Genomic DNA, 203,593 nt, shown 5'->3' with positions numbered 1-203,593 from the left:
CCGCATTACTAACAATCCCATCCTTCCCGCCACGTAGGGTTTTTTTAATGGATGATAATGGAATGGTAACTCCGCCTGCGTGGCACTAGTGAAGGATGATAAGTGAGATTGAAAAGGCAGGTCAGTTAGCCCATTGTGATGAATACACCTGAAATTAAGCACGATGTTTTTCAGGGAGGACCACGTAGAGGTAGACCTGATTTAGTTGGAATTATCACAGAAATTCTAAATGAAATTTACTTATAACAAATCGAAACATTCAATTAATTAATCAATTTGTACTACTATTGGACGTCAGGAGAATATCATTTTCATTAAATTCTATTGAAACAGATTATATTAAGCATGAGTAATATGGATACGCATCCTATATCTATATATTGGTTACCTCTGGATATTAATAGCGGAAAAAATGTCATCACCCATTTTGATATCGCCCATATCGGTCGAATATCTATTTTCGAATATATTAAAAGTCTGTTAACTAATATTATTTTTTAAATAACAGACTTTTGACATATTCATAATATAGAGATATTGCTATATATTATCCATATTTAGAGAAATTTCAAATTTGTCAATAACTTTGACTGCTTTATATTTTTATTTTCCCATAATGTAAGTATATTATGACTTTGCTAGCATATTAAATCGTGATTTATCTTAAGTTCATGCTTAAAACATCAAAGTGTCAGTATTGGACATTTCGATCAAAGCGGTTATTTTTAGTGTCGCCATCTGTTAGTGGATAGACGTAAATAACCTCGCTATCGTTGTCTATTCCATAAATATTCATTATTTCTGATTTTCAATCGATTTAAAAAAGAGGTTTTCAATTAGATTGTTTTTTTTTTAATGTTTATTAGCTTATAACTCCGTCAGTTCTAAACCTATCTATCCTATTTAAGAGCTGCGCTCTTGTCGGTGGAGATTTTGTCACTCACTATGATTTTCAGCGAGTCTCTTTACCTCTTAATACGACACGACACCAACTCCTTCCTTGATCTGCATGATGTAACTATGTGCTCAACTGATTTGAAAAATTATTTTTTCCTGAAAGGATATATTTACAGGTTAGTTTTTTTTTTATAAATATTAAAATTAGTTCAGTAGTTTAGTTATTAGATTAAAACAACATCACAAAGAATTCTCATGATTGAAGTTCTTTTTTTTACGGAACACAATGTTTTATTTTATTAAGGCAATATATAGTTATATATTAATTAACATAAAGCAGTATTTCATTAAAGTGTAATTAATATATTTGAAATGTTTATTATTATATTAAACATATCCGTTGTTATTGTTTCATTAATAAAATTCATCGAAATACATTTATTAACTCAGAAGTATTCCTACGTATTTCTGTAGCAATGCCAGATAAAATTAGTACGAGTATAATGAATATTAAAATTTAAATATTACTAGAGGGAGGCTATATACAAAAGTCGTTTGCTAAACACCAGTAGAAACACTAATGGGACAGAGGTACCCAATCTCTGTCCCTCAAACTCACTTTCACATTTATAATATGTATTAATAAGGATATTATATATTATTATTAAATTAAAATATTTATTTACATATAAAAAACAACTACCTATTAAACAAAAGACAAGCAAATTATAAGAGAAATTCAAATAGTAATCCAGTGAGATTAAGTAAAACGATCCCAACTCTAATTTCCCCTAATCATACCATTAGCCTGATAGAAGATACGGCTGGCTAATAAAGAGAAAAGAAACAATTCAATCAAGATGGTCGGCAGTCTGGAACGACTTATTTACTGTTTTAGGTAGATAGATAGATAATTTATTTGCATTACTTACTTACAGCACACAAATTACAACATACATATACAAAAAAGAAAAGCGAGATAACATAAATGATAAAAAAAAAAAATACATAAAGCTAAATACAATTTTCGTTTGTGTGTGTGCCATAGCAATACAAAATGGCCACAACTCAGTTTATTGCTTCGCCCTCAAAAGAGCAAAGCACTGATATTCTGTTGCGGCCAAAGGGAATAGGGTAACAATAAAATAATACTACCAGATTATCCATACAGTAAATAGATAGATATATAGTAAATAGATATGTCAGTTTATCTAGCAGACAAATGGAATATTGAAGTAACTTGCTGGAATGTCTAACTTTTGCCTCTCAGTTAAGGTTTTTTTGTAAATTAATTTTGAAACTTGACTTATTAGCGATCAGTCTTATGGGAGGTGGTATATTGGTCCAACATTTTGTGGCTTGATATCCGAAGCTACCGTTAAAAGCTGCTGTTTTATGGGGATTACAAGCTAGAAGGTACTGTTTGTATTCCGCGGCTTCACTCGATTGAATCAGTATTTAAAGTAGATATATGTTCAGTTTGCAGTTGCTAATCCGCTTGCCAAGTGTGATAACTAGTGGTGAAATCCCACAATAGCAGATTGACGATGGATTGTTAGTAATGTGGACTACCAGCCCTATTGATAAAAATATATCCTATTAGGTTCACCTCCACGTCCTGTGTATATATATATATTTCTTTATAATAGTAATAGAATATATTTTAAATATACAACGCAAGACTAGTCCGGTCCTGACCACAGCGTGGTGCAATCCACGTCGAAACGTAGGCAATAAAGAAGCAGGTATGTAGGTACTATTTACGTGTAAAAGCTTTTACATCGCGTTAAGTCACGATTGTGTATTTAAAATATGTGTAAACAACCCGAAAGTTTAAAATTAACTAGTAGTAGAATATTTCAACAATAGATTAATACTTTCCTTTCGGGGGGAAAGGGATTGTTAGTAATAGAGACTGAGAATCCCATTGCTAGCAATATACCCAACCAGGTCGACCTCCTCGCGGTTCTCCCTGGAAACTATCATGGTTAATTGCTGATGAATTCATCATGATGGGCTAACTGACCTGTTTTCATTCTCATCTATCACCCTTCACTGGTGCTCCGCCAGCATATCCCGTTAGCGCAGGCGGGGTTACCATACCATTTTCACCCATCAAAAAAAAATACTTTCCTTCCTTCCTACTGAAGACATCTGGATAAAGGCGAAAAATTTTTTAAAAACGGCAACAACTTTGAAGTCATTAATTTCCCGATACGTATGTATATAGACATCGGATAACAAATGGACATAAATTTTAAAAGCAATTTTGATTCATTATTTATTATATTTATTTATTATAAATTAAATTATTCTGAATAGAGTTATGTATTAACAAATTATTTATACTTGTTTATAATAAGTTGATGTTAAAAGTAAAAAAAGAATTAAATATACAAATGACTATAATCCCTATTGGGGTAAACAGAAGTATTTGCCGTCTGTTACCGTTGTGGTGAATGCACACGCGACATGTTCGCGTTTCACCGAGTATATTAAAATCCATTGTGACAGGGGTGATTCCAGCGTCGGCACTCGGTTTAATTTGTTTTTTATTTGTATTTTCCATATATTTTTTTATTTGATAACAATAGTTATATTTTTTCAATTTGTAACGAGTCATTTTGTTTAATCAAGCCCCCGATATTGTATTTCGTTTTTAAAATTACAAATGGCAAAATTTGTAAAAATGACACATTTTTACCAGAGGGAGACTTTGTACAAAAGTCGTTTGCTTGGGCACCTCTGTTATATTCATGTTTCTACTGAGAAGCAGTTGTGTTTGCATGGCTGTTTCGGTTTGAAGGGTAGGATATGGCAGTGAATTTACAGGGTACAGAGGAATAACACCTAAATCATGGGTGAAACAGTATACTCTGTTATGTCCATGGTATATGGTTATGTCCATACTGCTCATGTCTATAGGTGATAATTACTACTTTCCATCAGGTGGGCCGTCAGCTTATTTGCCATTCTAAGTTATATAAAAAAATTGTAAAAATGATTATTTTATTATTATACCAGCCATTAACTGTTTACCGCTGAACATAGGAAACCATCATGATTAATCTCTGGTGAATTCGTCACTATACCTTGCTAGCGTATACCCATGGTGCAGACAAGATTTATCATCGTCATCATATTAGCTGTTAACTGACCACTGCTGAACATAGGCCTCACCCATAATGGAGGTTATGCCAGCAGTTGCCACGCTTGGCAGGCAGGTTGACAACAACAATTACGCTTTGATGATGTTTTAAGAGAGACACTGCTGCACATTCCTCGACTAATTGGTACCTTTAGCTGTTCCTTATGACACCTATGGGAAAGAAAAGGGTAGCCTATTCTATGTCAGGAGCACACGGCACATGTTTATTTTTATGTTTAAATATGTTTGTATGTTTGTTACTCAATAGCGCTTAAACTGCTGAGCGAATGTACAATGTTACATACATAATGTTAAGAAAATTATGTATGAAAAATTTATTATTTTTAATACATACATTTCTTAATATACTCTTCACAACATAAATGGACTCTGTTTATTTAGTATCAAGTGGTAAACAATGTATATACCTTCAGATATTAAAAAATATTTTCTAAATTTTTACTAATATGTTATTATAAAGTGAGTTTATTTGTTGCCTTATAGCGCCTAAGTAATTTAACCAATCATTATGGAATATATTGGTATACACATTTACTGTATGATATAGAGAAAGCTTTAGGCTATATTTTAACCCGGTCAATAAACATATCCCGGTTAGGGGGGAAGGGATTGTTAGTAATGGGGATTAGCAACCCCATTGCTAGCAATAAACCCTATCAGGTCGACCTCCTCGCGGTTCCCCCTGGAAACCATCGTGATTGGTTTATTGTTGAATGGGCTAACTGAAGTGCTTCACCCTCATCTATAATCCCTCACTGGTGTAACCAGCGTATACCAATAGCGCAGACAGGGCTACCATTTCATTATCATCCATTAAAAAAAAAAAATTCCGGTAACGCGGACAATATTGCAAGTAAATGCTAGTCGGTTTGTAACTGTTGTAGTTACGAAGTAACAAAAATACAACGGAATTGAAAACTTCCTCCTTTTTTGAAGTTGGTTGTTAATAGACAGTGAAACATCGAATGAACTGGATTCAGAAAGACATGTTCACATCTACCACACAAATATTAATATTTAGAGAGTCCATCCTCCGTTTTCCGTCTGCCCTCATATCATAGAGCATCCGTCTTGTTGAATTTTTGATGACGTAGCTCTGCGAATACAGGATCTCCCAAAAATATAAATTAAAGAATAGTCCAATTTTATATACACTTCAATACGTCATAAAGTTTTTTTTTTATACCTCTATGATGAGAACGTTTATAACAATCCCAAAGATATCTTTTTACGTCATACATTTGGGTTACAATTAAGATTGTGTTCCAAAAAAAATAGTTTTTTTTTTTGTGAAATTGTTACAGTAGTAGTTAGTTTAATTTTTAAATCTAAAATAATTTCGTCACTATTGAGGTATTATAAAAAATGTATGTATGGATTTGTATAGATAGTAATTTAAGATTTTGTTCTGTTTACTACGAGTATTATTATAAATGTTAAAGTGAGTCTATTTGTCATCTCATAGCCTAACCTTTCACTATAAAATAATCCACTAATTTAATATATAATAATTACCGGTTTAGGTCGAGAAATAAAAATAAATGTGTATTTATAAAAAAAATAACAATAAAATAAATAATTAATTGTAATAGTTAATTTTAATCTTTCGCATTGTTTACACATACTTTATGTCTTATCTTGGACCAAGACGTGGTGCAATCCACGTCGAAACGTCGGCAATAAAGAAGCTGGTATGTAGGTACTATTTACCTATAAAAACTTTTATATCGTGTTGAGTTCCGACTGTGTATTTAGAATTTATTATAATTTCTTAGTAATAGATGAAACCACAGTGTTTTTTTTTCTGTTTATAGCGGGAACACTGCCCGCTGGTAATTAATGCTCCTTTCCACTCAAGAGTTTGCTAGAAGAGAACTCTTACAGAGTTAAGCTCGTCTGTTGTACATATTTGATCAAAAATAATACATAAAATTATAATATTTGGTATATATGTACATATATTACAATATATAGGGAAGGACATGGACTATTTATTTATTTATTTTTATCCCGGTGTGTTTACGAGTGGAAGCTGATACGAAATAAATCTTATTACACCCTGAGCTTTATTTAGAAGGGAATTCCTCTGGAAACGAGGGATACTCATAGCGTAGGTGGATGTGGGCGTCATGTCAAACAATTCCTCAGAACTCGTTCCGTTATACAAGCTACAGAACACGTATTAGGGGCAGTCATTCCCCAGATTAAGGTCTTGATACCACTGTAAGTTTAGGATTGTCGAGTATCCGTTGATTTCGAATAAAGACCCAAAATAGGTACAGAATATTATTCAAAAGAAATGTCATCGGAATATAAAATTTTATTTCTATTTATTTATTTTATTCTTTATTGCACAATAAAACTTTGTACAAATGGCGAGCTTAATGCCATATGGCATTCTCTACCAGCTAACCATTGGGTAAAAACAGAAAGCGTATGAAGGGCAGATGTGGTGAAAAATATGTGACAATTATAGTAACACATTAAGGCAATACACAATATAAACATAATACACACAATAGAAATGCACATATAATATATTTATAGGTTTTTTAAATATAATTAATTTAATATACAATGTATTAAAGTTAACTCGGTCAAAATTAAAAAAATAAATTTCTTAAAACTAGTATTAGTTGTTCAATACGAACAAAAACATTGATATAAAATCATTATTGTAAAATACTTTTTTTTTGTTTTTCTTTTGTTTTGTCAGTAATGTTTTGTTTTGTCATTACTTAATCACAATACATGCACGTCAATACATAGCATTTTACTTTTATTTCAATTTAATTCTTATTGATCAATGTTCTTACAAATATATCAATAAAAGAAAAACAACCGTCCAGACAGGAGCTGAACATTAGCAATGATTTCGCAAATAATATGTTTTCATAGAAAACATTTTTATATTACCAAACACTGTAAAAATATTTAAAATTAAAAGGTTTACTACTGTAATCTTTTGGAGGAAACAATAAGGAGTATCTATCTATCTAAAATTCACGAAAAAAAGGACAACCTGTATCTATACCAAGGTCATTACATATATACCTGTTATTATATACTGATCGACGTGACCAAAGCTGCGAGATACAGGTAATATTAATATAATAAATGAGAAAGTTTGCAAAGAGGGATGGGTAAATGGATGTTTGTTATATTCCCTTTATCAGAGGGAGACTTTGGACAAAAGTCGATTGCTTGGGTACCTCTGTCCCATTCGTGTTTCAACCGTGAAGCAGTTGTGTTTGCATGGCTGTGTTTCGGTTTGATGGGTGGGATATAACAGTGAATATACAGGGTACAAAGGAATAACACCGGAATCCTCAGGAATGGCTACGCATGGGGGTATCATGGGCGAAACAGTATACTCTGTTATGTCCATGGTACTGCTTATGTCTAAAGTCGACAGTTACCACTTTTCATCAGGTAGGCCGTCAGCTTGTTTTCCATTCTAAGTTGCATAAAAAAACATCTAGGACTTATATAAAAGTCGACCATCCAGTATTATTTATTTATTTAACTCTTTATTGCATCAGAAACATAAAAATATACAATGACAATTGAATAATTCAAGTGAAATACAGTGACATTAATACAGATTGTAATATACGCATAAAGGTTCAAAAAACAGTTTTAGTTTAGCATCTAAATTTATTTATGTAATATTCCAATTATTCATGTAATATCGCACGTTAGAGATTGTAAAAAACTTTCAATATGAGGTACAAAGGAGAGATATCTAAAATTGGTATCTCCTATACGACCTTCTTGCATTGTTCGCATCCTCTCCAATTATTCTCAACTGGGAATATTGACCACTCGAGAAAAACGACAAATCGGGATCACAAGCCCCTAGATACATACACGAGGGATTAAATAAAAATCCTCTGAGAAGGTTAAGACGCCGACCGAGGCTCGATTCAATTTAATTGGGTCCGTTATATACCCAGTGATCTTTTAGATACAAAGCCAAAGGAATTCCGGGTATATGTACTCGGGTATTTCGGGACTTGTAGTTTTTGTGGCTTTTATTTATTATTATCAGAGCTGAACTGGAAATGGGGACAACTAATTTATATTTGAAGAAACACTCGTGTAACGTACATAGACCGGAATAAAGGGGAGAAAAATGGCATTTATTTGTTAAAATGGTATACCATTAAAAATTAAAATGATTATTTTATATCAAGAACGTGGCAAACAAGTATACAGGGTGGAGAGAGATTGTTAGTAATGGAGACGTTAATGCCCATTGCTAGAAATATATCCTGTCATGCCATGGCGGCTCCCCCTGGAAACCATCAATCAATGAATCAATAACCAGCGTGATTAATTCTTATTGAATCCGTTACAACGGGTTAACTGACCTGGTTTCATCCTCACCTCATCATCCTTCACTGGTGCCCGATCAGTGTATACTGTTAGCGCAGGCTGGATTCATCGCCTACATTATTTATAATCGTAACTCATCATATTCACAATTTGTCACAACCATTTCTTTTGTAGTACTTTTTTGTAGAAACTTTTTCCAAAAGTCGTCTGCTTGGGTACTTATGTCCCATTCGTGTTTCTGTCGTGAAGCAGTTGTGTTTGGCTCACTGGTGCCCCATCAGCGTATATTGATATCGCAGACGGGGTTACCAGACCATTATCATTCACTAATAACAAGTATACATTCCGTCTGATGGCAAATATTGTTCTATATTGTACATAAAAATGATTAAAACATAAATAAAAATGATAAAACACAAATGTACGAGTGTATCTACTCATATTGTGGTTTTGCTATATATTATCTGGATATAAAGCAATACTGTAGACACACAAAATGATCGCTTTACAAATTGCAACGTCCGAGGTCCTACCCACATCACTGTCTGAAACACATACCAATAGTTTGAGTAAGGTCAGGTGAGTTATTTAATTCACTATGTGTATGTTTTTAGACGATTAAAAAATAAAAAAAAAAATTTTGGAAAAATGTTAAATAAATAATTAAAATTAAGTATACATTATTTCCCGTGGGTGTTGTAAGAGGCGACTAAGGGAGGGCGAGGGATGGACAGCAATGTCCGGCTTAAAACATCTCCAAAGGCCAACTGCAGTTGCCGATCCGCTTGCCAAGCGTGGCAACTATTGACAAAACTCCCTAAGGGGAGAATTTATGTTCATCAGTGAACAGTTAAAGTCTGATATGATGATGATGATTATTATTTTGTACTAGATAACTAACTAAATATACATATACATATGTATAACCAGTTATTAATGTAGGCAAATGTAATAATATCTAGTTTATATTTATATAATAAATCGGCAAATTCCCATGTCTGTATTGACGTGGTGAATCAAATTTACCTCGTAATTACAAGATAGTAATGATCTCGTGTCTAAATGAGACGCGGTGCTTCCAAGAATCTCCACTGAAATTATATCTACACAGTAGATAAAATGGAATCAGACTACATTTAATATTAATACTTGCTATAACACAAGACTATATGTGTAAATGAATACAAAAATAGTATAAACTTAGTAAAATAACACATTTATTTATTTATTTATTCATTAGTACAAATATGTACATGGCGGACTTAATGCTAAAAGCATTCTCTCCCAGTCAACCATAGAGAAGTGTCAGAATACTCGAATGCGGTACTGACTACTGCGGTAATTATTGATATACATACATACTAAAATTACATATATAAACGAATAAATATATAATAAACACATAATTCAGTAGAATATAAAAGTATACTATTGCCTATGTCAAGAAAGTTTATGATTCCACTTGTATATATTGTATACAAATTCCATTTAAATTCGTTAAGGTTCAGCAATTTAACAATGATTGAGTACCTAATAAAAATATAAATAAATATCTTTACATTTTTTTGTAATACAGTACAGTACAGTACATCTGTCACGCCTGTCTCCCATTAGGGTAGGCAGAAACAATGGAACGCCAAATGCTTCGATTCAAACAAACCTCTTTCGCTTCTTCCACATTCATCAATCTTGTCATACACGCTCGTCGGTTACGGGTACTTTTAATTTGGCCCTTCTTCAGCACGTCGCCTATTTGGTCGACATACGTCCGTCTAGGGCGGCCCCTACCGACATCTCCATTCATTCTTGCTCGATAAATCTCTTTCGTAATTCTTCTTTCATCCATCCTCTCCAAATGACCAAACCAACGCAACATTCCTTTTTCGATTTTTGTCACTACATCGTCTTTCAGTCCACACTTCTCTCTAATCACACTGTTTCTTACTCTATCTTTTAAAGTAATACCACACATACTTCTCAAAGCTCTCATATATACAGCATATATCTTACTTTATGCTAAATCTGCCATACCCACGATATATATATATATATATATATATATATATATATATATATATATATATATATATATATATATATATATATATAACACTGTTTCCCGCTTTTACTCTCCTCTCAATATCTCTGTCACACTTCCTATCCCTCGTAAACAAAGAACCTAAATATAGAAACTCACTCACTTGCTCCACTTTTTCATCTCCTATCATAATCTGGCATGCCGTTAAACTTTCATTCCTCTCAAAAACCATTACCTTCGTCTTCTTCGCATTTATTTTCATACCTTTTCTTGCATACGCTTCATTCATTATAGTCACCATTTGTTGTAATTCATACTCCGACGATGCAAAAAGTACTTGGTCGTCGGCGTATAAAAGAGTCTTAAACAGAGACTCATTCATCCTGAATCCACAATTAGATCCTTTCAAATCGGTCAAGCAACTGTCCATAAATAGGTTGAACAGCCAAGGAGACGCTACACAGCCCTGTCTAACACCGCGTTCAATGCCAAACTAGTCTGTATAGACTCCATTTATTCTGACACAGGCATTTGAATCCTTATATAAAGATTTGAATGCCCGTATCAAATGGCTGCTCACCCCATACATTGCCAGTGTTGACCATAGTTCATTCCTCTCCACTCTATCATAAGCCTTTTCAAGGTCAACGAAGGCGCAGATAACCTTCTGATGTTGAGCTAAGGTTTTCTCTGTTATGCACCTTAAAGAAAAGACTTGATCCGTACATCCCATACCCTTTCGAAACCCTGCCTGCACATCCCAAATTTTACTTTCCGTTTCATTCATCACTCTTTTAATCAAAATCCTAGCATACAATTTGCCTACAACACTAAGAAGGCTTATTCTGCGGAAATTTTTGCACTCCTGCTGTGACCCGCTGCCTTTATATAGTGGCACAATAACAGCTTTGCCCCAGTCACCTGGAACACAACCGGACCGCCAACATTTATTGAACAGCAGACACAGCAGGTTTACAATGATTTCTCCACCTTCTTTAAGCATTTCGGCAGATATTCTATCGAATCCCGCTGCTTTACCAAATTTCATAATCTTCATTGCATTCATTACCTCATCCATACTTATATCACTTTCACTGTCAACTTCTTCGTCCATTATTTCATTTTCAACATTCTTTCTTTCACTTCCACGTTCAAATAAACTTTCAAAATATCTCTTCCAATAATCTAAGACTTCCTTTTGTTCCATGATAACATTACCATCCATATCCCTTATCACGCCCATTTTCGGATCTCTCTTTTTACCTCTAGCTGTTCGAACTAAATGCCAGAAAAGCTTTTGATTAGCTCGAAAATTTCTAGAGAATTTCCTTTCATACTCATCCTTACATTCCTCTTTCTTTTTCCTTGCTAATTCTTTAACTTTCTTTTTCATTACATCATACTTCTCTTTTGCAATTTTTTCAATGTCACTTACATTACCTTGCATTCTCTTATTAGCTCTGGTAGCTAACAAATCCATCCATGCCTTTTTCTTTAGAGCCACCATTTCTTTCACTTCGCCATCCCACCATACATTCATTCTCATCTTAACATCCTTCCTCTTACTTACACCACAAACTTGAGTAGCTATATCAAAGATTCCGCATTTAAATTCCTTCCAAAATTCTTCTATCTCATAGTTATCTTTCTTCAGTAGCTCTCTAAATCTTTCATTCAATCTTTCTTGATACTGATTTCGAACCTGTTCTTCTGTCAGTCTCTCTACTCTTACTCTTTCTATTTCTGACATACGAACACGTGGACGATGTCGCCATTTATTGAATAAGCCACCTATTCTCGATATCACCAAAAAGTGATCGGTTCCGACATTCGTACCACGATAGACTCTTGTATCCTTCACTTTCGCTCTCAATCGTTCATCCACAATTACAAAATCAATCATACTTCTCTCAGTTTGCCTTTGCCATGTATACATATGAATCAGTTTGTGACTAAACAAAGTATTAGTCACCACCAGATTTCTCTCCAGGCATACTTCTAATAAACTTTCACCATTTTCATTCACTCTTTTATCTCCAAACATTCCTAAATTCCTTTCATATCCATCGCGATATTTCCACCCAGCCATTAAAATCACCTATCAAAATAATTCTTTCATTCTCCTTACATTTAGTCATAATCTCCCTTACACTATCCCAGAAATCCTCTCTGACCTTTGGTGGCTTGGACATATCCGGGGCATAAGCGCAAAGGAGAAAAATACGGGTCAAACTAACTTTCAATCGTATCCAGAGGAGTCTAGGACTTACAAATTCAAATTCTTTAACAGATGCATTCATTCTCTCTGACAAAATAACTCCCACTCCTTGGCTGCTTCTTTCAGAGTCATTAACTCCGGACCAGTACCCAGTATATCGGTCATAAGTAGTAATAGAGCAGCCTTTCTTTTTTGTTTCACTTACTCCTAATACATCAATTCTTCTTTCACTCATCATCTCACATACTTCGTCTATTTTACTATCCATACCTCCACAAACATGCATCGTTTTTTGTAATCTAGATTTAATTTTTTGTTCGTAATTGATAAACTCAAAAAATAGTTAACCGATGTATAAATTCTTTCACCTATTTTACTTTCAGAAGAACCGCGAGTATCCAATGCAGGTCGTTTATTTAAAATAACATCCCACCGTTGGGCACGAGTTTCTATATCACATATACATAACTATACATATATAATAAAGAATCATCATCTTTATATCAGCTTTTAACTGACCACTGCTGAACATAAGCCTCCCTTTAGGAGGGGGTTTTGACAGTAGTTGCCTCTCTCTCCCTTAGTCGCCTCTTACGACACCACCAACGGGAAAAAAAGAGGTGGCCTAATCTATGCCGGGACCACACGGGACGATAAAGAATATGTACAAATATATCAAACCCATTTCGCTAATTTGAAATAATTCAAAGCCAAATGCTTCAATTCAAATGAAGTATTGAATTTGAAATTATGAATCCCACATTTATTTTTACGTAATCCATGCCAATGTAGATAAACTTGCAAAATCCTTTTCAGAAGGCATGTATATTTCTTCAAAGTCTGCGAAAACTAACTGGCTAAGTACGTTCTTACTGCTATAATAGATTCATTAACTTGCTACGGAACTACACGAAGACTGTTTTACATGAAATGAAGTAAATTCGTGGTAGAATATTCAAGCTTAATAGGTCGAGGACAACCTTGACTTTAAAATATACTTTTTTTAAGGTAGTAAGTAAAAGAAATGATTCATTAAAAATAATCAAGGAACAACAACTGTGTGTTTTCGTAGCAATATTTTTTTTAATGGATAATAATGGAATGATAACCCAGTCTGCACTAACGGTAGGGGAGAGTGGGGGAATTGAGAACGGCGGGTAATTGGGAACAGCTAGGTAAATAATACTTCCCCCCACATTACACCGTCCCGCGCTTATTCAACGGACGCATCCAGTGCCCCTTAGTGTACACCAAATAGTAAGAGTGAAAGGCCACATGTACCCTGTCACGGTAAGTCGAACAATGTTTTTTGCATTTCTTTTATAATTTTTGTCGTGTCTTATAATAGGTGTAACTATCATATTTTTGAATTCAAAGGCACCATATTTTGTTATTATTATGCATGTACTATCTGCTTCCAAACCCTACGTGATTGAAGGTTATCAAAAATACTATTGAGGATGGCGGCTATTTTGATATATATTGACTACTTTGGGCAATTGGGAATGGCGTCAGGCGGGTAATTGGGAACGTTTTCAATTACCCCTCGCGTTCTTAGTTTACTCCTAGTGCTGCTGGTTAATTATGTAAAAATGTTTTAACTTTAAAAATTGTTTTAGATGCCTCGAAACTATATACGAAAGACTGAATCGAAATACAAAATTGAAGATCTTCGCCATGCAGTTGAAGATGTTAGAAGTAAGAAGCTCACATTAGGCCAAGCTGCTACCAAATATTCAATACCAAAATCAACATTATTCAAACAATTAAAACAAAATAAAGTCAAGACACTAAAAAAAGGTCGATCTGCTGTATTTAATAGAGAACAAGAAGACCAGCTAGAAAAATATATACTTGATTGCTGCAAGACTTTTTATAGAATAACACCAAGTTCATTACGTAAAATTGCTTTTCGATTTGCTGAAGCTAATAAGCTGAAACACAATTTTAACAAAGAAACCCAGCTAGCAGGCAAAGACTGGTACTATGGCTTCATGTCTCGACATCCTTCCATCAGTTTACGGATACCAGGAGCTATTTCACTTAATAGAATAACAGCTTTTAACGTCACCGAAGTGAATCTGTTTTTTGATCAACTAAAAATGATCCAAACAAAACACAATATACCTGGTCATCGTATTTTTAATATTGATGAAACTGGCATTAACACAGTTAAAAAAATTACACAATTTTAGCTCTAAAGGGTTTAAAACAGATAGCCAAAGCGACAAGTGGAGAACGTGGTGTCACAACAACAGTAGTTTGTGCTGTCAGTGCTAGTGGTGTATATGTACCTCCCATGCTTATCTTCAAAAGAAAAAGAATGAATGGACTGTTAATTTAAGGCTGTAATAGCGACATGATTGCCACGGTTTCTGATTCCGGTTGGATAAATGAGTCCATTTTTCTTGATTACTTGCGACACTTTATTTCTTTCGTAAAACCTACCAAAGAAGAACCAGTATTATTAATACTTGATAATCACGAAAGTCATATCAGCCTGGGAGCATACAAGCTTTTTCGAGAACATTACTTGCAAGTTCTTTCTTTGCCTCCCCATGTATCTCACAAAATGCAGCCACTAGATCTCACAATCTTTAGTTCACTGAAGATAGCATACAATAAGGAATGTGAGTTGTACATGGTTAAAATCCTGGGAAACGAATATACCCAATACGAGATATGGAGAACTTTTTACAAAGGCGTAAATAAAACAGCTAAAATAAGCAAGGCTGTCAGTGGATTTAGAGCCGCTGGAATTTATCCTATTAATCCTGACAAATTTAAAGACATCTTTGAGAATATGACATCTAATCAATCCTACATCAGTCAGATTCAAGAATGCGATGCTCATAAAACTACAGCTGAGCAAAGTTTAAATTTATCCGATAACACTGTCAGCCAAAGTAAAATGTAAACTGTGCCTCTTGCCGAAATCATTAATGTGCCTATCATTCCTAAAACAAGAACCACTTCTGTGCGACAGAATAAGAGACATTCTCAAATTTTATCCAGCTCACCGATAAAAATTGAACTTGAGGGAAAGCAGAAAAAACAAAATGAGAGAAAAGCTAAAAAAGTTCCGAATAAAACACTAAAAAAAGAACATTAAAACCATAAAAAAAAATCCAAGAGTCAAGGGTAAAGGAGTGAAAAATTTAAAAAAGGAAAATAAGTTTGAAGAAGAGTTTTATTGTATAATGTATAACGAAAAATATGAATCTCCGCCGACAGAGGATTGGATTATGTGCGTCATCTGTAAACTCTGGGCACATGAAAAATGTACTGCTGGTGAGACTAGTCTAGGGTACGTGTGTGATATGTGCCAACCAAAAAAACTATAGTTTATTATAAAGATTTAATTGTGTCGTTTCTAATTACCCCATACCGTTCCCATTTACCCCTCGGGATGATCTCAATTACCCCATAGGGTATCGGGTAAAAAGAAACGACAACGTTTTTTGTTTTCGTTAAAATTTCTAATGAAACGTTGATTCTTGAGAGTTTTTCTGTAACTGATAAGTAGATAGATAAGTAAAGTTTATATTGTAATAAAAGTTGCTATATCTAAGACTTTTTTCTATTATTTTTGGACGTTGGAAGTTAAGTGTTCCCAATTCCCCCACTTTCCCCTATATACTGAAGGGAGAAGGATTGTTAGTAATGGGGACGTTAATCCCCCATTGCTAGCAATATACCCTATCAGGTTGACCTCCACGCGGTTCCCCCTGGAAACCATTGTGATTAATTTTGTCAAACTCATCGCGATGGACTAACTAACCTGACTTCATTCTCACTTATCAGCCTTCACTGATGCCCCGCCAGTGTATACCGTTAGCGCAGGCGGGGTTACCATTCCATTATCATCCATTTGAATAACAGTATACACTAGCAGGGCACGCATTGAGGATGAAAAGGAAATTAATCACGATGGTTTCCAGGGGAACCTCGTGGAGGTCGACCTGATAGGGTATACTGATAGCAAAGGGGACTAACCTATTACTAACAATCCTTTCTCACCTATGACAACAAATTGTTGATTTGGTAGTGATAAACTGTTTAAATCTCCTCACTAAATGCGTACCTAATGCGTACATAACTATTTGTCTGTGGCATTGAATATATAATCCTTGTAGATCTACTGGATAGGTATTTTACAATGTAAATTTTGCGACTTTTTTAACACTACTTGTAATCTTCACAAATGTCTATATAGATATTTTTATAATTTAAAATTGTTTTCCGTCAAAAATATTTTGAATTAAAAACTAAACAACTGAATCGATTTTAATTATATTTTTATAGGACTAATCTGTAAATATATAGGTGATATAATGAGGATATTTTAGCCCCTTATCTATAATTTTACTTCATATTATATATTTCAAAGATGGGTTACAGCAGTGAAATTGTTCAGATGCAACCGTTCCACAGCTGCTTGGCGGCAGAACTACGTGTTGCTATGGATATTTGGCTTAATAATGTATGTAGGTGACGCTTCTGGGAGTTGAGAACTATTTTTGTTTGTAAAATAGTAGCTAGGTTAGTTGTAAACTCGTGAAATGTATATAAAGCCTAAACCAATGAGTAGTAGGTATGAAAATGAGGTATGTGCTCCAACTCGTTGTTCGCTCACCTGATGGTAAGTGACCACCGCCCATGAACACCTACAACACCAGAGCCATGGCAGGTGTGCTGTCGGCCTTTTATAAAGTAATATGCTCTGTTCTTGAAGGTTATGATGTCGTATTGGTTCAGAAATACTGCTGTTGGAAGTTGATTTCAAAGAGTGGTTGTGCGTGGAAGATAGTGCTTTGTGTGGGAATTTCAAATAATATTTAGAAATTTCAAATTGGTTCATTGGGAAAGTTCGAAATTTGAAAATATTATTTTGTTATATAATTGTTGAGTTTTATAAAAACTATCAGTGGGTTTCGGCCCTTACCTATATTTGTATAAGAGCTTAAACCTAATTTTTTAAAGAATAAGTTTATACTTATTATATTTAGCCTTTGCGATTAATCATGCACGATAACTATTTATTTAAAGAACCATCCTTTAGATTGATTAACAGTATCAAGATTTACTTCTTATTGTAACCGACATTAGTTTTTGTGAACCTTCTACTTATTGACCGTATACAAAAAAATATACGATAATATTCAATATGAAGCTATTAGGCTCTTAAGAGGGAGGATTCCACGAAATTTTTCAATAACTCTCTCCCACCAAGAACGTGATATAACCAGGCGAAAATTAATATTAAATCCACCACGAACTTATTGCAGAGTCATTTCAACTTCTGAAACAAGTAGGTTAATCCTCGAATAGAACCACAAAGAGTTTTCCGTTAACCGACCATACAGAGAACGAGTTGCACCACCGTCGCTTGTTGGAGGAGTCGCGCCTTTTCAACTTTCCCGGTTTATACCTCCCAGATCAGCCCCGCCCTCCGTCAGCTACCCCTGATTTTCATTCATTCCATTCGTGGCAGCACACCCGTACCGGGTGGACGTGTTTCTTTGTATACACGCGCGTTGTAACGTCGGTAAATATAAACATTTGACTGTAACTGTTAAAAAAAAGCGTGTTCCGTGACAGGAGATCTCATTGACGACTTGAAAGGTGAGTTATTAATTATTATAAATTTAATTTGAAAAAAGAAAATTCCGACCACGTGTTTAAGGGACGTTGCTTATTGTTTTAATGTCAATATAGGTAAGTGAGAAGTATTTGATATCTTTTGTCTTATTCTGCGATCTGGGCGTCTTTTGTATGTGTTCATTATATTTTATATCACCTGAAAATATTTTATTACGCCAGCTTTCTGGTTGTTTAATAATATTAACACTATTCTCGTTATTACATGTTTTTTTTTTAATAAAATACCATATATTTTACTTGCTGATAACGAAGCTTTCTATAGTAGAAAGTATTTTTAAAATTAGATAAGTATTTTTTAAATTTATCTATTAGAAGTAATGATATCTTTCTTTTCTAAAAAATTGGTTTAGATAAAAATAAGATATATACGTATTTGATTAATATAGCTATTTTTTTTTTAAATGGCATAGACTTAGAACTGAAAATTATTCTTTTATAATAATGTTACCTAAACAAATGTCTCTGGAGAATAGATGAAAGGTTTTAATTAAAAATTAAAAAAAAAACCCAATACAATGTGGTCAAGACAATCTCATTTAATAAATTGACATTGCCACACGGTGTGAATAGCCACTTTATCACGGAGACAAGTAGTTTTTTTTTTTTAATAGGAATTTTAAGTTTTTCTTTTATCTACTGAATTGAGTTTTGTTTTTCCATGATACACACCTGTCTATAAGATTATTCTAAATGTAATAACTAAATAAACTCTCATTCTACTAATATTATAAATTTAAATATTTATAAAGATTTATAATTATTTATCTGTGATGGTGATTTGTTCTGTATTGTGATATGTCTTTAACTCCTTCTCCATTAAAGTTTTACGATTCTAGAATGCACTGCCTGAAGGTATTCGAGAGCTATGTTCAAATATATAATAAATGCTATGTTCAAAGTCCATTCACACCTTGCACCCATTCATCCATGGTCCATGAACCCATTACAACTACAGTAGTAGCTAGTTATCATCTTTTATATTTTATTTACTTATTTATTTATATTTTGTATATTTATCTACTTGTATATAAATGTATATATTATTTGTTATGTAAAGGTATATGTTATTAATTGTACCGACTGAAATTTCTTTACTTGCCCCTGTAATGAAGTATCGCGTTCGTAATTCACTGTTCATCCTAAAGGTTGACTGGTACAGAATGCTAGTAGCATTAAGTCCGCCTTTTGCATCATATTTCTTTTTGATCAATAATTTTATTTAAAAAAATAAATCACAATGATACTATTTATGTCAATAGATTACCACTTTCCTTCTAGAGTGGGCCGTCGTCGTTCGATAATTTTTTTTTTTCAGTATATTTATTGATATTTGGTAAATCTGATAAATCATAATCCTAAACGCATATTGAATTTGATATTTTATTCGAATTTAAGATATTAAAGTCACGTGATATTCAAATTTTAAATGTAGAGATAAGAAACATTCTAATTTATAAGGTTGACAATGACATAGAAATTTTTAACCGCAACTGAGCTTTATTTGTCAACCAGAAGATAATAGTACGGGAAGTTTTTCTCTTATTTTGGGAAGAAAAGAGACCAGAGGGAGACTTTGTACAAAAGTCGATTGCTTGGTTACCTCTGTCCCATTCGTGTATCAACCGTAAAGCAGTTGTGTTTGCATGGCTGTGTTTCGGTTTGAAGGGTGGGATATGGCGTGAATTTACTGGGTACAGAGGAATAACACCTGAGTCCTCAGGAATGGCAACGCATGGGGGGTATCATGGGCGAACAGTATACTCTGTTATGTCCATGGTACTGCTCATGTCTATAGGCGACGGTTACTTTCCATCAGGGGGCCCGTCAGCTTGTTTGCCATTTTAAGTAGTATAAAAAAAAGAAAACTGGGAAATTGGGCTATGGATATATAAAACTTAAAAGCAGAAATCCAATATTATTTTACATTGGCTTTTACTAATTTGATACTAAGAATCCAATGTATGTCTGCAGCCTCGAATTTAAAACTCGAATAGAAGTAAGGTGATGATGTACGTAAGTAAAAGTGAAATATATTCAGTCATTTAATATCAGTCTTTAGTCAAATGAGAGACTAATTATTTCATATATTAATTTGAATAATATCAACAGGAAAAGATACCTTTCTAATAAAATGTTTATACTTATATCACGTAACGAACTTATACTAAAAGAAAATTAAACCCAAAAAATAAATATTTAAGTAAACTTAGATTTAAGCATTTTTGAATAGTAAATTTTTTTATTACTGCCCATTTAGAACGCAATTTCAGCCAAAAAGAAAACATGCCAGTTGTTTTTTTTTATGTTAATTATTTAAAATATTAACTTGTGTGAATTAATAATTTATATACCACTAAACAGTATTAAATCATAAAATTTAAAATATATAGTATATAATTAAGTGTTCTATCATATAATATCTCTTCTATTGCAGTTGTTTTCTTTAATTGTTTTATGTAGTAATATTTTATGTATATATTTATTGTATGTATGTTTATATTATATAAATATTGGTTTATTTTTTTTTCTCTATTCAGATATGCAGTTGTTTTCTTTAATTGTTTTATGTAGTAATATTTTATGTATATATTTATTGTATGTATGTTTATATTATATAAATATTGGTTTATTTTTTTTTCTCTATTCAGATATGCACTACGTATTTCTCGGTTTGCCCAATAGTTGACTGGTAGAGAACACCGTCCGGTGTTAAGTCTGCCAAGGGTACATAGAATTTTACTGTGCATTAAAGTTTAAATAAATAAATAATATATATTCGTTTATTACCTTACAGCATTTTAACGGCTTAACCAATATGAAATTTGATATACCTACACGTATTTTATAGGACGGAGAAGGATATAAGCTACTTTTATCCCGGTCACACAGACGAAGCCGCGGGTAAAAAATAGTATACATATATCGCGTATTTTTCGATGATAGAAGATAGGACAGATTGATATCAATGTTGTCAAAATTTTGACACGTTCGGGATTTGGGAAGACAAAGGATTGATAAGGATGACACGGGTCTCACATTTGGCACACGAGTTCCAGTTACATTCCTATTTACTTAGTTACCTACTCACTCATTTATTGAAGGAAATATAGTTAACTAATTTGCTAATTTGCATGATTTGTTTATTCGTTTTTCTAAATATGGATGTATGTATTTAATTATATTTTTTTTTTAAAGAAACAGAAAACGTTTTTTTTAAAGAAGAAGAAACAGCTGAATTTCTTGTCCGTTTTTCTTGACTGAAATTTCGTACTGAATGGGCGGTAATCTATAATATAAAAATAAGTCGCTGAATGTGTTGCTAAGCACAAAACTCGACAACAGCTGAACCGATTTCGCTAATTCTTTTTTTCGAATATTCCTTGAAGTACGAGGATGGTTTTTACAGAGAGAAAAACTTAAAAAAATTGCCTGAATGAATCTAGAAACAACACTTTTCTATACTCCCGTACAAATAATTTGTAATAATACTTAAAAGTCAATTTGAACTTTAATACCATGTCATAAAGTTCAAGTGTTAGTGGAGGGGTTCCAGGAAGGCAAAAGAATTGAGTGACGTGGCACGACGTGTTTTATAATTTTTATTTTTTAACATAATGTAATTGTTGACTTATTAAATTTCTTTTTTCTTTTTTTATCTATTAAATTAATCTTTATTCTTTTTTTATGTATTAAAAAAAAACTAAAAAAAAATAAAGAATCGACTGTCAAGCTGTACGAAGTTCACGGGGTCAGCTAGTGAAAAAAAAAATACTTTTTAAAAATACTTAAAACTAAGTTTACTTGAATAAAAATATTTCCTCCTTTGTTTTCTTTCTTTCTGTATGAGACGGTGTATGAATGTATAAATTCTGTTTACATTATAAAAGTATTAATTACTAATGTTTCGTCGTTACTTTGTATGGTTTTTTATATATAAAATACGGCCTTTAATTACAATATATTGTACAGGTAAAAAAAATCGATTAAGTATTAATACAAACTATGTTTAGTTTGGGACTAGATGGCGTTGCGTGATAAGTCTAATAGTATTTATTTATATATATTTTTTATTGTTATTTTGAATGTGAAGAAAGCGATAGTGTAATTCAATTTGAGAATATCATATACTATTTGTACTGTCTACCCCACTGGGATATAAAAATTGTAATGTAAAATGAGGAGATACATGTGTATGAGTAAAAGCTTGTTTGCCACATGTCATCGTCATTATTTTCTTGCCTTTATCCAAGTGATTTGAGATCTGTGTAACATGTTTTCACATGTTGGGTATAAAAAAATATAATATTTAATGATTGAATTTGAAAAACAACGGAATCAAATTGTAAATACAATTTACCATATAATTTGCAAACGTTTGTTTTGTGGCAGTTTAATATGAGTTTAACCTATATCTGCGGCCAACTTCTCTCAAATTTCAGTTCCGACATATCTGTTATATAAAGCGTGGTTTAATTGGCATCGTTTGTGATTTAGGGTATTGTACAGTTATGACTATAAAAAATAACAGTACGAAACCTTCAAACTTAGATCTCTAAATTTATTTATTTATTTATTACTTTTAAGGGTAGTTTACAGGTATAGTAACTTAATAATAAAATATATATGACAACAATAAGTTAATTAAAAGCTACATACGTACATGTAGTTAACGAAAATTGAATTAGTTACAATAATTAATAAGTTAGATAATTAATAAATGTGCGAACACAAGCTAAACGTAGTTAAAATCACAGAATGAATAATTTACGTTGAGTTTTCTTATACAACTGCTGTTACTATTGAATATATTCATTTAATTATCTATACTTTATAAATCATTCAACAATGGAAGCTCGTATTATGAAGCAATTTCTTCTGTACTGACTCGCAGTGGAATACAAAAAAGTCTAAAGTGAGTAAAATTTATTAGATATCTAGACTACCTTTTACATGCGACTTCGTCCGCGTGGCCGGAGTATGTTGATCGACCAAGACAAATAATAACCTATGTCTTTCTTCACTAACAATTGTACTTTTGAATGTATATTAAATTTCATGAGGATTGCTTCAAACGTTAAAAATTAGCAGTTAGGAATAGTTTGTGTAGGAAAAAATTGGATTTTGTTATTTTTCCGACTCATTTTTCCAATTTTTAATCATTTATCATCATTTCATAAGAATCTTCGATTGAGTTTTTTGTTTGTTATACTTAGAATGGCAATCAAGTTACCCGGCCCAAATAATGGAAAATGGGGGAAAGGGATTGTTAGTAATGAAGACTGAGAATCCCATTGCTAGCAATATACCCAACCAGGTCGACCTCCTCGCGGTTCTCCCTGGAAACTATCATGGTTAATTCCTGATAAATTCATCATGATGGGCTAACTGACCTGTTTTCATTCTCATCTATCACCCTTCACTAGTGTTCCGCCAGCGTCCCGTTAGCGCAGGCGGGATTACCATACCATTTTCACCTATCAAAAAAAAATGGAAAATGGTAACCGTAACTTATGCACGTGAATAGCACCATGAAAATCACATAGTCCACTGTCATATCCATGGTAACTCTCATGTGTTGTAATTCGTGAGGACTATGGTGTTGTCTCCATACCCTTTAAATTCACTGCCATGTCCCTTCAAACTAAAACACTGCCATGCAAGTCTAACTGATACGCGGTAGAGATACGAAGGGCATAGGTACACAAATTGTATACAGTCTCCCTTTGCTGACTTCAACAAATATTTAAAAGAAAAATCAGTCGAATTGGCGAGTTTTAACAAAGACATTTAGTAATTAATTTTTATGTACATAGATGGAACGTCGTGTTTGAAAAAACATCTAAAAAACGGACGTTAATTTATCAATTAAATGTTCAATTCAAATGATCGATCTGTTGGTAAATTGTATAAAAGTCTCAAATTCTATATTGATAAATGAAAGGTATGTGAGATATGGTAAGTCTGCATTTTTATAGTGAATGAAAATATAAAGGTGCAATTTAACGAATTCAATTATTATTTATTTTATTTATTTATTTATTTATAGGAACACCAACTAACCTTACCAGAGGAAGACTTTGTACAAAAGTCGATTGCTTGCCTACCTCTGTCCCATTCGTGTTTCTACCGTGAAGCAGTTGTGTTTGCATGGCTGTGTTTCGGTTTGAAGGGTGGGATATGGCGTGAATTTGCAGGGTACAGAGGAATAACACCTGAGCCCTCAGGAATGACAACACATGGGAGGTATCATGAGCGAAACAGTATACTCGGTTATGTCTATGGTACTGCTCATGTCTATAGGCGACGGTTACCACTTTCCATCAGGTGGGCCGTACAGCTTGTTTGCCATTCTAAGTTGCATAAAAAAACCAATAACATATTGTATTATAAGATATATAACAAGCATTAAATACAATACAATATTAATATACATACCTTTTAAAGGTATGTACAGTAATTACTTTAACATAATTATATAATATGAAATGATATAAATTATATTACTAATACTTTATCTCCTACGAATACTCAGGCTGTGGAATGAACTCGAAGAGCTTGAGGTATTCTCTAGAGGGCGAATTAAGGTTTCCTCCAGGGTCGGTAACGTGCTTGTAACACCCCTAGTGTTGCAGGCGTCCATAAGCTACACTGACTGTTTACTATCAGACGGGTTGTATTGTTTGCCATCTTCGTAATATAAAAAAAAATCCAGAGGAATCCATGACGATGGGCCAACTGACCTGACTTTATAAATAATAAGTATTTCAACCTCTACTGGTGGGGGAAAGGGATTGTTAATAATGGAGACTGAGAATCCCATTGCTAACAATATATCCAACGAGGTCGACCTCTTCGCGGTTCTCCCTGGAAACTATCATGGTTAACTCCTGATGAATTCATCATGATGGACTAACTGGCACGTTTTCATTCTCATCTATCACCCTTCACTGGTGCTCCGCCAGCGTATTCCGTTAGCTCAGGCGGAGTTATCATACCATTTTCACCCATCAAAAAAAAAACCTCTACTGGTACTAGTGTATACCAATAGCGCAGGTCGGGTTACCATACCATTATCACTCTTTAAACAATATAGGTTGACATTTGACTGTACAGGAAAAGACAAAAATACAATTTCAAAAGTCCGCCATTACTAAACAAAGGTTAGACTGTTTTTGTTAAAGCCTTTTGTTAATAAGGTTCAAACTTAAGCTGACCCTTTTAGAACGTAGGCAAAAGATAACAACAAAATGGCGTCATTTATTTTTTCTACTTTTTACCTTGCAATTTCGCTTGCACAATTATTTTTAATTCTGCCCCAAGGAATGAAATATTTCTGGTATAAAAAGTAGCTGTCACTCTCCGGAACTCCATTTTATCGCTGTACAAAAAACCACATAAATTTGCTGCCCCGTTTCTCTCTAAAAGAAGGACAAATATATACATAAAAACCACATTGATGTACGTAAATACATAATTTATTTGAAACCAGGAAAGTACTGGGTTGAACAAGTAAAATTTGTTACTGTCTGGTATTTATTTCTTTATGAAATTCTTTACGCAATTTATGCTCAGAATAAAATTTATGGTTTTTTTTTTCATAGTCAGCTTTACATAGTAATTCAGTTGTACATAGATTTTTTTATCAACGGACTTCACTCGTAGTCTTACAAGCTTTTCTCGAAATAAATGTGAGTAAGATGAATGAAAATCTGAATTCCATAAAAATAAATGGACACCAAGACAGTGATGTGGGGCGAAGGTCCGGCAAAAATGGCGACTGAAAATGGTCACATTACGAAAGTATATTCTAAGATTTATAACTTAGGAAATAAAATGTTATTTCTTTGCGTGAGCCTAAAGTCTCTAATATTACGTGACTGAAAAAAGATATTTTTTTTTTTTTTATAGAACTTAGAATGGCAAACAAGCTGACGGCCCACCTGATGGAAAGTGGTAACCGTCGCCTATAGACTTGAGCAGTACCATGGACATAACAGAGTATACTGTTTCGCCCATGATACCCCCCATGCGTTGCCATTCCTGAGGACTCAGGTGTTATTCCTCTGTACCCAGTAAATTCACGCCATATCCCACCCTTCAAACCTAAACACAGCCATGCAAACACAACTGCTTTACGGTTGAAACACGAATGGGACAGAGGTGCCCAAGCAGTCGACTTTTGTACAAAGTCTCCCTCTGGAGATATAATAAATATTGTCAATATTGTTGTTATTGTATTTTAAGATTGCCATATTTATTTTATAAATACTATGGTCGTATAGCAAAACAAACATTTATACACAATAGGAGCCACAGACAGCCCTCTATGTCGAGGCTGTTTCGACGCCGAAGAAACGGCTGCTCATGTAATCCTGGAATGTGAGGCTGTGGCCCATCAACGTTTAGAAATCCTCGGAACGATGGGGTCGCTCCGTGAGGCCTGTGAAGAACCCAGGAAGCTTCTGCGCTTCTGGGCGGAGCTAGGTTGGCTGTACTAGCCACGACTCATACGCACAACGGCCCAAATGAGAGGCTAAGCGCGGAAAACAGAGTCTTTCTCACATTCACATTCACATTAGTCTGTAGCAATAATTGTAGTATTATTACACACATATGTATCTATATCATTTTTTAAACTTATGTTATACTAGCGGCCCGTCCTGGCGTCGCACGGGAGGTCATTTTTAACATTTCCCTTCACTGCTCTGTTCCTATTGATCGTAGCGTGATGAAAAGTATACTATAACCTGCCCAGGACTATGAAGAATAATTGTACCAAGTTTCATTAAAATCCGTCTAGTTGTTTTTGTTTCTATAACGAACATACAGACAGACTGACGGATAAAAATTGTACTGATTGCATTTTTGGCGTCAGTATCGATCACTAATCATCTCCTGATAGTTATTTTGGAAATATATTTCATGTACAGAATTGACCTCTCTACAGATTTATAATAAGTATAGATAAGTTATTAAGGAGGGAGACTGTAAAAAAGTCGATTGCTCTGTCCCATTCGTGTTTTAACCGTAAAGCAGTTGTGTTTGCATGGCTGTGTTTCGGTTTGAAGGGTGGGATATGGCGTGAATTTACTGGGTACAGAGGAATAACACCTGAGTCCTCAGGAATGGCAACGCATGGGGGTATTATGGGTGAAACAGTATACTCTGTTGTGTCCATGGTACTGCTCATGTCTATAGGCGACGGTTACCACATTCCATCAGGTGGGCCGTCAGCTTGTTTGTCATTCTAAGTTGTATAAAAAAAAATTAACATAAGTTTTTTAATATATACCAATATTACAAATGTGCAAACTAGTTTGTTTGTTTGTTACCAGTTAGTGCCTTCGCGGTTTAACCAATTACTATGAAATATAGTATACATATACTAATTATCTATATGGAGATGGGCATATGTTAATAATTATCCCGGTCAGTGAACATACCCCGGTCACGCAGACCAAGTCGCGTGTAAAAGCTAGTTTATTAAATCCACCAAGCCATTCAAACAATATGTTGCGCTCAATGATCTGGCCATAAAAGGTGAAATGGAAATAATTAGCTTCGTAAAAGATTAGTAGTGAAATTGTACCTTTCCCCAAACTTACACTAAATTGGAATCGGTTTACGCAGTTGTGCTCCTGAAGGCCTAACTTCAAATCTGGTGTATATTTTATCTTGATACGCACTCTAAAATTGGTTTTCCTATTACTAAAATCCACGCGTACGAAATTGTAAGAAAAAAATAGTACGCTACTACTATGGTATGATAACGATTTCAAAATTACCCTGCACCCTTGTGTGTGTGTGTTAGTTTTTGAACACACACGTATATACACACACACACACACGCACACGCACACGACCACGCCCACGAACACGTACACGCACACACAGAGACAAACACACACAAATAAAACTTTTTGCATAAATCTACTACATACATTCTAAATTTGAAATGCATTAATTTGTAAGCGTTATTTAATTAAGTATATGCTAGTAACTATTGGTGTCATAAATTTGGTTTCACAAAACAAGAGAGCACTGATACAACATAGAACAGGTAAAACCTAGTTTAAGTATACAGGTTCCTCACTTTTGGTTACCCTTTCGTCTTATCAATAAGACAAATTTACAGGGTACAGAGGAATAACACCTGAGTCCTCAGGAATGGCAACGCATGGGGGGTATCATGGGCGAAACAGTATACTCTGTTATGTCCATGGTACTGCTCATGTCTATAGGCGACGGTTACCACTTTCCATCAGGTGGGCCGTCAGCTTGTTTGCCATTCTAAGTTTTATAAAAAAAAAAAAAACATTTTATTTATTATACTCTTTAGCATATTGTATTTATATATTGGTTACGAGTAACATTATTATTATTACATCTTCTTCCCATAGAGTATAAAAAAGTAAAATAAAAACCCTTTTAAAATAAGTAACCACACAAGTCTCTTCAACGAAGTCGCGAGAATAGACCGGTAGGTACTTTAATACCACACAATACTCCTAAATGTTCCCAACAACGTAGCATGTCGCTAAAGTTTATAGCCGCATCTACGTATAGGAATATGTCGCAGCAAAGTTAGGATACGAGAGATTTAATGAAGTATCCGGGAAACCATCCATAAAATAAATAAATATCACTGCCCTTATTGCACAGCGCCACCTAGGTCCAAACTGAACAGAGCTTGTACTATAAATATTAGATAACTAATAAACATTCTTAAATATTGTTCGAACTGTAAGGAAGCACAGAAGATGGCGGATAAACCAATATATAATATTAAATTTTCTGTTTTGAAAAATCTAGTGAAATGATCATTAGATTATAATTAGATCATCATTTTACTGAACTAAGTCTAGTAAAATTGGAAAAGAAAAACTTAAATGAATTCTTATTGGTAACAAATGAAAATTTCAATAAACGTAGACTATCATTAGAAGAACATATATATATATACGTATAAAAATATTTGTCACCTACAACATTAATTAATTAATTAATTATCAGATAACAGAATTTATTAAATTATTTAAAGACGTTTTAATAGGACAATTGATTTTTTATTTTATATTATTTTATTTAACAAAAAACACAAAGTTACAAAAACAAGATACAATGGGCCCCACACTAGGTGAACCTGTATCGTGGGCACCCGACAAAGTTTAACAAATCACAAATGTGTTGTAATAAAAAGTACATAGTGGGCGGGTATTAATATAAAAAGGAATATAAAATTGAAACAATGAAAAAAGTAATAAAATCAACAATATTGAATGAACTTATAGAATGAACTTAAAGATTTATAATGAAAGAACATATATGTTTAACTTACCTTAGCTTACTGAATCTACCTTCTTTATTTTTGCTAGATAAATTTTAGTCAAACGACGTACCCATCACTTAACATATAATGCACCTAGTATTTTGTAATTTTTTTATTATTAAAACAATAAATTAGGATATTGGAAATCTTTCGTGAATTCATGAGTACACTAGGTGTTTGATGAAATCCCCAACATTCTCATTTTCCCGCGACGTACACATACGAGTAGGTATACTTGTATGTTACCTTTATTCCAAGTCTGTTCTACACCGCCGCCCTTTAGGGAGGGCCCTGTACAAATAAGTACAATGCAATAAATAACAATAGTATCCTCATAGAAAGAAAGGTTTTAAGTTTTGAACAGTTTACCAGTTTCTCGAAGTTTCACTTGAGGCAATTTATAAGAGAGTTCTAAGGAAAGATACTACCATGGGGCAGTGGTGAGGATGCTGCTTTACGTAATGAAGTTTCAGGTTCAATTCCCGGTCGGGTTCATTTAGAAAACTAACTTCACTGAATTAGTTCCGATCTGAGTGTATCCCCAAATGTTTATCGCCTAGGTTCTGATAACAGGGTAGACTGAGGACTAGTATTGTGTAAAAATAAGAGATTGTTATTTTCTGTATACTTTTTTTTGTATATATTACGCGATTACCCTTACATCACAATTCTGAGTTAATTTTGACTTTTATTTTACAATCAATAGAGTTTACTTTCGCGTTGATCCATTTTTTTATTTTTATACAACTGATTATAAAATGTTTTATACTTTTGTTTTGTATTTTGCATTTATTCTATTACAATGTTAATATAAATGTAATTTACGTAAATGTAAAGTATAATTTCATGAAAGTTTAATTAAAATAAATAATCCTATAGTTAAAACAGTATATATATATACTGCATACCTGACGACTTGGGAATTTTTAATAAAATAAAATGGTTTTATTGCTTGGTTTTTTATTAATTAATGTTTGTATAATGTAATGTATTCTAAAAATTTAATTTAATTAAATTATTATCATAATGAAGGTAAACTATGGATTTATACCTGAAGTAAAAAGATTGGTTGACTGGTAGAAAACACTATCCGGTTTTTTTTAATGGGTAATAATGGCATGGCAACCCCGTCTGCGCTATCGGTATACGCGGGTGAGGCACCAGTGAGGGATGATAAATATGAGAATGTAAGCAGGTCAGTTACCCCATCGAGACGTATTCGATAAGAATCAACCATGATGGTTTCCAGGGGGAACCGCGTGGAGGTCGACCCGATGGGGTATATTGCTAGCAATAGAACTGTTATATCCCCATTACTTACAATCCCTTCCCCCCACTATCCGGTGTTAAGTCCGCCAAATAAATGTACATAGAATTTTACTGTGCATTAAAGTTTAAATAAACAAATAAATTAATTAATTATTATATAGCAGTTAAATAAATAGAAAATATAATAATACAAACAAATATATTTGCCGCATAAATGTGATAAGAGTAGCACGGTTACTAAATTATTTAACGGATAAATCCGGCCGGAGCGGTTAAAAGGTTAACGCGACGTTGTAATTTTCAAAGATATGTTTTTTTATTTCTAAAATCTCACAGTGTTTTTATTTTAACATACTATTTTTTTCGAAAATGCGACACGTCTAGTTGTGAATCTATGAGATTCTAAGTTTATTTGCAACCGTCGTCGCTCAAGTTTGCTATGCTAATGAGATCTTTTGTTGGAAGTTTATACATGAACGGACGTTGAGTCGTCGACTGGCGCCCTTCTGAGGGCGTCACCGCTGCGCATTGTTAAAACTTCTCTTTTATCAATCACGGTTGAAATTTTAAATTGCTTTATGACAAATATTTGTTTTTCATAGATTCATCATCATCATCTTCATCATGATTTCAGCAGTTACTTGTTCATTGCTGAACATAAATCTCCCTCATAGACTGCCATAGGGAACGGTCCTGAGCCACCTCCATCGATTGACTCCTTGCAATGCATTTGATATCTGCGCTCCGTCTAGTTGGAGGTCGTCCTACGCTGAGTTTGTCTGTTCTCAGGCTTCAGATATTATTCTGCAAAAAAACATGTATTTTGATTATAATAAAAACCACGAACTTAACTGTCGAGGGATGGGCAGCAGCATCCCTCTTTAAACATCATCAAAAACTAACAGCTGTTGTTTTTTTTTAATGAATGATAACAGAATGGTAACTCCGCCTGCGCTAACGGTATACGCTAAGGGGGCACCAATGAGGGATAATAGGTGAGAATGAAAAACAGGTCAGTTACCGTGATGAGTATATCTAGGATTCGGCACGTTGGTTTTCAGGGGGGACCACGTGGAGGCCGACCTGATGGCTTATATTGCTAGCAATGAGACTAGTAGTCAACATTACTAACAATCCCCCCCCCCCCCCCCAACTAACTGCGAATGTGAACCCGTCAGCCAAGCATGGCAACTACTGGCAAAACCCTTCAATAGGGGGAGGCCTATATTCAGCAGTGAAGTAAAGGCTGATTTATTATATATTTAATGAATTATGACCAACCAAAAAAATGTAATGACGTCATCATGGAAACCAGTGAAGCCAGTTGGGCCTTAGTGAAAGGGAAATAAGTGGCCACTATTTACATAGCCAAGTCCACAACGTTTAAGGAACTGTAATTATAATTTTCACACGCCACACTTCGCGTGTTAAATACAAACCTTGACCGAAGCGACGCATTAATAATTTCTTTAAATGATAACCACGGTGCTATGAAGTGAAGTAGATCATACGCATTTAGATGGAGCGGCAAGCGTCGAAAAATGCCATAAAATAATTTTCATTTATTTATATTTTATTGTACAGAGTAATAGTACATAAAAAATATGACAAGTCCGCCATTGTATTAATTCTTTTCTTAAGAACTCTGTATCCTATAAATTAAGATTTTACTGTACAATAAAGTGTTACAAACAATTAAACAAACAGTGGTAAACAAATGTACAAAGGCGAGCCTAACTCTAAAAGTTCTCATCCAGCAAACCTAAATTGGTAAGGAACATCAATGTCAGCGGATAGAGTACAATATTGTCAAACAAAATACAATTTTCAAACAAAAAGAACTAGACAAATTTAAGCTTATATGTAAGTAATTTTTTTTTTATACAACTTAGAATGGCAAACAAGCTGACGGCCCACCTGATGGAAAGTGGTAACCGTCGCCTATAGACATGAACAGGATCATGGACATAACAGAGTTTACTGTTTCGCCTATGATACCCCCATGCGTTGCCATTCCTGAGGACTCAGATGTTATTCCTCTGTACCGTGTAAATTCACGCCATATCCCACCCTTCAAACCGAAACACAGCCATGCAAATACAACTGCTTCACGGTAGAAACACGAATGGGACAGAGGAACCCAAGCAATCGACTTTTATACAAAGTCTCCCTCTGGTTATATCATTGAAGGTATGCTTATGGCGTAGGTATAGAGCTAAATAATTCAAATTTTGTATTTTAGATACAATAGTTTGATATTATTTTTTTTAGTTTTTTGTCGTAATCAAAATTATTAAGTGTTTTTTCTTTAAGATAATCTTCTAACAAAATTAATTTACGTCTATTTTATAATTACAAAGAAAAATATAAAACCGCCATGATACTGAAACTACAAAAACTGTTTTTTTATTTAATATTCCATTTAAGTCGATGATACAATATTGTATATTTATTAATAAAAAGTATATTCTATACATTGTAAAAGTCACTATTTATAAAATTTCCATAATTTTAAAAGCGTATCGTTTAAAAAAAAACTAGGCAGTTTTTGTTGAAAAAATTGTCTATCTAGATATTACGTTGCGTGGGCAAGTACTGATAAACGGCTAACATGCAATCGATATTCAATACATTATTTGTTGGACAGCAACTTGTACATCTACAGCGTATAACGGAACGGCAATATGACAATTTGACAAGCTAAAAACAGTGTAAGAGTTACCGGTCCCACTAACTAGCAATGTACCCTATTAAATTTTTTTTTATTCTGTGATAATGGAATGGTAACCCCACCTGCGCTATCGGTATACGCTGGAGGGACACCAGTGAAGGATGATAGGTACCCTCTCGGGCTAACTTACTTAATTAACCTATTTAAGATTCTCCCTGGAAATCATCGTGGTTAATTCTTGGTGAAATTGTCACGATGAGGCAACTGATCTACTTTTATTCTTATCTATCACCCCTCATTAGTGCCTCGCAAAGCGTACAGCGATAGTGCAGACGTGGTTACAGTGCCATTATTATCCATTCCTTTCATCCAAAACAATGTTTGGTATCCGTAAAAGTCAACAATTTTAACTAAAATATATATAAGTAATGACAAAAAGTTTTTTTTAAATTATGTTTTTTATTATAGTAATTTCGAGGAAAATTTAAAAAAATGGTGTTCAAAACATTGACAGAGTCGAAAAAAGTTTGATCAAAGTACATAATAGCTAAGAAATAAGAAAAAAAATTGGTGTAAAATAATTTTAAAAAAGATGCGAGATTGTTTCGAGATTTATGAAAAAAAAAACATTTGGTGTATTTTTTTTTTATTTATTTGTAACGACATAAATGTAATTTGGTATATGGGTATATTTCTAGCAATGGAACTGGTAGTTTCCATTACGAACAATCTTTCATCCCCTGCCGAGTATATTAGAATCCAGAATGAGCAGGTAGCAAGTTGTCAGCTGTCATTTGGATCAAAATAATTAGTTGTCGGTGTTCTCTATCACCAGGGTGACAGTCGGAGTTTTTAAATCTTGTACAATTTTTCATTGTATCAGCTAGCTTCGGACTCACCATTGGCATGATAGTAACATATAATTAGGAGTTATTTTTACTAGACAGAGATACGTCGACCGAATAGGCGACGTGCTGAAGAAGGGCCAAATTAAAAGTACCCGTAACCGGTGAGCGTGTATGAAAAGATTGAGGAATGTGGAGGAAACGAAAGAGGTTTGTTTGAATCGAAGTATTTAGAGTTCTATTTATTTATTTGTTACAATTTACACTAACAGTTTGCAAACAGGAATGGGCACTCCGTTAAAAAGAAGACAATACAAAAAAATATCAATACGCAGTTTGGCAACCTTACATTGTAAACATCATTTAGCAGTAAGTTAGAAGTAAATGTTATAATGCTTTTATAGATTACATTACTGATTACAGTTATGATCCAAACTTAATAAAACTTTGATAAAGATAAATAGTCATCATTAGTAAAAAATAATGTCTCATATTAATTTATTTTGTTTCACTATATAATTTTAAATGTTATGTTTTATATACTGTTAAATAATGCATGTACTTTATTTATAATTGTTCCATATATTGTATGCTTATATAGCAGGACATGGAGATACTTTGACCTATGATCATATGTATGTATTTGTAAAACTTATTTCATTTCAAAATTATATAATAACTTCTTAAAACTAATGGTGCTCTGATGAAAGATATCGAATTTTTCCCCTAATTTTGTTGAACCATTGACACATCCGATGAATAGAATTATTTTGTGACTTCATTATTGTTATTTCTTCTTATCCTAATAGGAGATAGGCGTGATCAATATATACATTTGAGTTACTTTTTTTTTCGTTAATCGATACATACCGGTCTTGCGGACGCAGTCACAGACAAAGTTTAGTGAACAATAAATGAAATGAAATGAAATGAAATGAAATGAAATGAAATGAAATGAAATGAAATGAAATGAAATGAAATGAAATGAAATGAAATTTATTGCGATGAATGTGGTAAGTTTAGATAACATTATACATTTTGTGTAACCATGACATTCAGCCAGCTTGGCATGCAACATTTTATATGTATTATTAATAATCAACTATTAATTAGAAGTCATATTACTAAAGCCACATTGAAGTTCAAATTATTATTGTAAAATTATACATGCATGTCATTATTTTTCAGTAGGTTACGTCCGTCATACATTTACAAATATGTGTTGCATACAATATTCTACATTCTAGATTCAATTATATAATGTCGTCCATTTTACTTGCAAAATAATCTTTCAGTGTATAAAAACATTTTGTTATTAACCATTTACATAAAATGACTTTAAACCTTTTTAAACACAGATCAGTAAGTGAATTTGGTAATTTATTGTAAATTCTTATACACGATGAGTAACTGTTACTATGATATAGACGTGTTTTTATGTTTGGTAGCTTAAGCCTTCCAGGATGTCTAATAGTAAATTTATAGTAGTCATCTTTTTTTACAAATAAATAAGAATGTTTTTTCACAAAGAGGCAACACTCCAATATGTATATTGATGGAACCGTGAGTACTTTCAGCTGCTTAAATAGTGGCGTACAAGGTGTCATAGGTCGCTTATTACAGATGGCACGGATACATTGTTTCTGAGTTATAAACGCTCTGTTAATATTTACCGAATTTCCCCATAATAGTATACCATATTTAAGGTTTGATGCCACATGTCCATGATATGCCATGACTGCTGCTTTTTGATCTACTAATTTGGTTAATTTCCAGAGAGCATAGACAAATCTGTTTAATTTATTACATATTTTTATTACGTGGTTTTTCCACGAGCATTGGTTATCAATAGTAATACCAAGAAATGAAATTTCTTTTATTTCATTTATTAATTTTTCACGAATTGTAATTATTAATTGATCACTTTTTGGTCTTTTATTATAAAATCTCATATATTTCGTTTTTTCAATATTAATTTCTAAGCAATTTGAGTCGAGCCATTCCACAACATTAGCAATAGTATCACAGATATCAGTATTGAAATCTGTTTGTGGAGTTTGTGATATTACTACTGAAAAATCGTCCGCAAATAAGGTGCATTGGTGTTTAGTTACATTTGGTAGGTCATTTATATATATTATAAATAACAGGGGTCCTAAAATTGTTCCTTGGGGAACTCCCACATCATTAACAGAGGTTTTGGATTTATAATGTATTTCTTCAGCATGATCATTAATTCCACTAATTTCGACATATTGACGGCGATTTTCTAGGTAACTAGTTAGCCATTGTAATACAAGTCCTCGTAGACCATATTTTTCACATTTTTTGAGAAGAATGTCATGGGATACACAATCAAATGCTTTGCTCATATCAAAGAAAACTGCAACTGTGTCAATGTTCTTGTCAATATTTTCAGTTATTGTCTTTATAAGCTTAAATGCAGCTAAAGAAGTAGATTTTCCTTTACGAAAACCATGTTGGTCATCTTTTAAAATTTTGAATTTGTCTAGAAAAGCAACGATTCTTGTATATATTGCCTTTTCAAACACCTTTGCTATTATTGGTATCAAGGAAATAGGTCTGTAATTATCTACTAACTGTTTGTCATATTTCTTATAAATTGGTTTTATTACTGAAATTTTAAGTAAATCTGGAAATGTCCCTTCTATGAAAGATAAGTTTATTAAATAACTTAAAATTGGAGATATTATATGTGCACAGGTTTTTAATAACTTTGTTGGAAACTCATCATATCCAACGGATTCTGTATTATTTAAAGATATGATGATTTTATATACTCGTATTTCATCGCATGTTGTTGGTGATAGAAACATACTGTTTTTCTGATAATTTATTTGAGTAAGTTTAGTCGGTTTTATTTTGTCATTATGAATTTTTTTTACTATATTTATATAAAAGTCATTAAAAATGTTACATATGTCATTACAATTGGTTATAATCTTATTGTCATGATATAGTCGATGTATATATTTATCTCGCCTATAAAGTTGATCTTGTTTGTTTATAAGGTTCCAAGTGGCCTTATTTATATTCTTTGCTTTAGTTAGATATTTTTTATTATTTAGTTTTTGTGCTACATATATACATTGCTTTAAAGATTCAGCATATTTACGATACTGGGTCCTACTTTCTTGATTTTTCTTCTTGTAATATTTGAACCGCAATTTTCTTTTTGTGACACATGATTTTCTTAATCCCTTCGTAATCCATTCAGAATTCTTAGATTTGCTTGTTATTTTTATTTTACACATAGGAAAGCATAATTTATAAAAAAGAATAAGATTTTCGTAAAAAAAATTAAATGCGTCATTTAATTTAGTTGCTTCAAAAACCTCCATCCAAGAGAAACCACTCAAACATTGCACAAATTTATTCATATTGTCTTCGTTATGGTCACGCTTAAATTTAAACCACATCTTCTTCGGCTTTTGTTCTTTTAGAATTGGAACATGGATCGTTTGGCATGTCTCATGATCTGATAATCCTACCTTGTGTGTATGTCCTATAACATTGAAAACATTACTAATGATTTGATCGAGACAAGCATGTTGTCTTGTTGGTTCATTGATATGTATTGTAAATCCATAATTTTGGATTATTCTTATATAATCAGTCTAAAGCAAGCCTATTTATATATTAATCCAGTTTGCCACCTATTATCGTGTCGAAAAGTACTTAACATAAAATTTTATAAACTCGCGTTAAAACTGAAATAAATGTTACAGTCAAGGTCGAAAATTAATATTCAGTTACAGTACAAACTTCATGCTCTGTATACGAATGTGGTAATTTTTTTTATTGTATTTAAACTGTTTAATGTTATTGTCGCTTCTTTGACCTATATTTTTATGTGCCATATTCAAGGTTCTCTAGTTTTTTTTTGTATTTTTTTTTTTCTCAATTGTTAAAGATGGAATAATTTCGTCAACAGATGGTGTGAACTGGTAAGGTATTATTGGAATATTAATAAAACGATGAATTATTTTTTTGAAAATTTACAATAATTAAAGAAAAATAAAAAATCAATAGATAAATAACGGTGAATTAACTACGACGATTTCCAATGGGGCCCACATTTAAATCAACCCATAAGTGTAGGTATATTAATATCACTGGTTTTTATAAGCAGTTAAATAAATTATTTTTGTCTACTTAGCTAAGTTTTTTTATGCAATATTTAGAATGGCAAATAAGCTGATGGCCCACCTGACGGAAAGTGGTAACCATCGCCTATAGACATGAGCAGTACCATGGACATAACAGAGTATACTGTTTCGCCCATGATACCCCCCATGCGTTGCCATTCCTGAGGACTCAGGTGTTATTACTCTTTACCCTGTAAATTCACTGCCATACCCCACCCTTTAAACCGAAACACAACTGTTTCACGGTAGAAACACGAATGGGACAGACATTGATTTTTATTTATATATATATATATATAGAGCTCCACCGACAAGAGCGCAGCTCTTATATAGATATATATATATATATATATATATATATATATATATATATATATATATATATATATATATATATATATATATATATATATACTGCTGTGTAGTCCCGGCATAAAATGAACCAACCCTTCCTTTCCCGTGGGTGTCGGAGAAGGCGACTGAAGAAACTTATTAGTAAAGGGATGAACAGCGTCTGTCTTAAAATATCACCAAGGCCTAACTACGGTTGCCAATCTGCCTGCCAAGCCTGGTAACTATTGGCAAACTCCCACTTTATGTGAGGAGTCTATGTTCAACAGTGGACAGTTAACGAATGAATGATCGTACATGGAAGTGGAAACTGCTAAGAAGCGATTTCGGAAAATTCCGACGATAAAGTACATGCGCACACCAAAACCACAGGCTATATCCATCCAATATCTGTAGGAATTGCTAAAACTGCTCTAAACTTTCTCACCGCAGAAGCTTCCGGTACGTGGATATCGAGCTGTATTTAGGCGAACAATCGTCGAGTTTTACGATTTATGGCCAGCGATTTATTCAGTTTAATTAGATTTTAAAATACGCTTTCAATGTGTTATTCAAACGTGGAGAATATTAATGGTTGTTGGTTTTCTTTTACGAACTGGAAAATGTAAATTTTATAATAAAAAAGGCATTTTATTTGTAAACACACACACACGCACACGCGCACACGTGCACACACGCACACATCAACCATATCATATATATAATAAACGAACGATGAAATGTGTCGTAAACATTTATTACATTGAAAGCATTTGAATTTCGAATGCGATATTGCGCGTGTGTAGACATTAATTCGCAACAAGCAGTTTTTTTGCTCCGCAAACAAAAACGGCAGCTTCAATCATCACAAAATTAATAGACGAAAAAATGTAAACTCTATCGATTGATAAAAAAAAATATAAAATCGGTTGGCATTAAATTGGCATCGTAATCGTGTAATATAGGAAATTTGTTTCATTTGAAAATAGTAAATGTTTATATATGGTAGACTCCTAAGATTGACTTTTGCTGCAGTAGGTAAATAATTTTAATACTCCCTATTTTTGGGAAAGAAGGTCGTGAGCAGGTACTTATTTTATACTATGTATCTTTCTTATTTTAATAAAAAACTAAAATAATTACCTATGTACCATTCTTTGGAATCAACTTCCAGCAGCAGTATTTCCGAACCGATACAACAACATAACCTTCAAGAAAAGAGTATATTCCTTTTTAAAAGGCCGGCAGCACACTTGCAATGCCGCTGGTGTTGTGGGTGATCATGGGCGGCCGTAGTCACTTACCATCAGGTGATGCTCATGCTCGTTTGCCCTCTGTGTTGTAAAAAATATGTAAATCTTGTAATTAATTGTATAAATTACTTATTTTAACAGATAATACGTTACAAAATAATGAAAATAATGGTCACATAGCCCGCAGAATCAACAAGAAAGAAATATCCTTGAGTGGCGCGGGCGAACGCAGTGTAGAACAATCCTCCACAAGATGGAGTGACGACGTCAAATACATTGCAAGGAATTAGTGTATGCAGGTGGTTCAGGACCATTCCTTATGGCAGTCCATGGGGGAGGCCTAAATTCAACAGTGGACAGATAACGGCTAATATGATGATAATGCTGACGTCACATGGCGGATGATGATGGCGGAAAATTTTTGATCGACCACATACCCTATACTTGGTTTACATAAAATTTATTTCAGACGCGAAATGAAAGCTGAAATTAGAATACCATTAGCCAACTCTCAGTTGGTAGGGGATTGTAAATAATTTAGATTTATGTGCATTAATCTCCATTACATTTGTCGATAAAAGTTTTCGTGGTAACTAGTTGTATTTCGCTGAATCGGTCTTAATTAAACATCACTTTCGGACACGTCACTACACAAGTTACGATAATACATTAAAATCATTCATATTTTATATGCGACTTAGAATAGAAAACAAACTGACGATATGATGATGATGATGATAATTATGAGTAAATCAATCAAGAGTTCAAAGAGTTCAAGAGGACTTAGGTGAAAATTAAAACAAACAGAAAATTATAAATGTAAATTGGATTTGAAGTCTCGGTAAACAAATTTAATTAAAATAAATTGTCTAAATATAAAAATAGAAGACAAATATTTTTAAATGTTACCCTGTTATACTACCAATGTAGACCGATTTTGATATTTCTTTTTGACATCGATAGATTTTACTCCAGTGTCGATTCCATATTAATTTTGCTACGATTGAATTTGCCATTTTTTTTGTTAAGCAATATCTTCTAGAGCCACAGTTCCGTGTGCTAAATTCTAATAATATTTAGTCTAATGTGTCTATGTACGTATATATATGTTAATGTATGTTTAGGAGTCATAAAAGAACTAATGGTCGACTAAGGGAACTAATGTTCGAGGGACGGGCAGCAGCCTTCGTCTTAATCATCACCAAAACTTAACTGAGGTTGCCAACTCGCCTGGCAAGTGTGGCAACAACTGGCAATACCCCCAAAATGGCAAAGACGGTCTAAGGGGGAGGCTTATGTACAGCAGTAGACAGTTAATTGTTTATATGATGATAATAATATGTCTATTTTTATAAATCAAATTGTTTATGAAATGTAGAGAACAAATAGCTAACAATCCATCTAATGGAAAGTAAACGTCGCCTATAGATATGAATGTGTACATGTTTGCAAAGGAAAATCTGAAATTATTCGTCCTTTATTATTCCTTTTGTAATTATTTATTTCGACTTTACTCACGTATTACCTTCAGGGTTGTCCCTCGGGGTTTCACACATGATAGGAGACCTTATTCATGAGCACGGTTGACGAGTTTGCCGCTTTTTTTCTCTTGTCAAGCCTACAATTCCCAGATCGTGGTTGTAACGAAAATTAAAATAAATTGCAGATTATATTTAATTTAATTAATAATAAATAAATAGTGACGTAAATGATATCGATATATTTATAATATTGGTGTAACAAAAATAAATTTTATTATGCTAATGCAGTAAATATTGTGGTAATAAAATTCGAATATTGACATAATAAAAGTATTTTGATTAAGTAAATATTTCTCGTATCATCCGATTGAATTATATCAAAGCGGACGTGTTTGTCTAACAAACATTGAATGTGTAATTTGATTTCTACCTGTGCACATTCAAGGTTTATTTTTCCGTAAAACAGGCATTACGGTAATGAAATTCCATCAGTGGAGTTACTTTCGTAGCGAGGTTTATTCACAGAATACTTGCGATTCACTGCATTTTTATTTTTAAGACTTATCCAAACGAAAGATGTTCTTAATTTGTTTTTTTTTTGCGACTATATTCACCATCATTTCAGCCGTCTATTGTCCACTACTGAACATAAGCCTCCCTCAAAAGTGGCATTTTGTTACTAGTTACCTTGCTTGGAAATCGGCTTTGGTGATGTTTTAAGAGGGACGCTACTGTCCAGTCCTTGCCCTCCCTTAGTCGTCTCTTACAACACGCACAGGAAAGGAAAGGGTGGTCCATTCTATGCCGAGACTACATGACACTTATATTGTACTATTACATTGCCAGAATCGATTTTTACAATTCTTTTTGCAGTTGATACAATTTACTCCCCTGTTGGTCCCTATTAACTTTGTGATCGTTGAAGCTGGCATTTTTCTTTAAGGAAAAAAAATATTGAAAAAAAAAAATCAAATCGATCTAGCCGTTCACAAGTCATTTGCAGATTATAATTACATACAATTTATAGTATGTTATTATATTTATTTATTTGAACTTTCATACACAGTGTGATTATATGTACATTTGGTGGATTTAACACCGGATGGTAACTGGTAACACCAGTCAACTATTACACAAATATTTATAATGTTTATCTACGTATGTAAATAAAACGTATATTTATATATGTTATATATATATATATATATATTGTTTGCCGCATAACTAATAATTACATACATACATACATGGGGGAAGAAGGGTCGTTAGTAATAGGCACGTTATTCCCCATTGTTATTAAAAAAAATAAAAAATATACATTCTATATAATTTCTGCCGTGAAACAGTTGTGTTTATATAGCTGTATGTCGGTTTGAAGGGTGGGTTATGGCAGTGAAATTATAGAGTATAGACACATAACACCTTAGTACTCAGGAATGGCAAAGTATGAAGGATATCATGGGCGATACAGTATATTCTGTTATGTCCATGTTGTTGTACATGTCTATAGGCGACGATTACCATTTGCCATGAGGTGGGCCGTCAGCTTGTTTGTCGTTCTAAGTTGTATAACAAAATAAACCTCAAAAAAATATATAACATCGTAAGTAAAGTAAACTAGAATTATCTTTACTTATCAGTTGCAAATACTTTTTTAAGGACACAGAATAATCCCGCTTAAAGAATTATTTATCCCCGAGGGTTTGAGAGTGTAGTAACATTTTAGGATCCCCGAGGGATCACAAAGGCGTTAGAATGCGAGGATTATGCGACACCTTAACGGAACGTGTCGTTCGTATTTAGAATGTAAGTGGGTGGAAGTACGCCTTAGTGATGTACCGGGTCGGTTTTTTTCAACCGACTTCAAAATTGGAGGTACTAAATTCAGTTGTATTTTTTAAAGTTTATTACCTCATAACTTCGTCATTTATAAACCGATTTGGAAAATTCTCTGTTTATCTGAAAGGATATACTTATAGATTGGTCACGTGGAAATTTTATCAGAATCGGTTCAGTAATTTTAGATCAAAATAACTGATTTTGTCATAATGAAATTCGGCTTTTTTCGTTCACTATCTTTTATTATTGGTATTCAAATACACTGATACTCTTTAAAAAAGCCGTTCTTCATCGGCAAGGAATTTATACTCACACTCTTAAACTAAAATACGAATGAATAGACAGCCACTATTCGGTTATAGAGAAGTTTCCTTCCGTAAACGCTAACGAATGATGGAATGTGAATAGAACGAGTTTCTTGCCGAGATTTTGTCAAATATTATGCCTACAGTACGGGTTTCTTCAAAAAGAGTGTGTAATAAAATTTGTACAAGACTGACAACGCGCGCGTGACATCTTTGATGTTGAAAGCGACTATAGACTACGGTAACCATTTATACACCATTAGGCGGGCTGTATGTTTGTTTGCCACCATAGTTGTATATAAAAAATCAAATCCCGTTTCATGTTGGGGGACTCGGATAAGTACTTGAATAATCATACGAGTATTTGAGTACTTCATTGGAATTAAGTATTTTTCGAGTCATTTCGGAGGTTTTTTTTTTGATGGATGAAAATGGTATGGTAACCCCGCCTGCGCTAACGGGATACGCTGGCGGAGTACCAGTGAAGGATGATAGGTAACAATGAAAGCAGGCCAGTTAGCCCATCATGATGAAATACACTAAATTTAATCACGAGTTTCCAGGGGGAACCGCGTGGAGGTCGATCTGATAGGGTTTATTGTTAGCAATGGGGCTAATGAACTGCATTACTAACAATCCCTTTCCCCCTCATTTCGTAGGTTTAAATTATATTCTGTTATTAATTTTAATGAAGATTACAAACGTTCGGTTATTAAGTACATTACTTTAAGTAATAAAAAAAGTTAAAGAAAAAATAATGAAACTATGAAACTAAAATATAAACTTACGATAAACATACCACTCGTATTCGAGTATCGGAAATACTCGAATCATGTATTCGAGTATCGTATATCTGAATTTCGTATATTGAGTTTACTATTGAAGGGACCCGTTTAATCACGATCTCACCTGATCGAAAGCAATGATTTAGTCTAAGAGTAGAGCTCGCAGGCCCACGAGTAGTCTACTCGATTAGAGTACATGAGTACCTAGTAGGTCAGTACTCGAGTCAGCCTGACTCGACACATCACTAACCGTCGCAGGCTTATCTTAAATTTATATAGATAATTTGCACAATTTATACATTGTCACGGAATTCTGTAGACACAATCTGCCATCGCTTATTGGTAAATAAGCTTAAGATCGAAAAGACGTATTAGTGACTCGTTCCGTCTTCATTCGAGTATAAAATGTATCCTCAATAATTTAAGATTTTGGCAAATATTCGTAGTACAAGATATTTTGTAGATACTTTAGAATGAAAATATTTGAATTTAAAACATAGAATCATGTATCTACAACTTAGAAAAATGGCAGCATCACGAAAAACCAATCAAAATTAATTCATAATTACGTAATTGTGTAAAATGGCTACCAAAAAATACTAACAAAATCAGAATCCAAAAATACTATTAAAAGTTTCGAAATTGCTTAATAATACATATTTCTTATATAGAATCTAATGTTTATAAGTTTAAAAATCCGGTGTCACGATGTTTGTTTACAAAATGGGGGGCGGTGAAGGAAAATTGATTGGGATGTAAAGTTAACTAATTTTCTCATCCCAGCCAATTAATGTCCACGGTTACGTGGTGAAGTTGCGAGTCGAAACTAAGTACTTTATACTAAACTAAGTACTTAATATTTTTGTTTGTAAAGTTGTTTTCTTTTTGTACCCATTAGAGTGTACAACTAATTAACTAATTATCCCTTTTTTATAATAATAATATTTTTATACAATCGTGTTTCGAGAAAAATCTATTTATAGTTAAACTCGCCTTTTGTATATCTCTCTTTATTGTTATTTTTCTAATTACATGAAAGGTTTGTAATCCTTACTAATATAAATGAAAGTGAGGCTTCTTTTTTTATTTATTTTTAACCTCTTAACGCTTAACGACTTAACCAATCACTATGAAATTTAATTGTAGATAATATTTGGAAGGAAGAAGTATATAGACTGGGCAGTAATAAGTATATTAAATATAAATAAATATTAAAATATATCAAATAATTAGAATAGAATGAATACACTTGCGCTAATTGTATATCCTGGCGGGCCATAAATGAGTTGTCAGTTAGCTCATCGTGATGAACACATCTGGAATTCAGCACGATAATTTCCAGGCGGGGGGAGGGGGTGGGGGCCACGGAGAAGTTGTCCTGACACTACATTGCTAGTAATAGGACTGTTAGTCGACATATAATATATGTATATATATTGTGCATATTCAAAACATGATATATGGAAAAATGGAGGAAGCAATCTGTCACGTGATGTGGAATTAAATCCCTCGTTTACGTGACCGCTCCAAAACAAATGAATTCCATTAAAATCTTTTTGATGGCGAGTTTCGTCAAAAATTGTATTTACCTATCTACATACGTGTCTTCGTATTTAGATACACACAAACATAGACTTTTCCGTATAAGATAATGGGTTAAAGGAATACAATTTATCACCCTTTCATCCCAAGGATGTGAACGTTTTACGTCGTTGCAAACTTATACACAACTACAGAGATACATACTGGGAGGAACTAATGATGATATCGCCATGACGCCCATCCATATCTTAGCTATGGCTAATCCTAAATATATGGGGGGAAGGGATTGTCAATAATGGGGGGGTTAGTCCCCGTTGCTATCAATATACCTTATCAGGTCGATCTCTACGCGGTTCCCCTGGAAACTATCGCGACTAATTTATCGTTGAATACATTACGATGAGTTATCTGACCTGCCTTTTGATTCTCATCTATCACCTCTCACTTGTACCCCGCCAGTGTATACCGATAGCGCAGGCAGGGTTACCATGTCACTTTCACCCATTAAAAAACCCTAAATACACTTCAGTGTGGCATACACACGTGTTTCTACCGTGATACAATTGTGTTTGCTAGGCTGTATTTCGGTTTGAAAGGTGGGATATGGCAGTAAATTTACAGGGTACAGAGGAATAACAACTGAGTCTCTCTCAACTCTCAGAAATGGCAACGCATGGAGGGTATCATGGGAGAAATAGACTACTCTGTTATGTCCATAGTATTACTCATGTCTATAGGCGACGATTACCACTTTCCATCAGGTGGGCCGTCAGCTTGTTTGCCATTCTAAGTTGTAGAAAAAATATTTATAATCCTATTACTCGTAATATAATTAATGTGTAAGATTGTAACGATGGATGTTTGTATGTTTGTTACTTTTTAACACAAAAATAACAGATTTGAATGAAATTTAATAGATAAATAAACTATATCTTAATTTAGCACATAGGATACTTTATATGTTATTTATTGATTCACGCGAATGAAGCCACGAAATACAGCTAGTGCTATGTATCTCCAATACATAATTCAACAGGTGTTTGTTGTGTTTGTGTGTATGTGTGTGTTCACATTTGTAATATATATTTACAATTTCTCATTTAAGGACTACGGTCATACATACATATATATGCATATAAATTCTGTTTTGTAAATATAGAATTAGGCACGTATCTATGAAGGATAGGGGATTGTCTGTGTACATAAAGAGTTCCCTATCCCTCACGTTTCGACAAACAAAAGTTCGGCAAAATTACACTTTGCGGCCCTTTGGTAACATCAAAGTGATCACTTGAAGCTTGTAAAACAAGTGGGGTCCGACTCGTTGTTCCCTAATCAAGCAGTTTCTATCCTCATTATTGGGACGAATACGTTATATGACTTCAAAATTGGAAAAAAATATTTAGTTTAGTTACGTACACAAACAATTTTGTTTAATTTTTATTCTTTGCAACAAGTTGAGAGTCTTTTAAAATGTTTCAGAACAAATTGTTCTTTATTGTTTATTGCACAAAAAAATTCTGTCCGTATGGTCTAGGCATAAAATAGGCCACTCCTTCCTTTCCTGTAGGTGTCGTCAGAGGTAACTGAAGGAACTTAAGCAGCAATGTCCCTCTTAAAATATCTCTCTTAAAATATCTGCCAAATGTGGCAACTACGGGCAAAACTTCCCTTGGAGAAGGCTTATGTTCAGCAACGGACAGTTAATGGCTGAAATGACGATGATGAAAATGGTATTTGCATAAATGGCGAGCTTAATACCATAAGTCATTCTGTACCATTTATTCATTTATTCATTTATTTATTGCCATTACATGTTGTAACAAAATTGGTCTTAATTTACTAAAAGTATAGAATCAAACATGAATCCTGAAAGGGCACAGCAACCACATTAATAAATCTTATATAAACTACATAATTAAATTTTTACATTATATATATGTATCGTCGATTAGTATAAAAAATAAAAAAAAAAAAAAAAAAAAAATCATCATTAAATTAAAACAAACAGGCACAAACACAACTAACTTTTTTCCTTGAAAAATTCCTGTAGCGCATAATAACTCTTTGCGATTAAATATTTTTTTAGAGCTATTTTAAACTTTTTAGAATCATCCTCACCTTTTAAGTTAATTGGTATTTTATTGTAAATTTTTATTGACATTGCGTAAGGGCCAGAATGGAATAACTGTAGCTTCGAGAATGGTCTTGCTAATCTACATTGCGGTCGCAATGCCTGAGGGCGGGTATATTGTGGAAATAGGTGCATATTACATTTAACAAAATGACACGCTTCTAATATGTACATTGACGGTAAAGTTAAAATTTTATATTTAATAAAGTATGGTTTGCAAGTTTCCCTGTTATCTATGTTAGCAATTATTCTGAGACATCGTTTTTGCAATTTAAAAAGATCAATCACGTTTGTACTATTACCCCACATCAATATGCCGTACTGGAGCAAAGAGTGGGCATATGCATAATAGGCGCACATGGCTGTCTTGGTATCAGAAGATATCTTTAGTTGGTGTAGTGCATAAGTGAATCTAGACAGCTTGGTAGCCACACTCTGCACATGCGCTTTCCAATTAATATTCGAATCTACATTTACACCTAATAGTGAATATTTCTCTACGCAATCTATTTTAATATTATTGAAAGAGTAGTTAATTTGCAGCGGGTTCTTTTGGAATGGACTGAAAACCATTAATTTAGTTTTATTAAAATTTACTTTTAAATTATGTGAGTGTAACCAGCTCACTATTTTTAACATACTACCATCCAGTGTACTTTGTAGGTTTAGGTTATTTTTACAGGAGACAACAACAGAAACGTCATCTGCAAACAATGTGCAGGGGCTGTCCATCACTTCAGGCAAATCATTTATGAATATTAAAAATAATATACATCCGAGGACGCTTCCTTGAGGTATTGAATTTATTAATTTTGAATGTTGAGATCTTACTGTTTTTATTTTTCCAGTTTGATTATTTACATGGTCTATTTGTACATATTGGGATCGATTTGTGAGATAAGAGGTAAACCATTTATAAGCGGGACCTCTTACTCCTATGTTGTATAATTTTTTCAATAACGTTTTGTATTGGACGCAGTCATAAGCCTTACTCATATCGAGCAAAATGCCTACGGCATATTCTTTGTTGTTTATGATATTAATTATTTCGTTAATATACTTGAAGACTGCTAATGAAGTTGACCGATTTTTCCTAAAACCATACTGATGCTCGCTGAAGATATTGTATTTTTCGCAAAATGAATATAGACGGTCACACATTGCAGTTTCAAATATTTTTGAAAACGTTGGTAACAAAGAAATGGGACGATAATTATTTATATCTAATTTTTCACCTTTTTTATAAATTGGTTTGATTAGGGAGATTTTCAGAGGGTCTGGGACTATACCTTCTGTAAATGACTGGTTAATAAGTAAGGTTAAAATAGGCGTCAATTCTTCAGCACATTTTTTAATTAAGACAGGTGGAAACTCATCGTAGCCATAGCTACGCTTATTTTTTAGTTTTTTTATAATAGTTTGAATTTCTTTTAAGTCCACCGGTTTGAGATACATAGAGTTTTCGATGGTGCTACTCATACATTTATTTAATTGTAATGGCTGACTTTGGTTTACATTATCATTTCCAATAGAAGCAAAAAACTGATTAAATGAGTTTGCTATTTTTGTGGGATTGTCTGTGATATTATTTTCAATTTTTAATTTTATATTTTTTTTAATATTTCGAATACTTTTATTTGTATTTTCCTTAACTATAGACCACATTGTTTTAATTTTATTTTCAGATTTCTTTATTCTTTGAATATTTTGAAACTTTTTTGATAATTTAACTGATTTTTTCAAAATTTTTTCATATTGTTTGTAATTTTGATTTAAAATAGGACTATCAATTTTACAAATAAATTTTTTTAACAAACGTTTATTTTTACATGATGTTTTTATTCCTTTCGTTAACCAAGATTTATTTTTCTTATTTTTAATTGCTATTGTAATTTTAGGTATACATTTATTTAATATTTCCTGTAATGTTTCTATAAATATACTATAATTTTGATGTATATTTTTATTTATATCGATTATTTTGTTCCATTTAACGTTACTTAGTTCAAATTTAAATTTTTGTATATTTTTTTCATTGAATATCCTTTTATCTAAGTACCAACATTTTTTTATTTTATTTTTATCTGTCAGTATAGTCATTAATATACCTTTATGATCTGAGAAACCATATTCATGAATTTTTAACTGGAAATGACTTTTATGGAAATTTGCAAAAATGAGGTCTATACATGTAGAACTTTTGTTCGTCATTCTGGTAGGCTCATTCACATATTGATGGAAGTCCGAACACCTCATAAGATCTAATAGATAATTAGATGAAGATGATTCTAAAATATTTATATTGAAATCTCCTCCTATAACTACATTCCTTTTATTATATTTTATTTGTAACAACTGTAAGAGATCTTCCAGTGATTTATAGAATATCTCTGGCATTCTGTTTTTATTTGGCCAATATAAATTAATTAATATTAAGTTCATTTTAGGTATCTCTATTCCACTTAACTCAATAATTGACTCAATAGACAAATCCACAACATCCTTAAGCTCCTTACACTCTATATCTTCTTTCAGTAAGATACATACTCCTCCTCCTTCTTGGTTACTCCGACAGTATGCTGAAACCAACTTAAAACCATCCATATGTAGTAAGTCCAATTTTCTTTCCGTGATCCAAGTTTCTGATAGGCAGAGAGCTTTTAAATTTCCATCTTCCTCGATTACGGCTTCCAGTAAATGTTTTTTATTTTTTATGCTTCTTATATTTTGGTATAATATATTGAATTTATTTTCGAAATGTTTTTTGCATAGAAGATGTTTCAGGATTACTTGCAGATACGGAGAGTCTGGCGGTTGCTTCATTGTTTAATTTCTGATTATTTTTTTGTTTTAGGTCAATTGAACTAGTATTAAGTGTATTAAGTGTATTATATTCTCTACCATCGATTATTAGCTTATTATTTATAATCTTTGCTCGATGACCATTACGTCGAGCATCAATAAGGATTTCTATATATTTTTTCCTATTTTGTAGCATCTCGTCATCTAAAAATTCAGATATAGACAGACCAGTGTGCTTGAAAAGACGTCTATTTTGAAGTATATGTTTGGTTATATTTTTACTTAACAATTCGATTACTACTGGTCTTGCATGGTTTTTTCTTCCGATTCTCTTTATGTCTTCAATATAGGTAGTTACATTTATATTCAATATTTCGTGAAATATATATACAATTCGGTCAAATAATTCATTATAGTTTTCCCATTCTTGTTCACTAAGACCATAAAGGACTACTTTCTTTTTTATATCGGTTATATTACTTTCAGATTGCGAGAAATTTAAATTACACTTTGCAATTTGTTCCTGTATTTCTTGTAGTTGTTTACAAAGTTTTGTATTTTCTGCTTCCAGTTTAATTATCGTTTTGTTCATTTTATTAATATCTTTTTTGAGGCTATCCTGTTCGCTTGATAAAAGACTTGTAGTTTTTGTTAACTCTAATTTCAATTTTGAGATTTCACAGGTAGTTACTGAGATTATTGTTGACCTTATATCACTCAATAAAGATTGTTTTATTTTTTCTAACTTCGTATCCAGAAGTACACTCAAGTCTGTCGAATTCACTGTAAGATTGGTAGATTCGGCTGGATTTTTCGTATGGTATGATGCTAAGTTACTTTGTTTTTGAATATTTTCAGCTTCCAGTGTATCTCCTAATATACTAAGATCCACATCCGAGCATGATGATACATTTATACGATTACATTTCTTCCTTGTTGTGACGAAATCCTCACCAAACTCAGAGGTTTCCTTCAAGGATACGTTGGAATGCAATGATCGAATAGGAGTATTTGTGTTGTCTGTTTTTGGCTTTTGACAACGGCATATTTGACAACTCCAAGATGCCTTGTGTTCCTTAGTCATTGTATTTAGGAATCTTTGAATAGAAACATTGGAACATTCGAGGTCATAATTCTTTTTGCATAAAATACATGTAAGATATTCTTTGGTTTTGATTTTTTGAAAACATCCTGCACATTGAAGCGCCATCTTATGGTTAATAGTTGGCACCGTTTCGATTATGTAAGTAATTGATTCAACTTACGTAATTTGATTGTTTAATTGCACTATATAATCTAGGTATCGCTGTAAAATAATACGTCTTCTTTTTTTTTTTTTTTTAATGTGGGTAGTTTTAAAAGGTATACCTTTTAAAACTAACTTATCGAATTACTTTTATCATCGAAGAACTTTATCTCGAAAAACACAACACAAATAACTTCACAACTTTTATGCACTGTAACCATCGATGAGTTAGTTCTGGTATTGTTTTGATTTTTCACTAAATATACACTATAAACTTCTGTTTACGTACGCTGTCACTGGCATTTATAAATTTCGTTAATTTTGCAAAATTCTTGTGTTATTAATCGCTGCTAACACTGTCACATGTAGTCTACACTTTTAACTTTTGTTTTTAGTCGTTTTTTTTTTATGGATTAATAGGAGAAAATATTTTTAATATATTTTAACATAGGACAGTATTGTTTACGTGAGAGCAGCGCCCTCTCTGTTTGAAGAGTCATCTAACCATTAGGTAAAAACAGAAAGTGTTTGAGGACAGTGGGAGCGAACATAAAAAGTCACCTATTACTAAAAATAATAAATCTATTTTAGTAAATATATTAGACTATAAACTAATGTTTGTATGGGATATCATGAGAGTAAACACTTTTGTCTTGAAAAGATTTATCAAAATTTGTTCGGAGTGAATAATGCAATATAAACAAATAATATAATCGTATTCAGAACCTCCTCTCTATGGCTCCCAAATGAATAATTAATAATTAATTAAATATGACAAATTTGGAGGATAATTTAATTAGATTGTTTAATACAAAAGATATATGTTTATTAGAAATCAGACCATACATAACTCGAGATTGTAAGTCAGTTACCCTGTGATATTGGTTTGAGCATATTGTCTATTCTAATTTATGCAGGCAAAATCGCGTATATCGCGTACTACTGTAATTATTGAAAATATGTTTTTAAAATTAATTCAGCATCTACCTTATGTTTCGTAAATTTCAACTATACAGACAAAAGCTTCGAACTCATAACATCCCCTTTTTGTGTAGGCAGTTAACAAAGTAATAAACAACTATGCTAACGGGCCGTAAACAAATTAGAAGTTATGTTACATCACACAACTTTCACAAAGGAATTTACATAATTAATTTACTAAAATCACTCCCTAAAGCTCAAATTAGACTAAATGAATCATGTATAATTTCATTATCATAGATTTCAATTATCTCGTCAATACTGAATTAAAGAAAATCAATTATATTTTCAAAATTTTAAATGTAATGTCTAGCTTATCTATCATACTAGTGAATGGATACTAACTAACAGAGACTGGTCTGCTGTAGTAGTTAATTATTGGGATTATAATTTAGCTTACCAAACTATAAGTTGGTATCTCAATCATACTTTAGTATCACGCTTGGTAACTTGCAGTCATATAAAACTCGAAATTCCTAAATTTAACTATTATTTGAAAAGAATAATGGTTATTATTGCCAATGTTTTTGAAATTGCTGTTGTATTGGGTGGTTGGCTAAAAAAAATACATGTCGTAAAAGCTTGTAGTTTGTAGAAAAAAATGATTTTTTAAATTGAATATATGAAAAATTACATAGTAGAAAAATATTGAAAGCCCCGTCCGTAGTTCAATTTCCAGTTACAGTCTGTTGAGGGCAGGCGAGGACAGAAGGAAATTCGGCAATTTCGACAACTTTATGTCCGCCTTGAATCTATTAATTCCTTTTAAAGGATAAGGGTCTCGATTCCAGAGTATTATTTCATGCGTTCTATACGAACGCGATATCTTCTCCAATTTTAAGCCAATTTTCATGTAATCAACACGAAAGTGTAAATTAATTATTACATTAATAATTTTTCGTACGAGAAATCGTACGAAATTTATTACAATTGACTATTTTTAAGTGACTTCCAAAAGGGTACTGACCATTAATTAGGTTGTTACCATTTCCACCAGGTTGGCCGTCAGCTTGTTTGCCATTCTAAGTAGCATAAAAAAGGATGAGATTCTCAATTATAATAAAAGTATAATTCTGTTGGTTTTAAAGCAAAATTTACCTGTTAATTAAAATAAATATTAAATACGGGATACCGGGTTCTGAATTCGAATATTTTTTGTTTAATGTCTTTAATCAGTCTACGGTACATCTTGTCATTTATCAACGTACGTGTTACGACTGAATTTTTTGTGGGGTGAAATGGACAAACGACACAAAGTTTTAAATTATATATATTCAACAGGATACCAATTAGTCTAAATAGGTCCTAAATTCAAAATAGAATACTCAAACATGATGCATAAACTAAAACCTGCAAAGGGAACAATGCTGATCTTTCTTTCGAATATAAGTAAAGAAAACAAATTTTTTAGACAATAACAAAATTTCTGTTGTACTATTTCCTGAACTAGTAAAAGAAAAAAAATTGTCGTTTCATAAGTGTCATCGATATATTTTCGATTGATTGAAAACGAAATTTCTAATTATAGAAAATCACGATACTCTTAGATTATTAAACGGGATATCGCTCCATATGAACGGGTCCTGAATCAAAATAGGATACTCAAACGTAATGGGGCGTAGGTCAAATCCTGCAAAGGGTACGACGCTGATCCTAGTTTATGGGACATATAAGAGGATTAGGCTAAAATTGTTAGTGTTGCCCAAGTATAATTAACTATTTGTTATCCTCAGCGAACTTTATATAAACTTTATGAGAATACGTATTACGGTAACACACACAAAATGTTTCGGTTCTGCCTCAAAGTAAAAGTTACAAAGTTTGTGATAATGAATTTCCACGAATCAGGAAAAAAAATACAGTTTTACTGAGCTTTGCTTATAATGTATCTTTCATTGGTATATTTAACATTATTTTCTAGGGGAACCTGGACTTTTGGAAAAGTCGCATATGTGCTCTTTATTTTTTATTTATTTCAAGTAAATAGTTACATAAACAATACATATTATTAGTACCGCGAAGCGTACATGCTTTGCAGTATGTCTGCAGCTCTGTGCTCTTGTACATACCAATTTATACTAATAGTTATGAATTTATAAGTTAAATCTACATATGTCTTTATATCTACACATGTTTTCGCATAGCTAAAACCTCCTGTCATATCCTAGAGAGAGCATCCAACAAATTTAGCGTGGGCACGACTCACCCGGTCCCGCCTATGACACCTTTCTGTAAATAAAACAATTTTTAAAGTCAGTTAAATATTGTTTCGGTTTGAAGGGTGAGATATGGCGTGAATTTACTGGGTACAGAGGAATAACACCTGAGTTCTCAAGAATGGCTACGCATGGGGGGTATCATGGGCGAAACAGTATACTCTGTTATGTCCATGGTACTGCTCATGTTTATCAATCCTTTTTTTTTACTCTTTATGATATTGTAATTTTTTGAAACTCAATATTTCTATTTTAATTGTGTGCTTTTTTTCTTAATTAGTTTATAATATTAGTTTAGAAATATCGTTCATCATTATTTCAACTAGGTTTTTTTTTTAACAAAGTATTTAGTAAATGAAAATGATTTCAATTTCACCGTGCGTAAAGAACAATTCACAATGCTTTTATTTCCCGTCTAAAGAATTTAGTCCGCCTTGCATTAGTACACGTTTTACCCACTTATCATACCAGCACTCCAACATAAAACAAAAGAATATATCATCCGGCCCGGTCCCGGTTATCCGGTGCCGGGTAACCGGCTGGACGTAACTCGTAAGCGCAGACCCCTATAAATTGAAAGATATATAGCCCGATGAATGTTCCAATCGTATTTTAAGTTTTTCATAGACCCCTAGGACGTTTGGATAGTCCTTAGGGAAATTTCAATGTACCTATTTTATCGTGAATAGATATTGGGACATAATATTGGTAATCTGTACTTATAAAATTGTTTGTCCTAGCTGATTATCATGTATTGATAACTTCTAAGTTTAGAAAACTTGGAAGCATAGTCATATTTTATATATATTAACAGAGATTTAAAAGAGTAATTGTTGAATTTCGTACGGGCTCTTCTCAACAGATGACAACTTTCTGGAATCTCCAGTAGATTTAAAAAAAAACTATTTTCTGACTGAACAAAGTTTTTTAAACAAATGCATTTTAATAAAGATAATTTGAATTTGAAATTTATAATGTAAACATACCTTATGAAAAGTTTTTTGAAAGATTCAACTTTAAAGCTAGATAAAACACAATGCGTGTTAAATCGCAGGCAACACCTAGTTCTACAATAAACTCCGGAAGCTTGATACGTGAATTAAAAGAGTGTCTTATATTAATCTAGGGCACACACTGTGTATCAAATTTCATTCAAATTATTTCAGCAATTTTAACTAGACTGAGTAACAACCTTCTAAACATCTTTACAAATTAACATTACTAGCTGTGTCCTACGTGTTCGCCTGCGTGAATGAGAGTCATAGAACGGCCTATAGTACGTACGCGTTTGTTTGTATTCCTGGTTATAAAATAGCTTTTGTGATCTAAAGTTTGATATTTTGGTTGAAACGTATATCAAAACATTAATTACAACACGTTCTTTAATTATTTTGAACACAAATTATATAATTTCTAATAATTTACAAGATATTAACGTGACAAGTGATTGAGTATCAGTTAAATTTCAAACTACCCATTGTGCAATTAAGTAAACATCAAGCACGACCCGGCGAGTTACGCGTGACTCATCCTTGCGGACAAGTCGCTGGGCTCTGTACAACGAAATCACGTAACAAGCGACAATTATCGACTTTCATCGCTTTCCTGTCGCTACAATCATAGTACAGGTTGCAATATGCCGAGGACCGGAGGCAACGTTACGTGCGCCGCTTGCCCAGAGGTAATTCGAGATGACGATTTCATCATATGCAGAGTGGAGCGCTGTCACAAAAAATTTCATTTACTATGTACTAATGCCACAAATCTGCCGCTGGAATCAGTAAAGTCATGGATCTGCCCTGACTGCAAGGCTATTACAAAAAGAGGCGGAGATAACTCCTCGACCCCGGTACGCTCCACTGCATCTCCAAGTAACGTCACCATCCGCAAGGCAACGCGTAGAAACGGTGACCAATCAAACGACGATGATACATATTCAATAGTTAACGAAATGCGTCTCCTTCGGGAAACGATGACAGAGTTTAAAAATGAATTGTCGGAAGTGGTTGCCGCCGTGGCTCGTTGCCACCTTCGCTTGGATGATATTGTCGACAAGCTTACTAACACAGAAGCCCGTCTACAGTCACTAGAGGATAGTCAAAGGGAATGTGACCAACTAAAACAAACGGTTGAGCAGTTGCAACGGCAATTAGACATTCAAGCGCAATCGTCTCTTGGTAATGAGGTCGAAATTATCGGACTAGAAGAAGTCAACAATGAAAATCCTTATCATCTGACTCTAGTCACTGCCTCAAAAATTGGAATACACATGACAGAGGGTGACATAGATAGCGTTGCTCGAACCGGATTTCGCCGTACTAACGGAGATGGGAAAGAAAATAAAATTCCACGTCCACTTGTAGTCCGTTTTACTCGCAAGGCGATACGAGAGGACTTTCTGAGGGCCGCCAAATCACGTCGTGATTTGAATAGTAAGGACATCGTTTTGAATAGTCCTGAGCGGAAAATATTTATAAATGAGCGCCTTACTAGAGCCAATCGACAGTTATTTCGCGATGCCAGAATACGTGCAAAGGAGGCTGATTTCAAATACTGTTGGACAAGGAATGGTTCAATATATGTTCGCAAACGTACAGGTAAACCTGCTGTCTATATTGCTTCTTACGATGACCTGCTTTGCAAGTGCCCAGTCAACCTGCGGGCAAAAGAAACCGCTATCGCTACTGCCGATGAGTTTACAGCCAAACTCTATTAAGTCTGCTGTGCTTGCGCGGAATGCTTGTCGCGCATATGTATCATTGTGCTTTTGTTCAGTATGCTTTATGTTTTTACGTTGGAAACTATTTAATATTATCAGAGTAATACTATTGCTAGAATTGTGTTGCATGTATTTGCTTTTGCTGATTTTTTATAATATTTGTAACCATAGCTTCATTATTAATTGTCTACTCACCAATATTCGCTATTGTAAATGTAATGTTATAGCTCACACTCAAATACTCATTCAAAAATCTTACACACAACAACAATATACTTACTGTACCGTTACTTCTACTGCACTACCACAGGATATAATTTCTTATATACATAAAAATACAAAAGTATTATATTTCAGTCATAAGTATGGCCTCAGGTTTCCAGCTTCTTTTATTATACTATGTGTCTTATATAGATATGGCATCCTACGACATCATACAAGAAATTGACGAAGCCATAGAAAAAGAAAGCCATACTTTAAAATCCCCGGACGAAAGCAAAACCATACTCGCAAAGTATAATACCAAAATTCTTACATTTAATATAAGGAGTCTACAGCGAAATTTTGACAATTTTTTAATACTCCTTACTCGGCTGGATACTAAATTTGATGCTATAATTCTTACCGAGTGTTGGTTAAATGAAAATTCGATTATCAAGGACATCATTGGATACACAGCCTTCAAAACATCGAAATATATAAACAGAGCAGGTGGCGTAGTTATTTACATTAGCAACATATTTTCCCCAAAAGTAGTCGAAATCGATATTGAAGGAGCAAATTCCCTGTTGGTAGCTATATCCAAACATTTATCAATACTTGGCATCTATCGCTCTCCGTCTGAAAGTTTTAGCAATTCAAATAGATTTCTGAGCTCTTTGGAGTCTAACCTCAAGACTCTCGTTGTGGGTCCTTGTTTAGTTATCACTGGAGACATAAACATTGATATAGCTGATACATCTAAGACTTATGAACTATCTTCAGAGTATTTGTGCTTGATGGCCGAACTGGGACTTTCAAGTGCTGTCAACAAACCTACTCATAACAAAACCTGTCTGGATCATTTTTTCATTCGTAACTATGGTAGCTATGAATCCATCATATGTTCTGCTGATATTACCGACCATAATCCTATCATGTTGGGAATGGATAACTCTTTACAAAAACCATCTTCTAATAAAAGACAAAGAGAAAAAACTAATTATGAAGCTGTAAAGACAGAGTTAGCTTGTGTGGATTGGACGGAGATTCTTAATAGTACTTCTGTAAATGAGGCCACTGAATTGTTCACGGATATATTCATGAAGATTGTAAAAAAACACACTCACACATATAAAGTTAGTCACTCTAAATACACTAAAGAGTCTTGGATGACCCCAGGGTTGCTCAGGTGTGCCAAACGCAGAGACAAACTTCACTCTGATTCACGTAAACATCCTGACAATCCGATAAAGAAGTCTACATATATTAAATATAGAAATTTTTATAATTCCCTACTGCGACGTTTGAAAAGGGAGTACGAAAGTGGATTAATTCAGCAAAATATAAATAAACCTAAACCTCTTTGGAATAGTATTAATAAAATAATTCATAAAAATACTAAAAAAAGTACTGCAAAAAATCTACTTACAATAAAAAGTGATCCAGTAGAATCCCTCAATTATTGTAATTCCTTTTTCGCAACTGTCGGTCAAAACCTTGCTCATACAACTATGTCACTATTAAATGAAACACAAGACTCTCTGGCATCTGGAGTGAAACTTTCATATCCATCTCCTCATTCTTTTTACTTCCAACCAACTGACCCATTCGAAGTTTCTTCTTTCATACAATTACTTAATGAAAAAAGTGCACCTGGTATTGATGGACTTGCAAATACTCTGATAAAAACAGTTCGACAATATATAAACGAGCCTCTTTCTGCGATCTTCAATTTGAGTATTGCTTCCGGTGAATTTCCTGATCAATGGAAAATCGCCACTGTTACTCCTATACACAAGGGCGAAGATAAAAATTCAGTAAATAATTACCGTCCAATATCTCTGTTGGTTACTTTCTCCAAACTTTTAGAAAAAATCGTAAACAAAAGATTAGTCAAATACCTTGAAACAAACAGAGCTTTCTCAGACGCACAGCTTGGCTTTCGCCGTGGTAAATCCACTGAAGATGCTGTGAGCTCTCTCACTAATAATATTTGTTCTCACCTCGATGAAGGTCAGGCGTGTGTCGGAGTGTTCCTTGACTTGACAAAGGCATTTGACACCGTGTCAATTCCTATACTCTTGCGAAAATTGGAAGGTTTGGGAATTAGAGGCAAACCACTTTTGTGGTTTAATTCATACCTAACGAATAGAAAGCAGTGTATTAAAGTACATGATCACACTAGTCATTTTGAGAATATTTGCTTTGGTGTACCACAGGGTAGTATTTTGGGTCCTACGCTCTTTCTTTGTTATATTAATGACTTACTATTAACCCCATTAATCAACGCAAAATTTACTTGTTATGCTGACGACACAGCTATTATATTCCATGGTAATAATTGGAACGAATGTTATTTGAACGTTGAGAGAGGTTTGGTTTTAGTTGCTACATGGTTAAACAAAAATTTACTGACAATAAATACTTTAAAAACGAAATATGTATGCTTTTATAAAACTAAAGCTTCAAGGCCGTTCTCCGTTCCAGATATCAAGATACACATGTGTATGGCTATTACTCCTAGTGTTACAAATCCGATATACCATTCTAACATGTGCTCCTGTGACACTATTAAGAACTCTCCAACTGTAAAGTATCTAGGGATGGTATTAGATGAGAAACTTACTTTCAAGCAACACATTGACTATATGTCTGCCAGAGTAAGAAAACTTATTCCCACCATGAGAATCCTCAGAGACGTGATGGATCCATCCTTACTCCGAAATGTTTATGTCGCGCTGTGTCAGTCAGTACTTACTTATTGCATCCGAGTTTGGGGATCTGCTGCTAAGATCATATTGCTGAAACTAGAAAGGGCTCAGCGTTCTATATTAAAGGTCATGTTCAAAAAGCCTTTTAGATATTCAACAGCTTCTTTATTTAATGACGCAAAGGTCTTAAGCGTTCGTAAACTGTATATTTTCAAAATTATAACTATTGGTCACAGCATAATCCAAAAGTCACTGAATAACCCTAAGGCTTCAAACAAGCGTTTTTACACTCTCCCTACACCTACTACTAAAACTAGTTTTGCCAGACGCTTCTCTTCTTGCATGATCCCATTCATATATAATAAATTTTGCAAAATTTACAATCTAAAGAACTGCACCCTAAAAGAAACAAAATCAAAAGTAAGCGAACATCTGAAATCTATGAATTATGACGATACTGAAAACATGCTCTTGTTAATCATATAAATGAAAATACTGGTCACATACATACAAACACACACACACACACACACACACACACACACACACACACACACACACACACACACACAAACACACACACAGAGAGACACACACCACACACACACGCATGCACACACACTCATTCATAATACTTATTTATACATGTGTATTGGTGGTGCGAGAAAGAGAAAATAAATAAATAAAATAATTGTATTATACAGATTAGTTACACAATTGTGAGTACTGCTAAAAAGCCTATGTTTAATATCTATATGCATGTATATGATAACACGAGTACTGCTTCCTACAGGACAGGCTCAGCCTAGTGTAGGAGGCAATGATAAATTCTGTGCTAATAATAATATATATATATATATATTTTATCTAGTTCTTTTATTTGAAAGTTGGAGTTAAGGTTATCTTTGTATATTTGATTACCTCTGTCATATTTTTCTGTAATTAGTGTATACAATAATTTATATATAAAGTATTACGTTAAATTAGAATAGGTATAACATATGAATTTGAATAAAATTTGGTACTATACTTTCTAATTTTATTCAAATTTATTTAAACGTTTAAATGTGATTGACTAACAAACACAACCATATAAACATTTTTACAAACTATCATACTTATAAATTAGTCAAATATATTTTTTTAATAAATAAAACTCTTTTTTTATCCCATAAAAGAAGATAAAAGGTCCCTTTTTCATTATAATAGTTATTGGCTACGTCCTATGATTATATCTTTTTTAACTTTTGTCCATTTATGTCTATTGTTGTTTGTGTGCTATTAGTAATGCAAATAAATTATCTATCTATCTATCTATCTATATGTAATAATTAAAGATTGTGTCCCACAAAAAAAAACCAACTTCAATTGACAATATGACAAAACCAGTTATTTTTATTTAAAAATTAAAACACTGAACTGATTTATATAAAATTTCAATTGAACTAATCTAATAACTATATTCCTTTCAGATAAAAAAAAGAATTTTTCAAATCTATTTACGACTGGCAAATTGAGAACCTATTTTTGAAGTCGGTTAAAAAGTAAATAATTAATAAGTGATATAAATGCTTAATAAAACACTCATATTAGGAACTACACAAATTTTAAAGTTAAAATAACAGTTACCGTTTCAAGTACTAAAAGTCTAACCGCCAATTTAACGGAAAGCAACCTTACTCAATCAATTGGGAATGGTCGGACGATGAAATGGGCCGGTTACAGTGACAAATGTACGGAATAAAACTCCCTAACAAAAATACCTAGAGTTTCGTGCCGTTAAAACGTTTTTTTTTTTTTTCTATAATGTAAGGTTATATCTTTATCAGTGTTTTTCAATAAATTCTAAATAAATTTTAAGCTTAAGTAGTAGGCATTATTTAATCTAATGTTTATATATACATATATAACGGGAAATAAAAAAAACACAAACACGGTGGGTTCATATATTTCTCTTTATATATGTAAATAAAAATTGAATTAGAAAATTAACATAAGTTTTAAAAAATAATATTTAATCTATTCTAATATTACAAAAAATAAAGATTTAATTGTTTGTTTGTAATAGATAAACTCAAAAACCCATTAACCGATATAAAAATTCTTTTACGTATAGTACATTATCAGCGAGTATATATAGTATATTATAGAGTATATAGGCTGTATATAGTAAAATAATATATTATTTTTTTATATGGATGAAATAATTTAATAAATTTAATATGTTGTTCTACAAAAAAAAACTTTTAATCGTGGAAAAATAATATAGGTCATATCGTCATAGTCGTAGAATACTGACGGATCTATATATGTAGTATTTGTCAGATCCGTCAGTATTCTACGACTATGACGATATAGTGCTCGCCGGTTAATAATAGAAAACCATTCTTCAGGTTAATGACCTGAAAAATGGTAAGTTATGATATGTGTGGTAATATCATTTATTACTTGCAATATCCATTGGTACAGAATTTGTAGTAAAATAATTAAATATTGTATTTAAACCATAGAAACAAACTACATCACCTATTAAACTGTCAGTGACGACATCTAGTATATAAAATATGGATATAGAAATGAGAATGAACGCTATTCAATTACAAAATGAATAATTAAAATAACTGGTTTTACCACGATTGAAGTTTATTTATTTATTCATTAAAAATAACTTTACGACAACTTAGTGTGCAACATAACATACAGAATTATAATAAAGGTATTTAACCCGACTCCAGATGTATCTCAGCCGTTTCTAATTTTTAAAAGTAATTTTTTTTTTTGGTAAAAAATATACGTAATAAGTTGAAAATGATATAGTAATCCCGTTTCCGCCACCGCTAAACGCTGGTAGGGTATTGAGTTTTAGTGAGTGATGATAGGTGAGGTTGAAGTTAGATCAGTTAGCCCATTGTATTGTGACGAATTCACCAACAATTAATCACAACAATTTCCAGGAAGGACCGCGTGGAGGTCGCCCTGACAAAGTATATTGCTAGCCATGAGAAGCTCCCCATAACAAACAATTCCTTTCCCCTGTCAGCGAGACTAGGGCCGTCACGTGCGTGTAGCCGACCCCATAAGAAACTATTAGACCCTTTGTATAGAATCCCATAAATCTTATGAGAGCAGTTCAACAGGAAGTTCATTCCACAACTTGAGTATTCGCGAGAGAGAATTCCACTGAAAACGCACTGTGCGTGAACATTTAAATGATTCCTCATTTATCAAAACCCATAAAGACGTTCAAAGGTTACGAGCGGGAGCAAAATAAAAAATGACGAAAACTGCATAGTAAAATTTCCCAAATCTATAAAACCACAGAATAAACTGATGAACAGTTTAGAATAACATTTGGTACACCAATAGTTTATATCCTATTACTTATAGTGTCTCCTAACTTAACACATAAGATGTTTTATATGCAGACTGGATTTTGGCTTCGTATGCCATGGTTTCAACATTAGGAACACTAATGAAGTAGATGGATTCTAGTTAGTCTATCAAGATAAAACGTATTTCAAGATAATTCTTTTAGAACACATCGTATCCAGTATAAATCATATATACAATACAGATTTTACTATATAACTGTAAAAACAGTGTCCAATTTGGTGTAGTAATTTTTGCGTAATGCCAGAATAAACATACGTACTCGGGTTGCTAATTAGTTTTTCCAACCTAAATGACAAAGCGTCAAGAACCTTAAGAAATACGGGTTTTCTCTTTTTCACCTGGGACAAATAAATTTCATCGCATTCTTTTGTTATAATAAATGTTATCGTTTAAAACTATAATTTATTGCACGTTTTCCTGCATGTAACACTAAATAGTAGATACACAGTTAGCAATTCTACTTTGATTAAATTCGGTGCGCATTTGTTTCAAATATCAGTCAGATCTTTAAGTCGAATCATAAATATTTTACTAAATACGTGATATTGAATTTATGTAAGATATACTTAACGTCCAGTAAAATGCAGGCAAAATTTCCAAAATATTTTATTTTGACATCAATTGTATTGGTCTTATTAAGACCCCGCACATTAGTTTTCCTTAAATATCTTCCATATACATGTGGCGTCTATAAATAAATATTGTACACATTCATCTTATAACCACTTGTCAACATCATTACTTTCTTTTCCATCAAGTAGGTTAATTAAATTGTACATAGATATTTTATCTCTTTCTTTCTTTCGGATTGGTCGTGCAGACATGACAGCGACGTTTACTTCTTACATTCAAATCTGCTGTCATTCTCTCCATCTCGATCGCTTGCCTCTTATACTCCTAACATAAACTTAACCTACTTAACAACTTAACAACCTAACTTAATATATAAAAACGGATTTTTATATATTATTTTCTACATATTCCTTTGTATACAATATTTACCTTCTGTATATAATATATGTAAGTAGACAAAGTTAGTTGTTAAATTTATTTCCTCCGAACAACTACATACAGATGTCTAGTTACAATTTCATTATATTAATATTACTCACATTAGTAGGTAAGGTTTCTTTTTTATACAACTTAGAATGGCAAACAAGCTGACGGCCCACCTGATGGAAAGTGGTAACCGTCGCCTATAGACATGAGTAGTACCATGGACATAACAGAGTATACTGTTTCGCCCATGATACCCCCCATGCGTTGCCATTTCTGAGGACTCAGGTGTTATTCCTCTGTACCCTGTAAATTCACGCCATAAAGTATGGTATGGTAGGTATGAGCTCCATGTCGAGGTTTTTCAAAGAGCATACAGCATTAGGTTCTTTAAAAAGGGGTATAGAGTTTTCTTTAGGGTTTTGTTTTTTTTTTTTGTTTGTTTTTCCTTTTCTTTTTCAGCAACGCGCACACAATGCTTGTATTGCAGGCGTTCACAGGCTACGGTGACCGTTTACCATCAGGTGGGCCATATGCTTGTTTACTACCTTAGTGATATAAAAAAATAATGTTTAATTAAACGTTATAAAAACCATATTGTCAGCTCTTTATACAAACACTTACCTATTGATATATTAATTCCTTGCAACAAACATCGTTAATAACTTTTATCAGGCTATAAATTAATTGGATTCCAAAACTACGGGAATATTACGGAGTTTCCATGAAAATTTGTTCATAAATTACAAACTGGACAGTTAGATTTGCTTTAGAGATTGCGGGTTGCAGATTTATCTTCGCTGTTTACAATAGTTTCAATGCATTTAACATTTAAAAGCAAACCCAAATTTCGTTGTTATGAATAAGTGTAACATATATTTTAACTATATTTTGTTTGAGGATAGAATAAAAATAATTAGAGAATTAAAAAAATATCCTATAAAAAACCGACTTCAATTGTGACAAAACCATTTTGACCTAAAAACTAAACTAGTGAACCGATTTTAATAAAATTTCTATGTAAGTGTATTAATTTAGAAAAATCGGTTTAGAACTGATATTAATTATGAGGTAACAAACATAAAAATAAAATACAATCAAATTGAGAACTACCTTTTTTTAAATCGGTTAATTGATTTTAGTCAGACAGACTTCTTTATAAACTCTTTTAAATTGTAAATTTTTTGAGATTCTTCTACTACGAATGCGATCAGAATATTGTTATCTGCTTAGAATAACCCGCAAACGGCTCGCAAAGTTACGTTTTTAAATTTACGTGTAAGATAATTCTACATTTGTATGTGTGTGCAAATGTCTTATAAAAACATATTTACAAATAGATTTTGTATACCACCGAGGTAGCAAACAAGCATACAGCCCACCTGATGGTAAGCAGTTACCGTAGCTTATGAACGCCTGCAGTACCAGAGGTATTACGCGCGCGTTACCGACCCTGAAGAAACCTCTTTACCCTAATTCTATATAATAGATTTCTATAAAATATATCCAATAGATTCTAATTTTTACTTATTTTATTTAAAGGATGTAATTTTGGTTGAATTCAGATGAGCAAATAAAAATGTTAGTTACTAGCTGTTTCTCGTGACTTTGCCTGTGTTAAGTATTAGTAAATAAGTAAGTTCAAGTGTAGGGATAACCTGTATAACCGACCTGTGTATAAATTTTGGTCGAATCTGTTTAACTGTTTAAGCATGATTGATTAATAAACATTCAAGCGTCTAAAGAAATTTGCACATTTAAAATAAATATCATATCTTAACAATCATATCTCGTATATATTTGCCGTGTGGTCCCGATATAGAATGGTCCAACCCTCTCTGTCCAATTGACACCCTAAGAGGCGACTAAGAGAAAAAAGTCGAGAGACAGGCAGCTGGGACTCTCTTTTAACATCACCAAAGTCTAACAGCTGTTGCCAACCCACCTGCCAAACGTGGAAACTATTAGCAAAGCCCCCCAATAGGGGAAGGCTTATGTTCAACAGTGGACTAACGGCTGATACGATGGTATAATGAATCACATCTTACATCTCCACATTTCACACACTTCCTCGGTATACAAGTACGCTACTTACAGCGTACAAATTTACATAATATACGCTTGAAAACCCGCTCAAACTCGTACAATATGGAGATCCACGTCTCCGTAAACGCCATACATCGCCATATGTTTAAATTGTCGGCTTTGCACCCCCAAAGTAAGCTCCACCCGTCCGTAAACGAGGCTTGTCAGAGATTATATTGGCTATCTTACCCTAGAGAGCGAAACAAGAATGTGCCTCACGGCAGTAATAGGTTAGAATAATAAATTCTTGTATATATATATATATATATATATATATATATATATATATATATATATAATAATAATAATAATAATATCCTTTATGGATACTTGAACAAAGCTATGGTGAATAATCGGGAATGTTATGGTAATAGTACGGAATATTAATAGAGGAAGGAAAGTAATTAATATGTGTGATTTTAGTTCAATTAAACGATTAGTCCGAATAGTATTTTTTTTATTATAGCACGAAATACCAGAGGGAGATTTTGTACAAAAGTCGTTTGCTTGGGCACCTCTGTTCCATTTGTGTTTCTACTGTGAAGCAGTTATGTTTCCATGGCTGCGTTTCGGTTTGAAGGGTGGGATATGACAGTGAAATTGCAGGGTACAGAGGAATAACACCTGATTACTCAGGAATGGCAACGCATGGGGAGTATCATGGGCGAAACAGTAGTAGACATCTGTTATGTCCATGTTACTGGTCATGTCTATAGACGACGGTTACCACTTTCCATCAGGTAAGCCGGCAGTTTGTTTACTATTCTAAGTTGCATAAAAGAAACGTGACATCACCGTCCTGAACTAACACAGAAAGAATATGGTCCATGAATACGTTCAAACAAAAAGATAATTATTTACTCTCAACGGTTGACTGCACTATGCTGGCTCACTAAATGCTTTTTCACGCTACGTTTGAAAGACCTGAGGTTATGGGACGAAGAGAACATATCACGGGACAAATGTCATTCCCCTTTTGTGTCATTTAATCAAATTGTGCGCAAATTAAAAATATAAGTACTCGACAAAAGAATCTATACCAGAGGGAAACATAGTACAGTGAGGGGAAAGGAATTGTTAGCAATGGAGTTTGACACCCCCTTTACTATCAATACCTGGAAACTATCGTAAACAATTTTTGTTGAATTCGTCACAATGGACTAATTTACCTACTTCATCCTCATCTATCATCCTTTACTAGAGCCCCCCCCCCCCCCCCCCCGATAGTGCGGGTGGGTTTGCCATTCCATTGTCACCCATTAAAAAAAAACATAGTACAGTTATCTGTACAGGTACTACCAATGGGTACCTAGGTACCTCTCTCATTAATCCTGTCGCTAAATAACTTGGTTTACCTGGTGTATTTGGGTTGGAAACGAAATAGGTAACATTATGTTACTGAAATTACTAGATACAGAGGTGTAAAGCCTATGATTCTAAGTCTTAACAACGCATTGCCTATTTTAATATTGTTTGCCGTTTGCTTTAATCGGTATTTATTATTACTAGCGATCGTTCAGTGGTCGAAATTCGACCATAACATATATTGTAATAAATGAATTTATTATGGTTATGCTTAACATTCAGTAAGATTATAGACAAATAATATTAAATACAAATAATATTAATCTATTCTCAATTTGACCACAGACTTTAACAATAAACAAAAGAGTATATATGCGTGTGTATGATAAATACATGGTAGTGTGTGTAATGTTTTTTTTTTTTATCGATTTAATGTATTTTTTATGCATAATCTAAAAAGTATTCGCATTCTGCGCTCCTTCTGTATATAAACTATAAGTTTGCTAAATTTCATACTCCTACGTCCGCGCAATTTTCGTAAATAGCGGTCCAAAGTTTTTGCATCACGTATTAATATATAGATGAATAAAATTGTGTTATTCGGACACGGTCTGGTTAAATAACTTGTTTCAAAAGGTAATTAAGTAAGGACTAATGCTGTGTGAATTCTGCTACTGTTATAAATATGAAAGTTGGTTATAATGTTTGTATGTTTCATACTTAATCATGATGTTAAGAGAGGGGCAGGCTGCAAAGGTGCTGTGTAGCTGTACACATTGCATTGGGACACTCACAGCATCAGCTAAGCCAGTTGCTTTTACTTAATATGAAATACTTCTTAAATATTTTTTATTCTATTCTATTCTAATGATTAAACGGTTAAAAAATTTTGAATGAAATTTGGTACTTGGATAGATTATATCCTAGCTTAATACATAGGATACTTTATCTATTGATACACGCGGATAAAGCCGCAGGAAATAGCTAGTTCTAGTATATAACCGTAACCTTCAAGAAAATAACATTTTCCTATTTAATAGGCCGGCAGCACACTTGCAAAGCCTCTGATGTAGCAGGCTCAAGAGCGGCGGTAGTCACTTATTATCAGGCGAACCGCATGCTAATTTGCCTCCTGTGTTATAACTTTTTTTTATAATATCGTCATATATCTACAAGTATATGTATATAAAATATTATCCATATATTAATCGCAGCTTCGCCCGCGCAAATTATTATATAAAAAACCTATGCTTTTAAGTTGGTTTATAACCTAGATATATATATATATATATATATATATATATATATATATATATATATATATATATATATATATATATATCAAATTTAATTCAAATCCGTTCAGTAGTTGTTGCTTAAAAGAGTAACAAACATCCATTTAATCCTACAAATTTTCACATTTATAATAATAGTGGGATCTATAAAAGGGCCTGTAAGATTACACCTCGTTCAGCGACCTATAACCTCCCGTCACACAGCCAAGTTAATTGCGAGCCGGACTGAACAGCAATTTCGCAGCCGTAAAACGTGAATGCTGACTAAATAGCTAATAATTTCCGAAGCAACTGTTGCTTTCACGTCGTAATTACAGTTATTTGTCTGATATCAATAAAATCAGACCATTTACAAGCAAAAGCCGCCGTGAATAGCGTGAATAATCTAGCATAGAAGAGGCCACCCTTTCCTTTCCCGTGGGTGTCGTAAGAGGTGACTAGAGGAGTGGGCGAGGGTTAGGCGGCAGCGTTCCTCTTAAAATATCCTCAAAGGCCTAACTGCAGTTGCCAACCCGTCTGCCAAGCGTGGCAACTACTGGCGAAACTTCTCTTGTGTGGAAGGCTTATTATATCCAGCAGTGGACAGTTAACGGCTGAAATAATAATAATAAATTTACAAACAAAAACAAAACTGTTCCAAGTTTCAAATCAGTAGAATTAGTACTTACTAACATACAGCGCTCTGTAGGACGGATGGACCAACGGACAAACTCGCTTCATATCCTTCTTCCTTCCTTTGTATCTTTTTGGTACGGAACCCTAAAAATTATGATCATATAAGATTTGTGTTACCGTGGTTTTTTTTGGAGAAAAATGGAATGATAACACTTAGTGAGAATTAAATAAGCTAAGTGCATCGTAACGAATTTGTGGGGAATTATCTACGTTAGTTTCCAGGAAGCACTGCGTGAAGTGTGACCTGGTGAGGTGTCGTTTTGTAATGTGGTTACTAGTTCCCCATTTTGTTATTATTTCTTTGAAACATAATTTACATCTCTCCTCTTAAAGAGGAAAGATGGCAAATTACCATTATGGTAATTATTACGGAGCACAGTCGACTGGAGTTCAGAGGCCTAGGGAGAAAAACCGGCGCAGTATGTGGATAGTATCCAAAAGCACCGCTTTCTGCATCTTTCTCGGGAGTGAGTTGCGGAAACTCAACCATCTGAGCTGCCTTTCCAGACTGGTTGCGATAAGACCGTTAATCGACAGAATGATTGAGATGATTTCAATTGGTGTACGACATTTCGGTCGAGAGTGCCCGAGCTATCACCACTATATCAGGTTTATCCGCAGGAACTGTGCTATCTTAAACACGTTAATTTAGGGCCTTCCCCATAAAAAGGGTTGTGCTAGTAGTTGCCACGTTTGACAGGTGATTTAGCAACTGCAGTTAGGCTTTAGTGATATTTTAAAAGGTCACTGCTGTCTATCTCTCTAGCATAAAGTTCCATTAGTCGCCTCTTACAACATCCACTAGAAAAGAAGGGGTGGCCCTTTCTATGCCGGGACCACACGGCAAGTAGTTCCTAATATTATTAATCAATACAACAATAAGATATTTTCAATAATAAAATATAAAGTTAATTTTCAACATTACAAACGTGCACTTCTTTTAATATCCATTTGTGAAGTAATAAATACTTAACAAAGGAAATAACATTGTCTATAGAAAGCACTCTCGACAACTCGATTATGCAAAGTAGAATCGGTTTGTGTATTGCAATTTTCTTTGAATTGATATTCCTTGTAATGTAAACACATTGTTTTCCTATATAAAAATGTTTCAAAAATATTACGTGTGTATGATATTTCTTTGTTTATTAGTGTTTAATCCTGACTTCATCTGCGTGACCATGTGTTGATTGGTCAAGCTAAAAATAATGCATGCCTTCTCCATGTATACGAAAATTCAGGGCTTACTTAATTACTTGAGACATTAAAGCGTTAAGAGGTAACAAACAAACAAACTCAGCTTCATGTTCGTACTATTATACTATTTATTTTACACTTTATTGCACCAAGTAAAAAATAATAAATACAGTAAATATTAATAAGGAGTGATACAAAAGGCGGATTGGATGGATCAAAGAGGCTTGATATTACTAAGCAATCTCTTCCAGACAACCTTTGGGTAGAGGACATTGAGAAAAAGACAAAGGGTAGGTGGCGCACTATTATGTAGATATTATCGTATATGTTATCAAAATCACTTCACAGTAGTTTAGTTTTTAAATTAAAAATTTGATTTTCCCGTTTTCTTTTTTTTTTTTTTGTAGAACACAATCTTAAATTATTTCCTAAAGAAACATGTACAAATGCATTTTAAATAAATAAAGAAATAAACATGGATCGAAAAACTCAAAAAAATCCTGATTCTCCTATACTAATTCAATTTGTCTATCAGTTGAGTATGTCGCTTGTAAATAATAATGTATTTTCAATGATTTTAGTCCTTTATCAACTATTATTTCTTTTCTAGATAAAATCTTTGATATTAATACTCCCTTGTATAGCTTTATATTATTTGTAATTTTATATACTATGTACCATATCAGTCATTTACTGTCCACTGCTGAATTCCATCTGTAAATATATTCATTCAGAAGTAAAAAGAATTTTCCAAATCTGTTTACAATTGACGGAGTTATGAGGTAACAAACATATAAGGTAAATACAACCGAATTGAGAACCTCATTTTTTAAAGTCGGTTTAATATGTTCAACTTTCAAAAACATGTTTTTAAAGGATGCTAACGATTTCGATATCTATATTACTAAATAAGCAAATGATTAAATACTTTAAATGCTTGTACACAAAATTCAATTTCATTCAAATCGACTTTTTCCAAATTTTTATAGCGTAGTGCGTCAACTAGAGCTGTCACTAGAGCTACTTACATGCGGACATCATTCATCAATCACTCCTACATTCATTAACCGATTTCCCCTTCAATGTCTCTCTCTATACAGAAAAAAATATATTTATGTTTTTACATAGTCATAAAATGTGTTTATATGTATTTGATGCTTAATAGGTATAAAAAGAGTTCTTAATACCCTGGCGTTGTTTGTGGCTATGTTACGAAATTACATCTTCACATCTGCACCGTTTTCGATGATGGTTTTTAAAATCAACTGGATTTATTTCCGTACTGGTTCCATAGGTGTAGACTCTCAACATTAATTTGGCACGCCCCTCTGTAGGTGTTTGTAAGTAAATTTCTTCAGTAGCGGTCCGGCCAGAGGAGTATATTTAGTAAATTTGGAGGTAAAGGAGGAGTAAATTTCGTGGTCAAAACCTTGTAAATGTGCTCAGAGGATTTATAATAATATGATTCCACGTCCATTTTCTACCATCGTACAGTTCACCATCGATAGAGAGTTCATTCCCATACAAAGCATATAATAAAAGAATAGATGGTCGCATGCAGCGTGGTTTCAGAGATTTTTCTTCCCACAAACGCTCAAGTTATGGAATGAGCTCTATATCAAAGATTTTCTTTAAGGTTACCCTGTAAATTCACTACCATATCCCACCCTTCAAACCGAAACACAGCCATGCAAACACAACTGCTTCACGGTAGAAACACGAATGGGACAGAGGTGCTCAAGCAAACGACTTTTGTAAAAAGTCTCCCTCTAGTAAATTTTTTGGATTAATTCTTTGGATTTTGACTATCTTTATACATTCTGTTACGATTAGTAATGTAGGTGTCTTAATGTAATTATATATATATTTTGCTCTTCTATTATACGATGACGTTAAAATCGCACAATATTGTGCTCTGTTGCCATAAATAAATAAAAAAAGTGGCAATTCAAGTCTAATATTTTATGGAACAGAATTTTATAGATAGATAGATACTCTTTATTGTCTCCTCCAAAAAATTACAATAGTAAACTTATTATAAATATAAATAATTACAAGAAATAATCACAATAAGAAAACAATGGGCGACCTTATCGCTAAGAGCTATCTCTTCCAGGCAACCTTTGGATGGAGAGGAGTAATTATAAACAATTTTTAATGTATTTAATTTTGTGAATCAATAATAGATATTGGAAGAAAAGCATTTCAATGAACTAATAACATTTAAGTGAATATTAAAAAGACGCAGAAACCTCCATAATTTATTCAGTGAGTCCACAACCAATTGTCAGACGAGAAGGTTATCTAATTAGTCTGGCGGTATTTAGAAAATCAATAAATAGAAAGTGCCAGCAGTATTAACTTTCAGACCTTCGCGTTCAATAATATATCTTCTTAATACTAGTATTTTTTTATACGACTTAGAATGGCAAACAAGCTGACGGCCCACCTGATGGAAAGTGGTTACCGTCGCCTATAGACATGACCAGTACCATGGACATAATAGTAGACACACATACTGTTTCGCCCATGATACCCCCCATGCGTTGCCATTCCTGAGAACTCAGGTGTTATTCCTCTGTATCCTGTAAATTCACGCCATATCCCACCCTTCAAATCGAAACACAGCCATGCAAACACAACTGCTTCACGGTAGAAACACGAATGGAACAGAGGTACCCAAGCAATCGACTTTTGTATAAAGTCTCCAAGTATAGATAAATATAAAGATTCCATGTTCAGTTCTTCCCACGAACACTCAGGTTGTGGAATGGCTCCCTGCTGAAGTGTTCCCAAGACACTACGGCATGGGGTTCTTCAAAAAGGGGGTAAAGAGGATTCTTCAGGGTCAACAACGCGCGCGTATTACCCCTGGTATTGCATTCGTTCATAGATTACGGTAACCGCTTACCATCAGATGGGCCGTATGCTTGTTTGTCACCTCAATGGTATAAAAAAAATAGTTCAGTTCGTGCTCCTTCACGTTAATATCTAAGACTAGGGGGGAGTAGGGATTGTTACTGATGGGGAGTAGTAGTCCCGTTGCAAGCTTTATGTCTTGTCACATGGACTCCATGCGGTTCCCTCTGGAAACCATCGTGCTCAGTTACATGTGAATTTATCACGATGGGCTAATTAGCCCATTGAGTGAATTAGTCAATTGAGCTACCTGTTCATCCTCACCTATCATCCCTCACTAGTGCCTCGCCGGCGTATACCGTCAGCACAAACGTAATGACTATTCCATTATAGTTCATTTAAAAAATCTCTGAGACCAATTATTTGCCCCAACTTGAGACTAGATAGCTTAGATCTAGATAACAAAACATGGATGGACAAAACAATGTTTATTAGTTATGAAAGGCTCAAAATGTTTTATCGTTTAAAACCAAAAATAATTTTTAAGAAAATATTAAATTTCACTGGCGTTATAGTTACTTCTTTAATAAAGAGTTAATTAATGATCGCATAATCACGTTGTTAAAAGAAAAAAACTATACTATCTACTAATGCTGTAAATAGTATATATTACAGGATACATTATGTATCCTGTAATATATATTATTGTAATATATGTATTATATGTAACCAGCTGGTGCCTTATAAATTTACTATAATTTACTAAAACTACATTGGGTTGGCTGGAAGAGATCTCTTTTAGAGATAAGCCCACCCTTGCTAACAAATTGTTAAACTAATCACTGTATCTTTTGTTTAAATGTAATAAAGAATATATATATATATATATATATATATATATATATATATATATATATATATATATATAATTATAGACCCATTTCAGTTTTGTCTGCCCTTTCAAAAATCTTTGAAAAGATACTAAATAAACGTTTGCTTCAATATCTTGATGTTAAAAACATACTTGCTCCTAATCAGTTTGGTTTTAGATCTGGAAGATCAACAGAGGACGCGGTTCTTGAGCTAACTAGTTTAATTGCCGATGATTTTAACAATAAACTTAAGTCTCTTTGTATCTTCCTTGATCTATCTAAAGCATTCGACACTGTCTCAGTCCCTATCCTTCTTTCCAAACTTCAATACTTGGGTGTTCGAGGTATAGCCCTAAAATTGTTTCAAAGTTACCTTAGTGATAGACATCAAAGTGTTATTATTGATAATATCCTGAGTCATGAGGAATCTGTCAGTTACGGCGTACCACAGGGTAGTGTTTTTGGGCCTACCTTGTTTTTGATATATATCAATGATTTATGCAAAATGTCCCTTCCAAATTGTAACATAATAACATATGCCGATGACACAGCTTTGATAATTCATGGGCATGATTGGGCGGAGGCCCGATCTCATGCTGAATCTGCTTTGTTTATTGTTTCAAACTGGTTGGCACAAAACCTTCTAACGCTAAACTTAAATAAAACCAAATTAGTAACATTTTCTCCCAACAAGATCTCCCAACCAGACACATCTTTTAAAATACTAGCACACAAATGTAATACCATAGGTAATTCTGATTGTGATTGCCTCTCTATATCACGAACAGACAATTTCAAATACCTTGGTGTAATTGTAGATAGTATGCTGTCTTGGAATAGACATATTGAATCTGTAATCACACGTGTTAGAAAGCTAATTTACGTTTTTAAAAAATTGAGAAATGGTGCTGATTTCAAAATTTTGAAAACTGCCTATTTTGCACTTGCACAATCCATTATTGGTTATTGTATAACTGCATGGGGAGCTTTTAATAAAACGCAAATGCTAAGATTGGAAAGAGCTCAGCGAGCAGTATTAAAAGTTATGGCTTTTAAACCCATCAGGTATCCAACAAAAGATCTGTTCGCACTATGGAAAGTAAATAGTGTAAGAAAGTTATTTGTACTGATGTCCATACTGCGTAAACATAAGTCCCTTCCATATGATCCCTTATTACTTATAGACAAAAGAATTACTTATAAAGTTTGTAAAATTGATAAATGTCGTTTAGATGTAGTGAACCGTCAATATAAGTACATGAGTAACAAGTTATATAATAAAATAAATATGTTATTAACAATATATCCACTTTCTTTACGTGATTGCAAAATAAAATTGATTAATTGGCTAATGACTCTTGAATATGATGATGTCGAATCATTGATCAAGGTTTAATTATTAAAATTAAACATGCACATACACACACACACACATGCTCGCACACGCACGCACGCACGCACGCGCACAAACACACACACACACACACACACACACACACACACACACACACACACACACACACACACACACACACACACACACTCGTACAAAATCCATTGATTAGTTTTATTTTTAGCAATTTTATTAATTTTCTCCTGTGTTATTGTTATTTAAATTTTGTACCGCATGTTATGGAGCGGGCGTTAATAGCTGCGACACAGTCTCTTTGTGACTAATGCAGTTATTATCGAACCTACAAAAAACTGTAAATTAAGCTAAGGATCCCAAATAAACATTTTTATTTTTTTATTTTCTTATATATAAGTATTAAGTATTCTAGTACTAAATTTAAATATATAACCTACCCGTGTACCAAATTTCATTCAAATCTATTTAGTAGTTTTTGAGTGAAACAGTAATAATCATCCATCCAACTTTTATATTTATAATATTAATAGGATGGTAAAGTGAGTTTGTTTATTTGTTATCTCTTGGCGCTTTATCGGCTTAACAAATTACTGTTAAATTTAATACACAGATACTACATGGGACACAGAAACACACAGATTACTTTTTATTCCGAACACGCGCACAAAGTTGTGGGTAAAAGCTAGTGTTGTTAAGTCAAAGCTATTATCACGCGCCGAGTACATAATTCAACTTCATCTTAAAGTGAATTTTTGGACTTTTCCTACCTGCCAGGTATAAAAACGTAATAAATTAAACTTTGCCATCTACTCGAGAGTTTTAGGGACATAAAATAGAAAGTTTTATTCATATTTTCGACTCGCGATATGATCAAAGTTGTAATTATATATGTCTCGTGTCTTTCTGAAAACAATATTACCTTCAAGTATCAAGTTCATTAAACTTTTCCTTCATTATATGTAATGTGATTAGGTCAAAAGTTGATTAGATATATGTGACTTCACTCGATAAATGCGTTGTTGTAAAAGAGCTGTAGTAGTAAAAACCTCCAGAGTTTTCAAAAGAAATATATACAAATTATACTAACATATACCATTTTTTTTTATGTGTGAATATGGTATGGTAACCCCGCCTGCGCTAACGGTATACGCTGGCGGAGCACCAGTGAAGGGTGATAGATGAGAATGAAAACTGGCCAGTTAGCCCATCATGATTAATTCATCAGAAATTAACCATGATAGTTTCCAGGGGGAATCGCGAGGATGTCAATCTGGTTGGGTATATTGCTAGCAATGGGATTCTCAGTCTCCATTACTAACAATCCCTTCCCCCCATGTAATGTGATTAGGTCAAAAGTTGATTAGATATATGTGGCTTCACTCGATAATGTCAAGATCAAAAGTAAAAGAGGTGCGTTGTTAGCTGTAGTAGTAAAACCCTCCTGAGTTTTCAAAAGAAATATATACAAATTATACTCACAAATACCATATTATATATATAGGGACAAATTATAAAACTAACATATTTTTTTTAATAATATAAGTTAAAACATCGTTTCACCGTGTGGTCCCGGCATAGAATAGGCCACTCGTTCCTTACCCGTGGGTATCGTATGAGACAACTAAAGGAACTTAATGGTCAACAGCATTTTCTCTAACTTTTTTTTTTCTATATAACTTAGAATGGCAAACAGACTGACGGCCCACCTGATGGAAAGTGGTAACCGTCACCTATAGACATGAGCAGTACCATCGGCATAACAGAGTAGACTGTTTCGCCCATGATACCCCCCATGCGTTGCTATTCCTGAGGACTCAGGTGTTATTCCTCTGTACCCTGTAAATTCACGCCAAACTGTAAAACACGTCAACTGCGTTTGCCAACCCGTCTGGCAAGCGTGGCAACTACTGGCAAAACTCCTCTTATGCGAATGGCTCATATTCAGAAATGAACAATTAACGGCTGAAATAATGATGACGATGATGCCACATAGAGACAAATAAATTATAAAACTAACATATGTTAGTTTAAATCATATGTTTTAATTAACATAATATAAATTGTATGGTGTGAGTGTGTGTGTGCTTTAATGTGTCATAATGGTAACAGGAAGTAATGTATTCATGCAAAATCTGTTGTATTTATGTATAAAATAAATATAGCAGTACTGAATATACTGTAACATACATGCATTGGTAAATATTTGTATTTGTGTGTATGCTGATTGAATGTCTGTATTGTACTTTTCCTTTTTTGCGCAAACCAATTTTGTACTTTTATAAAAATAAGAAACCTGTTATTAGCCTTAATATTTTAAATACTAGTCTATAAATATTAACTGTAACGCCGTTGGTTTCTAATAAATAAATAAATAAAATAAATACAAAATCAGCTACAAAACCAGAGTGTGACTTCGTAGATAGGTGTCTGTATGCACTCATGTTTCGTTCATTACGCAGTCATGCTTGCATGATTATTTCAGTTAGAGGCGTGAATTACGGCAGTGATTCGCAGAAATTGGAGATATAACACCATAGTCCTCAGGAAGAAAGGGCTTGTTAGTATTAGAGATCTAACAGTCCCATTGCTAGCAATATCAGGTCGACATCCACGTGGTTCCCCCTGAAAACCATCTTGGTTAATTCTTGGAGAATTCGTGATGATGGACAAATTGAGCTGCTTTCATCCTCACTCGTGTATACCGATAGCAAGCGCATTCATTATCACCTTTTTTTATAAAACTGAGGTGGCAAAAAAGCATACAGCCCACCTGATGGTAAGCGATTAATGTAACCTATAAACTCGTGCAATACCAGAAGCATTACGAGCGCTTTGAAGCCTCTAAAACTTCTTTATCCCTTTTTTTAAAAACTGTAGTCTTTTGGAAATACCTCACCTACTAAAAAAACACCACAGTCCTTAGGAATGACAACACATGAGAAGTACCGTGGGTGTCACAGTGTATTCCGTAATGTTTTTCATATCTATAGCTGATTTTTGAATCTTTTTCCTCTTTATTATAGAAAGAAATAGAAACTTTTTCCTTAATTTCATTGAAATAGGGTTTTGATTTCAAAGGGTGTTTTTTTTATATATAAAATATAACTAACTAAATGATTTAAAAGAGATATTCTAAATGTTAAAATAAACCCACTAGTCCAAATTCGATATCATATGAAAGTGCTTCGAACGCACATTCTAAATCAATTTTTATTTATCATGCTGCATAATTTTCGACTTATAAAAAAAAAATGGGAAGTGTGTGAGTTCAACTTGCACTTGATCGGTTTTAAGGGTTCCTTACTAAAAAGGTATAAAGATCCGTCCGTCCGTCTATTACAGCGTTATATTTTAGCTACTACTAATGTTATCATTTTGAAATTTAGAATACTTTTACATATCATTGGCTCGCAATGGAAAAACATAAAAAAAATATTTTTATTTCTTTGCTAGGGGGTCCAAAACGAATATTTAAAATTGACCTAAGACTCAAACTTTAAACTGTCCAAGTGGGTTATCATACGAAAAGGCTTCATTTGTGTATTGTAAAACTCATTTTTATTTATTTTTGTTATGCATAGTTTTTTATTTATGAACGAAAATGTGAAAACTCCTTCCCCTCTCTATCACTGAAATTTTTGAAGCGAAAAATCTAAAATAAAGTTTATAAAGGTATATGTGAATATTACAGGAAAAATAAAACGTTGATTCTAACTAGCACTCTTCTTGAGAAATAATCAAAACCAATGTTTTATCTAGTAGATAAAAACTTCAGTATATTGTGGCCTTACTTTTTTGCTACGGTACACATATATGCATATGTGTGTGCCAATGTTCCTGTAAAAAAGGCTGAAGTATACAAGTAAATGTTTATTATTAGTAACAAACAAACTCTGACGCCCCGCCCCTTGTATATACTGTAACGTCTCAAAGCTTGAAAATAAATATAACCCAGAACATGTCATGCACATTCGGGCCCGAACCATTTCCCCTGAAATTGCTAACAAAATCGATAAATCACACGAATCCCTCCAAATCTTTTTTACTTCTTTCACGCCCTTAAACATTTTTGTGAGGCGGCAAGAAAGGATTCCTACGCAACTTCCCGTGAAGTTAACGTCACCTGCTTGTAATGCCGGCTGACAAATAAGTTCGCAAATAAAGTATAGGTCGAACGACGAAACAGGCACGAACTCGCTATATTTTTTTATGGAACTTAAAATATCAAACAAGGTAGCAGCCTGATGGAGAGTGGTAATCGTCGCTTATAGACTATTTCGTATAACTCTCATAATCTGAATCTGCCTTCTTATAACTCCCTTTCGCTTCTCACAGAAATCTGGCTCTCCCAAATAAACTCATGTTCAAGAGAGGAGTCCATGTTCACCTTATAAGCTCATTACAACAATAGTAGCTAACCATCAACTTTTATGGTTTATTTATTTCTATATTACTTATATTTTATTTATATTAATATTTATATATATTTTGTTGTTATATATATATTCTTTTATATTTATATATGTATTACTTATTTTGTATAGGTATATAATATTAGTTGTTATTTTCTTTACCTATTCTAATAATTAAGTACCATGTTCATAATTCACTCTTCATTTCAAAGGTTGGCTAGTATAAAATGCTACTAGCATTAAATTCGCCTTTTGTAACTTATTTTATTTTGGCAAATAAAATTATTTGTGTCGCCCATGATAAAATTTTTAATAAACAAATAGGTATAAATTCATAAGAGAATATTGACAGAAAGACAATGGTGAGACGTTCAAAATTGCTACTCAATTATGACAAGCTCTTAAGTTCTAGATATGAATTTTTTTAGCATGTAATTATTATTGGCCCTGTGGTCCCATTATAGAATGGGCCACTCCTTCCTTTCCCGTGGGTGTCGTAAGAGGCAACTAAAAAAACTTAATTGTCGAGGGATAGACAGCAGCGTCCCTCTATAAACATCACCAAAGCCTAACTGCGATTGCCAATCCGCCTATCAACTACTGGCAAAAATTTTACAATAGGGCCTCCCCCGTATGTTCTGCAGTTGACAGTTAACGGCTGATATGATGATGATGATGATGATTATTTGAATCAATTTATTTATGAAGAAAACATTATTAATTTATTTGAAACAGAATATGTAATAATCTCAGTCTATAAGTAAACGGTAAACATGAATTATTCATGTTTAAAAGATATGTACCTAAATAAACCGAATAACAACAACTCTCTGATCAAATATCTTATGAGGGATTTGAAAACAGAATTTGCATAATTTATTTGAATTTAGAAACTTTTTTATAAGGAATATTTTTTTTTTATTTTATCAATAAAAACTAATATAAAATAATAATAAAGTTCCAACCACAATCATAGTATTTTTAAAAAATGGAGTTTGAGAAATAATATTCAAATTTTAAACAATTGCGATATATTTAGAACAAAGGCAAAATGTTCGCGGCATTTATCATTGGGCTTACTATAATACCTTTATAAATGGCGGCAACATAACTTGGGTGGTAAATGGAAAAAAATTACCGACCATTCCTCTAGAGGAATTACGGTGTTCGTATTTACACGTTAATTTTATTAAAGTCGCATGAAATTTCTCAATTTATATATGTACTTATCTTAATATATAAAAATCACGTGTCACTGCGTCCATTCTCACTAATCTCCGAAACCGCTCCACCGATTTAAATGAAATTTTGGAAATTTGCACATGATACATACATACATATATACGTATCTGTCACGCCTGTCTCCCATTAGGGTAGGTAGAAACAATAGAACGCCAAGTCCTTCGATTCAAATAAACCTCCTTCGCTTCTTCCACATTCATCAATCTTTTCATACACGCTCGCTGGTTACGGGTACTTTTAATTTGGCCATAGAAATTTTATCGTAAACGGTTTAGAAGTTTTATTTTTAAACCAAAATAACTAATTTAGTCACAATTGAAAAAACTTTTTTGTGGGACACATTCTTTATTTTGAATTCGGTTGCAAAATTAAAAAACGACAAAAAAATTTAAACCTTTTATACTTACTTGACAGCTAGAGGCGTCGTGTTTACTCGTGTTATTCATTTCTTTTTTTTTGTTATTCATCGATCTAAAGTAATATATAGAAAACATCATGGTTAATTCCTAATTCGTCACCATGGGCCAACTAACCTGGCCTTTTTTTTAACGTCTGGAAAATGCTTTATGCAGACCCATACACCTTGTGGGAAGAGAATGGGAACTGTGGGAATCCCCCGTCAGGCGGGGGTGTGCCCACCAAAAACCAGACGATATACCCTCGAGGTACCAAACGTCGGAGGCATGGGTTCGCTTTCGCACTCACCACATCTCCGGCGGCAGCGACCCGCCTCCTGATGGTAAGGGCAGGTCTCTCAACTAACCTAGCCTGGCCTGACCTGACGGATGATATTTGACGTTAAACCTCATATATCATCTGTCACTGGTACCCCGCCGGCGTAAGCCAATTGAGCCGAGGGATTACCATTCCATTATCATACATTAAAAAAATACTATTATTGTCGACGTATACTTTTTAAACTACCAACAAATTTCGAGGTCAAGACATTTATTTGTTTTCTCAAAGAAAAATAAGACATTTAATATTAATATAAACGAAAATTTACTGTACATAATTAAAATATATCGTTTCATTTTATCATAACATAACATCATTAGCCTTGGAGAAAAATAAATGAAAATGCCTTGGGCTCGGATGTGACACAACTTCATTTTATTGTTAAATATATGTATTTTTATTTGTTACAGATGAGATGAAAAACGAAGGAAGTTAAAAATATTTATATACTCAAACAATATATGTACAAGAATAAAAATATATACGTAATATAAAAAAAATATATTTTTAGATTCTAAATAAATAAACTGACAATAAATAAAGCCAAAATAATTTATTTATTACTATAAATATAAACGAAGCATTAATTTCATATTTATGTCAAAAAAATTTAATATATAGTTTATTTGGTGATATATATACATACAGTGATTTCGAACGCTAGTGATATCAAATTTAAAATTAAAACATAGATAAAAATATTTCTTTTTTTTCAAAATGAGTTTCGATTCGAATTCGTCATCTAAGAAACTAAATTTCGAGAGAGCGTCGAATTTTATGAGGCAGTTCAGAGATCCAGACTCGAGAGAATTGAAGAAACTTTCTGCAAACCAGTTCATGGAAGTTTGGAGCCATTACGATAGAGATGGTGAGTTTATTTTTCATAATTATAGCTAAAATCTTTGCAATTGTTCTTTTATTGCATTAGTACACATACCTGCGTCACTTCGAATAATAAATATTTTTATATTTTCTATGCAACCTGTTCATTAAATTTGAAAATTTTAGACTATTAAATAATTTTAAATCTTTCAAGATATTTTGGACAGAGGCATATTATAAATTAAAACATGAATATTTATACTGTTTATTATTTGATACTTCAAGGGGGTTATAGATTTATTTTCAAGTTTCGTCAATATCGTAGACAGTGCCGACCTACTGTTAATTTATTTTATAATAAAACACTTGGTAACATAGAATAACGTAGTTTATAATCTTGATACTTGATAATTATAATTTATATATTTTGTTATAAAAGTATAATTTATTTTTATACTTTCGATATGTATCACGATTTTTTAACTTGTATAATTTTGAATCAATTTTAATGTTTTTGCAGTTCACATTTACACTGAGTTTACACTGAAAGTGTCATTATCACATTAATAATGAATTAAATTTTAAAATGAAGTCGCTGTTTAAATTGATTCTATTTTGTTAATGCGCCTATTTAGTTTCATATTCAATAGGTAGGTAAGTATTAATTTTACATCACAAATCATGGTAAGCCCACCATAAAATGTTTGTTATCCGAAATTTCGAGGCCGAATGAAACACAGATTTGATATTAAAATTATATAATCTATACCGTTTAAAAATATTAAAAATGTTATAATATTGTTCCGGACTTTCGGAACTTGAATCGGACTTTTATAGTAGAATATGTAACGAATAAAAATTTAAGCTTCATATTTACTGGGTCGATTTCTGTATGAACGAAGACATGAAATTGTGTCCGAATATTCAAACAATATTATGGTAGACCCCTGATTTTATTTTTTTACGTTATTTATAGTAACACGATAAATTATTCTCATTCTCATTAATTTCAGAAAAGCTGTAAATCTGCATTTAATCAAAAGTTGTTAAGGAAAGTTGTAAGTTGGCTGAGTTAGGTGCCTCTGTGGCTGAGATTCTGTTGGAGCTGGTAACTTTCTATTGCGGTATCTAGGTATCCTGTGAAAGTAGATAACTAACTTTTCCTTTAATTAAAAAATAATGCTCAGACTCCTAACACGATAAAAATCTAAGATTAAATTTTGATTTGTCGTTGCCTTTTTAAAGAATAGACTTGGAAACACAAAATATTTTGATAATGACCGAGATGATAATGATGAATAGCATTTATATGAAGATGAGTTAAAATAAATTGTTATTCGTTGTTAAGCGTACCATTTGAAAACTGATACATTTCGACTTTTTATATTATTAAAATATTGTATAGTTATATACTATACAATATTTTAATTCATAACCGTTAAAAAAAAAACAAAAGAAAGAAAATTGTTTTTCCTAATTTGTCGAGCGTGAAATAAAGGAGAGTGCTTTGTTACTGTTGCCTTAAAAGCAATTCAAATGAACTTAAGCAAAATAATGGGCGTTCTCGTTTATTGGGCAGCAAAATGTATTTTATTACAACATTCACTGATAAAAAAAATAGACTAAAAATAAAGATAGATAAACTCTTTATTTGCATCAAGAGATACATAAAAATTGTGACAATACAATAGTAACAGAAAAAATAAACAGTGTTTAACAAAAGAGCGATGTACACAAAAATTTTTTACAAAACATAATATATGAAAATATAATATGTGTACCACAGCGAAGTAGTGTTAAGTATATAGTATCAGGTGTTATTCCTTTATACCCTGTAAATTCACTGACATATCCCACCCTTCAAACCGAAACACAGCCATGCGAACACAACTGCTTCACGGTTGAAACACGAATTGGACAGAAGTGCTCAAGCAAACGACTTTTGTACAAAGTCTGCCTTCTGGTAAATATAGAGCTTAGCTTGTAAATTACACACATAGATATTGCTACTGCTCACTACTTTCTATGCCATTGTGTTAGGTTGATTGGAAGAAATATGTTCTTTTTTGCTTACATTGTTTGTACTGTTATTATTACTGTATGTATTAGTGCAATAAAGAATATATATAGATTGGTAATGCAAAAAAAGCATAAAAACACATATATTAGAGCGAGATAGATAAGTAGGCTATTTGCCTACACAATATAAGCTCGTAGCGGATACAACTGCTTCATGATTGAAACGCGAATGGGACAGAGGTGCCCAAGCGAACGACTTTTGTACAAAGTGTCCCTTTAGTAAAGTTTTAAATCAAAATTACTAGTTTTGTTACGTTTGAAATTGTTTTTTTTTTGTGGGACTTAATCTTTAACAAATATATATATATATATAAAATATTGTTTAGGGGAGAGTTTGCAAATTGTTTCAGATACATAGGCACTTCGATCTAATTGTATTTTTTGTAGGGAACTAGCTGTATTTTATTAATAATCTAGTGATCTGGCCCGGCTTCGCTCAGCTAGATAGGATAGAATTTTCAAAAATAATATAATATATGGCCTACGTAACTCACCGACAATGTAGTTTTCTATACGTAAAAGAATTTTATAATTGGTTAAGTAGTTTCTGAGTTTGTCCGCTTTAAACGAATCTTTCCTCTTCATAGATGAAAATGGAATGGTAACCTCGCTCGTGCTATCAGTATATATTTCGAGTACTAGTGGGATACTATACCTAATGGTAAATATATATATGTATGTATTTCATACGTATTAGTTTATCCATATATATTAAAAGTAATGTTTATGTATTATATGTGCATTTCTTATGTGTATATTATGTTTATATTGTGTATTGCCTTAATGTGTTACTATAATTGTCACATATTTTTCACCACATCTGCCCTTCATACGTTTTCTGTTTTTACCCAATGGTTAGCTGGTAGAGAATGCCATATGGCATTAAGCTCGCCATTTGTACAAAATTTTATTATGCAATAAAGAATAAATAATAATAATAATAAAGTCAATAGTGACTATTTCACCAGGAGTTAACCCTGATGGTTTTGTTGAGAAGCATGTGGAGGTCAACCTGGCAGGATATATTGCCAGCAATGGATCCACTAGTTCCTATAACTAACAAGCCCCAGGGGGAAAGGGGATTGTTAGTAATGGAGACTGGGAATCCCATTGCTAGCAATATACCCAACCAGGTCGACATCTTCGCGATTCTCCATGGAAACTATCATGGTTAATTCCTGATGAATTCATCATGATGGGCTAACTGGCCTGTTTTCATTCTCATCTATCACCTTTCACTGGTGCTCCGCCAGCGTATCCCGTTAGCGCAGACGGGGTTACCATACTATTTTCACCCATAAAAAAAAACTAACAATCCCCAAATACATACAATACTAATTAATAATAAATATAATAAAAAAAAAAACAAAACCAACAAATCAATAAATGGTTGAATATCTAAATTTCAATCAGGTGCTACGTGTCAATATTATATATTGGACAACCGATTTAAACTTTGAATTTAGGACAAATACCAATATAACAAAAGAAAACTTAAAGAATGTATTTCAAGATGATTCCAGCAGGTTGCAATTAGTACAATTCGCTAAAATGATATTTAAAGTTTTATTTTATATATACATATATAATATTAAAAAAAAAAAGAAAAAAAAACACACAGTTACAATTGTACAGATATAAATACAAAAAAATCGGAAAGTTGTCGCCTCAAAGATAGCGATAGAAATCACTTATTATATAAAAAAAAAACCGATATTTATTGTATCCATCACCGGACCAATATATAGATTTGCTATTTATTACTCATCCCTAAATCGTAAATTTTATAATGTCCATAATGCTGCTCCTTTATATATATATATATATATATATATATATATATATATATATATATATATATATATATATATATATATATATATATATTACCTTCCATCAGACAGGTTGTCAGTTATCCATGCCAAGTAGCCTTATATGTATATTAGATAGAGCATCAAACCTCCAAAACGGCTCAACTTTTTGTCAGCTAATTATCAAATTGACTCGTTTTTTTATCATTGTTCTACATACTTACATATATAATGTATATTGATGTATCTATATTTAATTATTTAACAAATATAATGAGTTTTTACGCTTGAAAAAAGATGCAATAATTATAAAACAAAATAAATGTAAAGTATGAAATAACTATTTATCACTCAAAATTATATGGGAAAGTTGACCCGTTTTTCTCGAAGCATTCCTATGAAGACGTGACGTATAAAGTACGTGGAGAGTGGCGTATAAAATGTGCATACTTACGTGAATTTTTTTCGCAATTTATTGCATTTAATGTGAAACCTACAGTGCTAACAAATTTGTATGCGATATGTCTTACTTGCTCTATCTATGCAATAAGCAATATCTTGTATCTCAGATCGGGTGCGTACGATAAATTGCTTAGCGCAAAGCCTGCTTTACTCGTATCTTCGTAGCTATATTGCTTTTTAAGAGATTTCAGAAACGAGGATTCTCGATTCATCTGTTTTTTTTTTCGTACATATTTTACGCAATATTTCCATAAATTCCTAACCATTAAAAATTTTTTGCTCATTTATTGTTGCCATGATTCTATATAACGATATTTAAATTGAATAATTGAATAATTTAAATTGAAATTTTAAAAACAGCGTTTTAGATATCGTTTAAAAATAGTAATAAAAATATATAAATATACACAAGACCTTAGAACCTTAGATTATATAGATAGGGCCTCGAGTCTCAAAAACAGGTCAACTTTTTATTAGCTAATTTTTAAATTAGCTTATTAGTTTTTTTATCAATATTCTATACACATACGGATACAGAGTAATTCTTTATGTATTATTAAATAAATAAAATTAAATAAGCATTAAAAAGGTACAGAAATTATAAGACAAAATAAATATAGAAGTTATGAAAGAATCACTCATAACTATTTAATATACAAAATTGTATGAAAAAGTTGACCTGTTTTTTTTAAACCATTTGTATGGAGATACTCTATCTATGTAATCTAAGGCACAAATCAATAAACTAACCCGACCATAGACAATTTGATGATGTTCAATAGTTATACAAATAAAAAAATCGATAAATCGATTGAATGCTTTCATTTGTTACTAATTTGTTACTTGTTTATTTAGAAAGTGTTTTTGTGATAACATCAACAGAACATAATGAAAATGGACTCGACCGCTGCAATGGTTTCTAAATATAATCAGCTTTAATTTTGTTAAAAACGTTGGCTACAATCAATATCTGTATTTGATAGATCTTTCTTTTTTTTATTTATTTATTTATTCTTTATTGTACACAAAAAAAAATACAAACATATGCTAGATATTAATTTTTTTTTTTTTTTATGCAACTTATTCTTTATTGTACACAAAAAATTACAAACATATAATATATATTAAATAAAGATGTACAAAAGGCGATCTTAACTCTTCCAGCAAACCCTAATCTTTCTTATATTAGGTAATAAAGCGCGATTTGGCTTCACTTAATTTAGTTCTATTAAAACAAACTGTCGTTATCATTATCACGTTTCTGTCAAAAGATCCGCTTGTACTTTGTCTAAAGAAGCAGGAACAAATATACCAAAAATGATCGATAGGTACGCATTGCCAATTTTTTGCGACCCACCTGATGGTAAGCGGTTACCGTAGCCTATGAACACCTGCAATGCCAGGGGTATTACGCGCGCGTTGCCGATCCTGAAGAAACCTCTTTACCCCCTTTTAAAGAACCCCGTGCTGTAGTCTCTTGAGAAAACCTCGATATGGAGCTCATTCTATAACCTGATGTTCATGTTTTTGGCCCGTTTTTGATACTTTCCCTATTGAGGTATAAGATCTAATCAGAAATATAACGTTCTCATATTGATGTCTAAACAGAAATATTTGCTATGAAAATATTATACGTATCGATTACTCTGATTTATATCATCAATTCTCAGTTTGTTTCAATCGTGACACTGTTACATCACTATACTTCGCCGTGAAAAGCCTACGCAGCCTTGAACTCGAAACAAAAATAGCATCGACTTCTCAACAATTATTAATACAGGGTTGCCAGATGCTGTTTTTGATTTTTACCCAAATGTCAAATGCTTTTTTCCCCTAATCGATATGATTTCCTTTACTGTATCCAGTTCAGTAGTGTAACAATAGGGCAGCAGAGCGGACAAATTTCTATCGGCCCCATAGTTCGAGTCGACATAAGTACAATAAAAATCGAACATTGCGTAAAATTGTAAAAAAATATATTTAATTAATTTAAAAATTAGAACATACACGAATAATATAAAATAAAAATCAAGATTTCAAGTAAAGGCACAAGGTATATTCAAGTATAACCAAAAATAGCAACATTATTTGCAATAGTGGTGGTAAATATGCATATCTACTATGTGATATAATATAAAACGCGCTTCAGATGGTATAGTTACTGACCCAATCACAAACTTGTATCGATTTTCCCTTCGTTTTACCATGCAACCGCAAAGTAATGAAGATTTAAATGTGTTTGTAAACAAGTCTATTTGAATAAAAATATATTGAATTTGAATTTAGTGAACAATGAAAACAAAAGCTCCCGGACCCCACGCTCCTCTGTTATGCTAGATATAGTGATATATTTTATTGTATTAATGTACCACTGAAAGATTTATAAAACTTCCAAAAAAAATTACTAAAATTTCTCCAAGCTCATTTAACTTTATCGCTAATATTTAATTTTTCCAAAATTTTGCACACAGAAAAATTTTGCCTAAAATTGGGAAAAATTACCAAAACCTGACAACGTTGATTAACGTCACTCGACATCTAGTTAGGGGCATACGTTGTTTATTTGTGGCCAAGTCAAAACGCTACTAATTTTATAAATGAGAATGTTTATATGCATGAATGGATGTTTTTTACACTTTCACGTTAAAACTACTGAATGAATTAGAATTAAATTTGCTACACAGGTAGTTCATATCCTAGCTTCATCATCATCATAACAGTATTTAACTGTCCACTGTTGAACATAAGCCTCCCCTTAGGGTATGCTAGTAGTTATCACGTTTGGCGGGTTGACAATCGCATTTAGTCTTTAGAGATGTTTTAAGAGGGACGCTACTGCCCATCCTTCGCCCTCCCTTAGCCTCTTACGACACTCACGGGAAAGGAAGAGGTGGCCTATTTTATGCCGGGACCATACGACCAACAGTTATATCCTAACTTAACACATAGAATATTATAATTTATGATCTGGACTTAACTAGTTTTTGGGTGTCGTAAGAGGCGACTAAAGGAATTTAATGATTAAGGAATGGGCAGCAACGATCGCCTTAAAATATCATCAAAGTTTAACTGCGGTTACCACACCACTTGTCAAGCGTGGCAACTACTGGTAAAACCACCATGTAGAGGGAGGTCTATGTTCAGCAACGGACAGTTATGTCTAATATGATATATCCTATGTATACTTTATACATATATTGATACACGTGAGTAAAGCACATGAAATAGATGGTAACCTTGTATTTTTTAAATTGCCTGTATTTTTAAGCTTTTTGTAAATGAAGTGGATTTACAGTTCTGTCTGTCTATATTTTATTATGTTTATTTTATGCAGTTACAACAACAATTAAAAAAAATATTATTAATAATGTTTCAAACATTATTAATAATATTTTTTAAAATCTATAAATTATTATATGCAATATCAATACACGTATTATCTATATATCGGACTGGTATAGGTGATATACGACATGGCTTTTTTGGAGAGATTTGGATTTAGGATACAATTTATTCGTTTTCTTTATACCAAGATTAATTGTTAGAATTATTTGAAGAGCATCATCAATCATATTAAAGAAATAAAAGGTATTTCCAACTTGAATAGTTGGTATGTAGGCGTAAGATTTGGTGGCATTCGGCCAAAACTGTCTGCATAAATTCATGCCAAAAATTTCAGCAGAAAACGAGGCTGTACTGTATATTACTAAATATGATGTTATTAAGGTTATTAATGTTGCCATAAGAAATATTATGACGGGGAGAAAATTCTGAATTATAATTTGAGATTTAAAAAATATAAATCCATAAGTAAGGTTGATATACATAAGTATAATATTAAAAAGATTTAATTATCACAAAATGAGTGTCTAATAAAAGAATCAAAACAAATTTATTGCACGAATATGGATTGAAAATATTCACATTGCATGAAAATATTTTTTAAAAGTCCATTATTTTAAGAATTACCACCCTTCAGAATCACCATTAATAAGTATATAATAATTAAATTCGGTTTTAAATTTATCGAACGTATACGAATTCCTGTATTTTAAAATATTTCACATTTATAATTAACCGACTTTAAAAAGGAGGAGATATTAATTCGATCATATTTTATTTTTGTGTGTTGCCTCATAACTCTGTCATCTATAAATCAATTTGAAAAATCCTTTATCATAATTATATTTATCATGTAAGATCTGTAAGTATATACTGTCAGTAATGTTTTTTTTTTTTATATATAAAATCGGCACAGTAGTTTAGTTTTTCAAAATAACTGGTTTTGCCTCAATTGAAGTACCTTTTTTGTAGTACACAATCTTTAATGATTTTTTTGGTGGGTGAAAATGATATGGTAACCCCGCCTGCGCTAACGGGATACGCTGGCGGAGCACCAGTGAAGGGTGAGAACCGCGAGGAGGTCAACCTGGTTGGGTTAGGTTTACTAACAATCCCTTTCCCCCCTCTTTAATGATATTAGTGAGATTTTCTCATCGCCATAGTTATTTTCACATAGCTTATAGTTAGTCACATAGCTCGAAGAACCGACAACTGATAGGGAAGAAAGATTCTTGAGTGGCGACCGCGTACGGGTAAATGCAGTGTAGGACGACCCTTCACTAGATGGAGTGACGACCTGAAATGCATTGCAGGGAATCAGTGGATGCAGGTGACCCAGGACCGTCCCTTATGGCGGTCTATGGGGGAGGCTTATGTTCAGCAGTGGACGGATAATGGCTGAAATAATGATAGTTATTTTCAGTAAAACGACATAATATTGTAGATTAAATTATTTGAGATTCTTTCGTAATTTCATATACACTAAGTATTTCATTAAATCCCCAATATTCTTATTTTACTGCGGCATATATACGGTCACAATAAAACCCTTTTATCCGACTGCTGAGGAAAAGAGGATAATGCTTTTTGGAGGTATATATATATATATATATATATATATATATATATATATATGGGTTTGGACTAAGCAAAGATTACAAAAAAGAAGCCTAGAGTGGACATGCATCTAACATAGTTGTTGAAGAGTGCAATTGAATAACTAAATAATGTGTGCTTATAATCACCATCAAATTAATCATATATATATATATATATATACATCCAAAAAGCATTATCCTCTTTTCCTCAGCAATCGGATAAAAGGGTTTTATTGTGATCGTAAGAATAGCCGTCAGGTAACGATTGAAGAGAAAAGCCCTCGACGTGAGATTTCGCCAAGGCTGCGCGCCGCGAGCCGCCGTGCTCGGTTCACAATAGCGACTCTTGTTCTATCGACATACTTACCTCATAATACTTATATATCTAAATATGATGTATAATATCGCTAAAACATCTCTTGAGTGTCACTGAATCAAGTTGTTATTTTTTTTAATATTTTTTTTTTATGGGTGAAAATGGTATGGCAACTCCGCCTGCGTTAACGGGATACGCTGGCAGAGCACAAGTGAAGGATGATAGATGAGAATGAAAACAGGTTAGTTAGCCCATCATGATGAATTCATCAGGAATTAACCATGATAGTTTCCAGGGAGAACCGCGAGGAGGTCTACCTGGTTGGGTATATTGCTAGCAATGGGATTCTCAGTCTCCATTACTAACAATCCCTTTCCCCCTTTTTTATTTTTTTTTATGGGTGAAAATGGTATGGTAACCCCGCCTGCGTTAACGGGATACGCTGGCAGAGCACAAGTGAAGGATGATAGATGAGAATGAAAACAGGTTAGTTAGCCCATCATGATGAATTCATCAGGAATTAACCATGATAGTTTCCAGGGAGAACCGCGAGGAGGTCGACCTGGTTGGGTATATTGCTAGCAATAGGATTCTCAGTCTCCATTACTAACAATCCCTTTCCCCCCTTTTTTAATATTACATCATACTGTTTGTATAAGGTCTCCCTCATATAACATACTCCCTATTACTGGGGGAAGAGATTGTTAGTAATGAGAAAGTTAGTCCCCATTGCTATTAATATACCTTATCAGGTCGACCTCCACGCGGTTCCCCCTGGAAACTATCGTGACTAATTTATCGTTGAATTCGTCACGATGGGCTAACTGACCTGCCCTTTCAACTTCACCTATCATTCCTCATTGGTGCCCCGCCAGTGTATACCCATAGCGCAGGCGGGATTACCATCCCATTATCAACCATAAAAAAAACTCCATATTACCAGAGTGAAACTACAAAAGTTGTCTGCTCGGGTACCTTTGTCCCACTCATGTTTCTACCGCTAAACAATGACTATGTTTTGATTTCAAGGAATGCAATATATATATATATAACAAAACATATATATATATATATATATATATATATATATATATAAATGCACCGTCGGCTTGTTTATTATATCATATTACGTAAAATAATTAAACTGCATTCCACAAAAAAGAGACCGACTTCCATTGTGGCACAATCAGTTATTCTAATTTCAAACCTAATGAGCCGATTTTGATAATGTTTGTATGAGACCAATCTGTATTCCTTTCAAAATAAAAAAAAGTATCAGTTCATATTTCCTAGAGTTATGAGGTAACAAACACAAAAAAAAATACAACCGAATTGATAACGTCCTTCTTTTTAAAGTCGGTTGAAAAAAAACTGTTCTACCAATGAAAAAAAAATTGAATATTTAAAAAAAAAAAACAAAATTTGAAACTCTCATGACACGGCGCGTCTCGCTGTAAAATTAATACGCGTACAAATAATACAATATTATGTATGAGGGCATTAATTTTATAACGTACAAAACATGGATAAAAAGCTAAAAAATATTACCCAGGTCATATTGCATACTGTAATTCTATAGACTGTTGTTTGCAGCCTCCCTTCCCATACATTTTTGATACTTAATGTCAGGTAACATTATCGCGGTCGTTACCATACCGCATTATTCTGGTCGGATAACTCGTTTCTTGTACAGCAACGTATTTTTCCTGAAATAACTACCTAAATATAAATGAGGGACATAAAAGAAAATTTAAAGGTGCCTAATAAATAGAAAGGATATTTTGGATCTATCTTTTAATAAATTTAAAACTGCTGCCCACTCACTACTTCCTGTGCCAGTGTTTTTTTTAATGGGTGATAATGGAATGGTATCCCCACCCGCGCTATCGGTATGCGAGGCACTAGTGAGGGATGATAGGTGACGATGAAAGCAGGTCAGTTAGACCATCGTGACGAATTCCACTAGCATTAACCACGATGATTTCCAGGGGGAACCGCGTGGAGGTCGACCTGATGGGGTATATTCCTAGCAAAGGGTCAGTTAGACCCCATTACTAACAATCCCTTCCCCCCCTTTGCCACCGTGTTAAGTTGACCGGAAGAGATCTCTTTCAGAGATAAGTTTACCTTTGCTTACATCGTTTCTAATTGTTATTATTACGGCATGTTTTAGTGCAATAAAGAATATATACACATTTTTTTTTTATACAACTTAGAATGGCAATCAAGCTGACGGTCCACCTGATGGAAACTGGTAACCGTCGCCTATGGACATGATCAGTACCATGGACATAACAGAGTATACTGTTTCGCCCATGATACCCCCCATGCGTTGTCATTCCTGAGGACTCAGGTGTTATTCCTCTGTACCCAGTAAATTTACGCCATATTCCACCCTTCAAACCGAAACACAGCCATACAAATGCAACTGCTTCACGGTTGAAACACATATATAAACATTCATGTAGAAACAGTTATTGTACAAAGACTTTACTCACTAAACAATTACTTATATGACAAATGTGCATGATGTTAGTTGATCATGCACGTGTTTTTTATTGACCGTGTAATTTTAAACATAGTACATTTAAATAAATACACATAATGTTATATTTATTTATTATTATTTTACTACATAATTTTCAAATACATTTTTATGAAAAATATCAAAAATTTGTACTGGCAGCTTAATAAGAATATTATTGCATGATTAGGGTTTTAGTTGGTAGGCAGAGCATTTTTTAAATAATTAGTCAGAAACCTGGAAATTTGTTTTTAAAAAACTGACATAATAACGACGTTGCCACTCTTCGTTATAAGCACTAAGGTATTTTTGCCCAATCAACCAAAACCAAGGAGTCTAAACGAGATTAAAATGCTTTTGAAAATATTCATAATACATTCAAAATTGACAAATGAAAACATGTAAACGAAACCCACAAATAAATTCGGAATATCCTGCTTTTTACAGTCGAAAAAGTAGATGATTAAGTTATTCACATAAAACTCGGATATAACATTGTTACAGTGCCAAACTGCCGAGCTAGAATAGTTCCCCACATTACAATCTAGCTTTCAAAAGACTGAAAACAATGCTGAGAGAAAATGTGCCTGCTTTTCGACATGTGTATTATAAAACATTTTTCTGCTAGAGGGAATATTATGATTTCTTTTTTGTAAAATGTTTAATTTTCTGTTTCATGTTTAACTAGCTTTTACTCATGTCTTCGTCCGCATGGCCAGGATACCTTGATTGACCGATTGATATTGTATATGTATACCAAATTTAGTGATTAGTTAAGCCGTTAAGGCGCTATAGGGTAACAAATAAACAATTATTTTAATAATATACAACGCAACTATAGGGTCAGCAACGCGCACGTAACACTCCTAGTGTTGCAGGCGTCCATAAGCGGCAATAATTGTTTACCATAAGACTGGCTAAGTATGCTTGTTTGCCACCTTCGTAGTATAAATAAAAAAATAATGATAAATAAAATGAGCAATGCCAGATTTCGGGTTTTGTTTTAGTTCGTGAGGTTTTATCTAATTGTTGTTTTTTTGATCGAAGCCCTGTTACATACATTACCTATCAATCGTTCACGAAAACACATTAATACTAAAAATTTATTGATTTGTTTTGCTATTACGGACATAAACTTTTACTACACACGCCGCGCCGTGTATTTTGTTCGTTTGATGAATCCCCATTTTGTTATTTATTGACTGAACACAATTAAATCAGAAACAACGATATACCGGTCTCTTTATTGTCTAAACATTTTGATATATAGTATTCTAGAATTCCATTCATTTATTATGTAGGTATTTCATGCCGGAACACCGCTTGTAATTGTATAAAGCCCAAGTCAGGCCACATATGGAATAGTGTTCTCACCTATGGGCAAAAATGCCACAGTACCAGCTTGTTGGCCCCCCCAACGGGATTGTTAATAATGGGGAAATTAGTCTCCATTACTATCAATATATATATATATACGCTATCAGACTGACCTCAACGCCGTTCCCCCTAGAAACTATCGTGACTAATTTATCGTTGATTTCTTCACGATGAGCTAACTGACCTGCCTTTTCATCCCCATCTATCACCTCTCACTGGTACCCCGCCAGTGTAAACCGATAGCGCAGGCGGGGTTGCCATGCCATTTTCACGCATTAAAAAACAGTGTCAGCTTCTTTCGTTGGGTTGGACCGCATTCAAAGTCGGGCTCGAATTATTGATGATCAGCGCCTTACAATCCGACTCGACCCGCTGAAACTGCGTAGAGACTTTGCATCCCTATGCATCTTTTATAGAATATATCATGGGAAGTGTTCTGAGGAATTGTTCGGATTAATACCTGCCACTGAATGTTACCACCCGTACAACTCGCTATAAACTAATAATGTTCCATCCTAACCATTTGGATGAGGGAGACCTTATACAAACAGTATGATGTAATATTAAAAAAGGGGGGAAAGGGATTGTTAGTAATGGAGACTGAGAATCCCATTGCTAGCAATATACCCAACCAGGTCGACCCCCTCGCGGTTCCCCCTGGAAACTATCATGGTTAATTCCTGATGAATTCATCATGATGGTCTAACTGGCCTGTTTTCATTCTCACCTATCACCCTTTACTGGTGCTGCGCCAGCGTATCCCATTAGCGCAGGCGGGGTTACCATTCCATTTACAACCAATAAAAAAAAAATATACATACACACGTACATACACACATACATACATACGTACTCGTACATATTAGAAAAACAAACTATCAAATAGGAGTAATGCCAGATGCCGAAGTATAATAAGAATATAAATGTTTACCCCTTTCAGTATTACCCCATAAATCTAATGATCAGTTTGGATTTACTACCTATAAAACCAATAGAATTTATCCAGCTATCACAGTGTGATCTGCGTAATGTTTCTTTTTGTATTTTAATGATAGTGAACAAGGATACAGCCCGTCTGATCACATATATTTTTCTTTTTATATATATTTGATTCTGTACTAGTTTTTAACTGCGGGTACGTCTGCATAATCGGGATAATGATGTCGATTAGCCGATACAAAGTATGTAGTAACATCTGTTTATAGTCTATGTTATATAAAATAAAAGATGTTTAAAGTAATATTTTTTTTAATAATAATCTATAATTTTTGTCACATATACTCGTATGTACAAATGAATAATATTTTACTGATTAAACAATACTTAATAATTTATAGAGAATATTGATATATGCCGTTTAATTGTGATTGATAGGAGTCAACCTTAGAAATCCTATCAGAAAACTCTAAATTGGTACTTGTAATAATTAATATACATACATACATACTATATATATATATATATATATATATATATATATATATATATATATATATATATATATATATATATATATATATATACATAAAAGAAAATTCTGAGATTTAAAATAAAAGGAATCGACTTTATATAGACTCAACTTTGCGAACGTCAATTCCATCATAGATTAGAGAGTGATTTATGAATAAACCTCCAGGGCTAACCGACGGTATCGCAAAAAACCGGTTAAACGCGAATTGCACTTACATACCCAGGGTTCTGTAGTATAATAATGTAAAAATATATTTTTTTCGTTAGACGATAATTTATATTATTATAAAATAAATTTATATACAATTAGATGTATTGATATAAGAAAAAATACTATTATTATTTTGACCTATATGTATGGTTAAAAACCGTACCGCAAAATTCAGTTTAAATTATATTTTATTTCTTAAAAGGTATGCTAATTCGAAAAGTTTTAATTAAAATAACATACCGCGATTTTTTTTACTTTTCAATTTACAGGCTTCGGTTGTAAAGAATAAGGTATTTTTTACATTTTTAATCGTTATAGTTGAAAACTGTGAATGACAATAAATAAAAAAACAATGAGTTTGAGATAACTTTATAATTGATAAACTGTAATTTATTTAAGAAATTGTAAAAAAAATTCTCCTATATAAAACTAGATTTTTTTATTTTTATACCACTGAGGTGGCAAACAAGCATACGGCCCACCTGATGGTAAGTGGTTACCGTAGCCTATGAACACCTGCAATTATTACTCAGTGAATGGGATTTATGTTTAAAAAACCATGCAAGACGCTGGTGTTATCTAAAACTTTTAATCGATAGTAAAATTAGTAATTGTTAAAATATTATTATTATAACTCTGCGAGTTTACGGTAAGAACCCTAAAAAGAAATCGTAAGGATTTATTTCCAGCTGAAAAACCTTTTGGGAGGTAAGATCAATCAAATGATTCATACCCCTACCTTTCTACGTAAGATGACTGGAACAATGTCTTTGACTTTTAAGGTGTATAGATAGGTACGCTAAAGGGCAATCTGGTTATTGTAAACTAACTCTATCCCGCAGCTATGCCCGCGTAAATTAGCAGCCACTTTCAGTGATTTTGACAACATACTTATAAACTTGACAGCACATTAAAGGGGGGAGAGGGGATTGTTAGTAATTGGGGTTAATAACCTCATTATTAGCAATATAGCCTATCAATCAATATAATCTATCCTATTACTGTATGTTTTAGTGCAATAAACCAATCTGTATAGATTTATATAGGTTTATTGTTGAATTTGTCATGATGGGCTAACTGATGGCAGGTGAGGCTGAAGCAGATTGCTTCAGCCTCACCTGCGATCCCTCACTGATGCCCTGCCAGTGCAAACCATTTTCTGTTATGCAACTTAGAATGGCAAACAAGCTGACAGCCCACTTGATGGAAAGTGGTAACCGTCGCCTATAGACATGAGCAGTACCATGGACATAACAGAGTATACTGTTTCGCACATGATACCCCCATGCGTTGCCATTCCTGAGGATACCTGCCATATCGTTAGCGCAGGCGGGGTTACTATTTCTTTATCATACATTAAAAAAAAAACGTATGATAGGTATTATGTGAGTTACGGCATATTCTTTACAATCTTGGTTCTATTCATGTCCATAGATGACGGTTACCACTTTCAATCAGGTGGAAAGGACCTCAGGCTGTTTATTAAAATTCTAAATTGCATATACATAGTTCTAAGAATTTTGTTTTCTTTTTTATTTTGCAACTTAACCATACATTTAACCGTACGGTTCCGACATACAATGGGCCACTACTTTCTTTTCCGCGGATGTCGTAAGAGGCGATTAAAGACACTTAATGGTCGAGGGAGGGGCAGCAGCGTCCAATGTAAAATGGTTGCCACCCGGTCAAATGTGGCAAATACTGGCAAAACCCCTTAAAGGGAGGCCCATGTACAACAGTAGACAATTAACTGATGATGTGATGACGATGATGGTACAGTTAGTACTAAACCCCCATAAATATGAAGGTGATAAATAACTACTGTAAACCGATAGAGTGTAGTTTTTTTACAAAGTAAATAAACCTTACAATATTTGTATATTTCTCCTATATACTTAGTAATAACTATATATTCTGTTTTTGATAAAATGTTTATATTGTATCATTTTCCTTACCATACCTTACCATAGATAATATAATGTATTCACGTACCAACATACTGGCAATGCAATAATAAAAACGTGACAAAAAAAAAGTTTTACAAGTGTGCGTGTACTGTAAATGTGTGCAGGTAACAGTTACGAATTTATATGAAACTGAAGGTACATACTTCGTGTACCTTGAAACTACTCGTAAGTTTAAGTTTTATTTCAATACATGAATGTTCTGAACTTTATTTGGATTAAGAGCATTTTTCCAGCAACTCTTGTACGAAATATTTGTGATTGTTATACTTGTATAATACTGCACTTGTAGAGATATTTTTTTTTATACAACTTAGAATGGCAAACAAGCTGACGTCCCACCTGATGGAAAGTGGTAACCGTCGCCAATAGACGTGAGCAGTACCATGGGCACAACAGAGTATACTGTTTCGCCCATGATACCCCCCATGCGTTGCCATTCCTGAGGACTCAGGTGTTATTCCTCTGTACCCTGTAAATTCACGCCATATCCCACCCTTGAAACCGAAACACAGCCATGCAAACACAACTGCTTCACGGTAGAAACACGACTGGGACAGAGGTACCCAAGCAATCGACTTTTGTACAAACTCTCCCTCTGGTAAATTTAAATTTAAAGCGTAAATAAGTGAAAAATGTGCAACCTTGTCGTTTACGTCTCTAACATGTGTTATATGCTATCATATGTTATATCCAGGTACAGTACACTTAATTCGAACCAACTATATTAACTTAAACTAATTCCGTTTCAAGACGTAAACATAATTAGAACTTATTGTTAATGTAAGGACGTTTTCTTCGTACTCCCGCCAAATCCGCTTCGAGCTTATATTGTGTAGGTAAACAGCCTACTTATCCATCTCGCTCTAACATATATATTTTTATGTTTTTGTTTTGCATTACTAATCTATATATATATATATATATATATAATAATAGTAATAATAATAGTTTGTAACAATGTAAGCAAAGGTGAACATACCTCTTCCAGTCAACCTAACACAATGGGGGGAAAGGGATTGTTAGTAATGGAGACTGAGAATCGCATTGCTAACAATATACCCAACCAGGTCGACCTCCTCGCGGTTCTCCCTGGAAACTATCATCGTTAATTCCTGATGAATTCATCATGGGCTGACTGGCCTGTTTTCATTCTCATCTATCACCCTTCACTGGTGCTCCGCCAGCGTATCCCGTTAGCGCAGGCTACCATACCATTTTCACCCATCAAAAAAAAACCTAACACAATGGCGAAAGAAGTAGTGATTATACTTACTTTATAACCTAGAATTAGTTGCACCGACAAGAGGAAACTCTTAAATGAAAATGAATGAATAACCTAACTCTATATTTACCAGAGGCAGACTTTGTACCAAAGTCATTTGTTTGGGCACTTCTGTTCCATTCGTGTTTCAACTGTGAAACAGTTGTGTTTGCATGACTGTGTTTCGATTTGAAGGGTGGGATATCGTAGTGACTTTACAGGGTACAGAGGAATAACGCCTGAGTACACAGGAATGGCAACGCATGGGGCGTATCAGGAGTGAAAGAGAATACTCTATTATGTCCACGGTACTGCTCACGTTTATAGGCGACGATTACCACTTTCCAACAGGTGGGTCGTCAGCTAAATTTGCCATTCTAAGTTGTATAAAAAAAATATATAAAAAGGTATATATTGTCTATAAAGGTATATTGAAGGTCTATACCAAGAAATGTTTACCAGAGGGAGACTTTGTACAAAAGTCGATTGCATGGGTACCTCTGTCCCATTCGTGTTTCAACCGTGAAGCAGTTGTGTTTGCATAGCTGTGTTTCGGTTTGAAGGGTGTGATATGGCGTGAATTTACAGGGTACAGAGGAATAACATCTGAGTCCTCAGGAATGGCAACGCAGGAGGGGTATCATGAGCGAAACGGTGTGCTCTGTTATGTTCATGGTACTGCTCATGTCTATAGGCGACGGTTACCACTTTCCATCAGGTGGGCCGTCAGCTTGTTTGCCATTCTAAGTTGTATAAAAAAAAAAAATGTATTATCCAAAAATTTAAGCTTCTGTTATACAAACGGAGTGTTCTCCGATTTCCTTTCCTTTATCAAGCCTGGAAACGTAATTCGCAGAACTTAGGGAAACTTCATTACAGTGAGTGCTCTTAGTGTCTTAGAAGACCAAAATGCGGTTATCATCTTTGAAAATGTTGCCTTTTCTCTTATATATGAGGAGAATGGATCATCCAACTTAGTAGGTACTTATCCAATTTGTTAAAAGACGACATAGAAAAAGATATATTAATTTTTTATATATACATATATATATATTTATCTATCTATAGATGTACCTATTATAACTATAAAATAAAGAATATAATTGTTTTTTTAGTGGATGACAATGGTGTACACGCTTATGGTAACGGTATACAATGTTGAAAGATCAGTTGGGGCTGAAGTGATGATAATTATGACGGGTCAGTTGGCTCACAGTGACAAATTCACTAGAAAATATCCATGATGATTTCCAAGTGGGACCGCGTGGAGGTCGACTTGGCATGTTATATAAACAACCCCATTACGTAATTGAAATTGTTATTAAGCTACGGCTTATGCATGCAAATTGTAACAGAAAATTAAAGAAAAGAGTATATTCCTTTTTAAAAGGCCGGCAACACACCTGCAATGCCGCTGGTGTTGTGGGTGATCATGGGCGGCGGTAGTCACTTACCATCAGGTGAGCCGCATACTAGTTTGCCCCCTGCGTTGTAAAAAAAAATAAGAGTATTCTAAGACTATACTAATCTTAAGGCTATTTATTTATTTAACTCTTTATTGCACCATAAATAAAAATATACAATGACAAGTGAATAATTCAAGTGAAATACAGTAACATAAATATACACATAAAGGTACAAAAGGCGGTCTTATCGCTAGAGCAATCTCTTACAGACAACCTTTGGTTAAAGGAGCAAGTATCAGCATAGCTATTCCAAACAGGATGCAATAGAAATCATTAGCATCATTTTAAAGGAATATTCTAACAGTGAAGAGAATATTCTACCAGAAGGAGAATGTACAAAAATAGTCTGCTTGGGTACGTCTGTCCCATTCGTGTTTCTACTGTTAAGCAGTTGTGTTTCCATGGCTGTTTCCTGTTTCCACCGTTAATATTGTATTTAAAATGTTTAACCTATTAATATTAAATGTGGGTCACTAGCTCAGTAAATTGATAAATTGAATGACACAAATACATTTTGATCCGCAGCGTAGCGACTTCGATCGAGACAAAATTAATACTGAGAAGTAACACTGAAATAAATATTGACGTTGTAGTTATGTCACGATGTATTATTACCACTTTACATCAGGCGGGCCGTCAGCTTGTTTGCCATTCTGAGTTGCATGAAAAAAGGTTATATGTATCTAAAATGCATAGAAATTAAAGCTATGTTAAAATAAAGTGTTAAGTATGAAAGTGGATAAATGTAAAGGAAGGGAACGACCAAAGAAAAGGTGAGTGGACTGTATGAAAGATGATACGCTTTAAATACAAGTGAACCCGGAAATGGCGGATTTATGGAAGAAGAAGACATACTGCGCCCTGCGCCGACCCTAACTAAATAGGAAAAGGTAAGGCAATGATGATGTAAAAACAATTGCTGTTTGTTAAACTCAAAATCGGCTTGACCGACTTAAATATGTTTATTTCCCTGCTTTATTCGCTATAATACAGGGGTAGTTTAAAAGAAAGAAAATTATTTTATATAGAAATCGCTAACTTGGTTTACTTTTGATAGATGGCGTTGTTTGATACGAATTTTACCAAGTCATTTAGTATATAAAATAAAAATGGAAGGTACCTTAAATTTACCAGTATCTTGTGTAAGTATAAGGGGGGAAAGGGGAAGGATTGTTAGCAATGCGGTCTATCAGTCCCATTGCTAGCATTATAACCTTTTAGGTCTCCACGCGGTCTCCCCTAGAAACTATCGTGCTGATTTTATGGTGCATTCATCACGATAGCTATCTGTCTTTTCATTTTCACCTATCATCCTTCTATCATCATAATACCTATCAACAGTACAAAGCAAATAATTACTTTTCCAGTATAAAATGCATATTTCATGAATGAAAGCCTTTTTCTGATGCAGTGATTTTCTGCTAATGTCAAGGTTAAAGAAAACACTACATTATTCTTATAACAAGGCCATAGATGGAGAATAGAACAAGGTGAAGGTAAAGTTGATTTAAATTTTAAAATAGACTCAATCCAAAACAAAGCACGAAAGAAGTAACTGATTCTTCGTTATAAAATTTTAATGCCAATTTAAAGATGTTAACATAGCGTTCTTGACTTATGGCATTCAGACGTAACCTTTTTTATACATCATATATCATAACGTCACTATAATAAAAAAAAATCGTTATATTTAAAACACAATAAATCATACTATAACGAATATTATAAATATACAAGTAAATATTTTTCCCAAAAAAAAAAAGCACCAACTTCAATTGTAACAAAACGGGTTACTTAGATTTAAAAATCGAACTACGCAACTGTGATAATATTTTCGCTCGCTCTATATGACCCAGTCGGCCGTAGAATACCGACTTTATTGTCTTTGTTTAAAGTCTTTATTCGCTCGCTATTTTCATAAAACTCATAATTCATATTTTATTTTCAATAGCAAATAGTAGCGAATGCAACATTAAGTCAAAATAATATCACTGAGATTAAAAGTAATAATTTCACAATAATGATAATAAATTAAATGTACATACGTACTTACATACGTCTGACGTGGCATTCCGGATGGCGACTTCATTTAGTTACGGTTTCGGATGTCACGTAAACTCATGCATGTGACAAACATTTTCAAATGATGTAAAATCAGAAAGGCTGAGATTCGTTCTTGGCATATTTGGACCGCAGTCAAGCATTGTTCAATTGAGCTGTCGCGGCTCAACAATTTCTATTTATGTAATAAAGCAAAACCTGTGGTAGACCGCAAACCGTTTTCAATTACAATGACAAAATATATTATTGTTTCTCTATGTTTTTGCCGCTAACATTAAAATTAAATTAGTAATCAAATAAATGGCAGTAGTATAAGTAATAGACTTCAATATAGTAAGTCATTTATTTCACGTTTTTATTTTTAATTGAAACATGTTGTTCAGTTAAATTCTTCATATTCGTTACATTTTGACAACCCTATAACTATATCCCGACTATCATTTACAAAGTAGGTCATACTATTGTTCACTCCATAATGTACTAAATATCACCGAGCCATAAATATAGGGTTGTGACCAATCAATACTATCAAATATTACTTAGTTACACGTATTACTTCCCCATATTAATCGAAGCGAAAATAGGCGTGTTTTTCGTATGATGCTTTTGTCAATAGCAATGTATTGGTAGTTTTTAAATAATCGATCTAAAAATATTATGAATTAACTTTTTCAAACAATACTTTAATATATAGGTTTCTTTTGTAAGATATATGAAAATTCTAAAAGTAACCTAAAAAGAATACCTCTGAGACAGAGCCCGTATTTTCGACGTGAAGCAGCTGTGCTTCCATGGCTGTGTTTCGGTTTGAAAAATGGGGTGTGGTAGTGAAATTATACGACATGGATCATGAATTATTTTATTTATATTTACAAACTAAGAAATCTTGACAGTTTCCCAATTCGCTCCCTTAGCAATCACATACAATACAAGACATAATAACATTTATTTATTGAACATTTTCTAAATAATGTACTGCTATTCTACGAAACTCGACAAGTTTACAAGTAAATATATCCAAGTCCGGATACTGAAAATGCTCGTGAAGAGGAGCCTGTTTTGCTACCTCTATTATTCTCAACGGAACATGGAAAAGTATAAAATTATAACACTATAGTCCTCGGTAATGTCAACGTATCAGAGATACCATGGGTGTCATATGGTATTCAGTGATTTCCGTGGTGCAGTTCATGTCTATTGGCGAGGATTATTTATTTTATTTTTAAAGCTTCTGTTCATTTTTATTCAATGTCTATATAAATTCGGGAGATTAATGAACTCATTGTATGATTTGTTGTTTCCGACAATTGTTTCGACTTCATCTGGAAGTCTTCTTCAGATGGCGTTTAGCGATTTGCATCACAGGGTCTGTCCTCGCACTGCGAGCATAGCAGTGCATAGCAGGACTATTTATTATCACTTTCCATCAGGTGGGCAGTTAGCTTGTTTTTAAATCAGCATAAAAATATTTACAAAGTGATGCTTTTTGCGCAGGTAATGGCTACATCGAGGGTACAGAGCTGGATGGTTTTCTCAAGGAGTTCGTGTCCAGTGCCAACTTCACAGACATTAGTCCTGATGTGAGTACCGCCTACTGATATTGAAGGAAATCAAATACTTTAAAACAATAGTGTTTAGCATTCTAAGTCTCGGCCCTATAGTGGTTTGTTTGAATCGAAGCATTTGGCGTTCCATTGTTTCTGCCTACCCTAATGGGAGACAGGCGTGACAGATATGTATGTATTTATGTATGTCTCGGTCCTATTTAAGAAGACATGGGAAATTTCAGTATTACCTTATACTTTAAAACAAATTTTTCATGCCAGATTATAGTGATGAACGTAATCATTGGTGAAACTATTGTACCAATTTTACACCAAATTTCATACAAAAAAAAAATCAAATAATTATTCATCATTTACAGAATTTCAAGTCGAGTTACAGTTAATTATGCCATTCCCATTACAAATTCGTGGTATTTTATTCTAATTTCGAGAACGTAGCGTTTTCTATCTACTTAATAAAATTAATAATGTTTAAAAATAATATTAATTTATAACAATAATAATCCCGTCACTTCAAATTGTAATTACATTTATAAAATTCAGCGTTAAACATTATTCATATTGTTCTTTATTATTGATTATTTATTTGTTCTTCAACACTTTAGAACTCCTTCTCGATAAGCCAGTCTTTCAGTGTCTTTTTTTTTTTCATTTTAAGAATTTAGATTGCTTGCAGCAGAAAAAAATATTTGCAATATTACAAGGTACAGAGATGTAGCATCCCAGTCTAAGTCGCGGGCAAACATTAGTAAATATCATAAATGGTTGATACAACATTAATATACATACATACAAATACTCCGGTTGGTGCAGTTATCGTATTTAATATCTACATTTATCAGATTTTGTTTTACTTTAAATAGATATTTTATAAAAAGATTTACAGAGCAGCAACAAGACAGTCTTGTAGTAGTAAAGTATAGTGTCACACAGAGGGCGTCTCAACCAAGCGATTAATATAAAATTTGCAGGGTAGTATGGTGACCGTTCCGCTGTAATAATTTACACGGCCTACCCACTACGTTTATGCCGGTCCGCCATTGTCTAGGCACGTATTAGTGTTAACATAAATCTTTTACGTAATTTCTTTCTAATAAATATATCTGTTACAAAGAAAAAAAAAACAACAATAATTTTACAATTAATACATACCAAATTCCTTCGACCCAAAGGTTGTCTGGATGAGATTGCTTAGCAATAAGACCGCCTTTTGTACTACATTATACGTATTGAAAATTGTTCAACAAATCCTGTTATGTTGGTGCAATAAAGTGTTAAATAAATAAATAATACCAAATTGGTTTACGCTGTTAACTTTCTTAATTAATACAATACTATCATACCTACTTGTACAACAAATAAATCCATTACTCTAACGTTGTCTTGAAAGATTGCGCTCAACAATAAGACCGCCTTACAGTACTTATACAATTGTATCGTTATATTTATTAACTAGCGGCCCGTCCCGGCGTCTCACGGGTGGACATTTTTACATTTTAAAAAGGGGCCATTTAGGCTGCACACGCGACGAAAGCTTAAAAATGGAGTAACTTCTCCCGTTTTCCCAACATTTCCCTTCACTGCTCTGCTCCTATTGATCGTAGCGTGATGAAAAGTATACCTGCCCAGAAGTATGAAGAATAATTCTTCCAAGTTTCGTTAAAATCCGTCGAGTTGTTTTAGTTTCTATAACGAATATACAGACAGATAGACAAAAATTTTACTGATTGCATTTTTGGCATCAGAATCGATCACTAATCACCCCCTGATAGTTATTTTGAAAATATATTTCATGTACAGAATTGACCTTTCTACAGATTTATTATAAGTACAGATAGATTGTCTTGCTTATTTCTTATATTGTATAATGCCAATAAAGTATAATCATTCATTCATTCATTAAAACTATTTACATTAAAAAAAATAGCAAACGGATTTGTCTATTTTACTTACAATAATTTTCCGCCTCAGTCTGAAGAACTAAAACAAATAGACAGCTAATTGGAGCGGCTGCCAATCCGACTTTCTCTGAGAGATTCGAGATGGATTGTCAGTTTTCATTTCGCTTACCCCTGTAGACAAAGTTAAGGATGCGAGCTAATTGGATACTTCAACATTAAAGAAAATATGATTTAAAGACAAAGTTACAAGTTGAAGAAAGTTGTTGCGATGCCTAGTTGTAATTCCATACAAATATTGTTAAATGTGAAAATGAGTTAATTTCTTTCTTACCTAAACGGCTTAACCAATTACTATGAAATTTGGTATTTATGTACTATATGGAATGGACCAGGATATAGGCTACATTTTATCCTGGTCAGTAAACATATCCCGGTCACGTGAAGTCGCAGGTAAAAAAATAAACATATTCACAAATAGAATTAATTTTCTCGGTGTCATTGAAAACTGAGGGCCTACCATGAAGTGTTTTCCGAAATTTCGGAGCCAAACGAAACACAAATTTGATGTTAAAATTACATAATACATGCCTTTTGAAAATATTAAAAATGTTAAAGTATTGTTCTTTTGGACAATTATGATAGGATGTATGATGAACGAAATGTTAATTAAATTCCATTTATTGATCCGATTTTGGTATAAACAAAAACACGAAATTAAGTCCGAAATTTCGGAATTTCATTTCATGGTAGACCCGCTGATAGTTTACCGTAGTACGACATGGGTATTATATATTAACAGATATTATATTATATATTACCAGAGGGAGACTTTGTACAAAAGTCGATTGTTTGGGTACCTCTGTCCCATTCGTGTTTTTCCGTGAAGCAGTTGTGTTTGCATGGTTGTGTTTCGGTTTGAAGGGGTATAATGGGCGAAACAGTATACTCTGTTATGTCCATGGTACTGCTCATGTCTATAGGCGACGGTTACCACTTTCCATCAGGTGGGCCGTCAGCTTGTTTGCCATTCTAAGTTGTATAAAAAAAAGGAAAGGGAAGGGTGGCCCATTCTATGTCGGGAACACACTGCGGGTGGTAAGATTTACTTTCCTATTTTCGTGACGCTAAAATAAAACATTAAACGTAGCTACATCAATATTATAAAGATAAATTCTAAATATATTTAACTCCATAATTCTTTCACCTATAGAAAGCTGCTTTATTTGCGAATATGGTGGACTGTATTTTATTATTAAAAAAATCCAAACAAATACGAAGTATGTCGCTAATAACAAATAAATAAAGTGTTAGGTTGACTGGAAGAGATCTCTTTTAGAGATAAGTTCGCCTTTGCTAACATTGTTATTAACTTATTGTTGTTACTGTATGTTTTAGTACAATAAAGAATATGTATAAATATTATGTAGCCGAGGTCTCCAAACTTACTAAAATTCTGCGACGCTCTAGGCCGCTATGAAGGGTAAACAGGGACGCTCCGAGACGTTCTTGATACGAGTATTTCTCGGAAACTGCTAAGTATCATAAAAAATAAATATAATATTTATTGTATCATAATTTTACACAATTCGACTAAAGGTATTGTGGCGTCTCTTTCCAGTAATTTTCTCTGCACGTTCTCAAAGTTGAAAGCACTTAAATAAATTAATAAACAATAATGATGATGACGCAGTCTACCACTACGCTTCGATCTAAACTAAACACGAACCGTTCTAGAATAATTACGGTTATTTTTAAACAATTACAGAAAATTAATTATTAATTACTTATCAAAAGATTCATAACTGTAAACATGACGGGGTCATCAGAGACGTTGTGGTAAACGTTTGACGAGTGAAAATTTTATATTTAACGCTTATGTTAATTTTTTATTCTCGTATATATACGAGAAATTAATGAACTCATTGTTTTTGTCGTTTCCGACAATTGTTTCATCCGGAAGCCTTCTCCAGGGGACCGGAAGCCTTTCCCGTATGTATATAGACATCAAGTGAAAATTTATTTATTTATTTACTCATTTATTATAACGATGTAATTTCGTCTTGTCCAAACATATATCTATAATGTCGCATAGTATTCGAATAACACATTAATGACCTTTCTTTCAACTTTTCCATTGTATAGTTAAATATAGAATGGAAATGGAATCAGACCTCAGGAATGGCAACGCGTGGGGGGTATCATGGACAAAACAGTATACTCTGTTATGTCCATGGTACTGCTGATATCTATAAGCGATAGTTACCACTTTCCATCAGGTGGGCCGTCACCTTGTCTGCCATTCCAAGTTGCTTAAAAAAATATATAAATAAAAAAGTACAAGAATCTCCTCAATCCTTTAGAACTCAATATCTCTCATTTAGGTAATATAACTTGTTCTTTTATTTATTCAATCTTATCTCTTGTAATTAATTACTCTATATGTTTCCAGACATATTTATTTATATCGAGGGATTAGCAGCTCAAGAATTTTTATATGAAAAAAAAAAAACAAATTACAAACTCCGCGACACGAAACGATGGAGTACTAATATTAATTTTCGATCCCATCACGAAAACACGGGATCAAACTTTTTCAATCACGATCCTGAAAGAGTAAAATATGAGCTTATTATAAGTATTTTATCGTCTCGTATAGATCCGATTTCCGACCGATAAAAATGTTGATTACACGAATATAAAAGATATTACAGTATATATATTTTATACTAGCTGTAACCCGCAGCTTTGCCTGCGTAAATCAGTATATAAACTATTCTATGTTTTAAGTCAGAATATACCATATGTTTACCGTATTTCAATCAAACTCATTCAACCATTTAAATGTTATTCAATAACAAACATTCAAATCTCGAAACATCTACTTAATGTTTATATGTATGTTAGGCCCGTATATATGTACCGTATGTGCATGCTATAGGCTAATATTAACTTTATTTAATTAACACTGTTTTACTTATTCTACTAGAACGCTAGCGCGTCTGCCTTGAGGAGGTGGGCGTTGACGACACAGTTGTGTCGTAGCTGTTTTTTTAACTAATGTGGCTGTTATCGTACACTAACCTACTTTTGTAATTTGTAACAAAGTTTTTATGGTTCCAACAAATGTTATTCTTATATATTATATCTTTATGAACGTTCATATTTATAGTATTAATTGGATTTTATACGTTAACCGAAAGGAGAGTCTGTACGGAAGTTGTTTGCTTAAGTACCGTTGTCTCATTTGGGATTTTACTACTAAGCAAATGCGTTTGGACCGCTATGTTTCAGTTTGAAGTGCGAGAATGGCAACGCATGAGGTATATCACCGACATCACAATATGTTCTATGATGCCCATAATTTTGTTCATAAATTTGAGAATATGATCAATTTCCATTAGATAGCCTGTCGGACGGATTTTCATTATACAATACATTGCATGTTGTATCAGCCGTTAGCTGTCCACTGCTGAACATAGCCTCCCCCATAAAACAAAACCACCTATTTTTCTAGTAGTTGCCATGCTTGACAAGCGAGTTGTCAACCGCATTTTAGCTTTTGGAATGTTTAAAGAGGGACGCTGTAGCACATGCCTCGACTATTAAGTTCCCTTAGTCGCCTGCCTTTTCCGACACTTATGAGAAAGGAAAGGATGGACCATTCTATACCGGAACCACATGGCAATATAGATAATAGCAAGACATATTGCAATATATCTTCTATAGTAATATTCGAGTCGCCACAGACTCGGCTATTATATATATTTTTATTAAGTCACCGAAGTATGTGGACAGATAGGTATAGCACGACGTATATATTTTTATTTATAAAATAATAATAGGAATAGTAGCCTTCGCTATCGGTATACGCTGAAGGGGCACCAGTGAGATGACAAGTGAGGATAAAGCAAGTCAGTTGACCCATTGTGACGAATTTTTAAGAATTATTCGCGATGGTTGATATGGTATGATGGTGGAGGGTATAATGCTATTGGCCGCTAACCTCCATAACTAACATCCCCCCCCCCCCTCTCAGTACGACATATTACAGTATAGTAAACAGCAGAGCTAATGAGTAGTAATACACTGTGGCAGCTTCCTATATCAGTCTGTCTGGCTTAAACTGTTAAACGTACATAAAAATAGCTTAATAAACGTAGGGTATTCTCTTCTAGTGAATTATTCGGTTCTAGATTAAAAACACATAGCAGGCCAACAGGACACCTACAATGCCTCTAGTGTTGCGGGTGATCATGGGCGGCGATAGTCACTTGTCATCAGGTGAGCTGCGCGAGTATGTGATCCTAGTCTCCCAAGCCATTGCAATTTCTAACCAGTATCGCCTCGACAACTACTATGTCCGTCTTTCACTTTCCCCATAAATCCTTCATTCCTTTCATGTTTTAGTTGAGTTTATCCAATACAAACAAACATAAAAAAATCTTTTCTTTTTATAATATTAGGGCAAATAGAAGAAACTTAAACATTGAAAAATTATAGATTTGTTTTCCCGCCATTTATAAAAAAAAAATCTATATAAATATTTTTTAAATGAATTATTACCTCAAAATAATATAGGCAAACCCAGAGCAGAACCCAAACAGCAGATGTATTGTAAGCATTTACACCAGGATGCAAGTTCGCAAGTAAACAAAAACATATCATAGGTACTTACTTACGTATATTTATGCATAGATGAATAATTATAAATGGTTTATATTTGCATACAGGAATTACCAAGAAATTCATATACTTGGGAATTAACTGCTAATGAATAATAATATAAGTACTTATTATTAATAATTAATTGCAAATTCTTTAATGTATGTATATACATGTAATTCAATGTATTTCTGAGATTTTAAAATTCTATATATTTTAATTTGAAAGTGCTATCTAAAGAAAAAAAGAAAGAATTTATTGATACAATCATACGACTCGCACAGTAACATAAATGAAAAAAAAACTATTATATTATAATGTAATCTATACTATATATAAGAATCGCTAAATGTGTTACTAAACACAAATTTCGAAAATATCTGAACCGATTTCGATAATTATTTTTTTAGAATATTCCTTAAAGTACAAGGATGGTTCTTACGGAGAGAATAATAAAAAAAATACCTAAAAAATTCTAGAAACAACTCTTTTCTATACTCCCATACAAATAATTCGTAATAATACATAAAAGTCAATTTGAACTTTAATGCCATGCCCATAAAGTTCAAGGCACGACGTGTTTTATAATTTTTATTGTTTTGACATAATGTAATTGTTGACTTATTAAATTTCTTTTTTCTTTTTTTATCTTACTAGCTGACCCGGCGTCCCGAATAGCAGAATAAGTATTAAAAAAACTACAAAATTAATGAATCGACTGTTAGGCGGTACGAAGTTTACGGGGTCATCTAGTAAAAAATAAAAATACACAACAACAAAGATAAGTGTAAATGTGTACTCGTGTGCGTGTGTGTCGCAATGTTCAGTGAAACAGGTCCATGCTCAGCATATTGCTGCAACGTTTGAGACGCTACATCGCTGTTTTTCATAAACCATGGCGCTTGTAAAAAAAGAGAGCTGTATATGTGTTGATATTCTGCGCAATTACATCAAATATATGTATACTATAAATCTAATAATCACATAATATCAAATAATCTATCTATATAACCTAAATTCATCAATCAGTTTCCACACACCTTTGATTCACTTTTATCATTCCATTAGCACACTCTTCACCATAAAATATTGAGGACGGAACTAAAACCGGCTTGACTGTACCCTTATTATCAGCAATCGATCCATTGTACTTATCACTCCCAGTAGACTTTCCATTTGTTGTATTAAAATTTGATTCTGTTGCTATATTTTTTGCTATATTACGAGTATCAAATACGATTTTGTCCTTGTTGCTAGTTATTATAACATTTCCCGTTTGGCTGGCTTTCGTTAAAGCTATTTTCATTCTTCTCTGAAATGTTTCTTCTGGACTGTATGTAGTCATTAGCAGATCATCGTATGTTAATGAGGCACATAATGTACTTTGGAAACAAACACACAATATTATAAGATTCCACATAGCGACGCTGCTTCGCGACCAAGTTTACTTAAAGACTGAGCAATTCTAAAACCTGCTTAGGTAATGATGTACATTAAGAAACGATTAGAATACATATTCATAAATATATTATTTTTATCATTTCTCATTCTCAGTACAGATAGGTACTTAATTAATTATCGCCTTTATTTAGTAAACATAAGTGATTGTTTTATCACCAAAAGTATGTGTTAAGTTTAAAAGTTCCGTATAATTTAAATTTTTAATTCCGATATTAATGTCTCTTTAAGTTATTATATTTTTAGCCGACTTAAAAAAGAAAGGAGTCCGCTTGTATTTTTTTTTTTATGTTTGTTACCTCATAACTCTATCAGTTATTTAGAAAATTATTTTTTAACGGAAAAGATATAGGTACTTACAGATTGGTCTCAAAGAAATTTTACCAAAATCGGTTCAATACAGTTTTGGCACGATTGAAGTCGGTTTTTATGGAACAATTTTTAAGATTTAAAAAAATATATAATAATAAATTTATATATATAATAAATTTATTTATAACAATAAATAAATTTAAAAAGATTTTATAATAATAAATATAAGCTTGTAATCATAAATTGTTATAAGATTTTATTTAATTTGCAATATATGTTAGTTTGTTACCTCAAATTTTACAAGCTGAATAAAAACCACTTCTTGCAATGGGTTTGAATTTGCTAATATCTATCAGGCTGAAGTAATCAATTATATCTATCAGGCATAAGAAATCAATTTAAAATCTAAATTCGTAAAATTTGTACTACACAAAGCCTACCTTTTAAAAAATATATATAAACTGAAATTGGATCACAGTTGATAAAAGTATTTTACTGATTTATTTAAGCATATCAACATTACAAATAAATGCATTGACAACATATACGAGTATTAACAGAAAAAATACAGTATTGTCATCAATTATAGACATGCACAATATTGAAATAATACATTGAGACAAAAAGAGGTTTATATATATATATATATATATATATATATATATATATATATATATATATATATATATAATAAAAAAAAATGTTTCAGTTTGTAGGGTGAATGAAAGTGAATTTACAGGGTACAGAGAAATAACACCTGAGTCCTCAGAAATGGCAACGCATGTGCGAAACAGTATACTTTGCTATATCCATGGTATTGCCCATGTCTATAGGCGACGGTTACCACTCTCCATCAGGTGGACCGTTAGCTTGTTTGCTATTCTAAGCTGCATAAAAAAAATATAAAAATTTAGGGCTGACTCAAATTAATACTGTTAGTTAATATTTTAACCTTAAACGATTGTGGTTGATCATGAAATATATCTAATTTTGTTTCATTTTATGTAGTCTGTTGTGATTATCAATCTTGTTATAGGCGCATGTAACCTCAAATTGTTTCTATGAGAAGGAACTTCGAAAAAATATTTATCCTTAAATTTTCGAATACCTTAGACCTACCTACATAGACAGACAATACACAGTTTAGAATCACCTCGTTTTTGAAGTCGAAAAGAAGTAAAAAATGCAGTACTAAAGATAGAATGGTAATGATGACGATGTCAGCCATTAACTTACCACTGCTCTTGGGGGGTTAAAGATAGTACCAAAATACAGGACTGAAGATTGTTTCGTTAGTCGACAACCCTAATAATATTACTAAGTAAAATAGCAACGGATTTTTTTTTCCTGTACACATTCGTAGTTATTCGTAGATTTTAATTCTGTGTTATTAATATTAATTGTGACTAAACATTAATAAAGATTTCTCAATCTGAGTCATAGGAAAATACGAAGCTTTAATTTTTTATCTATGTTATCTAAATTTGGGTGCTTGTGAAAAAACAAGCTACAATAAACTTGTTTACGATTGAATATTTATAACAAACTATATGAAATAATATCAAGGATGCATAAAATATAAGCTATTTTTTACAATTTCATTTATTAAATATTATATTATGAAAAACTACAGATATGGTGAATTTATATTGTTATTAGTTTCAAGTTAAAATATTTCACTCATTTCACTAACACTTATATTACAAATAATTTATTTTAATTATACGGATAATTAAATATAATAACTAAATATTATTAAAAAAAAATAACAGTAAAGACAAAAAACCAATTATTACAATTTACAAATAAAAACAAGATTTAACTTAATGCATATGGTATCGCTAATATGTACTATGTACAATCAACTAAATTAAACTTGAAGTAATGGATACAAACATTGCAAGTAGGCAGTTATGCAAAATAAAGAGTTAAAATCACACATTTAAAGATTAATTATTAAACAACCATTGACACAGCCACACGTCTTGCGAATTCTTACAATTGAATAAATCTAAATAAAAATATTCCTCCCAATTATCTATACAAATGATGAAAATTATCTATACAAATGATGACATATTTTAATGCAATAACTTACATGTAATTAGATTGAAAAAGCTCGATTAGTTTCGGGACCATTCGGGACCCTTAATCGTAAGCGCCTTGCCCCGCTGAGAGTTACAAGCGCTTGCGGTATCCTCACAGATACATTTTACATTCGTAAGCACACATTATATTAAAATATATTGTGTGCTTACGAAACATTTATTAATAAAAATGATGAAAAACAATGCAATTATTTAGAGAAAAAATAATCATCGCGCTTACTTGTGATGACAAAATATAACAATATTTTAATTTCATCGTATGATCTATTAAATATACACAAAGATTATGTACAATTTTCTAAGTAGTTTAAGACCGACTTTTTATTCAAAACAGATACCTAAGTACCCTTTAGATTAGACTATCTATAGTGCCTAAATATTATTTATATTATATATTAATATCTAAAATACAATAAATAAAATAAATGTCACTTTATCAATGTATCACATATTGACCACACAAATCACCCATTGAATAATTAAATAAAATTTATTGCGGAAATGATTTTATAGTAGATTACTGTAATGTAATATACATATATAGTATACCACATATCGTCATAGTCGTAAAATAATGACGGATTTTTATATTGTAATCTTCGTCAGATCCGTCAGTATGCTACGACTATGACGATATGTGAATTACTCACTGAGCTATAGAGAAGGCTATGCTCAGAGTTTCTTTACGTAACAGAATACGAAATGAGGATATCCGCAAAAGAACCAAAGAGACCGACATAGCCCGAAGGAAAAGCAAGCTGAATTGGCTGAATGGGCTGGTCACATAGCTCAAAGAACTGACAACCGATGGGCAAGAAAGATTCTTAAGTGGCGACCCTGTCCGGGCAAACGTAGCGTAGGACGACTCCCCTCTAGATAGAATGACGACCTCTAATACATTGCAAGAAGTCAATGGATGCAGGTGTGAGCCATCTGAGGATCATTCCTTATGGCAGTCTATGGGGGGAAATCTATGTCCAACAGTGGACAGATAATAACTAATATGATGATAATATAATATATGTTAAATGTATAAGATATTGTCCGTTTAGTAAACATTTAAGCGTGTTTAATATTGTACGACGTTTTCTTGATACTTGAAATATTCAAGTCACTATGTACCAAATTATAACACTGAATTAGTGACCCATATCACAAATATATGGGTCACCATATGGGTGAGTATAGTATGTAGGCCAGGTGCTTCTAATAAGGACCGGTCTGTTCAAAAATACTGTAATTGGCTCTAGTTTTTTTTTTTTTTTTAGCACTATAAAGACATTGACAATAATTTTATCCATTTACATTTTTATTCTAAACTTAAAATTAATTTGAAACAAGCAACAGCTGAGTATCTTGCCCATTTTTCTCAGCTTAAATTGTATTCCGAACTGGGTGGTAGATTCATAAAAAAATAATTGTTTAAAAATGTTTATAATTAACATTCACTTGACTAAAAATATTTTTATTTAGTACTATTTATAGTTTTTTTTTTTATCTATTCGTAAAAAACCAAGCTGTTAAATACGGAAAAAGACGTCTATCCTATATATCAGGGGTGGCCGACTTGACTAGATCGAGAAGAGATGCTCTTACTGACGAAATTCTGCGCAATCTACCAATTACATACTTCTTGAAATCTTAAACGAAACAACAACACAGTTCAGTACACAATTATATAGTATTGTAGTATTTTTTTTTTTATTTTATTAAAAAGGAAAACATAAAATTGAACATTATTCTTAGTAACTACTTATTTATATTAGTGTGAGCATTGCGTCATAGCATCTTCCGCTAGATTAGCAAAATACTACATTTTTCCATTGCCACGATCGACTGGACTAATAGTCGCAATCGACCAATTGACCCCCTGTAAATTTTTTTTTATACAACTTAGAATGGCATACAAGCTGACGGCCCACCTGATGGAAAGTGGTAACCGTCGCCTATAGACATGAGCAGTACCATGGACATAACAGAGTATTCTGTTTCGCCCATGATACCTACCACGCGTTGCCATTCCTGAGGACTCAGGTGTTTTCCTCTGTACCTTGTAAATTCACGCCATATCCCACCCTTCAAACCGAAACACAACCAAGTAAACTGTATATTATATTAAAAAGGACATTATGTTCGTGTACTAAGTTATTATATCTTTTAATATTCACATACCTTTCAGTCTAACGAGAGACAATCCTTGGTGTTAATTTTAGTCATATACTACTAATGACATGTCCAGATATGTGTTCCTTGTCTGCACATGCTTTTAGTACTAAATTTGTGTACTGAAAAATTTTATTAAAAAATACAAATAAAAATATCTATTTACTATCTTAACGATTAATAAGAAGACAATGCTCGATGTTAGTCGATCACGCATTTTACATGTTTAACAATTACGTTATTTCAGTTAATTTTAAACTTTCATTGTTCACACATTTCATATTCAGGACTTAACTAATAAAGTTTTACCGTAATTACGACGTAAAGCAATCACGTCGAAACGTCTGACTTCTTATTTATTTATTTTCTCAACAGGCAACATTATATAGCATCATAAAAAACGTGACAATTTAAAAAAGGCTTTGTACGAGTTGACTTAAAGTTCATTTTTTAATTTGAATACTTTAAATTATTTTAATATTTTATCGTCCCCAAATACTTATCCAGTAATGATAACCGTATCCTCTAGCGGATTGTATACGGACAGTGACGTTATTGTAGCCGATCCCACCAGCAATGATCCATGGAATCGCGTACTGTGTTATCCCAATTTCTGTCGCTTGGACCGCACTGATCCTAGTGGTAAAATTCCCTCGATACACCACATCCTGGTACTGGATTGCGTTGACGAGCGGAGGTTGGTAGATATTTATTCTACAATATACAACAAATGTTAAAAATTGTTAGTAATGTATCAAAAACAATTCCAGTTCAATTTTTAAAAAACGCTCTTATTACAAGTTAGTTTACATAGTGAATTCTTGGACAATAAAAGAAGGTCATTATTTAGTCATTTTAAGGTCGTCACAAAAACATGACTATATAATGACGTCTTTTTTTTTCAATCATTCTTTAGTCATTTTGTAACCTCAAAATTATTAAATAATAACGTTATTATGGTCACGCATGTCCCCATACCTTGCCGTGTGGTCCCGGCATACAACGAACCACTCCTATCTTTCCCGTGAGAGTTGTAAGAAGCAACTAAGGGAACTTAATAGTCGAGGGATGGGCAGCAGCGTTCCTTAAATATTTCCGAAGCCTAATTGCCAAACCACAAGCCAAGCGTGACAACTACTAACTAAACACCCCTTATGGGGGAGATCTATGTACGGCATAAGACAGTTAACAGCTGATATGATAATGATGAAGTCGCTGTACTATTTAGAAAATCACACAAAACACTTAATAGATATTGACAACAACTACTTTTGACGAAAATATAGAAAGTTAATTAAAAGTTAAAATATTGGAATGAAATTAATCATGCTGTATATACGAGGGCGGTCGCACGGAAGCAACTTTGTACCAATAGCGCTCGCGGGGGGGAAAGGGATTGTTAGCAATGGGGTTTGACAGCCCCATTGCTAGCAATATGCCTTATTAGGTCGACCTCCACGTGGTTCCTCCTGGAAACCATCGTGAACAATTCTTGTTGAATTCGTCACGATGGGCTAACTGACCTACTTCATCCTCATCTATCGTCCTTCACTGGTGCCCCGCCGGTGTATGCCGATGGCATGGGTGGGCGCATTCCATTATCACCCATTAAAAAAAAAAAAAATAGCGCTCGCGTAAATAACTGTTATGGTGAGCGTACGGCTGACTAGCTAGTTCCTCGACTCAACGAACTACCCACCGATGTTCGAGATAATATTACTATTAGCAACATCAAATGTAAATTAAAACGACACTTCTTGCATGATTCTAATACAATTTAAATAATTTGAATGTATTTAGTATTAATATAAACCTACGTGGTTTCTGAATGCTAATGTAACATGATTTCTGTAACTTTGTATTTTTATTGATAATAAAAAAAAAATTAAATTCACCTTTGCAGTAGTTTATCACCAGTGGTGACATATCCAACAGTAAGATTGGACCTGGTAGCTCTGGATGGTGGTACTCTAATTAAAGAACCATATCCAAGCCCCAGTAGGCACAGTAACAGCAGTGGCAGCAAGTTCTTCATCTAAGAAAATTATCTGCAAAAGATAATGATAAAGATAGAGATTTATCGAGCAAGAATGAACGAAGATGTCGGTAGGGGCCACCCTAGACGGAGGTATGTCGACCAAATAGGCGACGTGCTTAAGAAGGGCCAAATTAAAAGTACCCGTAACCAGCGAGCGTGTATGAAAAGATCGATGAATGTGGAAGAAGCGAAAGAGGTTTGTTTGAATCGAAGCATTTGGCGTTCCATTGTTTCTGCCTACCCTAATGGGAGACAGGCATGACAGATATGTATGTATGTATGTATGAATTATAAGTCCAGTGACTAGTAGCGTCTTTAACTTATTACAAAGTACCAATAAAAACTAAAGCTCGCAAAATAGATACTAATAAAGAAAAATAAATCAACAAATCATAGTGAAAAATAATAAATTAACAAATTATCAGATTATAATATTCTTTTTTTTATGGATGAAAATGGTATGGTAACCCCGCCTGTGCTAACGGTATACGCTGGCGGAGCACCAGTGAAGGGTGATAAATGGGAATGAAAACAGGCCAGTTAGCCCATCATGATGAATTCATCAGGAATTAACCATGATAGTTTCCAGGGAGAACCGCGAAGAGGTCGACCTGGTTGGGTATATTGCTAGCAACGGGATCCTCAGTCTCCATTACTAACAATCCCTTTCCCCCAGATTATAATATACTTTATTTATATAATATATATATAGACTATATACATGTACATGGGAAATATATACGAAAAATTTATATGTAAATTCCCAGTAAGAGCAATAGATGCCAAAACCATCATGTTTAGAAATTTTGTCTGTCTGCCTGTATGCATGTTTGTTCTGACATCACGCAAAAACTATTGCATCAAACTGGATGCGGTTTTCCAATTTTGTGCCTGAAAGACTAACTTAATTTTTTTTTTATACTACTTAGAATGGCAAACAAGCTGACGGCCCACCTATTGTAAAGTGGTAACCGTCGCCTATAGACATGAGCAGTACAATGGACATAACAGAGTATACTGTTTCGCCCATGATACCCCCCATGCGGTGCCATTCCTGAGAACTCAGATGTTGTTCCTCTGTACTCAGTAAATTCACGCCAATTTAAAATCTAGTGTAAATTTTATCTTGACACGCCATCTAGAAGTGAGCTATTTTCCTACTTTGAATCCACGGGGAAAAAGAGATTGTTAATAATTGGCGAATATTCCCTTTCTAGCAATATTCCGCGTCAGGTCGGCCTCCGCGCGGTCCCCCTGGAAACCATCGTGCTGAATTCCATGTGTACTCATCACGATGGGCTAAGTAACCTGCCTTCATCTCACCTATCATACCTACCCTCACTGCAGCACACTCACAGCGTACTTAAATAAAAAAATAATCTTATTATTAAAAAAGAAAATAAAATCGCGTCCATTAAAGGAAAGTTCTATAATTCTTCTACTATTTATCCTTATATCTATCTATTTGAAATACCTTAAAATACTTACTATGACTTTGTTTGACTATGAAGTGATACACACTGATGCCTGTTTATCACAAAACACTTGTGAATGTTATATATATAATAAAAACTAAAGATAAGACTTATCTATGATAAGATAATAAACAATGATCTGTTTTTATTATAATAATAAGTAAGCAATAAATAAAGATTCCCACGTAAGTAATATAAAACTGACTAAATAGAGTGATGATATAAGTTTTTTTTATACAACTTAGAATGGCAAACAAGCTGACGACCCACCTAATGGAAAGTGGTAACCTTCGCCTATAGACATGAGTAGTACCATAGACACAACAGATACTGTTTCGTCCATGATACCTACCATGCGTTGCCATTCCTGAGGTCTCAGGTGTAATTCCTCTGTACCTTGTAAATTCACTGCCATATCCCACCCTTCAAGCCGAAACACAGTCATGTAAACACAACTGCTTTACGGTTGAAACACGAATGGGACAGAGATTTTCAAAGATTTAGGTTTCTTATCTCTTATTCATTTTTCTTACTGTTGTTGTTTTAAATTTCGCTTAAATCGAACAGGCAAAGATCATGGTCTGTACAGCCTAGTCACGTTTTCTTCTTGGAAATATCAGGCAGCGGTTTTCTTTTTTAAATTATACTTGTTCATAGTTCGCATAGGCAAAGCGCAAATTATATCTAGCATGGCGCGCACACTGGCGATTTGGCTAGCTTCCAACACCGGATGGTAGTCACGTATACCGACCACGTAGTTTGCAATTTAACTTTATTGGATCGGAAGCTGTTATGCGACAAAATAAATGTTTAATATTACTCTTTCACAAGTACCGCGGGGCACACAGCAGATTTTTAGAAGTTTCAGATTTATTGGATTCCAGTCACGTGAACATATAATAGTTGTCACTGTTATTTATTAGGGTTTTAATACAGAGTAAATAATCACTATATTATGAGGAGTTGACAACACCCTTATATTTACGAAGCCTGGAAAATGAATGTATGTTACCATTTCGAAACAACAACACAATGAGAATAAATGAATATTCACAGCGTTTCTTTTTAATGAGTAAAACCCGCTTACGCTACCAGAATACGCTGGTAGGGCACAAGTAAGAGATGTCAGAATGAAAGCGGGTTAGTAACCCCATCGTGACGAATTCAAGAATCAACGACTATGGTTTCCCGAAGGAACCGCGTGGAGATCGACCTGTAGGCATATAGCTAGCAATGAAGCTGTTAGACCCCATTAATTTATAGTGTTGCACCATTATCAAATTTTTGTTCCAAGAGACCCAAGTCTTAGTTTGCTAAAAACGGGTCAAATTTTTATCCATGTTTCGTGAATCAGGTTTCCATAATTTATATTTATTGTTAAGTATATAGGTGAAAGAATATTTAAAGTATGGTTTTGTTTTTAATAAATTGAAAATGTGCGCCATACATGAATATTAATTTATATTTTTAAATTATATCACATAAACAATTCTTAATTTAAAAATCGCCTGGTTTGGGAAATTTTTAATGTAATTGAAAAACAACATACAGCAAATCTGAAAAAGAAAAAAGTTTGTTTTAATTTAAAAAAAAACTTATGTCGACCAATTTGCTGTGTGATCTATATAATGTAAAATATATACATAAATACAAGAATAACTTTATCTATGTAGTAATAATAATCTATATTAAATAAAATTGTTAGTCTAGGCATATTAAACAATATATTTCATCTCTGTTTCATATTGAACATCAGTATCACACTTTTGCTCTTATCTCTCATCATGTGTACAGTTTTACAGAAGAAATTTACTTGTGAAATAAAATGTAATATTGTAAATATAAATTTGTTTATTTCCACAAAAAAAAAACATTGACTTTAATTGTTGCAATATTGTAGTAATTTGTAATAAATATTTTTTTATTCACAACAATTCATAATTTATATAATGTAACTTTTTAAAAAAGTAACAGCTGAATTTCTTGCCCTGAGTATATCCTGGCTGATATTACGTTCTTAATGAGCGGTAGAATCATTAAAATATTCCTATTTTTAAGTTTATTTGAATAAAAATATTTCATTCTTTCTCTTTTTTCTTTGCAATTGTGAGAAAATAACAATGGTTATTATAAAATTGACTAAGGCTTCAAAAACATCCTTGATACAATTCTTACACGGTACAAATTGATAAAACGTCACCTACCTCCCGCACAATGCTCAATACAACGCGCGGCGTATAAATTATAGAAACTTCCAGAAACATTTTTTCACACAAAAGCTTATATAAGATCACTTTGTTAAGAAAGTCGCTCTAGATACCTACGGGAAGTTAAAACGAAGAGCAGACTTTTTCTAGTTGAAAATTGCTTCCCATTCACTTGGATATGTCTTGGGACAACAATAGCGAGATTGGACTTGGGAAGTTTTACAATTTATTTATTCTTTATAAGCTATTTCCCGCGACTTTACGCGCGTCTTTCAGTATATAAAGTATTCCATGTGTTAAATTAAGACATAACCTATACGTCTACTGAATTTAATTCAAATCCGTTCAGTAGTTTATGCGTGAAAGAGTTACAAACATCCATCTTCCCAAATATCCTTACAAATCGTATATGTGGTAGTAATATGATTTACCTTATTTACTGAAATATACTAAACTAATTAAAAGGTAAGGAGGTTTCTTCAGAGTCGGCTACGCACGCGTAATACCTCTGGTATTGCAGGTGTTCATAGGCTGCGGTAACCACTTACCATCAGTTGAGCCGTATGTTTGTTTGCCACCTCAGTGGTACAAAAAAAAACATTATGAAAAGCCAAACTGCGGTTGCCAACCCACCTACCAAGCTTGGCAATTACTGGCAACCCCCCTCCCCCTTATAGGGGAGGCTATGTTCAGTAGTGGACAGTTGACGACTGTTACAACGTTTTACTAATAACTTGTAATAATAATAAGTGTAATTAAGTACACAATATTCAAAATATGTAAATGAAAACTAATACATAGATGAATTAAAACTGTAGGTTAGAGACAGTTTATAATATTATTAATAAAAAATTATCATTTGTTTTCAACAGGCTGTGTCAGATTCGATGTTGGTCGAGCTCAAAGCCTGCTTCATGGAGGCATATGACGACAACCAAGACGGAAAAATTGATATAAGAGAGGTAAGGAAATAATATATTATATATCTAGGTACATATTTCCAAATCTCTTTATTTACCACCGACTTTGAAACAGAACCTCCTTTACTAAGTCGGTTAAAAATAACACAAATCGACAAAAGGTAAAAACCGTAATATAATTGGCAATTCAAAACCGATTTGAGTTTTTTTTTTGCGAACTGATATCAAACTAAGTATAATGTCGTTTAAAGATTCAAGTTGATTTTGTACGACTTTAAAAAAGAGGTTCTGAATCTATGTATTTTTCCAGTATTATATATCAATTATATATTTATATTCAAATATTATAATAAAATATTTTACTTTATTCTTGCGCCACCTACCCACTTCTATATGTTCTCCTTTAACCAAAGGTTATCCCTTCTTTGCATGATTTTTTTCATTGGTGAAATAAATCAAGGTGATATAATTCATGTTTAAAATTAAAGGAAAAATGGTTAAAAAAATAATTTGACAGCTAATTTTTTTTTCTGCAATAGACATTAAAAAGGTATTCAGACACGATCAACTTAAAGTGAACTTGTTTTTTTATATAATTTTTGGGTATTCAATGTTATGATGGAAATTTCCACCATTATGCAAAGAATGGTTAAAGGTAGTAATGGTTAAAGGTAGTAAAAATAAAGATGGTAAAAAGTCTGTAAGAGATCGCCCTAGCGATAAGACCGCCTTTTGTACCTTTATGTACCTATATAAAATATTTTAATCTGTAATTTATGTTACTGTATTTCACTTGAATTTTTCAATTGTTATATATGTTTCTGGTGCAATAAAGAGTTAAATAAATAAATAATCATCATAATCATTTATGTTGTTTATTATTTATTTTTTACATTTATGTTTTAACAGTTATTATCTTTACCTATCCCATTAATGAAGTACCGCGTTCGTGATTCATTAACCGTCCCAAAGATTTTTTTTTATACAACTTAGAATGGCAAACAAGCTGACGGTAGATTGACAGGTAGAGCCTTTTGTACCATATTTTCTTTTGGTCAATAAAGTTATTTAAATAAATAAATAAAAATTATATCTTCTCGAATACAGAGTTGAAATTGAAAATTCTTTTAAACAGATGTATTCGACGGAAGTTTATAAAATATATTTACTTATTTATAAATACTCGGAATATTTGTAAATAAGTAAATAGGTATATTAACTATGTTTTTTTTATACTAGAAAGATGGCAAACAAGCATACAGCCCGTCTGATGGTAAACGGCCACTGTAGCCTAATATTATACTAATATCTAATGTAACATTAATTATATGTTTATGTTTACAGTTGGCCCAGCTACTTCCGATGGAAGAGAATTTCTTATTGCTCTTCAGATTTGACAACCCGTTGGAATCGAGCGTCGAATTTATGAAAGTATGTATAATTACAATTTTTTTAATGATTAAATATTTAACTTACCAAAGGGAGAATTTGTACAAAAGTCGTTTGCTTAGGCACCTCTGTCCCATTCGTGTTTCTACCGTGAAGCAGTTGTATTTGCATAGCTGTTTTCGGTTTGAAGGGTGGGATATGTTAGTAAATTTACAGGGTACAGAGGAGTAACACCTGAGTCCTCAGGAATGGCAACTTGTCAAGCCATCTTATTGTCTGCGGAGGAGGCCGCTCGCCCGACTCGCCCGACTCTCGGCTCGCCGTCTTTTTCTTTATTAATTATTCACTGCATTATTCTACCCTCAACAGCAACGCATGAGGAGTATCATGGGCAAAACAGTATACTCTGTTATATCCATGGTACTGCTCATGTCTATAGACGACGGTTACCACTTTCCATCAGGTGGGCCGTCAGCTTGTTTGCCATTATAAGTTGAATTTTTTTTTGTAGATATTAACATTCCTTATCCATTAAATACTAAACGAACAATGAACATTAAATGTATATTTTTCTATTTAATCATAATAAATATTTACTTTTTGTGGTTTATCGTTTATTTTATGACAGCCAGTGTACCGTTTATATGACATCATTTAACTATTTATACATCATATAATTGGATACCGTTTTCTGATTATATTTTCCGGGCGCGACATTTTTTCCGCACATTTTTTTCCTCACATATTTCAACAACATAAAAACTATTATATATTAAATTATTATGCAATACGATGGAAAAAATATCGCAGAAAAAAATTACCTATTTACCTACCTACAATATTTAACATATTGTAGAGTGTTTTAATTTAATCTTCATCGTAGTACAGTATTATAATTGGGAAGGATATTAAAGAGTGCGTGAATAAGTGCGATGCTTTTCTCGCAATATTGAAGAAAAAAATATAATTTTGGAATAGCTGCGTGAAAAAAATCGTAATGCATATTAAGAGCGTTAATAGCGAAGTATGGTAAATCGTATGTAGCCTATGATTAACGTTTTATTTTATAAGTAGAACACTTTTGTTTTTTTCAATAAAGGGGTAAAGAGTTTTCTATAGGAGGGTAACACGTGCGTAATGCCCCTGGTATTGTAGGCGTTCATAGGCTACGGTAACCGCTTACAATCACATGGGCCGTAAGCTTGTTTGCCGCCTCAGTGGTATAAAAAAAATCTATTTTAAATTTTCGCATTGTTTACATGTATTTAAATACACTATTGGGACTTAACGCAATGAAAAAATTTTATAGGTAAAAGGTGTATACCTTATTTATTACCCAAGTTTACATTACCTTAAGTCCCGATAATGTATTTCCCGATATATAATGTCCCGATAATTCCTTAATTGTTTTTTATTAATTATGACATAAGGGAGTCCATTTTTGACCAGTTGCCTAAATATATATGTTCGCAAGTTCTTTTTGAAACAAAATTTTTTAAGTACAATATAAATTAATAGAAGCGATTGAAACAAATCATTTTTTAATTACTTACTCGCTGTTATTACGGGCCCTTCGCTCCGAGTTCAAGTCGACCTATATTAATAAGTCTGTAGAGCCGACAATTCGTCACTGTCATGAAAAAGACATTATAAAACAAATTATTTCAGAGAGGCTACATATTTTTAACTGTTCTCAAAAGAGAAAATGTTGACAATTCGATTGTATCTTCTTTCTTATTGTTATTATAAGATTTCATGCCTTTTTAATGTAGTTTCTCTTCTTGTATTTAAACAATGACTTATAGGAGTGTGAAGTAATTCAATTACTATTTTTTTTTTATCATAAAATTGGATTCTTGTGTCTCATCTATGTAGACAATAAGACAAGGGAATAATAAAAAGATTTAGAAAACATTTAAGTAATAATAAATTAGTAATATTGTACCTATTCAATATAATAATATATTACTTGTAGACAATTTTTTTCAACATGACCTCGATTTTTTTTTTATAACATTTATATAATCAAGCCTACATCAAAATACATAATAATAATAGTAAATTATAGACGAATATTTTGACTATTACAAACCATAAACAAGATAGATTTTTTTTATGCTTACACACGTGGCATAGACAGCCAATTAGATGCGAGTTCCCATAAATGTGAGAATGTATTCAGTAACATTTCGCAACAACACAAGGGGCTTTATTTAAAACATAATATTCGAAATTCCAATTCCGGGAATTTTGTATTAATTCAAATATCCAATTAACACGCCGGCGATGGAAAACACCGATAAGGATAATCATTACATACGCTCGTGAGCACATTTTTCCCAATTTGAATTATAATTTCGCGGCCATTGTTAGCAAATTGACTGACAAATTGTTCGCAGATATGGCGGGAATATGACACGGATGGCAGCGGCTACATAGAGGCTGACGAGCTTAAGGTGAAAAATTGAAGGTCGTTTTTATTGATGACACGGCTATATTCAGAGTATTTGGACGCTTGAATTGTTTTAGGAAGGATCCTATTTATTATTCTGTTTAATTATTTATATAACCGACTTTAAAAAGTAGAAGTTCCAAATTCGGTTATATTTTTTTTTTATGTTTGTTACCTCATAACTCCGTCAGTCATGAACCGATTTGGAAAATTCCTTTTTTTTTAACTGAAAGGAATACATTACAGAATAATCCCATATAAGTTTTATCAAAATCGGTTTATATTTTTAGTTTTCAAATTAAAATAACTGGTTTTGAATTGAAGTGGATTTTCTGTGCAATATTTTTGTGAAATATTTTCATTCAAGTAAACTTAGATTTAAGCATTTTTGATTAGTCATTTTTTCATTTCCGCCCAAATGAAACACATTTTCAGCCAAAAAAAAAACGGGCAAGAAATGAAAAATGCTTTAGTAAAAAAAAAATAATTACATTAATATTAAATTTGTGTTAATACAAACTACGAAACAGTATCAGATCAAATTTAAAATATATAGTAACACATAAAATTTAAAAACAGATAAAATTTAAAATATATAGTATATAAATGTATTAATAAAGTTAAATTATTACTATTACAGAATTTCCTTCGGGACCTGCTGAAAGAGGCGAAAAAAATTAACGACGTATCTGAAGATAAACTGATTGAATACACAGACACAATGGTAACTGCTATTCGAAAACATAGCTCGTTTCAAAAATACAGTCTCCGTCTTCAAAACACCCTGATACTGTGTGGACAGCCCTATGATTTTAGACCATAAATCAGGGTTTCTTAAACTTTTCTTGTAGTCACAGATTACTTTCACAATTTAAACAATTCCACGAACTCCTGTCAAAAACATTTAAGTTAGGTCCTAAAATTTTACAAAAGACTAAGACTAAGCGCATAGCCTAATGATTATCTTTATCTACATACATATCTCTTGAATTCGCCACCTAACAACATTAATACGTCTCATTGAGATTACTACATACTTTTCTAATAAATATTTTCGAGGCTAACTAAATACACATGCTAGGAACCCCTAAGAAATCCGTGGACCCTACTTTAAGAAACTCTGCCATAAATATCTACGTAGTATTCGATTTAAGAAGAATTTTTGATACATTAATTATAGCAGTGCATTGATGTGAACGGCAAAAATTGTTAAAACAGCGATTGTTGTTTTAACAATTTTTACCTTCTCTTTTATCAACCGTTCCAATTTTGCCGCTCTGGGCATTATTTTTTATTGTACGTCAAAAAAAATAGGTATATCTACTCGTAATAACAATATGTCTGACTCATATTCCATCTGTCTCATTGTTAAATTGATAAAGATTGATGGTATATCTATATATAGATTTATCTATATGTATAGATTGGCTAATAGAGCACTAACTCCACTTTTTGTACCCCATTTTACAGACCAATAAAGTTTAAATAAAAAAAATGCTAAAAATTATTGATACCCATAAATTCCTCTGTCTACCACTATTCGACTAGATGCAATGACGACCTCAAATACATTGCAGGGAGTCAGTGATTGCAGGTAGCTCAGGACCGTTCCTTATGGCAATCCATCGGGAAGGCCTATGTCCAGCAGTGGATAGATAGCTGCAATGATTATTTCCTCTCTTTCCGTGAGTAGGGAAAGTAGATAAAACCTTATTTAAGAAGTCAGTTCAGGGTACGATAGGGCTGATGTATCAGAAAAGGGCTTTTAGCCCTTAAATTTTAAAAAAATAATAAATAAATAAATAGATTGACGATTGATATAGAAATCCTGTCGTCATGTAAACTATAAAAATAAATCAAATCTAACCCAATTTTTGTCTTTTTTTCTTACAGCTACAAGTTTTCGATTCCAACAAAGATGGAAGATTACAACTGTCTGAAATGGCAAAGTGAGTAATGTAAACTAATTTAATTTGCCATTAATGTTTTTTTGTACTATTGGCAATTAATCTCAATTAGATAATAACGAATGGCTCTGTTTTTATTTTCTTTGTGAAGAGTACGTGAATTAATGAATGAATAATCTTTATTGTACCCTTCAATGAAAGGTATAGTTATAAAGTGGCATTTTTTATATTAATGTACATTTTATAATTAATTAGCTTTTGCCCGCTACTTCAAACGGTTTGATTTTAGAAGTAATCAAATTTTATGTTTATTTATTGTTACAAAAATTTAAAATTACTGAAAATATGTTCTATTAGCATTCAGAAATCACGTATTATATTAATGCTGAATACTTTGAGACTAATTAATAGATTTTAAAAATGGTAAAATAATTTCTAGTGTTAAATACACTAGTTCCTAAATTACTGTACTGAGACCTTTCTAAAGACAACGCTACTCGTAAATTGAAGTCTAACTACATTCATTTTATGAAGGTAGCCCAAAATTAGATCAATGTCGAATTTCCCATTCAGAACTATTTGAGTCCTTGGATTAATTAATTAAATTTTACTCAGCGAACTAGGAACAATTCGAATTAAAATATTTCAATAAATATTTATTTTTAAACTTTTCCTCGATTAAATGTCACCGTGTAGACACCTTTTACGATTAACTAGCCGTACCCCGTGATTTCGCTCGCATGTATCAGTATATCTAGTATAAAGTATCCTCTATGCTAAATTAGAATATACCTAACTCATGTATCAAATTTTATTCAAATCCGTTCAGCAGTTTTCGGGTGAAAGAGTGACAAACCCATCGTTACAAACTTTCGCATTTATAATAATAATAATAAACTCTTTATTGCGTACAAAAGAGACGTACACAAGGAGTATACAGAAAGTGCATATTCGAAAGGCGGCCTTAACGCTAAAAACAATATGTAAATTTCTTACCTTTATAATATTAATTTTATATTAAAAATGCCTCGCATTGATAATATTAGTTTTTGCAATATCGAAACGTAATTGTTGAAAATGACATTTGGCGCCAACACTATCTGTGAATCTCTGTGGATATTAGACGAGCGTAATCATACTTCTTATTCTTACTAATAAACTAAAATTGTAACTAAACAATCATCTCCCATGTATAGATGTACATAAATATTTAAAAAAAAAACTGATATAAGAAATCTTTATTAGAACAATAGACAGCAAAACTTTTTTTTTTAAATTGACTGTCTATGTATATCTTTATTTTTGTAGCACACAAAAATCTTTTACACCAAATTAGAAGCGTCTTTCACAGTTGTATTTCTGACGATCTAACTTAAAAACTGATGTATATTTTATCTCGATACATCATCTATAATAGATCATTCCTTTAATTTTTCTACTTCCAAAATGCACGCTTACCTACATATTTAATACCAATACATTTTGATATAGATTGTCTTATAAAGTTAATGATAATTGAATTATAAATGAAGAATGATAATGATGAATTACAAGTATTTCTAGTAAATAATAATAACGTTTATTTATAAGCTCTAATTACACACATAAAATTTATAAAGAAAAAGAAAGAAATCATAGTTTTCGCGACAATATTGTGGGAAAAATTATACCAGTGTGTGCCGCAACATCACAAAAAGGCCACAATTCAGTGTGTGTAGCGTTACCCTATTGGACAAAACATTGGTTTTCTGCTATGACTTGTACTCACTCATAAGATGCGTTTACGTACAATCTAGTGATTGTGCAAACCGTACAATCTAGTGATTTAGTCTGTCAATCAATCACGATAAGTCCTTTTCAAGAGACTTAAAAAGGACGAAGTTCACAATTTGTTTGTAATTTTTTTGTTACCTTATAACTCCGTCAGTTATGTACCGACTTGAAATATTCTTTTTCATCTGAAAGTATTAACTTTCAGGTTAATCTCATAGAAATTTTATCAAAATCAGTCTAGTAGTTTAGTTTATAAACCAAAATAAGTAGTTTTACCACAATTGAAGTCAGTTTTAGGGTTCTGTACCAATAAGGTACAACAAAAAGCAAAAGAAAATTTATTTATTATACCTAAGCTGCATAGTAACGTGAAAGTATTTTTATTTAGTCATATTTGGAGCGTTAAAGTAACTAAAGATAGATTTTTAAAAGACGAATGTATGCACACGATTTTTATGTCATAAAGTATACTTAGTAAATACAACATATCTACATAAAAATAATTTGTAACTACGAGTATTTTTATGTGAAATAAGGCAATAATAATATAATAAGATACTGTTACTCAAATACGAATAGATAAAGCGTGAGTGATGTCTCTGATATTGCAAGATAGTCTATCGTCATACTATTGACGAAGAAGCGGGCATTGTATAAAAATGTTGAACATTAATGTTTTATTAATCCAATATATCAGCAGCTGTTGTCGCTTATAATTCACATCGCTACATACATAAATTTTTTATATTCTACTCTAGACTAAGGAAAAAGTCATAAACGAGGCGTCCTTCGATATTTTTTTTTGTTAAAAATTAATTTATCCTGTACTTGGTATATATAAAGTATTTTTGTTCATAAGATTTTTTATCTACATATTTAATGTCATGTTTGCTGACGTATTGTATTAAAATTGGAAAGACTCTTTGAATATTTGTATAAGCATATAATAAATTTATAGCTTGTATTTTAATTTTTAATAGTATTATTTTTAATAAGTTTCAAAGTATATGTAATAAAAATAGAATGACGCTATATATTTCCTGTCAGTGGTATTCTCTATTGATCTGTCTAGATCAAGAGTAAGGTCTTCCCGACCATTGCAGTTTCTGAACAGTCTCTCCTCCGCAACTGCAGTGTCCCTCTTTCTCTTTTCTCCAGAATAATTTTTCATTCCTTTTTATCAACTTTCTTTCTCTCCCTCCTATTTCCTTAATTCTTTCCTCCATACCTTAGATAACAGATAGCACCAATAAATGCATTTCGAAAGAAGGTTAACATCAGGCAAACGTCCGATTATAAAACCAAAATCCAAAAGCATAAATAATATGAATCAAATGATATTATTCCGACCCCAAATAATTTGAATTAGGACAAGAGGATGACGACGATGGTGATAATAATAATGCCAGATATTTCCTGAATGATACTGTACAAAATGACCCACTGAGGTACCTATATGTCACTCATGTCTTCCAGTGTGAAGGTTGTTATATTACAGCAGTGAAATTACTAGGTACGGAGTATTTATCATATCAATCCTCAGGATTTCCAAATATAAAGGGGAATACCATAGAGTATTTTGTTATTATTATATAAACAGGGTCATTAAGACTCTGTTGATACTAAGCGATGGCCACCCTCTCTGTCATATAGGCCATCAGCTTATTTGTCGTTTCAAATTTATGTAGGATTTTTTTTTATCTCATGCTCTAATATGTATTTAGTCTTAATCAAACATTTCGATATCTTAATATTTTTTACTTGAATGTTTACAGACTACTGCCTGTCAAAGAGAATTTCCTCTGCAGACAAGTGTTTAAGGTGAGTGACAGTGACATTTCATTTCCCGCCAAAGTTTCCCGCTATAATTGCGACGCCATTTAACCGTTTAATACATTATGTATGCGTTTCTGTCTGCCCTTTAACATATCGAATTCATTATTAACAGTACTAATCAAATTTATAGTAGATAATACTTACTACTTTAGGTTACGCATTGTTCTTATTATAAGTACTGACTTACTGCCTGTTATTAATTTTATATTATAGAACCTACCTTTTTCGTAGATATGAATTCAAATTTCATGAACGTACCTGATTGATCTTTATCGAATTATTATTTATAGCTGGTAACTTAAGCAAGTCATGCTCACTAATAATGTTGGGCTACATAAAATATGGTTGAACGCATTGATGACTGGCTCATATCCGTCATAGTCGTGAACGGGTGCTACTTTTGTATATTTTACTAAAGTTTTACCACTATCTACTGTTGATTACTATTTCCAACCAACTTCAAAAAGAAGGAAGTTCTAATATGGTTGTATTTTTTTTAAGTTTGGTGCCACATAGCTCCGTCAGTTGTAAACCAATTTGGAAAATCTTTTTTTTTTTTAAAGGGTATACTTACAGATTGGTTCCATACAAATCTTATCAAAATCGGTTTAGTAGTTTAGTTTTTAAATCAAAATAACTGGTTTTGCTACAATTTAAGACTGTTTTTTTTTTTTTTTGGAACACAGTCTTAATTATTTTATTTCTTTTAAATATATTATTACTAGCTAATTTAATGGCAATTTATTTTACTCAAAACGAATTTTCCCAACTACTTGACAAAATTATTTGATAAATGTATGTACTGTTTAGAGTTACTAATATACTAAAGAGATTCCTATATGGGATAAGTCTGCTATTGTATGTTAAATCTTATTAATGAACCCAATTTAAAGTACGTGCGTACAAATAAAGAAGTGTTGCGTATAATGAAATAGATAACTGAAGGTTTCTATCAAGATATTTACTGTGAAAACAATTTTTTACTATTTCTTAATGTAAGCAGGTTCCAAATAAACCAATGAAGAAACCAAATAAGTTTTATTTTAAAAAAGAAGAATTTTTTTATTAAAATATAACTTACAGAAGTCGTCAGTCATATTAGGCGGGAACAAGGAGAAGCGACAAGAAAACAATCTTTTTCTTGCTCACATCAAGAAGAAGTAAAAAAATCTTTGTTTTATAAATATTTGATTATATCCAATATTATAACTTGTAACCAATATTGAAATCGATACTTAAACGGGCAGCTGTTCATCGATTCACGTCTCGACTTCTCAACTCGAATGAAAAGCTACTTTCATTACCGCGAACAACTACTTGTACCGAATATTTTATTTGTGTTACACGAAATACAACTGTAACACGAAATGAATAAGGTACATTTTGTCGATATCAACATTATCTAATTCATTTCACGGACAAATATCGACTTGTATTAAGTATTGTTTGCCGTGTTATTTATTTTAGGGTGATCAAAAGATTTTTCACAAAACGTAGATTCAATTTATTTTCCATAAACGCTTTTTACACGAAGGGCATGTTGATTTGATATGTCATAGCTATATTGTTTTTTAATTTATGCTAGCACTGTTACAATATTATTTTACATCGTCAATTATTATTACTGTAGATACCTACGTATTAGTTTCGTATAAATTTCAAATAGGTATAATTTAGTTTGCTTACATTAAAACATATACACCTGCTCATTAACATTTTCATTCAGTACATTTACATTAAAATCATTATAAAAAACATATAGTGTTTAATCTTACACTGACCATAAACTCATTAATATTGTGAAATCATTAAGCATCTTCAATTTAGTCATATGGGAACTAAGAAATAAATATCTATAATCTTAAATATCTATTAAATAAATATCTATTATCTATAACTTGAAAATATATTATAATATGTTATTATGTCACAATTTGGCTGAGTACTAAATTTATGACCATCTTAAAATTTTACAGATAGGTAATATAAATTATAGAGTACCATAAAACCAATAGATATGTAGTAATATATATATATATATATATATATATATATATATATATATATATATATATATATATCTGCAACAAAGGCAAAATGGTCTCTAATAAGTGAAATTTTCATAAAATACACGTAACCTCTACCTAAAAGAATCACTGAAACAACTACACTAAATGCTGTTTATGTAAAATTATTAAAGACTTCTGTGAAAGTACTGACTCTTCTAGCATGCAATGAAACGTACTGTGGTTTGCCTGTCTTCTGTCTGTCCTAACACTGATGCTTGTCTTGCACTGCACACACTAGGAGGGCATAGAGGTGAGTCCTCGGTCTACTAACGCCTTTGCTTTATGCTAATAAAAATACAGCATTCTGCATTATGGTCATTTCATCAAAGATGGCGCCTGACGATTATATAAAAAAATATTAATATTCCCAAATTTATATATATTTTTAATTAAATAGGAACGCGTTTATTATACCTACAGTTTATATATTAATTTACAGCATATGTAATAAATAAGCAGTCGCCATCTTGCCGTTATCTGAATATTAAATAAACGATAATATAATTAAAGGTACTGTCCTTAATTGTTAATAAACAATCATTATCTATCTAATTTTAATTAAATATTCAGGTACATTTGTATTTATATATAATTGTTAACATTCACAGCTTTTGTGACGTTGAAATAAGTATTTTATACTTTTAAAAGGATTGTATTTAGAATTAATAGTTATTGTAACTGCGCATTAAGTAAAAAATATAAAAGTAGTGTTAGCATGGCTATAAACTAAATACGTACCTAGGGTCGTACACATAGTTAAATGATTTGTGAAGTAGATATTATATTTAGAGTATATTTATAAATAGCAATTCCATAGTTATCACCATTTGCTTTACAAAAATGAGATCCTAAATTCGAATCCGAAAAATTCCAGAAACGAACATTTCAAAAATAAGTATTAATATTCAGACTAATACCCTTCATTCTATGTTTGTGTTTATTGTAACATAGGGTTCTTAACTCGAGAATCAAGCAATAAATGTGTTTCTGTGGTATCCTCACGAACATTTAGTGTAAGTCTCGCACACATACAAATGGTTGAAAAAATTAAACAAAAGAACACTAATTCTGAATTAGTTTTCTTTTGATTTTGGTAATTCCACTTATTTCTATGTCCATTACTTTATCTTTTTTTTCTATTCTTAATAGCACTACCCTATAACTTACTTTCCTTAATACCTACCGATTTCTTCCACCTTTATAACTTAACTTCTATTGCAGATCATAAACGTACACTTATATTTTAAAAATGTACTTCTCCCTCGCCTGACTTTATTGACGTAAACCATTTTAATTTTAAATTTTAAAATAGTTAATAACTTCTTAATACAGTAGTATCACAATGGACAAAAGCTTCATTCATAAACTGAAAATAACTTCAAGATTGTTTCTAACAATTTTTAAATAATTTATGAATTTAAATGTAACACGATCTTTAAACTTTTTGCCGTTATTATCATTGAATTTTAATGTGGAATATGGGCGAAACAGTATACTCTGTTATGTCCATGGTACTACTCATGTCTATAAGCGACGTTTACTACTTTCCATCAGGTGGGCCGTCAGCTTGTTTGCCATTCTAAGTTGTATAAAAAAAAGGATATATTTTTTTTTTAATATGAATATAATTTTTCTCATCAAGTTATATAGGTTATAAAAGAATGACGTTTAATGTCCCATGTTGGGCGCCAATTAAAATATGTATAATAAATATGTTAATTTACAAATATTACAAACTTTTATATATATTTCATTTATAATAATAAATACAAGGGAATACCCTTAATACGATATGTCCATCATGCAATTCACTACGTATCCCCAAACAAAGTAAAGATTGTTCTGTGAATAAATACTAAACAATAGCTAGATATATCTACTTAAATACATTTCATTTCGTATAAACAATGGAGTACCTACGTAAAGTAAACAAATGCTTATAAATAGATAGTATTCATGTATAAAAATATTTGTTTGTATTATACGGGAATGGAGTCTACAACTTAGGAATGTTAGGCAGTCTATAAAACTTCAATCAAAAAACACACAGGTACATTAAAAAAATGTTTTTATCTATATACACTATAATCACACACACACGTACACTTATATCTTTTTTATTATTATCATTGTTCTAATTATTTAGTCCATTACAACACAAAATCACACCTTTAATAACTTCAAAATCTTTATACTTATAACATAATCCAAATCCACAATACATATTTTTCTAACTTTATTTTGTCTTAAATTCTTTTTGCCGTTTACAAATATATTCAAATCCTTACTTATATAATTGTTTTTAAATTAATGTAATTTGTTTTATCCACAGGGCGCTACCAAACTAACAAAGGACGATATAGAAAGAGTATTCTCACTATACGATAGAGTAAGTTATTTCATAATTGCATGAAAAGTTCAATAAATTTTCCCTATCTAAAAAATATAGTGTTCAACGGTATTTGACTTTTATCAGCCTCCAATATTTTAATTTATTACAACTTGAAATACAAACAATTAACGAGTGACTTTTCCTTATAATCACAAAGCAAGTAATCACTACGTTATACTATAATGCTTATAGACAACAGACAATTTGTTACGGCTTTGGCAAGAAGTTAGATAACTTCTTACACAGATGCGTAAACCACAGACATCTCTTAATACGTGTAATCTGTGACGTCTACATAAGTACTCCTTATGTATCGCCAATCTAAGGACTGGGGTGCTATTATTAAATTATTTTAACTAATATAGATAGATCCAATGTTTATGACTTTATGTTGTTCTTTTATTTTTAAATTTCTTGTAACATCTCTTAAATCCTTGAGTCTTGGACCGTTAAATACTAGTAATTACCTCTTGTGAGATTTTATAAAGATAACATACTAAACTAAGTTCATACATAAAAATTAGTTAATCTTGCTATAAATTAGGTATACTGATTATAATTGATTAACAAAATAGATGTTTAAAACATAAACTATTCTTACTTTTGAAAACTTAATGTTAACGGATGAAATTAATTTTGTGACAGGATAATAATGGCTCAATTGAAAACGAAGAATTACGGGGCTTCTTAAAGGATCTATTAGAACTAGTCAAAAAGGTAAGTTAATAAAATGAAGGGCTTGCCTCTAAGCAGTCTTTGACGCCCCTCCCCCACCTAACTACGGGAAAAAGGTTTACCGTCTCTTACTAAGGGTCTTTAAACAAAATTATTTATTAACTGTCCTTCCCCCCCCCCCCCCCCGGGAAGGACATTCACCGGGTGAAAAAGGGATTCTTAGCAATGGAGTTTCACAGCCCTATTGCTAGCAATATAGGGTATGTTACTAGCAGCAGGGCTGGCATATCAGGTCGACCTCCACGTAGTTCCCTCTAGAAACCATCATAATTCTTGTTGAATTCGTCACGATTGACGACTGACTTGCTTCATCCTCACATATCATCCCTCACTGGTGTCCCGCCTGTGTATGCCGATAGAGCAGGCGGAGTTACAATTTCGTTAAAAAATCTGTCCTTTCTTAACGACGAGAAGAATATCATCGGAACCCCACGATGATCTTTCTATTATAGAATTTTATACGATTCTGTATTAATCCTATGATGCCTCTCTTAAACCTCAGCAGCCCTTTTGAAGCCAATATATTTTAGAGATTTTGTCTATCTGTCTGTATGTTTATTCCGGCATCACACATAGAGCGCACATCACGAGCGCTACCCGACCGGCTCCAATAATTTCAATTATTTGTTTTAGATTCAAATTGATTATCACGATAGATTAGGTATGTATCTACTATATTATCTCTTTTCCTTTTTCAGGATTACGATGCCCAAGACCTTTTAGAATTTGAGGAAACAATCCTTCAAGGCGTCGAGTACAGCAGCGATGGGAAAATTAGTAGGAAACAACTCACCATGATACTGTTGGCACTCGCAAAACACCATCAAGAAGAGGAGCCATCGACACCGTAAATAGAAACCGTATCTCACCGCCACTCCGTCCCGATATCCGAACGAATTTGTAGTAATGCGAACTTAAAATTTAATTTAGTGCTCTTTTTATTTTTATGGTAAATGCGCACAATGAATTTTTAACGCACGTTTTTTCGAGCATAATTCTTTGACATCGGAAACCACAGATATACAGAGTGAATCAAAACATGTCGGACTCTAAAAGAACGTCATTTTTAAGTCATTTTAAGACCGCGACCTAAAAACGATTGAAAAATGACCTCTTCTATACAGTCACAGACGTCATCTTACTACTTGGAAAAGGATGATAATTATTTTTATTTCACCCTATATATCTTTTAAACGTACATGCAATGGAAAGCTCGCGCCGAAAAATGTCACGCGATGGAAATTCTGTGCGTATTAACCTTTAGTTCTCAACCGATTTCACCGTTCAGTGTTTTAAGACTGTGTCGTAATAAATAGTTTTTATTGCCACAGAATACAATGCTTATATTATATATTTTAGTGACTATGTCTTGGACATTTTGTGTATTAAAAAAAAATAGATTTAAAATAACATGTGCTGTTAACTTTGGGTCAATGTTGTTGAAATAATATAGCATTAAAGTTGTCACAGGAATGTATGTGCAAATTATGTACCTTTTTATAAATACTCATCAATCAAAGCCAAATCAAATGCCAAATATTTTAATCTAGCGCGTTTTACATTTATAAATCTATTTTCATAAATCGTATAATAGAATTCTACTAGATATATATATATATAGATATCACTAAAATAATCTCCGCATACATATCATTCCAACAAATACGATACTGTAAATGATATTTCATTAAAAATAAATATCTCGGCAAAATGTATGTATTTAACAGTGGTAGATAAAGCTGTTTAACACACTAAGCGCTACCTTCTGATAATCACATGTTCGATCCTTGCATACAAACATTTTTATGTCGAATACCTCTTGTATTGGTCTCAGGGTATTTTTCTACTTATTATATGTATTTTAAAATCAATTATCCAATACTCAAAATACAAACTCTGTTTAGTTTGATACTAAATAATGTTATTTTCAAGTTTACGTACATATAATATATATATATATATATATATATATATATATATATATATATATATATATATATATATATATATATATATTATCCTATTTTTAAACCACTTTTAAATACCCTCACCTGGTCTTAAGGATCGTTAAAGTATTACATGAAATAGACAACTTTAAAACGCTTAATTCAAATGATGCAACAATCTATATTCATTCAAAATTAAATATCATATCACTTCATTGAAATAATATTTACATGTTTATATAAATTTGATAAAACCAAGTAGATCAAAATTTCCAAAGTTCCTAACGTCTTGTAGAATTTTCTGTATGCGCTTGAGCAAACAACAAAGCATTAAATACAATGTCAAAAAATTTATAAAAAAAAAAACATTTGATGTAGCTTTTATTCCTCCCTGAATGTTGTTTGCTTGCAAACTGTGTGTCTAGATTTAATAAATGGATGTAGTAATTGCACGAATAACTCTTTAAATCTAGCATTATATTTTATTAAATTAGAAATTGTATCTGTGACATACAAAAACATACATTGTGAAAAACAAACAGTTAAATAATTAATAGACAACATTACAATAAAAAGAATTACTCTTCGCCAAAACAAATGCTTATTACATATATATTGGGATTCCATTGGAATCCTATTGGGATGCAGAATTGAAATTACAGGATACAGAGGTATAATACTTTAGTCCTCAAGGATGGGGTAATCCGAGAAAAGTAACATGAGCGATAGTAAAAATAAAAAAACAGCATCAAACGACTGAATGCTGCGAAAGTCACTGCAGGTACTACGAATAGATAAATATATTTAATTCAAGAATAATTTGTTATTGGCGAAGAGAAAATCTATAACAAGTATAATAATATCTACAACTTCTTTCATGATTATTTACAATACATAAAGTAAAAATGTGACATAAACTAACGAATTCTCTAATGAACGCTTTTATAATTAACAATAGAATGGCGTGGCGTGGCACGACACAGCACGATTTTATCGTCTCGATATAATCATCATATCAGCCGTTAACTATTCACTACTAACCATAGGCTTACTCCATAAGGGGAGGTTTGCCATTAGTTGCCACGCTTGACAAGCGGATTGGCAACCGCAATTGGGTTTTGATGATGTTATCCCGATGTAATTGGTGATAAGTTATAATTATTATTAAAACAACACAACTGACGAGGCTGACGTTCTTTTAACTTATTATAGCATGATAATATCGTACGATTTTATGCTACATCTATTATACCGTAACGATAAAATCGTGCTGTATCAAGCTGTAGCAAGCCGCGCTACGATAAATTTTATATTTATAAAAGTACCATTAAATAGTACCTACTAGTTGATGTTAATAATTTAAATATCTGTATCTCAGTATTGAGATATTAATGTTGGTGTTAATATTAATATTTAATTTTAGGTTAATTTTAAATGTTTTTAGATTATTTTGCAATTTATGTTATAGCTGTTTAATATTGTATTATGTATGTTTTATAAATACTTGATGTTGACTATTTAATAAATGTATATCTATATGATGTCTGTAATACTTTAGAAGTCAAAGGCCCGGTTTACATTACTTAAATGCACGCTTCAGGTGTTAAGGAGGAAGATTTCTACTTACCTAGTAGTTAAAAGCAGAGGTTTTACAACTAGAATCCAACTAAGGTAGTAATCACTTGAAAACTACCACTTACACGTTTCTATTACAGTACCTGTATGCAAGTGTTTTGTTTTTCGAATAACAATACCAACTAGATGTATATTATACATCAAAATCATTAAACTTTCAAACACTTTCTTTAAATATTCAATAAGACAATACCATATAAAATATTATATTCGTATAGTTCGTGATATATTTTAGTTCACGAGGTCTTATCTAGTGGGTATTTTTTTATCGGTGGTTTTGGTAATGTAAACTGAGATAAAAAAAATTGTAAAAAGGGCACACCCCAGAAGGCCACAGAAGATCTGTGTTACGTGGATCCTGTAGTAAGGATGACGATAGTGGTAATGATGGTCTAATGCAGCTATATTAGATGCATGTAAAATATCCTAATAAAATTAAACAATTCTCAATAATATCACCTATAAAAAAACAGTTTTGCTGTAAACCAAAACTTTTTTTAATCTTGCTGTCCCGTTTAACAAGCAGTTTCAACTGCGAACTAGCTTGAAACTTAACGGTTGATCTTTTATTATATATATATATATATATATATATATATATATATATATATATATATATATATATATATATATATATATATATATGTGTATGTGTTAAGAAAATATTTGTTTACATATTCACGAGTATATACTCCATGAATATAACACATTAAAAATATTAATTTATTTTTATTTTTAACATTTAATACTCACGACGCTAATTATACGGTATGTGCCCTTTTTACAGTAATTTATACTACCTACCTTTCTAATTGTCTATTAAAAATTAGCTCCTCAATGTTCTAAAATTCTAAATACGCAATTATAATAATATAATAAGAATACACGAACATATAAACTGAAATTTAAAATGCAAGAGTTTCTTCTGTACCCAATAACTAAACTATACAGGATTAGTCGTAAAGTATGTACCAAGCCGAAAATCAGTAAGTAATACTATTCATGATACTAAATAACTTTCCCCAACATTCAAAATTTCAAAATCATTTTTTAACTTTTCATAGAAGCCATGTAGTCGTTTTAATGAGAAAGTTTAAAAAAATATATTCAGTCTCTGGTCAATCAGGGAAAATTGTTTTATTTAATTTAATTATAAAAATTACTGGGTTTCAGCTCAGTAAATCCATTACGACGATTCCTATATATCTAATGCATAACGAATTATATTGTATTTGTCGAAGTAATACCTTGTCTACGAATTTATGTTGGTATAAATTCATTTTAGATAAGTTTGTATATTACATCAAAAAAGATCAATGAATTACGTTTATAAGTACATTTAATTATAATGTACCTAAACTATAAAGGTAAAGTTGACATGACATTTTTTTAATGATAATTACGTTCCATTGAACGTTTATATTATTTACCGTAGTTCGGTACAATATACTACGATTTTACCGTCACGATAAAATAGGCCAGTAAAATATTTGTAATTATATGGAAATGCTTTAAATTTATCGCGATAAAATCAGAGTGCAGAGAAATAATACGAGTAATAAGCGTTATACAATCAAACCAATTGTTTGGTCCTTAAGTTAGAATACCCTATTATAATAAATTTAAAAAAATTTCCGTATAACCGCACACATTTTTTATCGTATTCATTATCGTAACGGTAAAATCGTAAAATATCGTGACATGCTACGGTAAATTATAAAAGTATCCATTACATAACTATTCTTGAAATTATGTTATTTTCTATAAAAAAAAATCGTAAATTATAATTTAAACAACTATTTATACGAAACTAAAACAGCTTTAAAAATACACCTAAGTACAGACAAAATGATAAAGAAATATAATAATATGCACAAAATAACAAAACTGATGTACTTATACATATTTAGGATATAATTATGTTAAATTTGAATAGAATATTTAAAATTGCTTGTTCTGTGTATAACGAAACGCACAATCCTATAATAATATCCAAGAAATTATTTACCCAAAATATAAGCACTTTAATTTAACCAACTGTCTATTGAAATAGCATAAATTAGCACTATAATTGCCTGAGCAAACAAACTTTCTCAGGTAGCACGGTTACGTTTGTGACCTTAAACAGACATAATTTTTAAGTCATTTTAACATGACCCAAAAACGATTAAAAAATTGTGTCATGTTAGAAACGCACACATCACCGTTATAGTCTCAAGAACTCTTGTTTTACCAGTCATCTGAAGAATACTTCTAAATAGGGTACCTTATGCGTTCCAAATTGTCATATAAGCATAATGGATACATAACAGACGTTTTAACACTAATTTCCTGCACAGCGTCAGCATACTATCTGGGTTTGTCCACTAACAAAATTTTCCATTACGTTTAGCTCGTCTTTCCAAGATTAACGGCAGATAATCCTTGGCTGACATTTTAGTCCAATCATAATAAAACCTTTACCATGCATGCATAATAAAACGTAACATGCATGCTTAGACAAAGAGAAATTTTGCTCGCGGGACATCGTATGCTCAGGCATGGACAAATTAAAATTTGGGAAATTAAATTCTTTATGTAGATACATAATTAGTTCGTTCATCGATTTTGAACTATCGATTAATAATCGAGGCCCGGATATCAAATTAATCTAATATGCTCGTTCACTGTTTTATATTACGAACTGTCAAAAATATAGGCATATTTAAGAAAGAGGCCGGGAGGGCTGTGCCCAGTTCGGAATTATTTAGTTCCGCAGGATATAAGCAAAGCATTAAACTATGCACAAAGACACGTTTAAAAATGCATAATATATCCTTTTTAAGAGCAAGACGCCCCTGGATAATAATCTTAAATATGACAATATCAATAAAATTAAATGTTTTCACCTATACGACACAAATACAATTATTAGTTTTTGAATCATCTACTTTCGATCATTTAATTAAAATATCCACTTATGTTTCCATTCAATTTTCACAAATAATATAAAACTGTAGATAATCATGATGAATCTCCAAAAAGTCTTTGATGTGGGATATTTAGATATACACCTAATTAAAAAATATCGAAATATCAAGTTAATAAATGACATTAAAAGAGATATAGAGCGCCATCCCCTTAAAAACGCAAAATAAATGTATTCTGTCACTAATCTGAAATAAAAACTTAGATTATTAAAAAGGATGATATAAAATATTTTTTTTGTATGAAAACCAAATACATATATACAGTGGAGTCTCGATTAACCGGACTAATCATTATCGTAAATCATTCGAAAATCGGAAATCCGGATAATTGAATATATAAAGAAATGTTATTGTTTTATATTGTTTATTTTGGTTATTTTCTAGGATCTACCTATCTATCTCTATTATTACACGTATAATAAATCTATCAGTCGGTGTTACCGCCGGTATCTGCTGATAGACATTAGCAATGCACTAATAAGACATTAAGGTGAGAATGAAGTCAAATTTGTTAGCTTATTGTTACGAATTTTACAAGAATTAACTACAACGATTTCCTGGGAGAACCACGTGAAGATCAAGTTAACATATTGCCATTAATGGGACAGTTAAACCCTGTTACTAGCAATCCCTTTTCCCCTTTTACATAAATAATGCTAAGTATTTAAACCAATAAAATCAAATACAATTTATTAACTTAAAACTTAAACATTACTCATTGTTGACTACCCAAATAAATACAATTTAATCGAAATCCGGATAATCGAGACACTACTGCAAATTAGTTAATAATTGCAAGCTGATTTCAGTTTAAAATCATCTTTATGAGAACTTGTCTATATTAAATTATCATAAATCCATCATGTATATAGGTACGGTAATAAAATATATGTCATAATCTATATAATCTATCACTATACAAGTGGCAAACGAATCTATCTACAAAATCGGTTTGTTTAGCAAAAAAAGACACCAGATGTTGCCATCTCATTCTATCTCATAGACTCACTAGCGATAGCGATTCTACTAATAGATTCGTTTGTCACTTGCCTGTCATTATAGATACTTTGTGTTATGGTTATGGTTACTATTGTGTGATTTAGTACATACCTACCATTAAATGTTTATTTCCCATCGCCTGGCACTAAATATTGATGATAAGGTTGAATACAAAATATTTGTTATAAAATGTTTATATTTGTATAATGTTTTTCATTTTACCCCATCGTATTGTATTTTTTTATTTACTTTGAAAATAGTAAACAAGCTATCGACCCACCTAATATAATCTAGTAACTATCGCACATAGAACAGCACCATAAACATTACAAAATATACTGTAACACCCATTATACCAATCATATGTTGCTACTAAAAAATATGGTGTTGCACTTTCTTAGTATTTATGGTATTTTACATGATTTTTTAAATTTAAAATCACTATTTATTTACCTCTAAATTTAATAACAACAAGTTGAGAAAAGAAGGTCCTTAAACTCCCACCTGGAAATTAATACACACAGAAATGTAATTATTTTTAATCAAATTAGTCGAAATCGAAAATAACGTATGTATATAAGAAATCTGTGATAAAGAAACTCAATAATAATTTATCCAGACAGAAAGCGTTTTATATTATTACCTACATAAATATATTACTTTTCTACTAAGCGATTTAATGCTCATAATAATTAGACGCTTCGTTTTATTAATAGATATTTTATCTTCAAATATATTATTATTTTATACTCTTTCTGTAGTTTTATTTTATTTTTAAGAGAACATAATGGTTTTAAATGGTTATTATCATGTCAAGATATATAGAAAGATGGATATCGGTTTCTCGATTTATATAGACAGAAAATAGTTAGTATCCAGAGCCATAATAATAAAAAAAATAGCAAATGTTGCCTTGTTAAATCAATCTCTTTCTAACTAATTAGCTAAAAATAGCTAAACTGAGCCATCTTTCTAATCATCCAGCTTGTTTCTTAACTGAATGCCTAATTCAAAATTGAGGTCCGTCAAAATAAAAAGGTTATGGATTTTATTTATAAATAAATGGCATCTAAAATATCTTTAACCTTGATAGATTAGTCTTATAGTTTTTTTAAGTGTTTAAATGTCTGTGATATTTTAATAACTTTTAAAGAAAACTGCCATTATAACTTTCTTAATTTTTTTTTTACAATCAGAAGAAAAAACATACATACATACTGAATACGTTGATGAATTCATAAAATACGTTTCAATATTTTACTATGATACCTATAGATCGCACTGAGATTAATTCTGCGGTGCCACTTCTTTAAACTTATCTCTTAATCTGATTTTTAATTTCATAATTCCGTGAAATTACTGTTTTATAGACAATCATTTAGTAAATTTATAATTTTGACTTAGATATTAAATTAAAATTTTGATTTTAAAGATAGATTGTACTACAGAATCGATTCCATTGTATCCGAATTAGCAGATTGTGCTTCAGAATCGACCACACTGTATCTAAATTAACCTGGCAACATATTTTTTTTTTTATTCGATTTCCGCTTTCCGAAAATTTATTGCTTTTGGTCGCGTGCGTTCGGTTTATTTCTGTGGAATTCTTTTTGTAAATAAATTTATATTTAAATCATGGGAGTCAATGTCGAGACAATTTCCCCTGGTGATGGTGAGTTACAGTTTTATATTTAATTATTTTTTTACCTTTATATCACTATTTGCACAATTACTATAACCGATACTGCCTTGCTTACTGCATTTTTCATTTAAATTCTCCACCTTTTTATTGACTTCTCTAGATAACGTCAAATTACAAAATAAATAATAGAAATATTGGTAATTCTATAATAACCTACTCACATTACTATGCCTAATATGCATACGACGCATTGCGAATTACAAGACGCCATCCGGTTAATTCAAGCACAAATTAATTTCAGTGACTTGTCATTTTTAACTTTTACATATATTTTGAAAACATTTACACATTTCACTTATATTTTTTTCACGTAATTATGATATCAAAAGATATTTATTCCGCTCAAATATTTATAACCCTGTATTAAATTTGTCTTATACAGTTATCGTCCATACTTAAACAAACAAAAAGAACAATCTTTCTTAACACGAATGCGATAAAAATTGTAAGTAACAAGCAACAAATTTTACTTGTAACATTTTCTTCAATACACCACACCCAATACTTCATTTAAAAAATAATACCTGCTCTTTTAATACTATAATATTAACTTTATTTATGATTTATATATTGATATATTAATTAATAGTGTCTTAGAGAGCTATTTATGTATGAATTATTTTTCGGTGGTGTATATCTGTTTTTGTCTAGCTACCTTTTATTCTATATAATTACTGCTGAAGGCAGTCTTTTTGATGTTTCCAGTTATATTTTTTTTTATTTGATTTCTTTTTATTAATAACTATCAACCCACCCTGACTTCACACTTATTTTATTTTTTTAATAAAATACAGTTCATGTTGCTCATTGATCAAAAGCTACATCTATAGGTGAATTTTTTTAAGTATATTTGAGTTTACCTGTTACAAAAAAAAAAATCTGAACTTACTACTTTATAAGTTTAGATTCAAATCATCGAAGTATTCAATAAATATCAATAATCATAACCCATATTTTCTGTACTCCTTATTTGATAAGTATGTAATATATTAACTCACTGTTATTGTATTTATTTAACATGTTATTATTTTGTTTATCAATTGTTAATTGTCCCACTGTAACATAGGTCTCCCACTATTGGGAATTTTTGCCAATAGTTGCTACACTAGGCAGGCAGGTTGGTAACCACAGTTAGTTGTTGAAGATGATTTAAGAGGGATGCTACTGCCCATCCTTCGGTCATTAAGTTATTCTATTCATACATATTTGTAAATTGACATTTTCAACCAACTTCCAAAAGAAGGTTTTATTGTCAATCTAATTAGTTTTTTTTAATGTTTGTTACCTCATATCTATCAGTTCTAAACCAATTTTGGAAAATTAGTTTTTCATTTGAAATTTGTATTTCAGATAAAAAACTTATTTTTGGATTGGTCCTATACAAATTTTATAAAAATTGGTTCAGTAGTCTTGTTTTAAGATCATAATAACTGTTTTTGTTACAATTGAAATTGTTTTTTTTTATTACTTACTATTAGGCTACGGTAACCGCTTACCATCAGGTGGGCCATATGCTTGTTTGCCACCTCAGTGGTATAAAAAAAAACTACTTTTTTTTATTATTTATTATTACATTTAGTAAATAAACATAACATACATTAGTCATTTAGAAAAACAAAAATTATCTACAATATTCCATACAAATTGTATAATATTAAACTAATTTTATTTTACATTTTTTTTTATACCATGAAGGTATTAGTCAGGCACACTGCCAGTCTGATGGTAAACAGGCACTGTAGCATATGAACGCCTGTAACACCATGAGTGTCACATGCATGTTACTTACCCCGAAGAAATCTTTGTATACTGATTTTGATGCTGTAATCACTAGGGAAGAACTCTCTAGGAAAATTTATTATTTTAAGCATTATTGATATGCCTACATTAAGCCATGTAGCTACTCATGCCATGTAAGAAAATAAGATTGTATTCTTGTACTATACCTACTCCATGTGAGGCAAAATATATTATCACATCTACATGACACACCTTATCAAAACAAATATGAGAATCTTATCATTATTTGGTAGAGACTTAGTAAACAATTTGAATTGCTTGTACCTACCAAGTTTCTTGTTAATACTGCACTTTACAACTTAGTTATGTATCTAACCTTTTGCATAATGTAGGTTAAACTCTATAAGTTTTCTGTGATAATCCAAGATATTTCCCTGAATTATGTTATGGATTATTCTATCTGTAACAAATTTTATATCCTTCTTTACTAACAGATGTGAAAGTGAGTTTGGTAGATCAGATATTATAAAATTTGGCATATACTATTTAGTATAGAGTGAGACAAGCTAGCTGTAGTTCTAGCATAGAATAGGCAACCCTTTGCTTTCCCGTAGGTGTTGTAAGAGGCGACTAAGCAAGGGCGAGGGCTAGGCAGCAGTGTCCCTCTTAAAACATCTTCAAAGCCTGTGATTGCCTGTCGGTGTGGCAACTACTGGAAAATACCCCAAATGGAGACTTATGTTCAGCAGTACACAATTAAAGGCTGATATAATGATGATGAAGACAAGCTACTTTTTATTATCCTGGTCACACTAAGTTAGATAATATACCAAAAATCATAAAAAGTAAAATTGTAAAAAAAAGCTTTTAAATGCATCTTTTTTTTTATTTTTAAGATATGAAATGGTGAGGTGACCATCTTCACTGCTGGTATAAACTGTTAAAATACCAATGAATGACGATATTACTTATCTAAATGAAGTCAATTGGCCCATCATAGTGATTCAATGATTAATAATTTTGGTTTCCAAAGATTACATTTTAATTTTTTTGAAATATTAACTTATTAGAGATTAACTTTTTAGAAATATTACTAGCAATGAGGGCACTAGTCCCCATTATTAACAATCCCCATTCCCTTAAATATGTCTATTATAATATTTACATATACAAATTACAGAGTCAACTTACCCAAAGACCGGGCAGACAGTGGTGGTCCACTATACAGGCACACTGACAAATGGGCAGAAATTCGACTCTTCGCGCGACCGTGGCAAGCCCTTCAAATTCAAGATCGGCAAGGGAGAAGTCATCAGAGGATGGGACGAGGGTGTTGCTAAGGTATATTATCCCTTTAAATTCGTAATCTAAATACCTTGTAGATAAGAACACTGCTATATCGTCATAGTCGTAGAATACTGACGGATCTGACAAAGATTACATATAAAGATCCATCAGTATTCTACGACTATGAAGATATGTAATACATAACGCTACCTACTCCATATCTTGCTATATAGACAACCAAACTAAAAACAAACTAGACAAATGCATAATAAATGGCCAAGACAACAGACCTAATCATATATTACTAATATTTGTATTCTATGGGGATTAAACCCACAATAGTTTGTTATGAAAGACTATAGTTGTTACCTCCCAGTGATTTATTTATTTTCTTACAGATGTCGGTAGGCGAGCGCGCCAAACTGACCTGCTCCCCGGACTACGCTTACGGCCAACAGGGCCACCCTGGAGTAATCCCACCAAACTCCACTCTCATCTTCGATGTGGAACTCATCCGCCTCGAATAGACAATCACAACACGTACCTCTCATCTCATTAACGTTTTACCTAAGCCTTAATTAGTGAATGCAAAATAAGAAATGTACAAAAATAACAGACAAACACTAGCGTGGCCGCATTGAGAACTTCAGCTCTCTATGTACAAGTCTCTGGCTATGACGGACTTAATTGTATGTTCAGGTCAATTAAGATATTTTAATATTTCTTATTTTATTAATTCACGTTAACTAGTGGTAAAGGATTTTTATTACCACAACTATTTTTGCCCCAAGATTATATATGCTCAAATTCACAAATACTAAAAAGGTTTAGAGGAAAGTAGTTCTCCTTGTTCAATGGGTTCACCATAGTGTATTTACATATGTAACTCTTCATAGTCACACAATTTCGTACCTTTTTATGTTAAGATTGTTGCCAGTAAATGTGGGCTTTTATGAAGGACATGGCAACACCGTTTAACTTTAGATATTGAAACGCCATGTTTGTGTACCATCTTTTACTACTACGAACATACAGTAGTAGAAAAATCAATGGATAAGTCCATAAGAGACAAATTTGATAATAAAATAACCATTTATCATCGATCATACAAACTGGCAACTACCTACTTTAGGTTACATTCCAGATGCATTTATAAATTTGATTTCTTTATTAAGATGTGCTCTATTTAGTAAAATTGAGTTATATAAACAACAATTTACTAGATAACACAACTTATAATAAATGTTTTAAAAATAATTAGTTCTGCATTCTAATAGGGTTGATTTTCACTTGTGTTTATAAGTATGTAATTTGCACAAATAAATAAATACATCTATATGGGTCTTTAGTGATAAACTATAGTGTCTTCTATAACTTCAATTGAACTATAAATGCACTTTGGGTATTGTGTGCTTGATAATTTCATGGGAGTGTTAGATGTATAGCTAGGCCATAGTATTTGTGGATGATTGATTAGTCATTTGATTCATGACGAAGGATACAAAGGTACAGAGTTCGCTTCTTTATAGCAATAAGAGTATTCGTGTCATATGTAACACATAAGGTTATTGTGAAGGAAATATGCTTAAAATCTTTAGCTGTTATCATAATACAAGTATACTACGTAGGTAGATTTACCTATTAGTTATTTTAATTATGTAAATAATCAGCACAAATGTATGGACTCGTCTGAATCAATTATGAAGCATTCATTTAATTTCTTACAACCGATAAACTTGTCATAGATACATTAAACTTCAGAAATAAACTTTATGTGAGATAAAAATGTTTTATTTGCTCTTTCCTTACAATTGTATTTTTAATCTATTAAAAATATTTTAATTCTTATAATTTCCATCAGGCGAAATTGCATTAAAACTATAAGATTCCATATAGATATGCTATAAGCAATTAGTGTTAATTAACTACACTATGTAACATTTTTATTTATACAACTTAGAATGGCAAACTAGCGGACGGCCTATCTGATGGAAAGTGGTTACCATCGCCTATAGACATGAGCAGTACTATGGACGTAACAGAGTATACTGTTTCGCCCATCATACCTTCCATGCGTTGCCATTCCTGAGGACTCGGGTGTTATTCCTCTGTACCCAGTAAATTCACGCCATATCCCACCCTTCAAACCGAAACAACTGCTTAACGGTTGAAACACGAATAGGACAGAGCTACCCAAGCAATTGACTTTTGTACAAAAATCGCAATAAAAGGATATCGGGTGTTCAAAAATCGAACCCGCAAGCAGTTAGCAGCAGCCAGTTGCAATAAAAATAATTACGCATATTATTTTTAATAAAGTATTTATTCATCATTATTCAATCACATTCTCTCGTATCTAAATGTTAAAGATTCACTTTCTTTTTAAATAATAAACTAAAATACAAAAGTCTTTTATTATTAACTTAAAAATATCTTTTCTTATTCTACAAGTGTTTTTGCACCAAATATGCGTTTTTACAAAGCAGTAAAGAAAATACTTTCTTATATTTGACTCCTGATCATTAATCTCAAAATACTACATAGGTTTTAGAGAACATCATCTAAGCTTAAGTATATTTATAAAATGTAATAACTTCAGAAAATAATATTCGTCCTTGCTATAAACTCTGAATACATGCATAATAAATAAACTTTTATAAATCATTCTCGCTATAATATTTGAGAGTAGGCAGTTTATACCTATTCGTAACAGAAAAATTTGGTTCAAGTCTATATCTAATGCAAATATAATAATAGTTGCATTATTGTTCTTTTATACAAGTAAGGAGAACATAAAAATGTTGACAACATAAAATCGATTTTTATTAGATACTGAAATACAAATGTCATTTCATCAAATCTAAACATTTCGATAAATACAACACCATACATATAAATGTTATAGTATGGTATATAGTATATATAACAGGCCACCAAACGCAATTTATAGATACAATTGATAAAACAATTTTGAGAAAATATCGGTCATATTTAAATGTATTAACCGATTTAAAAATCTCAATACGATTAAGCTTCTGGGACAAGGCATCTTTTTGATTCCCCCAACAATAAAAAAATAAGTCGTCAATACAACGCACAGAGAGTGCTCGGCGGCAAAATTCTAAGATGCAATCATATCCTTGACCTCGGCGTCCCCAAGCGCCACCCCTTAAAACTGGTTTACAGTAATATCTGTCAATAAGTTAAATCACCCACACAATGCTACATTTCAAGGATTATACCTACTCTAACATTAAAAAGGGCACCATACATAAGGCCCTGCGCAAATGAAGGCCTTTTGAAAATACAGTGTTTATTTACCATAGACACGTGTGCTATGCCAAGTACACTACGTCAGAAAATACGGTATGAAAGGCAAAAACTGGTGAGATGAGTGTCGAAAACGTCATATTCTAACTCCTTCACCATAAATTTAATCGTAATGGGTTTAAATAAGTAACTATATTTGTTACAAGAATTATAAACCACCAAAATGTCTACAAGCAATTCTATGTTCTCCATTTTAATAGAAAAAAAGTACGTCGAGCATCTACTAAACTAAACCGATTTTGATGAAATTCTACAAGTATGATAATATCTTAAGGAAGAATATGAATAATTCCATAATTAAAATATTTAGGATATGTTGTTTTAAATTATTCTAAAGTACTAATATTAAGTACAAAATTATACGTAAAAAATATGCTATTTTTTTCGTATATAATTTTGCACTACCAAACAAACAGTAAGTAAGTAAATTTAAAATATTTTAATATAGAAATTGTTATCATCTCGGTAGTGTTCTACAGGTCAAACTGAACATATTTTCTAGAAAAAATATAGTCCAAAAACGACAAAAAATTTCCATCCTTCCTTAGATATGATTCTCGTCTCATTACCATCAACTCTCATGGAAGACTTTCGCGTTCCAATATCAACAAATGTTTAAAACAAATTCAGCATAAATTTTAAACAAATTTAGATTTTTCTGAACAATAAAAGCAGGTAATGTTACTAATTTCTGTAATATATTTCAATACCATTTTCAAATATCTGATGGTATCCATTTTAATTTAGCTACCAAAATAAAATTGCTTACGTATCAATGTATCAAAACTACAATATTTCTTCCATAAATAAATAAAATAGCAGCTCGACGCCGAGTGGTACCATAAATTTATATGTAAATTGAACAACATTTTCATATTCATACATCCAAAGACAACTGATACTGTAGAAAACATGAATATTTAACCTACCTACTCATAAAAGTATAGATTCAATTCTCAAGATATTCATAACTATTGCACTCATAATTAGCAATACATTGATTTATGGTGATCGTCCGTACTGCAAATACGAAAATATTTCTAGACAATGATATTATAACAAAAACAAAGTATAGTGCAATCTGTTTCAAAAGACTTGTATAAAAATATAAACAAACTAATAAACTGGCCAGACAATATGCTCCCAATAGTAGAACAAATAAAAAATCCTTTAATCAATTAAATGTTTCCGTGATAATTTCAACAAAACTTGATTAGCTTTTCATTAGTTCGAGGGTAAAAGAGATTTTTAGTATTGGAGATTAGCAACCCCATTGCTAGCTATAAACCCTATCAGGTACACCTTCCCGATTCCCCCTGGAAATTATCGTGATTGATTTATTGTTGAATTCGTCACGATGTGCTAACTGACCCGCTTCATACTAACCTATTATCCCTCACTGGTACCCCGCCAGAGTATTCCGATAGCACAGATGTGGTTACCAATTCATTATCATCCATTAAGAAACGGGTACTTAAATTCTATTATAATTGACTATAGATAATACGTTACAAGCGCCCAGAAAATATGACCTGGACGAGACTTAATTAACGCAAGTGGTACACATTTGTACATAAATAACAAACACTAGCCAAATAAGAATAAATAATAATATTATTGTTTTAAACGCTTCATTCTATTTATTTCAAAATTAGGAACAAGTAAATGTCGATGTGCATGGTCGCTGTGTTTAGAACATTTCATTTATATTTTTTTTTAAATTATAGTTATCTACTTTTTGTAAAATTTAATAATAAATGTTTCCTATTCTATTCTATTATTTTCTGAATTCATGATTGTTCAATTATACCGAAGTGTAACGTCTGAATTAGGCATCTGTCGTTATTCAATAACAATTGTCAATATTTTGAATTTTATTCGTAATTAAACTGCTGAAATTTTGGATTTTGATAGATTTTTTTGCATGACAACCAAGTTGACGGTCCACCCGATGGAAAACGGTAACACACAAGACACAAGAACAGTGTCATAGGCATAACAATAAAATTATTTGAAAATTTCAAAATAGAACGCTGTAATACATTTTGGTGGTTTCCAAATGTTCCATATTGAAAATTGACAGGTAATACAGAGCTTGCCATTCCATCTCAACTCCAAGCCTCAAAGAAATCATTGAAATCAAAATCCAAAATTACTATGCATTAAATAAAGGAAAAATTTTAAAAATTTTACCAGATGACAAAACTTTTAATATTGCACATAAATCGTTTAAATCATATCTAATACTCGGTAAGTATCTAATTCATACATATTTAATTATAATATAAATATTTGGTGAACACAATTTTTCTCATAATGGAATCGTTATATAAAACTCTTACATATTATCAACTTTGATGATGGAGAGATTTAACACACCGCCTCACTTTTCTATTGTCGTAGATTCGATCCACGCACAATACAAACATTTGTATTCGTGAGTATGGCTGTTTCTATTGGTTGGGTGTTATTTATGTATGTGTATTTAAAAAAAAAAAAGCAAGCATTCTATCTATTGTCTCGTATCCCTAGTACAAGATCAACTGAGCTTGGGACTAGACGGCGCTGTGATATTTATTATCGTATACTTTGCAGTGCGGGCGTAAACTTATCATATATGGGCATCATATACTTGAACAAAAGAAAATCGATTTTATATATTCTTACAACCTAAGTACTCTAAAGTACTGAATAGCATAATGTTTAACAGTCACACTGGAAACATCAAGGAACTTAATGCAATAGTTCTTTACAATATTCTATTTTTAAAAAAGTAACAGTCATTTTTATGTAATTATAAGATATCTTGTTGTAGGATCTATTCTCTCTACATTTAAAAAATTACAATGAAAAAGTTATTGTTAATCTAAGAGTTAATAAAAAAATTCGGTCGCTCCGTATCGTCATAGTTGTGACCGTATAAAAATACGTACAAATACAAAATTATACGAGTTGTGAATCTCGCATACTTACTGCAATTTTGTGCCCTTTGTTCTTGTAAAAAAATAAAAACTCAATTTGTCAAAAAAAAGTCACTTTGTCCACATTTTTCTATATCACACAAGTCCTAATTTAAGAATTTGGTAACGGTTTCAAAGGGCCTAGACTTAATAAACCATCAGCGCCGAGCGCTTGCAAATTATTGCTGATTCCATTGTGAACGGACACAACCGGAATACCGAAGCATCCACTCGCTTGCTCTCTATTCGCTAACGGAATAAAACTATAGATACCTAAACTACTTAGTCGTTTTAAATTCTCCTCTTGCGAAAGATCCACGACCGGCAATCCTAATTCTCTATTAGGACCAGATACATTGTGGAACACCCTCTTATGGTGCTGCAATTGTAAGGATTTTGGATAAGACGCTGGGCACTCGTCACATTTAAACATAGGTATTTTACTCTGTGGATGTGCATTTGACATATGAACCTGTAAGGAGTTCTGATTCATGAACATTTTCTTGCAAATCCTACACGATAACATACCCCCACCAACCTTTGCTTCGGGTATTGAGAAACTACTGGATTTTGATGTATGCTTAATACTAACTCCTGCTCCAAGATTCGGTATATGCGGTAAAGGTCTCTCTGGAGTTGGGGAGCGGCTTTTCTGTTTCGCCTTGACACTTATACCTCGGGATGCTAACACATTCGCCATAGCGCTCGCTTCTTTATTCACAGTTTTCTTCGTTATTGATATTTGGCTGCCTAGGTTTAATTTGTCTTTAGCGCCCTGCACACTCTGGATCATGGGAAGACCGTCGCGTTGTTTCTGCATTGCCATTACTTGGCAATCTTCGTTATCATGTTTGCCAGGCAACAACATATCGGGTCTTCGCTTCTGATTGGGCCCTGCCATCATTCCTCCAGGTCGTTTTATTGGCATACGAGGACCGCCAGGTTTCCCACCACGCACCTGCCCATGAACCTGTATTCCAGGTCTTATTGATGGTCTCGCGTTTCTTACGTTTGCCATTCTAGGTCTAGCTCCTGCCACCGTAGCTCCAGCTGCCATTCTAATTTGACTAGGTGATGGCATCTGCCCTCCAACCACTTGACCAGGCGCATTCGCTTGTGGTCCTAATTCTTGCCCTGGGCCACCAGGCATCCCTACCAATTGACCTGGAGCAAATGTTTGCACATTTTGTATTCTAACGCCACTACTGGGTGGTTTCATGGTACCACCAGGACTTGACGAAGGAACATATTGATTAGGCGTAGCTCCAAGTGGTGGTCCCATTTGACCCATAGCTTGCTGCGTATTCATCATTCCAGATGAGTTTGGACCATATGCCTGTTGCATACTTTGAAGGGGAGAAGTGTTTGGATATGGCGATGATCCTGGTGAAAAAGTATTTTGCGCGCCAGGATAACCACCGGGCTTTGACATCGGTTGTTGTTGAAATTGGTTATAGTTTTGCTGGCCCATATAGTGCTGACCAGGATACTGCCCTGACATTGTTTGTCCTGGAGCACCATACATATTGTTAGATGTAGGTGGAAAACCAGAATGCATATTTTGTCCAGATTGAGGATAAGCATTATAAGGCTGAGGCACCATTCCTCCAGCACCTGGATATGCCTGAATATTGATCATTACATTTTGTTGATGTGTGAAGCCTGGACCACCACCTCCCATCCCAGATAGTTTTCCAACTTGTTCTGCTAACTGCTTGACCGGCAGTAAATTTTGAAGTATGTTTGAACTAGGATTATATGGCATAAGTGACGATGATGTTGGTGCCATAAGACTCTTGGAGTGTCCTGTCACCCTTTTATGCTCTTCTAATAAAGATATATCAGTAAATCTAGTATTACAAATTTCACATGTGTGTTGTGGACCTAATGTATCTATAGATATGTATTCACTAGCGTCTGATAAGGAGAGGTTTTCTTTTTTTGTCGCAGTTGAGAGCAAGCTTTCAAAGATATCATCGGTACTTTTTTCAAGCATGTCAAGAGGTGGTTTTGAATCTGGTGCATTCCAATTGAAATTATGTTGTTTCTCAGTTGAGGGAGTAGTGGAGGATAATCGCGCTGATAGAACAGGAGTGTAGCTCGATTGTGAAGAACTAGGATAAGCGGGTGGTGGATAAGATGGTGCAGAATTTTCAGATTTGGGAACAACTGGCTTAATGTCAGGTGCTGGAGTCGCTGAAACCACACAACAGTCATCATCTTCATCATTAGAATCTCCATTAATTTCTATAATAGTCATATCGCTATCATTTTCTTTCTTTGTGACTGGTAAGAGATTAGTAGTTGTTGACGCAGCAACAGGTGCAGAAAGAGTAGAATTATGATTGTTGAAAAGTGGTTGACTACTTGAGACAACAGCAGAGCCTGGTTCACTTTTAATTTTAGCTATTATTGGTGATGATGTATTATCGCTTGGTGTTGGTGAAGTCCTTTCAGATTTTATTTGACTGGAAAATAATGGAATATTGGAATTTTGCGTCTCCACACTACCTACCTCCTGTTTAACAACAACATTATCCATATTTACCTCATGAGATTGACGTCGCTCTGGTGTAGACACAACTGATGTTGACTCTTTCTGAGTTTGAGGTATCTCTTTAGATGCAATTGGAAAATTTGCACCTCTTTTAGGTGTTTGTTTTATTGCAGGTCTTCCCGGTTGTTTTACTTGTGGTATTTCTTTAACAATTGCAGATGTATTTGAAACTGAAGTCTTTACAGGAGTTCTAACAGGTTCTACTTTTTGTACTATTGATTTACCTTGAAGGTTTTTAAGAGTTGTGGCAATTTTATCTTTCAGTGTCGTTTTATCCAACCCATCATTGTCTTCATCAGCAGAGTCTTGTTCTGGACCAGACGCATCCTGATCTCCTGACTTGTCTTGGTCGTCGTCACCTTCTTGATCTTCTTGACTAGCCTCATCACCACTACCTCCGTCTTCTTCATCAGATGCTTTGAAATCTTTTAAGCCATTGACTACTTTAAAAGAGTTAGTATTACCTCCATCAGACTTAAGTTTAAGTTTAATACCACCAAGTTTACCTAACTTTTGCATAACATCATTCGTATCCTGTTCTTCTGGTTCTTTCTTTATTGATGTTGTATTTTTCTTAATTGTGAAACCTAATCCACTTAATTTATTTAATGCAGAATCCGAACTTTTAAGTTCTGTTTCAGTCGGTTTTTTGAGTGAAATCCCTTTGTTTTTGAGTATTTGTGATATATCTATTTTTTGTGGCGCCGTTTTCGGGCCAATCTTTGGCGGTGGCGAAGGTTCTTCTTCATCAGACCAATTTTCATCTCCAGAAGGAGAACTATCTTCGTCGTCGGACGGCAGCTTGTCAAGCACCACGGAGGGCAGGGACACGTGTTGAATCAGATGAGTTTCTAATTCTTCCCAATTAGGGAAATCTTCCTCGCAGGTGTGACACCTATACTCTTGTTTAGGTTTCTTAATAAGAGCTCCTGAAGATTGAAGCCTTTTCAATATACTCGCGACATTGTTATTTGGAGGTTTTATGTCTTCTTTCTCTTGCTCGTCCTCTACTGAATCATCTTGTGCTTCGTCATCTCCATCTGAAACACAAACAATGTACGTTTCAAACATAATTCTTAACAATACACACAATATAAGAACTTTCATATTACAAAATTAAATTTTATAAAAAAACAATACAACATCAGGAAATCGTGATGTTTGTTACAAGCACTGAAAAGATGATGTATTTATTAATAAGAGTAGCTCTTAAAATTATAATTACATCCTTCAATAGTCCTTGAATATAGGAAATAAAAATAATGATCCGACATACAGTGTATGTATTATATACCATCATAGGGTTCATACTTGTTATTCTATTCCCTATATGTTTCATATTTTCGGCTGTCATCAAGCATTGTGGATTGAAACCACGATCACAAACCATGGGGTTACTTCAAGAGTAATAAATAACAGTAGATGAATATTGAAATTCAAACGCTTTGCACGCTCTATAGCCAATACTAACCACATAATGGTACCATATTGTTCGAATAGATGCAAAATCAGTATACCCTAATTGTAATGGATCCCAAATCTAACTGAATTTCTCTAAGTGTTGTTTTATGTGTGCAATACGCGTTGAGGTCGAGCTAATAAGGTATATTGCTAACAATTGGGTCTGTTAGTCCCATTACTAACAATCACCTTTCTCCTTGTGGAACCTGTTGGGCAACACAGTCCTCGAGAGTGAAATTGAAAGCGCTGTGAAGGAAGCAGAAAAACAAACGTGTACCGCTCTCCTACGGGAGCATCCGACGTACAGCGGGAACTTTGACTCATTTTCATCTCATAAATCTATGACCTGAAGTATAACATAAAACCGTTTTATTAATTCCTCATCTATACCAGTGATTTCTGATGTACAATGATAATTTTGGAAAAATCTTCTGGCTGTATTGCCGTCATTAGTGTTGCCACTAACTTGCTTCGGTTTATCTATATTTAATCCAAGTTCTTCTCTGAACCTTCTTTGTATATTAGCCTTCTTTTGCATTTTTAAATCTTTATTTTCTGCTGTTGTGGCAGACCATTATTCAAAACCTAGATTGTAAGATAAATGTAAAATAAGTTCCATAAATCTGATCCAACAATGTAAAGTTGAAAGGCCACATTAATAGAAAGTTTCATCGACAGGTTTGTTTTGTACTTTTTCTGAATTGTTCATCTCTGTCGGTTTTGCACCGCAAATGGTACATACAGCACTTGATAAAGTTTCTGACAAAACTTGAGCCACTTAGCCGTCAATCATAGTTAATTATAACGTGTGTTTTATTTCAATACCTTCGCCACTATGATTGATAAGGGAAGAATTAAGATCTAAAATTTGAGCATTAATCTCGTCGACTACCCTTGTTGTCTTCTCAAGTGTTGCCTTTGAAAATTCTATTAAGATTGGTCGGCAAAATCTTACTGATGATGGAGCAGGTTATTGCATAATACTTCATTCGAATTCAAATCAATAAGTCTCAGGGGCACTAATGATGATATAAACAAATTTGAATCGGAAATTATATCACTCTCTTCAGGCAGGACTTGCTTGTATTCGCTTTGTCCACTTGATCCATCACAACCCCATTTTGGAATGTAACATTAAGTGGATTGAACCAACCTTATAAACATCATTATTTTTTAGAAGTCTGGCTGAAGTGTGATCCAAAAGATCTTGCAGTTAATTTCTGCTTTAACATTAGTAATTTCTATATATGATTTTGGCGGATAGCACGATTCTTTAGTTTCACGAATCAACTTATATGATGAAAACCATAAGCAATTCTTTGCTATCAAACAACTACTCATAATTTCATACTGTACCTTGTTCAGATTCAATTCTATAAAAATGTTAAGAGCTTCAACTTTTGAATATGTTGTTATATGTGCCGGTTCATTAAGTAGATTACTGCACATTTCACTCTTTTTTTTCTGCCAGCAATGCTCGTAAAATATCAACGATGAATGCTTCATCTACTTCACCATGTGACCTTAAACCCTGTATGTATGAGTTCAGTATGAAATCAAGTCCACAGGCATCAAGCAATTCCTTGTTTTTCCGTTTCTCTGAACTGTCTTCAAACGTTTTAGAATGTCTTCCTCTTTTCTCTGTCGAAGTAGAAGGATCAGGTTCGCATGTAGTTTTTTCTAGATTTACAGTTGAAATGCCATCCAATCAATTGCTATTTTGCTATATTTCTTAGCAATTGCTATATTTCCTAATAAATAAAACCAAAGTCAGAACTTCGGCAAGCTTCGGCATCTGTCAAATCTCCAACTCAAAGTTTGAGAAAAGAAAATAGTACATGTAACGATATATGGATCTTAGGTTAAGTAATATTCTACTAAACTAAATATATTTTAATAATAGTAAAGTACACATTCTAAGCATTCTAAAATCACACTCTATGACTTCTATTGTTTTGATACTATAAAAATATACCAAACGAATTTAAGTTATATAATTATTTTTGTATTTTTTTTCATTCCTTGACTTTAGATGCTGTTCTATGAAGGATGAATAGTCAGAGATTTGAATCATATTTATAACGATAGAGTAACTCTTTAGCTACAATTTGAGGTGATAAACATGCATATCCACGGAGTTTTAGAAAAAAGTATTTATGAGATGGCTTTCTTAGGCGAGTTCCCACTGTGCGACGACCCGGTTTTTTTAACGTACCAATTGAATTTTTTCTTTCCACAGTTCTTTTGTGTGATATTTTACATTTATCAGGTTAGCTAATTGTGATCAACGATCAAAAGGATACGTATTATATGTCAATTTGATATGTCTGGTGGGTGAGGATGAAAGTAGACAAATTACTTTTAAAATTCGTCACGATGGGCTAACTGACCTGCTTTCATCCTCACCTATCATCTCTCACTGGTGCCTCGCCAACGTACAAAAAATCATTTCCTATCTTTCAAGTTGAAGCAAAGAATAGACATTTACAAAATAAAAAAAAAAAACAATTGTTCGGTTTCGCAGATGAACGTTAAGGTTATTAACGACCATACCGTAGAAAGGGGCTATTTGCAAGTCGTGGGGTTAAATGGAATTTCTTAAATAAAAGATTTGATTATCTACGTATATTTTTTAGTTTAGCAATGAGTAGAATATTTGTTGTCACCTGGTAACACAACGACTATTGTCAATTTTTTTTTAATTTTTGAGGTTATAGTTAAGCATTACACGAGGCAGCAAGTGTTTAAAAAAAAAAAGAATTTTCGCTCTTTTTCGTAAGTATTTAACTTTCGTCTGACGCATGAAACATAGAAAGGTATGTACCATGCAAGTTAAACTATGTATACGTGTATTTTCCGTAGATTTCAGGGGTGTATGTTGCTATTTTATATCTCTGTCGAGCTAGCTACTGTTTCTACTTTTTGTGATTGGGGCTTTTTGAGATTGATTTTGGGGTTATTTGGAATATTATTTCAAATAGCCCCATCTAACAATTCTTTATGCATTAGTACGGGTTTGAGTGATGGTTTCAAATAGCCCCAAAAGTGCAAAAAAAAAATATTTAAGGGTAAGTCAGTTCCCAGTCATCAAATTAAATTCGGCAAAATACCTAATCTAAAAAATGGGACTAATATTCCCAGGAAAATTTATATAATGTCTTTAGGTGTGCGCAGGCTAGCATATAAGTCAGTGCCGACATTGAATAATTTGAAGTTGCGCCGTTATTTTCACGACGTTATATAAAAAATAAATAATAAAAAAAATATTAAAAAATAAAATATAATAATAAAATGAAAAAATAAAATCAAATTACCTATTAAAAATATATTAAAAAAATGTATAAAATAGTATATAAAATATTTTTTAATATAATTTATTATTTAAAATAATTTATATTATATAAAATAATTTTATTCTTTCCACACAGGGAAAATCAAGAAAAAATCATGTTGCGAACATATCAAAGGAAATATACCAACTCACGTTGCGGTAAAACACATCCACCATATCTAAGTTATTCTAAAGAAAGTTTAGAAAACGCAATAAAAGCCATTCAAAATGGTTTAATGAAATTAAAAGAGGCTTCCAAAAATTACAATATTCCAATGAGCACTTTGAGTAGGAAATCTAGAAACAAAAATTGCACGCAAGAAAAAGCGGGGCACCCAACTCTATTTTCAATAGAGGAAGAGAAGACTTTTGTAGAATATATACAATTACTGAGCCATTGGGGATTTCCTTTGGATACAACTGACTTACGAGTTTTGGTACTCGACTGTGATGATAAAAACAGTAAATATTACATTGGATTTATCGAAAATATTAAATTTGATGGACAAAAATATAATTACAGTGTTAATTTTTACAAAACTATTAAAAAGCCACAGCTTGCGTTTTGGATTAGCAAGAAAATTGATCGCGATGAAGTTGATGACATATGGATTGTGAAAAAAATTATTATGAATAATAATCCTATGAAGAAAAACGAGTTTCTTCTCGCTGAAGAAAGCGATATGGTGTATTTTTGAGATACTTTAAGCCACTTTATTTTTCCAGAATTTGTTTTTATGTTAAGCAAAATTTATAATCTTTTGTTATATTTTATAGCATTTATGTAGCTTTAACTAGGTATGTACCTAGTAGTTACTTTTATGTTTCTTTTCATAATGAAGATTATAAAATAATTTGATTAAAAATATATTAAGTATTTTTATTTATACCTATACCTATTACAGAATTAATTATATCTATTAGCTATCACGTAAAAATTGAAAACAGCCTCCCCTTAAGAATTCCAAATATTGCTTTACTTATAATAGGCACATCTTATTACATTTACTTCTAATTCCAAATAACCCCATTTTATTTAAAATAATAATTTTGTTTTCATGACTAACTTCATATAATTCACTATTTTCTTAACCGATAAGAATCAAATTGCGATAAACTTCAAGGCAGTCTATTCTAGAATAGTTCCAAATGTCTCTCTAACGGTTTTATTAAGCACAGTTTTATAAAATGTCAAAAATTGGTTAGCTTCTACATAGGATACCAAATAGCCCCAAAGTAGCAATATTTGGAATAGCATACTTAAAAACATATATCTTCAAAACTACGCATGATAGACTTATTGTAGTGGTAGTCATTAAAAAGGTATTATAGGAACTGGTCAAAAAACCCCTTGTCGAGTAAATTAATGCATTGCTCTTTTATTAAATACATGATTTTGCAAAAAAATAAACCAAATAGCCCCGTTCTACGGTACGGATTTTTATATATTAAAATTTTTCCATAATACCTGCTGTGTGGGTTCTAAAATTGGAACTTCTGTCATAGGCAGCTTCAAATTGCTATTTACCTGCTCAAGTCGTGTGTGTAAAGTAGCTGAAGTTCAAATAGTAGAAACAGACGCATTACCTGACTATTATAAAAAAATTGTAACTAGAAGATGTCGATGGTGCAGGTAATTAGGCAATATTTAAGAAAATATGAGATAGTCCTTTAAAAGAGCAGTAGAAACTAAAAATTTTTTTTTCTTTAATTCGTTCCAATGTAAAAATAATTGTATGCGATAGAGCTCACTATCTGATCACATTATTCACATAGATAGATACTATTTATTGTTTCTTCCATAAGATTACAATACTAAACTTATTATAAATGCAAACAATTACAAGAAAATATTACACCGAGAAAACAATGGGCGGTCTTATCGCTAAAAACGATCTCTTCCAGACAACCTTTGGATATATCATATATCACATATTATCTTGTAACGATAGAAGCCCCTATTATCCTTTGCGGAGCAAAAGCAACTTGTGAAGCAAAATTTATTTGTATACACGAATCCGTATTTTTTTTTTTTTTCAATCTATTCTTGTACGTATACACTACAGTCGCAGAGTTACCGCCACAACTTTACAGGGACTTTTAGGGTGCCTAGGAGTTCTGCGATAAAACGTGCACGTCCAAAATTATAATCTGAAGCAGCGCATACAGGCATACACATACACACGTATACACATAATAAATACGCAGAATTGCCGCGACAATCTTATAGGAGAGCCTAGGTCTTCCACGGGAAGGTTACGGCAGTGCCGTGATCGTGTATGACCACGTTCTTATCGTACGGTAAGCTTAAAAGCGTCTCAATAATATTCACACATTTTGCTCTTCCATTGTATCATGACGATAAAAACGTACAATATCGTGAACTTCCACGGAAAAATATAAAACGCCCAATAGTTAATTTTAAACTTTCGCGATGTTTACACATATTAAAAAAAATATACATATTTTAAACGGGACTTAAATACGCCGTGTGGTCTCGGCACAGAGTGGGCCATCCCTTCCTTTCCCGTGGGTGTCGTCGGCAGCAGCGTCCCTCTTAAAACATCTCTCAAAACCTAACTGAGGTCGCCAACCCGCCTGTCAAGCGTGGCAACTACTGGCAAAATTTCCCTTACGGGAGAGGGTTATGTTCAGCAGGGGACAATTAACGGCTGAAATAATTATAAAAAAAAAAAACACTCCTAACGTGACCACGACGTGATGCAATCCACGTCGACGATACCGTCAGCAATAAAAAAAAGTAGGTATGTAAATACTATTTATCTGCAAAAGTTTTTCATCGCGTTAAGTATCGATTGTGTATTTAAAATATTACTAGTCAAAATAAAAAATTTGAAATCATAATTTAGGATTGTTCACAAAAAAAGAATTCAATTGTGACAAAACCAATTGCTTTCATTTAAATAAAAATATATCCCTTCAGATAAAAAAAAGGAATTATACAAATCGGTTTATAACTAACAGAGTTATGAAGTAACAAACATAAAAAGAATACAACAGAAATGAGAAGAGAGAGAGAGAGAGAAAATCGATTGATAATTTTCCATCATTTTAAGTATACGTCATATTTTAATGAAAAACTAACTGGCCCAGTAAACTTTTTTACCACCCTAAGTCACTTGTCGGGGTAAAAAATATAGTATCTCTAAAGTTGGGCCGAATAATACACATTTACAAAATTCCATTCAAATTCATATCTTTATTCAAATAAACTTGTTTATAAACACAATTAAAATCATCTTTTATGAATGCAGGGTTCGAGAAACCATCGGTTGAAAAGAACCTACAAAAAACTCAACAGATACTCTTTTAAATTACAATGGATGAGCGTTTTTGGAGACATCTTGATATGAGATTTTTACATATGTATTGACCGACGAGAATTTCTGTTAAGAGTATTCTTCTAGTTTCGGAACCACTCTAAACACATGTAAGTCAAATTCGTTTTTTTATAATACATGAATAATAACATGTTACATCACAATCTTGAGCAAAACCAAGGACAAAAAATCTTTAAAAAAAAAATAAACCTAAATAAAAAAATAAACAAAAACCAAGAACATAACCGTATTATAATAATAATAATTTATTATAATAACTATTATATTAGGGGGTCAGGAGTGTTACATACGCCGCATACCCGTATGCGACCTCGGTCTCCCGAGCCGCTGCAGTGTCTCTCCCTTTCCTTTCCCACATAAGCGCCTTATTCATCTTATTTACTAATTTCCTTTACGCATTTCCAACGTTCCCTTCCATTTTTCCTCAATCTTTTCCTCCATACCGTATGTGGCGGGAACCACCAACAAATGCATTCCCAACGAGGGTTGACGTTAGGCAGGCGGCCGGTCGTAAAAGTAAGCCAAATCTTTTTGTAATATGGATAAAAAACATATTACGCCGACCACAAATAATAATTGGGATATGGGTAGAAAGACGATGAATAACTTATATTATATTATACATTTAAAAGACAAAACCTACTTTTACTGTAATTTCCAGTGCCGAGTTTGTTACAATCATGGTTATGCAATAAAGTTATTATTATTATTATTATTTAAAAGACAAAATCTGTTTAAATTCGGTGCTAATTGCTGAGTTATATTATTATAAGCAAATGTCAAATTATACATAGTATAATTTGACATTTGCTTACAATTATTTAATGGTAAAAATACCAATCCTTAAACAAACAAACCTATTATAATAAAAATATTAAAGTATTAGAATTAAATTTCGTTATTAATTTAAGCTGTATCACAATAATTCTTGTTCTCTGTGAGCTTAGCACAGACTTGTAATTTTGTAAATTATGAATAAATGATCTGCATCTTGTTTTTTTCTTTTTAAGTCGGTTTTTAATTTTTTTTTTTATTATTATTATTATTTGACGCTTAGTGGAAATAATTGGTAAGCAATGAGTAAAAAACTACTTCATATAATAAAATCAAACTGTCATTTTATCATAACAGAACTGTAAGTTTCTAAATTAATTAACTTTAGTGTGAATTATAGTCTCTTTTTTTTTCTTTTTTTTCAACAATTCGGGACTGTACTAGGTCTTTCTTCGGCTTATTTAGTTCTAGTGACAGGCGGGGGTAATAAGGTAGTGAGATACCACTAACAAAATATATATACAGTGGAAGATAGAACCCCTCATTTTTTAAAGTCGGTTAAAAAGGTTCATGAATGTGATCAACCGAAAAGAGAACGTTCTACTCTCATCCATTGACCGCACTATGCCGGCTCACTAAGTGCTTTTTCACGCTACGTTAGAAGGATCCGAGGTAAATAGGACGAAGAGAACACGTCACGGGACAAAGGCCATTCCACGATGTTACAGTACGATTCGTTTAGGAGTTCACAAACTTATTTGTACTCAAATGTCAACGGTGCACCATGTAGGGATGCAGTTTTATAATACTTACGATTGTTGTGGTAAACTCAACTTTTCTTTGGAAAAAAAAAGCAATAGCTAAGATTTCTGCTCGTTCTTCTAAATTGAAATTGCATTCCGAACTTGATGGTAAATTCATAAATAAAATTACTATTCAAAAATCCTTTATTATTATTATTTATTTTTGAATTTAGTTTTTTGTTTAGCACAATCATAAACTGTCATTTTGAATTTCACACGCATAAATACTTTATACCTACTCTATACTTTATTGTACACAAAAAAAAAATACATTTATATAATACATTAAATAAAGATGTACAACAGGCGACCTTAACTCTGTATGAGTTTTCTTTCAGTAAACCCTGAGTGGAAAGGAGCATTAATTACCAGCGGGCAGTGAGCGTACAATAAGACGAGGAAACAGTATAGTTGTTTTTATTAAGAAATAATAAATATGTTTACATATATACAGAGTAACTTATACACTTACATTCAAAATACATACATAGATGTATATAATAATACATCATTCGTGATTATCAGTAAATATTTTTATTGTCAATAATTACAATTACTTTATCATAAAGAACAAGTAATTTATTATGCCATCAAAAACGAAATTAAAAAAAAAATGCTAATACTCTCAACGCAGTTCTTCTACTAGAAAAAGATGCGAAATCTCATGTAAGATCAAGCGAGTCATTTTATCTAAATAATAATTATAATGACTTTGTTATTGCACTGGTTAGATTTACTTTGTAACTTAGTGTAGTATATTTATTGCTAACAATAAGACATAAATAATTGTCAGCATTACTACATTACAATTATTAAACATTACAAAAATTTACTGGTGAAGTCACCATCCTTACTATAGGCTAAGTGACCTGTCTTTATCTTTACTTTTTATCACTCACTGGTACCCCACCAGCGTATACTGATAGCGCAGGCGGGCTTACAATAACATTTCAATTATAAAAAAAAAATTGCCGATGACAATCAACTGGCGCTACGTTTTAGTACAAAGTGACGTAATCTCGTATTTTTTTTTAATAAGTGATAATGCTATGGTTACCCCACCTGCGCTATCGGTATACGCTGGCGGGGCACCAGTGAGTGATGATAGATGAGGATGAAAGCAGGTCAGTTAATCCATCGTGACGAATTCCACTAGAATTAACCACGATGGTTTCCAGGGGGAACCGCGTGGAGGTCGACCTGATAGGGAATATTACTAGCAATGGGTTCATTAGACCCCATTACTAACAATCCCTTCCCCCCCGTAACCTCGTATTGAAAACAAATATGACGCAAACGCTACATTTGCAAAAGTAACGTAAAAATTAAACAACGATGAGAAGTTAAATGCAATTCTTTTTACATTATTATCTCTTTTACTATTACTGTACACTTTCTAACAGGAGATGGGACATTTTTCTCAAATCTTTGTTCAATACAAAAGCGATATCAATTGTGAACACACTTATAAACGTGTGTTTATTGGTGTGTGTGTATACACACACCAATAAACGATGAAATTAATGAATGAATGAGTATACTTTATTTGCATTATACAATATAGGAAATAATCAAAACAAAAAACACAACGATACAATTGTATAAATACAGTAAGGCGGTCTTTCTGCTGAGAGCAATCTTTTCAAGACAACCTTAGGTAACGTATGTGACGTATTTTATAAAATTAGGGTATGATGAGGCTGACATATCCTTATAGGATAAAAGCCTCTAAATAAAAAAGATTAAAAAAAAAAACCCTAGGTTAATGGACTAATTGTTGTACAAGTAGGTATTATAGTATTATATAATTAAGAAAGTACCTAAACTACATAAAGTACATAAACGATGGAATGTTTCGTAGTTGTAAATATTGCAGTTTAAAACGCATACTCGCATGTTTGCATGTTGATTTCACTTAGCAAGAAGTAGTTTTTTGCTGCTCAAAAAAAAACAATTACCTCAACCATAACAGAATAAATAAGGACCTGCACTCTACCAAGATAAAATTTAACAGAGGGAGATTTTGTACACAAGTCGTTTGCTTGGGCACCTCTGTCTCATTCGTGTTTCTACCGTGAAGCAGTTGTGTTTGCATAGCTGTGTTTCGGTTTAAAGGGTGGGATATGACAGTAAATTTACAGGGTACAGAGGACTAACACCTGAGGGCCTACCACGAAATATTATCCGAAATTTCGGGGACGAACGAAATAGAAATTTGATGTTAAAATTACAATACATGCCGCTAAAAATTATTAAAAATATTAAAATATCGTTCCTCTGGACTATTAGGATAGGATTTATGATGAATGAAACGTTAAGCTCCATTTACTGGGTCGATTTAGGTACGAACAAAAACACGAAATTGAGCCCGAAAATTCGGAATTTCATTTCATGGTAGGCCGCCTGAGTCCTCAGGAATGGCAACGCATGGAGGGTATCATAAGCGAAACAGTATACTCTGTTATTTCCATGGTACTGATCATGTCTATAGGCGACGGTTACCATTCGATGTAAAGAAGTGTTAAAATCGATTCAAGATTGGCGATACAATAGCGTACTTTAGTCGTAAAAAAAAATCAGACTACATCATTCTGATGAATCCAAAACATGAATGGTTTCGAAAATAAGTAATTTTTACTGACTTAAACAGTTAACTTAAGTAGGTACTCGACGATAGTCCGACAATCTGGACAAACTAATGGTTGTAGGCAAGATAGAGGGTAAAAGACCACGCGGATGATCGCCTAATCGATGGTCTGACCAAGTAACCGCTGTTACGGGACTGTCAATTGCAGCTGCCCTGCGAGAAGCTGAAACCGTGCAAAATGGAATAACATCATAAGAGAGGCAACAGACACCTTTCAAGGACACGACCTTCAGTAATGAAGAGGACGAAGAAAGAGAGTAAGTAGGTACATCGTGAGGAAATAATCACGACCACAGCCTTTGCAAAAACAGAACAGAGTCAGTTGTTACCAGTGTACCAATGCTAACAACAATTGTCTTAATTTTTCAGTTTTATCATCATCATAAAATACTATATAGTATAAAACAAAGTCGCTGTCGCTGCCTGTCAGTCCCTATGTATGCTTAAATCTTTAAACTACGCAATGGATTTTGAAGCGGGTTTTTTTTTTTAATAGAATGTATCAAGAGGAAGGTTTACATGTAAAATACATGCACAATATTGTAGAGAAACGCTTATAAATTCAAAGCTTTCTAATATGATGTCGTAAATAAACGCTTTTTGCGTTTCAAACGCTGGCTGAACCCTACGAGATAAATCAAAATAATGTACTACAGTATTGTACACCTTAAAAAGGTCAACAAAAAAGTCCGCTATGGTATATGTCTATCTCTCAAGGATAACCCACAATAACCATTTTTTATCCTTTACATTGTAAGGGAAAATATATAGTAATAAATTTACCTATATATATAAAAATTAATGCCACTTTTCGTTGGAATTTTTTAACTCAAGGACGGGATCACCTATCCAAACCAAATGTTTAGGCTTTATTCGGACTATTTAATAGATGGTTTATGTGAAGTTTGCACAAAATCGGTTGAACGGTTCTTCATTTATCACATTTTTGTAACAAATTAATAAATGGCGGATCATTTCGTTAATGGGGATTACTATCAAATTATTTTTTTTTTAAGATGGGGATTGTGCTGTCAAATTGAAACTTTTTTCAATATTGACAGTACAAGCATGTTGTTATGTCATTCATGCGGTCATTTCATTTTGGACTTGCTTCGATTAAAGCAAATTGTCAGCAATAATTATTGCTTTGTGTTTATATTTTTAAGCATATTGTTCAAATCGGTTATTCCATTCAATAGATATTACAAATTTAATAATTCCCTTTCGCGTTGTACATGTTATTCGTACTTATTGCGGTGCGGAATAAGGGTAGGTAGGTATATATATATAGGTAATAAGGGTACGTGCGAAGCCGGGACGGGCCGCTAGTATATATATATATATATATATATATATATATATATATATATATATATATATATATATATATATATATATATATATATATATATATATATGTATATATATATATATATATATATATCTTCAAGTATTTAAAAAGATGCTATATGATCTTATCTTTTATTCGCGTATGGGGTCAACTAAACCGCTGCACGTCAACCCGTTGGGAACTTTTGTGCTTTCCCCTACTACTATACTATCATTTTATAGATCCTATATATTACCTTTACGATATCCCGCGGTTTAAAGTATCTAGTTTCCTAGCTCCGGATAATTGGATAATTCGTTCCCAGTAGACTCATTCGCATACTTGCCAATGTAACAGTCATATAATAAAGCAAATATATTTAAAAGTTTTTAACAAAAAATAAAATAAGAAAAACATCTGCTTATTTCTGTTTTCTCAATTAAAAAAATGTCCTTAACATCTTGAAAATAATAAAAAATATATTTGTACTAAGTAATAATAATTTTCTCAAACATGCATGGAAATGTGAGCATTATTTTGACAATCTTCTTCGAGATTAATTAAAATTGCCGTACTGGCCAGATACATGCGGGCAGCGGCCGGCAAAAGTTGTATGAAAATCCATATCCGTCATGTTTTGCGTCCAGATAAATTGCTACGTAAACTCATATCTATCCTGTAATTTAAAAATGGAATGACCTTTTACTTCGAAAAACCAAAGAGATAACTAATAAAATATTTTATTTAAATTTCGAACTGCCTGGCTAATAGAAAGCTATTTATTGAAAAAAAAAAAAACAAAGGAGCATTATGGCGCGTGAAAAATTATTATTGTTCGTTATTCGTTGATTGAAATTAAAAAGTAAAATTGTGTTTTTGATTTCCGCGTATTATTTGAGAAAAGTACTATACAAGCCTTGGCCACAACTAGGCATTGATGGACTCACGTATGAGTGCCTCGGCTCCTTCTCGACCCACATTTGCACGTTCGTCCATCAATACCTCAGTTGCTGGCCGCTGTAGTAATGTACTATATGTGATGTGAAAAATGTAGTCATAGTTAATGAATTATGGATGGTAAATTATAAATAATTTCAAAAATGTTTTTATACCTCAACACGCATAAGTTATTCATCCTAATTCCCATGTCGATATCGATCCTTGATAATAATCACTGAACTTCACAAGATATTCACATATATTCATTTCTGTATACACGATAACAAACTACATATGTATAGATACTTTACATATATGAGTATGTTGTGTATACACATGTATTTATATATGCATCATGATGATGATGATGATGCATGATGATATACGTATACACAACATACTCAAGCATTCACACTTTAGCGATGGGTAGCTATACAGATACCCAGCTATATAACGGCAAAGAATAGCCGTGGCTAAGTTATCTGTTGTCCATGTAGCTAGCTATTGGTTGTATAGCTTCGAGCGGATGACACATTATAACACAGCCACGACTAACCGCCAACTGACAAGTACGTTCGGCGGCCGCCTATGGCAGTTAAGGCAGCTATCGCGGCTATTGCCTATCGATAGCGAAATAGCTATCGCTATCTCGCGTAGCTGTCGGTAAACGTCCGAATCGATAGCGAACGCTAGCCGATATTTTTTTATTTATTTAATTTTTCTTTCAAAAAACTTTGTAGTCATTATTATATTAGGTAAATATATTTATTGATAAAAAATTTATTTTTTATTTATTTAGTTTCGTCAACAGCAATGCCATCGATGGAGATTATCAAAATTTATTTTGTCAACAAATGTAGACGACATCAATAAACTTAAACAGGGTTCATATGCTTACTATTACTACTTATAAGAACATTGTAACAACTCTATATTAAGTACATGAATGCATTATAATAAATAAACAGTTGATCAATTTGATTATGGCTGATACAACAAAAGTTCTTAAATCATGCTATAGGTGGCATGGACAAAATGGACAAAATTAAGAAATTGTTTTACTGCTACTTAACATAATAATGTCTACAAAGTAACTCATTGAATAATGAAATAAAAAAAAAATAGCATCATATCTCTTATATATTACTGTGTCGGGGATTGTACGCGACGTAACATAGGTGGACAGTTAATCAACTAAATAGGTAACGCTAAGGTTAACACTACTGGCTCGATTATAATGAGTATTTCATACAATAGCTAAATAGCCAAATAGCTGGCTATTTAGCTTGCTATTACACCATAAATAGCCGAATAGTTAAGTTATTAAAATTTTTGCTAGTTACCCATCACTATCACACTTTCATATGCAAACCTACCACACACCAATAGATTACATATCAATAGTAAATAAATATATATTATGTAAATAAATATTTCAAGTTTCCTACTAATCATGTAAAACTACTACATAAACTGTAATATAAGAATTTACAATACAAAAATGTTATTAAGATGTTCAATTTAATTTCATAAGTCACAAATATAAATTCCTTAAAGAAAACAAGACAACCAGGAAATGTTATGATGTTTGGTTATTTCTACAGCTAATGTCAATATCAATAAAAATGACATTCTTGTCGACTTAACCTTTTATTGCTGATATTGAATTTAAAATTTTTTGCCAAAAAATAAAGCAAAATTTTAAGAAATGATGTAGTTTAATTAAATATGTACAGGATTTTCCTTCTTTACACTCATACATTGTATATTAACTGAACCCAAGGTTCATACATTTCTGAAACATCTTCAGTATTTAGATAACACTTCAGGTATATGTTAAACATAAATTACTTAATATACTGATTCAAATGGACTAAATTTACAGCTATGCCATAAAATTCATATAAAACAATTTTTTTAAGAAACTTTATATTTTAGATAATATTATATTGTAGCAACTTATACTTATGTAAGTTTATATTTATCAATATTTATATTTATTTATGTAATAATAAAACTAATTGTTGTAAAACAGAGTATATCAAATATATATTAATAACCAATTGGAAAAATTGCTACAACCAACAGGGTGTCATATAAAGAACTGGACATTGCTAAAGATCACCATATTCCATGAATGCAATAAATAAATTAATTGTAAAATAAGAAAAACTAAAATCTGTATGTCTTCTCAATGTACGTGTTACACAAAATTTCCATTAATAGTAATGGAAATATTGTAAATATAATACAAATATCAATTATGATAATTCCATTCATAATTGATAAAGTTTATTTGCACATGTGTTGATGGACATATTATTTTACTACTTTCTTTTATGGAACAAAATTTTTTATTACGTATTTGATAATTCATAACATTATTTGTTACATAATTATATTTTTGTGTGCAAACAATACAATTAGCTTAATTTTTTACAATCAAAACAGTAATTTTACTGACACACACTTATGACACAAGTTCTATGAACATGCATATATAGATAAAAACTAATTACTTTCATGCATGAATAAAGTATATATAAATTATAAACAAATGTGATTCATAAATGAATTGTTGTACTACTGGTTGGAAAATAGTAATAAACAAACTTGATAAATTAATTAGATATTAATTGGAAAATAATAGTCAAGAAAATTTATTTTTACATCCATGCATGAATTAAGTATACAGGCTATACCTAATTAAACCTCAATGGAACTTAATAAAAACAAAAATACCTCAGTTTTGTTGAAATTATTGCAGAAATAAACTAAATTAAATTAGTAATAAATTGACACATTCAATTAATTTACAGACACGTGATGCTACTTTTATTCATAAATTAATTAGATGTCTGTCAGGTTAGAATATAATATAGCAAAATATAAATTCATGCATGAATTATTTTTAATATTTTGATAGGAAAATAATAAGAAACAAACCTGATTCATCGTTTGTTGGCGATGTGGGATAATCAGGTTCTAGTTTAGTTGCCATGATTTAATACCTGTGAACAAGTTAAATAAATTTTACCATTAGGTATCTTGCTTGGTCTGTAACTATTGATATAACTTCTATTATGGCATAAGTTTTAAATATTGATTCAGTATGTATAAAATAAATACTTCTCATCTTATGCATTTATTACAATGATACTGTACTTACTGTGTATTAATTATTCTTAATAGCAATTAAAATATAATTTGTGATTTGTAAACTCATTCACAGTTATAGATCATTATTTCTAATATTACTGCAAAATAAATAAAAATGCAAAAAAAAAAACTAAGCATGGAAGTGTAGCTGTTATTTGGTCAAGTCATACTAGTTAACTTACCATATCCTAATCTAATAATAAATAGAACATATCATACAAATATATTTAGGACATTGTTCTGTATAGCCTATATGCAATACACTACATACAGATAGGCTGTCAATATACAATCTAAATAAAAAAAAAGTATTTAGGTACTTACTAACATATTATATATTAACATTTAATAACTCAATACTAACTTCATGAGAAATATTTTAAATATATTTTGCGAAAACCTAATTAAGTATGTTTATTATCTAGTTACGCCAGAAAGCGGCAAATAAGTAATTTTTTTATTACGCTTACTTATTGTTAAATGTTATATTGTATGTAATATAACTCAACAACAATAACAACAAACTACTTAAAAACGGCAAGAACATGCTTAAAGCCAATAGAAAGTTAAATACTCACATTCATTTATTATCCATTCAATTATAATACAAAAGAAGTAAAGTCCAAAGCATTATTTTCACCACATAAAAAACCTCAAATTGTTGCATTCAAAATGTTATTGTTCACGGCAAAACTCACAGTCAAATTTAGGTTAATCCAAACAAAAACAACAAAAATTTTTATCCATCAACCACTATCCACACACTTACAGGAAAACAATAACCAGTATGTACGGAAAATGCAAATAACTTATTTTCCGCGAACTTCTGTCACCACTAACCACTTCTTTCAACATGAAAATCAAAATGGCCGGCCAAATAAACTGCTCAACTCATGTCAAAATGTCGATATCAAGAATACTGAGCGTCGCGCTCATGTTATATCATTTAATAATTAAATCAGGCGTAGAGTTTTACAATATATATTATGATTGTAATCAGATGGAAATTACAATTGTAATAATAGTAATAATGAGTCAAGGTAATCAAGTCACCGGCCGCGACCGAATCTACTTGTACACCGTGCGTTTCGATCGAAACCACACAGACTCGCACAGTCACATAAGCAGGCAGATGAGTACGCAATGACGCGATGGAACGAAATTCTGTTCCGTTCACTCACAGGCATAGACGCAGTGCCAGAGCCCAGTGCCAGTGCTGAGAAGTGCCAGTATTGGCTGGCTGGCAAATACCAAGCGGCAGACTGACGCTAGTGTTGTCTGTCTCCTTCCAATACGTCTTCATTATATATGTCTGTCTCACTCTGCGCTTTCTATGACTTGTGCTATTTACATAACTCAGACTACACAGCAATATAGAATAGGAGAAGCATTTATTATCGGAACGGGTCGCTCGCTTTTAGTGCCGACGTAATGACCTCGCTTGCTCGGCTCGAGTGGCAGGCAGAGCGCTATGACTTGTGAGACTTTGGATTTAGGTAATAATAATAATGCGTTGGCGGATATGATTGTATCGCTCGGGCGAACCAAACCGAGCGCTCGCTCAGCGTGTTATCGGTTTTACTTTGCTGTGTTATATTACTTAGCTAGAAAATTAGGATGCATAAATATTTATGAAGCCGGAACGGACAGTGCTGTATTACTACATTATTCTTATAATATATAGATGGATATGAAATATACTGTAAGCTTAAATTAAGTATTCATGTAATAATAAAAATTAACGATATAGAGTTAGGTGAATAGGTACCTAGATCAAAAAGATAAAATAATGAGGCTACTATTAGCATAGATATTAAATGTACGTAAATAAAAATTTTTAAAACTAGCTAACTGCCTAGACTTCACACTTCACTATAACTGCCTACCTAAATAAAGTGCCAAACATTAAACAGTGCCTTAAGGGAATCCATAGTCCTTTTTTGGGTTTGAGAACCTGATGCCTTACATGTAATTTTTTTATTTCCAATATATGTTCACGGAATGATATATCTTTTATCTTCTATACTTATAATAAATCTGTAGAGAGGCCAATTCTGTACATGAAATATATCTCCAAAATAACTATCAGGGGTGACCAGTGATCGATACTGATGTCAAAAATACAATCAGTAAAATTTTTGTCTGTCTGTCTCTGATGGAGGGGAGATTCTTTATGGAAGACTGTCTTCACTTGTGGTATACTTCACTTTAATATCTATTTTTTAACACTTTTTAGGTACCTTACTTATTCTGTACCACTTGTATGTAAAAATTTTGTTCGCTTCCTCAAATATAACTAATTGAATTTAAAACTAGTTATTTTGATAAATGAAATTTACCTATTTCTATACTTAAAATCATAGGATGATTTTCATAATTTAAATCATGATTAAATCACTTGATTGATAACTAGTTACAACGGAAACCTAACGTTTCCGTTACACTCAAATATATATTCAACTGGCTTTTGTTCATTATTTCGTGAGTGAATATTTCAGAAACGGGAAAACCAATAAAGTAGCGTATCAAGATAAAACATATACATACATTAAGTAACTTTAAAATAAACCTAGATATAGTAAACCTTCAGGAACATATCCGTTAAAACATATTCAATTTTGAGCAGTTGTTTTTGCGTGATGCCGAAACAAACATACAAACATGCAAAATTTCTAAAAAATATTGTTTTGGCTTCAATTGCTCTTATTAAGATCCCTCGTAGAAATTTTTCTCAAATATCCTCCATATACAGACACTTAATTACAATAATATTATAATATTAAAATATATGTACTATCTACAGAAATGTAGGTAGAAGTAGGTAACTAATATAATCTACATTCGAGCATAACGTAAACGTTATTTTTGTAATACCGATTTTGGCTATTTTTAAATCACTGGAGACTGAAGATTTTTTTTAAATAAGTACAGTTCAATTAAAATTAAAAATATAGTTTTATAAATTTCTGATGTTCTTTCGATCTCAATCATAAATATTGTTGTTAAATTATTACAATCTCTAATTACATATTAGTTTCTATGTAACGACAATTATTATGCAATATGAATCTTTGCTCCTCATATTGCATAATAATTATCTTCATTCTGGACATTCCTATAAATATTTATATAAAATAAATAAATGGGTGTTCTTGTAAGCGGGGTCAAATACATTTTGTTTATTGTATTATAGATTATTATAGATGTTATAAACGTATTTTTTTATATTTATAATTTATCTGAACACCAATATCTATTATGAAAATAAATGTTTTCATAGTGTCACAGTAAATTATATTTGGCACTAAATAATTTCATTATTTAGTTATTATTTTTATTCTTTTTGCTAACGACATGTTGTACTTATAAATCTAGTTATTATGGATAACTGGTAGGTCTATGCAATATGAATCTTTGCTCCTCATATTACATAATAATTATCTTCATTCTGGAAATTCCTATAAATGTTTTTATAAAATAAATAAATAGGTGTTCTTGTAGGCAAGGTCAAGTACATTTTGTTTATTGTATTATAGATGTTATAAACGTATTTTTTTATATTTATAACTTATATGAACACCAATATTTATCATGAACACACTTTAGTAAATTTCCAATTAGAAGAAAAAAAATTTTTCCCTTGATGATGACTTTTCGATTTACCGTTCGGTTCACCACGTGGAGAAACACACACACACACACTTCATAGAGTTACAGTAAATTATATTTGGCTCTGCAAATAATTTAATTATTTAAAGTGACTATTATCTTTAAAAAGTAACATTTTTTTTGCAAAAACTTTGATTTCCTTAAAAACGAAAAAAAAATTTTTTGTAAACATTTTTCGACTTTTCAAAAAAAAATTTTTCTTAAAAATTTTCTTGATTTTTTTCGATTTTTTTTTTATAATGAATTTTTAAAAAACAAAAAATTGCAAATGAAATTATTGATTTTTGAATGGATTAGGGTGAGTTTAAGGGACATTTTTTCCAAAATTTCAATCAATTGGTGTTGAACCGATCAGTTAAACCTATGTATATTAGCGAAGATACCCACCTTTTTTCCACTTTTTTCAATTCATGTTAGAGGTGGAAAAACATTTTTTCTTCACTAACTATAAATCTAAATTTTATGTTATTATGAATAATTGCATTCAAAGTTCGATATCTCGGTCTTTAAAAAAGAACCTTTAGTTATTTTTATTATAACAAAACAAAATGATTAACGTTTACAATTGCATGGAAACGATCAAAATTTTTTTACCAAAAAATCTGAAAACTAAAGTTTTCAAGCCAAATCCTACAAATACAGCCTGTGTAAAGTGTGTATAATATAATAATACATGTTATTGTTTCATATTTCGCTCCATTCATGATTATGCATGCATGCTTGTGTGTATGTGTTTGTTTTGGGCATGCGCAATAAAGCGCAATCGAGGTGGTTCCGACCGGTTTCATAATTACCTATTAGTAAAGTACACAATTTCCCTTAAATGCATACGCACACACACAATACCACATACACGCACGCACGAACACGCACACACACACACACACACAAGCGCGCGCGCGCACGCGCACGTACACACGCACATACGCACGCACACACGCACACGCAAACACACACAGAGAGATACACACATACACACTAGCGTGCGTGCACACATTTTCTTTTTCTCTCTCCTTTCACATACTACATACTCAAAAATATTTATCAGTTCTGTTTTTTGTATGGTTCTATCACAGCGTTTAATAACACTAATTTTAGCCACTACCTGACTTAACTCTCTACTATACCTTACCGATTTTACTGTTAACTTGTAAAAATAACGATGTTATTTACTTTTAAACTACATAGTTACTTATTTTCCTGACATATCTTATATTTATAATATATATTGTAACTATATTATGTATTATATATATAGTTACAATATGTATTTGTTTTAAACAATACCTAAGTAATCTCTGTAACTTAATAGGCAGGTAAGCTGCTATCCGTACTAACGATTATTAATAATGAACCGATGATGAAACCATTATCGTTATCGTTAGTAACATTATCGTTATCACTATAATATGTATATAGGCACAGATAATGGAAACAATATTAAATCGTTACAAATATTACTATTACACTATATCACCTACCTACCTGCATATTTGCAGTTCAACATTATATTCAGCAGTAATAAAAATTACGAATCCTGTTGATTCCTATCTGAATGTGTGTTGCGGCATTCCGGTTTTAGCAACAGATAACAAATTCACTTTGAGTGATAGACAAACAAATTTAGGGATAACGGAAATTCGTAAAAGAAAATAACGATTTAAAACAGCTAAGTAGAGACGAGTGAACATTCGTTCTACACTTTGGGCCATCGCCAACTCACTCGGTCGTACGCCAAGATAATATGTGTGAGTACGAAGGTAATACATTCAAGCCTAATTGAACCTTACTGCTCATATATAAGTACTATAATAGCATCCATCGTATTTAGTTATTATTATTATAATACAAGGAATCACCTTCTATGTTTTATGCCGACCCCTATGCCCCTTCTATATTTTTTTTTTTACTCCTCGCCTCATAACTAGGTAGAACGACTACTTACAAGCGAAATTAATGCAAGCTAGAGATTCATTTAAGAAGCAAGTGTCAGCGAGTTTAAAAGGATAACGAAATGCTATTAAAAAGTATGACAAGTAGATAACTTATGTTGTAACCTAGATTAGTAATAACAGTAAAAAAAAGTGTTGGCAATCAAAGCACCGCATACCGACGGCAGAGCAAGAAACAACAGCGACCCTATTGTCGGGTCTCTAAGTTGGGCCCCGATAATAACGAGATGTTTTAACTACAGAGACAATGACTCGTAACGTTCCTTCTACGTATTTGTTACCAAAATCTTTGTTTATAATTACGTCCGGTGTGAAACTAGTGCTCACTGTTGCTCTATTCTTGTGGGGTTTTAAGGCATTCCTTGAAATTGGGGTTTTGGGGTATTCCTTGAAATTTTGGGGCATTGAATCGTGAAATGAACGTTTGCGCTTATCGTAGTGATTGTTAAATATAAAATTATAATTGAGTTAAGAACAATTTTTTTTTTATTTAATTATCATACATAAATACATTCAAAAAATGGATTTTTAGTGCCACTTAAACCTCTCGGGCTTGTGTGTGATACTTTACATTCGGTTCTCAAATATCACTATTTACATTAATATTCTACTGTTTTACCAAGGTTGGACAGTAAATGAGCTTTCAGTTTAAATTTTATCATCTAATTCAATGTTTTAATCATGTACAATTGTTATTTAATTAATATTTTAGTTCTTTAGAGATTCTTGTATCTAATAAAAGTACTTAGGGATTTGTTTTAATATTAGAACCCTATAAAATTTGCCCATATACCATCTATTGGCTTTGCTTTCTGCGGAAAATCCATTTTTAGCGTTTCTTAAGGTCATATGGAAGAAGAAAAAAAAATAAAAATTGGTTTTGGAATTTGAAAATCATATTTTAAAAAATAAGGATTTTGTTTTTTGCGGCGTGTAATATTCCACCTATGTAATAATAAAAAAACTACCATATACCATTTCCCATCAGGTGGACAACATGGGCCGTCAGTTTTTTACCATTTTAAGTTCTTTTTCTATCTCACTTTATCTCATTTTCTTTGAGGTTGACAGTCATCGTAATTATTCTCCATGTTTATGTTTTTTTTAATGGATTATAATGGAATGGTAAGCCGCGCTATCGATATAAGCTGGCGGGGCACCAGTGTAGAATGATAGGCGACTATGAAAGCAAGTCAGTTAACCCATCATGATGAATCCCACTAGAATTAACCACAATGGTTTCCAGGGGGAACCGCGTGGAGGTCGACCTGATAGTGTATTGCTAGCAATGGGTCAGTTAGACCCCATTACTAACAATCCCTTTCCCCCGCCATACCCATTTCGACATCGCCCATATCAGTCGTATATCTAAGGGTCTACCATGAAATGTTTTCCGAAATTTCGGAGCCAAATGAAACACAAATTTGATGTTAAAATTACATAATCAGGGCCGTGCCTGACGGGCGTTCATTGCGTGCACCGCACGCAGGCGGCCAAATCGTTACAAGTTGTTTACTGGGCCGATTTCGGTTAACCAAAAACTGATTTTTTTCCCGGTTTGATGCCCTGTGTATAATAATAAACATTAAAAATTAAAGTAGTTTTTTTTAATGTTATCCTGGGGGCGGCCATACAGACTGGCACGCAGGCGGCCATATACCCAGGCACGGCCCTGTACATAATACATGCCGTTTGGAAATATTAAAAATGTTAAAATACTTTTCCTTTGGACTTTTATGATAGGATGTATGACGAACGAAATGTTAAACTCCATTTATCGATCCGATTTTGGTATAAACAAAAACACGAAATTGAGTCCGAAATTTCGGAATTTTATTTCATGGTAGACCCGCTGTTTTCGAATATGTTATCCAAAAAATAATATTCGATATGGGCGATATCGAATTGGGCGAATGACCTTTTTACGCCATCAATGTCCAGAGATATTCCTTATTGGACTAGTGTATAGATATTGTAACTAAAATATACAGATATTGCTATATAATACTCACCTCTATAAGGAACCTTATTACGCCCTATTTGAAGAATCCCATGCTATAGTCTGTAGCGAAAACCTATTTGGTATTATATAACATACCATACCAGAGGGAGACTTTGTACAAAAGTCGATTGCTTCGGTACCTCTGTCCCATTCGTGTTTCAACCGTGAAGCAGTTGTGTTTGCATGGCTGTGTTTCGGTTTGAAGGGTGGGATATGGCGTGAATTTACTGGGTACACAGGAATAACACCTGAGTCCTCAGGAATGGCAACGCATGGGGGGTATCATGGGTGAAACAGTATACTCTGTTATGTCCATGGTAGTGCTCATGTCTATAGGCGACGGTTACCACTTTAGCCGTCAGCTTGTTTGCCATTCTATGTTGTATAAAAAAAACATATTCTATTTTTTTTATAAGGCTGCCGGGGTTTTTAATTTCAGATTGTATAATATTACTCCAATGAAACTAATATCATCATAAGTTAAAAATGGAATAAATTGGTGCACGCCTGAAACTTAGCATGGTTGTTATTGAATTAAAATAACTTTGTAAAAAAGTCCACCTCTGACCAAAGAATCAAAGGTGGACAAAATCTTTATGTAAATAATGATGCTTTCTTGGGTGAGCGTATTGGAAAACTGTAAAGCTCCATACAGTTGATGTAATAAATAAATAATTCCCCTCCTATTTTTTTTTTATGGATGACAGTGGTAACCCCGCCTGTGCTAACGGTATACGCTGGCGATGCACCAGTGATAAATGATAGGTGAATAAATAAAAAGCAGGTCCGTTAGCCCATCGTGATGAATACACCTGGAATTCAGCACGATGGTTTCCAGGGGGAAACACGTGAAGGTCGACCTGACAGGGTATATAGTTAGCAATGGGACTGGTAGCCAGCATTACTCACAATCTTTTTCCCCCGCCTGCCTACACAATTAGGGTAGGCATACACAGCGTAATGCCAAATGGTTCGATTCCAACAGAGCTTTTTCCCTTCCTCTACATTCATCAATCTTTTCATATACGCTCACCGGTTACGGGCACTTTTAATTTGGCTCCTCTTCAGCACGTCAGCTGTTTGATCGACATACGTCCGTCTAGGGCGGCCCCTACCGTTATTTCCATTCATTCATGTTCGTTAAATCTCTTTCGTAATCCTTTTTCCATTCGTCCTCTCCAAATGGCCAAATCAACGCAACATTCCCTTTTTAAAATTTGTTGCTACATTGTCTTTCAGTCCACACTTCTCTCCAATTACACTACATGCAAAATATTACTGCAATGTTCATCATGTCGTTATATAACAAGTATCAAGACTTTAACAAAAATGAATGTAAACGTATTAACAATTTATTATACAGAGAAATTTGTCCCGTGTAGTCCCGGCATAGAATAGGCAACCTCTTCATTTCCCGTAGGTGTCGTAAGAGGCGACTAAGGGAGAGCGAAAGTTGAGCAGCAGCGTCCCTAATAAAACATTTCAAAGCCTAACTGCAGTTGCTAATCTGCCTGCCAAGCGTGGCAACTACTGGCAAAACCCCATCGGGGAGGCTTATGTTCAGCAGTGGACAGCCAGAAGCTAATATGCTGATGATGATGCTAGAGAAGATTTATTATAACAAGCTCAATAAATAATAAGCAGTAACTGTCGAACTCAGAGTTGTTTAATGATTACTCAAGTAACTCTTATACTAGATTTAAAAAATCCCTCTCTAAGTCAGTTAATGATTCTGGCAATTAACAATTTTAATTATCATTAACTAACATCTTATTAGTATTAATTTAATGTACTTCTCTGCACATGGCAGTAATAGTTCTTAATTCATTACCTCTTTAGAAATTGGCAAAAAATGCGAGAAAACTTCAACAACGCTCTATTTCAAGCCACGCCCGTAATAGACGTTTTTTTAAATTTGGAATGCTTAATTACGCACATATCATGCATATTTTTCAAAATGGCGGATACTCGAAGAAATTGAATAAAAAACGTTATATAGTGCATGTATATGTACGTATATGTATGTACGTGTATATATGTAGAGTACATATATATGTATATATGTACTCTACTACAATATGTGTGGTTTTCTAATAATAATGCGTATTTTATCTCCTTTTTTTTTACAATCCTGTAAAATGTGTTAATATTTTTTTTTTTACTACAAGCGTAACAGTTCATAAGAAACACCAACTGATGTATATATGGATCTTACTAAAGGGAGACTGTACAAAAGTCATTTGCTTGGGCACCTCTGTTCCATTCGTGTTTTTACCGTGAAGCTATTATATTTGCATGGCTGTGTTCCGGTTTGAAGGGTGGAATATAGCAGTGAATTTACAGGGTACAGAGAAATAACACCTGAGTCCGTAGGATTGGCAACGCATGGAGGGTTTTAGCGAAACACTATTCGCTATTATGTCTATGATATGGTATACAATACAATACAAGTCAAAATATAAATATGTAGTTAACATTTAAATAAACCTGATTTATTTATATTCCATATATATAGTTTGTAACTCGTTTTTTTTATTAGGTGATAATGATATGGTAACCCTGCCTGTGCTCTCGGTATACACTGGCGGGGCACCAGTGGGAGATGATAGATGAGGATGATAGCAGGTCAGTTGGCCCTTCCTGATAAATTCAACTAGAATTAACCACGATAATTTCCAGGGAGAACCACGTGGAGGTCGACCTGACAGGGTATATTACTGGTAATGGGGCTATTTGATCCCATTACTAACAAACCCTTTCCCCCCGCCCAGGGGCACTGACCCGTCTAACCCTCCGGCAGCTACGCCACTGTTTACAATGTATTTATTAATACATATCGTCATAGTCGTAGAATACTGACGGATCTTTATATGTAATCTTTGTCAGATCCGTCAGTATTCTACGATTATGACGATATATGTACTACTAATTATTATATCGTATTTGTAAAAAAATGGCAATAAACATTATTATTTTATTAATAAATAACTTTGCCAAGTTTCAAATTTGCAACATTTGTTTCTACTTGAATTTAATTTTCCCTGTGCTAAATATTTATTATTGTTGTTGCCATGTGGTCCCGGCATAGAGAGAGCCACCTATTCCTTTCCCGTGGGTGTCGTAAGAGCCGACTAAGGGAACATAATGGTCGAGGGACGGGTAACGGAGTCCCTCTTAAAACATTATCAAACCAAAGCCTAACTGCGGGTGGCAAACCTCCCAACAGGGGGAGGCCTATGTTCAGCAGCGGACAGTTAACGGCTAATATGATAGGAGTAATGATACTCTTATATTTATTATATTTGATAAATTTTGTTTTCACGATACGTAGGTACTATTGCCCTTAAATACCTGAAGTTTCAAATTTGATACCGGGATTCTAAATCGTATTGGGCGCCTACAATCGATTTTATTTTAATATTTGGCTGTTTACATGTTACCAAATGTTTTTTTTTTTTAATAAATATATAAAAGTATCGTTTTGTTTTTTTTTTTACTATTTTTCCCCATTAGTAAACACAGTAAAGGGTACACTTATATATTTTTTAATTTGATGTAATAAATAAGGCTTTTAAGGGTTAAGAGGTTTCTCAATTCGACCGTATATGTTTTTTTTTGTTTGTTCGCGGATAACTTAGTCGTTTATGAACCGATTTTAATGATCATTTTTTTTTGTTGGAAAGAAGATATTTCAAAGCTGGTCCCATGATAAGGAAATCAGGCTTTGATGGCAGACCAGAGAAATCGAGGGAAACTTTCAAAAATCGTAAGGGTGGCTAGTGCGTTTATTTTTCATTAATAAGTATTTTAATTTAAAGCACTTCAATTTAATAAAGTTTTGGAGTAGATCTGAGGATGAGCCAAGAGACGGTCGAGGGAACTCCTTAACGATTCACAGCAGCTACCTTGTTGTGTGTACATTTCGCGATATACTTTATGCTTAATTCAGCGACCCGCCAATGCTTCGCAAGGTTATTTGAAAATAGAATACCTACAGGTTGTAGGCTACAGCCCAAGGTAGCTTTCCACTTATATTTTGTAAAATGAATTTTTAAAAAGTAAATAAAAGGTAAAGTATTTTTTTAAAATTTATTCATTACAAACAAATAAATCTTTATACAATGAAACTTACCAAAATCATACATTTATTCATTTATTAAACTTTAATACACCTAGAAAGTGCAAATAGAGGAATTAACACCATAGGGCATTATCTACCAGTCAACCGTAGACAGGAATAACAGAAAATATAATTGACGGTGCAACGTAATGAACAATATTAAATTAAAATAGTAATTTAAAAAGAAATAAATGTTATACTCATATTACCAACATTATACATATATATATACATACATCTATATATATAAAAATTAATGCCACTTTTCGTTATAATTTTATAACTCAAGAACGGGCTCACATATCCAAACCAAATGTTTAGGCTTTGTTCGGACTATTTAGTAGATGGTTTATGTGAAGTTTGCACAAAATCGGTCGAGCGGTTCTTCATTTATCACATTTTTTGTAACAAATAAATTTAATAATGGGCGGATTATTTTGTTAATAGAGATTTTGGTGTCAAATTTAAACTTTTTTTAAGATATATATTTAAACTTATTGTTCAAATCGGCTATTCCATTCAATAGATATTACGAATTTAATAATTCATAGATATAGAAAAATAACGGTGTCGCGTTGTACACGTTATTCGTACCTATTTTAGCGGTGCAGAAGAGCTAGGTAGGTACAGATAAAAATGTAAAATGTTATAAAAATGTCCAACCGTGCGAAGCCGGGACGGGCCGCTAGTATATTATATAATAATAAATAACATAAATGATAGTATTAATATTGCTTTATTTTAGTCTATTCTTGGCAAAACATTCTATATTTAGTTAGTATATATAATATATCTACTTCAATGTTCTACCTAAGGAATGCTAACAAAGAACTCCCCAGTGTATTGTCGATGCCTCTAAAGGAAGCTGATAAGTACAGCTATGTCTACCTTATATTGTATTCTTGGTCGAACTCAGCTATTTTATCTTAATAGGTACTTTAAATCTCTTTAGAGATACAAAATATAAATGGAATTTGTACTAAGTAAGATATAGTCTTAGATTATAAAATATAAATAGAGTGTCTTCATAGAAATGCTTGAAGAAAAACGGGTCAACTTTTTTATACAATTTTACGTGATACATAGTATTGTGTTACCTTTATAACATCTATATTCATTTTGTCTTAAAATTTTTGTATCTTTTTAATGCGTAAACACTCATTTTATTTATTATATAATACGTCGATAAATATTTTATGCGTAAGTACATAAAACACTGATAAATAAATGAGTCATCTAATTTGACAATTAGTTGACAAAAAGTTGACCCGTTTTTGAGGTTCGACGCTCTCTCTATCTATATAATTTAAGAAATATATATATTTTTTTTATGGGTGACAATGGTATGGTAACCCCACATGCGCTAACGGGATACGCTGGCAGAGCACCAGTGAAGGGTGACAGATGAGAATGAAAACAGGCCAGTTAGCCCATCATGATGAATTCATCAGGAATTAATCATGATAGTTTCCAGGGAGAACCGCGAGGAGGTCGACCTGGTAATATACCCAATATTGCTAGCAATGGGATTCTCAGTCTCCATTACTAACAATCCCTTTTCCCCCAAGGAATATATAATATATAGTCTAATCAAACACAATTCAATTAAAAAGTAACCAAGTTGCGTTGTAAGCATCAGAGAAACACTCTTTAAATTTATTTATTTATTTATTTATTTATGTACACTTTATTGCACCATTTATAGAATAGTAAACACATTTAACTGTAATAAGAGTAACAACAGGAGAGAGTGACACTGGAAGATGAAGATAGAACATGGGAAAAAATTGTTACTTAAAGGGAGAGATAATGGACTTTAACAGAGGTTTTGAAACTAGCGAGAGATTGAGCGCACCGTATAGAGGTAGGTAGTGAGTTCCACAGGCGAACTGCCTGTACATATAATAAAAGGAAGTATAGTTGGAAATTTGAGACGGAGATTATTGACACTGCGTGAAGTTTGGCCAATCACAAATCAATCTTTAAGATAATCAGGAACAATGGGGTTAAAAAGAATCGCGTAAAGGAGATAGGATATGTAAATTACGACGAAAACGGATAGGGAGCCACTTGAGTTGAGTACGAAATTGAGAAATGTGATCATACTTGCGAAGACCAAATATGAAGCGAATACATAAATTTTGAAGACGCTCAAGCTTGTTTAATTTATATCAGTAACAAATCGAAACAATCAATTAATTAAGTACCTACTTTTTAATTTGTGGGTATTACAATTGGTTTGAGTCTGCTTTTTTTCTTTATACTTACCACAAAGGTAGCCGCACAAAGGTTACCACGCATACAAACCGTCTGATGGTAAACGGTAACTGTAAATTGTGTAGTAGCAGTGCTCATGTCAATTTTTTTTTTTAATGAATGGTAATGGAATGCTAACCCGGTATACACCGGGGGAAAAGGGATTGTTAGCAATGGAGTTTGATAGCCCCATTGCTAGCAACATGCCTTATTAGGGCGACCTCCACGTGGTTCCCCCTGGAAACCATCGTGAACAATTCTTATTGAATTCGTCACAATGGGCTAACTGACCTGCTTCATACTCACCTATCATCCATCACTGGTGCCCCGCCGGTGTATACCGATAGCGCGGGTGGGGTTACCATTCCATTATCATCCATAAAAAAAAATCCCGCTATACACCGGCATGGCAAGAGTGAGGGATGATAAGTAAAAATGAAAGAATGAAAGAGCAAGTCTTTTTTTTAACGGATGATAATGGAATGGTATCCCCGCCTGCGCTAACGGTATACGCTGACGAGACACCAGTGAGGAATGATAAATGAGGATGAAAAGGCAGGTCAGTTAGCCCATCGTGATAAATACACCTGGAATTCAGCACGATGGTTTCCGGGGGGACCACGTGGAGGTCGATTTCACGGGGTATACTGCTAGCATTGGGATTGGTAGTCCGCATTACTAACAATCCATTTCCCCTGGTTGGGGCAATTAGGTTAGTTTACATGTTCATTAATTTCTATTTAAACAAATTATATAAATTAAGTACTACCCCTGATGGATGTAGAGTTTTACGGGAGAGCAATAATGTTGTTTTATATTTATAGGGAGAATTTGTACAAAAGTCGATTGCTTGGGCACCTCTATCCCATTCGTGTTTCTACTGTAAAGCAGTTGTGTTTGCATAGCTGTGTTTCGGTTTGAAGGGTGGAATATGGCGTGAATTTACAGGATACAGAGGAATAACATCTATGTCCTCAGGAATGGCAACGCATGGGGGGTATCATGGGCGTAACAGTATACTCTGTTATGTCCATGATACTGCTCATGTTTATAGGCGACGGTTACCACTTTCGATCAGGTGGACCGTCAGCTTGTTTGCCATTCTATGTTGTATAAAAAAAACTAATTCCGCTGTGCTCAACCATATATTTTTAAATGGTTACCGCGCCTGAGCTCTCGGTTGATATACGCTGGCGGGGCACCAGTGAAGGATCTCGGTGAGGCTGAAAGTAGGTCAATTCCATTGTAACAAATTCAAGCGTCAACCATGATGGTTTACAGAAGGAACCAAGTGGAGTTTAACCTGATAGCGTCAACCAACACGCGTCAAATTGCTAGCAACAGCAAATAGGCTGCTAGACCCCTTTACTAACAATCTCTTTCGACCCATCTTGAACTGTTCATTCTGACCATTGATATACTGAGAGCGGAACGAGAGTGAACCGGAAACGGAAATGTAACTAATATATTTTTAATGTTTTATGATCTTGTGCTGTTTGGTAAAATAAAAAATATATGAAAAATGCAAAACTGCTGACGTGTCCATCGACTTTTCATGCTGACTGTACCTAGATACTCTGTCCACTGTTGGAATATATTTTGAATTTCCCATAGGTACTATAGATTGCCATTAAAAGCGGTCCTCCATTATTAGACCGCCTCGGAGAGGAGAGCAGATTTTGGTCGCATTTGAAATAGGATTTTAATGATACTGAAATAAGGTCTATTTTTACATTTCACCTCTTTTGTTGTATGAGAATGCTCGAGAGCCAAAAAAAGGAAATTTAAAATTAAATCTTATTGCAGCGACTTAAAACTCTATTTTAAATGCGATCAAAATCTACTCTTCTCTTTGAGCCGGCTCTGTGAACACACTGCGTCCACCCTTGTCAGTCGTAGGGTGTAGCAGTGTAGGGAAGTAGGTGGGATTACAGAGGATTTTACAGCAGCTCGAGTTTATATAAACGGTATCGGTAGAGGTAGTATTGACTTCAAAAAAAAACCTATACTATCCCAGCTTCGTAGGTCACGAGAAGGATTGTTGAAGCCTGTATATTTTCAGTAATGGGGCCGCTAGTCCCCATTATTAAAAATATACAGGATCAGGTCAACCACCACGCGGTTTCCCCAGGAAACCACCATGGCTAATTCTACACGAATTTATTGCGATTGGCAGACTTGTTTATGGTTTATAAAAAAGGCAATAAAAGCCGTCATTTGTAAACAATGATAATTTACCTGAGTTATCCAGACATTTCGACCAGGTTACATCGGCCGGCCGGCCTGTCATACCTCCACTTTCCGTGTTTCCGTGTCCTGGTGTCTTCTACCCACTCATTGTCTCACATCATACAAATTGTGTATATTGAGGGTTGCTGCACTATGCAACGCAAAAGTCTAAAAGTTAACAACTGACCTGTTTTCATATTCGCCTACCATCACTTACTGATAATAAGAAGAAAGAAAGAAAAAGAAAGATGAAAGAAAGAAGAAAGAAAGAAAGAAGAAAGAAGAAAGAAGAAAGAAGAAAGAAGAATGAAAGCAATAAAGAATTTATTCATAGAATCATGCGACTCACAGAGTAGCATAAATGAAAAAATTAAGTATAACAATATAATTAAAAATAAAAAAAAAACATTTTAAATCAGAACTTAACGCGATATAAAAGCTTTTACAGGTAAATAGTACCTATACAATAAAGAAGCAGGTATGTAGGTACTATTTACGTGTAAAAGCTTTTCTATCGCGTTAAGTCCCGATTGTGTACTTAAAATATGTGTAAACAACGTGAAAATTTAAAATTAACTAAAAAAACTGATTGACTTTTGGATTTAGAACACTCTTTATCTTATAGTACATTACTGTAGCGGCCAGCAACTGAGGCATTGATGGACGAACGTGCAAATGTGGGCCGAGGCGTAGCCAAGACACACATACGTGAGCCCATCAATGCCTAGTTGTGGCCAAGGCTTGTATAGTACTTTTCTCAAACAATGCGCGGAAATTAAAAACACAATTTTACTTTTTAAGTTCAATCACGAATAACGAACAATAATAATTTTTCACGCGCCATAATGTTCCTTTGTTTTTTTTTTTTTTCAATAAACAGCTTTCTATTTGCAAGCCAGTTCGAAATTTAAATAAAACCTTTTATTAGTTACCTCCTTGGGAGGCATGTTTCGAAGTAAAAGGTCATTCCATTTTTAAATTACAGGACAGATATGAGTTTACATAGTAATTTATCTGGCCGCAAAACACGACAGATATGGATTTTCATACAATTTTTGCAGACCACTGCCCGCATGTATCTGACCAGTACGGTAATTTTAATTAGAAGAAGAATCTCGAAGAAGATTGTCAAAATAATGCTCACATTACCAATGTTTGAGAAAATTACATTTTCCTTTTCTCTACATATATTAAGAACACAAAGAACCTATCCGCTTAGATGCTAGTACTAGCACTAACTCAACCTCACATTACATAGACAAAGAGGGCCGTTTGTCCCTCGCCATAATTCCGTGTGAAATCGTTCCCGGCGGGAATGGGAAAGCTCTTCATAAACTATAATCCCTATTGTACAGACCGTGCGCTACCACCTTCCACCCTTAATGGGATAAAGGGTCAATACCCCCGAGAATTTTTGACGGCGTTCCCTTACTATGAGAGACATAAAGGTCACCAGGGCTATCGAGTGAGCCGGCTATTAACGATGGGGAGGTTAGTTCCCGTTGTCAGGTCGATCTCCACGCGGTCCTCTCTAGAAACTGGATAATTTCTAGTTAATTCGCCACGATGAGTGAACTGGACCGACTTAATCTCACTTAATCGACTTAATCATCTCTCAATACTGGCAGAGTACTGCCAGCATAGACATAAGCTGCTTAGAAGAAGAACATTTAGTCCGCAGACAAAATATCTCTTTGTGTTTGTGTGTCCTTCGTCTTGAGGTACGGCCTTCGATGTGAATTTTTGACAATACCGACATACATACTCATTTTCTTTCCTATAGATAGGTATACCAATTAATATTAATACTTTTATTATAAATGTGAAAATAAATTTGTTTGTTTGTTACCTTATACCGCCTTAACTAACGGATTAACCAATCGCTATGAAATTTAGTACATAATATAAGCAGAGTTGCTAAGTCTATGTCAATAAAAAAATACTAAACAATGAAAAAAAAAAAGTTTTAATCTTTTATTTATTATTGTTGAAATATAAAGTACTATGGTACACAAGATCGATTAGTTAATATAACAATATTATAACAGTCATATTATTTTTCACTTGCATTTATTATTTTCATTTATCATATAGTATTCAGGAATAAAGAAAAAAAAAAAAACAAATAAAAATTATATTTTTTGTCATTAATGCACGCTTCTAGCGATTTCTTATTTTCCTTAACTGCTCATGCATTTCGCAACCATGACAGGTGGATGTCAAACTGAAATTGCATCGTATGCATAATTTAGTTGAATTGAATTGTTAAAGAAAAAAAAAATCAGAAACAATTAAACAGAATAGACAATACTTAGATATTTTTGTCATACCGAACACAGTAGGGAAATACCGAACGGGTCGATAAAGTACTAAATAACAGGCAACTCTGAATATAAAGGATGGGGAAGGCTCCATCCCTTTCACAATTCATAGCCTAATCCTTAAAAGTATTCGTATATTTTTATCTTTTTTTCGAACTGTACTTGCTGTTGGCCACAGATGGCTTTTATACCGGGCGCGTGTAAAGGGCGAGTGTAGATAGCACTCCAAGTCAGCGAGAGGGGAGCGACAAAGTGTTGACTCTTACCGATGGATTGCGGCGTACGCCCAAAGGCGCCAGAGCGGCTCGGACGTCGGCTTAGGCCGCCACACTTCGACCCCCGTCGAGGGACGGAGAGTCGGTTGACTTCGAGGGGGGAGATGTGGGCGAGTTGTGCTCAGATGCGTACCCATTATGCGCGAACGGTATGATGGGGGTCTTAGTCCCTCCCGGCGGGGACGATGTACGTTGTGCGAGTGTGACGAAGGTTCCGCAGTGGGTATTTGCCAAAGTAATTAGATCATTTGGGTCTAAAAGCATATGCCTTGGGCGATCGCGTGAGGGAGGGGGAGGGGGGGGGGTATTCTACTTGGATGTGTAGCTGACCACGGATGGGACAACAAAGAAGTAGCGTAAACGTTTCCTTCATGAACTGCATTATCGAGGGAATTTTCTGGTCATTAAACGAATGCCGATCACGCCAACGAAGTCGTGGGTAAAAGCTAGTTGAAGTATAATTATGTATAAGGTCGTCTGCAAAAGATTACTTTTAGCGATAAGGCCGCCCATTGTTTTCTCAATGTGATTATTTCTTGTAATTGTTTGCATGTATAATAAGTTGACTGCTGTAATCTTTTGGAGGAAACAATTATGACTATCTATCTAATCTAAATATTATTATGAAGGTAAGTACGTTAATACTTATAGTGTAATAGTGTGTTTATTTTTATTTAATAATACATAAAAAATATAACAGAGAGAGACAGCAAATATACAAAAGCGATCTTAACTCTAAAAGAGTTTTGAAAGAAAACCCAAAGTGGAAAGGTAAATACTGTGACATTTTTCAAACAAAAAAAAACTAGACAAATTTAAGTTTATACATAACCAATTATATTTAATCGTATACATATATACACATAGACATAAATATATACTTACACATACATACTTACACACACAAATAAACTATGTTTATAAGGATAGAAGATGATCTTTAAATCTTGCCTTAAAAATATTTAACAATTGATTCCCACGGGTAGGCATGGGAAGAGAAATCCACAATCTAGAAGCATAGACGATAAAGGATATACATATATATTTTGTATCAAATTAACAAGAGAGATCTTTTTCAACTTTTTTTGTTAAACTAATCATTGTATATATATATATATATATATGTATATATATATATATATATACATATATATACAAATATATCACCAGAAATTTTTTAACGAAACGTAAAAAAAACCTGCATCATTCCTCATAATATTTCAATTATCAAAATATCAATATTAAACCAACTCGGGAGTGATCCGTATCGATTGCCAAGTTAATTGTGAAATTCGATTCAGACTTCACGGAATCGTTTTACGGTGGGGAGAAAATATTCAGACGAATTGGGCACATCTTGAACTTGTTTTGGAAATCGTTCAAAAATTTAATTTAGAAAATAAAGGAACGGCACTTCAATCAGATAGACCCTTGACGCAGTTTATTTCATAAACAAATTGATTACTCAACCGTTCCTTATATCACTTGGAATTCACTTGATCTCCATCATCTTGTAAAGGATGGGATTTAAAAAAAATATATACGAGGTTTGTCCGGAAAGTACGTATAAAAGTTTTTTAAAAATTTTATTTTACAATTATTCAGGTAAATCAATTTTATCCCCTTCAAAGTACTCCCCCTGTGACATAATGCACTTGTGCCAACGCCGTTTCCACTGTGAGAAGGCTCTTTGAAAGTCCTCTGGTTGTAGGTTTCTCAGCTGCCCCGTCGTAGCTTTTTTTATCTCATTTATGTCCCCCAAATGCCGCCCCCGAAGTACCAATTTGGTTTTTGGGAACAAGAAGAAGTCACACGGGGCCAAATCCGGCGAATAGGGGGTGTTCGGTCACCGTAATGGAATTTTTACTCAAAAACTCACGGACAACAAGAGAGGTGTGGGCAGGGGCATTGTCGTGGTGAAGAATCCAACGCCCCTCTCGCGCCAATTCTGGACGAACTCGTGCCACACGAGCTTTGAGGCGTCTGAGCACATCGACGTAGAATTTTCCATCAACTGTCTGGCCTGGAGGGACGAATTCTTGATGGACAATCCCCCGAACATCGAAAAAAACAATCAACATTGTCTTGACATTTGAGCGGGATTTTCTTGATTTTTTTGTTCGTGGTTCCCCGGATGTCTTCCACTCTTTGCTTTCACGGCCATTCTTGCCGAGTTTCGAGAGAAACTTGATTACGACGCGCTGCTCTTCAACGGAAGCGGGCTCCATGCCGACGGGGTTTCGTTAAGAGGTAACTTCACAGATGGCGTGACAAGCCAGTTCGCACCGCACGGCGGTCAGACCAGAACTGAAGCATTGTTAGGGACATAAGGAAGGGGTCCTGCGCTTACCTGGCCTCCCCACTCCTCTTTCTCGCATTCCAGAACACTTTTATACGAAATTTCCGGACAGACCTCGTACAGCCGATATCATTATTATATTGATTTTTTTTATACAACTTAGAATGGCAAACAAACTGACGGCCCACCTAATGTAAAGTGGTAACCGTCGCCTATAGACATGAGCAGTACCATGGACATAACAGAGTATACTGTTTCGCCCATGATACCCCCCATGCGTTGCCATTCCTGAGGACTCAGGTGTTATTCCTCTGTACCCAGTAAATTCACGCCATATCCCACTCTTCAAACCGAAACACAGCCATGCAAACACAACTGCTTCACGGTTAAAACACGAATAGGACAGAGGTACCCAAGCAATCGACTTTTGTACAAAGTCTCCCTCTAAATCCATACTATACCATAATCCCCTATTACACTAATAGGGGATTATGTGTACTTTTGGTAGGTTTTTTTTGGATGATAATGGAATGGGTACCCCGACTGTGCTATCGGTATACACTAGCGAGGTACTAGTTATCGATGATAAATGAGGATGAAGCAAGTCAGTTAGCCTTTCGTGACGATTTCAACAAGAATTGTTCACGATAGTTTCCAGGGGGAACCACGTGGAGGTCCACCTGATAGGGCATATTGCTAGCAATGGGGCTGTCAAACTCCATTGCTAACAATCCTTTTCCCGATTTTTTTTTTTGTATTGTCTTTCCGACTAAAAATTTGCAGTAATTTGCAATTAAATTGTGGCAATTCTACGGTGGCATAATAACTTCATCATCATCATCATCATATCAGCCATCATCCGTCCACCGCTGAACATAGGCCTCCTCCATAGACTACGAAAAGAAAAGATCCTGAGCCACCTGCATCTATTGACTTCCTAAATGCATTTGGACAATATTAATACGTAATACCTTAGTTTTGGGGAAGAAGGGATTGTTAGTAATGCGCACTACAAGTCCAATTGCTAATAATATACCCTGTCAGGTCGACTGTCCACGTGGCCCCCCTGGAAACCATCGTGCTGGATTCCAGGTGTATTCAGCACGATGGGCTAACTGATCTGCCTTTCCATTCTCACCTATTATCCCTCAATGGTTATCCCGCCAGCGTATACCGTTAGCACGGCCGGAGTACCATTCCATTATTACCCATTAAAAAAAATACCTTAGTCTTTCATATTTGCCAAATATAAAAAGTAGTATAAATGTCACAGTATATTTAGTAATTTCTATTATGGGGTTTATAAGTATAGAAGTCATGACGGTAAGAACGGGCAAGAAATTTAGCTGTTGCTCTTTTCAAAAAGTTTAACTATATAAATAATCAATTTATGTGAATAGAAAAATAAAAAAAAAAACTTACGTTACCTGACGAATCCCTCGAGAACGAAATGTCATTTATATTTTTAAAAAAATAAAAAGAAATTGTAAAAATGCGAAGGCCGGTAGAGGCATGGTATGGCTATTAAGGTCTACCTTTTTTTTATATATAAAAAGAATAAGCTGGTATAGGTTTGTTTTATGCAGGTACCTGATGGAAGGTAGCAACCGTCGCCATTAGATTTATGACTGGCGTCAGCTGTAACTAGGGGACTCGATCCCGGGATCCCGGTTTCGGGATCCCGGATGAAATTTCGGTCCCGAAAATTTCGGGATTTTATGTAACAAATCCCGGGAATTTCGGGATTAACAAAAATTTGTACGAATTAATATATTTAGTGTTTTTGCATGAAATGAAATCCATTTAATGTCTATTTGATA

At 32.8% G+C, this 203,593-nt stretch overlaps 5 protein-coding genes and 1 long non-coding RNA gene across 10 annotated transcripts; 3 read left to right on the top strand and 3 right to left on the bottom strand.

Moving 5' to 3' along the window:
* Positions 1 to 12,499: 12,499 nt before the first annotated feature.
* LOC128202540 (uncharacterized) lies at positions 12,500 to 12,946 on the bottom strand. The gene has a single exon (XM_052903238.1). It carries the CDS (start codon positions 12,944 to 12,946, stop codon positions 12,500 to 12,502), a length of 447 nt encoding a protein of 148 aa, XP_052759198.1.
* Positions 12,947 to 15,019: 2,073 nt separating this feature from the next.
* Positions 15,020 to 15,577, top strand: LOC128202539 (uncharacterized). The gene has a single exon (XM_052903237.1). The coding sequence runs from the start codon at positions 15,020 to 15,022 to the stop codon at positions 15,575 to 15,577; it is 558 nt and encodes a 185-aa protein (XP_052759197.1).
* Positions 15,578 to 18,146: 2,569 nt separating this feature from the next.
* LOC113511011 (calbindin-32) lies at positions 18,147 to 143,669 on the top strand. 2 transcript variants are annotated; one of them, XM_052903143.1, is made up of 13 exons: positions 18,147 to 18,285; positions 84,001 to 84,458; positions 107,852 to 107,937; positions 127,119 to 127,208; positions 128,511 to 128,597; positions 130,955 to 131,011; positions 131,648 to 131,731; positions 132,901 to 132,956; positions 136,463 to 136,508; positions 138,831 to 138,842; positions 140,925 to 140,981; positions 141,630 to 141,701; positions 142,418 to 143,669. In XM_052903143.1, exons 2-13 carry the CDS (start codon positions 84,308 to 84,310, stop codon positions 142,568 to 142,570), a joined length of 951 nt encoding a protein of 316 aa, XP_052759103.1. In that variant the 5' UTR covers positions 18,147 to 18,285; positions 84,001 to 84,307; the 3' UTR covers positions 142,571 to 143,669. The 2 variants fall into 2 exon arrangements, with proteins under 2 accessions (XP_052759103.1, XP_026750368.1); XM_026894567.3 differs by lacking the exon at positions 138,831 to 138,842.
* On the bottom strand, positions 107,201 to 116,885 carry LOC116413360 (uncharacterized). The gene is made up of 3 exons (XR_008253827.1): positions 115,526 to 116,885; positions 109,876 to 109,994; positions 107,201 to 109,543 (listed from the first exon to the last, which is right to left on the bottom strand). It is a non-coding gene; the product is annotated as an uncharacterized LOC116413360 (long non-coding RNA).
* A 7,112-nt stretch (positions 143,670 to 150,781) lies between the features above and the next one.
* LOC113511029 (peptidyl-prolyl cis-trans isomerase Fkbp12-like) lies at positions 150,782 to 155,783 on the top strand. Of its 2 annotated transcripts, none has more exons than XM_026894592.3 (3): positions 150,782 to 150,940; positions 153,891 to 154,051; positions 154,396 to 155,783. In XM_026894592.3, the coding sequence occupies exons 1-3, from the start codon at positions 150,904 to 150,906 to the stop codon at positions 154,522 to 154,524; spliced, it is 327 nt and encodes a 108-aa protein (XP_026750393.1). In that variant the 5' UTR covers positions 150,782 to 150,903; the 3' UTR covers positions 154,525 to 155,783. The 2 variants fall into 2 exon arrangements, with proteins under 2 accessions (XP_026750393.1, XP_052759096.1); XM_052903136.1 differs by lacking the exon at positions 150,782 to 150,940 and adding an exon at positions 153,137 to 153,212.
* Positions 155,784 to 156,301: 518 nt separating this feature from the next.
* On the bottom strand, positions 156,302 to 182,201 carry LOC113511016 (uncharacterized). Of its 3 annotated transcripts, none has more exons than XM_026894573.3 (3): positions 181,420 to 181,848; positions 180,438 to 180,502; positions 156,302 to 163,884 (listed from the first exon to the last, which is right to left on the bottom strand). In XM_026894573.3, the coding sequence occupies exons 2-3, from the start codon at positions 180,490 to 180,492 to the stop codon at positions 160,400 to 160,402; spliced, it is 3,540 nt and encodes a 1,179-aa protein (XP_026750374.1). In that variant the 5' UTR covers positions 180,493 to 180,502; positions 181,420 to 181,848; the 3' UTR covers positions 156,302 to 160,399. The 3 variants fall into 3 exon arrangements, 2 of the variants coding, with proteins under 2 accessions (XP_026750374.1, XP_026750372.1); XM_026894571.3 differs by having other exon boundaries at positions 181,229 to 181,847; XR_008253825.1 differs by lacking the exon at positions 180,438 to 180,502 and having other exon boundaries at positions 163,747 to 163,884; positions 181,229 to 182,201.
* Positions 182,202 to 203,593: the final 21,392 nt, after the last annotated feature.

The sequence above is a fragment of the Galleria mellonella genome, unplaced genomic scaffold, assembly GCF_026898425.1.
Source record: "Galleria mellonella isolate WM207_F2 unplaced genomic scaffold, CSIRO_AGI_GalMel_v1 utg133, whole genome shotgun sequence".
NCBI classification, from domain to species: Eukaryota; Metazoa; Arthropoda; class Insecta; order Lepidoptera; family Pyralidae; genus Galleria; species Galleria mellonella.
Note: the sequence above shows the minus strand (reverse complement) of the source record. Positions and strands in the feature narration are given on the sequence as shown.

Excerpts from the sequence above, each read along its gene's own strand:
- LOC128202539 (XM_052903237.1), top strand. The coding sequence starts at position 15,020 with ATGATTGCCACGGTTTCTGATTCCGGTTGGATAAATGAGTCCATTTTT.
- LOC113511011 (XM_052903143.1), top strand. The coding sequence starts at position 84,308 with ATGAGTTTCGATTCGAATTCGTCATCTAAGAAACTAAATTTCGAGAGA. Across the intron at positions 107,938-127,118 it reads TCACAGACATTAGTCCTGAT|GCTGTGTCAGATTCGATGTT; the intron begins GTGAGTACCGCC and ends TGTTTTCAACAG. Across the intron at positions 131,732-132,900 it reads TTGAATACACAGACACAATG|CTACAAGTTTTCGATTCCAA; the intron begins GTAACTGCTATT and ends TTTTTCTTACAG.
- LOC113511016 (XM_026894573.3), bottom strand. The coding sequence starts at position 180,492 with ATGGCAACTAAACTAGAACCTGATTATCCCACATCGCCAACAAACGAT. Across the intron at positions 163,885-180,437 it reads GCCAACAAACGATGAATCAG|ATGGAGATGACGAAGCACAA; the intron begins GTTTGTTTCTTA and ends TTTGTGTTTCAG.
- LOC113511029 (XM_052903136.1), top strand. The coding sequence starts at position 153,152 with ATGTTATGGATTATTCTATCTGTAACAAATTTTATATCCTTCTTTACT. Across the intron at positions 153,213-153,890 it reads CTTTACTAACAGATGTGAAA|AGTCAACTTACCCAAAGACC; the intron begins GTGAGTTTGGTA and ends TACAAATTACAG. Across the intron at positions 154,052-154,395 it reads GGGACGAGGGTGTTGCTAAG|ATGTCGGTAGGCGAGCGCGC; the intron begins GTATATTATCCC and ends ATTTTCTTACAG.
- LOC128202540 (XM_052903238.1), bottom strand. The coding sequence starts at position 12,946 with ATGCATGTTTGTGGAGGTATGGATAGTAAAATAGACGAAGTATGTGAG.